The following is a 285,089-nucleotide window of genomic DNA, read 5'->3' as shown; positions in this document are numbered from 1 at the left end:
AATCCAGTGAGGGGGGTTATGGCAAGAGTCTTCAATGGGTGGGGCTGGTCCTAGCTTGGAACCTTTGTTATGCCTCCGATAAGAGAGAATATAGAACACTTATCTGGCTTATTTTTCCAGTTCAAGTGACACAGGTTAAATAGAAATGTCAAACAGATGAAGTCAAACTTCAGGTTTCACAGGCATACCTTGTTTTCTACACACACACACACACACACACACACACACACACACACAGACACCAACACTGTTGAGGGGTAGTAGCACTGCTGAGCTGAAATATCTGAACAACTTTGAAACTGAACTAGAACTTGTCTAATGCTAGAAACTAATACCAGGCTGCAGCATAAGGAAATGAGGGGCCTGTGGCCTTGTCATATCAGAAGAGATGTCACTACCCTTTTATGTTGCAAATTCCAGAACAATAACTATGCAAGTCTATTGTGGCAAAACCAATGAAGGGCGAGAGTCTTGGGATATCAGAAAGGATAACATGGCTACTGTTTTTGGTGGGTGCAAGTCCATGAGGTGTTACACTCAGAGGTGCAACAGAGTCATATATAATACAAATAAGGCAGCAGGGGGCAGGAATGGGACCTTGAGAGAGATTGCAAGCCTGTGGCATCTGTAAGTGAAGTTCAAACTGATACAAAATAGTCTATTACCAGTGGTAGTAATTGGTATGCTATTTCCCAACTCTGCTATGGTAATGTAATGTCCATAATGGGAGAAAAACCCACGGTCTTGAGGAAGACCTAAATCAGTGGAATCAAATTTGCTGATGAACCTTGGCGCATCAGTTTCATGCTGGTGCTTTCTGCTGTCTTCCTTTGTACCATTGTTTTCAAATAATGGTGACTTCTGGGTCAGTATCAAAATGTCCTGCAGTAAAATATTCCTCTGTTTTTGAGTTTTTAAATATATTGAGTTGTTTAATGCCAGGGTTGTGCCCATTCATTCTTTTGTGTAAATATGTCCTCTTCGTCCTGTGTAGACCATATAAAGGCATTATTGGCACTTGTTCCACCCTCCAGCATATTATGCCATCACCTACTAACAAAGCCCTTCTGCTGTGCCACAATAAATCTATTCCTGTATGAGGTGTCACGAGAGCCCTTGGAGGCTGCTCACTGTGATGTCCCCGCTTGTAAAATAGGAATAAAAATTGTATCAAGAGGGCAGTTCTCTGGATTGTGTGTGCTCTTCCTTAAGTTTTTTTTTTAAGTGCACTGAAGCAACCTGAGTTCTGTAACTTGCACAAATTATGCAAACTTGCACCTATTATCTCAGTTTGCATAATTTTTATGCTTTTGCGAGTCAAGGGGGAATGCAGTGAACTCTGCAATGTACTGACGCCCCATTCCCTGGCTGCTAATGGAACCTTTTCCTGGCTTTTGAAAACTTTACTGGACATTACACACACACACACACAATTTGTTACTTAAAGATGAAAAACAATCTTGTAAAAAAGAAAGGGGGAAAGCTGACATTGTCAGGATGCTGAATTATCTTCTTTTCTGTGTGTGAATGGAATTGGGGGAGATGACACAACCTTGACAGTAATCTCTGGATTTCCGGGAGTGTAGGTTTCTGTTCTTGGTCTGTGATTGCTCCAGGCTGGGAAGTAGCAATCCTATGAACCAGAGAGAACTGAGTTTTCATTCCTTACTTTAGAACAAAGGGGAATATGTTCCATAAGTGCCCCTTGCTTTAACTCGGAGAGAAGTGGTGATGAATGTTATGCTCTTTTTCTCTTTCATTGGAAGACAGGTTTTTAAAGGTGAACTTAAGCATCAACCAGTTTGTCAATAATACAATAGAAGAAATACTGCTATGATGACAGATCCCCCTTGAAAGGTGCCAGGTAGTCAGTAAGGAAAGGCTCTGTAATAGAAACTTCCTTTTTTATCAATGACACCATTATGGCTTTGGACTGGGGATAGCAGAATGAGCTGCAAAACTGCTTTTACTCTTCTCTCTGTGTTATGCTATATATAAAGAGACAGAAGATGCCTTTTCCCATCTGGGCCAGTCTATTAGACTTCTTACCTGCAGAGCTAGAGCTTTGAAGTGAGAGCTTTGTCAAGAAGTTGTGCTCCTGGGCCTCAGTTTCCATTGCCAATACTGGATGCGTGTGTGGTTATTAGGCTGTTAGAACAAAGTCAGATTTAATACATCTCTGACTGGTTGTCTTTCCTAATCCAGATATGCTCTGCCAGAGAACCGGATATTAAGTTTTGCTTTATTTTATTATTACATTTCTATACTAAAGCTCTTTTTGCCCCCACTCTAAAAACCAAGGGAGCTTCCTTAGCTCTGTCATGGTTTTCCCTGGAATGATATGTTCATTTCTGAGAGATAAGGCATTGTTTCCGATTTTCATTTGGAATCAAATGTTGCAGCAGCTGCTTCTTGTGCCTCTTTTCCTGCCATGTGTATGTTTTTAAATGAAAATCATTGTATGCTATGGCCCAGTTCTGAAAGAATGAAATGGCTTTCTTTATGGAGATCTGAGCAGTTGCTAGGGTCCTCACCCCCCCAAAAAAAAACCACCTCTCTTGTTTGTGTATATTGTGACCAAGTTGGGAAATATAGGCCTGCATTTGCTATATTCTAGTGTAAATCTAAGGTGGGTGTTTTGGAACTGGTGGGTCACAAAGGTTATATAATAATTTCCCTGTATTTTTTTAAGTGGAGGCATTCCTTTAAGGCCCACCTCTCCTTCGAAAGACCAATGTGACCTTGTCCCTAGGGAAGTGAGGTCTATGAGGTGAATCACCTGCGTTTCGCTTAACTAGAGCAGGGTTACTCTTCCTTGTTCCATGACTTTTGGGACAGTGTGGGCTGCCCCCTTCCCCATCTTTAAGGAAAGAGCCATGTTTCCCGCCTGTGAGAGAGACTTGGTTGTTTCTCTGCCCATGATTCAAAAGAAATGGGGGCAGGGCAAAGGGAGCAAAGGAGAGGGAGTGACAGGGATTTAGTCAGGATTATAAAGCCATCAGCCAGGGCCAGAGGAGATAAAACGCTTGGGAGAGAGAAGGGGATTAATTTTATTTTTATTCCTCAGCAGACTCAAGTCCCAAACGGACAGGGGGAGATCTTAACCGAGGGGAGGGGGAGCGTTTCCAGAGAACAGCTTGCAGATCCTTTTCCTGAAGGAAGAGCTCTTCCCAGGAGGCGGATGTGTTGAGGAGGGACTCTCAGCACGTAGGTTCTCCCTGTTAGAGACATAAGCCCTATTCAAGAGCTGTGCTCACAGGTAAAGCCGACATACCCAAGTGGGGGACAAGCCTCTGAATCTCGCCCTCCCCACCATTACCTTCCTGTTCATGGAGGGCAAAGGTCTCGAGTGGGATTTTAGCTACCTTCAACACCATACATAGCTTCCCCTCCCCACCCCCAAATTGTCAGAACTGTAGTTTACCCCTCACAAAGCTACAAATCCCCAAACCCTTAGCAAATGAGAGTTTCCAGGATTTTTCATGGGAAAGCCATGCACTTTGAATGTGCGGTGTGAATGTGACAGTAGTGTGCTGTATGACCAGGTTTCTGGGAAGTAGGGAAGGGCATCAGAGCTTTCACCTCCTCAAGTTGGAAGGTGACAAGTCCGGCAACAGGGAAGCAGAGCTTGGTGGGATCAATTTTACACCCAAGCAGAATGCCTGAATAGGGTCTTAGTTGCATTTCATTCTGGCTTGGTAATGGCCAGAATGGTAATGGTTCAGCTATGGGCAACTGTAGTAGAAGCGGGTGCTGCTTGGCTGTCCCTTGAAAGTTCCCCACATGGCAGCTTTTGACTGTGGTCAATCTGTGTGTGTGTCAGCGTGTTCTGTGATGCTCACCCAGTGCCACAAATTTTATTGCACTCCAGTGGGGCTCTGGCATAGCAAAAGCAGGAGAATAATAAACCAGAACATTTGTGGTGTTAAAAGACATGGAGTTTCTGCAGAAAGTTATGGGATATGCGCACTGATTTGGAATGAAGGAGTGTGAGCACTCCCAGAACTTTTGCAGGCTCAAACAGTATTGCTGTTGGAATCACATGTGACTGCTCTGATAGCATCATGTGCACAAATGATTATAAATATGAAATATAAAGGACATCTGAAGGGGTCTTAAGTTCCCTTCGTAAAGTGTGCTGTGCTTCTTGTCCCATTGTGAGAGCTGACAACTCTCCTCTCCTCTAATAGCAAGTAAAAGGAAACAATGGGGCTGGCAGCTATCATGATATTATTGCAGATGTTGTGGTTTAGGGCTTTCACTGGCTTTGTTAAATCCTAAAATCATGAGGATCTCGGCTTGTATTTGAAAAGAAACAAAACTCCCAAGCTTATATTTGCATGCATGGAGAAAGATTGCCACCCGGAATGTAATTGGTTCAAAAGAGCTGTGTTCGGTGTTTATCTCAATTTGCAGCTATTTAATATAATTATTTTAACATGCTAATGTCACGGCTCATAACTTTTGAATATGTGGGGTTGGTAGTCCTTTGGATCTGTTTGTTAAAAGCATCTAGGTCCCAAAGTGGGAAGCAGTGTGTGTGTGTGTGTGTGTGTGTGTGTGTGTATGTGATCTGTAGGGTGACTTTGTGACCTGTGTATGCTTTCTCTCTCCCTTCTTTGTAGGGTTGCCAACTTCAACAAAAAACGGCATCAACAAATCCTAGCCTCTGGTAAACTGTTCTAACCTGCCCCACCTATCTTGGTGGTTGTTTCCTTTAAGGAAATCAGAGAAGCTCTTCATCTCTGATCATCAGTACTTGTTTCTCCCTCCTATCCTTTTGTTCTTCTAAAACTCATGTTGTCCACTGAGAACACTGTGGTCCATCTGTGGCAGCAGTGGCTTCTGTTCTATTCCATGAATTTCCAACTCTATTCCGTCCCAGGTTTGCTGCATGAAGACCCTCTGACAAGTCACACCCATACCATACATTTACCCCCCTCAAAGGAATAATGGGAATTGTAATTGACCCCCCACATATCTCCAATTCCCAGCACCCTGAACAAACTACAGTTCCCAGGATTCTTTGGGGGAAGCTGTGTGCTTGAATTGTGAATTATTTCCATTGTTGATCAACCATATTAGTTTCACAGAAAGCTATAGAATATTTTTTTAAAAAAAATGCCAACATGAATTAAGGAACTTGGGGACTTACAGTTCTTGAGAGATCATGGTCACATTCACTGCATACATTTAAAACACTATTATACCACTGGGAACTGTAGTTTAAGAGTGCTGACCTAACACAATCACAATTCCTAGCACCCTGAAAACAAGCCAGGCTTTCCATGACTGTTAAAGTGGATCTGACCCTTTTCTCATAGAAGATACACTACTCTCTGTCTCTCAAACAAGAAGTTCCAAAGTTTTTATTATATGGAATGACAATATTCCTTTAAGTCATAGAATGGTCTGTGTCAGATAAAACTCTGGGAAAGCTGTGTTTCAGCTTATATAAAACTTTTAAACTTATACTTTGAAAATAAATTTTAGAACAGTTTATATGGTAATTTTTAAAAAGTTTTTAAAAGTTAACTAGTAGAAGCTGACAGCTAAAAAGCTAACTACTGAGACGTTAGCTGTTTCTCTAACTTTCCAGCCAATTATGGTACCAGCTAAAGTTCTATGACTGCTTGGAAAGAAGATTGAAGTCCTAACCTTACTCACCTTGGAGTCAGCTTCACTTAATTTACCGGTAATAGGACTTACTTCTGCATAGACATGGTTAAGATTCTGCTGCCCTTCCCTGTGAGCTAAGTTGAACTTGTTCTCTGCTAAGTGTGACTTGGCTTGCAGCCTTGGTTGTTTTTAAATGTTGTCAGTTTTTGAACTTGTGGCTCCAGAAGCATGCCTTATAAAGTTTAAATAATAGCTCTTCTTACATGTCCAGGCAAATGACTGTTTGTATGGGCAAGTGCCCTGCCCTTTAGAACAAAGGAAAATAGTGGGATAGCCCACATGGTACCTTCCAGATGTTGTGAACTACATTCCTGACAATTGGCCATGCTGGCAGGAGCTGGTGAAAGTAGGAAGCCAACAACATCTGGATGGCCACATGTTCTCCATTCTGGCCTTAGGCCTTACACTGAACTGAAGGGCTTCATTTCTTTGGCTAGCAAACAGAAGTGACTTTAGGGAAGGCACTACTTTAGTATTTCTTCATCTCTTTTCTCTAGAATTTCTCCTTTTTGAATTTGAATGGCAGAACAAAGGCAGCCTCAGCCAAAGGGGAAGCCCTGAGTCAGAAGGATAGGCTGTCGCTTCTTAGGAAAAGACATTTTGTTTTTGTGTACATATAGCAGATGTCTGCCCTACCCTTCAGCAAGAGCTTTCAGGGCAGCTCGCAGCCAAGTGAAGCCAATTAAAAGAGTAAAGCAGCATGGCAGCCAAACCTACAAACTGAAACAGTAGCAGAAGAAAAATGTGTAAGCTGACATTTAAAAAGGTCTGGGAGGATAAAAAGGTCTCTGCCTAACACTGACAAGACCTAAGAGTAAATGCCAGGCAATGCTTGTGTTCCAAAGCTGGGGTACTATAGCCAGCTGCCTCACCTCGGAAGGCAAGGGCTCCAATGGTGGTTAACAAACAGGCAGATTCTTGTGGTCAAAGGTAGGGCGTTACATTGTGCACTTTGAATTGTGCTTGGAAATGGGCTGGCAGTCAGGGAAGTTGTTTCAAAACTGGCAAGAGGGGCTTTCCAAGGCTACTCTTAGTTAATAGTCAAGCAGCTGTGTTCTGAGGTTTTTAGGAAGTCTTCAAAGGCAAGCTCCACATATAATGTGTTGCAATTATGTGCTTCTGGTAGCATGCTAAGATCTGTTAGGGCACTTGAAGAGAAACTAAAGGTTCCTGTTTCAGTGGCTGGTGAAGTCATGGCATGCTGTTACCTAGCTGCATGGCATGCTAGGTGCAGTGGTACCTCGGGTTAAGAACTTAATTCATTCCGGAGGTCCGTTCTTAACCTGAAACTGTTCTTAACCTGAAGCACCACTTTAGCTAATGGGGCCTTGTGCTGCCGGAGCACGATTTCTGTTTTCATCCTGAAGCAAAGTTCTTAACCTGAGGTACTATTTCTGGGTTAGCGGAGTCTGTAAGCTGAAGCGTCTGTAACCCCAGGTACCACTGTACTTCACCAGTGGTGAAAGGTAGGCATGAAGTCTCAGCATATTGTTGTGGAGTGGTAATAGCCACTGTAAGCTTCTGCTTTTTAATTTGAAGTGTGTGGGGACCAGCACTCTGCCCCCACCCCAGGGTAAAGTACTCTCTGCATTCTTGGAGGTACTTTTGTTGATATAACATCATTTGACATCAATTTCTTTTAAAGGATTGTGGTGGCGAATGGGTGTGATTAAAGCAGGTCGGGTTAGCACAAAGCAAGCAGTACATGCAAGATCTCCCCACAATACTACTGCAGTTCATAAATGGTGCTGTGTGATGACAAGCATCATCCACACATCAGAGGGCTGTGTAGTAATGCACGGCTGTGAATCTACTCTAAGTAACAATCTAATCCTAGGCAGTGTTCATTGGACAATCCTGCAGTGTACAGAATTTTCTGTGCAGTTATGGTGGCTGGTAGTCAGCAGAATATGTGGAAATCCTGGAAGTCTAAGGTTAGAATGTAACAGAAGAAAACAAGGCTATTTCTGTCTTGTGTGAGTGTGTATGGTGGGCCATTTTGCTTTTTCCAGGGCCAGGCTGCTAATATGTACAACAAATGGTAGACTTGTTTTGCATCCTGGTTCTGCAGGGGGTGCTGCATGATGCTTTGAGGAGATTTCAGAACCAATTGTGGCATGCTATCTGTACTTTGGGCTGGTTTCTGTGCAAGGAAATCGGACTCTTAGGATTAGTTGACACACTTACCTAAAATTTATTTTCCTGAACGTGATGGAGCAATTTCTTTGCTAGTCAGGTGTAACTGTGTATATCACACAATGCATATATAACAAGAAAAATAGAGGTGGTGGCCTATTATTTTTATAGTGGTTTTGTATTCAAAGTGCATTATAATTATCTCTATATAACAACTCTTTGAGATAGCCGTTTGTTCTAGACCACCCAGCAGTCTTCAGTGACTTGAGCAGGACTTTGAAGTTTGGACACCCACTGTCAAGTTGTGTGCTCAAATGACAAAAATGCAGATGACTACTGTTGGTAAGACAGCTGTATCTGCTATCAGTTCTGAAATCAAAACTCTGGCTGATATGTGATTATTTGCTTGGCTTACAAATCCCTAACAGATGACCAACATGCATCCTGTTCTCAGCGGTTTCCTGAGTAGAAACTTCAATTTTAGGTGGGCTGGCTTTCTGAGCATGTGACTGTCGGAGTTGGAATGAAACTTATTGCTCCGTGAACTGGATGGTGAAATCGGCAGCCAGCCTTCTTCTGCTCTTCTCCCCTGCAAGGAGAGGAAGAAGGAGGGCAGCTGCGTCAGCAATTGTGCTTAGCTGAGTGCAGTGAGAGTAAAGTTCAGCAGAATTGTTTGTGAGGACAGAATGCAGCTGTGAAAAATGTGCTCAGAGCCTACATACCTTGACCTTGGATCCTTTGAGGAGTAGAAGTAGCCAGTGCCATGGGAGTCATACCTCATGAGAACATCAGGTGATAAGTTGTTCCAGTTTTCTAGTCTTTTGCCACTGGTCATGTATTACCTTTCCACCTAGTTTCCTGTTGACATTGGTTTTAGCAAAAGCAGTTATTGCTTTGGGCTTGTTTGGATGTTATCCCTTTGAGGTATAAACTTCCTTGAATATGCGACTGTAACAGGTGTCTCCATTGCTTTTCAGACAGAAAAAAGGCCTTTCCCCGGTCTCAAATCGGCTTTCTGCTATCCTGTCTGAGGTCTCACACATACTTACACTTGTTCTGTGCCTAGAAAGAACAGGTCTGAGTGGTTTTGCCTTTGCCCTGCCACTTTCCCCCAGATATCCTACTCTTTAGAGCTAAACTGGAGCAAACGTCAATCCGGAGACACCCAATAGACCTTTTTCACCAATTCAGTGGTTTTCCCAGGTGAAAGCAGTGAAGCAAGTGGAAGCTATATCTCCTTGAAAAATAAGGATACAAACCACATGATATGCTAGTTGTACCATGTTTGGTCCTTCCTGAAAGTGTGGCCTAGAACCTCAGCATAGACTGGTTGTTTGGGTTAACCACTTGAATCATAGAATTGTAGAGTTGGAAGTGACCCTTGAGCTCCATGTATGTGCAGCACAAAGCTAATTGGGCCACCATACACAGTTACCTGGGGGTAAGCACCATTAAGGACTGTAATGCCTTAATACCCCTTCTCTCATCTGCAAGGGATATGTAAGTTGCATCAAGGCTTCATATTTCCAGGATCAAGCTACTCTGCACAATACATTAATGTGATACTTCCTATAACACTTACAGCATACAGTGGTACCTCGGGTTACAGACGCTTCAGGTTACAGAACCCAGAAATAGTACCTCTAGTTAAGAACTTTGCTTCAGGATGAGAACAGAAATTGTGGCAGCGGCACAAGAGCAGACCTCCAGAACTAATTAAGTTCTTAACCTGAGATACCACTGTATTATGGAGCAATTCTGTGTAAGCCTGAAAACTGATTTCTGTTGGTGGACGTGACTGCTTTTGACAAAATGTTCTCAGTTCTTAATAGTATGATGGAACAACTGATGTGGTGCAGCTATTTCTGCTGAGACAAGACATGAGACACAGGAAAGGAATCCCAACAGCACATCAGTGTGCAGTTTTTGAATTGTGCACTTTTATTTTAATTCCATGCCATTTAGCTTAGTTTTATTTAAAAGACTTTTAACCCACCTTTCAAGGTGCAGGGGCCTCATGGGGTGGTGTGCAAGACTCTAAAACATCTTAAAATAGAATAGCTACAATTTCAACATTTAAACCACAAACTAAGATGAGAGAGAGAGAGAGAGGCAGCATTTGCCGCCTCACATGCAGCACAATTCAATCCAACATAGAAAATAATTAAAATGCATTTATAGTTCTTCTTTTTTTAAGCAACAAAGTCCTATGGCCTATGTATTTCTCTAGGGAGGGAGTTCCAGCCACCACTGAGAGAGCCTCATTATCACTAATAGTAGCTCTCTCTGGCATGGACTCATTATATTAAACAAAATCATTACAGCTGTATGGCAAGTGTGGCTAACCTGTGGCTTTCCAGAGGTTGCTAGACTCCAGTGCCCATAATCCCTGACCATTGGCCATACTGTCTGAGGCTGGTGGGAGTTAGAGTCCAGCAACTTCTGGAGGGGCTCAGATGTTTGCTGGGATAGCAGTGGATTGGAGGAAGAATTGGCCTACTGTGAAAATTGGGATTTAATGTTTACATTAAGCTGTGGAGAGGCAGGTAAAATGGGTTAAATGAATTCTAGGAAGTTGGGACCAACATATAGCTGTGTGTAAGGTATCTGCCAAGGCAACATGGCTTAGCTTGAAGGTTTGAGAACTACTCCCATAGTGGAGTACCCAGTCAGAATACTGCCGAAAGGCTTCTCCTGCAGATTGCGTGGCATCTCCTTTCCGCTTTGAAGGAGATCGTTTTTAGGCAGCACTGTATTATTTCTCCCTGCCTGCTGTAGGTTCTGCTGCTCAAGCAGAGGAATGTGTTGAGTTCAAGCTCCTGTATACACAGCAATGGAGTTGGGTATTCCTTAGAGGTTCTGTGACAAGAGAGAAGACCAAGCAGAGGAAGATGATGTCGCATGAGAACGTTGTGTGTGAGGAGGCAGAGATAAAAAGAGCAGATGTCGCCAGAGCCCATGTCTATCTCTGATTTCCATAACTCTGTAAATAGAGCAGAGAATACTGTTAAAGGCTGGGGAAAGGAATATTGTGCGAGTTCAATGAATGATTCCTGCCAGTTACGCAATAGGGCTTCTCCTCCCCCTGCACACACCCCAAAATTGACTTTAGGGGAGTTGGGAGAAGCCCTGGTACAGCTCACAGGGGGGGGGGGGAGGAGAGGTGAAATCATTCCATCTGGCAAGCAGAAATGGTTGCTTGGCTGGGGGGGGGGGATTACTTTAACACGATGTTGAATTCCTCCCACTGAGTAGCACAGAATTCAAACTGAGCTGTGACTAGAGTTCCTGGGCCTTTCCCCCCGCCCCTTTGGCTTTTTGCATTTTTATGACCCATAAGAAGCCCACCACCACACCTTTCACCAAGTCCTGTGAAACACTACATCCCCAAATGAATCCAAGCCAAGGCAGCATACATAAATAAAAAGCATGGACTCAAACTCACCCACTGCCATTTTGAGGAATTCCTCATTTTCACCAATGGTGGCAAATGTGATCTGTTCATATCTTTAAATTCCCTGTGGAGATGTGAGTGCCTGCCAGAACATTCTGGGAGGTGTTTTCTGCTTCTTGGAATGTTACAATTCTGCAAGTAGCATTGTAATTCTTTTCCTACACCCCTAACTTTCTCCTTGTTCAGTCCATTGTGTTGCCAGTGGGAATGGTTACGTTCCTGAGGCAGCTCCCTTTGAGTCCATCCTAATTACTGGCAACATATACTAAAAGCACTGTTTTCTGACATCTCCTTTCAGTCATTTTTATTCTTCCATTCTGTTGACTCTTCCAGATCCAAATGTATTTTATTTGCTAATTATCCCAAAGTGTGCTGACAATATTCTTCACTTCAGACACTAAAATATGAGAAACAGTAATTTTAAAACCCATCAGCCACAACCCTAAGTACGCTTACTGAAATAGGACTGGGGAAAATGTGGAGAGAAGTATTGTTTAAGTATTTAGAAGTACCTGTCTAGACTAGGTCTATGCGGTTCCCCCCACAAAGGCAGAAACATTACTTCACCTGCAAATGGAGGTTAAGGTATAAACAACAAACTTTCAGGAACTCCCATCTTGTGAGTTGCCTTGCTAGATACTTTACAGAGCAAACAGGGGGGGAAGTGCTCGCTTCCCCCTTGCTGTTTGCGCTTGGTGTGACCCAAACATGCAATTTAATCTAAGCAGCAAGCATAGCTGCTGAGTTTGTGCATCAATAAAAGTAAACTCTGTAATTTCCCTCAGAGGACTGCTTAATAAATAGTTAGAAAAAATGATTTATGAGAAACGTGAAGGCTACAATACCAATGCCTTTTGAAGGGCCTGCCACCGCTTTTCTTCACAGGGGTGTAGGAAGGGGGGCAGTGGGGGCAGATGCCACGGGTGCCCTCACAGAGGGGGGGTGACATTTGACGCACCACCTGCCTGCGACTCCCAAGCCTATCCCGAGCCACTGGGGGAAGGGGGGGAGCTGCGCTGCTTTGCCGGTGGCATTCCCCCCTTCTCTCTTCATTTTGACAGCTTGGGGGAGGCTTGGGAGTCGTGGGCGGGCCACACACCGAATGTCCGCCATGGGTGGCTCGCTCTGCCCCCAGCTGTAGGGCGTGCATGCCGCTCCAGGCACCTGAGCGGCTATCTCGCGCCTGGGAGGGCACCCTCCACACCACACCCCCCTCAGGAGCACACCCACCCTGAGCAGCGCGGACATATGCTCCGCCACTGTTTCTTCATTACCCCATTTTTAAAAAGTCAAATAACCCAGTATATGTCCTGGATGCCAATGTAAGGAGTGGACTAGCCCTATGAATGCATCCTTTTCAAAAGCCTTATTGCCTTCAATTCATATTTTGCTGTCCAGCCTGTTGAAGTTCCTTGTTCCAGCATTGTGCATGAATCCTAAATATGACTGCTGCTGAATTCTCCTTTGACTCCCATGTGTTCCTAGCCAGTGGCAGGGCTGTGTAGTCTGCGCCATGGAGACTCTTATATAACTGAAATATACAGTTTTGATATAGATAAGCTTCTTTAAAAATAGGGTGCTGATGACTTACAATTTCTCAGACTCTTCTTTTTCCTTCCCTTCATTTAGTTCAGGGGTGGGGAACTTTCTGACCTTGTGGGCTAGATCTTTTTCTCTCCCCATTGGTCAACTTCAACAGGTGGGCAGGACCATTCACCTGTCAATCATTAGATGTCCCAATGATGTGAGTTATCCTGTCCACCTGTTAAAGGGGGCCTGCTGGGGTGGCAGGAGTTATCAACCAAGCAGGTTTGAACTCCTTGTTTCAACTGATGTGCAGGGAATCCTACCTGCCCCACACCTGGCATCACTTATGCTGTCAGGCATGGGGCAGGTGGGAATGGTTTGGGGAAAACAGCCTCACAGGCCAGATTTAGCCCACAAGCTGGAGGTTCATCAACACTGATTTAGCTGAAGCCAAGGAAGTGAAACCCTCTTTTTGCTCCGAAATTAGTTGATTTCTTTGTGCAGTTTCTTTTAGAAAAGTGGTATAAACATTTTTAAATTAAATAAAATAGATATTGCACATTGCAATTGCATGCTTGTCTTCGCAGAATTCTTCTTCTAAGATCAAACTGTCCAAATAATGTGTGCTGTGTGCTGGAACTGTTATGGCTGTTGGGGAGGTTTGAAAGAAAGCAGGTGAAGAATAAGAGATAAGGGACTGGTGAGCTATAAAGATATGGGATAAAAATGAGATGAATTATCCTGTGGACTTGTGATACACCTGGGTGTAGTTGCACTTTGTTCTTTTAAGGCTTATTGTCCCCCAAACCATAACATTATTTGATCTGATCAGTTTGATCAAGTGATTGCTGGATATTATAGTTACTGTTGCAGTTCGCTCACTCGTTGTGGACCATGGTAGATTATGATCACTGTGTGGAAGCCTGCCCAAAAGTATTCTGGGTTAAAAAAAAAAAACTTGCCTTGAGCTGTGATAACACTGAATGAACGAGGAAGGTAGCGAATAAGTATTGCTAGGTTTATTCTTGCTTTGTGGCATTAAAGGCACCTGTCCATTCATAATGGTGCTTTTTAGGGCTCCTGAACATGAGAGCATTTAGTAATGCTTTTCCTTCAACCTGCAGATTCAGTACAATAACACTGAAGTATAGTTTAACCTGAATTCAGTATCCACAATAGTTTGCTCTGAGATAGGCCTTCACTGTCTTCCTCTATTAATTTTGTTGTGATCTTACAGACTGCTGCTTTTAGGGAATCATTGATCCTAGCCTGAAGAAGCATATATTTATTCCGAGTGAGCTCTGCTGAATTAATTGGCAATTACTTCCTGGAAAGTACTGTATGTTTAAGATAGCAAGTGAAATTTCAAAGTAGTATGAAAATGGATCAGTTCTCCTCACCACACAAATTGGCAGAGCTAGCTTTGAATAAGGGCACTTAATGTGCTTGTGTTCCTTTCCTTATTGTTAAGTCTTAACATTGCATAGCACAAGGGTAGCCAACATGGTGCCCTTGTGGAATACAAAGTCCATCAGCTGCAGCCAGCATGGCTAGTGTCAGAGATGAGAGGAGTTGTAATCCAAACTACATCTTGAGGGTCACAGGCTCCCCATTTCTGAGATAAGCCAGTGTCATTGTCCCCCTTATGTCTGATGAGGAACTGAGGTTGAGAGAGCATGGCTGCCACGTAGTGGGTCCATGGTAGAGGTAAGATTTGAACCAGGGTCTTCCTTATTCACAGCTCACAGATTAATTCTAACTATGTCTACTCAGAAGTAAATCCTATTTAGTTAAATAGGGCTTACTCTCAGGTTAATGGGGTTGAGATTGCAGACTCAGCCTCTTAGGCACTGTGCTGTATTGGCATTTAGTCATGTTCTTTAATCCCTTGAAATTTTGAAAACCTATATTTTACTCGCTTCATCTCCGCTCTTCAGAATCACTCCATTTGTTCACTGAAAGCTGAAAGTCCCCTCCATATGTTTTAAAAGTTTGTCATGACGGAAGGTCATAAAAATGGCACTTCTTTAGAGCTAATCATTAAGAAAGGTAAGGCTGAATCTGTTTTTAGAATGTGTGCGGTTTTTGTCTAACAGATGACAGTGCTTTATTTTTTAAAAGGGCCTCTTTTTGCAATTAACAGAAGGTGTTTATTCAGCATGTGGTGTGTCATAAATCAAGTAAGACCTTTGGTCATCAATCACTGTTTTGTATTTATTTAAGGTAATTATATCCTACACTTCATAATATTTACCCCAGGATGGTTTACAAACACCAGCAGGATTGGCAGCTTATATGATGGAGGGTGCTGAAATTTGTAAACATTTTCCTTCAGTCAGTGCACGTTAATCACTAATGGGCCTTCCTTCTGACTATATCCTTGAACTATATCCATCAAAGGGAAAACTTTGTACCCCTGAGGAAATAAGTAGCTGAATACTCTTTTGCAGGTTCTCTTAGTGCCCTAACCTTTGTCTCACAAACAAACCTATACACACACACACACACACAGAGAGAGAGAGAGAGAGAGAGAGCGCGCGACTGTATAGGAAATACCTCCTGATGAACTGTAGCCCAAGTATCTGTTTGCAGTGCTAGGGCTGAGCCACACTGAGCAACTGCAGCCTGTCCCTTCCCCAACCTGGTGACCTCCATATGTTTTGGACTACAACTTCCTTCAGCCCCAGACAGAACATGCTGGAGCTGACTGTTGTCGTCCATGACTTAGGGAGCCAACTAGGCAGGGCAAGGCTGCCTTAGAGCAAAGGGGACTGGCTGTGATAGCAACACAGCTTATATTTGTGCCCCTGTAATGTTGCTAATTTTTACACCAAACCGTACCTGCTTGCTTTCACCACTGGGAGATGTTTGTTCTTAAAATTGATCCAGGTCAAACAGCCCAAATTCTGCTTGGAATGATGCAGAAATTTAAAAAGTTAAACTTGAAGTATATTTTGAGCTTATGCAGTAAAGTATAACTAGTCTGAAAAGCTATGTATGCAATGGGTTTTATTTATATGAAGTTCTTTTTTTTTTGGTATTTAAAAAATACTTTGCATGACTTGCATACACGCCAAAAAAAGATCAATTTCTGTTCTAATGCTTATTGCCTATTTAATTTTTATTGTTGTGACCTGCCCTCAGGTCATTTGATGATGAAGGCAGGATATCAGCAATATAAATAATATTATTTTTTTAGAAGACTCATCGTGGAACAAATTCCCTTCGTGATATTCAACTTAGGCTGCAAGCTAAACCTACTTACCTGGGAATAAGATCCACTTAATTTAATCAGACTTACTTCTGACTGAATAGACATGGTTAAGATTGTTCTGTGAGTCTTACTTGAGGTAGCCCCATTGAAGTCAATGGATTTAATTTCAGTGAGTCTGCTTTGAGTATGATTAAGCTGGATATCACCCATATTTTTTTTATTTTTAACAGGGGCCCCCAGTTGCAAAGTGCCTTCCTACCAGCCTTTGTTTAATTACTGCCCCACCCCAAATGTCCCTCCTCTCTACCATCCACCCGTTCCATGTTTGCTGCTCTGACTGTTCGCTGTCATCCCACACCCCCTCAAGATGCATTGGACTGAAGGACAGAGGGTTTTTGTAGAGCATGCTGTGAGGGTGTAATGCAATTAAACAAGGATGCTAGCCATCTGTCCTGGTTTTCATCAGGCTGAGGAATGAATCATGTGTTCCTGTAGAGACAGAGTTGGGACACACTCATCTTTGGCCCTCCATGCCTAGGCAAGGAGAAGTGCTGTTGTCTGCATGTGGAATGTTACATGCATATTACCTTTTAATATAGAGGGAGGTGAATTGGAAGCAAAAAATGCATGACAAGAAGGTACGACCAGTGCTTTTTTTCTAGGAGGATGCAGGGGTACGCATACCCCTAAACATTTTGTGAATCTAAGTTTGGCCTCATTGAGGGGCAGTATTTCAATATGGGTAGGAAAATGAGAGCACTCCTAAACATTTTTTTTGGGGGGGGGAAGCACTGGGTACGTCACAGAGACCTTCTGAGTGCACAGTCGAGTAAATTTGCTGCTGAAGAAGGAAAGGGAACGGTGCAAGTGTAAGCAATTTCTGATTGCCTGGAAGTGATGGAGTGCATCACAGGGAAGGCTGGAATGTGGGGAACGTCTGCAGGGGGGGGGACGTGTCTCTGTGCATGCAGATCAGACCGTCTCCGTGTGTGAGAGCAGGACGCCCCCGCCCTTCTGCAAGCAGCAATCCGTTAATACCTCTTGCGGTGTGTGTGTTCAGGACCAGATGTGAGATTAGATGCACTCCTTGTGAATGCAGATGGCTCAGTCACCTTTCCACTAACATAACCTCTGACCTCCATTTTGTGAGACTGAAGAGCACTTAACTGTAGTGGCTTTAGTTACTGAGCCAAGTAGCAGCACCTTGGAGGGACTGTCTGTGCTACTTAGAGAAGCAAAGTCCGCTTTTTGCTGCCTGAACCACGAGACTTTTCTCTCTGAGGAAGCTGTAGAAAGGAGACGTTGTGCTTGCTTATCCTCTGGTGTGTAACATTTCCTGCTAAACTGCCCATAAATGGTCTTTCGGGATAATAGTCTCCATTGCAAGGAAGTCTTTTTGCTGTCTCCTATTGTTTCTAAATTATTGTACATTGTGTCTTTAATAGTGTAAGCCATCTCGGAAGTGTTTTGGTTTTTTTTTTATTGATGGGCGGAAGCTATATAAATTTAGTCAATAAACAGCAGTGATACTGGCTGTGGAAAGCCGTAAGCCGTGAGAGCATTTCATTTTAATTCTATTTATCTAATTGAAAGCATTTCTAAACTGCTGAATGTTTTAAGATCTCCTCACAAAAATGCCATATAGAAACAAAAATTTGGTAATAACACGGTCTGGTGAAACCTAGACAAAAATATGTCTTTACAAGACATCTGAAACAACTGATGGATGATGTGTCATGTGTGGAAGACGGAAGGACATTCCAGAGGCAATGCTTTGTTTGTTTTTGGTTCACTGCCCTGCAATATTCTGTAGGGTGTGATTCTGTGAGTAAAATTTCCTCAGATGATCTTACAGCACATGATATAGGGGGAAGCAGTCTTTCAGGTAACCTGGTCTTTAAGTCATTCAGGGCTTTGTATCTTAGCAACAAGACCTTGAACATGACCTGATAGCTAATTGACAGCCAATGAAGCTGCCTCAGAACAGGTGTACTATGTGTATCTCCAGGTGTCCCACTCAACAGCTTGGGGCAGCGTTATGTGGAGGGAGCCCCACATAAAGCATATTACAGTCGATGAGTTGTGAGGAACTCATGACTCATGGTGGTCACAGGAAATGGCATAGTTGGTGCACCAAAATCAGTTGACAGTAGGTGTCACTGAAGTTGCTTGGGCCTACAGTGACAAAGGTGGTTCTAGAGTCGCCCCCCCCAAAAAAAACAACAACAACAGTGTGCCTATTTCGTCAGAGGGAGTGCAACTCTGTCCGGATCTGATAAAACTCCCCAATCCTGTATCTGGGAACAAATTGTTTCATCTTCCCTCGACATTTCTCATCATGATTTGCCTGAGTCTTTGCCTGAATTTTTCTTTTACTAAGGAAGCGAATTTGGGTGGCAGCTCTCATTTGATTTTTTACTGTTGAATCTTGTTTTAGCAGGTGCAGAGGGTAGCTTGAGGGGGATGCAAGTGAAAGATGGAAATCGTCTAATTCTAGGTCACTGGCTCCAATCCAGCTTCAGATTCAGAACTGAAATTGCTTGCATCCAATAAATTACAGCTGGGAACTGTTTCCTCCCCTTCTTCACTCGCACTGTTCTTTTCTGCAGGGCTCGGACCTTCTGTACATTTCTCTGCTCAAGCTGCTTCACACACAATGCTTTTTCTGTTTAGAGTCAAGAAAAAATGTGTACACGATCATATATGAAAAGCCTGTCCCTGGCTGTTTTGTCACAAATAAATGCGCTTGGAAGCTATGCTATTAACTTGAAAATAAATTCATGGAGAAAGCTCATCCGCATTCTCTGTCCAGCTCAATTTGACCTGTGGAAGATATAGAAAGGAAAAACTGAGAATGCTGGAAGAAGCATTCTTCTTTTGAATTGATATTTCTCTGACTGCATAGCAGTAGCATATTCCATTGCCTCCATACCAGCCTTCCTCAAGCTGTCTTCCTTCCAGATGTTTTGTAGTTTATCTTCCCCACTGACCATGCCGGGAGCTGTGATCCAAAATATCTTGAGGGACAGAAGGTTGGAGAAGGCTCCTCAGTACCCTTGGACAACTTTTGGGCAAACCTAGATTTTTTGCTCGTTTCTGCTCGTTTCTCTATTGCTCCTGTCCAAGTTTGGGTCACACAGAATAGATGTAGATGTTGTTGGGCAGCAAGACAATGTGTTTTATTGATTTCTCCCTGCTCTTCTAACCGCAGATAATTGAAGTGGCTCACAAATTGTTAAAGCAACAGTAATTAAATCTGAAATAAAAGTTTTTGTTTTTGTTTGTATTACGTAGTTTGAGTTCTCATTTTGTATTTTTATGTTGCGAACCGCCCTGTAATCTTCGGGTGAAGGGTGGTAAGCAAATTTAATAAATAGTAATGATAATGACAATCAACTCAGGCATTCTAGACTTTTATTGAAGGGCAATATGGACATACCTGTAATTCATTCTTGAGTCTTTGCTCCGGCTCGACCTGTCAAACCTATGTTATATGTTATGGCTTGTTGTGGCTGGATCCCATGCTACTCCAGAATGCTTGAATAGCAGGGAGGGTGGGAGGTGTGTGTCTCACATGGGAAGCTTCCATATTAGTTAGCCCCAAAGACTCCTGCAGAGGTATGGGGTCCAGGCAACCAACCATTTTGCATCAGTAACAATAAGAATTTGCTCATTGTCAGAGTAGATGTGACCCTGACTGTTAGGTCCAGTCGTGGACGACTCTGGGGTTGCAGTGCTCATCTCGCTTTACCTTCCAAGGGAGCCGGCGTACAGCTTCCAGGTCATGTTGCCAGCATGACTAAGCCACTTCTGGCGAACCAGAGCAGCGCACGGAAACGCCATTTACCTTCCCGCTGGAGCGGTACCTATTTATCTAATTGCACTTTCATGTGCTTTCAAACTGCTAGGTTGGCAGGAGCAGGGACCGAGCCAAGGGAGCTCACCCTGTCATGGGGATTCGAACCACCGACCTTCTGATCAGCAAGCCCTATGCTCTGTGGTTTAACCAACAGCGCCACCCGCGTCCCTCTTAGATGTATGGTATACAGCTTTTTTTAGATAGCAATTTTTATTATATAGTCACAGACCCAATATTTCATTAAGAAGCTGTGTCTGACCTGTACCTTGTATTTTCTTCCAAGTTTTGATCAACTCACGTTCTACAAGAAGCCTATATTTCCTTCTCATGGCTCACATGGTCTATGGCAACAGTCCTCGCAGCCATCCAAGTCAACCATCTGTAATAATTTATTAGAATCTTAAAAGCCATTGTGTGCTTCACAACTGACAGCCTCTAAGGTTACTGAATCTGTCACTCGATCTTCCAGTCTTTTTAAGGATTTTTGTTTTCATTTTCTCCTCATGATCTTGGGAGTAGCTGGAACATTGAGATAAGATGACTGCTCTTCCTCAGTTTTGTAAATACAGTAAACCCACTATTTAAGTGAATTAACTTGTGCACATTCAGCTTTATGGGCTTGGCAATTTTTAAAAAAAATAAAAGGGGGTGGGCATCCAGGAAAGAAGACTGGCAATCCCACCCACCATTGAACCCAATGTGTTTTGACTATACACAATTTTGGCTTTAGGTGCTATCCCCAGAACCTAATTCCCATGTAAGTTGCAGGTTTAGTGTACTGTATATATTCACCTCAAAAACAAAGCATGTAAATCTCTCTCCCACACCTGAAACAAAGAATGCAATACCATAATCAAAGAAACTTATATTTTGGGTATCTCTGAAAGCCAGATTCTGGAAACTCTGTGATAACTTTGTGCTTGCCACCCAAATCAATGGTACCCAATCTATTCTCCTCCCTTTAGCATTTATTCTCTGCACTCTGTTCTCTTGCCTCTCCATCTGAGACCTGTGATGCATAACCAACATCAGTGCTATGTCCTGCCCTTGAAAGGCCTTGGCCTTGACTGTGCAGCATGACTTCTAGTCAGTCAGCTTTACTGTATGCAGTTTGTTGACCTTAGGGCCTGGTTATCCTTTTGTCACCTTTCCACCCAAGGCAGAATGAGTCCCTAAGAGGGTGTAGTTTGTAGAGGGTGTAGTTTGTTTGGTTTTTGTTGCTCAACAAGTGATGACGAATGATGTGCTATTTTTAAGAGCAGGCGTTGGAAGCCTGGAGTCAATATTGTAGAGGTGCATAGTTAAATAAAGACAGACATTTCATTTCAGGAAGAGCAAAGCAGACTAAGGAGCAGAGGGAGGGGGACCCAGCTTTGGGGGAGAGGCTAAAGACCCTTAGTTCCCTTTCTACTTAATCTGCATAAAGGAAAAGTATCTCCAACTCTTCACTAGTTTGGAGAAGGCTACCAGCATTAGGTGTGGTCTGCCTCCATACCTTTTCTTGGGCCCTTTCTTGTAATGGAATAGAACCATCCTCTTCTTCCACATCCTGGTCTTTCCCTTGCTCTTGCAGTTTCTGTGGGTAGGAAAAATGGACACAAACCACAGAACATACAGTGGAAGCATCCGTCTGTAGCCTTTGACCAGGTGGAGATCCTGCTCTTGCCTATTACTGTAGATCTACCTTTCCTAGATTTCTGACAGTTGGTGATGGTGGTGGCAAGGCTGGACTTCATGAGCTTAGGATACGGGAGGCAAATCCTTCTGCATTTGCACCAAAGTGACCAAGTGGTTTGTGGTGGTTGGTTTCCATCCCAAGTTTTGACGTAGACTCACTTTTCAGTGGCTTACAGGGTTTTATACAGTCGTACCTTGGCTCCCGGACGCCTTGGGTGTTCAACATTCCGGCTCCTGAATGATCGAAAACCGGAAGTGAGTGTCCTGGTTTTTGAGCGTTCTTTTGGAAGCCAAACGTCTGTGGCTTCCGATTGGCTACAGGAAGCTCCTGCAGCCAATCAGAAGCTGTGCCTTGGAAGTCGAATGTTTTGGAAGCCGAACAAACTTCTGGAATGGATTCCGTTTGGCTTCCAAGGTATGTGTATTAGGGTTGCCGTATTTCAAAAGGATTTTACCCAAAGTTGTTGAGCTTTTTTGAAAAACAAAAAAGGAGGATTTTATTATCTATTTTAAGGGAACAACACTACCAACATGAGTTGCCATACATGCAGATTTCCCTGGACATTTAAGCAATTTTCGCAAGGACACAGTTTCCGATGGCCGAATCCCAGCTATGTCCCGTATAGCAACCCTAATTTATATTATTGATAGTGTGTGAGGATTTTTTCTTCTTAAAGTTCTATTTATTATTCTGAGATGTTGTTTACATAATGGTATCTGGAGTAATCTTTGTAACTTAAAGACAATGCAGAATGAATTTTCCCAATTGAAAAGAGAAAAGATGCAACTCCAGCCTATAATATTAAGATGTTTCCTTTACCACCAAGCTAGACTAAGGAGGTTGGACTTGGTGTAAAATATGGTTGTGTGGTTCTTCTCCTTTAATTCTTGCTATCTTGTCCCTTTACAGAAACAGGACCAGGATGATGCCGATGATGACCTGGAAATCGCTATTGACAACACAGCTTTCATGGATGAATTCTTTGCAGAGGTAAGGAGAGTCCGGGAGAGAGAAAATGTAGACCTGAAATTATAACTAAGTCCAAGAATCAGGGCACATGGATAGGCTGGGTTATCACGAGGTTTGGTTTATTTGTTTCCCTTGTGACAACTACTCACTTTCTCAGGAAGCGGGTACAGGCAGAAGCTAGAATATACTTTGCGTGCATAATGGTGTTCTGAAAGTGCCAAGTGAAGTATTCTCCTTATCATTATTTGACTTTCCTGTCTCATATTCAACAGTGCTTAGCCATGCTGTCTCCTCTGGAGCCTTAACAGTTTGCATTTCCTCCATGTGGAGTAGTAGTCAAATGACATACAATTACATAGATAGGAAAGTACCATACATTGACAGCATCCAAAGCTGTGGTGGCTGCATCTGTTCCTAAATATGATTGTATGACCTGGAGAGGGGAACAGTTAAAGTGAGGTATGTGTAAATGAGCTTGGTGTTGACTCTGTGGGGATTAGACTCTTGATTTCCCCACACCTATCCTCCCAGCGGTGTCAGTGTAGTAGTAAGATTCCTCTTCATTTTGTTTCCATAACTTTGCAGATTGAAGAAACCCGGCAGAATATTGACAAAATTTCCGAAAATGTAGAAGAGGCAAAAAAGCTGTATAGCATCATCCTGTCAGCCCCAATCCCTGAACCAAGTGAGTAAGACACAAACCCCCTTGAGAGAAATTTTTGGCAATGATTCTTATGGACTTTCCCCTACTCTGAGAACACAGAACCAAACCTGCTAAACCCTTCTTGTCTCCCTGCCTCTTGATATACTGTGTAAGAGAGTGAGGGGCTAAAACTTGGAAGTAAACAGCCTGAAGAGTCTTCCTCTCCTCTCCTTTCAGGTTTCAGAAGGCTGTGGACAAAGTTCCCTCTTGTGCAGGCCCTCCTTCTGTTTAATTTCCCACAATACCCCAAAGTGATACTATGATAGGGGCATTGTGAGAAATTAAATGGCCACCTCCCATTGATGCCACCAGGTAAATGTTGGGAGCCAAATTGTTGGTGGGCCCTGCGGTCCCAGCAGCTCTCAAGTGCCAACCTTGTCTCTTTCCCCTGCTCTCTCGTGACTTCAAAACTGGATTCTTTCCAAGAGGATGTTTGCTGCTGTTCTCATGCTGCTCAGCGCTGATGTCTATTCTTGTGTTCTGCAGAGACTAAGGACGACCTGGAGCAGCTCACAGCAGATATCAAGAAAATGGCTAACAGTGTCCGAAACAAACTTAAGAGTAAGTAACATGTCCCTCAGGCAGACTGGTCTTGGAAGTTCTGGTTTATATTGCTCAGCTCTCATTTAGGGAATGCCTAAAGCAGGCGTGGGCAACCGAATCTGGCTCCCCAGGTCACCTTCTACTCATCAACTGTTCAGTACAGAGCAGATGAGAGGAGAAAGGGCTTTGTTGTGCAAAGTGTGCAGTTGCAACTCTGATCTCTGCAAAGACATCAAGCAGAAGAGAAAATGTCTCAGAAGAGATGTAAACTTACGTTCCTTGAAAATATTCAAGAAGTCAGTCAAGAATTCTGCAATTGTGTGCATGCAGTTTTCGGAATGCAATTGCCTTTTGAAGTTTGAGGTCTTGAATTGCTGTTAGTTAGGGCCTTCAACCTAGCTGTGTTTTGATGTCATTTGCATTCTTCCGTGGGGATTAATGACCTTTTTTGCCTTTTGAACAGTTAGGACAGAGAAATGTATTGGAGAGGGTTTTAGTTTTTGTAATAACCTTTGTTAAAAAAAAATCAGTGGAGAAAATGGAGGTTTAAGTAGAATGGGTGTGGGAGTCTGAGAGAGAGAGACATTTTGTGTGGGTCTGGCCTTGCCCACTTTGGAGTTTGCACCACCCTCTACTGGAAAAGATTCCCACCTAACAAAATGTAAGCAATATACTAGTGTCTCTCTCTTCTGTAGCTGCATGCTGAGCACTCTGGCCCAGTCTTCTTGTTGCCCCCCTCTGCATGTTCCTCTCTCATCACCAAAGTAATTAAATTATGCAGACTCTTAAGAAAAGGACTTGTTCCTGCAAACTATGACAGTATGCTAGTACACACACTAATGTAGAAGGAGGGAGGGAGAATGGTCAGAGGCACCAGCTTCTCCAGTGGACAGGGGGCGGGGTGACATGATGTTGTACAACATCCTCTGAAAATGCCTCGGCCCCTAGAAGTTGGCACCTATGAGAGTGGTATAGGTGTTTGCCTAGGTAAAGGGACTAAGGCTTCTTCGCTGTGCAGGATAGAACCAGAGCATCTTTCCATCAACTCCTTTCCCTGCATTCACAGGTATGGAGAGGAATATTGAACAGGATGAGGTTCGGTCCTCAGCTGACCTGCGGATACGGAAGTCCCAGGTAAGCAGAGCTCTGTGGCAATTCCATACTGTTGGATGCCTTTGCCCGCTGTTAGCCACTGGTCAGGAAAGAAGGGAGAAAAACTTTCCTGAAAGCAACAAGAGGATAAATGCTGTGGGGGTGTGTGGGGAAAGTGGGGAATAATCTGGAACTCAAATCCTCTTGGGAGCCACATTCTCAGGCCTGCATCTGAATCCCAGTTGTGTGGGAACTAGCTGTAGTTCTTGCCAAGCCCAATTTAAAGTACTGGTTCTACCCAGTAAAGCCTTACACAACTCAGGGCCCTAATATGTCACGCACCACCTTTTCCCATGCAAACTTACCTGGACCCTAAGATCAGCATCCGAGGCCCTTCTCTCCATTTCCCCCCAAGAGACATTTTCATATATTTGGTGCCAGGCAAAGGTCTTTTTATTCTACCAGGCAGTTGGACTCTAATAATATTGTGCTTTAGGGATATTTTGTTTCTTTCTGTGTTTATCCAAGAGCAAGTGAGGCTAATTTTGTATTTCAGGGAGGATTTTATATTAACATTATTAGCTGTTGTATTGCTTTTAAATTATGTATTTATGAGCCATGAGATATTGTTGTAAGTCATTTCAGCACTGTTTTTTCTAATGAAGCAATGACTAAATTAAGAATGATGAGAGTTTTTTTCACATGCTCAGAGGGACTACTTGCTTTTCATGGTGGAACAAAACTGGTTCCAAGTTGAACCCTCTAGCTCAAATTAGGCCCTGATAGCTAGCTTTAAAAAAGGAGAGAGTGAGAAAGAAGCTGGTGGTTTCTGATCCATAGCTTGGAAGGGTGAGGAATGAACTCTGCATCTTTTGCAGTTTGTTTCACACAAGCTGCTTAACTGTAATTTTAAAATATTTAAAATGCTTTTGCTTATGCAAATGATTTTCAGTTTCTTAAAGATAACACTTAAACACACACACACATTTGAAAACTTGAGGGTATTAAGTCTCTTTTTAATGCAGACTCAAAGACTTCTGGGTTTTCCAAAAAATCAAAAATCTTTCAGTTTCCAGCTTCCAAAAAATAACACCAGTAGATAATAGGCAGATCAGCCAGGTTCCCTTGAATTATCACTTCTTCCTGTCTCCAGCATTCAGTCCTTTCCCGAAAATTTGTTGATGTGATGACGAAGTACAACGAAGCGCAGGTCGACTTCCGGGAACGGAGCAAAGGAAGGATTCAGCGACAGCTTGAGATCAGTATGTATTCTTTATACCTTGGCCTTTACCTTTGGGTAGAGCATGATCCTGAATGCTAGAGCTGGGTTCTTCTGCCTTGAAGCATTTGCACCCCTTCCTGCCCTGGTAGTATTTGTAGCTCCCAAGGAAGTGTTTGTTCCTGTTGCAGTACCTGAAACTCTTGTTCTCTCCCTGTTTTTTTCCCTGGGATGCAGCTGGGAAGAATACAACAGATGAGGAGCTGGAGGAAATGTTAGAGAGCGGGAATCCATCTATATTCACATCTGGGGTGAGTGTGTATGAAGGTACTGTGTGTGAAGGTGACTGCTAGGCTGCTTAAGGTTGAGAAGGGGAGAAAAATGCAAAAGAATATCTGTGGATTGTAGGAGCAGCAAGTCTTGTTGGTTGGAGTTGCAAGATGGTGGCTGAGTTTGGGCATGTTGTGAAATGGAAGAGTATATCCAGTGAGAAGAGCTGGGGTAGATTGAAGGGGAGCATATGAAAACCGCAGTGCAGAACTTTTGGAAGCAATGTTCTGCAGAGCATGGTCACTATGGTACATTTGCAAATGACAAATCTTGGACCTTTCCTAGATTATGGATTCCCAGATCTCAAAGCAAGCATTGAGTGAGATTGAGGGACGGCATAAGGACATTTTGCGACTTGAAAGCAGCATCAAGGAGCTTCACGACATGTTTGTGGACATTGCCATGCTAGTGGAAAATCAGGTAACTGAGCTATGGGGCAGGGGGTGGAGAGAGAAATGGATCACCAAATGGAGACCTTGATAAAAAGCAAAGGTGGCAATGAAAAGCAGAGCGCCCAGAGCTGGTTATCTGTTTAACCATGGGAAATGAGGTTGACAACCTGTAAAGGCAGCTTCCTGAGGGGCATCAAGTTGCCCAATGACCTTTGGTCTGATCCAACAGCATGCTGCTTTTGTCCATATAGTCAGACAGAGTGCAGATGTTTATGGCATGAGAAACAAGAGAAAATGGGGGTGAGCAGAGAGATGGGGTTGCAGAGGGGATGCTAGAGGGAAGAGAAATAAGTTAACAGGGAGCCTTTGCAAAAATGCTTTCCAACCAGTTAATGTAACAGCGCTTCTGTGTTAACAAGCATGCACCCCAGCATAATTTGCAGCCCTTGTCTAGGGGCTGACAGAGTAATGTCTGCATGTGGCTGACTGAACCTAAATAATGGTAGGCTAGGGTAGCCTGATGAAGTCCATTATTAAGGTAATTTGGATACTGTACTAGAGTTGAGAGTAACTTCATTTGCTAATAGAGTCCTCTCTGACTAGTCTGGAGTGTGGCTTGTTACCTGTTACATTCCTGGGGATAGAGCCCTGTCTCCTGGACTTAAGAGGCTGTGTCACCATCTTCTCAACTAGTCACTATTCCACTATGCTATCCAAAAACTAAAGAAGGTGTTTTCACAACTGTGCTTATTAACATCTATCAGTTATGAGGCAGAAATAGTCTGCTTAGAGATTAGCATGGAAGCCTGAATACTACTAAGGCCCCATTTCTTGTTTTCTGCTCACAATGCAATGCGGAGGAAATGACGGTCAGGTCAAACTACGGTGAGTGTTTTGTTTTCAGAATTTAAAAAGTGTTTGGGTGGGAGGAGGGAGGGAATATGGGCAAGTAGATAGTCGATAGATACCATATCCCTGGAAGAGTCATTCATTCAGAGGGAGGGTAACAGCTGTGAGGCAAACTCCTGGCTTGCATGAGGAAAGGGCAAGCATTCAAGAGAGGAGAGGAATTACATGGCAGGAAATCCATGTGGGGGGAATGATAAGCTGAAACTTGCATAGAATTAGGTGGGGGAAACTGTGGGTATTAGCCATGGCAGTAGGCATTTTGCAGCATGATAACATCATTTCTCTTTGCTTTTCTACCCCCTTCCCTTAAACTTTCCCACAGGGAGAAATTGTAGATAACATAGAACTCAACCTGAGGCACACCTTAGATCACGTAGAGAAAGCTCGCGAGGAGACCAAAAAGGCCCTGAAATATAAGAGTAAGGCACGCAAGGTGAGCCTCTCCTGTGGACTACCAGCTCTGCGCTGCTGGACGCCTTGCTGGCTGACACTTTCTGTTTCTGCCTCTCTGTTTCGCTTTCGGCTTTCCTCTTCCTCTGCAAGGGAGGCATGATTGACCGCATAGAGAACAACATGGACCAATCAGTAGGCTTTGTGGAACGGGCTGTGGCTGACACCAAAAAGGCCGTAAAGTATCAGAGTGAAGCGCGAAGGGTGAGGAAGAAGTGTATGTAGTCCACCCCTCCCTTCCCTCCTCGTAGACCAAGTATGGGGAACCCTTTCCATTCCGGGGGCATGCCACTCATGCAAAAGTCAAAGGTTTCTACACACACACACACACACACACACACACACACACACCCCTCTCCATCTCCCACCCAGGCAAGCGAGATGAATTATTGCTGTCCAAGGATTCTTTCCAGCCAGATGACAAAAGCACTCAGAAGGGGCTGGAGGAGAGGGGCGTGGCCTGGGAAGAAAGGGTGTGGCCAGGGAAGGGGCATGACCTGCTGGAGAGAATCCCAAGGGTCACATAGAGAGTCTTTGAGGGGGTCCGAGGTTCCCACCCTTGTTTTTAGATTATTGTCCATATGCCCTTTGAGTTCTACTGCTGAACTCTTATCCTGCAACCAGAGCACCTCTTGCCCTTCTCTTCCTCATCTACCCAAACCCCTGTTCTGTCTTATTAGATGAAGACTCATGTCCCCACCCCCTATCCTGTCTACTTGCAGTTCCTCCACCTTCCCTGCAGCCTGTTCAAAAATTCATCCCTCTATGCAATGAACTATATGATATGAACAGCTAGCAATGTTTTGTTCAGCATTGTTTTGCTCTCCCAGTAGTGCTTAGACTATATCCCCCCTCCAGAATAAGGAAGGTCTCTTCTTTCACAGCTCCTAAACTCTCTCAACAGGGGCTCAAGAACTTGAGGGCTGAACTTTCTTTAGTTTGCTTGTCATCAACTCTGCAGTCTTCTGCTTTGGGCTGTCCTTCCATTCTTTTATCACTTTTCTGTGCTACATTCTGTGCATGCTTACCTGGAATAAATCCTACAGAATTCTTTGGGACTTGACATCTGAATAAATGCATAGAACTGGATTCTTAAGTCTCATTTAAGGGTTTTGTGCTGAACTTTAAAAAAGAACAAGGACCTCTGTCCTTGCTTTACAAAGAGCAGAATTCTTGGATGCTTGATCTTTCTTACTTTATTTTTAATGTTTGAGGCAAAATGTAAGCATGACAATCATGGTCAAATTAGACATAATATTTGCCATATGCCTGATATTAGCCCTCACATGCAGGTTTTTTTTTTGTGTGTGTGTGTGTTTTTGAGGGGGGAGCTGTGTCAAGACCATGGCACAAGTGTGTGTATTTTTAAAGTATTTGCCCCCAATGCAGTTCTGATTGGAATCAGAACAAGGGTCATGCCTCATATTTGCAATAGGAAAAAAAATCCCCCTTGGGGACAATGTGTGCTTTCCATCCATTGTGAATGGGGGTGGTTTCAAATCAGGACTGCATCATAGCAAAGGATTAGAGCCTTCCTCTAGCCATGCCATGGTCCTGGTCCAGCTCAGCCCCCTTGCCCTGCCCCATTATTGCCACAACCCATTTTAAGTCAAAGCCATTGGATGCAAACTTATTTAAACAGTGTACCTAATGGGGTATTCACATATGCACATTCATTGCTCCATAAGGTATTGCTTGATGACTTGCACCTGCATGTGTGAATCACTTCCACTTGAGTACTGTCTGGCAGTACAAATGCTTTGTTGTGTTTTGTGTTTTTGATTGGTTCATCACTTGCTGTAGCATTCCTTTGAGTGATGACTATGCAAGTGTCCATTTGTCTTAAATGGCATCAATCTAAGTGCTTTAGCTTAACCCGAAGCTTCCTTCTAGGTGTGTGTGCACAGCATTTCCCCCGTTGCTATTATGTAATTACTTATAATGACTTAATCTACCTTTTCTTTTACCCTTCTAGAAAACAATAATTATCATTGTGATAGTGATTTCCTTGCTGGGAATTTTAGCTCTCATTATTGGACTTTCAGTAGGGCTCAAAACATGAAGGGCTGCTGGCTCTGAACTGTAAGTAGCTTGTGGAAGCAGAAGGATTACTTCAACCTCTCTTGCCATCTCCTCTGCTGCTTGGCTTTCGGATGGGCTTCTGAATCTCTCCTCCTCTCTCTGTGTGAATATTCTTCCTACAAAGTGCAGGGTAGGTTAGAGGGCAGCTAGAGCTCTGTATTAAGCCTCTCAACCTTTGTGACCTGGGGGTGCAAGGAGTGATTCTACAGAAATTGGGCTGTACTGCAAAAATCTACTCCATCTTTTTTTGTTGAGCACATAGGGTATAAGGGAAGGACATAGATAAAGTCTCAGGGTATTGGTGATTTGGGGCTTGTGAGAAGCGATGGGATCATATAGAATAACTTGACTTGAACAATAGGGAAACCTTTGCCAGGCTTAGTTTTATTCCTGTGTTTTCAGTATATAAAATTGATAAAGACAATCAGCAACCACAAGGACTAGCAACCTTATATAATAAACTAGGATTCTAAAGATGTCACCAGATTCTAAAATTTTGAGGCATAATAGTAGTAATAGAGCTTCATGTAGTTCTCTGGTTTCACAGCAGGTATGTTTATTTGGGTCTCTGTTTTCTGTGCTGTAAATTTCACCAGTACATTTGAGCTCATTTCTTGAGTGTGCAGTTCTCAACTCCTAGCGTTTGGGATGTGGTGGGAGTGTCTGATCAGCCTGAGAGAGGCTGGGGTCTGCTAGATGCACAAGGTATGGTTTCTGAAGTTTCTTACCCCTTCAGAGAAGTGACAGCTCTGTGGCTGAAGCAATGATCTTCCCCACAGCTGATGGTTTCCGTGTTAGCTCTTCTTCCTCAAATGAGCACTTATTTTGTTTCTCAGTGCTTGCGGATCACTAGAACATGCACCTGCCATTCTGTACATATGGTATACAAGCCCATTCTGTGTTGGCCAAGGAGTTGCCTGGTCCTCTTAACATCATTTCTCAGATCTGATGGTGTTTCAAGGCTGTATTGTACAGTTGAGGATGCCTAAGTGGAACATCTGAGGGTATCCTTAGTTGATCTGTGAGACTTTCCTTTGACCCCAAAGTTCCTAGACAGCAGCTCAAGGACAGCTGTTTCTCCCACAGCCCCCATGTATGTGTGTGTTTTGCTCCTGCTCCCTGCTCTGGTCCTCACTCAGATTGTGAACCTTTGCTCTTCCTCAAACTCCATGGTTTTCTTTCCACCCTCTCAATCTTTTATGTACAGATTATGGCAGCTGAGCTCACAGGCCAATAGGTAGAGGGTTATTGAGAGAGATGCTTCTATTTCCCCTAAGAACTCTAGAGAGCTGGCAGGGAGGGGGTATATTTATTTCCTTTCCCGGTGATTCTGTAGAGGAGGGATGGAGAACCTGTGATCTTCCAAGTGTTGGACTCAGTGCCCATCAGCTCCAGCCTGCAGAGCCACTGAGGATGATGGGAATTATACAACAATTGAAAGGCCACAGGTAGCACTCCTGCTATTAGAGGTTTTATGAACCCCTCTGGCGATAGTGAGTTGGTTGTTCATCCCTACATGAGAATAACTTTCCCTCCCATTTTGTTCCTTTCCTTTCCTCCAGACACTCCCAAGCTCTTCCTGGTTTGATAGCAAGACTCCCCCTCCTGATCCTCACCACCATGATGTGACCTTCCCCTGCCTACCCTCCTGCCTTTGGCCTCTTGGATTTAGTATGAATGGATGAGTTCACTTGCACCAGTGCTTCCTGTGAGAGCTACATTCTGTTCCAGTTCCCTCCTCGGATAAAGCCCTGCAACCAGAAGAAGAGTCTGATGTACCTTGCTGAATCCAGGATGTACAGCAATCACATGGCACTCCAGAGAGAACCTCCCAACATATCTACTCCTTACCCTTCCTTCCCTTCCTTCCCACAACACCTGCTGCCTCCAGGTCAAGCATTTCCTATGTTTAATCCCTCATCCTTCAAGAATATTCTCTAGTACAGTGGAATGAACCTTGAATGGAATTTTGGACACACCTTTGCCTACCTCAGTGCCTTCATTCTTTTCAGCTGTGCCTTTTTCTTTTTTTTTAACAATGGAGATGTCTTTACTAGTGATGTCAGACATTACATTGCTAGTCAATACTGCCCAGGTTAAGGGCCAAGACTTGAACTGGATCTGCTACCTAACTGCTGACCACCATCCCATTGTATACTGAGGCTAGCATTCTGCTTTTTTTTTTTTTTAAGTTTAGAGCAGATTTTGCGACTCAAATATTTTGCAGGACACAAATCTTAGCCTATTGTATGTCACAGTGTATCTTGCCCTGCTATCCCCAAAAAGAGCTTGACTTCTTAATAGTGGCACAGTTTGCAGCCAATCAAGGCAATCTTGGAAGAGGGATAGTGGGTTAGGACCACAGGCATAAATACAGCCATCGAGGCATGAAAATAGCTGAGTAATCGAGCCAGTTTCCCTAAATTAGGCTGTGACGACTGCATGCTACATAGGTGGGATATAGCCGCTAGTGCTCAGGCCCTTCAAATCTGAGCTGCTTGTGTACTAATTTCTTGACTCAAAGCAGCCAGCATTGTAGTAGAGGTGTGCTGTTTTGGGTACTTAGAACTGGTCTGTGTTTGAACAGAAAGATGTTCTCAGATGCCTATGGAGGAAAGCACTCCTTGGGAATATGTGTGGTCTACAAAACAGGTAGCCAACCTTATTTGTTTAGAATGCATTCAGATTTCCGAAAGGAGTAGAATGCAATTCTTTCCTGCTTTAAAATATTTGTTTTTCTTGGGCGAGTATGCCTGTGTGCTGAAGGTATGGTTGTGTGTACCCTCTCTCCCCCAGTCCTGTGTGTGCATGTTTGTCTGATGACATACTAATTGGGGAAAAATGAAAGGCTTTGTTTGCTTGGAAGTGTTTTTCTACTGAGGGTTTCTACCTTGTTTGAATGGTCACATTGCCTCCATTAAATTGCTGTTGCACAGCCAGGAAAAGCTAGTGTGGAGAAAGGCAGTGAGTTGGTTCATAAGACATACAGATAAGTCATGTGTTTTCATGATACTATGACTTCTGCCAGGGAAGACTTTACTTTCCCATTTAAAAGACCTCAAGCTTGTTAAAAGAGTATATTTATGTGTTTTTTCCCCCAAGGGTGGTCCTAGCAGTTGTTACGCTTTTGTGGTTTTTTTTTTAAAGTAAAATCCCCCTCAAGTCTTGCTGCTTCCAAATATGAATTTGAGGGTTTTTGTCTGAGAAACCCTTTGCTATTATTTTTCCTATTCAAAAGTTATTCAGCTGCCTCACTGCTTCATTTTCAGTCATATCTGTGTCCTCCTCCTGCGGGTGTCACTCGCAGAAGCGAAGGGATGTGACTGAATTAGGCACAGAGAAATTAATTTGGCTAGGAAAGCATCGTGATCTAGCTTAGCAAAAATGTACAGAAGGCTGATTAAGGCTAGCCATGGTATGGGAGCATGTCTCAAGCCCTTCTCTGAGAAGCAAGCGCCTATGCTTCAGTTGCTTTCACCTTCAGCACCAATAAGTTCACTGCACGGAAGCCTACCTCACAGACTAAATGAACCACATTCCCTTCTTCAAAGGTGGGGAATCGTCCTGGAACTAAGGGTTGGTAGAGAGACATTAATACAGCAAGAAAGCTTTAGGTCCTGGCAGTTACGTTTCTGTTGAAATTTAAGGGGCAGATGCACACACAAGTGTTCTATTCTTCACTGGAAAGCCTACTGCAGCTGTTATCTCCCATAGGAGAGAAAGCCCCTTTGACTGGAATTGAGGATTTGCTTCCTGGGGGAATGACCATCTCCTGGACACTAGGAAAATCTGGCCGGTTACCCGTTGTTCCACCATTCAATTCCACCCAGTATTCTAGCCTGTCTAGTGTTGATGTTGCAGTAACCATACAAACACTTTCCTGCCAACTGGCAGTGACCTCTTTGAGTGCACAGATGGAGCGAAGAGGAAAGTCTTTCTAGAGATGTCCTTTCCTTTAGGCCTTGATGTCTGTACATTGTTAAGTGGTGCTTAAAAAGTTGGTGGACTGATCACCCGTGAGAGCCATCTGCAAAGCGGGGAAGACTGAATTTCAAAATACTGTGCTGCCTATGGACAGCAGAGATGATAGGAATTTGGCTTTGTCAATGCTTTTTTTAATGAGCATTTTTTGTTTTTAATAAATGAGTTTGATGTTCAAATAATCTGTAAACTCTGTGCTTGTGTATTGAACTTCTGGACAGGGTATAGCCATACAAGCCATTATTATTGTTTTGAGGGGTGGTGTGTACTTTCTTGGTCTTGTATGGCTTTTGCCCATATCCAAATATGCTTCAGCAGCACACCTTGCAGTGTGTGGGTCTCGGGGAAGAAGGTTTGCTATTCTTAACATAGAAGAGGAACTGCCTCTTAAATACACCTGGAACATAAAGTGGCTGGATTCCACCACCGCTCCCCATTGTCATTATGCCAAATCTTTCAGGTAAGATGATTCTGTCCTGTCAACCTTCCTCAATCCTTGGTCCCCAGGTGGTCTATGACTCCCATTATCTCTGACCAATTGGCCATATTGGCTAGGGATGATAGGGGCTATAGTCCAATGACATCTGGGAACCCAAGGATGAGGGAGGCTGCCGTTAAGAGTGTCAGTACCCATATGCTTTAAATCTAAACTACTTAAGGGTTGTACAGGCCCCCAAAATGGAGTGGAGTGCTTCTGTATTATGTAAAAATACAGTTGGTATATAAAAAAAGATAATGGAACAGTCTCAGGGCTATCTGCATCTGTGAAAGAACAGCCCTGTCCATAATACCCTCCTTAACTCTGGTGTGTTTATGTCCCTAGTTTCCCGTCTTCCTTAATTCTATCCTCCGCTTGTTACCCACAAAACACAAGCCCTCTCCTCTGTCCCCTTGTTCCTGCTACCATCCACCTACCAGTGAGATGTCTGGGTATATTGCTATTCATGTTTCCTCTTGCTGAGCAGAAGAAGATCATGATCATGATTTGCTGCATCATTCTTGCCATCATCCTGGCCTCTACTGTCGGCAGCTTCTTTACCTGAGCGCCCCTATCCTGTCCCTCACCACTTGTCTAAGGTGAGTTGCATGCAGAAGCTTGATCCAGAGGTTTGTTTAATCAAGGTAATGCTCATTTTTATGGACATTGCAGTCTACTCTTATTTCCCAAACTGCCTTATAGTTCTACCCATTGCTATGGTGCAGAATACCTTAGCAGAAAATACCCCCCTCCCAAAAAAAAAAAAAAACTCAGCTGGGTGAGTAGAGTAGAATATCAGAATTCACAAATGCATATGTACTGAAAGGCTCTAAATCGGAGCGTTAGGAGCATCCTGCTTATAAAAGGAGGGCGATAACTTCCTGTGCATTTCCAGGGTAGCATGATCTCGTAATTTTTGCTGGTTGTTACGCTACAATACTACTTGTCATCTGTTTCCTTTTACCTTCAACCATCTGAGCTCCTTGCTGTTTCCTTTCTTCCAGGGTGGATTTGCAAGACGGCTTCCCCACTCCACACACGCTTCCCCGGTCCTACAATTTCCAGTGCTTCCTCTCTTTATGGAGATGTCACAGCCAACCACTTACCCTTCAAAATCTTTTGCTGGATTTCAGGAGATTAAAGAAAGGGCAGGAGGAGCTAGAGCAGGACCCAAGTGTTAGTACACCAGCATAAAGCCAAGTAAGACAGCGAGGGGGAACAGTACGAGCACAGGGGCCTTCTGGCTACTACAACCAAGCTTGTTGGTTGCTCTTGATACTTAACCAGCTCCATAATTGGAACTTTACTCTCCCTTATACTTGCTGCTCCTGCCTAGATTTCTCCAGCGAAACCAAGTACTTTTCTTATTTTACTCATGTTATGAATCTCCTCTTACATGCATCTCAAGGTGATTTATATACCATTGAAAACATACCAGGGGAAAACCCCTAACGGCTCATGTTATTTATGGAAGAAAATCCAAAGGTTTACCTCCCTTTATGACAATCCACATTAGGCAAGCAGGTGCCTGTGGGTTTTCAGACCTGTGATTTTTTTGTTTGTTTGCTTTCTTCTGCTTATGCTTTGTTGAAAGGGATACAACTTCTTACAGTAGCCTCAAAAGGTGTGTGACTGAACATCTGGATGATGGCATGGACTGAGCCAGATTGTTTCCTCGCCTGCTGAATAATCTTGCTTATGCAGACTCCTTCCATCCTTGTGGTCCTAGTCCCAGTCCGTTGATTTTGTTGTATGAATGGGAATTCTTGAGGCGCAATCTGCAAATGCCCCTAGGGGAGCCACACACCCCTTGTAAATCATTGTGTTCTGTCCGATTTGACACTGGTTGTATTAACATGTATACTTGTATATAGAACTATCCCACAATTTCTCACGTACTTGAAGAAAGGTTGTCATTTATTTAAACAACTTAAGCTGTATTTACTCAACTGTATGTTGTTTCCTCCCTTCCGTCACCTCTCTGGTAGGGGGCATGTAGCTGGAACACTTAATTCCTTTAATCCTGGCCAACGGTGTAGCTCCTTCTCCAGCTGGGGCAACTCCTCAGGTTGTTCCCCCCCCCCTTTAAATGATAAACCAGTCACTAGGAAGAAGGGAGATATATGCAACTGCCTGACGACCCATCCTTTGAATTATAAAAATTAGAAGTCCCGTGCGCAAGAGGGGCCACTGGATGCTTTGGACTTGGAAGGGAAAATGCTTATTCAGTTTCCCATAACTGTGACTTATGAAAGCTACTCTTACTGTTCAAAAGGTGTGGATGCTCAGAAATCCTCTGGAATAAAGAGTTTTGTTTGATCTGCTTATGTGTGACTAAATGAACTAAAACTACAAAACCAACCTATTTTCTTAGTTTAGGGAAAGGGACCGGGTGGTTCTCCAGATGCTGCTGGCCTGTAACTCCCATCATCCCTGAGCACTGCCCATGCTGGCTGGGGCTGATGGGAGTTGGTGTCCAAACAATATCCGGAGGGGAGGGGCTCCTCACCCTAATCTACTGCAAGGACTCCCAAGAGTTGACAGCTAAGAAGTCTGAGGGCTTTTGCCTGGTTCACTTCAAAAGTACAGAAGCAGCTCTTTTTTTGGACCCCTAAAATCTTACTACCACTCCATTTAGACTTGCAAGAATAGGCACAGGCCCAATCTATTACCCTACACAGCTGATCAAGCTGCACTGGCAACATGCCAGAATTCAGCACCAACGTATATAAAAATTAAGCCACCTCAGGACTACGTATGCCTCATCTCACAATCACTTTGAAATGTTCCGGTTTTAAAATGAGCTATACAAAAGGTTAGAAGTTGCAAACTATAGGCTTTAGACATTAAAACTTTTAAACTTGGCTTTGAATATACTTTTATCAATTATCACTCTTCCAAATTCTATGTGCATTGCAAACCAACAAGTCCTCCTCAAAGGCCCTGCATCCGTGTGGGAGTAATGAAAATGGCAAATTTATTCGCCCAAGCTCTGTGTATTTACAGCCACTCCATCACCCTCCACATCTACTTGATTTCCAAATATAGAACATGTGGGAAAGGATCCATACCACATTATCCATAAAAAGTCAAAAATACAGGAAAAGTCTGCAGAAGAATTGATGCTTCGGAGCAGAATACTGCCCATCCCATGACTTCCTCTTTATACTCTGTCAGGTAGAAAGAACTTTCCCCAATACCGACCCTTCAGTTTCAAGTCATAGGGACTCAAATATTTCCTTATCCCTAGCATGTTGGCTGTGATTATGCGTTCAAATGTCCATGGATTCTGGTTGTTGAGCCTCCTCTCCTCTTCCTTGTCCCGCATCTCTTGCAGGGATTGCTGGCTGACAGCTATAGCAGGGAAAGGCAACTTCTTGGCCACCTGTGTTAGGAAGCGTTCCACCTCACCAAATTCACAGAACCCACCTACTTCCACGATGAGGCGGCCAGCCTTCACTGCTGACACATAGTGGTCTATTGCACCTTTGCCACCACCCATGCGCTGCCCTAGACCTTTGCGTGTGATGGGCTTGTAAGGAGCAGGGACTCTCCACACTGCAAACATTTTCTTGGGATGCAGGTGCCGATTGATTGTCAGACGTATCATTTCAAAATGACCCCAGCGGAGATAGCCACCACCAAGAGCCTGCAGGCAAGGGGAGGGAAAAGTATTTTCACCATTCAGAAATAGGAAAATATGTCAGGCACACAAACTCCTTCTGAAATCACAGGGTAACAGATATCTCCCTTTTCCAAGCTTCATGACTTATCTCTTCATATTCTTTCTCTATACAACTGAGAAGCCACATGCAGGTTACTAATGCTCACACTCACCAGAATACCATACTGTCCTTCTGTGAATTCTGTGGCTTCTTTAGATGGACCACGGATATCACGTAAATTCTTGAACTCTCGCCTGACCTTTGGTACAGCTGGCATTCTCTCAACAAATTTCAATCTGTTTTTCTCAGGAATAGTGATACCTAGAAGAATAAAACTGGGTTCAGTATTTCTTGTGACAGTCTCCCACCTAGACTACCAAAGAGTTTTGTCCAGGTCCAGAAATCTCAGCTCATCATCCATAGCTGTGCTTCCTGATTAGCTACCTATTGTAAACTATATAGGAACACTAGAGCCAGTAATATTAACACACATTTAGGAGATGGTATGTCAAAGTTAACATTTGAGCTGATAACAGGCTATATCTGGATGACTTTGGATTAATGACCCTTACGGTCCCTTCCAACTCTACAATTCTATGATTCTAAATATCACTTTGCCTCCCCCAGCTAAAATAAACAGGCCAGCTGATACTATTTTTGTGTGTGTGTTTTTCAAATACCTTCCCCCACCTAAAAAAAAAAAATAATACAGCTTTCTGTGTCCTTTAAGTTCATTTTACATAGGGTCTTTATTTGTAAAGAGCCTTCTGAGGAAGATAGTACTGTATAGATGCTACCAGCAAGTTAGTGCAATACCAAAAATTGTGGTGGATTTAAAAGCTACTGGTAACACCTGCTAAAAACCAGGACTCTCCTGCACCAAAAGCAGATTCCTCCTTGCCCTTATGGTCCTGGTGAAGAGAAAAATGAGTCTTAGCGGTGCTCTTGAGAACTGCTTCTCTGTTTAGGTCTCCCCTCGTTCTTGTACCCTTAATACAGACAAGAGGCTGTGTATGTGCCCACACTTTGCTAAGCTAACATAAACTGGCCTTCAGTTGGGCACCAATTTCCCAGATACCAATGGAACTACTTGTATAGGACTGCAGCATTAAGATTTACTACCACTATGTTGGTTCGTGAAGTTAATTTGCAGCTGGTTCGTGAAGTTAATTTGCAGCTATATTTGCTGTAGTAAGGCAGCAGTTTGAAATGGAATGAAATTTCCTTTTGTTAAATGGGAGAGACGTGAGCAGCCGAAAGGGCTATTGCATAAAAGAGCCAAACCTTAGCAAAAAGTATAGCTGCTCTATTTGCTTTTTTAACAACAACAACAACAAAGCGGGGAGTTGCGTCCCCCGCTCTTCAGCACACGTTTGATTCTACAGTATTCCAGCACTAAGTGTTTTTGATTTCACTTACTACACAGGGAAGCAGAGTTGACATATTTCATGTGATCACTGTCTGCCTAGTACAAAATATAATATATTTAAGGAAATAATGTACACTAAGTGCACTTGTTGACCAGAACAAAGTGGACATTTTATGAGTATCTGTTCTAGTCTCAGAAAGCAACAGTCACTATATGCCCCAACCACCTCAATCAAGGTTGTTCATCTTCCTAATCAGAAGGTGGGGGTCTAGATTTAACCCCCTCTCAACTCCTTCAAACAGTACTGCCAACGGTAGCCAAGCTAACCTGTATGATTTTAACACAGCATTTCAGTGCCTATGCAGTCGCTGCTGCTGGATGAAGAAAGCCAGCAGTGGGCTCTTCAAATGCTTGGCATTTCCTAGCTAGCTGAGGCTGCATACCTGGAAGGCTACTTCTTTGTGCACAGTGTCTTTGCTGTATTGGGGAGGAAATGGGTGACTTCTCTAGGCGTAATGGCTACATGTTCTGGGAACAGCTCTAGAGAAGAGAATCTTTCTTTTGGGAACAATACTACCCCAGTGTTTCATTCCATGATATTTCATGTAAAGGTAAAGATACCCCTGACCGTTAGGTCCAGTTGCAGACGACTCTGGGGTTGCACGCTCATCTCGCTCTATAGGCCAAGGGAGATGGTGTTTGTCCACAGACAGCTTCCAGGTCATGTTGCCAGCATGACTATGCCGCTTCTGGCAAACCAGAGCAGCGCACGGAAACACCGTTTACCTTCCCACTGGAGTGGTACCTAATTATCTACTTGCACTTTGACGTGCTTTCGAACTGCTAGGTGGGCAGGAGTTGAAACAACAGGAGGTCACCCCGTTGCGGGGATTTGAACCGCCAACCTTCTGATCGGCAAGCCATAGGCTCTGTGGTTTAGACCACATCGCCACCTGCATTAATTCCTGATGTATTCTTCCAATGTAGAACATCTCCAAATGAATACCAATTATGCTTACCACACTTCATCCTGCCATAAAACACTCATTATCAAACATCCATTTCATACTTTTATTAACACTCTCCCTTATTTCTCAACATACCACTGTAATCTGGTGGAAGTTTATACTGCTTCAAGCCAGCGGTGAAAATTTTGGTTCCACTGGAATCTAGAAGAAACAGAAGGCATAGTGCTTAAATTTATTATCAAGCAGAAACACAGATCCACTCTAACACATCAAAACATGGTATCTGATAACATCACAAAAATGTATGCTTTGAAGAGAAGCTGCCAAAAATGGGGGTATCTAAGTGCTGCAGAGGCAATCCGAGTTATAATTTGTTATGGTTTCTTCAAAGACATCATGCTGTGGACCATCTAGCTCTGGTGTGAGGAATCTTTGGACCTCCAGATGCTGAACTACAACTCCCAAAAGCCCAGCAACTGATGATGGGAGATCAATTGGTCCATGAATGGGAAGGGGTACAATTTCACATTACAAACAACAGCAGCCCAAAGAATGCTCAGAGATCAAAGAATTGACTTCTCTTTCCACATTCATCTGAATGCCACACCAATTCAGGGTTTCTACTAGAGCTTAGAAATGATGACACTATGGACACAAAGGAGGGGTGGGTGGGTTAAAAGAGTCCTGCTGGATCTGACAGGAGGCTTATCTCATTTCAGTATCCTCTAGTTTAGTGATCTTGTGCAGTTATTCCCCTGTGACTAGAATTCAGAGGTATGGTGTCTCCAATTCCAAAGGTAGTGCATAGTCCTTTTTACTAGCTGCCATGGATAGCTCCATCCTCTATGAACCTGTCTAATTAGGGTTGCTATATTTTGAAGAGCAAGACTTCTACTTTTAGCTATGAACTCTCATTTTACATACCCACGGAAAAGAAGATGTGTCCTGGGGGTTGGGGGGGAGGACACATGGCTAACCCTAGTACTCTAAACCCCTTCTAAAGCCATCGAAGCTGGTGTTCATCACCAGCGTTGCTGACCTCCTAATGGCAAGATGAGGAGGACCAGATTCAGAGGACAGGGCCCCCCGAACGCTCTGTCGTTAGATCATGTAAAACAGCGAATCTTTTGGTACAAGTAGGTTTGCAGATTGCGTGACACAAACTGCACCTTCTCGAAGTTTCCCTTTTTGCATGATTGCTACAAGAGCTCTGCCTTCTGCATCTCTGGTCATCATTGGCAGGATCTTCGCTTTATTATCCCCATAGCGGGAACTACGAGCAACGCAGCCCCTCTCCCTCGACGTCCTAACGCAGAAAATTCCGGGATGATCCTTGCTCCTCCGCCAGCGAGAGAGGCTGCTAAGACCACAGCCAAGAGCGGGGCCGGATCAAGCCCGAAGCCCACCCGACCCAGCTTCCTGCTCCCGCGGCGCCCAGCCAATAGTCCCCCCTAGGGGGGGACGGCGAAGCGAGTGCACCGGCGAGCCGCGCGCGATTCCCCGGCTGCTCCGCCCCGGCTGCTCGGCCCCTCCGAAACAGGCCTCCTCACCTAGCAGGGTCCCGCGGAGGCCGAGCAAAGGGCGCCCCAGCTGCTTCCACATCGTGCGACGCTGCCGTGAGCACCAAAAGGGCGGGCGGGGGTGGCTCTCCCGCAAAGAAGCTCCGCCTGACCTCGAGCCTCTGATCCCAAAGCGTGACGGAAGTGCAGGGCTCCACTTCTGGTGAGGAGGGTGTTAGTGAGAAGGGGACGTACGGAAACGAGCGGCAACAGGGTTTAGTTCCGGCGAATAAATGATCCCAGGGGGTCTTTCTGGCTCTTCCCTGGGACGAGCTTGGTTCCCGGCTCCCCAGTGGCTAGAAAAAGCAGGGGAGAGTTTACGGGGCATGCGGACAAGGCAGCTTGGTTTCCAGCACAACAGTCAGAGAGCAAGAGGGGTAGTACCAGTGCCGGATTTACCTATAAGCTAAACAAGCTATAGCTTAGGGCCCCACTCGCTTGGGGCCCCCAAAAGATTTTAAAGGGGGAAAACTGGATGTACATTTCCAAAATATAAGATAAAAAACAAATAAAACAAAACCTACATACAGCAACAGTGTTTTGTGTTGTGTAGGCTCCTATTTGTTATGTGCAAATGGCTTTAGATACCTATTACGTCCATAAATTACCATATAGCATATATTCAACACAAAAAACAGCGACAATTTGTTGTTGACAAAGGACAGCTGGACATATAAAGGGCCTCATTACCATAGCTGTCAACTTTCCCCTTTTTTTGCAAGGAATCCTATTCGGAATAAGGGAATTTCCCTTTAAAAAATGGAAACGTTGACAGCTAAGCTCATTACCTTCAGTAGCTTAGGGGCCTCATCAAACCTAAATCTGGCCCTGGGTGCTACAACTTAGCTTGCAGCCTCTATCGCAGCAAAGAACCTGGTGGCACATTAAAGGTCACTGGGAGCAGCTTCGTTTTAAGTAGGGGACCTTGCAAACATTTTCCTTCTTTCTTTTTCTTGAAATAGTTTTTGGGTTCTAGATTCAGGGCACCAAGTCATGGGCGTAGTCAGGATTTGGGGGGGCAAGTCTTTTGTTGGGGGGGCAGAACCTCAGTTTGTTATGTATTTTTATTGATTTTTATTGATTGGGGGGCAACTACACCCATGCACCAAGTTGATCTTTAGTAATATGCATCTAAAACCTCAGAAACCTGTTTTCTAGAATGGTAGCTGTGATCTCTCACATGGAAATGCCCTGCAGTCAGGACAGAACAGCTGTGATTATGTAGTAAAATTAGAGAACTGGTGGAATTTAGGTATGCTAGGGTAGGGTACAGCAATGGCTGTAGTTAATTTAAGTCTTGCGTATTGTAATCCTTGCATATAATAATAGCCACTTTGTGGCTTTTTATGTATTTTTATTCCCCAGTATTCGTTTATGTACAATGTGCTCTTTGGGCATTACCCTGTTTCCCACTGGAAGAAAAAAAAAACTTCACTTCCAACATGAGATGGGCAGGAATTTGGAGCAGGCCCTTCTCAGATCTTGAACTAACTCTTTGGAGCTCCCTGTCTAGGGAAATGTGCCTTGTGGACATCCAGATACTCTTCTGCCAAATCATTAAAACTTGACAGTTTGAGAGAGCGTACCTTGGTGTGGTTAGCTTATTAGTTTTCATATTACTGCTGCTTCAGAGTTCTGATGTACCAGTATTTCTCTTGTTGGGCGTATCTTTTTTATTATTCAACTTTTTTGCATTTTGAATAGAAAAGCATTTCATACTCTAACAGAAACATTCCATGCTAGCTTTTCTTCATTGATTTTGGTGCCTATCTACTGGTTAAAAATTGGCAGGTAGAGTAGTTTTTCCATATCTGCATACTATCTCGTCAGAAGTAATCCAATACAGAAGGAAGCAAAAGATAGAAATCATATTTACTCCTATTTTTGTCTGGCATAGACCATTCTTACTTTGTGAATATAAATGAAATCAGTGCTTAACTGAAATTGATACCAAGGTTTAGAACAATCTGAAATATGCACAGTATGATACACAGGAATCCAACTGCTTTATTTATAATTTGTCAGAACTACAAGATAGTGCATATGTTCTTATGTAGCATGCAGCATGGCTGAATGTTGCATCTTCAAATAAGCTGACACATCTCTTTAACCTGGAGCAGGAACTATACTTTGGTAAATATTTATTTGAAGTAGTTCTTCCTATTGGCAGCTGGTTGCTCAGTATGTACTGAATTTGGCCACAATATGTTCATTGTCCGTGGGCTTGTAGCTGCCAACACCTGGAGACACAAAACAGTGATGTTGAAAAGTAAGTCGTGCTCTACAGCTTGGAAATACAGCTTTTTCATAAAATCATAGAATTGGAAGGGACCCCAAGGGTCATCTAGCCCAACCCCCTGAAATGCAGGAATCTGCAGTTTCCCATCAGATGCATTTGTCGACTACTGCCTTCAACATTGTAGCTAGCACATGCTTGTTTTATGCTGGATGTGTACCATCAGCTGAAGATGAAAAGCAGAGAGCCCACCACTGCGGGGAGAGCACATGAAGGGTGAACTACATAAATAAATTTATTATCCCAGTTCTGCTTCACAGCCTTCTCTATGTCATATCCTTTTTGCCTTGCTACTGTACCTGAAGCCTCAGCTTAGTATTCATATCTGACTTTGACTCCCATTGGATATCAGATGTCCTCTTTAATCAAATCTTCTAATCTCTTTATACAAGTTGGTATCTGTTCCAGATCTGAATTGTACAGTATTGTTATTTGTATGTACTGCTGTTATATTAAATTTTCTAGTAATTTATATATATATATATCTGTTATCAATTTTATCTCTTTTTACATCACACATAGCATGTTATGATCTTGTAAATCACTTCACAGTGTCTCATGGGAAGCAATTTATAAATGAAATAAATAATAAAAGTTATCTCGGATATCCTTCAAATCCAGCTCCTGAGCAACGCCAACTTTTGAGCTGGTAACCTGACTAAAGCATCTGTCTTCCTAACCCCCTTCTTTAGCCTGTACCATGGACTCCAGACACTGCCAAGGCAACTCCCTTGATCTTGTCTTGTGTCTCACCATTTATTAATAGGTGAGATTTGAATATTAATGGTCCCCCTTGCTCCTTTCCACTTTAATTGTATATATGAACAACACAGGCATAGCCCTGGTGCTGGTTTTGCTCTCTGGCCTACTAACAATTCAAACATAATAGAGGAAATACTGCCATTAACTGCGGAGGTTATCTGGAGAACATGCTCCCTTGTGACTGCAAACAGCCATTTTGTATTTCTTTTGACTCAAAAGATTTCTTCATCAGACACTCCACCTTGGTCAAGGGGTTTGTCGCCACTCAAGAACTGCCAGTAGGTCTTGTCATCGGTGCTGCCATTGACACCATGGATAGAAATAACCATGGGCCCCCAGGAAGTTGATTCCGTTTGAAAGCTGTAAGTAAAAGGGGGAAATCTATCATTTAAGGAGGAATAAATGTCCGAAATAAATTTTTAAGGGAAGTGTCCCAAAAGTTTCAGAAACAATTCCCCAAAATCCAGTGTTTAAAAATGATATTCGGTGTCCCTCAAATCATGGTATTAGCTTATTTTTAAAGAATAAATTTTCACAATTTTGCATCCTGGGTTTCACCGCCCCCATGAAATGCTAGAGTTGACACACTCACTCACACACCCCTGCCAGGCCTCCCTACTTTACCTGAATATAGTGGGATTAACACGCTGAGCAGCTTCCAAGGCAGCAAGCAGTACAGAGCCCTTGGGCACCTTCACTGTTATGGAGTAGTTGAAATAGGGCCCTATTAGCTGATTGATTACAGTGTAGTGCACTGTAATGTTAGGATCTGTGCAAAAAGACAGGAGAAAGCAGATACCTCATGATGCCCTTAATACCTAAAGCCAGTCCTGTAGTCCCAGAGCTAGTGGGGAGCCCATGACATGATCTAAGCCTTGTTGGGAAAATGAGCTGAAGCTTTTACGACTGCACTATTAGTGCCCTTTCTTGTCATAAGATCTGCACATGCATTCAAGCGAACAGGTGCAGGAGGGGCGTGCATGAAAGGACTAGCCCTAATGCCACTTCCAACATTTGCATATCAAACATACTTATTGTGTAGTAGTAAAAGTAATTTTATTATTTATATGCCACCCATCTGACTCGGTTGTCCCAGCCACTCTGGGCGGCTCCCAACAGAATATTAAAAACATCAAACATTTAAAAAAGCTCCCTGAACAGGATTGCCTATTTGACTTTTAGAAGACAATGATGGGAGGGCATTCCACCAGGGCAGACACAACTACCAAGAAGGCCCTCTGCCTGGTTCCCTGTAACTTCACTTCTCACAGTGCCTTTATTCATTGCTCAACAGATACAGATCAAGTTTTTCTTTCAAGGAAATTTAGTGATGATAGGGAAGCTAGATTTGCCATGCAGCTGTTAGAGGTGCAGGAGATATGTCAGGAAAAAAGGCTGACAACCCTACATGGCTTTTTTCCTAGCAGCATGAAAAGGCTATGTTGGAAAACAGAAAACAGATTAATTTAGGCCTTGCCTTTCCTATATGCCAAAAGTCTGAAGCTGCAGTTCAAGACCTTTAGGAACTTGTATGCTGCTCTTGCCTTGGCTCAGGTCAACGCTCAGCAAGGTGCAGCCTTACCTGAGAAGCAATTCAGAGTCGCAACATCCAAGTATGTTTTGCCCACTAGAGAAGGCAGGATTTGAGAACCCGCCTCAGGATTAGTAAAGGCTCCCTCATACATCTTCCTCAGCACTTCGTTGATGGTCTTGGTGCATTTCCATGCCCCAGCAGGGTAGAACTCAGTGGTAACACTGAGTGCCTGGAAAGCAAGCAAGAGAGAGAAGCTTGCAGTGGAGAGAAGGCAATGGGACACACACACACTGAATGGTGATGAACATGCTCCTTGCTTCATCTTCTGATGCATGGCAAGAGACATACCTGCATTGCCAGCCCCGTGCTATAGATGTTTCCAATGATGCCACTCTCCTGTTGTGAGTCAAGGATTTGTGCTGTGATCACACGTAGCGTCTCAGTAATGGCTCCCTCCATCTTGCTCCCCTTGCTCATTCCATCATGCACACAAGACAGTGCCAAAGCCACCATGGCTGCAGTATCTGCAAATCACACGTCATCATTGCCTACCGACAGAGCTTTTATTCAGCCGGAACTTGCCGGAACTCAGTCCTGGCACCTCTCAGGTGGGCACCATTGCCATTCTAAGAGAACGAAGTAGGTGTTCACGGCGAGTTCCATCACCTCTTTTTTCTAGACAAATAGCCCTGCCTACTGAGACTATAGGGAGCACCAGGGCAAATCTCTCTTTCTGATGAATCTCTCTTTCTGATCCTCTGCTCAGCAAAGGATGACCCACAGAAGGGACACTAGGGAAGGTGAAGGAGGTCAGCCCTGCGGCTGTGGAGCATGAAGGCTGCTGAAGAGCAGGCGCTGGGAGGAAGCAGGTCAAATTGCACCGCACGGCAGGATTTTGCACTAGGAGTCCCTGACTCTCAAACCCCACTAAGCCATAAAACTCCCTGTGTGTGACCTTGGGCAAGTCACCATCTCACCCTACTGTGGCTTACTTATTGCAAGGATAAGTGTGTACACTGTCCTGACTAAACATCTTGGAGAAAGGGCAGAATAAACGTAAAACTGAAAATTACTTTTTAAAAAAAAGTATGTACAAGTGTGGTAATCTTACCTACGCCGAAGCAGCCCTTGCTCTGGCAGCCTTTTACAATCTTAATGAGGGTGGCGGCAGCATTTTTGGCATCTGGACTCTTTTCCACACACAGGGCCAGGATATCTAGAGCCAGTTGGTAGTTGGTAGTCTTGGGGGTTCCAGTGTCATCTGCAACAAACATAGCTGTATGTTATCCATTGCAGCTGCTTCCTGACCGCAGCAGGCTCCCATGCTCAGCCCAACGCTCTTTGGGGTTCTTATAATGACTAGGGACGTGGTTATCCTCAAATGGCAAAGATGGGTGCTAGCTTCAGTCACACTAGGTCAGTAGTTCCCAATGAGCTAAGTACTGTGGGCCCCCTGTTTCCCAAAAGCCAAGCCATGGACCCCTTGCTTTTGAAAATGTTGATACCTCTATGGTAGTTGTTGTTCTGCGAATGGTGACATAGACCTCTGGGTGGGTTACACGGACCCCCCTGGCATCTGTGGACCACCCATTGGGAGCCACTGCACTAGGTGGTTATAAGTAGCCAGTGTTTTGGGAGCACATCCAAGGGCATATTATTGGTAGCATATCAGGGAGACATTCCTGAAGGATTCGGGCCTCTCAAACTCAGCTGAGAGCCACCATCCATGCAAGAGCTGGGAGAGGACACAGCTTAACATTGGAAGGGGGGGGGAGTTCGGCAGCCATTTGTCTTCTTACAGTAATGTTTGATCTCTTCATTGGTTTTTTCTTCCAAGGCACTGACCACATTGACACGCCCCCCTGCTGTCGGGACATCCTTCGGATCCACACAGGATGATTGGAGAGATAGGGCATAAAGTGCCACTTTGCCAGAGGTCATCTCTGCAGAAAGAGATGGGGAAAGACAGATATTGTGTCTCCAAACAAGCATGGCTTGGTTCACAAACCTCTAGTGCTCCAATTGGACAACTAGGGGAAGCTGACACCTCTCATTCTCGACATCCCACCTTTTATACCCTTGATATCCTGGATCAACCGCTTTGTTGCTGTGGAATCCCGACCTCCAGCCAGGTTCAAAGCCATCACGACGCTTGGACTGGCTGAACTCTGCTGCTTCATGCCATTTTCTAGCTGAGTCTGGAGCCCTGTAACCAGCCACTGCTGAGCACTGGGGACAGCTGGAACCGAGAAAAGCAGATGTTCATCAAGAAGCAACAACTGCCCCCAGAGCACTTACGTAACTTTTCAGTAGGACTGCAATTCAACTTATGACAAAATGCATTTTATTTTTTAAAATGTTATTTAAACATTTAACGCTGTACTGTTTTTAACATTTGATTGGCAGCCACCCAGAGTGGCTGGGGAAACTCAGCCAGATGGGTGGGGTATAAATAATAAATTGTTGTTGTTGTTGTTGTTGTTGTTGTTGTTGTTGTTGTTGTTACTTATAAACTGCAATGTCATGTAAAATATAACAGGGTGGTGTACAACATAAAAGCACAATACCACTATAATAACTTCAGTAAAAACATCAGGAGCATGCTGATAAACTGGCTAATGAAAATAAACCATGTTCCCGAGCAGATTGAGATACATCTAAAAGAATGCAGGAATGACTCCTGCCAGACTTCTATCGGCACTATAAGTATTGTGGAAGCACCTTTTAAATCCTGCCCACATTGAATGGGGCTCTGTGGTAACTAAGGGTGCTTACAGACAGGTATATATCATGGGACAAGTGCTCCTCTTTGATTCAAGGTTTTCTGCAGCTTCCTTGCGACATTGTTATCATAAAATGCTAGCCCACCCATGTCACACACCCACACCATTTAGTCCAGATTTACCCTTCCCAGGAGGAAATCCATTTGGTTTCTGAAGACCTTGTCTCCAACAACCTGCTTGTGAAACCTCAAGAACCCATTGGCAGTACTTCCCTCTGGAAGCACCCTAAGCTTTGTAATACTCACCGCAAGCCTCACTGGTCACTGTGCAAAACATGCACAAAAGGACAACAGCCGAGAGGGACATTTTGGACTGGAGTGAGTGTGTTTTTCTTTGACGTTTCCAAGAACACCAGAAGTTGGCGCAGGTCGAAAGCCTGTTTGGGCTTCCTTTATATAACCTGCAAGTGCAGCTCCAGTTCCCTCCCTCCCAATCTTTTGCTTTTCAGTTGCCACATCATCTCTGGTATTATTTAATTTGTTTATCTCTGTGACTTCCACAAGGTGATACCAGTGAAAGTGAAGGTTAATCACCATTCATGGGAAAATGGTCATTTGTTTGTGAAGTGTGACACGCTCCTTACAGAGACCAGGCAGTGCTGCCTGCATTCAGCATTGGGCGTGACATCTGGGAAGTGGCTGAAATTAAGCCCACTGGCATCTCTCCCACAGAACCTTCTCAGATAGCCTTCTGTTTGTTAGGAAGGAAAAACTGCCCTGCAAAATTGTCTCCTTTTTTATATGTAAATTTTTATTGGTTTTCCATTGATTATACATATATACAGTCTAGATTACATAAATTGCATATAACATAGCTGTTACAGGAATCATATATATAGTACACAGTTATTTTGGGCTCCGCCGAGCCTTGGACTTCCCTTCACTTCATTGGTAAGTATCAGATAATTTCTAAAGTTACGTGTTTTATCTCCTTTACATATTTGCCAAACACTGTTAGAGTTGTTCTAACCCTGCCAGAGTCATCAAAGTTATATACTTATCTCTTATATACGTCAGATATTTGTTCCAATTTTCATGAAACTTCTGGTCATCCTGGTCTCTTAGTCTTCCTGTTATTCTAGCTAAAAAGGTAAAGGTACCCCTGCCCGTACGGGCCAGTCGTGTCCGACTCTAGGGTTGTGCGCCCATCTCACTTAAGAGGCCGGGGGCCAGCGCTGTCCGGAGACACTTCTGGGTCACGTGGCCAGCATGATGAAGCTGCTCTGGCGAGCCGGCACCAGCACAGCACACGGAAACGGCGTTTACCTTCCCGCTATAAAGCGGTACCTATTTATCTACTTGCACTTAGGGGTGCTTTCAAACTGCTAGGTGGGCAGGAGCTGGGACCGAAAGACAGGAGCTCACCCTGCCGCAGGGATTTGAACCGCTGACCATGCAATCGGCAAGCCCTAGGCGCTGAGGTTTTACCCACAGCGCCACCCGCGTCCCTGTTATTCTAGCTAGTTCAGCATAATTTATCATCTTGCTCTGCCAGTCATTTATAGTAGGTATTAATTCCATTTTCCAGCTTTGGGCTAACATAGTTCTAGCGGCCGTTGTGGCATATAGAAACAGATTTTTATCCTCTTTTTTATTTCCTTGCCAACTATTCCTAGCAGGAAACCTTCAGGCTTTTTGGGAATTCAGCATTGGGCGTGACATCTGGGAAGTGTTCAGCATTCAACATTGGGCATGACATCTGGGAAGTGTTCAGCATTCAGCATTGGGCATGACATCTGGGAAGTGGCTGAAATTAAGCCCACTGGCATCTCTCTCACAGAACCTTCTCAGATAGCCTTCTGTTTGTTAGGAAGGAAAAACTGCCCTGCAAAATTGTCTCCTGGGCCAAATTCCATGATTTCTTATTTACTTGTTAATCTTTAAAACAAATTTATAAACCACTTCACACCATGAAATGATCCAAGTCAACAAAAGTAGAATAAAACACAAGTTCTAAAAGCAAGAAGAACCATATCCACAGATTATTTTAAAAACCAATAAATACATTTCTGCAGATACACAATTAATATTCCATAAATGCCTGGGTCACCCTTCAGTGAAAGCCTTGTCAAGCAAAAAAAATATATTAAAAATGCCTTCAGTAGATACCTAATCATCATGACACAAGGCACCTGCCCAAGTTTGGCTGGTAATTGATTCCAAAGGACTGGAGCTACAACACTAAAAGCCCACTTTCTAGTACAAGCTAAGTGCACCTCTGAGGCATGCAGTACTTGCAGCAGGGACCCATTTGTGGAGTGCAATTGCAGGGCAGGGATAGGTGGAGTGAGTTAGGGATGAATAAAATATTAGGAGCTCTCTCAACAGTGACCAGAAAAGAAATGGCAAACGTATGCTTAGTTGGAGAATTGGGAGAGGGCTGTGTGTATGCTCCGTAAAAGGCGTGTGATCCAAGCGTGGCAATTCCACGCAAAACACTTAGTATGGAATGCTCTGGACTGCTTACTCCAATAAACAGCACCAGCTCTCCTGAGTAACAGGCAGGGGCATTTCCTGTGCCTAGTTATTGGCAGTCTTTAACCGGAAACTGTGGTTACTGGAGATGTACAAATCTGTCAATTTCAGCGTCTTTATTTCTCCTTTTTCTAGTCTTACGTTCAGTTCCTTACATTTCTGAATCATTTTTGCAATTAAATAAAGTCCCTGTGAAGATCCATCAACATGTAATGAGATTGCATTCACATGTGGTGGATTTGTGATAGGCTGTGGATGAATGCATCATCTTATTCAGTAGATCAATCACCAGGAGGAGCCATTCCTCACTCACAGCTAATGGGGGACCAATAATCACATGAGGAGCCTTTTCCCCACTCTCCCAATACTTATCTTGAAGAGAAAATGGGAGGGATGGACCATAGTATAGTCCTTCAGTAGCTCTATAGTTTGGAATGATGCTGACAAGACAACCCACAATTCACTCTGGGCCCTGCTTCCCTGACTGTTGAGCTGAAATTCGTTTCCCTTTAAATCAATGGGATAAGTTAGTGCTGAATCATGATATAGCTAAAGTCTCATTACATACTCATCCCTAACCCTCATCTGTAATTCAAGTTTATTTTAATTGAGTTGTAAGCCACTTTGAAAGAGCAGATCTTCAAAACCTGTATGTCCATTGGTCCGATGTGGAATGCAAGTTGACATAAATCCTTGCCTTACTCACCTCTGATTCTGCCTCAGCTTTAATAAATTAATTGTAATTATTTTGCTCCATACTGTGCCCTTTTTTTCTTTTGTATTTCTCCTTTGAATGCAATCATGACCTATTAATATTATTAAGGTAAAGGTAAAGGTACCCCTGCCCGTACGGGCCAGTCTTGACAGACTCTGGGGTTGTGCGCCCATCTCACTTAAGAGGCCAGGGGCCAGCGCTGTCCGGAGACACTTCCGGGTCACGTGGCCAGCGTGACATCGCTGCTCTGGCGAGCCAGAGCCGCACACGGAAACGCTGTTTACCTTCCCGCTGGTAAGCGGTCCCTATTTATCTACTTGCACCCAGAGGTGCTTTCGAACTGCTAGGTTGGCAGGCGCTGGGACCGAGCAGCGGGAGCGCACCCCGCCGCAGGGATTCGAACCGCCGACCTTTCAATCGGCAAGTCCTAGGCGCTGAGGCTTTAACCCACAGCGCCACCATTGCATGCCTGTAATAATAATTAATATTATTACAGGCATGCAATACATGCCTTTACATTTTTTAATTTCTGGTATGGGCTTGGATACCTCGAGAAAATAATGACAGTCTGGTTTGTGTCTGGATAGTTTGTTTTGCCCTGACACAATACTTGGACCTGACAAAGGAGTATCAATAGTATCTGTAAGTATCTGTTAATATCTGTAAGTACCTTGTAGGCTGAATCTGGACTCTATAAACTAACAGTATTTGTGGTGCTGTCTATTGGATGCTGAACCTCAATGGCCTATGGTCAACCTGGGTATTTTTTTAAAATACACAAATAGTACAAAATATCAAAAAGCCTTCAGAGGCCTTCTTTCAAAGGGAACCAAACCTGGGTACCACAGGAGTCAACTCCTAGGGGCCTTGGGGGCTTCAGACCCCACAATAAAATATTTGAGGTGGCCGGGCTCCCACAAAGTTGATGGACATTCTGATTCAAATGGTATGCATACACTGTGTCATGTGATCAAATATGCAGGGCGGGGCTTACCTGCCCCCCCCCCCCACAATATTTTATTCGTGTTGGCACCCCTCCTGGGTAAGCACTGCACTCCTGGAATTTTCCATCATGTGGAGCGCTGGGGTGAATATAACAATAATAAAGCAAGCAGGAACATACATTATGCTCTCTAAGCCAAGAGAAGCTGTGTGATGACCTTTAGTAATAGCTATTTTGTTGCGTTTTACTTCCTTGTAAATAGTAGCAGCTAGGATTGCCAGCTGATCTGAAAAAATCCAGTCTGGCTTCCTTTTACTCATTAAACAGCAGTTTGGTTTGCACAAGTCCACATGTAAAACTAAGAATGGAAAAGAGGTCGCCATTATCATCACCTTGCTACGGTCTGCAGATTAAGTTGCTGTAAAAATTACAGGAGTAGTAATCAGGTTGTTTTTTTAAAAAAATAAGTTGGCAACTCTGGAAGCAGCAGAAGGAAAAACTCTCCCCCAAGATATGTGTGCATACACAGCAATTGTCACCTCATTTTATCACTCTGAGGGAGAGGTCTGCTTCTTAACCCATGTTCTGCATTGGATTCTGGAGAACAGATATTTAACCCTAATAAGACGCTGATAATTCAAAACCATCATCCTTGCCTCTGTAGGAGTAGCTTTCTTTGAAAACTCAGAACTAATGCCATCTTCCCCAGGGATAACTTCTAAAACACACATGCCACTGACTGACTGCATTCTACTAATTAAGAGCAACACAACTATGTCCATAGAATGATGTGGAAAACCCAACCCAGCATATTTCAAAACAAAGAAATCTTCTTCTTCATCCCTCTACAGACTTTTTTTTGTGTTGCTCTCATTTTAGGAGCTTCCCTTTTGCTGGACCATTTGCATTATTCACCTAACAGCAAGATGCTAATGTGAAAAGCACAAGTGATGTTGTCTATATACAGTGGTACCTCGGGTTGCAGATGCTTCAGGTTACAGACTCCGCTAACCCAGAAATAGTACCTTGGGTTAAGAACTTTGCTTCAGGATGAGAACAGAAATTGCACAGCGGCAGCGGGAGGCCCCATTAGCTAAAGTGGTACCTCAGGTTAAGAACAGCTTCAGGTTAAGAACGGACCTCCGGAACAAATTACAGGTACCACTGTACATCGGTTTTCGAATGTAATCCTTTCCAGAAGACCATTCGAGTTCTGAAACGTTTGAAAACCAAAAACTCAATAGCTGACAGCTAGGCCTCAGGATCTTGCACTCAGTGGAAGCTGCTTGGCATGTTTGATTTCTGAGTCATGTTCAAAAAATGAAGCATTTACTTCTGGGTTTACGGTGTTCAAAAACTGAAATGTTTGTCAATGGAGACATTCGAAAACTGAGGTACCACTGTATATATTTCTAAGAATAAGAGGCACAGAGGAATGATTGTGCTATGGAGTTTAACAAGCTGTTACTGTAAACTGCCCTGAAGTAATTGGATAAAGGGACTGTGTATAAATATTCAAAACAAATAAATACAAAAATACAACTCATCCATTTTATAGTGCCAACCTGTGTGTTACCTGAAGAAGTATCATACAATTACAACCTCACCCTGAGGCCATGTGATCTGCAGTAGGGCAGGGATTGGGAGCCTGTGGCTTTCTAGATGTTGTTGGACTCCAGCTCCCATCAGCCCCATCCAGCATGGCCAATGATCAGGGATGATGGGAGTTGAAGTCTAACAGCAGCAGGTTCCCCATCCCGATAGCAGAATGACAAGATGGGGCAGCGGTGCAGCAAGGAAGGACGACCTTAGAAATGGTGCAGGGTTCTGGAGAGCTCAAAAGCTTGCATACTATTTTGTGATATTTTGATTGGCTAATATGGATTTTGGATTTTTCTTAGGGGCCAACACAGCTTCTTTTATCTTTTATATCCCCTGGTATTTGCTGCTGGACCAGTACAAGCCGGCAACCTGATTTGAGAGATGAAGCAGGACAAAACAGAGACAAAGAGAAGGACTAAAAGGGAGACAAAAGAAGAGAGACAAGAGGGAGACCAATCAGATACTTGAGCTGATGTGAAGTGTTATAGGGAAGCTGAAAATTTCTGCCATTCTGGGACATAACAAAAGATATCCCTGAAAATAAATGAGCTTTGGAAGCACTGTATCATTATGACCTAAAGAGAGTGAAATTCAGTTGACAGGCTTTTCCTACTTACTACAGTCCAGGCAGCATTGTCCTTGGATGAGAAGCAGAAACACCAATCCCAGCAGAGGTCCCATCATCATTACTCAGATGCAGTATGTGCCTCTTGGTTGCTCTTGGGATGTGAGCACTACAACCAGGAACCAAGCAGTGACAAAGAGGTAGGTACAAGGGACTCCTCCCTTATCATGTTGCTTCCCCATAGCAAGAAAGAGATATTGAGTAATGCTAAGTAACGTGCGTAGATGTGTGCCCCTGCCCTGCAGGAAAGTACAGATTGACAGAATGACAGTTCTCAATAAAGTAGAAACAGGTAGAAACTTCCCTGTTTAGGGAAGTTTTTAATGTTTGAGGTTTTATCGTGTTTTAATATTCTGTTGGGAGTCACCCAGAGTGGCTGGGGAGACCCAGCCAGATGGGTGGGGTATAAATATTATTATTATTATTATTATTATTATTATTATTATTATTATTATTATTCCATTGAACAAGCAAGGGTGAGAACATTTGCGTAGGCACAGGCTGTCAGTTATTCCAGGATAGAAGGGCATCCCCCACACACATAGCCACATAGCCACAAGTCACAATCATAAACATACTTACTTGGAAAGAAAGGTTTATTGAACGTTTAAGATTAGGGTACTGGGCTTTGTATGCTTATTGGTCACATTTCTACTGGAATACAAGGCTGTGGCTGTGGGAGAAGCAGGACCTTCTTCAGGTGTTAATGATGTGAACCCCTCCATCGTAGACACAACTTGCAAATATGTGTAAATGGTTGTTGGCATCTATCTGTCTCTAGAGACAATGAAGTGCACTTCCATGAGTGAAGTCAAACTGATGTGTTAGCAGCACTGAAATGACCTCCCCGAAGTGCAAGCCTGGGCAGTGTATGTGGAGGTCCTGGGCCACCCAGACCACAAGACACCCCTCTCAGCCTCGCTGATGTGGTCCAAAGCAAAGCAAAGCAATACATTTGGCACTAGCTTGGCTGCAGGAGTTACTGGAAGGAGGCATACAAGATGCCATCCAACCACCTGAGGCACTCAAGATTTGTGTAGAGCATTTGTTGTTGTTCAGTCGTTTAGTGTCCGACTCTTCGTGACCCTATGGACCAAAGCACGCCAGACACTCCTGTCTTGTGTAGGGCTTATATATTTTTAAATAAACCACATATCATAAAGACACCACAGTGTCCATTGTGCCTCATTCCAAAAGGAAACACGAACTCTGGGTAAGTGCCCGGAACCCCCGGAATCTCTCACCGCTCAGAGATTGGAGCAGCGTTCAACAATATATTTGTGGCCTCTTTCAGTGGATGGAATGTGTTACACCTGCCTTTCACGTGTTTTTAGGTTTTTATTCAGTTTTAGCTTCAAACGTTTTTTAATCTTTGTACTATTTTGTATGCGGCTTTCAGTTACTTTTTGTTTTTAAAAGGTGACTAATAAGTGAAATAAGTAAATAAAATACAGTATTTTAGGATGTAAAAGGGAGTGGTGAAGTATTATTTCATGCTACTAAAGTAAGCTGAAATTTCTGGATATAAGATAATGGCAGCAGAGAAATACAAATTCAACCTGACTATAACTCTTGACTTACACAATATTCTATAACTTGAGTACTCAAGAGCAAGAAGCAAAAGTGGTGAAAAAAAACTGAAAAGGAACATCAGAATAATCTTACACACATTTGACTTCTCAACAGCTGCCCATGATTAAGACTGTAATCCCATTCACACACCTGGGCTGAAGCCTTAATTAACTCGGTGGGCCTTACTTCTAAGTAGACATGCTTAGGCTTGTGCTGCACAGCTTCAATTACTACCATTTACTAGGGAGTAAGCCCCACTGAACACAGTTAGACTTGGACTGCAATCCCAACCATGCATCCTAGTCCTATTGGACTCAATGGAGCATACTCCCAGATAAGTACATTTAGGATTGCATCTGCCCCTCTCCATTGCTGTAAACAACCAAGTGGGTGTATATGTATATGCCATGATTCAACATGCTCCTCCATTTGGTCCTCAAGCCTGAGAATGAAGGACTCACCAAGTCTTCCATATACAAATTATCAATGATAAACTTTCACAGGCCGTTTGCATAGGACAGCGCCTCTGAGGTTATTATAATTGTTTCATAATGAATTGCTAGGAAATGGCTACCCAGTTTAGAAAGGGAAATAGAGCCATGAATGAGCAGGTTCCATTGGAGGATGCAGAGACACCTGAGCAATGCATGGACTATAAATGGAGCCAATGGGAGAGGAGGACACTTTCTTTCCCACCTGGCTGGTTGTAGCTGTGAAGGATGGAGAACCACCTACGACTGTGGGCTTTATTTCTTTTAGCTGCTGCTGTTTCTGCCCGAAATAACTCTGGTAAATGCTGGGGGAAGAAGGGGAAGTTGGAATTCTCTTGTGTGGAAGGGTTAACTAGGAACTGTTGAAACTTTTTTTTTTGTAATGGTATGCTAACTCTCATGGGCTTGGTTTTAATAGGTGTTGACTTTGTCTTTGCTGTTAGATGCTTTGTGTTGTTCTTAGAGGAAATTCCTCCTGTTATGAAACCAGCCAAGGTATAACGTCATTAAAAAACTAGTTGAGCAGTGATTGGTGGCAAATGTTTACTATGAAGCTGCCTGGTACTGGCCTCGATTGATTGACTGATCTAAGTGGAGATAACTGGACAACTTTCTTTAACTTGCATTGAATTCATGGGGAGGTTGTTTCATGCTAGCAGGCTAGCTTTACTAGCTAGGGCTAACTAAAATAGGTGAGGGGGAACATTTGAATCTTCCAGAACTCTTCTTCAGACAGGCTGTTACTCAAAATGGGGGATAGATGTGGAATGAGGAAGAGAAAAGCCCTTTATGATAGAAATACCAGAATGTTATTGGATGGAGTAACCAGGATGTGATGAGCAAACATATGAGTTACTGTATTTTTCCATGTATAAGACTAGGGTTTTTTACCAAAAAATTAGGTCTAAAATTGGGGCTCGTCTTATACACAGGTAATGCTGAGGGGTGTTTCCTTAATTTGGAATCCCCCAAAATAGGGGTTGTCTTATACATGGGGGCATCTTATACACAGAAAACTATGGTATGTTTCACAAAATGAGAAGTGGGAGTGGGGAAACTGGCCATGAAGAAAGAGCCCAAAGGTCACTGGAAGGTGGGGCAGCAGCAGCCTTCTGTTGAATCAGGCTTGGGTAAGGGCTGTGACCTCTGTGGGGCTTCCTCTCTGAGGAAGCATACAAAGAGGAAGGCCATTAATTAGATTGCACTGCACCAGGTTTCCAGCTGCACACTGGACAACTTGGACAAAGCAACAAAAGGAGCCATTCCCCACAATTATTTTGAAAATTTAAATGCCAGCAGTTACTTAGGCTCTAGTCCAGCCAAAAGCAGAATCCATTGAATTGCTGTGAGGCAGACCACAAGAGAAATATGTGGTAGGCTTTATGTTAATAAAGCTGAAGATAGATTTTAGGTGGTGCACTACGTAGATAGAAGCTAAATCGGGTATTATTGGCTAGTGCTTGGAGGGTGTGAAGAAAACCCATTCCTTTGGGTAGTTTTGCCTAGTGGCTGGAGGGCCCACCCAATCCAAGGTGGCAGGTGATAATCCTCTGCTTCTAGCATACTTCTCGTCAGTGTTTTCTTTTCTGGGGGTACTCAAGGGTATGCAGCACCAGTAACTTTCCCCCCAAATGTTAAAAGTGTAGCACTTGTTACTGTTAATTAATAATATTTTATTATTTATACCCCACCCCCCTGGGTTTCCCCAGCCACTCAGCCTTTATTGGCATAAGTTTAAACAATGAAATCATACAAAGTCATCCAAATACATTAATAATCCAAACACATACAATATATAAAAGACTAGACAGCCACCACTGAGAAAATCAATGATGTGGCACTTATTGTAACAACTTCATAGTGAGTACCAGAGCCTTTTTTTCTTCTTCAAACACACACACACACACACACACACACACACACACACACACACAGCTTCTCTTGATAGGCTAAACTTTCCATTCTCCAAAACACACACAAATTGTAGGCCCATCTGGGGTGGGGGAGTCAAAATGTTACCATAAATATAATGTCAAAAGTAATTATCAAATGTCTGAGTCCTTAAAGTTGACTTTGTGACTTTCTGGGAAACCTCTTTCAGCCTGATGGGCCAAGTTCCCCTCATGTTTTTTTGTGTTTTTTTAAGCAATTCTCTGAACATGTGCAGTTTCATGTTTTAAGCTGAAACTTGCTTGATGAATGATAGCACTACCAAGAGCACAGGAATACATTGGGGTTTGCTTCTGCTGATCTGATGCTGAACCCATTTACTTGGCAACAGGTCTGTTTTATTTTAGAAAAAGAGAACTTTTTTAAAGTAAAAAACAAACAAAATAAGCATCTATAACTGTGTACGTATCTCTCCAACGGTTCCCTAACTACAAATTCTTAAAATTAAGAAGGAAGGGAGGATGGTGTGACAACCCCAGTGCATCATAGCATGGCCATACTAGGCCAACCAAGGTGGTGATGTTTGCTCCTTCCCCCATTACCTGCCACTCTCTCTGGCATCCTATTTCAGGGATTTCAATAGGCGTCTGGTTAGCCACTGTGGAAAGCAAGATGCAGGGCTGAGAGGCTGCTTGGCCTACTAGCTGCCATATTCTTTACAGTAACATATTGGTTCTGTTCATGACTGTAAAATGATGTGTGTCTGTGTTCACTAAATGACCCGTCCTTGTGCTTTCTGCAGTGTCTGTGTCATGCGGCAGCTCGCACGTATTGATCACAGTGCCGGTGGATCTCTTTGGGACGGGCGTGGCTGTTGGCGTTCATGAACTGACCCTGGGATCTGGCTGTTCTGTGACTGCTGTTTATCAAGATGTGCTGCAGCTGGAATACCCTCTCCATGCATGTGGAGCCATCAGAGAAGTAAGAAAAGCCTACACAGAATTGAGGAAGCTGGACTAGATGGATCTTGAAGATCCTTTCCAAAACTAGGATTCCAGGATCCTTTGTGACTTGTCTGGGTTATATACAGAGCCGTAGCTAGGGGGTGGTGAGGTGATTCCCCGCCCAGGGGCGCAGGTGAGGGGTATGTGTGCAAAATTGCCTAAATGTCTCTTGGCACTAGCCAGTCATGGTTCTATCACCATAAGCTACAAGTAGATTTGCAGTTGATGATACACCATTGGGAGCATTGTGTATAATTTTTTATTCTACGTTACATCCACATCAGAGGGCAGGGGTACTGGATCATGGAATACATTCATTGTAACCTTTTGTGGAGTGTGCCATTTTATGACCCTATTTTGTTTGTTTTGTTCTCCCCCCCCCCAAAAAAAAAGACTGAGAGTGTTATGCTGTATTGCTATAATAGGGTTTTTCTTTTCTTTAAAGAAGGGGGGGATGGGACCAAAGGATGATGAGCAGAATTTCTTTAAATGCTCTTTCATGAAATCTAACCTGATTGTGTCATAGCAGTTTGACACCAAAATATAAATTTAACATTCTAGCATTATGCTGTGTAGATGGCAGCTTCAGTGGACTTTGGGGGGTTTGCACTTGCCTCTATACTGCATAGCTTTGATTTCTGCTTTGAACAGCTGGGTGGTAAGAAGACTGGGAGTTTATATAGGCTCGATAACATTGGGTTTTCCTGAAATGCTATCTCTTTCACAGTCTTGTAAAAGATCCTAAAGACTTACAACTTATATCTGGCTCCTAGTTCCTCCCAGACAGTATCCACTATAGAAATGTTCTCTACTACATACCTTCCGCTGCAAATGGTGTGATCCGGACCAGTCAGTTCTCACATCCCATAGATTGTTTCTACCTAAGGTAAGTCTTGGTTCTGGAAGGAATATTGTGCAAGTGAGAGATGCTGGGCTATCTCATTAATGTAAGAAAAGAAGGTGGGGCCTTCTTCTTCTTCTTCTTCTTCTTCTTCTTCTTCTTCTTCTTCTTCTTCTTCTTCTTCTTCAGATTTGCAAAAGACAATAAGCAAAGTAGCAAACTAAAATACATTTTTTAAATTAAAAAAACCCAGTCATAACGGTAAGGAGAATGAGTGCTGTTTTTCTAGAAAGGGAGGTACTAGAACTCACCATGAACGCCTCACTCGTTCTCTTAGAATGGCCATGGCGCCCACCTGAGAGGTGCCAGAACTGAGTTCCGGAGAGTTCTGGCTGAAAAAAAAGCCCCGAGGAGAATAAAAATAAAAGAGCTAGAAAAAGAATGAGTAGCATAAATGTGTAGCATATATTCAGTCATGGGATACAAGGTTCATATGTATACAAAATATATCCAGGACTCATAAATGTCTCCAGATAAAATCATGTTTAGTAGGAATATGCCAACCATGAAATTGTTTTGTCATATAAATCACAAACAGCCCCCAAACAGATGCAAAGTCTGAGGGGTCTGCAACGCCTCTGGCAGCATGCCTCTTATGCTTTTGATCACATCTGGTCTCCAAATACTTAAATGTGTGGATCTAGCTTCTCCCATTGGCTATCTGGCCAAGGTAGCATCTTTCATTCTAGGAAGAATGTTTTAATGGATGGATTGTGTTAAGGAGATGTTGAGATGTCTTGGTGTCTATCCCTGAGGTTTGATCCTTAGCAAAGTGTGGCAATTTAGTCTGCAGCTGCTAAAACACCATGTACTTTGGGGGCCTACAAGGATAATAACAGCATGCAAAAAGAAAGAAGAGGCATGTGATGCATAAGATCTGTCCTACAGAAAGAGCAATAAGCCTTCTGAATTATATAAGAAGGAAGTAGATGAAACCTGGTTTCTCTTCTAGGTCATGGAATGTCTCCTCACTTGGAATACAGCCCACATGGATCCCTTTCAAATCCACCGTGATGGAAAATCAGCGCTTGGAGTTTGCCCTTGAAGTTTATGACAGTGAGTGCTCTTAATCAGCTGGCTAGCATGCCTCTCTCCAATTTACAGTAAGCTGCAATATTAGTTAAACCTAGGAACAGAGTTGCCCACTTGATTAAACATTGGTTGGAGAGAGGTGACAATAGTTTATTTGGGAAACAAAAGGTGTTTTCTTATAGGGTCGTTTGCTTCTGGTGGATACGTGTTCCATTTGCACCTCTGCAAGGTTTTTTGGGGGGGTTTGTAAGCTTTTATACAGTAATGGCTGGTGGTCTTTGGCTCACAGGCTGCATTCTCCCTTGGCCAGTTCCCTTGGCCTCGGCCCAGTATACCTGAAGGAGCGTCTTCACCCCCATTGTTCTGCCTGGACACTGAGGTCCAGTGCCGAGGGCCTTTTGGCGGTTCCCTCACTGTGAGAAGCAAAGTTACAGGGAACCAGGCAGAGAGCCTTCTCGGTAGTGGCATCCGCCCTGTGGAATGCCCTCCCACCAGATGTCAAAGAAATAAACAACTATCTGACTTTTAGAAGACTTCTGAAGGCAGCCCTGTTTAGGGAAGCTTTTAATATTCAATGAATTATTGTATTTTAATATTTTGTTGGAAGCCGCCCAGAGTGGCTGGGGAAACCTAGCCAGATGGGCGGGGTATAAATAAATCATCATGACCATTATTTATTAATATTTCAACCTTTTTGAGTCCATGGCTCCCTTGACGAACTACCTTCTTTCTGTGGCACCCCTGTGGCACTCAGGAGCCCAGTAATGTCACCCCTTGCCTTCAGAGATGGCAGCCCCTCTCTTTTTCTAACACCCTCCCTCGTGGAATGTTCCCTCTCCTCTCCACTCTCCTTGGGAGTCCTCTGGGCAGCCACTGCTGCTGCCCCTGGTCTCTGAGCCAACCCCCCACCCCAAAGAAAGGTGCCTCCTCATGCCGCCCCACAGGAGCCTGGGAAGAGGATGCCTCAAGTCTTAGCAGCGCAATGGAGACTGGCTGAAGGTGAATGTGAGGCCACCATCTTTCTCATCTTGGGAGGCAGCGGTGGGTGCCACCAGGCCAGCATGGTGGAAAGGCTCCCCTTCAGCACCCGGCACTCAGCTCCCAGGCAGGCCTTACACAGCAAACACAAGGCCAGTGCAATGCCTGTCTGCCTACCTGCCTGTCCGGCCTCCCACTTGTCTGCCCATTCCCAACAGCAAGGGATGGTGGACTGGCTGGCTGGACTCCCTCACCCACTTGCTTACTCCAAGGCCACTTCAGCTCCTGGCAACCAGTACCCCCTGACCAGCCCCAAAGGCCCCATTCACCTGGGGAGCTTGTGGCCAGGGCTGGTGTAATAAATAGCTGTGCAAGCCTTTGAGAAGCAGAGACTTGAGAAGGCATCAGAGGAGGGAGGGGAGGAAAGAGAGGGGTGGAGGCCACTGTTGCCTGTGGCACCCCTGGCCATCATTCAAGGCACCCCAGGGTGCCACCGTACACTGGTTGAAAACCACTGCACTAGGGGCTAATTGCCAGGGCTGGGCATGGGCACCTCATGCTCCTGCAGAACACATTCATGCACAGACACATAGGCCCCTCCTCAGCTGATCAGTCAGTGGAGAGGTTACATTATGCAGTATGTTTGAATGTTGAATGTGTAAGTGTATGACTAGAGACAGCAGATAAAACAAACACCATTAGATGTGCTGCTTGCTAAGTGTTTAATGGTTATTGTATTTGTTTAAAAACCAGTAGAAATTTGTTTTAAAATGGAGAAGGGACAGCAGCAAGGAGGAAATGGTTTACACAGAAGGGGCCCATTAAAGAAATCTTACCCAAGTCCTTCCAAATAACCTGGAAGTAATACTGGCAGGTGAAGTGCTGTGTTCTAGCAAGGGAGCTTGTAGTTATGTGGCTCTTGGCTTGCTTCTTACTGACGTGTATGTAATGATTCTATGTTCTTCCTTCCAGGTACCTGGTCAGCACCTAGGTCTGACCCCACTTACTATCTTGGGGATCTAATCAACATCCAAGCATCAGTAAGGAAGGGCAGCCACGTTCCTCTGAAGATCTACATTGATGAGTGTGTTGCCCGGCCAAACGCTGAGTCCTCTGTGAAATACGAAGTCATCACAAACCATGGGTAGGAGATGGGGAGTGGCAGGCCCAGGCATGGGGGAATGGCAACAGGGGGAAAGAAAACTGGAATTGGTTCTATGGCTGTGACCACATTCAACACTGAAGTTAATTGAAAATGGGACTTGAGCTAGGGGTGGCGAAGCTCTTCTAAGCTAGGGGTGGCAAAGCTGTGGGCCCTCCAGATGTTTTTGGAGGGCAGCTCCCTTCAGCGCTGACCAGCAGAGCCATGTGCTGCCGCTGCCATTGTGTTTCGCTGGATCCAGAGTTTGCTACAAATTGTTGTTGTGCAAAAGAAAGGAAGAGGTATTAAACACTATATGCCTGTTGAAATAAGAGTACGTTCGCTTCTTCTTTTTTCTTGAAAGATAGATGTTTAGCTTGTTTAGAAATTGACCAGCTCTGCCATGAGGGTGGCACTCATGCCAATAATAGGATGGAGGAAATTGGATCCTTCATGCCTTCTTCTGTCTGTATTGCAGGTGCCTTGTAGATGGGCAGCAAAGCAACTCCCGTTTCCTCCCCACGCAGGAAGATGGAATCCGCCGCCTCCAGCTGGACACATTCACCTTCATTGGGGCCTCCAACCACCAGGTTGAGGGGGAAGGGGGGGGAGGGAACTGAACCTCTGATATGGGACTAGTACTACACTAGTTTTATGGTCAACTGCTGTTTGGGGGGACAGTGGAGTTAGTAAGCATGTGGAAAATCTAATGTCAACTTTATGGATGAGACATTGCCTCACGTCAATGAGTCTGTGTGAGTGATGAGGGCATCCTTCTCTTAGCCTTCCAATTTTCCCATCCTGTGAGGGCCCATGGGCCGTGTTGTCCCGTCCCCCCATTTATCTCACAAGGAGCTTGAATGGCACATCTACAATATCAGATGCATCCTACTTTGGGCGGTGCTGGTGAGAGTCTTTGAGTCTCCATGCCAGGCATTTGCACTCTGCCACTGGGTTGATGAACCTGCCCTTGTATGTGTCAGATTTAGTTTTGCAAGGTCCTCCCTAGCCTACAAATGCTAGGAACAGAGTGACAACCTAATGTACAACCTAATTTGATTGTCTAGATCTACCTCATATGTCACTTGAAGGCGGTGCCTGTTGGCTCTGCGGACCCTCGCAACAAGGCATGCTCCTATGACCTCACTACTGCATCATGGAGTTCCTATGAAGGAGGAGATTGCTCCTGTTGTGGTTCTCCTAGTGGATGTGAGAGCAAGAAGAGGAAGAGAAGGCAACAGCAGCAGAAAGGTGAAATCTTCTCCCTAAAACCTATTTTGTATCATTGACTTTATGTACCTGCTAATCAAAAGGTTCAAAAGAATGACTGCCTACTGCAGAGATGCAGTTGGACTCCAACTTCCAGTATTCCCAAGTCACAATGGTCAGTGGTCAGGGATGGATGGAAATTGTAGTCTACGTCTGAAGGACACCATGTTGACTTCCGCTGGTCAACTGGCTCCATTTGGCGCCCAGACAGAAGCAGCCACTTATTTGTAACTTGTATGGCTTCACTCGCTCGTTTCACCATAAATTCTGGGAACAACATTTCCAACCATGACCTATATTTGGAGGAGAGTTAAAACAGCTTGCCCTGTTCATTTCTATACAAGAGCTGTACAGAGAAGGCTGAAAATACTGTGTTAAGGCAGTGGGGTAACAACAAATGGGCGAGTAGATCTGCATTCGTGAGCCTTTGATTTGTGCTTCCTCCTTGCAGAATTGTCTGGAGAAGCCAACCTCAAGCTTGGTCCCCTTGCACTGAAAGGAAAGCCAACAAACAGCTCCTCCACACTGAATGACATCAGCACTTCTGAGACGATGTCTGTGGTGACCAGATATGCCACACTCAAGGCTCCCCAGGCTGCTGAGTTGCCTGCTAACCAGAGGGTGACTATTATCGTGAGGGAGAGAGTGAAGGAAGGATCTGGTAAGAGCTTCAGAATTAATAGAGAATGGTCCAAACACAATGATAAATTTTTCAGCACAGCAACGACTTAACCTGACAAGACTAATTATGTATGTTAACATGAAACAACTAAATTGAGCTGCACAAAATCCTGACATGTTTTTGGCCATAATATTTAGGAGTGAAATAAGATGGAACAAAAAAATAGCCCTCTTGCATTTTATAGCAGGGGGACAGGCCCTTCAGTTTGTTACCTAGGAATTCCATGAGATTTGAACAAGGTTCTGTCACTTGGGCCATATGGGATGGCTTTATTTTGTGTAGGCATGGTGCAAGACAACTAGGTGTGAACAGCACCAACTCAGCAATAAACTGCTGTGTGGAGAAGGGCCTGTTATTGATGCAGTAGATGACGTCCCTTTTCTGTAAGGCTTGATTTGAGCCTGGGCTCAGATCCAAAACCTGTATTTGCCCCCAGCAAAAGTGCCTTTTGGCATCAGCAGAGTATACTTTCCTTGTCACTGAAAAGCAACAACCAGTTGCTTTGAGACTGGAGGCCTGTAGGTCTAAAAGCCTTGACACCCAGTAAGCTCTGAATTTTGTTGCACAGTGTCTTTCTAAAATTTGAAGTACAAATAGTTCTGTGATGTGGATGAAGTAAGGAACAACCAGCTTTATAACATCTCTGTGAACTGCCTCTGTTGATTACTCCTCTTTTCCCTCCCTTCTGCCAATAGGGTTCTTCCTCCATTTCCCCTTCTCCATTGCCACCATGGTCATAATAACTACCTGTGCCTTCATTATATTTCTATCGATTATGGGCTGCTACTGCTCCAGCAGACGGTCCCGTCGTGGATATCGCATGAAGACCATCCGTGCAGCTTTGGTGGAAGTTAGTGCCGTTGCCATGGCACCTGCAGCAACTGGCTCAGTAGCTGTTGTTTCCGCTGGCAAATCCAGAGCTATCTCCAAGAGACCTGACAGGAGAGTAGCCAGCAGCTAGTGGGCAAATGGCTTCTCTCCGAAGATTCAGCTGTTTAACAAATAAATGATTGACAGTGCAAAAACACAAAAGTGTGGTGGTATTTTATTAAAAACTGTACACAAGGGATTTGAAGTGGAGAGTTAAAAACAAAAATGGAAGGGCAGGCCCATGGATGTATTCTTCTGCTTTCTAGAAATTGCTTGCCTAGTGGTGCCTGTGAAAGACCTTAGGACCTTTTCGAAATTGGAAAGTAATGAGGGAGAAATGTGATTCAGTTTGTATTTAAAGGTGAACCTACCAAATTCACACTTCCTGAAATTATACGAGTTCTGAAGCAGCGCCATCCTTTGAAATTCACTCTTGTCCAAATTTTGCAATGTGGTTCTCCAGTGAAGTAATTTGTGCATAATACTGCATATATGAGTGAAAATAACATGCAAAAAAAGTATATTGGGGGAAATCGTGCTATGAAAACTGTCCAGATGGGAAAATTGCATACAAATCTGTGTATATTAAGGAGAAATTTACACTAACATGCTGATAGGTTTTCATGGGGACCTTTTTTTTTGTATACTGATTTAAATACAGTGGTACCTCAGGTTAAGAACAGTTTGAGGTTAAGAACAGACCTCCAGAACGAATTAAGTTCTTAACCCAAGGTACCACTGTATTTGGAAAAAGTGAAATGGAAAGAAATAAAAATTGACAGATTTTCCCACCCCTTTTTGGAGGTCATTATGAATTTTACACCACCCACTCATATTTCTATGTGATCATGTGTATACTTCTTTACATATCCAAGCTGGAAGATAAGCAGACCCATGGGATCTTTGCCACAAGAAACAAACATGGCCACTTTCTCTTGTAAACTGTTTAAGTTCCTAGCTTGCTGCCCTCTTCCTCTGAGTCAGCTAATCAGGACAGAATAACTACAAATTAGGGGGACTAATAAGAGGAGTTCCCAACCTGCCTTTGTCATGCAACACTGCTGTGGGGTAGCAGTCAGGAGATATTGGTAGAGTGGGAATGCTTTTCCTCTGCAGTCCTCTCTCACTTCAATATGAGCCTTCCCCCAATGAAGACCAGCTGAGGAAAAACAGCAACACGCTAATGCTTTGAGAAGCCTCAGGAATAGAAGTTACTGGTGCTACAGGAGAGGATTTGCAAATCACTCCTCACCCATCCCTTTCTGCCTTCTGTTGCTATCTCTCTTCCTTCTCCAGTTCAAATGTCTTTCATAATAAATAAAGCAAACCCCCCCTATTCTCTCTATCATTGTAAATAAAACAAAACCACTTTGAGTAAGCGGTTTAACTTCCAAACCACAAAATGTGTCATCTGAGGTTACTTTGGATAAACAGCTTGAGGAACAGGTGGCACAGAATAATAACAGCAGGATTGCCTGTGACAAGGAAGTTCCTTGTCCCAACTTACTCTGCTTTTGATGTGCATATGCAATGACTATCTCAAAGGTGTACTCTTCTGCTTAATTGTGACACGAATGTGCCTTACCTTTGGATGGAAGCTAATTTGAGGGGAAGAAGGCATCCAATAGCAGTATTTCTCAAGGAACTATAGGGTAGGTAAAGGCAAAAGGTAAAGGACCCGTGCCCTTTGGTGTTGCTCCGCTGATGCTGACCCACCACCCATGGTGGAACCTCTTTTTATGCTGGGCAGAAAAGCACCGGTGCTGGGAACACACCCTGTGCCAGCAGCAGAAATCCCTGCCTGCGCTTCCTTCTTGGCTTGCTCAGCACCAGCATCGCCACTGTGTGGCAGTACTGCTTCACTCAGGCCACACATAGGTCTGGTGGGGGTGGGCAGGAGTCAATAAAGTTCTTGGGTAACCACATTCCTAGAAGGGGCACCATTCGCCCTTCTCTTTCAGGTGAGAGCCTGTCTTGTCATCTACATTACCTGCACAATAGTGGTGGCTGTGATCAATGTTTTCTACTTGGAAGACATACTGTTCAGTCCCTGTTATGGGAACTTGAGGTGCAGTAGAACTGAGGAGTACTGTGAAATGGGGCATCAGGTTGCAGTGAGTACTTCCTGGGTCCAAGCCAGGTCTCTGTTTCCTCCATGAAAACTACTTTAGAATAAACAGTGCTACTGGCATACAGATGTGGAAGCTGCATCAGAGGGGTGGTGGGTAGGGAGTTATTAATTGCCAGTATAATGCTGGGCACCCTCTCTTGTTTAGATGCATACAATAAATAGCATGCACGCACCCACAAGTTACATTCTACAAGAAGAAAATTCATTTTCTGGGGTCAAAGCATCTAGGTGCAAATGCACTACAGTAGTCCTTGAACTTAATCCGTTCCAGAAGTCCGTTCCAAAACCAAAGCGTTCCAAAACCAAAGCACACTTTCCCATAGAAATGAATGCAACATGGATTCATCCATTCCAGACTTTTAAAAACAACCCCTAAAATGACAAGTTAACATGAAAGTAAAATTGGGAAATGGGGGGATAATGGGGATTATGTACTTTTGTTAAAATTGTCATGTTGGAATTCCTAATAAAAAATTTATTTAAAAAACAACAATGCACATGTGCTGAGCTGCAAATGTCCCACCCATAGCAGATATGTCATGCTGCACCTACTGGTGTGAACATAAAAAAAGCAGGATGCACATCTAGAAAAAACTCAGTGCTCCTGATGCTGTCATCTGCTGGTAGCTTACAATGGAAAAGCAATAGGATAGCACTAGGAACCACCCACCGGGAAGCAGCCATACTCTGATGAAAGTCCCAGGAATTCTTCTATAGAGATGCCTAGCTCCCCTCCATAATTGCACTTTTCAGCTTCCCTGGAATTGTACTGTTTAAGTCTGTACTGTATGAATATCTTCAGCCACAGAAGCTGCATGAGCCTTGGCTACTTTGCCATATGTTTTTTGTTTCTTTTGCCTTTTCTGGCTGCAATATGCTTCTGTGTGATTTTTTCCCTACATTGAATCCCTGGAGTGACTCTGCCAGTCAATGTAAACAATATTAAACTAGATGAACCATGGCTTCCTATGTTGTTCCTATGATCTAGAATTGCAAGGCCTGCAGACCTGTGCTTCCAATACCTTAAAATCAATGGGACTCACATCTAAGTAAATGTACAGTACCTCAGAGTCAGCTGTCAATAAGGCTCTCCTTTGAGCAGAGAGTAACAGAACAACCATCTCATTCACTGTCTCATGCTCTATTTTGCAGGAGTGTTGTACAGTCATGCATAGCAATCTCCTGGTTTTAACTTCCCTAGGATTCTTTATTTGCATCTCCATGGCAGCCTTTGGATGCAAAGCTGTGTGTCGTAGATAGACCACTGCTGATTAGGATGCGGTAAGTTTGCTAGTCTTCTATTATGGGAGGAAGCGGGTGCCAAGTGATGTAGGAAATAGCAAGGTCAGAGATTCATGAGTTGGAGAAGAGGAGGCTGGAGACAGTGATAGAGGCACATGCTATTTTGGTCACTAATGCCCTGCACCAAACACCATCACATCCCAGACTCATACAAGTGATGAAATATAATAAAATTTGATTAACTGTGAACACAGGTGGGGGACTGCACTGTACTGCTGTATTTCTGTAGGGGGGGGGGGAAACCCTACAGAGATTGAAAAAGAAAAACAGTCCAGGCTGACCTATCTGACTTAGAAGGTTAAGGCTTGCCTGCACATTTTCCTTTATAACTTTCTTTATAAGAGCCCAATTGACTTACAAGGAAGGAAGGAAGGAAGGAAGGAAGGAAGGAAGGAAGGAAGGAAGGAAGGAAGGAAGGAAGGGGGAAAAATGTACATGTGTACAATGGCCCTGTTTGGGAAGTAAATATGCTTAAAGGTTACACCCATGGTGTGGTGGCCACAGATAAGGCATTTTTAGGCAGGCTCTAGCATTTAAATCAGACACGAAGGGGGAAGGGAGGAGGAGATGCAAAAAGGCTGGTAGAGCAAGGCTGGCTGCTGACTGCTTATGAGAAGAACCTGAGCTTCTGTTTTCCTTCACAGCCCATTGCCTCCTGAGGCATTAATGGAATGGAATGGTTGCTGGGAGACTGGGGTGTTGTGCAACACCCCTCAGAGGTTGGGTTGTCCTGGGGAGATCTTGGCACTGGCAAGTTAGATGGGGTATTTAGGGCGCTGCTGAAAACATGTTGTGTTTCACCTCGTCAAATGCCTTTTCTTTCGGTTTCTAGAAACCGAAATTCTCTTATTTGCCTGCTGACATTTCTCAGAAATCAGGTGACCACATATAACCACAACATAACTGGCCATGCGCTAGCTAAGGGGAGGAAGCTAAGTCTGAAAAGGATGTAGCTGCGTAGCTCCGTTCTTCAGGCCTGCTCTTCATTCTTCTGCTGTTCCCAAACACAGTATCCCTTTCACCACAGCCACCTGTTTTCTTTAAGCCCTCCTCAGTCAGCTCAAAGCAGAAGTGCCATCTATGGAGACTACACCTGGCTCTCTTTTCTATCCACGGTAAGAATGGGCAAGCGAGGGTGACTCCACATTGATACATCAAATGCAGCTGCATAGGCAGTGTCAGAGATGGTGATAATGATGATATATTAATTTAATGTCAATATAGGCTTCCAAGTGGATCACAAGTGTTCTGGATTAACCAGTGCTGTATTAGATTAAAAGGCTGAATCCTATGCATGTTTTCTTGGAAGTAAGTAAGTGGGTTTGAGAGTGTTGCTCTCAAAGAACTATACAGTTATTTTGTATTATTACAACAGAACAATACTGTTGAGCTACTGTTCTGGAAAGCAACATAATGCTTTTTCTGACTCTTTAGTGCTATAAAACACGCACAGTTTGAAATGGATCAGTGTGTTCTCAGACGGCTTCTTTTCTGCAACCAGGAGAAAAAGCCTGACTTATTTTTATCTCATAAAATGCTGTTGCTTCCATTCCATTCTTAACCTATATCAAAAGCTATAGGGTGTCACTTTTTAAATGCTAGGAAGTATAAGGAGGAAATGAGCAGGAATCGATTTTGATGAGATGGAAGAATGGTACAGCTTCAGGAGGCCTTGGGAGTGTGGAAGACAAAGGAAGTGGGACTTTGCTCCCACTTCTCAGTCTCTCTGCAACTTTGGATGCAATTGGCCATGGTTTCTTCCTTGGACAGAAATAGGAATTGGGGACAGCAATGTCTTACAGTGGCTCTGGTCCCACGACAGACCATTTACAGTGAATTTATTTCACAGGAAGTTGGGTGGGAACAGACGGTGTATCTGCTAGAGGAAACTTAGCGGTGTGTACCTAGAGAACCACCCACAAAGTTGTGGTGCAGCCTGAACAGAGCATGTGATTAACTTGAAAATGTGCTTAGCTTTGGCTAGATTAAGCCATCCCCTTGACGCCAGAAGGCAGGTGAAAGGGTGGCATATTTATCACTCCTCAGCAGCATGCTGTAATACAATTGCACTGGAATATATGATATCAAGAAGCTTTTAAAACTGCTTTCATGTGGCCTCAACCTGGCCACCTGTTGGTATAAGTGCTTTTGCTAGGCTACCTCGTTTAATATTACATTTTAATAACTTATTCTGAGCGGGGGCAATGCCTAAGCAGCAACGAAGAGCCCTGCTGCAGAAAGGATCAAAGTGCATTCAACACTGCAGCCATAATTTCTCAATATTGATTTATCTGCAGAATGGATCAATACAGGCTGGCTCCACAAGCACCTTACCCTGGCAACGTTGTGGTGGTTGTCCCTCCAAGCCACGTTGGTGCAGGACAGAAGAAACTCATAGAGGAAAATGATGGTCTGGGGGTAAGATTGCATTTTCCCTAAATACCTGTATGCTTGGGCTAAGCAAAGGGAAAGGCTGTGAATGTGGTGTATGGGTACAAAACACCATGTGTTTAGTCGTTTAGTCGTGTCCGACTCTTCGTGACCCCATGGACCAGAGCACGCCAGGCACTCCTGTCTTCCACTGCCTCCCGCAGTTTGGTCAGACTCATGTTTGTAATTTCGAGAACACTGTCCAACCATCTCATCCTCTGTCGTCCCCTTCTCCTTGTGCCCTCCATCTTTCCCAACATCAGGGTCTTTTCCAGGGAGTCTTCTCTTCTCATGAGGTGGCCAAAGTATTGGAGCCTCAGCTTCATGATCTGTCCTTCCAGTGAGCACTCAGGGATGATTTCCTTAAGAATGGATGCATGTGATCTTCTTGCAGTCCATGTGATTCAAAACACCATAGAAAAATATATACAAAACACCATAGAAACACAAAACACCATAGAAAAATATATACAACTATATACAAACATCATCTCAGGAACATAAGAAGCTGCCTTGCACTGTGTCTATTGATCCATCAGGCTCAGTATTGTCTACACGGAGGGGCAGTAGCTCTCCAGTCTTTTCCAGCCCTGACTGGAGCTGCTGGGGGATTGAGCCTGGGACTTCCAGCAGGCAGTGTTTGAGCTCTACCACTGAGCTATGACCCTTCCTTTCAGGATTTACCCTCTTGGGCCAATGTAAGATATGGTCTATATAACTGTATGCTAACCAAGGAACTAGTAGTTCCATCAAGGGCAGAAGGATTCCCAGCATTTTTTCTCAATTTTGGTTTCCCCAATTTTTTGCAGAGGGTGCTATGACAAGTACTTGTTTAAATTTTGTATCTGTGTGGGATCCCTGGGCCTGTTTAGCACCATCCTTCTTCTCTTAGGGAAGATCTATACTCTAAACACTAACACTAAAAATGAGTTTCTGATAACCGTGTATAGCCAGTGCTTTTTCTGATGGGACGCAGGGTTACGCATACCCCTAAGCATTTTGTGAATCTTTGTACTTGTGTCCATTTACTGTACTTATTTTCCTTGATTTGAACTATAAAATGGTGGTTTTCTTGAGTCAAAATGAGAGTACCCCTAAACATTTTTTAAGAAAAAAAGCACTGCGTATAGCCATATGACGTTCTTTTTAAACATTAATAATGTGTTATTAAAATGTGACACCAGAGTGCATTGCAGAGCTACCCCCTTCCAAAAACCAGGTAGACCTTGTGGAAAAGGAAACCAACGCCTTCATGTTTAAATTAAAGTGAACTGAATGTTTAATAATGTTTAAAAATGTGGGTGTAGATCCAGCCTTAGATGGATTGCAATTTTCCTCCTTCTGGCTGCAGATAAGGGCCACACTCCAAGTCTCAAACTCAATCTCAATCCAGAGCGCTCTGCCAGGAGATTTTCCTTTTTCCTTCTGAAGGTGGCAGAAGAAGAGTATAAATCAATTTTTAAGAAACAGTAGGTTCTCTTTCTGCTGAGAAAGCTTTGTAGTGAGGTGTCGCTTTCATAGATTTAACTGTATGATTAATCAACTTGAACTCTCATGTGTGTTGTGCTGAGATTTAAAGACAATTTCATTTCATTTAGGCTATTTAGATTCTGGTGTGTATTGTAATAGAGAATGGGAGGGGAAAGAACACTGAATATGCCCTTCCCTTTGAAACATTGGTGGTAGCTTTCGTTTATTAAATTCTACGTATTCTTACAGTTCCATCAATGTGGAAAGGTTCCCCCCACTGTTCTATACTGTATAGTCATTTGTTATTTTATGATAGTGCTGTAGTTTTGAGGAGGACAATATGGATTATATGGGGCTTGTGAAGTTCAGTTAATATGACGTGGTCTCTAAGCCAGCTGTTTTCTTTAATCTTTTTCTAATTTTGTCATCTTCCTAAAGGCTATGCAGGTGGTTATTGCCCTGATACATCTTGGTCTTGGAGGCATTTTGCTCTTTTCATCAAAGGATTGTGACACATGGATCATGGCTGTCTGGTATCCCTTCTGGGGGGGTGCCCTTGTAAGTAGAATGAACAGTATTGTTGTTGATTCATCGCAATATCATGTTTTCTTGAAGAGAGCGTGGCTATAGAATAGTGTTGTCTGTGTCAAATTCCTTTTGGGGGACAAATCATTCATCACCCCTTCAAGCAATTATTTATTGAGCATTCATCCTGATTTGCTTATGCCAGCAGGGGTTTTCAAACTTTCTGCTTCCAGGGCCTACTTGAGATGGCTAAAAACTATTGAGGTCCACCATTCAGAAAACCATTCACAAGATGGCGACCAATACAGGGAGAGCTTGGCATAATCAGCAGTTACCATGGACATAGCCAAAGGCGGGCAGGGAGGGACAGCTGCCCCCCATCAATAAAAATGCATAGCTGAGCTCCCCCCCTCCCCCCGCAACAAAAGGCCTGTCCATCCCCTTAACAAAAATCCTGGCTACATCCATGACAGTTACTAACATTTTCTACTGATATCAGATCCATCTTTGGAAATTGCTGCATTCTTTGCCACAGCATTGTGGCAAGCAGTTCCATAGATCATCTTTCCTCAAGATAAGTACATACATCAACTCTGGAGGTGCAGATTTTTCTTGTTTAGGGGCTCTTTTTCTGATATACTCCTCTTTCTCATACACTTCTCCCTTCACACACCCCTGTGTGACCCTCAAAGCATTTTATCCATCTCCTGTAATATATCCTCCTGTTCTCCTTTCACACTCCATTTGTACCTGATTCCTCCTGTTTTTTTGATCCCCGACCCTTTAACACCCGGTTCTTCCACCTATAACAGTTTCTCCTTTTTATGCCCTTCCTTTCTATTCTCAGTTATTCTCAAGAACAACAATTTATTTCCTTTTTATTTTTATTTATTTCTTTTATTTCCTTCAACTGGCTGTTTCTCCACAGAAAGTGGCCCAAGACCCGCTGGCGGGTCCCAAACCAATGTTTGAGAAACACTGGCATACACCAGTTGTTGGATAACAATGACAATCCCAGGATCACCCTGACTTGCTTGCAGAGTGTTTACATGTCTTCCTCACTAGCTGTTTGTTCATCCCAAAATATTTCAGTGAATTTCTTCATCAGTTTCCAAACAGCAAAAGTGGGTATCGCACTAGGCAGCACAGCTTTCCACTTTCAATGCACAAACTCAAAACCTCTGGTATGTGATAGAATCACTCTCACAAAATACTGACAGCCTGGAGGCATCCTCTGTCCTCCATCAGTTAATTAGGAATACTAATGCCTTTGCCTCACAAGACTGCCATAAGACTCAATGAGAAAACTGAGGTAAAGCCCTTTGAAAAGTATAGCTTGATTAATAATGAAGCAAATTTTCATATTGCTAAAAGAAAAAGAAAAATGAGATGTTATGAGTGTATATATTTTTTTAATGGTTTTGTCCCAGAATGGTATAAAACCAGGTCACACTTGCCACCATTCCAAACACATTCCTTTTCTTCTGAAACCTTTCGTGCAAAGTGAATACCGGTATTTAACAGGGTATTTTGAAGTGTACTGCGAGTTACTTCTGAGTAGGCATGCATAGGATTGTGTTGCACTTGACCCAAAATTGGGTGGAAAGGCAGTGTTGAATGGTATTAAATATGTAGAAATGTCTAAGTCAGGCATGTCCAAAGTCTGTTTCAGTGGCCTAATCCGACCCACCAGTTGGTTTAATCAACAACTTTGGTTGGCCCTTTGGTGGGCCCTCATGGCCCTTCACTTCATGAGATCTGGCCCTCTTTGGAAAAAGTTTGGACACCACTGCTCTAAATGGAGGGTGGTTTTTGTTTTTAAAGAGCCTGATAATGTAAGTAACATACTTCTTACTGTCTACTGTTTTCGGTTTTTCTCTCGCCAGTTCTTAATTTCAGGATACCTTTCATCAGCAGCAACAAGAAAATCAGTTGCAGGTCTGGTAGGTTGATGTGACTTAACCCTGGTGTGTTTTTACTTGTTACAACAACCAACAATCCAGGACTATCAGATGAAAAGGTACCGTTTGTTTCCATAGCCCAGAATTAGGTAAACTTTTTTGACCTGGGAAGCCAGATCTTTGTCACCTGCATCCAGCCAACCATGACACCCACCCATCAATCATCTCATGCCCAAAAGATGCCAGTTGATTGACAGGTGGCTGGTCACACCCATCTGTCAACGTTGGGCTACAGATGTGGGGGAAGATAGCGAGCAGGATTGAACTCTGCCCGCAGCACTGCTTTCTGCAGGCTGTGGGTATGCAAGGGAACTCCCTGCAGGGGACTCGCCCACACAACCAAATCGAGCTCCTTTTTCTCAGGGATCAATTGTGCATACTAGTCCCTCAGACATAATTAATGTGTGAGGCCAAACCAAGCAGGATGGAGAGGGGAACCCACCCTTTAGATGATGCCAAACGCTATTCCAAGTGACACCAACTGATTGACAGATTGCTGTGGTTTACAGGAAATGGCCCCATGAGCTTTTCCACACATTCCTCTGGGGGCTTGGGGGCTGCTTTGGCTAGGTAAATTTATACTAGTTGTCCCCTATACTTGCCCTGGTTTTTTTCTGCATGACATGCTATGTTACTGGAAACTTCTATAACTCTGTAACCCTGAATCTCCCACATTTTGCATTTCTGCTGGGTCTTTGATGTTCTGAAAGCCGCTTAGACAAGCGACAGTATGTAGGGTGCCTCATTCTTACCAGAATCAATCCCCTCCCTCGTGCTCCCATAGTCAGAGCTGGCAAAGGCGAGGGTCAGGTTTGGTTCCCGAGATCATTCTCCCCGTCTCACCCATATCCCCACCCAACCCATAAATTAATTAAGCAAAACTTTCTCTTTCTCTTCCAGGGAGCATTCAGTTACCTCTTTAACACTCTTAGTAGCCTCGGTGCAATCGCTGGAATGTGTCTTTTGCTGACTGATGTAATAAAAAATAGAGCGAGAGACTCTTCTGCAGTTACGGAGACATCTCGCTTTATATCCAAATATCTTCTTCCACAAATTCCTAATATTTCAAACTATTGCAAGACCACTGGGGCATATGAAATGGTAAGTTCCTGGATTCCATACAAAGCTAGTTCCAGGTATAAGGAGGCCCTGGCCAAGATGTTCTTTGGTGGTTCCCTTCCTCTGTTAGTTGGCCCTCCCAGGCTTACGTCACTGTGGCAACAGCATGCCAACCAATGCCATACGTTTAAATTTCCCAGAGTGCCTCACAACGATGCCAAAGCAGGAAACCAAACAGGGCGCTAAATCCAGCCACCTAGAGCTACTAGGAGTGGTAGGCCAGAATATTTTAAAGGGATGAGACAGGTAGCAGCAGAGCACCAAGTTCTGTTCATGCGGTGGTGAAGGTGGGCTAGAGAGAAGTGCCTGAGAAAATGTTCGTGGGGAGGTAAGGAGGGGAGAGGGATAGAACTCATCTCCTTGCTGCTGCTGCTGCTGCTGCTGCTGCAATGAAAATAGCAATTCCCTTCTCACCCTCTGCATTATATATGAATGGGATAGACTGTGTGTCAACAAATGTGGCTACCCATCACATCCAGTCTGGCCCTGTGTCTCAATCCTTTAAGTGCCTGGAGAGAGAGGCTGGCCTCTACAGCTTTACACAGCACTACTCACATCCTAAGGGTCACTGGTGACCCATCCTGACCTCTCTTTGACCCTCCTGCATGCAATCCCACTGATCCTCTTGCCCTCCTCCTCCTCACACCTTCTCCTCTCCCCATTATTCCTTTCCCTTTGATACAGATCCACCAGCACCAGGCAAGGTAGCTGAACTTAAACAGACCACCAAGCATACACAGAGTTGAAAAGGCAGGATGGAGAGAAAGGCAACCCCACTCTTGTGGTATAGATCTCCTCACTTCCTCTAGTGTTGAGACTTTTGCAGGGAGAGATTTATGACTGGTGTCAATCATAAATGGTTGATGTCATTTATGACTTGCTGGATGTCAAGCAAGTAAAAAACCTAATATTAGGGCTCATCCACACTTCTGTTTGCCCCTCAGCTTTCCGCTGGGAGAATACACTCTTTACAGCTGAATAGGAACAAGTGGCAATCAGATTTTCAATGGAGTGCTGTTTGCTCCAATTAAGCAGTAAAGAGAAAGTTTTCCCAGGGAAAACAGTGGGGCAAACAAGAAAGCCCTCAGACCCATGCCTAGGAAGCACAGGACAAGCGGAAAACCTCTTGGACCCATGCTTTATAGGCATGGGATAATACGCAGAAGTGTGGATAAGCCCTTGATTGGACAAAATATAGAATATATTGTTATAGGATTGTTTTTCTGAGCTCTGAAAGTGACTTAATCTTAAGTTCCTTGTGTTGTATTCTCCTGCACAAAGCTTCTTGTGTGAGTGTCACCCTAAAGCTGAGAATGAGATCATTCTCCTTGCATTAATGTTTGATATTTTTAATTGGCTGGTTGTTGTTTTTTTGCAGGGAATTCTGTGTGTGATGCTTTTCTTCTCTTTCCTCGAGGCTACAACTGCTTTTTCAGTTCTCTTCAATAGCAGGGTGAGGATCCAGTAGCTCATAATATAAGCAAAAATATAACAGAGTATTCTGCCTCCGGTCCTTTTGTTGTATATTTATTTAGTGGTATGCTAAGTGGCCTGCAAAATAAGACTGGCTTACTAGGCTCACTAGGCTGAATTCACACATTCATGTTTAGCACCTGATGACTTTAGTCTCCCATGATGGCATGTAGGTATGAAATGGTTGTCATCACAGAACATGGAACAAGTGGGAAACCCAGCTAGATGGGCGAGGTATTAATAATAATAATAATAATAATAATAATAATAATAATAATAGTTCTTATTGTTGTTATTGTTGTTGTTGTTGTTAGAGCCCCTCCAACACAATGCAAAGCTGGCATGAGGGTGTTTTCATACATGGGGCTTAACAGTGGAGGACTTCAGACTTGCAGGATCTGTGTTGTTGTTTTAATGTAATTCCAAGATCCAGCAAACAGAGCCAGGTGCAAAAGACTGAGAATTAAAGCCATCATTCTGAACCCAAGAGTTTGTTTTGAGTACCAGAAGCTGCTCTCACAGTCCTTCCCCATACAAATTCCGGATAGCCACATATTCCCCACCACCTTCATTTCAACAATTGGGGAGGAATGTCGCTTTGTTGTTGCTGTTCTCCAGTGATTTGACAGCTGGAAATATTTGCCCATCTTCTTAAAATCACCCTCTCAGCAGAAGTGAGCGAGCAAGGAGGACTATGCCAATGAGAGAAACCAGTCATAGTTCTGCATGTCTTATCCCAGAAGAAATAATCCTTTCTAGGGGCACCCCTTGGAAACCCCCTTGGGAAGGGCTATAGTTCAGTGACAGAGCATCTACCTTGCCTTCAGAAGGCCCCAGATTCAACATCTCAACATCTTCAGGTAGGACTGGAAAAGACTCCTGACGGAGACCCTTGGAGAGCCACTGCCAGCCAGTGCAGCCACTAATCTAGATCAGTGGTTCCCAATCTCTTTTTTTTTTGGCCATGCCCCACCTAAGCATCTCTAATATTTTGATCCCTCCCCCTGGTGACATATAATTCTTATTATTCAAAAAGTGAAGTCCTATTCACATGGAGGAAGCTTAAAGGGCCATTAACTGTTAATAACTCATTCTCGAATTGCCCCCCTTAAAAATCTATTTGCCTCCCTGTGGGGCATGTGTCCCACGTTGGGAGCTACTGATTTAGATGGACCAAATGAGGTAGCCTCCCCAGAGCGCAGGCACCAAGTAACAGCAGCCAGCCTCCAACTAGAAGAGGGAAATGGTTGGGCAGTGCAGTTGCAAATCTGGAGTCCTATCCAAGCCTTGGCCCAGAGTTGACGTTTTCACTTACGTGGATCCCACATGCCTTAAGAGGAGGTACACAGCTGGAGTAGGGAAATGCTGTGCTAGGGAAAAAAGCTTAGTGTGCTTTCTTTCTTGGTATATTTAATAACAAGAACTCCAACTTATTTAGTGCTAGGGAAAGGGGCAATCCAAGCTCTGACCCTAGTTGCACAAATTTTACAAGATCAATGCAGCAAAAGAAGGAAGCAAGGGCACATTGAGGTCACTGCCCTCCATTTTTTAGGTTGGTTCACTTGTCTCAATCCTGTGGCTTTGCAGAGAACCACAATAGTTAGGGTGAAAGGAAAAATACAGTACTCGGGTTTGCTAACTGGGAGCGTGTGTGGCTGGTAAATAGCAATTCAAACACCCGGGGAGCAGTGGTGAAGGGAGAACGAACAGGCATGGAAACTGATGGGTGGCACATTTTCTTTCAGGACAAAAAGAAGCACAGATCGGACAATGAAGAACAAAATGTTGCGTTGACATCACTCCCACAGCCACACTATGCAGACGGAGTTCCTGACCCACCACAGTACACTGCAACAGAAGCAAACAGGTGAGGATCCTGTCAAACTAGAACAGGCTTCCTCAACCTCGGCCCTCCAGAAGTTTTGAGACTACAATTCCCATCATCCCTGACCACTGGTCCTGCTAGCTAGGGATCATGGGGGTTGTAGGCCAAAAACATCTGGAGGCCCAAGACTGAGGAAGCCTGAACTAGAAGATAAATCCAGCCTTCAACTCCCAGTCCTAAACAACACAGGGAACTATTTTGTTTTGCAAGCCCTGGGTGATGCATCAGAGGGGAGCTGTGCATTCTGCTCCAAGCAGATGCTTTCTGAGTTCTTGTCCCCACTTTGTCCCCACCCCCACCCCCGTATGTGTATCTCTCTGTAGATGGCAAAGTTCCACCTGCTTCTTTTCTGTGTTATCGGGATGTTGTTAAGGGGACAGGAGCAGGGCCAGTTTAAAAAGGGGAAATTAGCAATCTCATGATGAACAAAACTTGGGTCACCCTTGCGTCGCGTTAAAGTTTGAACCTTCATTTTGTAGATACTCATAGCTTCCTGAAAGCATCCCTGGAAACACACATACAGACCGGTGAGTCCTTTGAAGGAAGTGGAGCTCATTGTTGGGCACCTGCCAAGCCCTATGTGCACTGGGTGTGTGGGGGGTGGCTCTATCAGTCTCTACACCAAGGATGAGGAACTTGCAGCACTCCAGTGTGGTTGCACTCCAACTCCCATCAGCCCTAGCCAACGTGGCCACTGGTCAGGGATGATGGGAGTTATAGTTCAACAACATTTACATTGCCTATTCATCCTCCAGGGCCTCCTGACCACAAGGCTCCTCTTCCTTCCTGTTTCTTATTGCTCACCATGAGGATGTATTTTCTGAACACCTGCAGTGTTTTACTTTTCCCCTTTAGAAAGTGTATCACACAATGACCTTGAGAAATCATCCAGAAAAAATAGTACTTATTCTTCCCTAGGAAGGGAATATTAATTGGACCACGCACATATGTAGAGACTATATCTAGCACTCTGGTGCTTCTCTGTTCAAGGCATGGAGGGAAAGAAGATTTGAGGTTTACCTTCATCCCTGTTGCAAGTTCCTTGCATTGCAGTTCCACAATGGCCTTGGTGTCTCTATGACCAAACCTTCTGTGCCAGAGTTCTGGATCTGCTTCATCCTTCTGGTGCATGTGTGCCACATTTGCAGTACACAGTTCTGACAGATTAGTCTTGTAGACACCATTAATCAAACATGCTTCAGCATATAATTTGCCATCTTGGGCTACTTGGCATTTACCATTCCCAGATTGTATAAGGAAACCTTTTCTGTCTGAGGTGGACACACAGATCATGTTGCACTTCAATCAGTTTTCTTTCAACCGATTGCTTAGCTTGCAGTTTAAGGTTCCTAAACCTGTACCACATATCTTCATGCTTACACCATTTGCAATTTGAATATTGCTATCCACAGATTGATTAATATTGTCAATGTTTCCAAAGAAGTCTTAATCATAACTCATATGTGAAGAACATCCAGAATCAATTATCCATCTGTTTAATTTTGAAACACAACTGTTTACAGTTACATTCTTCTCATGCAGAAAAAAAAGTTTTTCCTTGTTCCCTTTATTTTAACTTGGTCACTTAAATGAAAGGGATTTTGCTGGTTTGAGAGCTTACAAAATTTGGATATATGTCCCTCTTTGTTACATCTGAAACAAACAACCCTTTTGGCTCTCCTCTGAGACTGAAACACATAGTTTGTGTCATGGGGTTTTCCATTCCTGGCTAGAGAGGTTGCTCTTCTCTCCATACATTCCTCTCTCAAGTGACCAATGGCATCAAGTTAGGGTTAACCTTGGTTATTCATCCATGGGAGTTGGCTTCATATGTTGGAAGAGAGTGAAGAAAGAAGCTTCACTTCTTTCTTCACCGGAGACCTAATTGGGTCTAGGAATACAATTCTGTGCTCTTAACCCCTTCATGCATTAAGTAGCTCCAAGATTGCTGGTTGTTTGACTGCAATTTCCCACACTTTGAATAAAAGAGCTGAGGCAGGAGCAGGAGCTTAACCCCAGAGGAAGAAGGCAGGGGAAGGCTGGGGTGGCCAAGTCAAGGGCCTACTGTGGGCAACTTGCCCAAGAGCCCCTCAAAACCTGGAACCAGCAATGTAAGAAGTCACAATGGTAGAGTCAGACCATTGACGCCTCTGTTGGTCCAGGAACGTCTATAGCAGGGATGCCCACCAAGGCAGATCGGAATCTACTGGTAGATCTCTGGGCAATTTGCCATAGATTGGCAAGGTTTCTGGCTCCCAGTTGTATAATAGCAGCAACAAAACTATTTCTCCCTATTTAAGTACGTTAGGCTGCTGCAGTGATAAAAGAGAACCAGTAATGGACTCTTATGTTAATGACTGTGAGTTCAGTTCAGTTTTGGTACTGGAAACAAATACAGTAACTAGGCTCAGAATGTCAGGCCCTCGTGCTCTTTAATTCTAACAGTTGAGTGTTTCATATCTGGATCCGACTGGTAGATCCAGTAGAAAACAAAACCATTCTAACAAGCCTGAAGTCTGCCCACCCTACACTGACTTGCTGTAGCTGTCTGGGGTTTCACACTCAGATCCTTCCCAGTCCTACCTGCATATGCTGGGGATTCATCTTGGAACCTTTGGATTGCAAAGCATGAGTTATTGCCTTCCCCTATACTGTATATATTTCATTGCTTCCATTTTGTTTTTTCCACCAAAACCCAGGGCTCTTATCCCCACCCCCACATCCATTTGATACCCGTACACATTTCTTTCTTCTTTCTCTGTCTGTAGGCCCTGCCATGCTGCCGGTTATGAGCCATACACTGGATAAAGTTGGATTTTTAATCGTCACCACTCTTTTTTGCTTTGTTGATGTTTGATTGTAAGGTTTCAAGCATTTTGTTTTTGGTTTTTGTAATGTGTGGCTACATTAAGAATTCACAGTATTTATCATTATCTGCCATCTTGATCTGCCATATCCATTATTATTTATCACTGATGCACCAATAAAGCAGTGCAAACCACCTTGAAAGATGGCTGCCTTTTGCTCTAAGAACATGGTGGAGGCAGAGAACAGGGAGGCTGGACGTGGGTTTTCTTTCTTGTGTTCTTTAGAAACCTGGACTTCCCTTGTATTGTGCTGTTATGGAAAAAATAGAGCTGTATGGCTTTCTAGTGCCTTACTCTGCTAATAAAGCAAATTGTTAGAAAATGGTTGTGAAAGACAGTAAATCACCGTCGCATCTCTTCAGTACCATGTAATAGTGCCTGGGGTTCAGGTGTACGTAGGTCGCGGGTGGCACTGTGGTCTAAATCACTGAGCCTCTTGAGCTTGCCAATCAGAAGGTCGGAGGTTCGAATCAATGGGGCGAGTTCCCGTTGCTCTGTCCCAGCTCCTGCCAACTTAGCAGTTCAAAAACACGCTGAGGCAAGTATAGACAAATAGGTACTGCTGTGGCAGGAAGGTAAACGGCGTTGCCATGTGCTCTGGTTTCCATCACGGTGTTCCGTTGCGCCAGAAGCGGTTTAGTCATGCTGGCCACATGACCCAGAAAGTTATTTGTGGACAAACACCAGCTCCCTCGGCCTGAAAGCGAGATGAGAGCCACAACCCCATAGTCGCCTTTGACTGGACTTAACTGTCCAGGGGTCCTTTACCTTTTTTTTACCTTTAGAGTTGCCACCTGTCTTGTATAATACAGGATTGCCCCATATTTTAATGTAAAATGCTATATCCTGTATTGATACAGTTTGACCTGTATTTCAGGTCCTCTCTCTCTCTCTCTGCCAAGTTAGAGAATCTCTCCAAATGCATGTATTTGAAAAGGTGTGTGAAACGTCATGTATTTAAGCTCTGGGTAGCCAAGCACAGACAGATTTACAAATTGGTGTGTGACAAATTCCAGAGGGGCCATCCTGTTAGACTGCAATAGATTATTTTTTTTAAAGAAAGTCCTGACATTATTTTTTATAATTATCCAAGGTATATTTTTTATAATTATCCAAGGCTGCAATAGATCTTAATGGATTGCTTTGAAGTCACTCCAGCACCAGATAAAATAAAAAGGCCTACATTGACTGAAATACTAATCACAGGTCCTCTTTTCCACAACACTTTCTTCTAGGATTTAGCTTGATCAGTATCCTTAAGACCCACAGAGCAGTTGTCAGAGCAGGTCCTTCACTCATGGTGTGACCATGACTTTGCAACTGGCCTTGTGTACGCATCAGCTGTCAAGCCTGCCCCCCACCCCTCGAATCTAAGAGGGTACTGTTATAAGTGCTGGGTGCCAGAGTGACCCAAAATTCTTGGATTTAGTGAAAGTTAGAATTAATCAAGTTTTGATTAAACTATGCCAAACACGCTACTCCCCCATTTAGTTTCTGCTAACAACCCAGGCCAGCTCAGAAGAGATGACTGGATGAGAGTCATTGGGAGAATAAAGGCTGATGATGGCCCATTAAGAAGGCCATTAACAGAGACTCTCTGGGCCATATAGAAAATGGGGAAAGCCCTTCCTTGAGGTGAGAGATAGCAGAGACTAAAAGTCGGAGTTTCAGGAGGGAGGGGCAAAACTGCAGTGGGTGGTGAGATAAGTGAACAGGAAAAAGTGTCACTTTTGCAACCCATAGAGGATGGGGGCGGAGCATGAAGTGGGCAGTCTGTTTTATGCTGCAGAGAGGGTCAGACATGATGTTTGGGGTCTCCTGGAATCAGAGGCTGTAGCAATGGGAGGAACTCTTGGGATGCAAATGCTCTGCACTCTCTCATCTAGGCACAGGTTGTACTTATGTGTAAATAAACCATACAACCTAAAGACACCACAAGCTCTGGCGTGCCTCAGAGGTAACACAGACCCTGGTAATTGAGCCTGGTACCCCTGGAATCCCACACCGCTCAGATATGTGGGTGGCACATAAACTAACCCATCCCTCAACTGCTACCTCAAAACACACATTCACTCTTCAATTTTTGTTTTTATTTTATTTTATTTTTTCAGTTTTATAACACATTTAAAGATAAATGTAAAACCCCCACAAATCCTCCAAAACAGGATTCGACTTCCCGGCAATTCTGACACAATGAAATAAATACCAAGCCCTCCTTTCTCAGGAAGGAAGTATGGATTCATCCTTATTCATGGCTATCCTGTGCTCTCACACTGGACACAATACATGCACAGGAGGGCAGTATCATGCAGACACCCAAAGACCGGGGCACAGGCAGGATTGGACTGAGAAACGGCACTAGGGACTGGAGCAAGGCGCTCAACCTCTGCAGGAAAGGGGCAGCTGGGATCCCTGATGTATAGATTTCCCATACCACCCACCCTAACCTTAGCCACAGAGGGATATAGGAAGTCCTGGGAGATGGTTGGGGCTGGACCCACTACTACCTCACGTGGCATCAAATGGGGAGAGTGGAATACTATATATCCCAGACCTCAATAATTTGAAAAGGGGGAGGAATGTGAACAGTCAATTCACAAGCAACATAGCACACTTTTAAGTCAGGGTAATATGAACATCCCCACCCCCATTTGTCCCTTCCCCCCCCCTCCCACCCCATAATCCCCAGAGGGTATGACTTGAGGGGCACTGGCTGAATTGCAGGTCAGAAGAGACCACAAAACAGAACAGGCAGGAGTTGGAACTAATGGGAATGGAAGCAATCTCTGGGATTATATAGAAGTTCTCTCCTCCGTATCCTTGTGGCACTGTATGCCAGCTTGCGTCCTCTGCTGGGCAGAGCCCTCCCTCTCTCACTCTTCCCCCTGACCAACCATACCTAGTATTCTTGGCCCCTTTCTCTCACAACTGTGGCCTCTCACAGGCCCAGCCCTGGCACCAGCCACTGCGAGTCAGAAAATGCAGAGACTACCCCACAGCGGGCTCACTCCTCACTCTCCAACTTCAGGCTAACGCTGCGCGTCTTGGCTCGGGGCTGGGCGTTCCCTTGCCCCTCTCGCTCGGCCTGACTCTGCCCCCTCGAACGCAGCAGCTGGCTCTGCTTGCGCAGGAAGTCGACGGGAGCAGGGCAGCCGTAGCTGCCTTTGCCCAGCGTGGGCCTTGTCGTTCCCTTCGGCGAGTGGGCAAGAGATGATGCTTCCAGCTGTGCCAGGTGTGCCACGTAGCCGTCTGACAGGAACTGCAAGGAGAAAGGAGAATGCAGCTGACGCTTGCTCTGTTCTTCACCTCCCCTCCCTGAGGGAGCAACAAGCTCTGTAGGCCTCAGAGCCTGAGGAGCCCCCAGCCTGCAGCTGAGGCAATGCTTTTTGTGAAACAAAACTCCATACCTGGCACTGGCTTTGCAGTTTTTTCACAGCCCGGCCCACAATGTAGATTTGAGCTGGAGGAAGCCCTAGAGAACTGTAGACTGAGATATCCTTGGTGGATCCATAGCCAGCCACTATGGTCACCTCTGCCTGCAATAAATGGATGAAGACATCGGTGACTTCTCTCCCACATTTTTCTCCTGTGGTGCTCTTTCTGCTGCACTCAGAAGGACTGCAAGGTGTGTCAGAGCCACACACATGGGCCTCTCTCAGTTGTGCTGCAGCCCTTCCCACAATTATATCTGAACCCTTGGTGAATGCTTACGTACCTCCTGCTGAAGGCCCTGTAGAAAGGCAGCCTTCTGTCGAAGAGGGTCATGCGTGAGGCCATCACAGAAAGAGACGGCCCCATGGGGGAAGTTATGCTGGGTAAGCCAGGCCACCACACGGTGCTTCTGCATGTCTGGACGCCCCGTCACGTAGATGATCATGTAACCGGAGTCCTGCCAATGTCTAAAGGGGCAAAGAAGGATTATTTGTGGCAACTGGGTGGCTCATTCATTCATTCAGGGTGCCTTCTGGGGTGTAGGACTAATCTCGCTCTATTTTTTAAATGTCAAGTTAATAGTAGCCCTCTCCACTTCCCATGTTGTTTGCTGCATGAAGAAGTGATTTCCTTTTGTACAACAAGGTGGTTGTTAAGAGTGAAGTAGCACTCTGTACCAGATGCGTTTTGAGGGGATGCAGCCAATGTGATCTGCAGAAATATCTCCTTATAAACTCCTTCACCTATCAGACATCAACTCTAGTTTAGCCAAATGTGAGTATCAAAATAAAATCCAGTCATCCAACAAAACCTTCTTTCAATAAATCCACCTTGACAGCATTTTGGCACTGAGATATACAGATGTAGATATGACAATTTGGGGGCAGGGAGTAAAGTTGTTTCCATAATTGGTGCTTCAAGTTTTTATTAAATCTTGAAGAGTGAGGATTTTAAATTTATTTTACACATTGGGGGACATGAATGTTGGCAAGTTTGATTTTTTACTCTGCTGAGCATTCACATACCAGTCTCTGCAGCTCAAAATTCTTGATGAATTGTGATAAAGTGAATTTTGAAGAAATTTATAAATAAGTCCAACAGGAGACAGAGTTGTGGAGAGAATATCATCAACACCCACCCCCCACACACTTCAGAGTCAATAGGAAAGGGGGAAGTGACAACCAGGTCAGGGAAAGGTATGGAGTCCCCAAGAAGGGCTATTACCTACCTTACTACATCAACAGCACCAGCGCGCACCTTGGGGTCGCTGCCCATAATAGAGACACTGGCCGTGAAGGAGCCATCAATACTAAAAACAACACAAGGTGTGGACTTTGCTACCACAGTTAGGAAGCACTCGGCATAGGTGTGGTCACCCCTGTGGAGAGAAGCACAATGAAGGAAACCCACCAGCAAGTGCCCCTCCTCTCAGAATAGCCAGTGCATGGCCAGCACACTCAAAGACCCTACACAGGGACAGAGATAACTGACACCAGAAGGCTGGTGGGGCTTCTCCCTATAGCTTCAGAAAACTAATGAAGGGGCAGGTCAAGCAGTTCAACTATGGCAAATGAGACATCCTACCAATGTGAACCATGTATAAGGCCTCTGCCAGGAACAAATGGTGATCCACTTGGTCCCAGAGCCAGAATCTCTATTATTACTTTTAAATTGCTATACCGCCCTTCATCTAAGAATCACTGGGTGGTTGACAATATAAAGACACAAAAATACATAACATAGGAATAAACACACACACACACACACACACACACACACACACACACACCAGTTTAAAAGGCCATAGATGGTTTAATTAGCCAACGGCCTGGGACAAGAGGAATGTTTTTGCTTGTTGCCTAAATATATGTAATGAAGGCGCCAGACGGTCATGGCGGCTGCAATGGCAGAAAACAGCTCCTGAAGCCAGCCAGAGTAAACGGCTCTGTCTGGCTGACTCCCGGGCTGCCAGGACTGCTGCTGCCAGCACCGCCAGCGTAGAGGAATTGGGGGTGGCCGGTGAGTCTATCAGAGGAGCCAAAACATGAAGGCGCCAGACGACCCTCCCTGGGGAGAGCATTGCACAAGTGGGGAGCCACTGCAGAAAAGGCCTGTTCTCGTGTTGCCACCCTCTGGACCTCTCATTGAGGAGGCATGTGAAGAAGGGCCTCCGATGATGACCACAGGTTCCAGGTTGGTTTACATGGAGAGAGGCTGTCCTTGAGGTCTTGTGGTCATAAGCCAGGCTGGACTGAGGATAGGATTTCTGCTCAAAAAGGTCAACCACAGGACAGGGTTCACCACACACTCACCTCACTACCATTCGGACAGGGTACATGCCAATGCCCAGCATCTTCTCCTCAGGGAGGGTGTAGGAGAGTCTGCCACTGCCACTTGTCACCTCTGTGCCATAGTGCACCCATTTTCCTGACAGTGGCTGTGCCATGATGTAGATATCCACCTTCGGGAAGAGATCAAGGGGAGCAGCAATGTTCACTTCACTGCACAATCCTCTTACACTGCGTTACCTGTCCCCAAGCTCAGCTAATCTCTAAGGGTTGGTGAGTCATTACCTATTCTGAGTCTGAAGGGGGAGAGGCATGATTTCCCCCTTAATTCCTGACAGCAGGTGCTGTTCATATCCTTCATCCCACACACCCCATCTGAAAGTTCCCTGCTTCTTTTTGATTTAACACTAATTTTATCCCCATTTCCTTATAACTCCTCAGCCCCTGTGGGAAATATCCATGCCTTGCCTCCTCAAGACTCATTTGTGACATGGCCCATGGCCCTCATGTGGCCTATACTTGCTCCTCCTCCATAATTTCCACCCATATGGCTTGCTCCATTCTGGTCTGCTGCCCCCTACTGCTTTTACTGCTGATGTCTTCAGAATGCCCCCGAACCCCCATGTAGCTATGCTTTTTGTTACCTTCTCCCCAGTCAGAGTCACCACATCCAGCGGGCCATACATGAAGCGCCCGCTGAAGACCTGGGGTCGCCCCTCACACACAATGACATCACTGGCGCGGTGGTTTGCTGTCACATTCTGTAAACCAAAGGGGTAGAGCAGTTTTTACTAATTTCACCTCAGCAAAAGGGGACATTAAAACACAGGAATTGGATCTGGGCTAGAGAACAGGGCTGGCTAGAGAACACAGCAATTCTAACATGCACTCATGAGAGGAAATTTGGGGAGTTTACATTGCTTTTGTGGGGACAGGGAAATCTCACCATATGGTGGCTATCTGCTCCTATAAAACAAGGATGGAGAACCTGCAGCCCTCCAAATGTTGGGACTACAACTCCCATCATCCTTAGCCATTGGTTGTTCTAGCTGGGCCTGATGGGAGCTGCTTGGAGTTCAACAACATCTGGAGGGATACAGGTTCCCCACCCTGCTCTGCATGCATTCCTACATAGTGAATCAGAAATACAGCTGTGGGAACAGTGCCCTTTTCCCTGGTTGATGTGTTTTCTAGGCAACGTGGGAGTGCCTTTGTAGGAACCAGTAACAAAAAACCACAATTTTTTCTTGTGTTGAGGTTGCCATATTAAAAACAAAACCACCTTACACTGTACTTGACAGGAGAAGGCAGCAATCACCCTTCCTCTGTGAGGTGTTTTATTATTATTATTTAACACAATTTATATACCACTTGATTGCAGTAAAATATCTAAGTGGTTTACAAGAAATATTAAAATTATCAATAAAAAACGGTTAAAACAATTAAAAATGTTGAAGGCAGGATTCACCTAACCAGTGCCATCAGTGGAAACCCTACACGAGGATTTTGACTTCTACAATGCCTCTTCCCCCCTCACCCCTGTGTCGTCCCCCACAAATTGGCTCTGGGAGGGAGTTCAGAGAACGGCCAGAACAACACATGGAGGGAGGAAATGGGGATCGTTCCATCTGGTAAGCTGAAATGCTGGTCCAGATGGAACAATTGGAAGAGCACAATGTTGAATTACAACCAGTAAGGTAATTAAAATCAACAGTAAAATAAATTAAAGCACGTCAACATCTACAAGTCTGGATAGGCTTGCCTAAACAAAAACGTTTTAAGCAGTAACAAACATAAAAGAGTATTTGCTTCTTATTGAATGATCTTGTTCCCTGGAACAATTGTCAAACCTTCAAAATCATCACAATTGCTTGAGGGAAACTTCATTCAAATACCACCTACATTCATGTTCTGAATTATGCATCACAACCTGCTATTAGAGTTTTGCATTTAGCTCTGCAACCTACACAGCCCTGAGCTGCTGTACTTCCTCCAAGTGCTAGTACCCAAACCCATCTCAGCCCCACCCAGACAGGTGCCTACCCATTTCTCACTACACAGTCAGGGAGCAGCACCTGAACCTTTAAAAGGGCAGCAGCATATGTCTCCTAGACCTAGAGCAAAAAACGACGAGATGTCTCTTTGTTGTTCAAAGGCTTCATTAGCATCACCTGGCATGACAAGCCAGGCAGGTGTTTGTGAAAGCGGTTAAGTCCAGTCAAAGGTGACTATGGGGTGCGGCACTCATCTCGCTTTCAGGCCGAGGGAGCCGGATTTTGTCCACCGCTTTCCAGGTCATGTGGCCAGCATGGAACCCAGTGACAGAAGCCAGAGCACACGGAAACACTGTTTACCTTCCTGACGCGGTGGTACCTATTTATCTAATTGCACTGGTGTACTTTTGAACTGCTAGGTTGGCAGGAGCCAGGACAGAGCAACGGGAGCTCACCCCATCACAGGGATTTGAACCACCAACCTTCCAATCAGCAAGCCCAAGAAGCTCAGTAGTTTAGACCACAGCACCACCAGCACAAGCTAATAAAGTTGTCCTCCCCACCCTCAATTTTAAAGCAAGAAAACCTAAATCTTATGCTCCAAACGGATCTGGCAAAAAGATGTGTGTCTACATAAAATTGTGTGATTTCATTTGTGAATGAAAACGGCAACCATGTTTTTGGCAAGTGGCAGAGGAGGATAAAGGGCAAAGCAGGAAGAGAGACAACAGCTGTGATGATATGGTAGCATCCGTGAAGTTATCCTGAAGGCTATTAGCTGTGGAAGGAATAGGATCAGCTCATATTCCTTTCCCTGAAGACACAGTGCCCCAGCCCAAGCCAGAGTCCCGTTTCCCACTTGCATGTGTGAGTTAGAGGCAAGGTAGCCACTGTGGGGGACAGAGCTCCATACCCGGATCTTCACTTGGGTTCGTTTCCGCTGCCACTTTTCACGAGGAAATGCTGGGCTGTAGATGGAACTCTCCTCATTCTCTGTCACTTGGGGCTGCTCTGTCTCAATCACCTGCAAACACATAGGAACATCAGGGCCAGGCTTCAGGAGTGCCATTCACAGGCACCAACTCTGAGAGTTTCAGTCACAATCATAATATACAGACACTGGGCAGATTAAAGTGGACATTTTCATTGCTCCTTTTGTCTGTTATTTCCTTCCTAAATAGATTCAAAATGTGAACCTCTAGCTGCTTCGCACCAGAGCATACTAAGGGCACTTCCAAATGGCATCCTGACTGAGAAGTCTTCCTGATTAGTTTGAAGGAAGGTTATACACAGTGTTGGCTGAGCCTTCCCCTCCAATTTGCTTCCGGGGAGGGTAGGCTACACTGTGATACATTTTCCAGCACATTTTCCTGTCACCTTCCTTATTGCAAAAAGTCAGATGTTTGGGGAAGTGGGCTTGTTGCACAAGAGCTCCAAATCAGCACATCTGAAGGCAGCCCTGTTTAGGGAAGTTTTTAATATCTGAAGGACTATTGTATTTTAATATTTTGTTGGAAGCCGCCCAGAGTGCCTGGGAAAACCCAGCCAGATGGGTGGGTATAAATAATAAAGTGTTGTTGTTGTTGTTGTTGTTAACCTGAATTTGCTGGCATGTGACACGAAAATATCATTAGCCTAATTGTCCATCTAGTCCAGTGTTGTCCACTCTGGCTGGCAGCAGCTCTTCAGGGTCTCAGTCACAGGCCTTTCCCATTATTTGATCCCTTCTGCCTAGGAGATGACAGAGATCGAACCCAAGACCTTCTGCATGCGAAGCTTGTGCTCTACTGGTGAGCCACTCCTACAAACCCCTGTGTTGTTTTTGGTTTGGTTTCTCCAAACCAGGAGTCCATGCCTGCCCCTAGCACATGGGGGCTGTGCTCTGTTTTGCTCTGCATAACAAAACAAGCCTTTGCCCAGCACTGTTAGGATCTCCTTGCAAAGTGTTCAGCTGATCCAATATCTTGTTCCATAATCCACCCAGGTACCAAAACAAAAGAATCCTCCTCAAAATCCACATCCACTACAAAATTTACATCGCAAATTAACAATGCAAGGTAGCACTCACCTACCACCAAAGGTGCCTGTGCAAATTTTATCCACCCAAGTCTCTCTCCATTTCTACTCCCATGTCCCCTGCCTGGGTTAGGTTTCCTCCTATATGCCCCTCCCCTCTACTGCGCAAACCTATTTTTAGATGCCAGTTTCCCATTAGAGGAACAATTAGAGCCCACCACACCCTGTTCCCCTGTTCCACCTGCCCACAGCCCTGGTACCTGGCGCAGGATGAAAGCCGCCACATCAGCACTTTCCCAATAGCTGGCATGGAAAAGGTGAGGGAGGGTGATGGTGGGGAAGGCCGTCAATGCCTCGGGGCAATAGAGAGAGTAGTCAATGCGTTTAGCACCCCACCAACGATCCAGAACTAGACACGGAGGGAAGAGAAACTGTTGTTAGGATAGCCCCACTCGTCTCCTCACTTCAGCTGTGAACTACACTCATGCAGCTGCTTGTACTTTGTCTGCCCATTTCCTGTTACCTTTACTTCCTCCCCAACAAATAAACAAGTCCTACTCGTCACATTCTCTGAAGCCTCAAGTCAGTCAGACAATAATAACACTGGCATTGCTAGGGATATGGCAACATCTGCCTCATCAACCAGTCCTTCACAGCACAGCCCTGCCTGCCTATGCCTACGTTGATGGCCTCTCTGCTAGTTTCTGCTAGTGGGGAGTAGTGCTCTTGGGGTACGGGGGCCTGCGCCACAGCAGAGGTCCCAGCTATGCCAAGACAGGCAAAGATCTGCTGCTGGCAGTTCTCCCGCCAGTGGTAGCAAGAGAAAAGCCTTGATACGGGGTGTTTTCAAGGACAGACATGAGGTCCAAAGACCTGAGAATCCCAATTCTCAGGACACCAGCCTGGGGCTCGTGTAGCAATAAAAAAAAAAGAACTGTCCTGTAGAGACCTTCTGCCCTGGCCAGTGCAAGGCAACAGGGCTTGGGGTATGGTGGTGGATTCCTCTGCCCCTAGATAACACCCCCATCCCCCAAAGGAAGGGAAGGCAATGGATGCAGGGGGGAAACCGGAGAAAACAGGTTTCCAAAGGGCCAAAATATTTTATTATGCACATGTTTCGTCTTTGCATTTAACATGCAGGTTTGTTTATTTGTTTGTTTAAAAACAGAAATAGGATCACTTTGGGGCACAAATAATTATTGGGATCACAGCAGGTGAATTTAACTTGTTCCTCAACTGCTGCAGTCCTAAAAATAAACCCTCCTCTGAAATTGGGATTTCCCCTACAAAGCAAATGCCATTCATCAACCACTCCCTTGAGAGCTGATTCTATTTGCATTTTAAAAAAAGAAGAGGCCCTGAACATTAAATGCAAATACTATCTTGGCCTGTAATCTTTAAATTCCATTCATTTCAGAGGGCTCTTTCAATTCTACTTCACTAGAATTTAAGCAGCCTGGCTGTGCACAGGAATACAGCCTTTTACTCTTTGTTCGTTATAATTCAGATTTGGGGTTTATTAGTATGTCAGGCACTAACTCAGTGGCTTGGCAGAGCCAGAAGAGTGTGAAAGCACTTCAGTTCAGAATGCGGAATTGCAAGTGACACAAAAGGGCACAATATGGCCAAGCTATGGTAGCAATGTCAAATTTGGGTGGGCCAGTCAAAGAGCAAGCCTTTTCTTGGCAGCACAGCAAATATTCAATCCTTGCAAAATGAACTCATTTGACTCACAGACACAAGAAACATTGTTCAGGGTTCCAGTCTGAATCCAGTTAGGATTCAGTTCATGAATTCAGAAAAGCCTGCCTAATACACTTTTTGAGCTGCTGAGCATCAAGGAAGAGCTTTATGCACCAACATTTTAAGTTATTAGGGGAGCACAGGAAAGACACCCCCACAGCTTGTTAGTGACCATACAGGCAATATGTTATAAGTACCTCAACCAAACGGATGTGTGTAACATTTTGTTAGAATCAACTGTTTGCAGTGTTTAAAACAGAAAGAGCTGATTAATTTCTGGTGCAAAAAGTAATGAGCATCATTTTAAAAAACAAGAAAACAAACATGGATTTTTAAACATTAAGGAGAGAAAAGCCCTAACTTTCCCTCCTCAAATGGCCTCATAAATGCACTTGGATGAAAAGTAGACAGGAAGCCAAATTTAACTGTGTTTGCATAGAAATTGGGGAGTGGGGTGGGGTGAGGACAAGCAACATGTAACTTACTCTTCACAACTTCATTGGTGCTGGTTATAGTAGTCTCACACGTGGTTGCCTCATTCCCTTTCCAGAAACCCCCAAAAGCACTAGTTGGAGTGGGCGGTGTCACAAGGTCTAATTCATCCATGAAGAGGGAAGAGTGACTCTGCAAGGCCTCAGCTAGGCCAAATGGAAAGGTAAACAGAGGTGAGTATGGCAATTATAACACATCCCCCAATCCCTCCCAGCCTTCCACTGGTCTTATTTGCGGTGCCCTCCAAGTACTGTGCCTCTGAAGAAATGCCGACTTGCCACTGTTTAAAATCACTATTCCCCCCCTCTCAAAGTCGCTTCATCCCCGCTTTACTAAAACCTCTGCTGTTGTTTAAACCCATCATTTTCCTCTCAGTGTCTCTCTCTATCCCCACCTTTACTTAAACTTCTCCCCTTGTTTAGAACAGCCCCTTTTTTTCTCCTTTTGGTGTCTCTCCCTTCCTGCTATATTCAAACTTCTCCCTCTTCCATTCTTCAGCTGCCTCATGTGACAGAAATAAAGGATGCAGAGCCCTCAACTATCCCTTAGTACCTCCACACATTGTATGCCACTCCTGGTACCATGTGTTGTCTTTAACATGGAAGTTCCGGATTCATTGTATTAATTCACAACAGGTATTTTATTAACTAGCAAACACCCATACATACACAACACCCACCAACAGAACTTATCGCCTTCTGTGACTGAACAAGCTGACAGGCTTGGTATTCAGATTCTATTTGTCTTAAAGATATCATCATGGGGGTGTGCACAAAGGGGGCTGCGGAATATAAGCAAGGAGAAGGCGTGGGCATGGCAGGGGATTGGCAAGCAGAGGGAGCAGCAGCACAGTGTGTGTGTGTGTGTGTGTGTGTGTGTGTGTGTGTGTGTGTATTTACAGTCATTTGAGTGCTCAATCCTGCCAATTCTCACATTCCTGTTTGCCCTGTTCCATGAATATTTAAAAAAATAAATCATGAAGGATTCAGCTCCATCTCGTAGGCAGCTAAATCAAAGCGGGGTTGACAAGTGGAATGATCACAGGCATAGCTCCCAGCATATAATACAAACACAGATGAACAACAAAATTATTCAAAGCTTAAAGGGGGGGGGAATGACTGAACAAAACCTATATGCTTCATTATATTACTGCTCTCGGAGCAGAAGGAGAACAGAGGTTCATAATTTGTGTGGTTTGCGTCTGAAAAAGAACAGAGGAACTTTCCCTCCTACAAGGCGGGAGGGGCACTTCCTCCTGGAGCCTAACGGTTGAAGCCTTCAAGACACAACTGTGCCAGGGGTGGCCACCCATATATGGGCATGTATACCACACCACTCGTAGAAGAATATGTTTTTATGCTGAGGATGAGGACTAAGGCTGGGTCTATGCATGCAGTCAAATGAGGTGGGAACAAGCCGTAGAATGGGTTGTGTCAACTTCAGACCGCAGACCGTATAAAAATGCATTTAAAAATGAAACATACAAAAATCTATGCAAATGCCAATGCAGCACAGAAAGGATCTAGCCCATCTTTTCTGGGCTTTTAGGCTAGTTTTCTATTTGCAGGGAGCATTTGGTGTAGGGGAACATGGAGCCATTCCATCTGGCTGCGGCAAAGGAAGGAGTGGGAAGCAGGGACTGCACCGTTGGCTCCGCTGAGAAACCAGCTCGATCGGGCCCTTCCATCCCTCAACTGTCCTGTAGGAGCAGCCATTCAAACCGCCTGTAGCAGACGGACAGGTGGAAAGCAGGACTCAAGAGGAACAGCCAGGGGCTGCGGCTGCTGCTCCCACAACAGCTGCTGCCTCTTGCTCTCACCTCAGCCTGCTTTGTGGCAAGCCTGCAGGCGGAAACGGTCTTGTTTACTGCTGATCAGTTCCGGGAGCCTTTTTGGCTGAGCAGCAAAGTAAAATGCTTGAAATAAATGTTACCCTCCCCTACCGTGATTCAAACCATCCAGCCATCCTGCTCTGAAACAGTTTTAGGCCAAGGCAGGCGCAACTTGTCCCATTGCTGCCCAGCCTTTTGAATAGCTGCCCCTGCTGAAATTCTGTGCGTGGCTGAATGCATGACTTCCTTTACTTCTTCACAGAATGCTAGTGCTCCCCAGAACAGATACCCACACAGGGCACCCCATATTTCAAAATAAAAATAACTTTTCCACCACCCCAGTACTGCCCCCGTGCAAATCCAGCCTGGCGTTCTTCAACACAAATGAACATGGGAGACCACCCAATGTCACATCTCCAAACGTCCCAGCATCACTGTGCTCCCATATCTCACTCCTGCTATAGCAGGACTCTTCCAATCCAGAACCCATATTTAGTCCAAACATGCATTCTGGGACCGACTTCTTAATTATATACACCTTTGTATTAAGGTAGGGCTGCTGCTGCTGCAACAGCAACTCATCTCAGATCAGGCTGCACCCCAGGAGGGGATCCCACAACCATTCATTTGAAGATCCAGATACTGTAGCATTTCCTTCCACACTCCCCCATACCCCCCAAAGGGACACCACATTTCCCAAGCATGTCCAAGGCTAGTCTTGGCGTCTCTTCTTACCTAGTGACGTGGACGATCCGTCTCCCAGAGGATATTTCTGGTAACGGGGTATGCCAAAGGGAGGCACGGCATGGAACTGGCGGGCCAGCAGAGGCTCCAGGCGCGAGGCGCAGGGGTCAGCCGCGTGAAACAAGTTGTAGACCTGCTCGCAGGCTGGGTGCATCTGGGCCACTGACGAGGGGAAAGAGAAAGGGTAAGGAATCCCGCTTCAGCAGAAGGGGAAAGGTGAAAGGAAGACAGGGGAGGGGGAAAGGACCCTTACCGTCCAGTGCCGGCATCACCGTCTTGCGGAGTGCAAGAACCAGCCCCAGGGGTGAGCCAAATAAGAAGAAACCAGACACCTTGAACTCCAGCTTCCCAACTGTGCTTGGCCCCTCAAAGGTCTCTATCATCGAGGATGACGAGTTGCTGCTACGTCGAGGGTCTCCTTCTGCCTCCGAGGCAGGCATGCTAGCCTGCAGGCTGGAGATGGCAGGAGAAGACTTCCATCACTGACAGGAAACACCCCACAGCTCCTACGCTCTCCCCCAACAGAACCACCTTCCCTGTGAAGGGCCTATATGTAGGTTTCCACCAGGCCAGCATTTTTCTCACGATCTCTTTGTTTCCTCTCCTCATGTGAAGAAGCATAAACGGACGAGTGCCGTCCCCCCTTCTCAGATGTCACCCACCCCAACCACCCAAAATCAGAGCCACCTTTATTTTCCCTCTTTTTAAAAAAGAAAAAAAGTTGTGAATACGCGGCATTTTTGTGTGTGCACCCATTCAGCTTTAGATGGCTTGTGAATTTCTTTTAGCAGACACAAAGCCAGCTATTTCTATATCTGAGAGCCCTCCTATTTCATTAATTTAGATCAGCATTTCACCTTCCTCTCTTTTCAGACAGGGGGGCTCACTGCCTCTAATTTATCAGGAAAGGTTTATGAACGTAAGTGGAGTCACACAACTTTAGCATTATTTTAGTATAAAATAATCTTAAGGAGACCCAAGAGGGCAATTGTGGGGCAGAAAAAGTGCATATGATAGGGTTGCATGTGAAGATTAACACCAAGATAGGAAGGAAAGAGTAATCCTTGTTAGTAATATTGTCAGCTATATTTGTGCCTTTTCTAATTTTATAAGGCATGAGGATCTACGCTCCAACAACCTTTTTTTCTGTGGTTAGTAGCATTTTATGCATTGTATCTTTGCTATTATTGTTTTGGCTGTTTGTAATTATTTGACGATTTGCTGTAAGTGTTGGGAAGGATTTAGCTTTTATTTGTACACTTGGCAACAATTTGAGTTTCCCTGAGGGGTGCAGGATTTTGGATAAAAGGAGATGCCCTGATGCTATTCTGGTGGGGTACAGGAAGCTCCTTATCATGTCCTGGATGTCAGTAGCGCTATGCTATGAATGGGTGCACACTTGACCGCACTTTCAACCCCGATGGGCACTACTCGAATTCTAATCAATTATTTTAACCTAATAGGACAGTCTGCTTCGCAGACCAAATTCCCACATTGCCTCACCTGGTCAAGAACTGCTGTTGTTGTTGTTGTGAGGAATCGCCCTCCTGCGTCACGTTGTCACTGGGTTTCTGGATGGAGGGAAGTGCCCCGGGCTCAGGACTGGCGCGGCCCACCCCACACACTTCTGCCCTCTCAAGCAGGGGGTCTCGCACAACAGAAGTCTCTGGAGAAAGCAGCTCAGTACTCTGAAGAAAAGGGAACAGATCAGCAAGTGTGTATCTCTGTTCTAATCTCTGTTCTACTGAGGAGATCCAAAAGCCTTTGCTATTTGTAAGCGAATGTTAAAAGAGGGAGGGCCTTCTTCTGGTAACAGAACCTACTAGGCCTTGAAGAGGAAATGGGGTGGATGCTGGGCTTGACCTGCTATATACTAGGGCAGGAGAGCCAGTGTGGTGTAGTGGTTAAGAGCGGTGGATTTGTAATCTGGTGAATCGGGTTCGCGTCTCCGCTCCTCCACATGCAGCTGCTGGGTGACCTTGGGCTAGCCACACTTCTCTGAAGTCTCTCAGCCCCACAGAGTGTTTGTTGTGGGGGAGGAAGGGAAAGAAGAATGTTAGCCGCTTTGAGACTCCTTAGGGTAGTGATAAAGCGGGATATCAAATCCAAACTCTTGCTAGCCAAATCAGAAGAATCCCTCATCCCTCCCATGTCAAATCCCTGTTCCTCCCCAGAACCCTGAGAGCTCAAGTAAGGAAAAAAGCTGATTATAAATGCATAAAGGAAGGAGTGTTACCACGGCTCAGTAACTGACCATGCTGCCACGGCGACTGCTCCCACGACTCCCTGACCCACCAGCACGGCTGTGGCAGAGGGCATCGAAGGCCAGGATTCCACCAACACAGTCCCCAATCAGCAGCACCTATAAAGGGGGACGTGAACAGAGTTAGTTCCCCACTGATGAAAGGAACGTCCCCGCAGTCATTGCTTAATCAGAGGAAGCATGAAGCTTAAGCCAGCCTCTTAAACAAGGCCTTGCATTCCCACCCCTTTCCCACAGCTGAGAAGTGCATCCAGTGGAGACTGCACTGCTTTAACCAATGTGGTTGAAAGCCAAAGAATATTGGGGGCAGCAGTTTTATAAAAGAACGGGGGGGGTGTGATGGAGATGTCTCAGAACCTTCACAAAACAAAAGATATTTTTTTAATCTAGTATTCCTCCCCCCCCAAAGACCCTAATTCTATTTTTAAAAGACGATAAAGCAAAACAAAACCATAGCACAGAGGGTAAAATGCTTGTTCCAACTGGAGCACAGAGGGTTTCCCCTCAAAGTTATTTCAGATTCCAGACCCTCTGACCTGGCCACAGAAGCCTGCACCGTCAGGAGAGTGGATGAAATTGGCATAGGCCTGGTTGGTACGGGAAATGACGGTTGCGACGGCATTCTGGTAGCTGCCTGAGGAGGTGGCCAGGAGAGGCAAAGCGGCCAATGGAATGTGGTCCTGGCTACTGGACAGACTGTCGCCGTCATGACTGTAGGGGCTGAGTCTGGAAAAGGAGACCATGAGATAAACGATCAAGACACGCTCTCAGACCAAGGGTCTGATCATTCTCACAACACCCAGATCTTGGTACTGAGCCCAGGAGGTGACTCCAGATTACCTTCTGGATTTAAGGGCTAGAACTTAAGGAAGTTGCAGGCAGCCCATTCAGAAAGGGAGGCCCCTTTTCTGACCACAGTTTAAAAAGAGAGCTTGGGCCAACGGTTTCTCCTTGATGACCTGCCAGCAAATGGGAACTTTGGGGGAAGGCATATATACACACACACACACACACACACACACACACACACACACACACACATGCACATACTTTTTAATTATTGTTTTCCACCCTAATATATATACATTGGTGGCCTATGAAAAAAGGGAACAGAATTACCTCATGAAAATCCTGCTCTAAGATCTCTCGTCAAAGTCCCCATTCTTCACCCAAACCACAATCCCTAGGTCGGCACTTATCCACAGTAGCACATTATTCACACTGAACCCTTTGCATGTCGCTAGGCACCATTCACTACCACACGCCTCACCCACTTCTCCAAAACACCCACCCACCCCGAATAAAGTGCTTGGGATAGGTCCTCATCCAAGCTGCCTGGAGAAGGCACCAGCGCTCTCCTTGAGCTCCTGCACAATCAACTGCCCAAATCCCTGAGTCAGAAGGGAACAGTTCTGCTCCCACCAAGCGCTCTTGAGCCTGACAGAACACGCTTCCTACTTGGAGACGAGGGCGTAGGCAGCAGCACAGATAGGCGGGCAAGGCACCAGGCGCAGCGCAATGTGCCCCAGTGCCTCGGGGAAGTGTAGGCGGGTGACTGTGTCCAAGGTGGCGCTGAGCGTGTGCACATCGGCCTGTTTGGAGCCCGGCTCTCCCACGCCCTGGTCCAGGATGTTGCCGCTGTGGAGGATCAGGAAAAGCGCATGGATACGGCATGTCCCGGAGTTGCCTTCTGAGCCAGCCTATGGAAAGAGACATGTAGAACTGGGTCTGGTGTCAAGTTGAGGTTCTGGAAAAGTGACTTGGGATGCAACAACAATGGTCCTGTAACCACAAGCCCTCTCCCATGTCTTGGCGCCATCGTTCTGGAGGTACCCACGTGGGAAGGCAGTATAATGAGGAGGGGTTCACTCACCTCTGGTGGACCAGGTGCCACGACACCATCACTGTCTGGCTTGGCAGCCACAGCATCAACTGCAAAGACAACATTATTTTAGTTAATGGCACCAGGCAGAGAAGGAAGAGAGAAAGCAATGGGAGGCACGAAGGATAGAAATCACAAATGGAACAGGAATGGCCTTCACAGGTAATTGACAACTTGTACTGCTTTCACTTACAAGATTGCAGCTATGCACTCATGAGGGGGAATACATAAATAAATGGAGGGGGGAACCCACTGTTCCCCATTTTCCATTTATTCATTGCCCACACATCCAGTGGGTTTTCCTTGCTTACTGGGCTCTGGGAAAGTCACAGGAGGGCCCTGCGAAGCTCCCAAAGGCCAGTAAGCAAAGCACCTCACTTATCAAATATTGGGGAAGTGGTATGAGGGCTCTAGCAGCATCCCAGAGCCCTTGTCCCCCCTTCTCAAAGCCTGGTAAGCAGTGCTCCACCTTGCAGGGAGGCCAGTTCCTGGGGTCCTGACTTTACACAATTTCATTTTTACAAGTAGACCCCCTAGAACTGAAAACTTGCATAAGCTCTGAGTTACCTGTACTTCAAGGGACAGAATTATACTGCCAGTGCCCCATGATCTTGTAGCAATAAGCAGAGGAGTCTAGAGCTCTGCATGAAAACGATTATGCTTCAATACCACCCTGGTATTATTTCTTCAAATTAGGTTTTATTGGTTTGGTTGGTTTGAGGGGGTGTGGGTTGGATGTTTTTGTGTGTGTGGAGGATATGCTTGTTTTTGCTTGTTCACTTGTTTTCAAGTGTTTGTGTGTGTTCTGTCTGTTGTTTTTTGGGGGAGGGGGTTCTGAAAAGCTCCAGATTTTGCTCTGTGAAATGAATATTCTGTGGTGCCTATGACAGTTTCTTAGATTTTCACATATGCCCCCAGGCCCATAGAAGTTGGAGACTCTTGGTGTAGAACATAGGCCATTTTCAGAATCGGAGATGTGCAGTTATGGAGTTTGAAATTTCTTAGCATCTCCAGAAGCACTACCAAAGACCAGTGGATATTCCTCCATGCACAAATTCACTCACACCATGAGCAGACTCTATTCTGCATGGAACACCTGAACAGCTCTCTTACCAAGAACATCATCTGGCTCAATGGGTCGCTCTAGAGTGTCGAGAAAGTCATTTGAGTTCCACTTGGTGATTTCCTTGGCAAAAACATCATCACTGTCGGAGAAGTCTTCTAGGAAAGGAAAACTCGTTGAGAGGCAAGTGCACTGCAGACACTGAACAAACTGCCATGTTTAACAGGACTGCGCCAAAGTTCACGAACAGGAGATCTGCTCCCATCAGGGTAGACCAGTGGTGTTACCCAGGGATTCAGCAGGAAACACTGCCCTCTGTTCCTCTTTCCTTCCCTCTCTCTGCTGATGCCCTCTCACGTCTCTGCCTCCCAAAGGCTTGCATGGCTGTTTGTTACAGCAGCCCTGGCTACAAGCTCCCCAAGCAAATGGTGCTTCTGGGGCTGGCCAAGGGGTGCTTCCCAGGCCCCTGTTGGGCAGTTTGAGGAGGCACCTCTCTTTGGGGCGGGGGGGGGAGGCAGCTCAGAGACCAGTGGCAGAGGAATCCCAATGAGAGGGGAGAGGAGAGGAGGCTGAGGGAAGACTCTACAAGGGAGGGTGTTTGAAAAAGGGTGAGAGAGGGGTGACATAACTGGGCTCCTGAGTCCCATAGGGGTGCTGCAGAAAGAAGGTAGTTGGTCAAGGGAGCCATGGACTCAAAAAGATTGAAAATCTCTGGTGTAAATACTGAGCAAGATGGGCCAATGGTGTGTCTCAGTGGAAGGGAGCTTCCTATGTTTCCTATAAACTTGGAGCATTACACATGCAAAACATGCACTTTTCCTATGAACAAAAAGGTCTGCCTTTGCATGTGTGCGCCTTCCTCTGTACAGAGAGTAAAAAACCCAGAGATTTTTATCTTCCCCAATCCACACAAATCGGATGAATCTGGGGAGATGGTTGAAAGATAAATCTAAACAAACACAACTCCAAGCCCACAGAGGGCCGGGTCACACAGGTCCCTGTAAACCAGCCTCCACATGCTTGCAGTGGCAACTGTCAGAACCAACAGCAACAGGCACCCATAGCTCTCAGCCCTCTCAAAAACAGATGCATGCACAGAACTCTCCTGTACCCAGCACTGCATACCATGAGCATCAAAGAATTCCTCTTCAGAGCTGTTTTCAGAATCCCGTGCAATATTTTGCATCCGCCACTCTGATAAGCTGTGAGGAGATACTCCAGCTGTAGGGGCATCAAGCATAGAGTTTATGATCAAGAGGTAAAAAAACCCCAGAAACTATCCTCATATCTAAAGCAAGCTTAACTTGCTCCCAATGCTGACATTATAAAATAACCCCAAAGTTTTCCCCATGCAAGCAACAGTTAGCTTCTTATCCTAGGGTATATACAGGAGATTATGTATGTGGAACAATGGGGGCAATTTCACCCTTACTGCAGCTCCGACACTCAGCATTGGTTGCTTACTACTGTATGACTAAGAAGAGGAAGTTTCACAATGGGAAGTCTGCCCTCTCTGTTTTCCTAATTTAAAAAAGCAGCAGCAGCTACTGTTCATCTAGTACAAGAGAACGAGCCATGAAATTGATTAAGCTTAATTACAAACAATGGCAGGTAAAATTTATTTCAGAAGGGAACCGTTACACTTTTTCCTTTTAAAATGTACAAGCGTGCATATGGAGATATGTCTCCCCATACTTTTAGGGTGTGAACACACACACACAATATTGGGGTGTATGAGGGAGAGGAGAGGAGAGGAGAGGAAAGGAAAGGAAAGGAGAGAGAAAAAGTGTGTCACTAAAATGGACACTCTCCAATATGCCCATCCAAAAGCCTACCTCCAGCAGCAGTATAACTCTCTTACACCCAAAAGAAGGGGCAGGAGGGGAAACCCTCTATATCCTCCTCACACCTTCCTGCTACACTGCCATTTGCTGGAAATGACTGCTCACCAGCATGCTGAGAAGAATAGGATGACCGAGAAGATGACGACCACTGCTTGGCAAATGGATCATCTGGAGAGGAATCCGGAGCCCTTAGGTTGTCGACTCGGTCCTGCTTCTCGCAGCCACCCAGCTCAGCCGGGCTCTCAGGGCTGGGCACTGCAGGCCCTGCGTCGGGCTCGATGCACTTGGCCATTTTCTGAGCCAGCATGAGTGCCGTCTCTTCCTCCAGCCTCCGGATGTCATCCATGGTGAGATCTATCCATTCATCCTGCCAGCACCAGGCCTGGCGGTGGGCCCGGAGCATCACCTTCCGCAGACCTACAGGGGATGCCACAAACCATGGGGCCACTTGCTCTTCTCCCCCCAGGAAGAATCAGGCCTATCATCAGGCCTAGCTCCAGCTCCCAGTGCATTATGGGACAATTCCGGCATTAGATATTATACCTTTAAATGTTTCCATCACCCATTTCCCTCAAAGCTAAGGAAAGCATTAAGGTCCAGTTCAGATTAACAAGATAAACCAAATTTAGAGAACCAGGAGGCCATTGGATTAAATGCCCCATCCCTGCTTGTGTGTGGATCCCACTCACACATCCAGCTTCGCTGCTTGAAGCCAAACAGGAAGTGCCGGCCTGACCTACTGTTGCTCTGCTCACGCCAAAGCATCCCTTTCCTAGGTTGCATGTTGCCGGCGATATGATGAGATCTTGCCAGAAATCAGTACCAATGCTGGCACCACTTTTCCAGGGGTGCATGGGAACCACTGCACCAGGGGTTTCTGGTGCCCAAGGTGGCTGCTTCACTCAACCTCAAGGGCAGACCAGCACTGCACACACCTAACCTTCTCTATCTCATCTTGCCATTATATTTCAGCCATCATCAACCCTGGCTAAAACTGTGACTAGGAATGAATCTGAACTCTCTTTGAAAGGCTGGTTTTAAAACCAAACCCCAAAACACACAAAGTTAAGCGCCAAGTGTCAAACCATCCATGCAATCTGCAACTTTGAATTTAATTTTAAAGTAAATTGGGGGGGGGGGTTCCCTCCAGATCAAGACTCTGGCATGGAGACTAGGTGGGGCTATAACACTTTGTCCCTGGCTAAAGCTGAAATCTGAATTGGGGGTGGGGGGGGGTTCTAGGCCAGCAATTTACATGGGGGGGGGGGAATTCCCTTACCAATGTAAATAGCAGACATGGGTGCGCCACTCTGGACTGTAACAAGGGTCAAAGGTATACCCCTGCCACTGTCACCATCCCACCGAGAACGAGGGCTCCATTCTGGATTGGGCTTCCTGCACTTGCAACTCATGTTTTAAAAACCATTTATGCAATTGTTAACTGTGTGAATGACATCTCAACTCAGCCTTAGCTAGTAAAATGCTGCAGAGGGAAGGGAGAAGGCATGCATAACCCTCACAGCCCCATCCCAATTTTGAGTTCAGTAGTGAGTCTGAAAAAAGAATAAGCCTAAGCCAAAATCCAATACCCACACTGTTTTTGCAGGAAATATCTATGGGTAAAAGCAGGCAGGAATCCTGTCTGTCATACTGGAAGAAACTCTTATCTGACAATGCCATGCCTTCCTTTTCACCACCCTACCACCTCATCCAACATTTCCCTGGAGGCAATTAATAAACAATGCAAAAGCAAATTAAGCATACTGCTTCTGGCAAGGAACCATCTGGTCGGATGGTTCATAAAGGAACCATCACTCAGAGACGCTTATATTTTGGTGCTTCATCAAGTCATGAAGGATCTATTGTCATATGTGAATGATCAGTTTATTTCTTTAATAAAGAAAACCTTGACGTCTTAGCTAAACGCCTGCAGCAGGCTGCTTCCACTTTCAGTTCCCCCTGAAGAAGCAGGCAATCCGTAATGCCAAGGCACAGACAACACAAAGCTGCTAAAATATCTGATAACCCTTTGCTGAGATAATAAAAATCACATCTTAGAATTTATTATAATGCCATGTACTATGGATCATGCATACATTAGGGTCAGCCAAGTACATGATGCTTTAACACGGGAAGAAGTTGCTGCTTTTCACATAACAGTGGATTAACACTCCCTTGCCCTCCTATGAACTGGCAAGTTATCAACACTGAATGCAAAGAAGATAAATACAAGAACATTTAGTCAGCTTTTCTTGATACTTATGCATTGTAGCCAGTGGTTCTTTACTATTTATCTTTCCCATTTGTATGGTCAAGCACTTTACCCATCTATCTTCCTCGTGTCCCCTTTCCCTATTCTAATTTTCCCCTTTTAGTTTTCGTTTGAGCATTAATTGTATTTGTACTGTTTGAAAATCGTAATGAAAAAAGTTTCATTTAAGTTCAAGTGAGATAAAACTTCTGGCAATCCAGCTTCACATTTAGAGTGAACAAAATTTCTCACAGATAATTATTTCAATCTGAAGTCTCTATCTCGGAAATTCAGAGCTCTGCACTCCAAACCAAGAAGTGAAAAATCTATACGCAGTCCATGGGGACAGTTTGCCTCCCTCATAACTCTTCACACCACTAACATCATTGTAGCATGCAGGGACCAAGCTAAGCAAGCAAGCAAGCAGTGGGATGTTTGCTGGTGCAAGGTTAGGCACCACTTCAAAGCTGGAAGTTGCTGGTGCAAGATTAAACACAAATTCAAATTCAGGACACGCCAGGAACTAATTCGCATAGTGTTTCTAAAAAAGGACAGATTCTAACTCTGCTTAATTTGTTACGCGCAGTTTTCCTTTATGAGCCTACCACACAGTTTTGATGAGATTTCCTATAGCATATCCCATAGCATGACCTAAGCAAGGATCCCACAAACTGTGTCTGAGCTTAATAGCCAATTACTATTTTATGGCACCTCTGTCCTGCCACCTTTCCTGGAGACTTTTGCACTTTGAGCCCTACTTTAATTGTGCTCTTGGCACCAGTCCCTCTTTTGTCAGCATGGCGCTCTCTCTCTCTTACTCTCTCCAAGTCACCAGTACTCTTGCTGCCTCTCACAATGTCCTTCTTCAACTACCTGCCTGCTTTCTCCCAGGACATGAGCAGCTCGCTGGGATACCACCTCCAATTTGTTGAGGGGTGGGGCTGCACAACACTTGGAGAACAGCAGCATCAGGAAGTGCATCCCACACACCAAAGAGCGAACAAATCAGAGCCCTCGCTTGCCACTTGGTTCAGCCTGATCTTGAGGCTAACTCCAGAGCTTTGGTAGAGGCAAACTGGCCGGTACTTGTGGCAGTGATGTGAAGAAAGGCAGCCCATCATCTCAACAGAGACCACAGGAATTGCAGTTATGGTTCCCACTTGTTTAGAACAGGCTTCCTCAACCTCGGCCCTCCAGATGCTTTGAGACTACAATTCCCAGCATCCCTGACCACTGGTCCTGCTAGCTAGGGATCATGGGAGTTGTAGGCCAAAAAAACATCTGGAGGGCCGTGGTTGAGGAAGCCTGGTTTAGAAGGTGTGGGCCACAAATGAACACTTGCATTATCCCTTGCAACTAGTAGAGGAATATGGAGAGGATGCTGCCTTTGAAAAGAACAGGCAATCCAATCATTCCTTTTCACATCAGATAAACAAAATTACGCTGAATATTGTAACATCCCAAATTGCTCCTTCAATGCAGGTTTTCCAAGGGACGCTTAGAATTGCTGCTGGATCTTTGGGCAGTTATTAAGCCTAATTTCACACTAAAACAGCTTTGGTGAAGTGTGAAGAGAAAGGACAGTTCAGCTGAGAAGTACTGACTAAATACTGCCAGTGTGAGGAAATGGTACCAGTGGTCAGGGATGATGGGAGTTCAGCAACCTCAAGAGGTCCACAGGTTCCCCACTGCTGCCCTAGCCCAACCCACTCGTTTGAAAAAGTCTGCAGCAGACGGAAACGTGGGGAGCATCCTCATAAGCTTACCTACATCGTGGATGAACTGCTCAATCTTGGACTGCATGCCCCAGTAGCGAAACTCCACCTTGCAAAGCTTGTAGGCGCACATGAGGGATCCCGCGGCTGCATTCTCCAGCCAGTCATCTCCCAGAGGCCCACGTCCTGTTTTGGCTGAGTGGTAAAGCCGTGGGTCTTCCTCCGCCTTGTATTCGCCGGGTGAGATGGGGTCCCGCACAATGTCAATTGTGTCTGTGGGTAAGCAGAGTGGTGAGCTGGAAGCAAGTCCCTGGCCTCCGTCAGAAAGTAAGACAGCTTTCCTTCCGAGGAGGAGCCTGCCCTTCCCTCCCAAGTCCCAGAGTCTGCTCAGACCCTTAGCAAACACATTCCTTTGCCTCTTCCTCCTGAACACCTTCTGTTAGGAGTCCCGTTTTCCCCCCTCCGGTCCTGAAGTCTTAACATGTGTGCACATGAATGGGGCATGTGAGTGTGAGAGCCAGTGAGAACGGGGTGTGCACTTGCGTATGCATTTAGCCCTGTCTTCTGCTTGTACGTGCTGACCGCCTTCCCCCAAGGGAACCTTGCCCTGCAGGAAAGACACACTACATGTGATGAACTAAACCTGAACCAGAATCGCCTCACCACAAAATATCACCAGAGATCCCTCACTAGCCTCACCCACCTAACCTGCCCCAGGTACTCCGCATGGCATCACCAACATGTCCCGCAACATCCTCCGTAACACAAAAAGGGGAGGGGACGCCCCGTCTTTGAACACTCACCCAGAATCCTTTGCCTGCGCTCCACAGCACTCAGGTTGAAGACATTGTTCTGTTTTCCAGCGTCTGGTCGGTAATAGGTCTCAATCTCAATAGAAAACTTCTCCACAAAGGGGCAGGTGTATCTGCAGGGGGAAGGCGGTGAAACTGGCAGCCTTGCCCCCACCTGCCTTGAGCTCTCAGGCCCCAGCCTCTGGTCAGGATACAGCCCCCTCAGCTTTCCCTCTCCCCTGCCAAGGTTCGCCCCCATTTTACCTGGTGCGAGTGTAGGGATAGGCATTCCAGGACTCTTCCTCCACCTGCAGAGCTGCCTTGGGTAGGAGGGCACGGAACCAGCTAGGGATGTGAGAGCCCACATGGTAGATCTTGTGTGTATACTGACCGCTGCCGCCTGGGCCATCGCTGTAGGGCCGGTTGGACAGGATCTCCACCCCACTGCCCTCGCCGCTCGACTCCTCACGGCTCTTCTTCTAGGGAGCACGAGAGCCAGCTCTGCTCAGCTTGTGCCCCACAACATCACTCACCCTACAACCCCACTCTCACATCCCTCAGTCCCGCTCAGCTTCTGACCCCCACCCACCCAGCCCTGTCGATCCCAGGGCTTGAGCCACACCCATCTGGCGCAGGCATCCACCGGCTCATTCAACACTGAGGTTACCTGAATCATGTAGAGCTGAGCCACTTGGTACTCTGTCAGGCTCATGGGCAGCAGAATGTGATATTCCTTGATCAACATGTTGGCAGTCAGGCCCTGTGAGTCGAATCAGAGCAGGGAATAAGTACACGCAGCCAGGACAGAGATGGGAGAGCTATGTGAGTGGCCACTGTACACTGAGGGATCTATTTACGGTCCCAGGTTCAATTCCCAGCAGCTCCAGGGAGGGCTCGGAGAGAGGCCTCCCTGAAACCCTGGAGAGCTGCTGCCAGTCAGTGTTGACAATACTGAACTAGATGGACCAATGGTCTGATGATCTGACTCAAGGTATGGCACCTTCCTATAGAGAGGAGGTGTGGTTCAACTGGGAAGGTGAGGTTAAGGCAGCTGAAGGCAGCTGAGATGTGAACAATAGTGTCTCCCAGAACATCTACCACAGAGATCTCATTTCCTTTGAGGGGGACATTTTGTCCCATGCACTATGTCAATGTTTTTGCATTTTCACCTATCTGAATAATTTCATGAACCCCACACAGGCGCTTTGTTTTGCTTCAGTTCAGCCTGTGAGGAAACAGGCATGTGTTGAGATGAATTACTACCTACATATGAGGGTGACAAGGATTCTCTGACAAAAGGTGGCAACGCTTAACTATGTTCTCGCTTCCTCAGAAGGAGAGAAGCCTGAAAGAAATCCCCATTTGACCTTATTCCAAACTACAACCCACTGGGTAGGTTTCCATAGTAACTGTAGGCCAATGAGAGGCTAGGGAGTTTCAACACACTGGAAAGGAAATGCAGTGGGGAGCCAGAGAGAAGTGCCACCATCTTGACGCTCCACTCCTTGCTGGACTCTGGAGTCCTCTAACCCCAGGGTGAGCGGAGAGCATATCAGCAGCACTTGCCAGTTCTCTGGCTGACTGGCAAAGGTTTCTGACTCACAGTTGTCTAATAATAGCATGAAGTAAAAAGTCCCTCATCTCACCCTTGCATTAGGTTCTTGGATACTAATATTAATATTATTAATAATAAATTTATGTGCTGCCCATCTGACTGGGTTGCCCCAGCCACTCTGGGCAGCTTCCAACAAATGACAAAAGCACAGTAAAACATCAAACATTAAAAACCTCCCTATACAGGGCTGCCTACAGATGTCTTCTAAAAGTCAGGTAGTTGTTTATGTGGGGACCGAGGGGTGGAATTTTGTGTGAAAGGACTTCTGTGCTAGGTTTTGGTACTGATTGCTAATTCCTGTGCTGAGCATGCGTTCAGACAAAGCATCCTATTCCTTCATCCTTAGCATATGTCCACCTGGCTGAGCCACTAGTTGTACCTGGCACTGGTTGGTGGATCTTGGGGTTCTAGTAAAAAACACAGCAGATCCCATAGGTTTGAAGTCCACCTAGCTTGCTCTAACCTGCCTATGCAACAGGCAGATCCAACACACTCTCCACTCCTCCCACCTATGCATCACCACACTGCCCTTACACTTACGTTTACCTCTGTTACTACATCAGCAAACTTCAAACTGCTTGTTTCTCTAAGGCTGGGGTCTTCTGCCTTCCCACACAGTATGGAGCTGCTCAAGTCATGAATGTACCTTGCCATCAATCCTAAACATGTTCATTATGGAGCAACTCTTAGAATCATACAATTGTAGAGTTGCCCAAAGTGGGGCTCAAAACCATGACCAGAGATTAAGAGTCTCCTGCTCTACTGACTGAACAATCCCAGTGGTGTTAAAACATGTATAGGACTGCCCTACAAATCCAAACCTTGCACTTCAAGTTCTTGCTTTGTGGCACGTTGTAAACCACCTTGGCAAAGACTTAGAATGGCCATCTTTTTGTCTCCTCCTATGCCTTTTACAACCGCATGGCAGGCAGAAATAAAACAGGTGTAGCTGGCCCCGCACCTGGCGCCCAGGAAATGTGGCCTGGAAAGGAGGGGTGCTGCCACCGTCACTGGCTCCCAACTGCGGGCAGAACGGTGGAGGAGATAGGAAAGCAGGGGGAGGGGAGGGGAGAGATGCCTCCCTCCGCCATGTGCACACATGTGTGTGCACAGTCCGGCCTGCCACAAGGTCTGAGGGGCGGTGAACCGGCCCCCTCCTAAACAAGTTTGCTGACCCCTGCTCTAATCACATCCCTCCCCCTCCAAAGAATCTCGGGCACTATAGTTTACCCCTCACAGAGCTACAATTATCAGCACCCGTAACAAACTACAGTTCCCAGGATTCTTGGCAGGGGTGTGTGTGCAGCCTGAATCTCTGCCTACCATGAAACCTTTAAAGGCACAGGAGTCCTGCCAGGAAAAAAAGTCTGCAACTTTAATAGTGGACAGTTCTCCTGTATGTTCCCTGCCATGCCCCCACATCCTCCTGCTCTGCCTCTTGGCCCTTGCACTTTGCACCAACACTCAGCTTTCCTTAAGAATACTTAAACATTTATGTAGCATATTTCAAAATATAACATAAATTATCTCAGTAATCTAAGCAACAGCCCTGCAAGGCTGTCCAGTGTTATAATCCCCATGCATACAAAGAGTTGAGGTTGCAGGAAGAGGCATTTGACTCACATCTCACACTTTAACTGCTACACTACATCAGTCCTCACAAATCCTTGCACACCAGATCCTGAAAACAGCGCTGTGAGTTGTCAGAAGACTGCCCACCATCGTATTCAAAATAACGCAGCATGGGCAGTAAGCACTAGTCAGCAACTTGTACCATTGCCAGAGATGTCTGTATGGGAAAAGGTGGGCTGAGCATAACACACGGAGGCAGCTGAAAGGCATTCCTGCTGTGTTGCTAGCTCCAAGGGGAGGTGACATCCTACCCCTGGCTCCTTCACTACCCAATAATCATTTGCAAGTGTACTTCTTCCAAGGCTCAGTATTTAAGATTCTGAGCTTGAAAACAAAACCCTTCCACCACCAGAGAAACTTCTTCATGTGCATCTCACACAGTATTCTCATCTCCAGTTGTGATCACCTGAGACCCTGGAGAGAAATTCTTGTTTTGGGGGAGAGTGGGGTGGTACCATGCCTGAGTCAAAAGATTAAAGAGTGAACACAGTGCCCTATTCATGTTTCATATGAAGTTGGTTTGTTCCCACGAATTGCACCAGCAAGCCTCTTAACAGAATTTCATATTCCCTTATAAAGTCATGTCCAGCAATAACTTCATGCCCAAGCACTCTCATGTCTCAGATGCAAGCAATCCCCTTGGCCAGCTATGCATTTAATATGCATCTTGTTTTCTTCTGCAAATCTCCCAGCCTCAGCAGTTCGAATTCCAGCCTACACATGCACATATGCACACACATGCTCTCTTTTTATCCATGCTCTCTTTTACACACATGGGAACATGCTCTCTTTTTATCCAGACCATTTAAATGTCAGCATTTAAATGGTGAGTAGAAAGATGATAGATAGATAGATAGATAGATAGATAGATAGATAGATAGATAGATAGATGATAGATAGATAACAGGATGGAATATGTTTAAGGTTCAATCCTAGGTACACTTGGAGTGCCATCTGCTCAGTCCCAAGCAGTATACACTCAGGTAAGTGGAGTTAGGGGTTAGGACTGCAACATTACTTATGCATTGGGATTAGGCTGCAGAACTGCACAGTTTTACTAAGCACACTTGCTGGGGGAAAGTCTACACTAGCATCCATCTGACATACTTCTGAGTAAACATATGCAGGATTTTATTGCAGGGTCTTCAGTAGTTTAGCCCTAAACTCAGGACGCTATGAATTTTTGTTTGCCTCTTGGCGTATTGAGCTCCAAATTGATGTTTTTTCTCCTCATGAAGGAGAACGGAAGCAAAGCTGCCACAAAGCGCACTCGCCTCAAGAAACACTGAGCTCACTCCCACCTAACAGCCGGGGTTTCAATATGCTTGCCCTGACCAAAAAAATAAAGTGCTGCTATCCCTTTCCCACGACACCTTCATTAATCCTAGCACAGTCGAAGTTAGAAGGTGCTGTTTACCCAACCGCTTGCGAAGCCTTCAGCTCCTGCGTTCATTTTACGACATACAAGGCACAGGAGCCCTGCTGGCGGGGGGGGGGGCACATGATGGCAACCTGACAGAGCAACTCAAGAGGCAGCAGTTCAAGCGCATCCCCGCCCAGCAGCCAAGATTCCGTTAAGCCCAGGCTTCGAGTGGCGAAACTCCAGCAAACATTTGAACCAAGGCTCGAGGCAAGCCTCAGCAAAGCCCACAAACTCACAGGAGAGCCAGAGAATGTACGTCGTTTAGCGCCACATCCCTTCACGCAGGGCAGAGATCCTCCCAGACGCGGGAGAACGGAGCCACCTAAGCCCCACAGAGCGGTCGGCACTGAGTTCCAATCCTACCCCACAGCGGTTTCCAGAAGTGGGGAAGACGCGCTGGGCCACATGGTTTCACTTTCAGGAGGCAACGCGCCTTCTGCACCCCAAGCATGCACACGCCTCTCCGCGGGCTCCCAGCCCCGCTCCCTCGCCTCCCTGCTCCACGCGGCGCCCCTGCCCTGCGTGGACCCACACGGCCGCCACCCGCTCCCGGGCCCAGACCTGTGGCTCGCTGGAGGGCTGCCGGCGGCGGGGTGAGCAGCGGTATGCTGCCTGCGACGGGGCTCGGGGGGCGAAGGAGCCGGGAGCGCCGGCCTCACAGAGTCTGCCCCCCCGCTCCCATCCTCGCGCTGCCCCGCGCTGCTCGCGCGCGGCCGGGCATCGGCTCCCGCGGCGGGATCATGGTGTGGGGCTGGGCGGGCGATGGGGCGGCACGGGAGGCAGGCGGGGGTCTCGCCCGGGCAGGGACAGGCGAAGCTAGCCGGGCCGTCCGCGTCGCCGCAGCAGAGAAGCGCGCCCGCTCAGCCGCAGTCTCGCCGTCCTTGCTCGGGGAGGAGGGGGGAGGAGAGAGCGTGACTGGGAGGGGATCGGGCAGGGGAAGGAAACGCGGCTCGTGTGAAGGAGTGCAGAGGTGGTGGGGGCAGCGGGAGGAGGCAGGCTCCGTGCAAGGCGGCGGAGAAGCGGGGGGAGCAGTTGCAGTGTGGCGCCTCGAGGGCGGGGAGCTTTCCAGGTAGAGGGGACGGGGCCGGCGGCGGTGGAGTCACGTTTATTATGCGCAGAGCTTGGGCTGCAAGCACACACCGCGCAGCCGAGGAGGTGTCGCGAAGCAGCAATGCAATCCAGCAGCGCGCAAGCGGGGGCCGCGGGAGGATGCCTAAGCCCCGGGGTTCCCTCCAGGCTTTGGATTCGAGACTCGTAGGAGCGAGCGAGGCCGCTTGCCAACCCAGTCCTTTTTTAGCACAGGCGGAGGTTTCCATAGAAACTGCGCCCCGTAGCTCGGAAGGCGGGGCGGGGGGAACTCGGCGCGCGCGTTCTTCTCTCCCACTCCTCCTCCTGTGACATCACAGCTCATTACCCGGGAAACGCCAGTGACGTCAAAATGCTGGTGACGTCAATAACCCAAAGGAACGGGCAGCTGTGGAGCGGCGTCGCGGCTAAAGAAGGCTCCAGAACATATTTGTGCGCAAGTCCCCCAATGATCGACATTATATATTAAAAAACACCCATGGTTTATTTTTTTTAAGCCGTACTCAGCTCTGGAAGACTTTTGCGTTAGACCCACATTCGAACTGTCAAAACGGAATTGATCGCCAGCAGATTATCTCTCTCGCTGACTTTTAGATGCAGCTTTCATCGCTCTGACAAAGCCCCGCACACCCCCTGCCTGCTTAGGATCACAGCGCCCCTCCATCCCACTGAGTGCACTGAAGGTCTCCAATAAGCCTTGCAGCGTTTATGTGTATGAGAGGTTGTAGAAGATTAGCAAAACAAGCATTACACTCATACTATTGTGTAAGTAACAGAAATATCACTTTTTCCATAGGACAAAATTAATCCAGCATTCAACATATGTCCAATAACAGCCCCAGAATTAATTAATCCAGCATTCAACATATGTCCAATAACAGCCCCAGTGTTTATGCCTGATGAAGGAACAGGCTGCCATACAACTTACTGTCATATTTCCCACCATATAGTACAGCTTTTTTTGCTTTTTTGCAAATATTTAAAAAGAAAAATAACAAGTCTATATTCTTCTCATTCACCTTCCTATTATTGTTGAGGACAATAGAGAACAAAAGCACATTATTTTAACCTCCGCTGAATGCCGGTTGAGCTGATTTCAGAACTACAGCATTCCAATTTGGTAATGGGCAACTCTTTTAACAGCAAGTCCCTTTTCAGAATAAATACATTACTAGGCAAGGTTCAATTTAGATCCAAACTTTTGCATATTTAGTACATTGCCACTTCCCAAGGAATTTATGTTTTCACATTTAGCCCTTGTATCCAGAGTATTCTTGCTCAAAACACCACACCCAGCTGAGCTCCAGTTTTTTGTAGCTATGGTACTTAGGAATGGGATCTAAGCAAGCAGCCTTACCTTCACGTTTACACAGAAGTGAACAAGAGAACCTTTAACACTAGGAAGGGGGTAAAAGGAAAACTGCCAATACAACTCCTTTATCAAAATCTATAGTATATCTGGATTTAGAATGTTGCAAGCTGGCATATTCACATTCCAGCACAATCTTGTTTCTATCCACATTAGTTTTATAGTGTTCTTTGTGGTGGCATAGTTTGGCAGGTCATTTTGTTCTGTACTGTGGTATATTCCAGTTTGCTACTAATTTCAGCTTCCCATTTCTTTGTTTCAAACTGCTGCTAACAAAGCATTCATTCTTCAAGGTCCACAACTTGTTTCACTGAATGTGCATGCACACACACACACATCAGCAGCAGGTAACTTCTGGCTATACTGCAACTCTTATTTTCTCCACCTATTGGCCATGGTGGGGCTGATGAGAGTTGGGAGTCCCAAAAACATCTGCTGGGCCACAGGCTTCTTACTCCTGGAAGAAACACTGGCTGAGAGGGGTGATCCTTTGCACCTTGATCAATAAACCTCACAGATTTAAACAGGACTCAGGCTCTGATAAGTGTACAGAGTCGGAAATATTGCTCCTTAGGTTAAGGTACACACGTTTTGCACAGTGGCATAGCATGGGGGTGCAGGGGGGCCGGCCGCACCGGGCACAACATCTGGGGGGTTAGGGTTAGGGGGCGCAAATCCACAGGTTAAGGGGTGCAAATTACTTGCCTTGCCCCGGGTGCTGACAACCCACGCTACGCCACTGGTTTTGCATCTCTCTCCCTCCTCCAATCTCAAATTTCTACAAATCACGACTCAGTATAAACAGTTCACTTAAGAGCCACGTGACCTCATTCCTTTCCTAACACATCTCTCTTTCCCAAAACTAAACAGCTAACAAAATGATTAAGTGCAGTTAACACCATTAAGACTTAAAACAGCACCATTTTACTCCATCCAATATTAACATTCTAGAAATTAAATCCTACATGTACATTTTATTTCACATTCAGAGGCTGCTTGTATATTGAAGAGTTTCTTCCTGCAATATGCAATGATCGAAGAAGAGAGTAGTGGTTCTCATTGATCTGATAGAACATAGATTTTTGGCTTAGCACTGTAGCCTGGTTAATGAAAAATATTTAACTGCAGCTGTATCCTTCAGGCTTTTATACAATATTGCCTATCACTTTGTTTTGCAGTCCCTTGCATGTTTCTCTCAAGGTTATGCTCCTGCCGCAGGAAACTCACATTTCCCAAGCTCTCAAAGGATGTCACAAGCCAAAGGAACTATTACTTCATCCCACCTCTGTGAAAATTTTTGATAGTGGTACCTCGGGTTACATACACTTCAGGTTACAGACTCCGCTAACCCAGAAATAGTACCTCGGGTTAAGAACTTTGCTTCAGGATGAGAACAGAAATCGTGCTTCGGCGGTGTGGTGGCAGCAGGAGGCCCCATTAGCTAAAGTGGTGCTTCAGGTTAAGAACGGACCTCCGGAACGAATTAAGTATTTAACCCGAGGTTAAATCCACTTCCATGTGGATATAGGTATGGAATTATCTAGTTCTGATATTCCTGCATGACAGGGGGTTGGACTAGATTGCCCCTGGGTTCCCATCCAACTCTAAGATTCTGATTCTATGATACTATATTATGAGCGACAGGAGACAGGTCTACCCCAGATACTTGCACACAGAGGCCTGGATTCAACTAACCTGGTGCGCTGAGAGAAGCCAGTGCAAGGGATCCCACCAGCACAATGGGGCTCTCCTTCCCCACATCCGCTCCGGAGGGTCAGGAGAACCCCCCAGAACGTGAACCTACTGCACACAAAAAGGGCTATCTTTAAAAAGCTTTCAAAATAAGAGATTTTGATTCACCTACTATGCCTAGGATGCATCTTCTCGTTAAAGGCAGGCAAAGATTGAAGTACAAATGGGCATTCTTAAGGCGAGTCTCAAAGGGTAGCATTTAATATTGTTTATACTACTGCACAATTTATCAAACACAAAAGCCAAAACTACTCGGATGACTCCTTAGACCCATTTTTACACACCTCTACTTGCAAGTAAGCCTTAGTTATCTGAACAGAGCTTACTTGCAAAGTAGGATTATACCAACCAAACTGTGTTCATAATTCAACTTTTTTATTTAAAAAAAGCATTAAAAAGAAAAAATGTTATTTCTGCACCTGCTTAAAACGTGTTTCCTAACCTTTGCTGTTGCTTAGCTCCAGCATCTGATTTAATTGCTTTCAGCTGCATTTATTTTACTGCATTGTATTGCATTTTAAATTGTTTACACCACCTCAAGACTATTACAAGAAGCAGTATAAAAATCTCTTAATCCCCCTTCAGTTCTAATAAAAGCTTTTAAGACTTAGCAAGTATTCCTGGACCAAATGTGCAACCCTGTTCTGCACTTTTCAAGTGGCCAAAAGTCTCTAGAAAACAAAAGGGGCATTTTAGGCCAAACGGGTTTGGAATATTTGCCACCCTCTGCCTTTTTCTAAGGTGGCCCAGACTAGGTATTCCTCAAGAACAACGCACCTTTGGGCACATCGTGAATTACCAGTCCGTAGTAGCCTTAAGGGCTGAAGGACACTTTACGCCAGCAAACACACAACCAAAGTTTACCTCCCAGCTTTAATGTGAAGGCAGGCCATTTGTGAAAGAGAATCCAGATAGAAAGAGAGTGCTTACTTACTCATAGATTCTTGCTCAATCCTCATGCCAACCTTCTTTTTCTACAGCTAGCAGGCATGAGCAAGTCACTCTTAGCCACTTCTTACATGCAAATCTCAGACACACCTTGCTTTGGAGACCCATGCGCCATTCATAGAACCTAGCTATGCTCAAAGCATCCAGCCTTGTCCCAGTAACAACCTTGGGAATGAAACAGTATAATCCTGAGTAAGAGTCATATGAAATAAAAACCAATTTTGTATTGAGACACTAAGCCTAGTTTCATTTCTGGTTTGGAGATAATCACTTCTGCAATGAAGGAACCGAGTGCGAAAACAGGCATCAAGTTAGGCCTCTTCTAAAGAACCTGGCTTGGTTTTCCATGGTTAAAAACAGCAGCAACCGGAAACTTAACAACAATACCCTCAACAAAAATGGAGGAGGATGAATTTGGAACAACTTTACAAAACAGCATGAGAGATTGGAGCTTTGACACAATAATAACAGCACAGACAGATTAGATAGGAGTAGAAATATTTTATTACAAGTTTCCCAATACAGGCTCAGTGACTGCTGGCTGAGGCTTCTTTTACAAGTGGTAGGGAAGGCCTTGTGCTGCTTTACTAAAAAAGCACATCTTCCACTATGGGCCCTCGGTAATGTCTTAGTAAGGAAGAGACTACTTCCTTCACCACCACATGGGGGGCAAAAATAGAAAACCACAGCGAAGAATAGGTAATCCAAATTCCAACCTTTTTCTTTTATTTATTTATTTAAAAAAACCTTGCATTTATAAAGACATAGACTTGCTACCAGCCATTATTCTCATCAGTTGACCAGAAGGTGTAAGCAACAAGCTCTTTTCTGCATCTACTCCCAGAGTGCCAATTGGTGGGAAGTTCTGTGATGCAGTAGAAGCTTCAGATTATTAGGCGCCAATTGGTGTAAAGGTCTTTGAAGGTGATCACAGTTCTAGGACTTGAGACACTGATTGGTGGAAAGATTTGAAGGGGTGAGGGTGGGGGAGAAATCTCCAGATTCCAAAATGTTGATTGGCCAGAAAGTGCCAGGGTCCTCCAGGGGCAGCGCCAGGAGGAAGCGACTGTTACGTTCGGGCATTGCGCTCTGTCTCTGCCAGACACTCTCTAACCAGCGCCCGGGCATGAATAATTCCTGCGAAGGAAAGGCACAAGACTTAAGACACACTGAGCAATCAGTTTCATCGCACCAACTCACCAGCCCCTTGTTTGCCAAAATTGACAACTGCAGCATATCTCGCCCATGCCATCACATGCATGCTGAAGTTTAATTCATGTAGGAAAAGTGTATCGTGCGGCCTTTTATACAAATGTGCTTGTATAAAAGAAGGAAAGGTACAAGCAGGAAGGCAGAGCAAGGTACGAAGGACAGCTAGACAACCCACTTGCAAAAGTAGGTCAACACCTTACTGTAATCAAGGGTACGGAAATGCTAATCCAGCAGGTTCTACCTGTTCCCAGTATAATGCAGCTACCTGCATTCAAAATTGCAGAGTTGACCAATTACATTGGGAGTTGTCTTTAAGGCAAGGGAGACACTTCCCCCTCAATTTCTGCCTGGGCAAGCAGAGAGCTTGAAACTAACTTTTCAAGGGTAAAGAATTTGATATGAAGGGTTAGTTCAGGGGTCTGCAACCTTTAAGACAAAAAGAGCCACTTGGACCCGTTTCCGAGGGGAAAAAAACCTGCGAGCCGCAAAACCATTGCGACATTTAAAAGAAATATATCTCCGGAGCCCGACGGGACACAGGTGGCGCTGTGGGTTAAAGCCTCAGCACCTAGGACTTGCCGATCGCATGGTCGGCGGTTCGAATCCCTGCTGCGGGGTGCGCTCCCGCTGCTCGGTCCCAGCGCCTGCCAACCTAGCAGTTCGAAAGCACCTCCGGGTGCAAGTAGATAAATAGGGACCGCTTACCAGCGGGAAGGTAAACGGCGTTTCCGTGTGCAGCTCTGGCTCGCCAGAGCAGTGATGTCACACTGGCCATGTGACCCGGAAGTGTCTCCGGACAGCGCTGGCCCCTGGCCTCTTAAGTGAGATGGGCGCACAACCCCAGAGTCTGTCAAGACTGGCCCGTACGGGCAGGGGTACCTTTACCTTTTTTACTATCTCCGGAGCCGCGATCTGACAGCGGGCGGGAAGGTGACGTCGGGACGGTGAGTGACTAACACACGCACCGCCCCCATGCGACGTCACAGCCAGTACAGCGCCCGCCACAGTGGGGAGTGTCAGGGCGCACAATGCGCCTCCTCCCCTTGCTAGTATCTGCCCCGGAGCCGCGGCAAAGGTGTAAAAGAGCCACATGCGGCTCCGGAGCCGCGGGTTGCAGACCCCTGGGTTAGTTGGATGATACTGCTAAACCAGTCATTCACAAAATCTATAGCTATGAACAACAGCAAGTAACATTTAAGAAATCACAAGAGGGCCTTCTTGGTGGCTGCTCCCAGGCTCTGAGAGGGACTGCCTCTGATTGACCTGCCAGCAGGCAACATTCTTTTTATATAGATAGATCTTTGGTCAATAAGCTGATGTGTAAATAAACCGTAATTGGTTTTAACTGGCTATTTTTATTGTTTTGCTTACCAGTTTTTAATGTTTTTATTGCCTTCTTACTGGAGTATTATGTTTTATGGGTGTTAGCTGCCTTGAGAAGCATTTGGAGGAAAGCCAGGCTACAAATTTAACAAGCAAGTAATTCTACCCCCCCCCCCCGCCCAGAAAAAAGGACAAGTGTCATGTCTGATTTGTGAGTCATTGTTTCTAGAGCATTTTGGAAGGTTAGGTTATATTTGGGACTTCATAAATTCGCTCAGTTCCAGGCTTACGTAGACCTTGCAGGGCTAGAATGACTTATTTCATGTGCTCCCACATCCCATGACCAGAAGGCACTCATCTCTCAGGAAGCTTCCTACCTCGCTTCAGCCTCTCCATAGCACTCTTGCTGCCTGCGTAGGTAGGTCGAATCTCCTTGCCCATCTCCTCAATGACTGAAAGCAAGTCTGTGTATGTGCTCTGGGAGCCTTGGGCACCTGGTGGCTTCATAGCCTGCAAGATCAAGGACAGGGGAAAAGTGAAAGGCACTCTGGGCAGGATTCCCCCAACGAGCCCCGTCAGTGGATAGGCCTGAAGAAGGGCTTCCGCTTGTGCAGCAGGCCTTTCCTCCCATCTCCTCTCCCCATGCCTCCCTAAATTGACTGGTGGGGTGAACACCCAGAACAGCACACGGTAGGAGTAAAAGAGGGGCTGTTATGTCCGACAGGCTGCGATGCTTGCACAGATTGAATGCTTGTCATTGCACCATGTTTTCCCAATTAATTCCACCAGCCAGCAAGATCCCCCCTCAATTCCAAAGTAGAAACTCACCTGCACGTAGCCCATCGAAGGGGGCCCAAAATCGTTGAAGAGAGGTCGGAAGGGGGCAGAAGCTCCAGAGATGGCTCCAGATGGAGATGGGACACTCGTGGCTGAAAGCAGTATGAGAAGAGATGAGGAATTTAGTCAACAGTGTCCTGGGTTCTCTCCTATACCAGACTTAACAAGGCTCATTACAGTGGTACCTTGGTTTTCGAACAGCTTAGTTCACAAACTACTTGGAACCAGAATGCTTCAAACCCGAATTTTTTTTGGAACCCGAATGTACTCCGTTGGGGGGGGGGCTGCACTTCCATTTTGAGTGCCATACTTCTGTTGCCTGCTCACTTGCAACCCGACCTGGGCTTCCCTTACTCAGCGCCGGCCGCGCTGGCCACTGGCAACACCCGGAAGCAGCTGCACCGCGGCCACAGCCAATGCGGAGCGAGGGAAGGCCGTGCCGCCGCAGCAACCACCCCTTCCTCCAGTACCGGGTGTCGCCCGTGGCCGCCGCTCCAGGCCCCAGAGCAACGCCAAGCAGCTTGGCCCCAGAAGTGACGACTGCAGCATCCCCTCACAGGGCACGGGACGGCATGGGCAGGATGCTGGTGCCACCGCTGCAGTAAGAGTTCTTCAGTGAGGAGAACGCACCCAAGTGGCGGAGGCTGCTTGTGCCAGCCCCGAAGAAGATGAGGAAGGGGTGCTGGGTATGTGGGGGGGGGGGGAAGGATCCAGAAAGGGTAGCAGGGGGAGAGAAGCCGACTGGCTCCTCAGAGAGAGAACTTTTGCCTCCCTTTCCTCCCCACCCCTTGAACTTCTCCTTCATGCACCCCACACGCTCGTCCCTCCAATGGCAATGGGTAGATCACTGCCAGTTTTTTATACTGGGTAGTAGACTGCAGCCTGGTCTATTGCTTTCATTTTATGGATCAATGATCTTGTTAGATAGTAAAATTCAGGTTAAATTGCTATTTTAGGAGTTGTTTTTAATTGTCTGGAATGGATTAATTCATTTTGCATTACTTTCTATGGGAAGCGTGCCTTGGTTTTGGAACACCTTGGTTTTGGAACAGACTTGTGGAACGGATTACGTCTAAGAAGCAAGGTACCACTGAAAGAGGGGTATAGAATCATAGAATCACAGAGTTAGAAGGGACCCTGAGGATTATCCTGCCCAGGAACATGCAGCTGTCCCATACAGGGATTGAACCTGCCATCTTGGCAGTATCAGCACCATGCTCTAAGAAGATACTGTGTCCTTCCCTGCCTTTCCAGTGTGGGCATGGCCATTGCCAGTCAAGGGGCTTTGATGGCAGTGCCTGACTTATATGCCTTTCAAACACTCCATGGACTGAAAGCTGCTGCTCCTGATCCTCAAATGACCATCCTAGCTTCTCCCTGAACACTTATGCAATATGGTTGGCACAAATCGCACAGCTGGAAAAAGAAGAGGAGTTATTTTTGTTGTAACTTGTCCTGGAAGTCTACAGTAGGGGAAAGGGGACTGGGTGTGGTTCCTACATCAGGGATTAATACACTGCCAGTCCTAGACACACATCACAGGCTCTTAAGCATTAAAATGCAGGGTTTGCATCACCCACTTCAATTGCAAAACAGGACAAATTCACAACCATCTTCCCATGAAGTTTAAAAAATGTACACATGCTTTCTTTTCCAGACAGCTATATATCACAAGTGATTACACAAGCATACACAAGAATTAAGGTAGCAACTTTGGGGGATTTATTTGCAAGACTGGCCAACTGGAAATTATATAACATGATGATGGTGACTATAAAAATATTCCTGGCTAGTATTTTCCTACAAAGGTTGACAGGACATCAAGTTTTCATGTACTCAATCAATAAACACTTCATTCATTCATTCATTCCCCTTCCACTAACAAGAGCAGGCATAGGCAAACTCGGCCCTCCAGATGTTTTGGGACTACAACTCCCATCATCCCTGACCACTAGTCCTGTTAGCTAGGGATGATGGGAGTTGTCATCCCAAAACATCTGGAGGGCTGAATTTGCCTATGTCTGAACAAGAGAGATTGTATAGGCCTGTGATGGGGAATTGGGATTACCTGAAATATACGGTGGAGTTTTTGTTTGTTTTTAAAATGCTGTACTGCTACCTCAGAATAAAGTGTATGGCCTTTCCCTTCACACAGAAAGAGGGGAAATCATATTAGTAACAATGAATGCAATGAAAGTTGGGGGGGGGGAATGTAGCCAGTCAATTCACATATGGTATTAGAGAACTACGTATACCATATCTGGGGTGTTAGATCTGAATGCAGTTCAAGAATGTCTACTTTACTCCTATCCATTTTTGCCAGTCTGGAAATGTAACAGTTGCTCATGCACATCTGTGTTTTAATAACCAAGCTTCCTTTGTTAGGCCTGAACTAAAAGCAATCCCCTGCCCTCCCAACAACTTGTCTCTCACTTTAGATTCTAATATACAGTTACATCTAGGTGTGATCTTGCTTTATTTATTTTCCCTTGAAAATGTCAACAAGACTTTTTAAAGACAGAACAGCTTGAACAATTAAAATGTACTGATCAAATGAACGCTCAGCACTTCCCCCAGGCTTTTTCAGTGCTGACCACAGAAGCTTGTGGTTTTGCCTTAGCTTCCTGCAGCCCAACGTATAAAGGCAACAGTTGTTCTCTTAAGGGAGCAAAAAGAGAAGCCACCTCCACTGGTTGGTAAGAATATGTCACTATCCTCCATTACTTTGAATTCCACCACCGTTCCTTGCTTCCCCCCTCATTGTGCATTTCTCACCCTACCCATGCGAGCATCAGCCAATAGCAGCAATCCATCACTTGTACAATTGATGTTATAAATCAGCAAATAAATACTGCTAATAAATAAATATATTATGCATGCATGAAGGGTGTGTGCACATGCTATTAATCAGACTAAAAACCTCTGAAACTATTAAACTCTGATAGAGTTTCTAAAAATAGAAAGTCTGCAAACATTGAGCCCTTAATTGAGAAAATTCCCGTTTTCAGATTCTTTACAAGCAGAGTGGGAGCTGTTGTGCCAGTAATAAGAGTTTAAGTATGTAGTTTGTGAAGCATCTGGAGTCAATTTGTAGGGGGAAAGGAGATTGAAAGCAAGTTAATTATTTTGATTTGAGAGTTCCAGAAAGAGAAGAACAGCAGCTACTTTATTAAGAGGATTACTTCATTGAATCAGAGACTGGGCCATTATAGAGATTATTAGCTAACCCTATTTGTTACTGTAAAGTTGAGCCTACATTTTCTGCCCCATTTAGTTGTGTGCTTTTGTTTGTGCAACAGATGCACTTACAGCTGTCACAAGCAAAGCCACCAAAACCACACACAACATTGCAGATGCTTCCTGTAGAACTCTGTTAAGGTAAGTGCTCCTTCAAAATAGTTTTCAAAAGCTAATACAAAAATAATATATAGCCAGTTTTCTTTAAACTGTTAATAAAGGTGGTATTCTATTAACTCTTCAATGATGTACAGCCAATGGCTTCACACCAAGAGCAGGTGCTGGCCTTTCTTACCTTACTCTCAAGGTTTTAGCCAAAAGAAGAAGCAACCACAAATGTAACGTGTGTGTGTATGCAAAAGTGCTTTAAATTGCTACACATTCAGCAGGTCAAGGGAGCTAGATCCCAGGCTTCTGATAAATGGAATCACACCCACCCACCCTAGTCTCTTAACCTACAGATCAGATAGAAGTGTGCCAAAAAGAGGGAATGTGTACTGGAGAAAGGTGCTGGCATAGCAAGTAGCTTCAGAGATCTCCTGGAAGCAAGCCAAGATACATAAAAGAAGAGGGTTAAAAGCCAATGTTCCTGGGAATATTCCCATTACCCAATTGTGGCAGACAGGCAGGCTCTGAGAGAAGTTCAGCCAGTATCTTTCAAATCACAAAATAATGTAAAAAAACTGAAACGAAATCTAAGCCCCGATACTAGGATCCAAACACTTTGAAGAATTACTATTCAATTTTTTCCCCTAGTGGTACCTGTGCATTGCCACATGCTAAAAGGCTGGGGTAGGTAGAAGATAGACCAGGATCCGCAGGTAGAAAGATCTCTGATCTGCAGTAGATCAGCAAAGATTGTTTAACAGCAGCAGGAAAAATGTGGTTTTAAAAATTCTTCTGAATGAGGCTGTGAAGATTAAGAAGGCTAAGGGGGAGGGAAAACAAGGAGTGGGTTTCGTAGGACAATTCTGATACTGAAAACAAATCCTACGTCTGCCCATAAGCTCTGAAGCATCTTGCTCCTTAATTCTAACAGTACTGTTTGCACCTCCCTTTGTTGGTGGGTCTTGGGAGTTTTGGTAAAGACTGAAGGAGACACCGGAAACCAGGCGTTTCCCCACCCTTGCTAGAGGATGCTCCACCCAAGAAGGAAACCGAAGTTAGAGAGAGACAGAGGAACCTGCCACGCCACTACTCTCTCTAGTTTCACCCCTCCTTGCTTATCCAAGAAGTCATTCACCCGACACTCAGGCGACAACAGCCAGAAACACAGCGGGGCATATTTCTGGGTAGAGAAGGGGGTTTGCTGATTCACTCTAAACACGCCTTTCCGCCTCACACACGCCTTTCCTAAGAATTCAACTTTCATTTTGTTTTCCCCGGCAGGATTCCCCGAACAGCTGCTGCTCTTCACACATAGGAGAAACGCAGTGACGAATAAAGCACATTCGCCCGGTCTGGAATGAGTTAGGGTGTCCCTTTTCTTCTTTTTATAAATCAAGTACACAGTAAATCCTAATTCCAGGATGCACAGCTCTCCTTTCGCGGCGAGGAGAACGGAGTCCTGTATTGCAAAGCAGCTGTAAAAGGCCGGGAAAACCCTGCCGGGGTTGGGGGGGGGGCGGGAGAGGAAGAGACAGAGAGAGAAGACGAGGAGGAGGAGACTGGGAAGCGCCGGCCACGGCCCAGGCGACTCCTCCGTGCCGCCTCCGCGCCCTCGCTCTGCCCGGGGGCCAGGCGGGGCCGGCGGGGAGAGATGGGGGGTGTCTCTTACCGACCGGCGGGGCTCCGGGGGCGGGGCTGGCGCTGCTGCTGCTGCTGCTGGTGCCGGCGGCTCCGGAGCTGGTGGGGGCAGGCGCGATGGGCTTGTAGGACATCCCCGACTCCGCGCTCTCTGGTGCTGGCTGGCCCGCGATTGGCGCGCTGCTCCGGCTCCGGCCGCGGCTGCCGCTCCTCGGATTGGCGGGGAGGCTCCCGCAAGCACTCCCCCCGGCTGGCAGGGTTCTGTCCTCCGCCTCAGCCGATTGGTGGCAGACCCCCTCGCTCCCACCTCCCAATTGGCCGCGTCCGTCTCCCACTCCTCCTCCTCCTCCCTCCCTCGTCTCCTGCCTTGTCCCGGCTTGGTCCCCGGCGAAGAGAGGGCTCCTTCCTGGCGACTCGAGGAGGCGCGCGCACGCGCGTTTCACAGCCGGAGGCGCCCGCTCTCCCCCCTCTCGGAACGTGCCTACGCCGCGGTCCTCGCGCCCACTGTTCCGGGAGGACTGACCCTGAGCACGCGCGCCTCCAACCCCCCTTCCTCTCCTCTCGAGCCAACAAGCAGAGCCCAGCGGAGCGGCCGCTGCCGATGACGCCCTCGGCCCGCGCCTACGTGTCCCGCTCCCTCCCCCTGTGACCTCACCGCGCAGCATAACACCCTTCTCGTCTGTCGCCATAGCGACGAGAGGGCCTGGCTGCGGCCTAGTCGGGGACCCTCTTTGCTCCTTGTCCCCCGCCGCGGTGCTAGGCTAGCTCTGTGCGGCCGTTAAGCGGATGGTGGGATCGGGGCCGTCTCCGCTGTCTCTCCACCCGCTGCAGTGCCCTAGTTGCGTGTGTGTAGGGGAGACGGTGAAATTAAAAGACACCCGTGCCGTATAAAACGATACAATAGCGGGAAAGCAAACATAGCCTGCTTTAAAACACCTTAAGAGTTAAGGGAAGCCTGTGGAAACAGAATAGCTTTCACCTGTCGCTTGAAGTTCATTACCTTTGGTGCTTCCCAGAGAGCAAGCATCACACAGGATCAGTGCCTTTGAGAGAAGGCCGGCTCCTGAGCAATCATTAAAAGGGGCCTCCTCTGAAAATCTTAAGGTTCAGATGGGTGTAATTAGGAAGGCAGATCAGCTGGTGCTCAGGCAGGCCCTGAGTAGTTGGGGGGCATGTATGTCAACAATAACGATTGGCAGCCAGTTTAGTTCTTTGAGCACTGCTGAAATACATAGTTGAGTGCTAGCATGCAAGCTGCCAAATTCTGCTGGTTTGGTTTATGCCGGTGGGTTCCAACCAAACTTGCGTCGTCGTATCTGTGAGATGGGAGTTTGTAGTAGAAGGGAATCACTGAAGGGGGCAATCCAGTGTTTTGGTTAAGATAATGGCACTAGTAGGGCCTGTAAGAACCCCCATCTGCATGACTAAAGAGTGGCCATGGGGATACGTGGGCAATGATGTTATTTTGGGAGGGGATTAGATTCCTACAAATATTTATTTGCATAAAAAAATATAAAAACTACAGCATACACATTGGCCCACTTAGTTGGATTTTCCTTTGGCATTTGATTATGATGCATTAGTGACATGACAGTGGTACCTAGTGGGCCTGTTTTTTAGTAGGTTCATTCCATCGAAGAAGGGAGTAGACAGTTGTTCTCCATGTCCTGGACCCTTCCTGTGGAGTCCTTCTGCAAGCCACTGTGAAATCTCTAAACTGACCCCTAAACTACCTTCCCTGCTCATTGTGTTTGAAGTTACAAACTAGAGTGGAAGGGATATAATCCAGAAGCTGATTTATCTCTACTTTTTCCCAGTGCAAGACCTGCAGTCTTAGAGGATACTCAGCTGTGGTATCTGGCTGGATGTAAACAAGCCAACCAAAACTGATCTTAGAAAAAAATGTAGTGATTATGATCCACAACACTTAGGACTCTGGATGGGTGGGAGGGGAATATGGCTGTACTCAACACAAGTTTCCATGTGCTGGTAATTTGAGCTCTCATGTATGTCTATTCATGAGTGGTTTTAATTAAGCAATATATCATCTCCAAATTAGTTATTCTTTGGATGGTGGGTGGGGCAGATTAAAAGGTTCAGATTCCATGTTCTTTTGAAATCGGTTCAAATAATTACAGTATATATACAGTATCAGTCTTTCAGATTACTGGCAAAAGCAACCTGACCCTGTCAGATGCACAAAATCAAGGGATGTTGCACTAGCACCACCTGTGGGACAAATGCAGCATTGCATATAATGTAGGCTGACAAAATGCAAATAAAAGCAATCTATTTTAAACATTACACAACCACCTCAGGTTACAAACGCTTCAGGTTACAAACTCCGCTAACTTGGAAGAGTTGCCTCAAGTTGAGAACTTTGCCCCAGGATGAAAACAGAAATTGTGTGCCGGCGGTGCAGCAGCAGCAAGAGGCCCCATTAGCAAAAGCACACCTCTAGTTAAGTACAGTTTCAGGTTAAGAACGGACCTCTGGAACGAATTAAGTTTGTAACTAGAGGTACCACTGTATTTATATTAGAGATCAGAGGGCAAACAAGGCTAACAGGTAATTCAGTCCATACATTCAAATAGTTTGCTGGTACCTGTCATGCCTGTTGGGCTGGTCCATCTAGACCGATGTTATATGTATTATAGGTGCATTTTGCAAAATGTTCTGGGCACAATTAAAGTGCATTAGTAGTGGTGGATTTATTCTGTGTTGCTTCCCCAATGGAACCACATTTTTGCTTTATGGGGACAGTATAGCACAACAAAAACTGGATTATTTGTGAAAGAAAAAGTTAAGGGATTTCAGCAGGAAGTTACAGGCTTATGTGGTAGTTGGAAATGAACAACAAAGTGGGATACATATGACTACCCCAAAAGCATCCTGAATGCATAATAAAAAGGATGTCTGGGTGGGGGCATTTTGTTGAAAGCATGTTGCAGAATATACTGATGTGTGAATATGCTTGTTTCCTGCCACCACCGCCTAGTCTTTGAGTGAGTGAGGCTGTTTTGTGGAAGGGATCCAGTCACATACTGGAAATGTAGCTTTGCATGATTTAAGTGAATTAAAGTGCTCTGTCATGCTAGTGCAACAAATCAGCTTTAAAAACAAAACAGACTTTTTGGGGTTAGGAAAGTGATTGGTGAAAGGCACTAAAAGGGGAGGGGGGCAGAATGACTGATTAAAGGGAACATATAAAGACACTGCAAACAAATGAGAATGAACCCTCCTTCATGGTGCAAACAAATAAGAACAAATGCTCAGGAAAGCCCAGACATAATCTAACTTTGTGCAAGCAAATCAGGATGCTCAATAAACGGGCTGTATGGAGAAGCCTCTAATGAGTGTGAGTGTGTGTGTGTGCGCACATGTACGGTGTGAGTAGATGTGTGTGTGTGTATTGGTACATGTAAACAGAAGATGTGCACACTGGCATGTGGCCTCAAAATGTTGGCCAATCCCCAATGCAGCTCTCAGGCCAGAAAGGTTACTCACCCTTGCCTTATTCATGCTAGGTTGACCCACCACTCTCATCTCTATCTTGTCTGGATTAAACTTCAACTCATTAATCCTCATCTAGCCCACAACTGCACTCCAGGAGTCATTCAAGGACTGAACCGCAGCCCCTGGATCTGATGCAAACATAAACAAATATAACTGGATGTTACTACACGATCCTCCAAACTGCTAATCTTTTTCAGCAGTTGCATATAGGTGTGAAAAGCATAAAGGAAATGATGGAGTCATGTGATACACAACAAGCCCAAGTGATATAGCAGTGCTTCTTCCATTTGTCTCAAGGAAACGAGGAAGATATAATGGTTTCCTCTGTCCTTTGACACTTGTACAACCACATTTCATACAACACAATATTGCAACAGATACACTGGTCTGAGGGCAGTTGCATTTTCCAGAAACAAAATAATGCAGTTTAAGTGCAATGAGTTGCATTCAATTAAGTTATGCTCAGAGTAAACCCACAGAAATTAATGAACCTATATTAGTCATGTATATTAATTTCAAGTAGATCTCTAATATTGAACACCATTCAGGTGTTAGGATCGTTCTACTCTCGTGTAAGACCCTGGTAGAGACACCCGACTGGCATGTTCTCTCCAGTGCCGGATTTCTGTATAGGCTAAGGCTGAAGCCTAGGGCCTTGCCAGCCCTCCCACTCCCCAGCTGGCAGTCTCCCCCTCCCAAAATTGCAAACCCAAGACTTCATGTGAGGGCAGGGCAACTCAGGCCTCTAAATCTAGGAGGCCTCACCAGCCTGCCCTCTCCCCAGTGCCACAGTCTCCCCCCTCCCAAAATTGTAAACCCAAGACTTCATGCAAGGGCAGGGCAACTCAGGCCCAGCAACTATTAGACTCAGGGCTAGCCAGTGGGGCCCAATATGAAGCAGTGGGGTGCAACTTGAATTTTTTATAGGGCTCCAGTTCACAGCCAAAGTCTGCAAAATCTTATAGATATAAATAAAATCCATCTAGATTGCTCTGGTGCAGGAGCTACCTTAGGAGTGGTCCGCAGGGCCCAATTTGACCCAATTGCCTTAAGGTCAGCCCTGATGAGACTGCAGGGGTTGACTGGCAAGCCCTGCACCTTCTAGGTCCCTGGTGTCACCATTCAGAGTACAGACTCAAGGCCAGTCACCCCGGTCCCAGGTTGCGGGAGCAACGTCGTCATTGAAGAGCTGTTTCGGCCAGCATCCAGTCCTGTTCCTCCAGTGTTCCTGTTCCCCGCCCGGCTTCCTGCTTCTGATCTTCGAGTGTTCCTGTCCCCGCCCGGCTCCCTGCTTTGGACCTCGCCTCGCACCTTGTGGACTAATTCCAGGCTAGTGACTCAGGACTGAACTTTGACTACAGTTACAGTAACCTTCCCCCCAGGACCAGCACAGCTGAACTTGATTCCTTAGAGAGGAACAAGACATGGGAACTAGTTCCAGGCCTGCTCAGGCCACAAAAGGTTTACAAAGTTTAGTTATTGCAAAAGTTTTTCAGTGTTAATTTTATGCATTTTTAAAAATCACCATGGTATTTAACAATAATATCTTATGTCCTTTAGAGGAGAAATTGTGGATTGTAGAATTTTAAATATCCGTCATCATCCTTGGCTTCACTCAATTTTGTTTATAACACACTTCCATTTTCACAAGTGGTGTAGCCTAGGGCCTCTCTTCATCTAAATCTGGCCCTGGTTCTCTCCCTCCTGGTTGGTTGGGAGCTTCAAAAGCTTTCTTCAGCCCAAACATCACAGCAACTGAGACCAAGAAGCATCAACACATTTACTATCCTGCAGAGTATTTGCAGTTCATGTAACAGACTCAATAGCTCAGCATTTTGGCTAATCTAGTTTTATTTACATATAATACACTCGGAGCATTCTGACTTGGCTCCTTCCTCTTTCTCATCAGACAGCAAAGAGAAAGAACAAAGGACAATAGTCCCACTTCATGGAGCACAGTAACATAAGCATCCTGTCTCCGTCACTTCCCACACTGTGGAATGAAAACATACACCGTCATGTGATAGACAACAATCTCATGACTGCAAACACGGAGCAAGAATCCTAACACCAGGATCTTCATAGCAGAGGACTACATGGAAGGATGTCTGGAGTCCCAGTGGTCCCACGGAGGAATTAGCTTGGAATTGTCAATCCAGTTTGGGATTTTCTCCCATCTCTTACCTTCCACCCATATCTGCCCAATATACCAGCAGATTTAAGACTCAGGATCTTTCTTCAGTTTTAAAGGAGCCCAAGTGCTAGCATAGGAATAGCCTAAAATTCATTTCCCTTATCTCTGTATTTTCAAAGCTTTTGATGTACATAGCAGACTGTCAACTTTAAAGAAACCTGCAAAGGGGTACTAATCATTTGCTGAAAATAAGAGCTTAACAATATAACTACCACACATTTCAGTTTATGGAAACAATAGCCATTATTCCCCTCAGACCTTGATTTTATTTTATGTGCTTCTCTATGTGTAACAAAGGAGAGTGATGTTGTAAAATTATGGTGCTGTTTGAGGTCATAAAGAGATTTTATTATGAAACCTTCAGTCCTGTACACTCTGCTCCTGACTAGTTAGAATTAAACCTTTCAGTGGACCTTTCCATTTGGTTAAGCATAATGGAGAAGAAATGTTGGGATTAAATAAAGGAATGCCAAAATGGGACAGTTGTGATGCAACAAGCAAGCAAAAAGGCCAATATTCCAGGAATGTATTTGAGCTGTATTTAGAAAGGATTAAGATGATTTATTTGTGTTCCGCAGTGATAATGAAAAACTATTCACTGTAGCGTAGAGGAAGGCAAAGGTTAAGCAGCCTCTACTAAATCTACACAGCTTTAAATTGGTGGGGCTTGATAGCTTGTACCAGAGCAGGATTTTTGTTTTTTTATAGTGAAAACTATTGGAGGAGCACTGTGAACAATGGATGTTAGCCCTGAGCCAATTGTGAGGTGCTGGCAACATTTGGAGAGGATTCAGTAAAAACTAACCATGTGTCAGGATGAGGTCAGGAGAATGGACTATTTTGACAAAAGGGGTTTTGCCTAACTGCACGTTTTTTGCCTGCAGCTTCACTGGTTATGTAATGCATTCCCCGGAAGAAAGGATGCTTGCCCTGAAACACAGTTTGGATTCTCAACACCTTGTTGGCTCAGTAAATGTTCCATGCACCTTTTTGAAATCTCATTTGTTTACTAAGGTCTGCTGTCTCTGCTCATGTCGCCTGCCAACCCTCTTACACCGTCTTGCCAACCCCCACTTTACAGCTCACCCAAACCCTTCAACTCCCAACAGCTCCTTCCACTCCCAGCCATCCCCCTACAACGTCTTCTAACCTCCAGCCATCCCCACCTACCTGTGACACTTACCCAGTTGTCAATTCCTCTCTTCACACAGATCACCCAAAAATGCTCCCTCCCCACAACGATTGTGCCAATCCCAAGATCCTGCTGCCACTGTTACTCACAGTGGAGAATAAGTCTTTCTCCCCTTTGCTTGTTGCTGCAGACACAAGGACGGGGGAAGTGGTGTGGGGTGAAACACTTTTCTTTTTTACACACACCCCCGGGCAGATCTACTATGAAACTATTGAAGCTTAAACTTCAGGGCCCCAGAGTTGACTAGTCCACATTGCATCTAGCAGATGCAATTTGAGTTGAATGACTCAAATTGATTGTTTTTTCGTTATGTATATTTCAACAATCCCAAAGTTTGAGAGTCAGTAGCACAGATGTTGTAAAGGTCATTGTAAACAACCCCACTGAAGAAGATAACACTGGTTAGCCAGACCTCGTTGCTAGTTGTGCAGCCCCCCCCCCCCGCAACATCTAGCTTCAGGGCCCCCAAACTGCAGGTGTGCCACTGCCTCCACAAATGGTAGCAGTAGCAGGATCTTGGAATAAGAAAATGCTAGCAATACTAATATGTGACATATTTTCAAGAACAGTAAAGAAATGCCTTTGGGAAAAGAAGACTCAATACTTTTTGAAAGCAGTCTTTATAAACAAATGTTCCTTCTCAATATTGGTTCTAAACTGCTGGATTTCACTGCAAGCATTTTTTTAAAAAATCAACAGTAACATAAAAATAATTCAGCAGAATCAATTAAGCTGCAATCCTATACCTGCATACTTGGGGGTACATCTCATTAATGACACCCAAAATTGAAGGAGCCAGGGATTACCAGGGCTCTGCCCTAGAACATGGTCAATGAATTAAGGGTGGCTCTGAGCAAGTGCAACACACATTTCCTTCACCACAGTGTAGCCACTTTTCACACCAGACACATGGGACTTCTAGGAGATCTTCCAGATCAGGAGATGTGTCTCCCAGGTACATTTGAACCCGATTTCCCATTTGTAGAATTTAACAATTGGGACACTATCTTTCTTTCTAGGCTGTTTAGTTAATTGGTCGATAAGATACTAAATAAAAGGTTTTTAAATTATTTAAAATAAGTGTCCCTAATTATCAAACAGCGGATTTTAAAGAAGTATTTCATCAAGGGTAGGGAGCCTGTGGTCTTTCAGATGTTGTTGGACTATAGCTCTCATAATCTCTGACCCCTAGGGCTGCATGGAATAGGAGTCCAACAACAGGTCCCCACCCCCATTTAAAATACATATATAGGGTGGAATTCAACATAGCACTAAGTTGGGTATACATGTGAGGAGCTAGGTCTGCTTGTGCAATGGGTCTTTCTCCCCCCCCCCTTCTTGCCCTGCACGCTCACTAATCCTGTTCTGTGGGTTCCCCCAACACTCCAGAGCAGATTGGGGAGGAGAAGAGGGAAGGTCCCATTGCATGAGTGGTCCTCATTCTGTGTGCACATCAACTTAGCTGAATCCATTCTGCTAATAACTAGCAGGAGGCACTTCTTTCAGGCATTCCTTGTTCTTCCTCACACAGGACAGAATATCTCTAAGACAATGCCAACTGTGACACAGAAAACAAATGATAAGATTTCTTTACTCTGGTGACAGCCCTAACATGTTTAAAATAGACAAAATCAGTAGGTCTTTGTATGATCATAGCTAAGATTAATCTTTGTGTCTACCAGGAAGCTACAAAAAATAGGGATAATATGCATGAACCAAATGCACAAAACTGGTTTTATTTAGCTTGCTTGAGTAAGTGTTTGGATACAGCTAAATGTATGGTATTACATATGTGAGAAAAAAATAAACAATGTGAGTCACATTCACAACAGAGGGGAATGTAAGTTTGAGGCCATCATCTTCCCTCCAATGCACTGGTCTTTTCAGCTGAAACAAAAATTTGAATTGACAGAACAGTTTGATTTTCAATAGGAAAGTGAAAATATGTTTCCAGCAACAGAGCACTGGGATTTTCTAACTTCGGGCAACTCTGCCCACATCAACTTGTCTGCTACTGAATCTTCTTATTTTGGCAAAGGATTCTCAGGTGTTCACTTAGAGCTCACCCAACTCTCCCCTTAGGCTGCATAGTTCAGAAGACAGTTGGTAGTAATGGGCAAGCTGGAAAATCCGTCCTGACTTTCTCATTGAGTAGCCTCTGTTAAGCTTCTAAGGAACCCCAGGGGTTCTCCAGAAAACAGGTTGAAAATCACAAGTAGATGGGGATTCCAGGCCCAAATATGGATGGAAATATGGTCACTGAATATGCCATCTGAAGGGCAATCTATAAAGCAGCTTGTTGTTTGTAGAGACAGAAGCAGTCCCTGGGTTTTGGGAGGCAAAGGTTTTGCATGTCAGATTCCCAGACCTTTTGAGGGCCGAACACCTCTGGATCACACAGCTGCCACTTCCAGTAAACCTAATGAACATTCATGCACCATAGATCCCTTTAAGTCACAAAGGCTGGCTTAATAGCAGGCAGTGAGCGCCAGCCCATCCAGTTTCCAGAACAATCCCTGTTCTGTTTGGGACCACAAGCCAACTCCTTGCCATTATTCCACTGCACTTAGAAAGGACGTCAGAGATGGGGGTGAGCATGCCACAGTGGAGAACAATGTACTTTTAAAAACAAACACCATTTAGAGAGGGGGAAAGGAAAGAAAAGCAGCCCCTCTTAGAATAGGACGGTGAAGCGTTTCAAATATTGTCACACCATTGCATGCAGAATATTTAAGGGATATTTGCTGGTTGATTGTTCCTTTTTAAGGTATGCTTGGGGTGAAAGGTCAGCATTACAGAGAACAGAGTAAAGGCAAGGTACAGTGACATCCAGAGCCTGAGAGCTTGGGGTCGTGGCTGTCTCTAAAACAGTAGATGGGGTATCAGTCTTGAGATCCAGTCAAGGATGTCATTGAAGGTGCTGAAGCTGATGCAAATCTCTGGACTTTGGGAGTGGCTGTTTGGCTCCAAGCAGGGTACACAGGATGTGTAGGAAGTTCTCGCATGCTGCCATTGCTCCTGATAGTTAGATCAGGATATACGGCAGCTTGAAGTCTCTCCTCTCCATAAGGCACTTCAGCCTGGGGCTGCTGCTGGTTGCTCTCAGCGAGACATCATCCGTACAAACTCTGCAGGAAGGGGATCCAAATATGTCATCAGGAGGGGAGAGAAAAGCATTTTCCATCAGCTGCTGACCCAGAAAAGGGACTTCTTTTATAGATAACTAGAGAGCATATGGGAACCACCATCTCTCTGTCTGTCTGTCTATCCATCCAGCTCAGTTCCATATATCCCATCCCACTCTTCTAACATTCCATCACATTTTAGAGCATCCTTCCCCAACTTGGTGCCTTCCAGATGTTTTGAACTACAATTCCCATCAGCCCCAGCATGGCCAATGGTCAGGGAGGATGAGAGATGTAGTGCAAAACATCTGAAGTGTACGTAGTTGGGGAAGGCTGCTCTAGTATGACCATGAAATACAAACCAGGACAGGGCTATGCAGATTGAGGCTCAATAAATTCCCACTGAGCTTAACAGAACAATATTTTGCAAAGAATGAAAGTTTAATGTCTCTCATCTCCCCTACTTCCCCCTCCTAACTTTCTTTTTCTCTGCTTTCTCCCCTCTCCTCTCTCCCCGCCCAACCCCACATTGTCTACAACAGCAAAAGTCTCAGACCTACTATAATTGATTGGTATGAAGGATGCTATAATTTAAAAACAGAGGCACTGAATGTACTTTTGTTACTTACAGAAAAATCTTTCAATAAAACATTTAAAAATGTAAATCAGCTGTGAGAAGCAACACTGTTGAGGAAGGGCAAAAGCTGCTCAACACTTTCCTTGCTTCACAGAGTGCAAATTGATTTGGACTCTGCTGTAGTGATGTCCCTGAATCATAAACATATTAACTTTCTCCCATAAGGGCATGGGAAAAGGAAGAGTGCTGTCACTGAAGACACCATCACAGTACAGGCAAAATCTGATTCTGTCATTCAGTTGTGCAACTTCAACTGAAGGGAACTGCATACAGAGCATGGACTATATTAGCATATTAATAGGCCTCTGGTTTAAAATAAAAGCTAGGACCCTGGCTTCCAAATGTTATCTTTATGATCTGATTCCTAACTATCCCCTTAAAATTAGAAGTGACTCCTCCTAAATCCAGTCTTGACTTTCTTCCTTTTCTTTCCTGCATCAAGGATCTACAGCAGGTATGGAATTTCTGGAACAGGGGCCAAAATTGGGCCCAACCCAGGAGTTCAAATGTGGCCCATAAGGCTGTTTTCACCCAAACCATCCCCACCTGCCCCACAGTGATGTCAGGTGTGGGGCAGGTAGAGATGTGGCTGCCAGTGCACTGTAAGACTTCAAGAAGGCTGCGATAGTGCATGGGCGAGGGAAAGCAAGCTTCAAGCACCAGCTGATGGGTGGCAAAGTCATAGCCTGCTGAGGTAGATGCATACGAGTTCCCTGCAGGCAACTTGCTCACACCATCAATACCTCTAAAAGCCAGACTTCAAACTGGTTTGGCAGGACTCACAAAGCCCCATGCCTGGGGCTTCTCAAAGAGACAAGAATAGTGTTTCCAACATTCAGCAACCTGTTGGGCATTTGGGGACTACTGCACACAGGATTTTAGCAGGTCGGGAGGAAAACCCACCTGTCAAGTCATTTGATGTCATAATGGCATCCTGTGATTCAATAGGTGGTCAGTCAAAGTTGGCCCATGGGGAGCAGTCAGATTTGGCCCAAAGAGCCAAAATTGTTACCCACCCCTACTCTACATCCTGCATTCGTTTTCAAAAGCAGGATGAGATCCTCCTCCCAGCCTAAATCCTCACTTCTTTCCCAGTTAGAAAAAGCAAATCATCATCATTATCCCTCAAAGGAAGGACTTTCCTGATACCTTCAAAGTCCACAAGGCCATCCCCATTCAGATCAACATCTTTGAGTATCTCATCCACCTCACGGTAGTTCAGCTGCTGTCCCAAGAGTTTGCGCATGGCTTCCCTTAGCTCAGCTATGCTGATCTGTCCATCGCCATTTGTGTCAAACTGGAAGGAAACAAATAAACAACCCTGATTCCAGCACCTTGTTTAACCATCTACAATATCCACACAAGTCTCTTGTTCTCACCTCCCTGAGCGCAACTGAAGTAGATGGAAGCGTATTGTTCTCTTGGAACGACAAAACCACTTTTTTAAATAAAAAGAAGAAAACTTTTTGCAGTTTGGAAAGTAGTAGAAAAACACATTAAAAAGTGTGGGATGAATGAATGCTTACTGGGAAGACATGTACGGTAAACACCCTGTAAGAAAATCAGGACGAAGGCTGATTCTTATATAATCACCCTGTTTACAAACTACAAGAAAGGAGATTCCAACTAAACATCAGGAAGAACTTTCTGACGGTAATAGCTGTTGGACAATGGAACAGACTCCCATGAGAGGTGGTGGACTCTCCTTCCTTGGAGGTTTTTAAGAAGAGCTTGGATGGTCATGTATGATCTGGTTGAGATTCCTTCATTGCAGGAGGTTGTACTACATGACCGTCAGGGTCCCTGTCTACTCTACAGATTCCATGAAATCAAAACAAATGCTCCATAAAGACTAGTCCAACCACAGCTTAAACTTTGTGAAAGCAAATCAGGATGAATGCTGAACAACCCCATCTGGAAGAGTTCAAATCACAAAATGATGGGTGGGTGGGTGCACTGTTCTCAGGTGGCAGAAAAACTTCAGGAAGGCTGAAGTGACAGTGTCAATCCACTTTCCTTCATGATTGCCACTGACATCCACACATGTACATCAACAGCAAGAGTGAAGTGCTTTAAGTGGCACTGATGAAATCAAATGAAGCAGCCGAGAACTGTTTGTGTAGGGCTGCAATACATCCAGGTTTTCCCAGAATCAGACTGTCAAAATGGCATCATTCTGGGCTTGTGCCCAACTGGCAACATGTCCAGGGAAACCCAGACATATGGCAACTATGGCAATTTTTAAGGGAAAATTCTGTAAAAATCCAAAAAAAGCACCCCAAAAAAGCTCAAAAACTTTGACCAAAAAAAAGCCAACTTTGGATTTTCACTTTTGGGAATATAGTAACCCTACGTTTGTGTTTTGTGTTGCCTGGGAGAACCACTATATGAGAAGACAGCAGAATGAGAAATAAGATTCCTCAAGATACCATCCAGCCACTGTCTGATGCTACTCTCCTCTGGTCCCTCGAGTTGAGTCATGTGACTCTCACCTCTCGGAAGGCATCCCGCAGTTCTTTCACCCCAATCATGTCTGCCGTTTCTGCCAGCATCTTGGGGCCCATCAGTTCCACAAAGTCATCAAAATCCACCTTCCCTCCAGCTATAGATACAGAAAACAGTTTCAGCCAGAGCCAGACAGTGCTGGGTTAGATATTATAGTATATATAATTATACTCTGGGACAATTCACAACCAACATAATGGAATAATTTTCCCATTTGTGCTGCCGTTCCCATCCCTACCCTCTCTGTTGCCACTTCTTGTGTGAAATTTATCTGCTTATGCAGCAAACCAGGAGAGTGAATAGGCTCCCATGAATGCAAACTCTTGAGTCCTTTCAGAAAAGCCACACAGCTGATGACATGTCCTTGCATCAGCTGATTCACACCACCATTTTGCACTTGGTAATTAGGTGCTGCTCCTGCCAAACTGAGTTTATTATACAGTGGTACCTTGGGTTACATATGCTTCAGGTTACATATGCTTCAGGTTACAGACTCTGCTAACCCAGAAATAGTACCTCGGGTTAAGAACTTTGCTTCAGGATGAGGACGGAAATTGTGCTCCGGCGGCGCGGCAGCAGCAGCAGGAGGCCCCATTAGCTAAAGTGGTGCTTCAGGTTAAGAACAGTTTCAGGTTAAGAACAGACCTCCAGAATGAATTAAGTACTTAACCCAAGGTACTACTGTACATGCAAAGTAACTGATCGATCAAACCAGGCATCTCCAGTAATAAACATCTCTTACCTTACAGGGTGGTCGTAAGGATTACTGAGACAAGAACATGCGAAATGCTTTGAACACCCTATACAGATGCTTAAATACAATTTATTGTTAGGCCACAGTCTAGTGCTGCCCCCTCATCCCCTCTGACATTTCTGTGGGGAACTCATGGCCATCCAGCTATTGCTGGATTATAACTTCTAGCATCACAGATCAATGGCCATGCTGGCTGCAGCTAATGGGATCTGGACTCCAACAACATCTGCAGGGCTGCAGGTTCCCTACTTCTACTCTTAGGAGAGATATCCAAGAAGTGTTTGCATCCTCCCCTCCCCCTTTTTGTGTGTGGTCATTTTGCTTGAATGCCCAACTTGATCCAGCAACTGTGAAAATCCATTTCTTCCCCCTGAAACATTATACTGTAGTATTTAACTCAGTAATGCTAGGCACATACTGATCTGCTGAGACAATTCAATGAGCTCCATCTCAGTGGGCATGTAGCCCATGGTTCGCATACATTCCCCCAGGTCTTTGTAGCTGATGTAGCCATCATGGTCCTTGTCAAACTCTCGGAAGGCCTCCTTCAGCTCTAGAAAGAGAAGGGAAGCAATAAGAATCCCCCTGGAAAGCAGGTAATGCATCTGTGTCTTGCAAACACCAAGTAAACGAGAAGGAAGTGGTGGAGTTCTAGCATCTGATTTGCTACACAATGAAGGAGCTGCTATGTTTCACCAACAGCCCTTCCTCACTTTTGGAGTTCAGCTCCAGAAACATATGGCCTTGGCCTGGTATACCTGAAGGAGCGTCTCCACCCCCATTGTCCAGCCTGGATACTGAGATCCAGCATTGGGGGCCTTCTGGCGGTTTCCTCACTGCGAGGAGTGAGGTTACAGGGAACCAGGCAGAGGGCCTTCTTGGCAGTCGTGCCCACCCTGTGGAAGGCCCTCCCATCAGATGTCAAAGAAATAAACAACTATCTGACTTTTAGAAGACATCTGAACACAGCCCAGTATAGGGAAGTTTTTAAAGTTTGATGTTCTATTGTGTTTGATGTTTTAATTTGTTGGAAGCTGCCCAGAGGGGCTGGGACAACCCAGTCAGATAGTGGCATATGAACAACAACAACAGGAATGCCACTAGAGGGATTTTCAATGCTAGTCCAATCAGAACTTTCGTATGAGGGATGAGTCCATAACTGAACTGGCTATCTGATAGCTTCCCTCTAGATGGGGTGGTGGGCCCAGGAGAGGCGAAGGGGGAAAGCAAAGCATACATCTAGACATGGGAGCAAAGCATAAGGAAGCCAGAGGCAAGTTGACAAAGCAACAAGGCAGAGCATTAAGCGAAACCAAAGAAGCTGAGTGAAGCATAGCAGATGCAGTAGACTTCTGGTTGGTTGGACTAATGACTAATGGGCAAGGCAGGATCCATGAGGTTCCCCAAGGACAGGGTTATGCAACGCAGTGACCTCCGGATGTTCTTGGACTACACATCCCATCAGCACCAGCCAGCATGGCCAATTATCAGGGATGATGGGTGTTGTAGGCCAGGAACATCTGGAGGACACCATGTTGGCTAACCCTACCTTAAGAGGTAATGTTGAGCATCAATTTTCTTTTTACCTTCGATCTCCTCTGGTCGCAGCTCTCTGTCCTGGGGAAAGAAAGAGAGTAGAGGTTGACAAGACAGATATCTATCTATCATCTATCTATCTATCTATCATCTATCTATCTATCATCTATCTATCTATCTATCTATCTATCTATCTATCTATCTATCTATCTATCTACTTTGCCTGCCCACATCCAACCTACTGATCTTTTAGTCAGAAGCTGTCCCAGGTTAAGGAAGTCTTCCTTGCCCACTCCATGAACAGAAAAAAAGCTGTTACTCCATGCGGCCTAATTCTGTGCGTGCTTACTTCAAAATAAGTCCCACTATGCTTAAAGGTGCTTCCCACCAAGTCATGCTGCATCACTGTTGGATTCCATGCAAATATTGTGTCAGAATACTGTGGCTACAAATTCCCTGGAGGAAAGCCCTTCTGGCTCCCTGCAGAAAGGCAATAGGGGCAAGTGTTGTTCTTCCAGTGATAGTTCCCTAGGCTTGGTGTTTGTGTAATGCAGCCCAAAGGCTGGTGCGTTTCAGTGGCTAAGAGATTATTAACAGCCCCCTCAGGCAAGTGTTCTATATGGGTGTATTTTGCAACATATTCTTGCCACAATAAAAGTGCATTAATTATATAGTTCTGCTTTAGTTTGTTCTGCAATGTTGCTCCAATGCTCTCACACTGTTACTGTCAAGAAAGGCTACAGCACAACAAAAGCAAGGCAGAAATACTGGTAAGTCAGAATATTTGTGGTATAAAAAAGTTGTGTGGTTGCAGAAGGATGTTATGGGACATACACTGAATGGAAGTGAAACCTTCCCAGGAGCAAACAGTATTGAAAGCAGGAATGTACTTGACGGCCCCAATAGCATAATGAGCACAAATAATCATGGATGCACCAAAGAAAGGGCATCTGAATGCCCCCTGTTTTAGGAAGGCCTTTGCCATGGCTTTTCCATGAACTCACTAGAAGACCTTAAGGAAATCGCTTGTGCTGTCAACCACAGCCTGCCCCCCTTCCCACATATCTGTAATATATAGGTATTTAATACTATCCCACCTTACAGGGTAAGGATTGCAATAAGATGTTTGTGAAGAGCTTCGCACCATTTAAAGCCGTAAACAAAGGTGCTGATCATCACCAACATTGCCTCATTGCCTGGCTGTTAACCTGTGCAACATGGACTCAGTGAAGGCACCCTTTCACTAGCCTATTTCCATGTAGGAATTAGTTTATATACTGCAAAACACAATCTGCATGGTTTTAGATCATGGCATGAACGATTTCTCTTCCATAAGTCCATGGATTGAACAGCGGTGGCACACATCAACCTCCCAATTTATATACCTGTAGCAAAATATAACACTTATGTTTGATTTCTTATGCCACCTTATCTGTGTTTATTCCTTAGTGAAGATTACTCCGCAGGGAGGAAAGAGTAAGATTTCATTATTGGTTTGTCTTTGTTTTTGCTTTTATTATTTGTTTTCTGTTTTTTATATTGTAATTTTATGTTGTGAGCCGCCCTGAGATCTACAAGTATAGGGTGGTACACAAATTTAATAAATAGCAACAATAACAGGCCCAAGCTATGTTCCAGCACAGGGGCATACTGAAGGTTTGAGGAGCAGGGCAGTCCATGCAAACAAAGAAGGGGCAGCTACACTCTCACGTTCAGTATAAATGGTGCAGCAGTAGATGTGCAATACATACGATTTGCGTGATGGCGATGCTCTGGCGCAAGAAGATGCAGGCTGGCCCCACCAAGCCATGCAGGACCGAGTAATTCTGCAATGGTGGATACTGCGTGCCGTCAGCCCCTTCGTCCATGTCGTTGCTGGTAGAGGCAGGGGAGCCAGGAGCCTCGGAGGAGGGCTGCTTATTCTCCTGTAGCATAGCTTGCAATTAGCTAAGTACAGTTAGAGACCCCGATTTCCCCCTCTGTCAGCACCTGGGTGTTTAAGGCCCAGGCTTTAGGGAAGCAGGGTATCTGGTAATGGAGAGTATGGGAAGGGGAGCAACAAAGGGGGAAACAAGACATATGCTAGAGAAATAACACAATTTCCCCCTAAAAGAAACCCACTTTTCTCATCCTTAAATTTATCTCAATGCCTCAGCATCTCTGCTTATTGGGCAATTGCCACAATTAGACAGACCTCCATCTCCACAATGCTGGGGTCCCCAACCTGGTGGCCACAAAGCCTTTGAGCTCCCCGCCCCCACTGCCCTGTTTGTCCTGAGATGGTGAGGATAATTACCATTTTTCTCACTGAAAAGTTCATGAAGCTGAAGGAGGAAGTTGAAATAGCGACACTCCCTCTTGCTTCCTCTCTCAGTTCAAAGAGCTTTTCAAAGTTTGGGTTGGCACCTGAGCAGATGGGCAGAAAGTAAAGCAACCAATAACATAGCAGAGAAAGGGAAGGAATTTGGAAAAGGGAAAGAGAGCAACTATAGGGTGGAAGAATGTATGTTCAAATGAATACACATTAGATCTGACAAAATGGAGCCTCTTAAAACTGTGTGATTTCAATATGAGTTCCCCCTCTTCTGCAAAACCATCCCCAAATCATTGAACCCCTCTATCCTCATTGACCACCTCATAAAGATCACAGATACAGTGTCTTCCAGGGCAATCCTTATGGATACAAGGCACAACCTTCTCGGTAGTGGCACCCTGTGGAATGCCCTCCCACCAGATGTCAAAGAGAAAAACAACTACCAGACTTTTAGAAGACATCTGAAGGCAGTCCTGTTTAGGGAAGCTTTTAATGTTTGACAGACTAATTGTATTTTAATATTCTGTTGGAAGCCACCCAGAGTGGCTGGGGAAACCATGCCAGATAGGCGGGGTAATAATAATAATAATAATAATAATAATAATAATAATAATAATAATGATGATGATGATGATAGTTGTTGCAAGAGTTCCCCAAAAAACAGCCATCAAATCATAGGTAACGTCTCTATATTCAAATATGTGTTCTGGGATTTTTTGTGGTTTTGTTGTAATCCTATGTAAAAACCATAAAAATTCATAAGGATCTGTGTCTTGTCTTGCTAATAAGCTGAAACTTGATCCTGCAGGCCAGCCTAGCAACAAAGAACAAGAATTATCAGAAGGCTTAAGAAAGTTGGCAACAACTTGCCTTCCATTGGCTCTGCCCCCAGGACAGCTGTTGGCATGTCTTAAAGGGAAAGCTACAGGAAATTCACAGGCATTATGGTAATATGGTGCCCTGTGTGGGGCCAAAATTTGACGCCCTCAAAGCCCCAAGTCTCCTTCCCAAAACCAGGTAAGGGAGGTGCCAGGCTGCGAAGGAGGCACAGGGATCTGGCAGGGTCCTAGAGTCTTCCTGACTCCTTCCCATAGCTGTGCAAATGCTAACTCGGCTTTGAGAAGGAGATTGGAGGACTCTAAGACCCTCTCAGAGCTCTCATGCCTCCTTCCCAAAGCCTAGCACTTACTAGGCTTTGGGAAGGTTGGAAGGGGACCCTTGCCCCCCCCCCGCCGCCGCCGCCCCCGCCCCCTGTGCAGGGGAACCAGTTGTGCTACGCTAAATCTACCACTGCCAGGACAGTGAAGAAGGGAATGCCCAGGGCTCCCCCCCCCCATGAGATGGCCTGTGAGTCATTTGAATTTCTCTCTGTATAGGATGTGGAGACAGGTATTTTCCCTAGGAGGATTCAAATACCTGTCTCCACATACTATACAGAGAGAGATGCCACAATTAGCTCTCTTGCTCTCTCTCTCTCTCTCTCTCTCTCTCTCACACACACACACACACACACACACACTAACACACAAAGCAATGACACATATGCTCTAACAACAAGAAACATGCACTAGCACAATTCCTAAGTTTCTTGGCAGTCCCTCTCTGCCTTTCCATACACATCTGCGCCACAGACTTACATTTTATTAAATAGTCCTTTTCCCTCCCTAAAGACTCCCAGGGAACTGCAGTTTTACGCAGAGATCTTTGCCAGAATTCACAGCATTTCACTAAACTCATTATTTGGGACAAGTCATGACAGCTGAATAAAACTGATGTAGCTTTGCAGTGCTAATATCCCTTAACTCTGATTAAATACAGATGAACCTCTACCCAGTGCTAATTCACTAGGGGGGACTGAACACACAGCCCCTGGAAAAGAGGACCTTATGTATAGTAACATTCTCCTCACCCATATGGTTGGATGGTATAGTTGATGGGTCCCTCATGTGGTTATACTGTGGTAATGTGGCTATTACTGTGGTATTCTCTCTCTCTCTCTCTCTCTCTCTCTCTCTCTCTCTGTGTGTGTGTGTGTGTGTGAGAGAGAGAGAGAGAGAGAGAGAGAGTGTTAAATTCAATAATATTGATATATAAAAAAATGGGGGCAAACTGCTTCCTAGCATTTGCAGGGTTGGAGATCTCTCACAGATCTTAACCACTGCCTCCCAGCTTGCTGGGCCCCTTCTGTGGGCTGCTGTCCTCCAGTTCTCTGATTTCTTCCCACTCTTCCTCCTCATCTGACTAATCCCACCAGGATACAGTGGTACCTCTGGTTACGAACTTAATTCGTTCCGGAGGTCCCTTCTTAACCTGAAACCATTCTTAACCTGAAGCACCACTTTAGCTAATGGGGCCTCCAGCTGCTGCCGCACGATTTCTGTTCTCATCCTGAGGTAAAGTTCTTAACCTGAGGTACTACTTCCGGGTTAGCGAAGTCTGTAACCTGAAGTGTTTGTAACCCGAGGTGTATGTAACCCGAGGTACCACTGTATCTCCATGGGGCTCATGCCAAGGACAGACTAGGGCAGCTCCCAACAACTGTCTTGCTCTGCTGTCACCACACACCTCACACCAATTCTGCCTTTTTGGCAGTGACGGCCATGAGGAGGAGGGAAGTGGCAGGTTCATTTTACACATATTTACACCTGAAGCCTTCAATAGAGGGGAGGCAGAACATTATACCCCAAGAGTGTCCCTCATTGCCCTTCTCATAGCTACAGTGAGCTTGGGTTTAAAGTAGCACCCAGTCATGGCTCCTGGAAGTGGTGGAGCATGCATGTGAGTGCCGGGGGAGGGGCAGGACATGGAGGGCAAAAGCAGCCCTCCAGCCCCAAGCCGCTTTGTGAGGCTGGAATGATCCCAGCCTTGCAAAGTGGCACAGGGCTGACTTGGGGAGGGTGGTGTGAGCAGTGTGCCCCACCCCAGGAAAATGCACCACGCTACGCCCCTGGCCTTTCAGTGCAGCATCTTTCAGCCAGCGCCACATGGAGTTCTCCCCTTCCTGCTTCTCCTTCCCATAAAAAAAACCCTTGCCAAGAAACGTCTCCCCTTCTGTCTGCTTGTCCCCTTTCTACCTGCTATTCCAAGCCTAGTCTTAAAAGGTGACCATTTTCCTGTGACCTCCATCATCTTCATTGCTCAGTGTAACAGTGGCAACCTCCATTGGAAGAGACCAAAGGATTTTATTGTGATGGGCCACCAACACATTTTGTCATGCTTAACAGCTTCTATCCCAGGTGAGCCCCTAGCCTGGAAAAGGAGCTTAGCCTGTATTTTTCTACTGACCTGGCATCTTTCCTTCAATATGCTAAATATTATCTAAATTATAACACTTTATTGAATTCTAGCATTCACTAACTCTAGCAGTTATGGGTGCCCTTGCATCCTCAAACTCTGTTACCCCAGATCTGTAACAATAGCAAAAGGGAGGGGGGAAGGATAATCCATGCAATGAATTAACTCATTATTTAGCTCCTTCATATTTTCCGACATGGTCCCATTTGTTTAAGTGAATGAACTGGGGCTCCTCCCAAAGGTCCCCCAGACCATAAATCTGCCACTGGTCATGTGCCTTCTATGCTCAGGCACTGGTGGCAATACATACCATACAATGACATGCAAGAATATGAGAGATACCATACATTGTGACACCCAAAACCCATAGAACTTCTATTATATCAGGAGCATACTGAGGCTCACCTGGTTGAATCTTCATTGACACAATCCACAAACAGGCCTTGTATGATATACCAAGAGAAGAAGGAAGCATTGAATGAAATCTAGGAGTTTGAGGTTGTTATTGTTCGCTTAGATGCAAGAAAAGCAAAGAGGATCTAGATGCTGGCCTAAGAAAGACTAAGTAGACAAGAGAAAAGGGGACCAAGTAGATGGAGAAAAGGGGGTCACTGAAGCCTTCTGCAGACACTATTCTGAAGAACACACCTGCCTTCATTCTAATAACCTGGAGCATTGGAACCTGGCCTTCGTAGGAATCAGAGATGATGCCACAGCCCCCCATCTGGAGTGGTACCACAGGGGCCTAGCATTCTCGCCATGTTCCCTCAGATAACTGACCTCAGCCATGGGGCTTCAACCACTGACAGGAATCCATGCACACACTCTGGGAAGCGAGGAAAGTAGACAGACAGACATGCAGAGAACAAGCCACACACAGGAATTCCAACACAAAGGCATGAAGATGTAAGGATGAAAAGGGGCACCCCCCCTCCGTCCTCTCCCCCTACCTTGGAGAGCCGCCTGCCCGGTGTTTTGGTGCAGTTGCCCATGGCTGCTAAGTCCCCCCCATCCCACAGAGCACAGTATGGGGCTGGAGGCAGCTGGCGCCGATGGCAGATATATATATTTTTATAGTAACAAGTGATTCTCTTCCTGGGAGGTTTAGACGCTTTGGGGATTTTCAGGGTTTTTATTGTTGAATATATCCAGAATATTAAGGGAAAGTGAACAGAGGGGGGTGGAGGGAGGGAGGGCGTGGGCCACAGCCATAATCCTCAGGATTATATGCAACTCAATCATAGATGGTGCTAAAGCAGAGAGAGCAGGGAGCAGGCAAGCAGCTCTTCTTTAAAGCATTTTAACTCCACAGTGGCCCAGGAAGGAGAGGGCCAGTCCCGCCTTGTCCTTCCTGACTCACATCCAAAAGCCCCACTCAGATGCTGTCTATAAGCGGTTGAAAAGGATGGCTGCCCATCAACATGCCCCCTCCCCTCAGAGCAGTGAGGCCATAATCTCCCGTGACAATCAACGAGATTTTCAAATCTTTGTTCCAGGGAGTGGCTGCGTCCACTGAGCTCTGATGCTGAGAGACCCAGCCACATTATTGGGCGAGCGAGATGGTGTGGTGGGGGCAGGGTGGGGCGGGGATAGGGCTAGGGCTAGGGGAAGTGTGCATTACCAATTGTCAGTCAGACTTACTGGTTGGCCACAAGATGTGAACCAGTTAGCAGAATCCACTGTATTATTTATAGACTCACAGTGCGTTTTCATGAGTGACGTTAAGAACTCCTCTTCATCCCTAATGCATTACTTGCAGATGTTGCTCCCCCCCCCCATGCAGAAGGGAAATTGGAAATTTTCGTTCAGAGGCTAGTTCTGATCTTCAGGACTCTTATTTGGGAAGTGAAAACACAACCCTTATATCATTTGTGAAAATGTACCGGTATCTGAATCTTAACAGTTCATGTTAAAACTGGATTAAGTGAGATTGACCTAACTACTTTTTTTCTTGAAAATCTCCCCCTGTCCACCCCCTTAAAAGAAAGATAGCAACTTCCTTAAGCAACTGCAGGATATAAAATAAGGCTAGATCCATCTGAAGTGTTTCACAGCTCATGGGCTACAGATTTTAGAGTTGGCAATGGTGGTGTGATAAAGCAAGTCATTGTACAAAGCATTTACAATCACTTTTTCCTGCCCTGCCTTTTTACTAGTCAAACAGGTTTTGCAGATTTATAGGATAAAAGAAATGAGTCACACTGCTGGCTGGGACTGATGGGAGTTATAGTCCAGAACAGCTGGAGAGCACCAGGTTAGTGAAGATCGTCTTATGACTTTTTATATGTAAGTGAAGAGACTGCCAAGTATTCTGACGCACATTTCCAAGGTGAAGGTCAAATATCAAGGTTTTAAACAACAAATCTCAACTTCTGCAAACTATCACTTTAACTGTATTGAATTCACATTCTTAGCACTCTTCTTTTGTCCCATCAAATATAAAAGGTAAAGGTAAAGGTACCCCTGCCCGTACGGGCCAGTCTTGCCAGACTCTAGGGTTGTGCGCTCATCTCACTCTAGAGGCCGGGAGCCAGCGCTGTCCGCAGACACTTCCGGGTCACATGGCCAGCGTGACAAGCTGCATCTGGCGAGCCAGCGTAGCATACGGAACGCCATTTACCTTCCCGCTGGTAAGCGGTCCCTATTTATCTACTTGCACCCGAGGGTGCTTTCGAACTGCTAGGTTGGCAGGCGCTGGGACCAAAGGACGGGAGCACATCCCGCCGCGGGGATTCGAACCACCGACCATGCAATCAGCAAGTCCTAGGCGCTGAGGTTTTACCCACAGTGCCACCCGCGTCCCCCTCCCATCAAATATACAAGGTGATAATTTCACAGTGCCTATGTGGCCCTCAGGACTTAATGCGCACCAGACCCCATATCCCCAGGCCATGCCCCTCAAGAGTCCTAGAGTATCTACTCTGAGTGAAACACAGCCAGGCACCAATTAATACTGTACATCTCACCATAGTAGGGAAGTTGCCTGAACTGTTGATGGACAGCTTCAGGGCTCCTGCACACTCTTCATTCTTATGATTCTGTATCATGAAGCCAAAATTCAGACCTGACAGCCCTTGAGAGGACTCCTTTACATACTTTTTAAAAGTACACTGGCCTCCCTCGTTTGGGTGGCCAAGTATAGACAACTCCCTGTTTGTGTAGGAGTTGCGTGCCAACACACCATGCACATCGGCACCATCATGCCATGCCTTCCCTTCTGCCGCTGTCCCACTCCATCCATGTTCTGCCCCCCTCTGAGGCCGAAAATGGTGCTGAACATGCGCTAATAGGGTGTTTCCTGTACTGCTGCTACTACTCCTGAGTAACACCAGTAGGGAAGGGCCCCCACATTCTTATGGGAGGACATCAAGAGGCAGTGTCAGAGACAGGACCAGCCTGAATCAACACCTGGGGCACTGTTGCTGACCTGCCAGTATTGGTACGCTGTGCAAGAGCCTGCACACAGCCCAGCAACCACTTACCAGCTGGACAAATGGATGGTGCTGATCCAGCCTTCCTCTGCTTCCAGCACCACCACTGGAGACTCCTCCCTGGTCTCTACTCAGCACCGAAAGCCAAGTATCACTTCCTCCTGCATCACCTCACTAGGGCGCTGGCCACTTTAAAAGTAATTATATTATACAACTTGTCAATGGGGGCAACTCAACCCACCATTTCGGGACTGTGTTGTCCAAGAACACAGCTCGATCCAGCTCATGAGGCTCCATTAAGGCAGCAGGGCCTGGAGATGTGATGGTGCCATTTCCTGTATTCTCGTCAGCTGCAAGTGAACTCCTTGGAGAGTATTTACACACCTTATCTCTGTAACCTTGCATATCAATAACTATGATAAAAAGCCACATCCTGTTTTCTCACTGTAAGAGCATGGCAGACATTTTGAATGCTATGATGTTGTGCAATTTTGTGTCCCGAAAAAGTGCTCCTCTCAAAAAAGTGCTTTATTCGGGGCCATGATTTTGTGTGGCACCCTAAAAGATTAGTTTTGGGGCACCATGTGATCAATGCCCCGAAAACCCCCCATATATTTTGGGCTCCATAATTTTGCATGGGTCAAGTAACTTGTGTGGGAGTATGGGCGGAAAGACGCATGTCCCGGTTTGGGGACTCAAGATGTTGGAGGTCTCCCTTCTCACTAGCTCTTTCTTCAGTCTGGGACATATCATGTTTTAAGGTGAAAGCGTTGATCCCCCATCATATGTTTGAGATGGGGGGGGGGACAGAGGATTAGGCTTTTTTTCTGCAGGAAGAGAAGGTGAGATCCTCCTGGGATGTGACAAAAGCCCATGACTTGCTGGGGAACCTCAGCTTCACAGAACCCTCCATTTTCAGTCCCCTCACCATTTGCCCTCTCTGTCCCCTCCCTGCCTCCCTTGGCCCAGTTACCTGCCCAAATACAGAGGTGAGGATGGGCTCCATCGCCCAGAGGCTTGGGCATTCATCTTCCACGTGAGCTGAGCTGGCCCTTCCCGTCACCCCTGGCAACAGCTGGTCTTTGGGATCGACCGTTCTGATCAAGCTTGCTCCATCCTCCAGTCGGTGGTGTTGGGTGCCATAGAGGGTCACAGAGGCGGCAGCAGCGGTGGTTGCCTCCGAAGTGCTCCTGGACCTGGCTGGCTCCATGAGCCGCTTGTCTCCTTCCCGGGCCTGACTGCCTGTCCTGCGGGTCCGCGCACTCTTGGAGCGTCGGTGAGAACCGCTTTGCGAAAGAGCCCGAGATGCTCTCAGTGCCGGTGTCTCGCTGCTCTGCCGTTGGGTCTCCCGGAGAAAAAAGAACATGTTGAGAGCCGGGGAAGAGCTGGGCCCCTTTCTCTATCCCTTCCTCCTGCAGACAGTCTCTGAGGTCTCTCTGGTAAGGCCTAGCTCCTCTCCACACTACCTTGATCTGTCTCTCTGGCTCCTACCCTCACATACCTTCTCTACTGCACTCTTGGGTCTGCCTAAACTCTCCTCCCTGGAGCCATGCATCTGTTTCGCTGTCTCTTGCTGGTTGCCGCACTATTCTGTGTTGCTGCCACACTTAGCCATGTGCTCCTTCACATGGGTGCTTGCCTCTCTTAGCTGCCTGCCATATTTCTAGGGATCTTTCTCTGAAGTAACAAGTACCCCACCTGCCCCCCACTTTCAATACCTGCCTGGCTCCCGTTCTACATTCCTCCCTCCAGCATCTTCCTCCCCCTGAAGCTCCTTCCTCTTTCCCTCCTCTTGACCTCCTGCTCCTTCCTTATCTCCTCACTCCTTGAGGCACCTTTCCTCTTTGCTCTCCGCCTCAGAGATCTTCCCTGGGCAAATCCGCTTAAGGGATCAACACTTGTGCTCCCCAGGTCCCTGGGCTGGCATGGGAGGGAGGGAGGGGGGCACCTGCTCCTGCCACAGCTCTTTCCCCCACTCTCCATCCAAACCTAATCAAGTCATCTTCTCATTACTGCAGGGAGAGCGAGATTGAAGCAGGAGGATGCAGAGGGAATCTGAGCTTATCAGGTCAGACACACGACCCGGCCTGGTTCTGCTTTCCACTAATGTTGCAAACAAGGTAAAACAACCCCCCTAGAGCAGGAAACTCAAGAGGCATCAAAGGCCGCAGAACACAGATTGAGCACAGGTTCTATGGCATCACCTGTGTGTGTGCCCCTGGGCTAGAAAGGAGGGCTGTAGGGAAATGAGGCAGGAGTAAAGAATATTTCTGTCCCACATCTCCCAGCTCTCCTTTGTCCAGTGGCCTGTTTTGAAACAATGCACCTCAGAAAATAATGGCCTTCCTTCTTCTGTGGCCCGACATCTATAGCATCTCGTTTTATTTTGACATTTACAAGTGCCTTCCTTGTGCCCCGCTCTCTCCTCATCAAGTCCTGTGGTGTTTTCCTTTCGCCCTCCCACTCTGTGACGGCCTGTTCCCTGACACATCCTCAACAGCCCTCCCATTTCTAAGCAGGAGCCTCTGTGGCTAAGTCAATTAAGTCGGACCCCACCTGTGGTCCTTGGCACCTCGCCGACCCTCCGGATGGCAGAGATGCGATTCCTGGCAGCGCTGCAACTGGGGCTGTTGCGCAGACAACTCATGGTTTATTCAATGCAAAGCTGGCGAGATTCCAGTGGCAATGGTAACTAGACCCCACCTAGCTAGCGCAGACAATGCCAAGGCTCCTGGGCTCAGTCTTTACACTCCCCAGCTCACATCAGTGGAAGCAAGGAGAATTATTCATTGAGGAAACAAGCCACAGAGTTGCTGCGCCCAACGCTTGACCCATAAAAAGATCTCTCTATCTGGTCTAAGGACCAAGACCTCTGTCCCATGAGCTCTCCTCTTCACATGTACAAAACATCCCCCCAAAATCTGCACAGCATGTCTGGCAGTATGGGAAGAGGAATATCCCCACAGTTTAACATATTAGAACCTTGTTGCCCTGGGGTGAAATATGTTAACTGATGTTTAATGGGTGCCTCTGTTGGCTCTACAGGGATGCGGGTGGCGCTGTGGGTTAAACCACAGAGCCTAGGACTTGCTGATCAGAAGGTGAGCAGTTCGAATCCCCGCGACGGGGTATTGCTCGGTCCCTGCTCCTGCCCACCTAGCAGTTCGAAAGCATGTCAAAGTGCAAGTAGATAAATAGGTACCGCTCCAGCAGGAAGGTAAAATGGTGTTTCTGTGTGCTGCTCTGGTTTGCTGGCCACATGACCCGGAAGCTGTACGCCGGCTCCCTCGGCCAATAAAGCGAAACGAGCGCCACAACCCCAGAGTCGGTCACGACTGGACCTAATGGTCAGGGGTCCTTTACTGTTGGCTCTAGTGCCAACCCAACAGAGCTGAACTTTAGGGAAGCTTTTAATGTTTGATGCATTATGGTATTTTAATATTTTGTTGGAAGCCGCACCAGAGTGGCTGGGGAAGCCCAGCCAGATGGGCGGGGTATAAATAATAAATTATTATTATATTATTATTATAACTTGATGGGTGAATTCTCTCACCGCCCCATCAGTGCTTCTGTCTCACCTCCCATCTCCCAAAGGGACCCATGTAATGAAAGAACACAGTAAGAGACGACTGGATCAGGCCAATGGCCCATCTAGTCAAGCATCCTGTTCTCACAGTGGCCACTCAGAAGCCTGTGGGAAAGAAGCAAGTAAGACCTGAGCACAAGATCCGTCTCCCCTCTTGCGGTTTCCAGCAACTGGTATTCTGAAACATTTCTGCCTGCAACCATGATGGCAGGGCAGAGCCATCAATAGCCCTCTCCTCCATGCATTTGTCTAATCCTCTTTTTAAACCGTCCAAGTTGGTGGCCATCACTGCCTCCTGCGGGAGCAAGTTCCATAGTTTAACTATGCGCTGCAAAAAGAAGCACTTTCTTTTATCCGTCCCCAATTTTGCATGTAAACAAGGAGTGGGGTACACTTTTCAGCCTAAGTGCCACATTCCCTCGTGGGTGACCATTGGGTCGTGTGCGCCAGTGGGAGGTGATGCCAGAGACAAAAGTGGGCAGAGCACTGAATGTGACTCTTTGTGCAGTAGGCAGCATTTCAACTACACAACAGTCAGAGGTTTCCACACATGCTCATGCCTCTTTCCATTGAGACAAGCAAGAGACATTCCATGACACATTCCACTCAAGCTAAAGCACTCGGAGAGGGTGAGAAAGCAGGAGGTAGAGCTGATGGAGGTGAGTACCCCCAGTTAAACACCCAAGGAAACGTTGCTATCATCCTCCTTTGTTATTGGTCAAATGGGGGGAATATATATATATATATATATATATATATATATATGCAGGTTTTGGTGTCCTCGGGTGTCTTCCCGTGTAAAAGTTGGGGTGTCTAGGCGACGTTTCGACGAGGTCTCACTCGTCATCTTCAGGCTGGTGCTTTCGGCTTCTTGTTACTGGAACAGAGCAGGATCTCAGTGTTTGAGTTCCTATAAATACTGTTGAGGGGGTGTGGTGTATAGCCTCCAATGTTCTGGGCAGAGAGGAAGTTCCCAGGCTAGTGTGCCTTTTCTTCTTTTGTTCCTTAATTACTTGAGGGATATCTTGAGTGATTTCTTGAGTGATATCCTGAGTACCACTTAGGTGGGTCATTAGGTGTGGATTAGTTGCTAAAGTCTTTGTGTCTTGACCTCTTGAACTTTGTGAAGAGTTTTTCTGAGAAGATGGCTGTACTGCACTTAGTTGTGCTCTGGCTTGGCTTCGTGTATAGGGGCGAGCTGTGGTTTTGTGGCCTGTGTCAGCCAGATCTGTGTAGGGATTGCAGGGGGGTGCAGCATCCGGATCCCTACACAGGCCACAAAACCACAGCTCGCCCCTATACACGAAGCCAAGCCAGAGCACAACTAAGTGCAGTACAGCCATCTTCTCAGAAAAACTCTTCACAAAGTTCAAGAGGTCAAGACACAAAGACTTTAGCAACTAATCCACACCTAATGACCCACCTAAGTGGTACTCAGGATATCACTCAAGAAATCACTCAAGATATCCCTCAAGTAATTAAGGAACAAAAGAAGAAAAGGCACACTAGCCTGGGAACTTCCTCTCTGCCCAGAACATTGGAGGCTATACACCACACCCCCTCAACAGTATTTATAGGAACTCAAACACTGAGATCCTGCTCTGTTCCAGTAACAAGAAGCCGAAAGCACCAGCCTGAAGATGACGAGTGAGACCTCGTCGAAACGTCGCCTAGACACCCCAACTTTTACACGGGAAGACACCCGAGGACACCAAAACCTGCATTCCTGTACCCGTGAAAATCTACGAAAGCAAATATATATATATATATATATAAAATTGTCCAGCAGCACCTTTAGAGACCAACTAAGTTTGTTCCTGGTATAAGCTTCCGTGTGCATGCACACTTCTTCAGATACACTGAAAAGAGTTCATTAGATGAACGAATCTTGTTCTTCCCCCCAGTGGAAGTACCATCTGCACCTCATTGAAGAGCACAGAAAACAATGCCAAGTGACGCAGGTGTGAAAGGCATTCATAATGCCCTGGGGAAAGCGACAGCAGCCATGGAGAGCTCACAAGGGGTAGCGCATCTCAATGGCCATGGCTCAGACCAGGCAACAGTGTATAGCAACTGTCTCCCATCCGTGTCCTCAGCTGATATTACAGCAGTCAGCCACCTCCTCCTCACTCCTGTTGCTGCTAGCATTGCTCTCATTTGCGTGGTTGAAGGCTTCCTTTACACCAACAGAGTATGCTGGGAAGTACAGACACCATACATTTTCCTGAAGAAGACCTGTCTTTGCCCAGGTTTACATGCAGAGTAGGGTGGAAAAGGTAAAGGAATAGGGAGAGGCTTGAGTCTGGGGGAAAGGCAGGATATAAATAAATAAAATAGATAAGTGAATAATAAAAAGTGGCAAGGTTAGGGCAGGTACTATAACAGAAGACTGAGTAGTCACGGGCAGAGTTGTAAAGTAAAGCTACAGTGATCCAGGAAAAGCTTTTTAGTGAGAGTGTGGGAATGAATGATGGCTGCAGGCATTGCAAACAAAGAGGTGCAAAGTCCTTTTCCCTTTATATCTTTTAGATACTGTGAGCCTGAGGGATGGGTTTGCCTTGTGTTTTGTTGAAGCTGCTTTGGAAACTAATCTAACAAAAAAATGGGGTAAAAAGGCTTTAAATAAACATTGTTAGTGCAGTATCACTCAGATCAGATAAGGACCAGGGAAATCCAGGTTCAAATCCACACTCAGTCACGAAACTCACTGGGCAACCTTGGGACAGTTACTACCCTTCAGCCTAACCTAGGTCACAGGGTTGGTGTGAAAGTTAAATGGGGTGAGAATTGTGTGCACTGTCTTGAGCATCTTAGGGCTCCTCTGGGGCAGACGGAAAACCTCTTGAACCTGTGCTTTCTAGGCATGGGGCAAGCAAAGTTTTGAAGAGCCCTTAGAGCAGGGGTCAGCAACCTAAGGCCCATGGGCCACAAGCAGCCCATGGGGATCGTTTAACTGGCCCACGAGCCAGTCCTGAACTGAGCCGCTGCTCGGCGAGTCCCCGTGTGCTGCACTAAACCTGCGCAACGTGGTGTGGGGACTTGCTTCCGCGGCACTGGAAATCGCGTCTGCACAGATGCTGAAAATCGTGTCTACAAAGATGCAGGAAATCGTGGGCGCATGCACTCACACATGCTCACAATCTGGCCCACAGAGGGATCCCCGCTGCCCAGGCGAGTAAACCTTGCTGACCTCTGCCTTAGAGGAAGGGAGGCGTATAAATGTACTGATACGGATCAACTGAATCCCCACTGATTTCACTGGGTTTCATCTAAGCAGCCACATTCACTGGGTTTCATCTAGTTTTGCAGCCACATTTACACAGCTAGCCACAATCTGTATTGATCCTGATGTCATGAATCCCATAGAGATGTCACGCAGCGGGTGGTCAGACCCTGTGGAGGGTGCTAGTGGGATGAGGGATGCAAAACTGGGTCCCCACTAATTGTTTGAGTCCAGAGATGAGGACAGTAGACTAGGGAAAGGAGATCTGTATATGCAGGGCAGGGCTTCTGCAGATTGGCAGAGGAGTGTTCAGGGTTCAGTGGCTTTGCTCTCAACCTCAACTTTTGCCTCCTCCTCTGCACAAGAACTCTCAGCTGGGCTCTTCCCTTCATGGCAAAGCTCTGCTCCCAAGGCACAGATGGATTCTAGCAAACTTGTTTGCTGCTTCCTAGCAAACTGGTTGCAGCTTTTTCAGTTAGACTGTGTACAGTATACCCTGAAAGCACATAGAATCAGAGAATTGTAGAGTTGGAAGGAACACTGGGGATCATTTAGTCCAACCCCCCCTGCCATGCATTCAAAGCAGATTCAAAGAATTCAGGGCACTGCAATTCACCCCTCACACATATCCCTCCCTGCCCCCAAACGCTGCTTCCTAATCCGGATCCTCCTGATAAGACCTGGTTGTGGTCCAGCATCAATAAGGACAATGGAGCTCAGCATCCGCATATGTACAGAAGCAATCTGTTTGTTTGTACTTGGCAGGTGAAGTCCTGGTAGCACTGAAGCCACCAGAATCTTTATTCCCTGGGGCTAAGTTTTGATCCGCCTTGGCTTGATGACTTGGCCACGTTGGAGGCGCTCTTTCTGTGCAGGATCTGGGTAGCTCCTGCCCCTTTAAGAAAGGGCTGCTGCTACGGCATGACTCAGCATTCTTCCGAGGAGGCTGAGCTGCTTTCTTTGGCTCACGGAAATTTCCGGCAGTGAGTACAACGCGGGACGGGATCCTCCTCCTCCACTGGGCTTCTGCTGGGGGCACGAGAAGGCGACACCTGCTAGGGCTTCGTGATCCTATTTCCCACTTACCCGAGAGTAAGTCCAGTGATTTCAGTGGGGCTTCAGTGGTTAGGGTCGCGCGGTTAGCCCCCTCCCCAGCATGCAAAAAATAAATAAAAATGCCGTGTTTAGCGTGGGTAGCGGAGGGAAGAGAAGGAAGGAGGCGTGCCAATCCAACTGATCTGCTTTGTCTTTTCTTCATCTTTTTCTCTAGTGCCTGGAAAATATACGATCACCTATTTCCCCGTACGCGGTGAGTGCAAAATCACGTAACTAAAGACTTGCATGAATTCATGCCCCCCTACCCCATGATCATGATGGGTTTGGACCCCTCTTTAGTAGAGAAAGTGTTGGGGCAACCTCAGAATAATGCATTTACAGTACAGCCGGATCTTCGCCTATTATGATTGCTCGAAAGCAGCCCTGTTTGACCTCCGTGAGGTTTACTGTACAGGAATGAAAGGGATTGCACTTCTGACCTGGAGAGAAACGTTTTGCAGGCGAGGGCTTTCTCTGTTAGATTGAGACGGGGTGAGAAAGATTGCAGACCCGAGGAAATCAATGGAGGAGCTCATGGTTTTTCGCTTTGGAATGGTTTTCTGGAAGGGGGCAGCATGAGAGAGAAGATGGCGGGTGCTTCTTAAAGCACAGTGGGCAGAACTCAGGCACCTTGTGAGAATTAACGAACCAGTGTGCTGTGTGTTCACACCTGATGATTTGGGTTTCTGCCCCTTCTAGGGCGCTGCGAGGCCATGAGGATGTTGCTGGCAGATCAGGGGCAGGAGTGGAAAGAGGATGTGGTAACCATGGAGATTTGGAGCAAGGGTGACCTCAAGAAATCTTGTGTGAGTATAAGTAGTAAACTCTGGAGTTAGGATTTGGGAGGCGGGCAGTGAGTCTGTTCTTGTGAGAAATGAGTTTTCCTAGGCCCTTCACACTGGTCCTTTGCTCCTCTGTCTACACACTGGAAGCTACAAGCCAACCGGGCCCCTTTTCACTGAGAAATAGGTATGGGGTGTCCAGTCACTAACCTTTCTGCCTTTCCTCCCCTTCCTCACCAGGTCTTTGGGCAGCTGCCTAGATTTCAGGATGGAGACTTTCTGCTGTACCAGTCCAATGCGATACTGCGCCACTTGGCAAGGAATCACGGTGCGGTTGGTGATAGGCAGGGGTGCAAGTAGAAGTGGAGTGTGTGGACCTGGGTTTGTGGCAAATCTGTGCTGGTGGCCTTTCCAAGAGAGAGCTGCATGCATATGGAGGAGATGTGTGTCTGTAAATATGCCTCTTGGGTGGGTCAGCAGGTGAATAGATGGCGATAGTGGTGGTAACAGAAGATAGCACTAATTTGTGTTCACCTGTGATTTGGGTGTTTATTTAGATGTATATTAATTGTACACCACTTTAATATTTGAATGATACAAGTATTTTTCTGAGTAATACCAGCCATAAGTCCTGACAAAAATAAAAGCATAAAGTAATAGGGAAGAAACAAGAATCAAAAACATAAAACTATATTAAGTGACAGTCGACAATGGGTAATATATAAAACAGGAAGTCAAAATTGCATTGGGGCCCAGATCCTTCACTACTTGAAGGCAGCATTTGGGGGGGGGGGAATGGGGCACAATTGGTAGTTACTAAGTTTTGTTTTTTTAAAATATCCCCCCTCAAGAAAGCAGCAGATAGATGAGAGCTCTTGCTCTCTGTGCAACTATCCTGTGAGAGAGTCTGGATAGTAATTTGAACATTCCCTCACCGACCCGTTTTCTTTGCTGCTCAGGACTCTATGGTCAAGATGCCCGTGAAGCGACGCTGCTGGACATGGTGAATGATGGAGTGGAGGACCTGCGTGTTAAATATGGCCGCCTCATCTATCAAAACTATGTGAGCTTGGGTGTGGGAGGGCTTGAGTTTGCTTCCATACACTGAAATTGAGAGCTCTGTCCCCTTAATAGACTCTTGAAATATCTGTCAACTAGGTAGGGTGATGGAGAGATGTCTTTTTTAAAAAAAAACACCAAACCCCAGTCTTTATTAAATATATTTCACAAAATTATACAACAATATACTATATTACAATTTGTATCCCATCCCATACAGCAAAAAAAAAAATTAAAAATACAATAAATTTTTAAAAAGACCTAAAATAGACTTACAATTGTTCTAAAAAAAAAAACTAAATTACACTTGTTATATTTTACACAGTATCATATTATTATATTATTTTCTTAAGTCTTTTGGAAAAAGAAAAAAGAAATAAAATGGAAACATTAAATTTACATATATTATCTATACATTGCAAGACTCATTCAAGATTTGCCAGGAGGTTTTTGCTGTCACAGTAATTTTCCAGATATTCCTTGAATATAATCCATTCTTGATTTACTTTTTGCATCAAATACTCTCTTACTCTCCCTGTCATTTTTGCCATTTGCAGATATTCTAAATGGGAATGGTTTGAAATAAGAAAATCATTTTCGGTAAAACATTCATCTTAACTGCTGATATCCTACCTCAAAGGGAGAGGTGGAGTTTGCTGCAGATTTCCAAGCTTTTCTTAATCTCATTCCATGTTTTTATCTAGTTTTCTTGATACAAGTCTATGCATTTAGCAGATAACCAAACTCCTAAGTATTTTATGTTGTTCTTAATCTCTAGACCCGTGCTTTCTTGTAGATCTTTCTTCTCTTCTAGGCTCATGTTCTTAGCCAACAAATTAGGTTTTTTGTAATTTAATCTAAATCCTTCTTGCTTACCAAATACATTTATTATTTTTATTGCTGTGGGGATACTCTCTTTGGGGTTTTCAGTTGTTATTATCAGGTCATCCGCATATGCTCTTAACTTACATGTTTTTTGCCTAACTTAATTCCTTTTATTTTTTACCTCCTTAAAATTTCATTTTTGGAAATCTTTTTTGGAGAGATGTCTTAAAACATGTGGGTTTTATTGAAGAAACGTCCTTGATCAGGGAAGGAAAACCTGTTGGACTAGAACTCCCATAATCCCTGACCTTTGGCCATAACAGTTTAGGTGATGGGAATTGGAGTCAAACAACTTTTGGGGTTCCCCACCTTGCCCTAGATGCTTGCAGCCCCAACATTCAAGCCTATAATCCAAATGGGTGTAGTTCAGATGATCCCTCCCAAGTTGCAAATGATCCTGGATAAAAGGGATAAGAGGAGGATGGGGAACCCATAGCCCTATGCATGTTGTTGGGTTCCAACTCCCATCATCTTGATCATTGGCTGTGCTAGCTGAGACAGAGGGGAGTTGGAGTCAAACACCCCTGGAGGACCACAGGCACACGTCACCCAGGCTCAGAGCTCTCTTCTAGCAGAATGGAAGAAGCAACGAGGCTTTTCTCTATCTGATTATTGTACCTTGACAGGAGGCGGGCAAAGCAGACTATATTAAGGCCTTGCCGGGAGAGCTGCGTCCTTTTGAGAACCTTCTGGCTCAGAATGATGGTGGGAAGACCTTCATTGTAGGCAAACAGGTAAGGCAATCTGCCTGCTGGAGATCCAGTCGTGGGTTGGTCTTGTCCAATAGGGGGTTTCACATCTCAGGAAATATTTTTCATGGAAATCCCTGCTGAAAGAAGGGGCGGGAGGCTTCATTTTACTAGCACCTTGCAAGGTGCTTTGTAGTGCTGTCTTCGGGTCTTCAAAGCATATTGCACCTGATATCATTGTGATGACAGGTGAGTGACAAGATGGCCAATTTGGTCAGGAGGATGATCCTGATAAGCATCCCTATGCTTGCTATAGTTCTTTACTTCATCAGCTTGTACTTTGTTTTCAATCCTCCATCCAGAGCTGTTCCTAGCCCATGGTATATAGAATCATAGAATCATAGAGTTGGAAGAGACCACAAGGGCCATCGAGTCCAACCGCCTGCCAAGCAGGAAACACCATCAGAGACTCTTGTTACCTCCGAGGATGTGGACAGGCTGCTTGGACGAGTGAAGCCAACCACCTGTCTCCTGGATCCTTGCCCATCCTGGCTTATAAAAGCTAGCCGGGAAGGACTGGGCGATGGGCTTCGTGGGGTGGTGAATGCTTCCCTCCATGAGGGAGCCTTCCCAGACCCGCTGAAAGAGGCGGTTATTAAACCGCTTCTTAAAAAAACATCTTTAGATGCGGCCACGATGGCCAATTATCGCCCAGTCTCAAACCTTCCATTCTTGGGCAAGGTGATTGAGCGAGTGGTTGCTAAACAACTCAAGGCACGCCTGGAAGAAGCGGACCATTTGGATCCCTTCCAGTCGGGATTCAGGCCTCATCATGGGACTGAAACTGCCTTGGTCGCACTGGTTGATGATCTCCGGCGGGCTAGGGACAAAGGTGAGAGCTGTTTCCTAGTTCTGCTGGATCTCTCAGCGGCGTTTGATACCATCGAGCATAACATCCTTCTGGACCGTCTTGAGGGGCTGGGAGCTGGGGGCACTGTCATACAGTGGTTCCGCTCCTTCCTCCTGGGCCGTGTTCAGAAAGTGGTGGTGGGGGATGAGTGTTCAGACCCCTGGGCTCTCACTTGTGGGGTGCCTCAGGGTTCTGTCCTCTCCCCCATGCTTTTCAACATTTACATGCAGCCACTGGGAGAGATCATCAGGAGGTTTGGGCTGGGTGTTCATCAGTATGCAGATGATACCCAGCTCTACCTCTCTTTTAAATCAGAACCAGTGAAGGCGGTGAAGGTCCTGTGTGAGTGTCTGGAAGCGGTTGGAGGCCAATGCGCGACCATGTGAACTTCCCCCTGCTTAAGCTACATCTAATGTATTGAGGAATGATGGTGTTTTATACTTGACTGGCCCTTTCTCTCTCACCCACTGACACCTGCCTCTTTTGTTTTCTTCTTCCTCCAGATCTCCTTTGCTGACTACAATCTGCTTGATCTATTAAATGTGCATTTGGTCCTGGCCCCCGACTGCCTGGCTTCCCTCCCCTTGCTGGCTAGCTATGTGCAGCGGCTCAATGCCCGACCGCTCCTCAAAGCTTTCTTGGAGTCTGATGCCCACAAGCAGCGCCCCATCAATGGGAATGGCAAGCAATGAAATGGATTCCTTCACCAAGTTGCAGCTTTTCTGGTGACCTCTGGGTGCTTTGTAGTTTTGTATACACTAATGTTAACGAAGCGAGTTTCAATAAAGAGTTCTACACATCTTTGCTTGGTAGGGAAAGTATGGTAACTAAATTCAGCAGAAGCCCACTGCAATCAAGAGGAGATGTGATTAATTTGCTAGAGCCAAGTGGCTTATTATAATTGTTGTGGTTACTATTGTTAGTTGTTAAATTCATATCCCATTTTCCTTTCCCTTCCCAAACAAACCCAGGGCGGCATATATAGTGAAGCCATAAGCTAGGATTTATAGCTCTTGTAGCTTCAGAAGTGCAGCACAAGACAACTAAGGGTGAATATAGCCAAGGTGGTGGGAGATTTATGATCAAATCTCCCACTTTAAAAAGAAGTAAATGCAGGAGCTCCTGCTTTTAGATCAAGGAGGCTGTGTGTGATTATTCCCCCCCCCAAGCTTTTCTCCTGATCAGAATCAGAGTCCCATAGCTTTGTTCACCCCTTTAAAAGTTATAATAATATATTGTTGGCCACCTCATTTCGATGCACTCTAGCTCTCCACTTCCCACCTTTTGATCTTGGTAATTTCCAGACAGGTAGCCATAATAGTCCTCTAAAAGTTTAGTGGCTCATAAGCTTTAGTGAACTAGATCTCACTTCTTCAGATGCATAGGATGTGATCCTCAGTTGTAGGTGTGTGCATATATTGCCATGCCTGAGGCTGAGAGATTTTAGCCTGTGCTGCATTTTGTGACAGCAAGTTGGTAAAATGGCTCACTGCTCAACCAGGTTAGATGTTCTCTGAATCATATTGGGGAAACAGCAGGTGCAAGATCCCATTGGGCCAATGTGATTCAAATCCCTGTTCCGTTACGAAGCTCCCTGGAGTGCCTTAAGCACATCACTTTCCTAGCCTATGGCATAAGTTATAATGAGAATTGTAATGATTTTGTACACTGAAGTTTAAGAATAAAACAAATAGCATTAAATTAGATTCTGTTATACAAAATGGTGCTCCTTTGCTGGAAACTTCCCCCCTGGCTTGTGCTTAGGGAGGGGGTGGGTGCTTAGGGTAATCTTCTCATCTAGGCTGCCATTTGCTCTAAGCTGAGCCAGGAGGCTTGAAGCAAGATAAGTGAGCTCATTAACTTATTGAGGGTTAAGATGGTTGCTTTGATCCAGAGGTCTGCCAATGCTCAGGGTGCTCTTCTACTCTTATCTCTGGATCGTGGAATACTTTCTCTTTCCAGAAAAGATAGAGGTTGAGTTAGGTACAGGATTACAGTCACAGGGTCATGATTGCTATCGTGGTATGTGAAGGCTTTCTCCCAATCTTCTGAAATGATTATCCACCCAATGGCTGTGTGTGTTTCTCAGCCTTCTATAGAGACATCCAGGTAGAGATTTGTAACTCAGAAAAGTTCCCTTTCAACTTCTGAAGCTGCATAGAGGCTGCTGTGACACCTGTCATCCAGAGTCACATGCTCTTGTTCTTCCCAATGCATTTTGCTGCTGGAGGTGAAAGGCAAGATGGTGTCCCCCCCCCCACCCTTCCACATATAGAACTTGGCAGTTGAATCTCAATTCGTTTCTGGCAATGGGACAGCTTTATCCACCTGAAGTCCACAGGCTGACTTGTGAAGACAGGCCCCATGATACACACAGCTCTGTCCTCCAACCCCTTGTTCACTGTTCTCTTGCAGGGTTGCCTGGCATCTGCTGTGCCCACTGTATTCTCAAGTGAATAACTGCAGTGCAGCAACGGTAGCACCAATGTCTTGTGTGAACAGAGCAATTCAGGGGCACATGTAGTGTCTGCTGGAGGGTGTTGTGAACTGCCTCCCTCTGCCTGTAGTCTTGGTCAGGTGCCTTTGCCTACAGCATGTCTATAACATAAGAGGGCAAGCAGATAAGACAGGCGGACCACCTGCCCAGTAATAAACAAATGTTACGCCTGGGGGGAGGATGAGACTAAAGAGGGTGAGAGTGGCTGGGGACTCTGGAGACTCAACTGGGGGGGCTGCAGTTGTCTCCCCCTAACAACTGCTGCTTGAGATGACCACTTTACACTGCCTAATTGAGCACGTTTACATTGCTTTTTTAAAATGAGTGCTGGGAATGAATCTTGCAGCTTTCCCCTGCTGCTGTGCTAACCAAGAGGACCCCCTGCAGCCCATTCCAGTGTAATGAGATCATTCTTCTCAGACCAAGAATCAACAGGATCAGAGAGATCAGCTCCGTAATCCTCCTCCTGGCAGCACAACTGCAACAGCTGTTTGAAAATGAGGTAAACTGGCAAAAGCCAGGACATTTGGAAATAGAAGGAAATAGAAGGCTTGGGAGCCGTTCCTTCTCTCCCGGTTAGCCTTTGTCCAAAACATCTGGAGGCAACCAGGTTGCTCTGTGATACTCCCTTGTCACTAAGGAGAAGCTTCTTGCTGTATTGTATTACTGGCTTCTTGTACCCCAAATTTGGTACATGCAATCGTGCTCTGTGTGCATCCTATGAAAGTAGAAATTACTGAAGAATGAGAAGATACAGAAAAGAGTGAATAAAATGATGCTGGTGGAACATTTTCCCCATGGAGCAAAAAAACAATCTAAAATTTCTAAAGTATCTGAAGAAGTGTGCATGCACACAAAAGCTCATACCAATAACAAACTTAGTTGGTCTCTAAGGTGCTACTGGAAGGATTTTTTTATAAAGTTTCTAACTTAGAAATGGGAGAGGGAATATAACAAATTCACACAGATATGTAGAACATTAGTGTGTTTTTGGTTTATTGCTGATTTCAATTTTTTTGAATGTTTCAAGTACGGTAGTTGTTCTTAACTGTTTTACCAGTATTTTTACTATTTTTTCTCTTTGTAAATCACTTTGAGGTTTTATTTTTACAATCAAGTGGTGTATACATTATCTGTAATAAATATACATACAAAACTATGAACAGTACTGAGAAAAAATATTTGTAATACTCAAAACATGAACTTGGGGATATCCAATGAAATTTGCATTGGGAATATTTGTGCAAATACTTCTTCAAATGATATATAAAGTGCTCTTAACAGATTTATTGCTGTAGTGGGTTTTGATGCATAAAAAATTACAGACTACATTTGTTGAGGAGGCTGTTATCATAGGTTTTAAAGGGTGTCCCCCTTTGATAACCAGATACTGATGGCAAAAATCAAGAGATGGCTATATTTATTCATTTACCTATATCTTTTTTCTGTCCTGCTTGTGAATTTCCTTCTCCCTCCTTTTCTTTCTCTCTCTCTCTCTCTCTCTCTCTCTCTCTCTCTATATATATATATATATATATTCAAAAAAACATGGAAAAGTACAAAAAGAAAAAGAAAGGAAAGATACAGAAAATAATATCCCCAATGCAGTCCCTCCCCCTTCCCTGGAACAACATTGATCATGTAAAGGCAAAGAGTTGCCAAAAGATGTTCACTCCAGAATACTGCTCCATAGACTTGAATATGTTGAAGGCAATAGCCATGCTCTTCCATTATATAAGAAAATCATTCTGTAGTTTTTTTTTTACCTTCTAGTATGCAGTTGCTTGTGAATCTTCTTGAGGTGTCTGATTTTATTTATTCAAGAGTTTTCTAGGCCACCTTACAAGACAATGTCCTTCCCCATGGTTGCTTACATGCATAGCAACAGTGGCTGGTCATAGTCAGAGGTGCCTCATACACATTGTGTGGTTTTCTTCCACGTTATCAACTAAGTGTGTCCAATCCCAGCTCCCTAGAAACGGTACCTGTGCTTGTCATGTTTAGAAATTTATTTTTACCAGTGTGCTGAAAACATTTAACCAATATGTTTTAAAATGTAATGTGTAAAGCACCTTTCACAGATGGAAATCCTGGAATGAAAGAGATATTTAGTATAATTCCAGAAATTACACTATGGGGAGCTCTTGGAGAGGCAGAATTCGTCACTAGAAAGACGAGGGAAGTAGCTGCTGCTTCTTCTGCGATCACCGTAGCAGAGTAAATATATTTTTTTTGTCCAGTAGCACCTTAGAAGATTGTCTTCCATGAACACGGTCTTAACAGTGAGTCCGCAAGTGACTCTGGAGACCAATGCGCGACTTCCACAGAGGGGACATAGCAGCCAGTGGTTAGAGACGTTCCTCATCTAGTATTGGATGCTACAGGATTCCTAACAAGCTTAATAAAAGTGGTGCGATCTCTCTACTCAGAGCACTAAAACCGCTGTAACGTTGTAAATCGTGATTCTACTTTTCTTAGTAAACAGGCTTTTTCAAAAGATGCAGGAAGTGCGATATAATACTAAACCAGAACTAAATTTAGAAAGAAATGTAATGCTGGCTATTTTCCTTATGGCAGAATCTTTGTATACCTTTGCTCATTTATTTTTGAAGCATTTTTTTAGTTCTACATTTCTGCTAAAAAGGTTGACTGAGTCGCCTCAAACGTCGCCAAAGGAAACAGCGTCTTCTCGAGCGCCCCTGTTGTCGCTTATTCGGCGCCCGTCGCATCTTGAACGCGGCCTGGATCTTTTTATTTTATTTTATGCAACCTCCATGGTATCAGGTCTCTTGGCTGTCACTGAGAAGTTCCTATAACCGAGGCGCGGGGCACTTTACTTGCTTGGACAGTCGCGGGGCGCTGATGAACTACCACTCCCATCATCCCCTGCGCTCTGACGTGAGCCGAGACCGAGTTCTTCGCTCTCTGTCGTCTCGGGCCGGCTGACATCAACACGTGCCGCCCGAGGCGGTGACGTAGAATCTCCGCGCAAAACAGACGAAGGTGACGGGGTCGGCTAGTGTTGCTAAGTGGGGGACCCCGGCTTCAATAGGCGCTATGTTGGCGGCTCGGCCTCTGGTGCTCCGCGGAGCCTGCGCTCAGGCGCGTCTCCTTTCCGCCGCTGCAGCTCCGGAATCGGTGAGTTCTTTCCCCTTCCCTCCGACGGGCTGCGGGGGAGAAAGAGAAGCGCAGACACTGCAGGTGAAGGGGCGGGGAGGAGCCGTGAAGAACAGGTCTTGACAGGTCAGCTGCCGCTTCTTGTTCGCTGTAAGGGCTGAGAGTTGCCCTGCCTCGATTCGGAGCGGGGCTTCGGTTTCTCCTTTTTTCTGCTAGTCTCTCCCCTCCACTCCCCCCCCCCCCCCAGGTTTAGGATGGGCTCCGGGATGGCAAATTTATCAGGATTCAGTCATTTCTCTCTTTCTTGCACAGGCACCTCCCAAAAAAACACAGTTTGGGCCCCTCAAGGATGAGGATCGCATCTTCACGAATCTTTATGGGCGCCATGAGTGGAGGTGAGAACTGAGAAATTGGGTGGTGTGTGTTGCATAATGATGAAAGGGGATTAAGGTGGGGCCGTCAGTTTTTAACTTAGTGGAGGAAAGCCAGCACAAAGGGGGGTGATTAAGTTGGAAAGTTTGCAGGTTGTTGTTGCTTTTAACTGGTAAATTAACTTTTGATTGGATGCCAAAAGGATTTTCCAACAGAGCTGCCACATTGTGACTAGGTATTTCTCTAGAGCAGGCATGTCAGTCACGATCTACTGGTCGATTGCGGGATGTTCCTGGTCAATCTAGATCGCAGTCTCTTGGGAGTTGGACGTGCCTGCTATAGAGAATATGCTTTGCTGAAGTACTGTACAAATTAATATTATAATTCCAGGTTTCTCTACTTATGTGTTCTCTATACAGGGTCAAGACTGATGATATAGTCCTCTGATGTTAATGTGTATGCAAAATGGAATTATTTTGGAAAGCTGTTGTTACCCAGTGTTTTTGTCGTTTCTAGGTTGAAAGGGGCTTTGAGCCGAGGTGACTGGTATAAAACCAAGGAAATCCTGCTGAAGGGTGTTGATTGGATCTTGAATGAAATAAAGACTTCAGGTCTGAGAGGCCGTGGGGGGGCAGGTTTCCCCACTGGTCTTAAGTGGAGCTTCATGAATAAACCCCCAGATGGCAGGTGTGTTACAAACTAAAGGCTGATTTCGTACTCAGTACCATGCATTTTTGCTGATGGAGGAACTTGCTCTGGAACAGTGGCAATTGTTTCTACAGTTATCTCAAAAGCAGCTTTGGGCTTTCAAGGGTTATAATCCATGCTGGTGTTGGGAATCAGAAGTTGGGACTCCTAGTTTCCAGTTCTGTCTCACGCCTTTCAAATAGCGTGTCTTAGTTGCTGGGAATGCCTACTTTAGAGTCATTTGAGCCTTTGATTTCAAAAGTTACTTTATCTAGAGAGCCTGACTCTGCAAAGCAGCAGATGCCAAAGATCAACTCGACTTCCAATTCTTGACCACTAAAGAACAGCTACTGTATTTTGTACAGAGCCACTTTAGCACATTGGGTGGAATTCTGCACACGGACGCTGGAATTTCAGCTTTAAGCATCACTTCAGTAGCTGGTCCTGTTCAGAAAGTCACTATTTGCCTTCTTAACCTTCCTCACTGGGTGGTTGTGAGGCGAAAACATTTCTCTTGGTTTCTGACAGATGGGCAGGGTACAAATGTCACAATAATTAAAATATATTCAGTGTATGCACCTGAATATTCCCTGTTTTCCTCAGGTGAATTACTTGAGGTTAAGACCTTAAACTTCTGCCCGCTGTCTGTGTCAGTACTGGGAACTGGATATAGAGTTTGTCTGATTAATTATCTGTCTGTGTAGTATTTAGTTTGAAGCAAAAGAGATTTTTTAGTCTTGAACAAAGGTTTACGCAGAGTATACTCATTGAAATTAATGGACCTAAACTCAAGTCATGTTCATGACTTTCAATCGGCCTGCTTCTGAGTAAGACTTAATTGAATATCAACCATTGGCTTGTGTATTGATTGCAATAGAAAAGATACTACCTGATAAATGTGTTTTCCTGGGATTCTTAATTTTTGCCGACAGGCAAATTCTCCCTGTGTTTCAGACCCAAGTACTTGGTGGTGAATGCAGATGAGGGGGAGCCAGGAACCTGTAAGGACAGAGAGATCATGCGTCATGACCCCCATAAACTGGTGGAGGGCTGCCTAGTTGCAGGGAGAGCTATGGGAGCCCGAGCTGCCTACATTTATATTCGCGGAGAATTCTATAATGAGGCCTCAAACTTGCAGGTGAGCTGCTACTCTTACCACTGTGCAGTTGTGAGCAGGGTTCTTGTTTTCCCTTGCAAGAACTGCTATGAGAAGTGAGCGAGCTGATTTCCCCCCTTAGCCTTTAGCATCTTGTGTGCCTGCTTGTATTTTTTGTGTTGAAAACCAAGGCGGCAACTTTTTAGGGGTGGGTCTTAGCTTACTCTTGCTGTCTCATTAGGTGGCAATCAGGGAGGCCTATGAAGCCGGATTGGTGGGCAAGGATGCTTGTGGCTCTGGCTATGACTTCGATGTCTTTGTGGTAAGAGGAGCAGGTGCCTACATCTGTGGCGAGGAGACAGCACTTATCGAATCCATTGAGGGCAAGCAGGGCAAGCCACGCCTCAAGCCTCCCTTCCCAGCTGACGTGGGTATGACAACTTAAATGCTCCTTCTGTGGTGGATGGTGTAGATTTGGTGCCCAACCTTGCTGTCAAATTCTCATCTCTGTCAACATATATCTGCCACCCCAGCTCCTTTGGGGGCCTTTGCTGTGTCTCTCCTTTGCACATAACATTTCCAAGTGTGACATAAACTATGTGCTTTAGCTCAGTAGTTATTAACCCTCTCTGGCTTAGAGGCTCCTTTGAGAATCTGATGAAAGCTATGCCCCCCTCCCACATGCACATAAATTTTTTCATACAGTTAATTTTATTGCCGTGGGGGTGGTTCTTTTGTGCATGGTTTATGGAACCCCCTCAAGATCTTTGGACCTCATGTTAAGAACCCCTGTTCCAGCTGAAATAAGTAAGTTACCTTTATCTTGCTGGATCCCCCCCCCCGCCTATATTAGATTTATCTACCACTCTTTATCACAAGATCTCAGGGCGGTTCACAAGATAAAAATACAAGGTAAAAGCACAAAAATAGTTAAAACAAAAACAACAAAATAATAATAATCCCCTCCCACATTTTATGAATGCCACCCCTGCCACCTGGCTTTTCATCTGAATCTCTAGTACCTATCACTTTCCTTCCCCATTTTCTCTCCCCAGTAGCTAGTCTGAAAAGATTTTTAAAGTCCGTTTTCCCCATTCCGTTTTTAGGAGTGTTTGGTTGCCCTACTACAGTGGCAAATGTGGAAACTGTCGCTGTGGCACCCACCATCTGCCGTCGAGGAGGTACCTGGTTTGCTGGCTTTGGACGTGAGCGCAACTCTGGAACCAAACTCTTCAATATCTCAGGCCATGTCAACACACCCTGTACTGTAGAAGAGGAGATGTCAATACCTCTACGTGATCTGATTGAACGACACGCAGGTGAGAACCAACAGTTCTTAATTTGCCATAAGGAAGAAGCTATCAGCTTCTTTCAAATAACTTGTATTATTGGGGAAGCCTTGTGTCCCCTGTTTTTGTGCACATCCATGGACCCACACCTGATTGTCTCTTGCCTTCTAACCAGGTGGTGTTAGAGGTGGCTGGGATAACCTGCTTGCTGTAATTCCTGGAGGGTCATCCACCCCCCTCATCCCCAAGTCAGTGTGTGAGACGGTGCCGATGGACTTTGATGGGTTGGTGCAGGCACAGACTGGGCTTGGGACAGCAGCTGTCATTGTCATGGACAAATCGGTAAGGCTAGTCCCTTGGCCCCTACTGCTCTGTAATCCTGCTTCATGAGTCTTCACCTTCTTCTCTTACCTTAGACAGATATAGTTCGAGCCATCGCCCGACTCATTGAATTCTACAAACACGAGAGCTGTGGGCAGTGCACACCATGCCGAGAAGGTGAGTGTTGAAGCAGAAGGTCACCCTGGAGTTCCTCCCCAGATCAGGAATTTGGGACAGTCTATAAATCCATACCTCTTGGCATATGCAAGCCCTGATTAAAGTGTGGGGAGCAAAACTGATGCTTAAAGATCTCTGGAAAGCAAAACAACTTTCCTAGGATATTGACAACAGGCCTGTAGTTCAGTATGCAAACTTCATTTACTCTTTCTTTTTTTTGGTCCAGCATTGTGCTGTGACTTGATGTATGGTCTGTTTCTTCTCTCTGTGACTACCTATCTTTTCATAAGCATTGGAGTTGCCTCTGATTCTTTTGAAACTGGTTCCCTCTTTGCAGGTGTTGACTGGATGAACAAGGTGATGTGGCGTTTTGTGAAAGGCAATGCACAAGTGGCAGAGATTGATGCGCTTTGGGAGATTAGCAAGCAAATTGAGGGGCATACAATCTGTGCCCTGGGAGATGGGGCTGCTTGGCCTGTACAGGTAATTCTCTCAACCTTCTTCTCTTTAGCTTGTGAAGAATGTGCTGAAGAATCTTGTGGTTTTGCTTGAGAGAGTACATGCTAGAATCTGGATGTGTAATTGGCAAAGGGATGTACGTATATTTGGAGGTGTGTGTTCTGCTAATTCCTACTTCCTTCTTACAGGGATTGATTCGTCACTTCCGTCCAGAGCTGGAGGAACGGATGAGACAGTACAGTGAATCTAAGGTGCAGCAGGCATCTGGGTAAACACCTAACTGGTCACCCCTTTATACATTTGACTGTATAAAAAACGTTCACATGAAGACAGGCCAAGCTCTGCTTTGGCTTAGGCATTGAGAGCAGCGTGCTTCCTTGATTTGTGTCAGATGGGTGACAACCTACTTCAGTTACTGTTCTGCTTTGCTTTCTTAAAACGCACATTATCTATTAAATGGTTGTAACTTACTTCTTGTCTGTTGGGTACTTTTCAAGCATAGGGAAAATAAAGTGGATAGTTGCATGTTTTTTGAATTGTTTTATATTTCTTAAAGTTGTTCAAGGGTTAAAAAGGGGGGGAGCTTCTGTATTTCTTTGTCAAAAAAGCATCCTTTAATCAAGGCACTTGGATTTATGTGCACACATCTTCCTGCTGAACACATCCACACCATCTTAAATTCCTCTTTGCATCAAGCAGTAGAAAGAGGTGGTGGAATCCTGAGATCATAAAGTGGATTGCACCACTCAGATTGTAGAGGTGGGGTGCTATTTTTGAATTGCACCGTTGGAAGGGACCATAAGGGTCATCTAGTCCAGCGCCCTGCAATGTAGGAATCTTTTACCCAATGTGGGGCTCAAAACCATGGCCCTGAGAGTATTTGCTACAAGTAGAGATTGAACACATCAGTGAGAAATGTTCCAGCCAAGCTCACTCCTTGATGTAAGAGGGCTTTAAAAAAAAGTGTGTTTAGCAGTGTATGTGGCCATCCTTTTCTCATTCTTACAGCAGCCCTGTAAGGTAGGTTAGAGGGAGAGTTGTCCAATTTTCCCCAGGTAAGCTTATTGCAAAATGGGATTTAGATCCATTTCTCCCTGGCTCACCTAGCATGATTCACTCCACTGCGCTGGCTGTAGTTTCAGCTGTTCAAATTAAGCAGGTTTCAGTTTTTAATGTGTGGGATGCTGTCAGTTTTCATTTTTAACAGCAAAAAATTTGAAAAGAATAGAATCTATTGTGAGTTACAATGTAATAAATCGATCTGTGCTCAACAGTTCATTGATCCTCACATTTTTTTTATCATAATTCTGCTTTTAAGGATATAGGCATATTTTCAAGTATAGTAAAACAAAAAAGTTTTGATCTTGATACAATCTTATCAAGATTTGGTGCTTTCCTCTCTCGCCTACAGAAGGAAGCCTGAGAGATAAATTCAATAAATAAATTTATGCTTCACTGAAAATGGGAGCAGAACCAAGGATGAGAGGTCTGGCCAGGCTGTGTTTGTCAGCCGTCGGACCTGACAAGTCTCCAAGCACAGACTAATGTTCCAAGTCTGGGTTTTTGCCAAGTTTTCGGGCTTGCATTCTAAATCGCTTAAGGAAGAGGGTCGGGAATCCTTCGGAGGCAACGGTTGCTTCTTCCTCGGGACCCAAAAACGAGGGGAGAGAGGCGAGGCGAGGCGTGCGTGCCGCCGCCCATGTAATAATTCCTTTTATCCGCCCTTATATAAGACCGCGCTTCCCCCGCCTCCCTCCATCCCGAGGACGAGTGAGGGCGGCGAGTCGTCGCGGCCGCCGGCCTCTCAGCCGTGGGCGTGGCTTCCGCGGCCCTCCGCTTTCATTGGCTGATGCGGGCGCCTCCGTCCACCCTCGTCGGCCGGAATTTTCGGCAGGGAAGAAGCGCGTCTTTTCACCGAAGAACGCTCGTCGGCGCGGGGAAAGGTGACCTCCATGTTGTTGCCTGGCGGAAGTGCGCCCCCTTCCTCCTTCGCGGAGAGGAGCGTTTCCGAGCGCCGCCATGTTGGTTGAGGGGACGGGCAGATGGGGAGCGGCGGGAAGTTCCTCCCCGAGCGCTGCCATGGGGCTCTTCCAGGAGCGGGATCGTTTGGGGGCAGGGGGAGAAGCGGGGCTGCAGCCTTCGCCCTGCTGGGAGCAAAGCAGGCGGTCCGCCGAGGGCTTAAAAGCCGACCTTTTCCTCCCGGACGAGGCACGAACAAAGCCCGACCTGCTGCAACGCGCCTCTCCCAGTGCATTTCCCTGCGGTTTTAGTATTTCCAAAATACAGTGGTACCTCAGGTTACATACGCTTCAGGTTACAGACTCCGCTAACCCAGAAATAGTGGGTTTCAGTGTATCTGAAGAAGTGTGCATGCACACGAAAGCTCATACCAAGAACTAACTTAGTTGGTCTTTAAGGTGCTACTGGAAGGAATTTTTTTTGTTTTGACTATGGCAGACCAACACGGCTACCTATCTGTAACCAGAAATAGTGCTTCAGGTTAAGAACTTTGCTTCAGGATGAGAACAGAAATCGTGCTCCGGCGGCGCGGCAGCAGCGGGAGGCCCCACTAGCTAAAGTGGTCCTTCAGGTTAAGAACAGTTTCAGGTTAAGAACAGAATTCCTGAACGAATTAAGTACTTAACCCGAGGTACCACTGTAAACGCATCGCATGAGGCGGTGGTGAAGCAGAAGTGCTCAGCCTCCATTTTTAAGCAGAGCTTGGATGGCCATCGGTCATGTATGATGTAGTTGGGATTCCTTCATTGGACTATGTGACCCTTGGGGTCCCTTCCGACTCTGCAGTACAGGAATGGGATTCTTCATCTCTCTTCCCCCATAGGCTTTGCCTTCAGAGGAGCGGTGGAGAGGGGGGATGTTGGTGTTGGCAGCATGCCTTTGGTGAGGGTCTTCATCTAGGCAGTATGGCCCTGGGGATTGGGCCCAGTGACCCCAACCCTTCCTGCTTCGACTCCCAGAGAGATGTCACAAGCAGGCAAAAGGCACCTTCCAAGGGGATCTCCCAAGACATTTTTGCTTCCTAAAAGATTGCGTGACAACACCTCCACCCCCACCTAAAGCCAGGCAAGTCAAGTTGGCACCTGAGGCAGAAAATCTCACAAGTACCCCCTGCCCTTGCAGTAAAAATGCAATACTAAATCAAGTAACTGCTATCTTGCTGCCATTTGACACCTCAGAACAGCAGCTGGAGGCCACTCTCGCTTAGTAAGTCTGCTTCCATACAATTGTCCTCCTCCAGTGCAAGGCTGCTGTCACCACCTACTGTATTTGTGTTTCCCCTCTGGGATGCCCTACCTGCTTGCTTAACACAGAGGATGAGTTGCCTGCAGCTGCCCTGCCCACTTCTACTTGCTCGCTGGGTGTTGCTCCTACCATATTCTGTGGGGTCCTGCTGCATTGCCCGAGAAAGAGGGTGAGTTGGCAGAGAGAGATGTTCGCGCTTCTCTAGGCTGTGCTGTAGTGCCCAGTCTTGCCCATATTGCCTCTTGGGGAGAGAGGGAGAGTATGAGCTCTTGCCTTTCACCCCCTTGCATGGCAGTGTTGGCAAGCCCCAGTGGGGCCACCTAGATAGCAAAGGTGACAGTGCAGAGAAAGGAGCCTCCTCATTTTGTTTGTCCATGCAGCACTGCAGACCCATTCCCTATTGCCATACTTCCCAGAGGGAGAAGCCAGGTGACTAATGGGAAACAGCAGTGACTGTTCCTTTCAGCTGCCACTCACCTTTCCACGTTCACAGGCAAGTGAGCAGCACCTGGGTAGGAGGAGATGTTTCTGTGCAACATGCAGAGTGTGCTAAACCTGAGCAACAGCTGGTTAGCATTAGTAGGACCTCCAGAGTCCGCCTTGGTCATTCTGATGCCCTCCAAATGTTGGACTACAGTTCCCACTATGAGGGCTGTGATCCAAAAATGTGCTGGCTGAGGCTGATGGGAGTTGTAGTCCAACAATATTTTAAGGGCACAAGGTTGGCAAAGGCCGTCCTGGTTTATCCTGGACCTTGACAGCTGCCCAGTTGTGCTGACTTCTGGTTCCAGTCCTGCACCCAGCATCTGAGCAGCTGGCATTTCAGGGTTGTCTTCAAATTCCAAGTGGATCAGGAGTTTCTAAAAAGAAAGAGTGCCTGGTGCTAAATTATTTCAAACAGCAGCTTGGCATAGTTGCCACCTTGTCCTGGACATGATGAGCAGGACTTATTGAAAGCTGCAGTTTACCCTGCTAAATTTCTGCATGCCATGCACTTGTTAAAAGTGTAGGAGACCTGGGCAAACCTAATGACTTTGCCACTTGATTTTAATTCTAGCATATGGGAGAAGTTTTTTTTCCAGAGTGAAAAAGATTCAGTGCTAATATCTAGTTCTACCTCAGGAAATATATTTTTATTTCATTTTTTGCAAGAATGATCCCTATTGAATGCCTCATTCAGACACATTTCACTTCAGAGAAATTTTTGTCCTGTTCTTGACTCCTTGACTCCAGATCTTTTGTCATAACAGATCATCTGCAGTAACCATTTTTGCTAGATCTCAATGACTTTGGGCACAGTCAATACTGCCTAAGGCAAGGCTGGCCTAATCATTAGGTGAATATATGTGGCCGTCCAGGGTGGTGCTGCGGTATTACTTATATTTGTGGGTAGCTGCTTGAAAAACCTATAAAAAATCTGTGCTGGAGTGGGAGAGATTGGTTTTTTGTTATTGTTTTGCAACCTTGGATTTTGAAATGATTGCAGTTGGCCTTGGCACAGATTTGACAGGAAGACACATGGCTTCCACGTCTAAGGACACTGCTTGTTTTCTGAGTAATACATTTTACTAATTTCCCTCCACCCTCCTGCCCTTTCCCCTTGTACTTTAGCAGACCCTTGTGGATCACAGCCTAACAGTAAAATCATTACTGGACAAAGTAGGATGGGGCAAGTTGATGGTGTGGGAGGACCCATGTGAATATAAAATAACCAACCTCCCTGGGCGCTGTGAAGTTCAGGATTGAGGCAGGAAGGTCCCCTTCCTTCTTCAGTGCCGGCTGCTTGTTTCCAAGTCAGCTTCTCCTCTTTCCTCCCTGCAGGACATTATGCTTCCAACGCTTCGCCACTTCTGCCACAGCAGGCCTCCTGCGCCCATAGCCAGCATGGGCCCAGTTCGTAGATACTTATCCTGGGAAAACGAGCAGCGTTGCCGAGGGCAGCTTGAGAAGTCTACCAACCGATATAGACAAGAAGCTGCGCCAGCAGCTGTTTTGGTGCCCCTGTGCTCTGTGGCTGGGGACCCAGCCATCCTGTACACGCTGAGGTCCAGCACCTTGACTGGTGTGCACAAAGGATCTGTCAGGTATTTGGTAGCCCCATACTCTCTCTTTTTAAAGTAAAATTCCCACCATCCTTTTCATTTGCTCTTTCCTGGACCTCAGAACCCTCCTGAGGTCCTGGCAGTTGCCACAGCATATCTATTTCCCCTCAAGGCTGCTGGCACAACCTTGGTTCTGGTCCTGAATTTCCCTTTATAAAAGGATTCTGTTTTGCTCTTGCAGTTTCCCAGGTGGTAAGCGCGACAGCTCTGACCGGGATCCCATTGCCACAGCACTCAGGGAGACTCAGGAAGAGTTGGGCCTGCGGGTAGAGGAGGACTGCGTCTGGGGAATCATGATGCCTATACCTGATAAGGTAATGTCTCTATTTGGGGGTTCTAGAATCTCCTAAGGATAAACTTACACTTGGAAGGTTTTTTTGTTAAGGAGCTGGGACTAATATTCAGAATCCGGGGGGGGGGGGGGTGTTACCTGGAGAAGCGATGATCATGGAGTGATGTGTCAGATGAGAGCAATGAAGGACTTTCTTGAGTATTGCTGTGGGCCAGGATGTTCACCCAAGGGGCAGAAAGGTGTTTGGCAAGGGAAGGCATCTGGCTTGCATGAGTATTTATCACTTTGGAGCATGCCTTGCAGCAAAAAAGCAACGGGGATGCCTGGAATTCACTGGTTTTAAACTCTGGTTTCCTTTCAGACAAAAATGATGGTTATGCCTGTGCTAGCCAACTTGGGTCCTCTGGAGCGCCTGACTCTGAAGCCTAATCCCCAAGAGGTGAATGAAAGAGCAAAAGCAGCACAAGGACACCTCCTTGCATGTTCTTTTTACTGGCTGTGTTGCCAGGGAGTTGCTTGCGGAAAGCGCAGAAGGGGTGGCTCACCTTTTTAGGGGTTGAAAATGTCCTCAGGGGCCACATAGCAAAGTGGGCGTAACGTAAGCAGGAAAATTGGCATTGACAAAATCCCAGAATCCTTACCCTGTAATTAAGAAGTGTATCTGAAGAAGTGTGCATGCACACGAAAGCTCATACCAAGAACTAACTTAGTTGGTCTTTAAGGTGCTACTGGAAGGAATTTTTTTTGTTTTGACTGTAATTAAGAATCTGTGATTTCATTTCCCCCCTAATTCATTAAGAAACAGTAAAAAAACACACTCACATCTACCCCACATTACTTCCATTGTCTTCCATGGTCAATAACTTATGGTCTTGTAATACAATGTCATCCTCTTTCCTCTTTCCCCCAAAATTAATTCCATTGCCTTTGGCGGATAAGTGCCTTTCATCCCTGTCCTCGTTTAAATTCCACACACACACACACACACACACTGCATATATATGTGTGTGTGTGTGTGTGTGTGTGTCTGTCTGTCTATTCTTCCATTTCTTTCTCATATCAACTACCACCCCACTTTCTTCCTCTACTCATGAGTCCCTCTGGTACTTTACTATCCAAGTTGCAGCAACTGAAACAGCTTGGGATGCTCACAAGTATGTTATTTCTTGTTAATTCCTTCTCCTTACTGCCATTTGCCCTCAGCCATGAAAACTACTGTCCCCACAGCCACCATCACTTCCCGACTTGCTCCTCTGCTGCTCCAACAGTTTCAATGCCTTTGGCTGCTCCTGAAATAAACCGTGAAAGATCGTAGCTTTTCTCATCAACCGAAGCATAACGGTAGCATGTGGTAGTGGCAGTAGTGGGGAAACCTGACTGCTCCTGAAGCAGCAGAGTAGTGACTGGTGCTGCTCCAGGAGCTCTGCGAATCCAGAAATAAACACACAGCATTTTTTATTAGCATAGCCATTTTACTTATAAGCAAGCTGATTTGTGGGGACTTCTTCCTAGAAACAACACTGGATAATGTGAAACTGGTAACAGGATAGCTGGACAACACAGGTATGGGTAAACCTCATAAAAATAATAAATTGGCAATATTACAAAAATAATAATTACAAAAATAATAAATTGGAAAAAGGAGCTGCCATTTTGAGAGGGGGGGTGGCTTTGAGGGGCACAGAAAACAGGCTGCATATGGCCTATGAGCTACCCCTGCTGTTACGTCTTGCTAGGCCCAAAGCGTCTAGATGGAAGGCTTGCTGGGAATGAGGGAGTGGATTGTGGTGATTTCCTGGGCAGCTGGGAGTTGGAAAAGGAACCATTGGCTCTGCAACTAATCTGAGAAATCTGTGCTGCCCCTCCTCACCTATTTTCCCTCTGATTTGCAGGTTGAGGCCGTTTTCACACTGTCTTTTCGCCACTTGCTGAAAGAAGAGAACCAGGGCTACACTAACTTCTGCCACAAGGGTACCTACAGCCACACACTTCCTGTCTTCCTGCACGGTCCTCACCGTGTATGGGGTCTCACAGCCATCTTCACCGAATTAACTCTGGAATTGCTGGTGCCAGGGGCATATCGCAGGCGGACTCATGTGGTGGGCAGACGCTGACCTTGGCTACCAAACTCTGCTCCCCTTTTCTATGTTTGCCAAGGGACTTGGATGCAGGTGGTGCTAATCCCTTTCCTAAGTCACTGGAGTATTTTCAAAAACGCAAGTCTGTCCACTCTTGTTCGGCACACAGAAATTGGCTTGTCCTCCTGCTCCTGGTGCAATTGCATTTCATCGTTAGTGGTCGGGGAACGAATTGCCTAGCCACTTCTGCTAACAGCTGCTGCCAGACTTGTTTATGAATAGACCTTGAATAAACAGACACACTGGGAACTCGGTGCAGGTATTTGTGAATATGTTGAAGACAGAACACAGCAGTAGGCAGTCAAAAGAGATGTTGGTACTGGACAGTAGCCCAGCTCCATTCAGTAGCACTTTGTTGACAGGTCAAGTTAAACAAGGATTTGGCAAGGATCTTAGGTGTCCATATAATGGCTCAGAACTGTGAACAAATGCTGATCCCTACCTTGTTGTTTATGGTACCTAGGATGCTTGGCTGAAGGATGCCCTCTTACAATTTTTCCGCTTTTTTCTAGTACTTGCCTTCACAACATGTTTTCCCCACCTCATGCATATGAGAATTTGTTTGATATTCAAGCAAATAATCTCCATACCCTTTCAGCCATGTCCATTTAACGTGGAAGTTGAGTTTAGGTCGTCCATGTGGATTGAACAAGAATTTCTTGAACTATGTGTACTTCAAAACAAAAAAAAAATTCTTTCCAGTAGCACCTTAAAGACCAACTAAGTTAGTTCTTGGTATGAGCTTTCGTGTGCATGCACACTTCTTCAGATACCTATGTGTACTTCATAATCAAACCGTTTTGTGACTCGCTAACATACACAGGAATATTTAAACACCTGTTCCATTTTGTACTGGGTTAAATCTGAATTTTTTCTGGGTCACAGGCTGTGTAATTCACTGAGCTCCTGGGTCTTCAAGGCATGGGACATCTTCCCCCCTGGTCCTCCGTACCCCTCCGGATTTGCGAGGTGAGCATGCCCAGCTGCCCAGAAGAGTTGTCATTGAGGGTCAGGGGACAGTTTGTAGGACCAGGGGTCCCAAAAGATGACTTATCAAGAGGTTATTGGGGGAGCCAAGACTGTGAGGGGAGGAGGCTGAGTTGTTAAATACACAGCTCTCACCCACAATTGAAGAGGATGACTCACAAGCCTTGCCTCCAGCAACTTGAGGGGTGCTTCACATAAGATTGATTTAACCATCTCTACTTAGAACTGATATCCATGAGGAAGCTGTTTCTTGTGAAGTCCCATTAACTAGGAGAGCATATGCCTCTCTATGATAGTTTACAGATACAGTATATACAGTGGTACCTTGGGTTACATATGCTTCAGGTTACATATGCTTCAGGTTACACACTCCGCTGACCCAGAAATAGTGCTTCAGGTTAAGAACTTTGCTTCAGGATAAGAACAGAAATTGTGCTCCGGCGGCGCGGCGGCAGCAGGAGGCCCCATTAGCTAAAGTGGTGCTTCAGGTTAAGAACAGTTTCAAGTTAAGAACAGACCTCCGGAACGAATTAAGTACTTAATCCGAGGTACCACTGTACTCTTAATTTCAGGGCTTTAAAATATTACTTTCTTCGGTCAATAGGTGGCAGTGCCACCTTAAGAGAACCCAGAAGGTTCTTTGGTGGTTTATCGGCTCCTTAGAGTGCAGTTTGAGGAGGAGACAACCAGGACACCAGTTGCGACTAGCTCTGAAGAGAGCAGCCTGCTCCTCCCAGCAACATTTCTCCCTGAGAGGAATGCAAGATTTGACTACCTCCTGCAGAGGGACAGGCAGGCTGGCCTTCCTGTTTGGATGAAATCACTGGGGCAGAAAGTCAGAGGCATGTCTCTGGAGAGCTCAATAACGGGAATCCCCTGCCTGGGCCACGCTTGAAAATTCACTGACTAGTTCCAAGAATGGGCTTCATTTGGTTCACTGGGAAAAACGACAAGCAATCAAATAACTGAAGTTCCACAGGAAAGATCTGTATAGTTTCTTTCAAGCCACTGAATAAAAGGACAGAAAAGGCTATAAACAGATAAATAAATTTCAATGTTTTAGTATTGTTTTCCCTTTTTGAGTCAAGGGAAACCCCATCTTTTAATGCTACAGATTTAAAATGGAAGAAGAGTTATTTTTATATTTCATTACCTCCTACCACTGCTCATAAGCCCCCCCTTTTTATTGTCAACCTTGCCTCTCCCTTTTCTCCCCTTTCTTTCGTTCTTGTCCAAATTCCAAAATTAGAAAGCAAACTTTTCAGACTTTGCAGGGGCACGGTTTAAAAAAAAATACGTTACACTGTAAAGTGCCATGTATGTCAGTGCCACTATATTAATAATGTGGATGCATTAATATTACATTTTCATTCTTAATAACAGAAAATCATTTTAAGATGTATTAAAATACCTGCTTTTTATCTGCTCATGTTTTCTCAAAATATCAGAAATGGCAAAGCTGCATGGAAACTTAGTGCTACTGATGCTACTGTTTAGGGTTTTTTGTGGAACTTTCCATAACATTGGGGTTGCAGTTCCATTTGCTCCAAAATAAATGTACTGTATTTGGATCAAGCTGGTATGTTTAGTAGGAGAGAATTGTCCTATTGAGCGAAACAGAGTAAGAACAAAGAGTGTATCCATTTATTGACAGTGAATCTGCTAAAAAGGATGTTCTAAATAGCAAAATCTATAGTGTCCCTCCTGCTGTTGCTCAGTGCTGGCTCAAGACATTTTGCAGACTGAAGCAGATCCCAAAGAGCAGACCCCGCCCAGTGCAGGCAGTGCTTTAAAAAGTGTTGTGGCAACATTTAGACAGTTCCTGCCTTTATATTCTACCCCCTCATGGTGTTACCTGAGGTGGAAGTCTTCACCCTGCCATATGATAGGGCTGGCTGGCTGAAAACTTTGAGCATCTCAGCACAGCTATTGTGTAGAAAAAAATGAAGAAAGTGCTTGTGTGCTGTGCCTTCTGACACATCTTGGCACAACTGCTGCTTGCAAGAAAGTGCTTGCCTTCTCAGTCACAGGAATCCATAGGTGCAAACACTGCAAGTATTTACTTTCTCAAATTCTGCTTATTCAGAAGAGCAGCAAGGAGGCTGTCAGCTACAGCATGGAGTGGAACTGACATTATATCCCTGAAGCATTTAAAAGCTTGCACATAACACATTCCTTGAAGAAGGGGGGGATTTGGGATAATTTACGCTATAGAACTACTTGGATCGATTCCACCTGCCCTTTAAGAAACATTCCACACATTTTTTTCCTCACAAAGAAGCTGTCTGATGAATTGTTAGGTGTTTTGTTAAGCTTGTGTGTATGGAGTTCTTTTGTTATTTTGGGTGGGTTTTTTTAAATGTTTCGGCAGAAGGATTTTAGCATCAGGCAGTGACACTGGAATACTGTGAGATTAAACTGACAATAATCCTCCAGTGAGGAAGATTGAATGGTGCAAGTTGACAAAACATATTGCTTAATTACTTTATCTATGCAGGTATCTCTCTCTCTCTCTCTCTCTCTCACACACACACACACACACACACACACACGTGTGCTAATAGCAAACTCATTCTCCAGAGGTGAATCCTTAAGTAGCCAAAATAGCACCACACCAGAGGGACGCATTAGTTATGCCCATGGTGAACCCCAAGGTTTGTAGAATATATTCCAGGAAAGAGGGCACGCTGTGTATCTGTTGGAGGGGGGAATGCTCCCAGACCCCTCAGAGGTATATGCTGCCTTCAAGTCTTTATGCTTGTCTTTGTAATGAGAGCTAGATATTTGCTGTTTAGAAATGACAGCTGGGATTCTCAATAATCTGATAGTTGTACTTGAATGGTGCTCTGGAAGCCAGCTTCCATTATTGTGGTTTTGTGACATTATCACAAAATACACTAATGTCCCAGATGTTATTGGGGTGGGTCTGACTAGCCCCTGCACTGCGATTACAGAGTTATAGACTTGCATGGTTCTTGGAAGTCCTTGACTTTGTTTGGTTCCCTACCTTAATTGGGTATGAGCTTCTCCTTCCTTGGACTCCTCCCCAGACTAGACCCCAACTCCTCATTTTTTAACAACTCTCCAAGTGTTGTATATCTATAACTGGCCCTAGTAGCACCATCGGTTGCAAGTAAGGGCTAGTCATCCGCTGAGCAAGCCACCTGCCATTACATTTACAGAGCCATAGGGAACCTATTTCTGGAATTCACAGCTGAAGCTTACCAGTTGGAATATCTCTCTTTCTTTCATGTTACCCTGGTACAACACCATTTAGCAGTGGCTAGCAGCCGAAAGCAAAGTCTTGTCTATTAATCTAAAGCTTTCCATCACAAAGGATTATTGTGACTGTGGGTGGCGGATCTTGAATAGGATGATGGGCTTAAATTTCACACAAAGCATTCCTTAAAAACTGTTGCCGGATAAAAGGAAGGAGTATGTGATAAACTCTACAGAATATTCCTCATACACACAGGTATTATATCTTATTATTTCTATAGGGTTTATTATTTCTATTTTCTATTATTTCTATTTTCTACTGAGGGCTGCATTCCCTTGGGGATAGTATGGCAGGCACCCTATGTTAGTGGGGCCAGAGTTTACAGAAGGCTACCCCACTTCACTGCCCTTCCCCTCTCTCTAGATTCCCCTCACCATAGATCACTACAACCCCCCCAACTTTGTAGCAGTTACACCAACCCTCCACCTTTGTCTCACATAAAATGTGGAACAACAAGTGATACCTGGAGGGGTGGTCCGGGGGGCATGAAGGGGTCTGTGCAGCATCTAGAGGGCCTAAGTGATTAATAGTGGGGTTAATTTATCCAAATTCAATATGACAGCCAATGTGGGTGTTCTGTATTCTAATAAAACAGACATTTTTCTGTAACTAGACCTTTGGTTGAGTCTATGGCCTTTTAAAGGTGTTTGTGGAAGGGGTTTATTGGTTTTGTTTTGTTTTGTATTTTGTGTTCTCATGTTGCATTTTTATTTTTGAACCACTCTGTGATCTGTGGATGAAGGGCGGTATACTGCTGCTGCTGCTGCTGCTGCTGCTACTAGTAGTAGTAGTAGTGCTAAAATGGCAGGCAGACATTACTGTGTACCCTAAACATGCTTTCTAAGAGAGTATGGACACACTTGTAACACCATATATGGGTTACTATATGAGAACAGTCTGTGTGTGCACATTATAATATTGCAGCCTATCAAGCAAGCTTAAAACATAATTATGCCCCATTCCCCAGCTTCTAGTCAAAACAGTTTGCCTCCTGGTCTGGGAAGTTTACCATATTTTATAAGGGGTCTTATTTCTAAGTCCACTGTCTCTTAAAGCCAGGCAATTTATGACTCCACTGAGCAAAATTCTTCCTTGTCTGCATTATGTAATTTTAATCTGGGAAGCATCCTGTGGGATTAGTGGGACTAGTTCTATTTAAATTTATGTATTCTGCTGAATCAGGAACTATTTATCATTTTATTTAGCTAGACCAAATGTTCATAATAATCTCTGTGAGTAACTCTAGCCAATTTTTAATACTTAATGCTCTTTAACAGTTTGACATTTTTATTCTATCTTTGGCTGCCTTCAGGCTAGACCCCTGGGCTCCCGCTGGGATTTTCTTCTTTCTGCTGGGACAGTACAACTCCTGTTCTTAGGCCTGCAGCCATGCTGGAAGCTGTGTTTCAAAAAAGCAGGACACTTTTACGGCTAGATAAGCAGCCAGAATTCCTATCCCAAATTAGGTTGTTCATATTCTGGGACACAGGAAGGCAGAGTGTGTGGCATTTATGCCTCAAATGAGGGGGGGGGGGAACACTGTGCTGGAGAATTCTCTTCCTTTAAGTTGTTTTAAAGTCACATACAAATTTCTATATATTGGGGCTCAAGACCTGGGTTAGGGGCCTTTCACACAACTCCAAGTCATGCTGATGATTACCTAAACCCATTCCAGTGGGTCCAGGTCTGGTTTTGAGCATGAAATGGCCTTTGGTCACTCTTTAATGGCATGGCCTTTATTGGGAGAGGAACAGGAAGTGCAACAGGAAGTTGATTCTGGCGCTGTTGTTTTATGGGGTCTTGGTGCTTGCCTGCTTCCACCATGCTCAGTGTGCATATTTGCAAACAGATGTCGCAAGAACAGCTCCAATGCTCTCTACTCATGAGGAAGGAGATTGTGGCTGAACCTGGATCTGACTCCCCCTTGCGGGAAATGGAGAACTGTATGTGCACCACAGCTAAATATTGCTTACTTCAAAATGTGGCAAAACTCACCCCCCCACACTATGTGTGGGGATCCACCTGCTCATTCTCCTGAGCAGAGCGCTGGACATATGCCCCAAAGTCCTTCACTGATGGGACCAGAGGTACTTCTCTAATCAGGTAGCCATTTTGCATTAATAGAAACAAACACTCTATATTACCCTCCCTCAGCAATACCATACCATTTTGTGAACCTGCTGGTGTTAATTCTTGTGAGGTGTTGTGCGTGCTCTCTCTGCCTCTCCCAACAAGCCAATTTTCAGTCCCCTCACAAAATTGTGACGAACTGAAAAACATGGTTATCCCTCACCAGCAGCAAGAATGCCTACCTTCCCCACCAATATATTGCGCTGCTGCTGTTGAAAACAATGACAACGGGCTTGTGGGAATAATAGACCAAAATGCACATGGGCATGTTTTGACTGATTTTTGTCACAGATAATTTCTCCACAGAGCAAAGCATGTATAAATTCAGTGGTGGCTGAATTTCTGTGGCACCCATTGGGATTTGTTAGGGTGGAAGGCAGGGCGCCGGAGCCACTGATAGAACCAACTAATTTTAACTGCAGTGGAAATTTATGTAGGGAAATGAATGATTGTCACTAGTCCTGCCCTCCATCCATACTGCTTCTAGGCGGCCTTTTGCTGTTACCACATTTGTGAACAAGTGGCAAAATAAGCATGTTGTGCACAGGGAAGCAAATATGGACACACCATTTCAAGGAAAGAGATTTAGGTGTTTGGATTCCTTCATAATCCAAATCCATATGCACACAGTTGCTCATGAAGTAACAACCAAAGGTCTCAGATAGCTCCAACTTTGCTGGCTGTTTGTGGTTGAGTTGCGAGTCAAATGTAGCATTTCCTAACCGAGTAACTTAGCCTTTGGCCAGTGGATCACATCAGCATTCAATAAATCAGCAGGCAGGGAAATGGAATAAATAACTTCCAGATTATATTTCAGCCTTCTGTAAGAAAAGGTGTGCCATATTTCACATTAGGAAATGTGTGGTTTTGAACAGCTTCACACACTGTTTTTGAATTAACTTGGCTAAAAGACACAATTGAGAGGGTGGTGGAGCAGATATGAAGTGTGTCATGATTCAGTCTTACGCCAGCACTTAAAATGGTTCCACATGGCACTGAGGCTTCCAGCAGATAACCCAAAGCAATCTGGGCCACAGATCAGAGAGGCCTGAAGCGGAAGGGCCTGGCTTTGTACTAACAGAAGACAAAACAGTTAAAGCTGTCTGCATACAACGTGCAATGAAGCAAGGAGAAATATTAAGCATATATTTGAAGCAATTTCCCCAGAATCTCTGTGAAGAACAAAATGTATCATTTTCAAGCACCAGGCAGAAGTGGGGAATGTCAGGCCCAGGGACCCAACGTGGCCCTCCAGGCCTTTCTGTCTGGCCCTTGGGACTCTCCGAGGCTGTTTCTCCTCCCCAGGCCACAGCCCTCATTGGCCCTGCTGCTTCATACTTCCTCCAAATCTTTGGACTCCATGGAATGTGTCCTTGACTGTAGTAGAAGAAGAGTTTGGATTTGATATCCCGCCTTTCACTCCCTTTAAGGAGTCTCAAAGCGGCTAACATTCTCCTTTCCCTTCCTCCCCCACAACAAACACTCTGTGAGGTGAGTGGGGCTGAGAGACTTCAAAGAAGTGTGACTGGCCCAAGGTCACCCAGCAGCTGCATGTGGAGGAGCGGAGACGCGAACCTGGTTCCCCAGATTACGAGACTACCACTCTTAACCACTACACCACACTGGCTCTCTAGTAATGCCTCTTGTTGGCCTGGATGGAGAGGGGTACATGTAGGACCCTCTGACGTGTGTGGCTGGACAGGTGCCTATTGTACAAAGGTAAGGATCATATCTGTTGCCCTGCCTACCACCAGCATGTGCCCCCCTCCTAAGGTTGCTCCTAGAGAATGTAGCTCTTGGGCTGAAATAATTCCTCCACCCCTGGGATAGAGAGATATTAGAGTTGTGGGTCCAGATGGCTGGGTCTTATGTTCCACATTCCAGAGCAAGTATTGAGATGCTTGAAGTGAAAGGCAATTATTCCAGGGCTGTGCATGTTAGTACTACCCATGTCGTGCCTTATGGTGTAAGCAGCTGTTTTCACTAGATAAATTAATATGTGTTTGCTGTATATGGGCATAGGCAATAACTGCTGCTTATGTCAGCCATTTTTATACATGACAAATATGAGTTCACATCAACATACCTGGGATAAGGAGAGTGCAGCATGAGGTATATTTTCAACATTTGGAACTCAAACCAACCTAACTCCAGTTCTAATTTTGAGTATTTTTGTTTTAAGGCATTTCAGAGCAGCAGGTTACTTCTGATTCAACAATCTTTCATTCTTTATATTTAGGCAACACAACACCAAATAGGCCTAATCAGCATTGAAGGTCTTAAAGCATTAAAGAGGAAATGGACTCCAGATGTGATATAGGGAGTGCTGGATCAGCAGGGACACAAATATAAAGAAGTAGATGATCTCAGCTATTGTCTTTAGCTTTCCACTATTCTGAGGCTGCCAGTTTCATTATGGATAAAATGGTGGGTGGGTGGAAAATTTCCAGCTTCATGTTACCTCTTTGTCTGTTCAGGTGTTAGATGCACCAGGAGAGCAAGACCTCTGCTCTATGGTAATTTGAGGTTTGCACTAGATTAGCCAGTTACCTCTTACTTTAAACTGTCAACCCTTATTCTAGAGCATCACAATAATATAAAGTGGAACAGAAGAGGCCGTGGCTCCAAAGGACCTCCAGGCAACCCCCATAGTCCTATCGTCAACTAATATACTTATTCCAGTCCAGGAATGGAGAGCCTGTGGCCCTCCAGATGTTTCATGACTAGTGGTCAAGGAAGATAATGGGAATTGCAGTTCAGCAACACCTGGATGACCACAAGTTTCTGATCCTTCTTGTAGTCCATAGCTATTTTTGACTGGTGCCAGATCTAAGGGGCAAACAGGTTGTTTAAATTGTGGATAACTTTATGCTGGTACTGGCTATCTGTCCATGTGTTTGCATTCTCTTCTCCACCATCTTTTCTTCTTATTTCTTCCCTGTATTAGGAATTGATTAAAATTAAATGGCTGTCTCTATTACAAAACCTCAAAACATGTGCCTTTTCAATGTGGTGTGCAGGGCTCCCCTTGTATTTGATCTGTACAACAACCCTGCGATGTAGGTTGGGCAGAAATACATTGAGTGGTCCAACATTCCCCTGTGAGCTTAATGGCTGAGCAAGGATTTGAACCCTGGTCTTCCATGTCCTGAGCTTTCATCAGTATTGAAAGAAGTGCAAAATAGCATAGAATTAAATAAGCAGCATCTATCCATTGTTTAAAAGAAAAAAGACATCTTTCATATTTTCTCCTCATTTCCTAATGACCCCAAGGAGTGTCAGATTATCAACAAGTTTTCTCTTAATATCCAGATCCCCGATTAATCAACTGAAAGTTTAATGTATCCAGTGGCGTACCGTGGGTTGTCAGCACCCGGGGCAAGGCAAGTATTTTGCACCCCCTAACCCGTGGATTTGCGCCCCCTAACCCTAACCCCCAGATGTTGCGCCCGGTGCGGCCGGCCCCCCTGCACCCCCCACGCTACGCCACTGAATGTATCTACCAGTTATTGCTGGCGAACCTGTTGTGATCCTTTGCAAAAATGTGCATCCATATTCTGATGCTGTGTTTTATTGTTTGTTTTTGTAAAGGTAAGCAGATATTTTTATACAGTATGTCATCACTTATTGTAGGTAGCTTCGTCTTTGCTGTTGCTAGTTACTGCTCATTGGCAAAATGAAAGCTGTCATGTTGCCTCTGTAAGTCACAGTTACTTTCTTGGATCACTTCAAATAACCTATAATGTCAAGCTAACAGCTCCAGCTAATAGTTACATGATAATCTGTGTCTAGAGGAGAGTGACATAGATGGTGAGGAGCCTGGACACAAAGTCCTAGGAGAAGAGGCTGAGAATAGCCTAGAGAGGAGATAATTAAGAGGTGATATGATAGCTGTCTTCAGTTGCTTGAAGGGCTGTCACAAAAATAATGGAGCAAATGCGTTTTCTCTTGCTCCAGAGGATAGGACCCAAGCCAGTGGGTTAAAAAATAAATAAAGGAAAGGAGATTTAGCCTGTGTACACATTTCCAGCTTAAAATGCAGCTAGTAGGTCATTCTTCTTCTCAGTTTAGATCGAATCTGGTTTGAAGGGAAATGCATCAAAACACAGTATTCCATAAGTGACAGGATAGATATGGAATGTGGCTAATGTGTGTATGCTGCTTTTCAAACCAGCAGTGGGAGTGTACTGGAAGCAGAGTAAATGGGAGTGTGTATACAAACTTAGACTAAACATTAGGAAGAACTTCTTGACATTACCAGATATTGGATAACAAGGGAGAGGACTGCCTCAGACTCTCTTAGAGGTTCTAACACTAGCCCTGCTCCCTAGTGTAGGTGAATTACCTTGTCCAGGCCTTGCCCCCTGGCCTCTTGCCTCAGTGCCAACACAGTTTTCTCATTCCTCTTCCTCCTCTGTTATTCTGGGCTCATCACTATATAGTGGAGTGCATGTGCACAGTACCTTCAAGAAACATGGTGGCTGGGCCATAGGAATGGCAGCCACCAGGAAAGTGGGGTACTGTATAATGAAGAGACAGTGACTTGATGGGCTAAGTTGCAGGCCACCTCTTGAGGATATCCAGTAATCAGTGGATACAAAGCACAAACCAGAGATGGATTAACACAGCTGAGGCTGGAATCCAATGCACACTTACATGAGTAAACTCAGTTTTATAAAATTGGAACTAACGTCATACATAAGCTAAAGCTGTGCATTCTATTGCAACCAATGCAACTGTCAAATATGTCAGCTTTGGAAAATGCATTAATTGGCTTCATTTACATGTTGTTATAAGCCAGGGTCTTATGGTGTACTGCGAGTTACTGTGCCCAATTGCTCCTGCTTCGATTGTCACTAGGTACAAATGGAATAAATAAACCAGGAAAATGTAATAAAGTTTGGTTTCCTGTTACATCTGAATCCAGGATCATGGTTTGTTGCTAAAAAATAAGCCAGGATCTGTTAGCCAATAACAAACTATGGCTTAAGGCCGACTGGTGATCTTGGCTTGTTAGGGAGAAACAAATTATAGTCCTGGGTTCAGATATAACAGGAAGCCAAGTTTAATTGTGGATTCCTGGTTTATTTCTCCTGCTTGTACCAAAGGTCGAAGTGATGGGGTGGTGCACATCAGCACATCATGCACAATAAACCAGAAGCCATGGCTTATCGTGACATGTGCATGTGGCAATGGTCAGTCTATGGTAAAAGCTTGCCAGGTTCAGCTAGCTGATCCGATTTCCCACTGACATTTTACAGATACAGCAAGGAAGTGGGTAGGATTTATTTATACACACAGCTGTAAGGCAGAACTAACCGATAATGTGCCAGAAGTTTGTAAACTCAATGGATGATGCACTTAGAAAATATTTTTCCTATTTACTTTCCCATGAAACTGTTATTTTAGCTGTCTTTTTATATTTGCAGAAGTGTTTATTTTCAACAGAAGTTAATGAGTCACAGGAGCAAGGAGAGGAAACAGTTGGTAGCTAATTGCTAAGTGCAAATGTCATCTGAGCATGCATATTTTGAGGCTGAATGAAGGGATACAATCATAACAGATGAGCTACCTTCAAATTCTTATATATTCCAAGCCAGGAAAAGGATTTCTGAGTTAGGTTAGCCCAAACAGATGCTCATCCGTCATGCAGGCTATAGAAGTGAACTTGAGTTCTTGAAGCTGATATGGAATGATCCATTAAAGTTTCCAATAGTGGTCTACTTAAGATATTAGGCTAGTTTTATTCCCCTGCAGCTCCTGTCAGTATCAGAGGGGCTACAGCTGAGCTATTGCACAGATGGGTAGGCCTGCTGTGATGGTACTTCACAAGCCTTGCCTCAGAAAATTTAATACTTGGCTTGACTGCATACCTTGGGCCTAAACGACTGTGACTGGGAAAGAATTACTTCCCAGGTCTTACAGGCTGGTGACGCTACTGAAGTTTTGCTTCCCACTTCAAGGCATCCCTCTGTCTAATAACAAACTCAGGGTAAGTGCCAACTGAAAAGCAGTCCAAACAGAAGGGTTGTGGGCAGTTGTACTGATTCAAAGAACTAATCTGGTTGAGATATGCTGAGCTTTACAAGATGGCTTTTGTGTCTCTGTCAGATTCTAGTCATGGCAGCAGGGTTGTAGGTTCTGGAAGAGCTTCTTTAGTTCAGAGCTTGGGAAACACAGGAGAGCATGAGTGGGGTTCCAGTTCTGACCTGTTCTCATTCATTGGGCTGTGGTGTGAAAGGAAAGCCTGTCTTCATTAGAAGTGATCCAGTGGATAATGGTACCAAGATACAACATTCCTTTTTAAAAATGGGAAACAGTGGTCCTATTCTGGCTTAAAGCCTTTTATAAAAGAGGCACCTCTTTGTACGGAATAGCTATACAACCAATGGTTCAAAACTTCTTCCACTATTGGATGGTACTCCATCAAATCATTCACTTCATAAGTAGCACAGAAATTTGCAAACAAGGCACAAAGTCATTAACCATGTTTGAAAATGTTTTATATACAACAGACCCTAAAGCTATTGTAAACTTTTCAACATCAAAATCCCAATTTGCAGACTAGATGGGAAAGACACTTGTGGGAAGAGAATGATGATGTTTTGTGTGGAAGAATGTGGCCCACAAATCCTTTTCAAGCTTGTGTGCAAGAAACTACCTTAAAGCTACAGAGGGTACATGCATTCCACACAGCTAAATAGACAAAAATACCTCTCCACAGACTTCCGGAGGCGGCGCAAAACGGCAATGGCGGTCCTCTTTACTCAGTGAAGAGGGGCTCCGCGAAAAAGGGTCTTCCGCTACGGCGAAGCGGAGACCCATCCAGATAAACCGCAGGCAGAGCGAGCCTGTGGCCGTGGGACTCGGCGGGTGCCAGAAGCCCCCCCAGAAGCGAGGAAGGGGCCTCGTAAGAGGCTCCGGATCGTGAACGGGGGAGCGGCGCTGTGAGTTCATCGCTCTTTTCGCGGAAGTGAAGCCGCGCTGCTGTTGCTGATGAGCGCCGACCTTTCTTCTTGAAAAACATCGAGATTGGCTGCAATCTACCCGTGAGTAAGGGGTACCAAAGAACTGATTAAGGATTAACTTAAATTTGTTTATTTCGGCTGAAAACGGGAGGCGAGTAACAGGAAGTCCGCCTTCCGGTCCTGCTAATCGGAGCAAAGCAAAGAACCCGATGCGGGCTGAAGCGTTAAAAAGAGACTTTGAAAGAAGTAAGAAGGGGCATTAATTGACTGTGTGTTTCTAGAAATTGAAAAAGAGTGAAGAAATAAATGTTTTGGTTCAGTGTGCTAGAGAATCTTCCTCCTATTGTGAAGAGATGTGGAATTGAAGGGGATAACCGAGTTATTGGACTGCCAGTGTTGCAAATGAGTACTGTCAGGCTGCTGAAACTTTTCTCTTAACATAAACTGTTGCATTGATGGATACACTATCGCTTTAATACTGTCATCGAAACCTCTCTGTTACCTTGTGGCACTAATTTGAAACAGAACTCTCTGAAATCCTCCTTTCTGAACTTGGGGATTTTAGTTGAAACAGGAGCTTTGATGGTGGAAAAGAAACTTTCTTTCCTTTGAAAACCCCCCCTAGTGGATTTGCGGAGGCATAGTGGCTTGGGAACTGTATCTTATAGGGATTTTTTGTGGTTTAATTGTTTATACTCTGGACTTGCCTTTCTCATGGATTGAAAGACTATTTGACCTTGAACAGCAGCTGGGGAATGAGTGGCCCAGCGAAAACAAGAGCAGCTAAAGCTAAGGAAGCTTTAGCTGAGGAAGCTAAAGAAAAGAAAAAAGATAAGAGAGCTGGGCAGCTGGTCCAAACAACCTTGATTCATCATCGTAGATCCTCGGTGCCAACTGTGTTGACGGCGCAGGAGGAGGAAGTTGAAACGCCTGCTACAGAAGAAATGGCAGCTGGAGGAACTGATCCAGTCTTGAAACAAATTTTGGAACAATTGGCACTTTTGAATAAGAAGGTGGACGATCAGTCATCTAAAATTGATAGAGCTACATCTACTATCAGCAAGTTAACAGATCAGGTTTCGCAGCACACTCAGGCTATTGAGAAACTGCAAGGAGCTACGGCGGAGAACTACAAATTAGCTGCGGAAGCCAATCAAAAAGCTGAGCAAGCGTGCAAGAAGGTGGAAGAGATCAAAGGGGAAGTAAGACCTCTGAGAAGACAGGTAGGAGAACAGCAAGCCTACCTGTCAATGGTGGAACTGAAAAGTAAGGAATGTAATCTTAGGCTGAGGGCTGTCCCAGAGTTGGAACAGGGCAACCTAGAGAAATTCTTGACGGAGCTGTTTTCTAAATTTTGGGGGGTTGAAGAAGATAAAGACTTCAAGATTGTGACGGCCTTCAGACTGGGAAGATCGGTTAAAAAAGATAAGTCCAGAGACTGTTTGGTCTGTTTGAGAACAAGAGAGGAAAGAGACAAGATATTAGGCCAACACTTTAAAAAATCCCTGGAAGTCGAAGGCAAAAGGGCAGAAATTTATAGAGACATTCCTAAATATTTGCTGGACCTTAGAGCCACATACACAGACTTGGCCAAATTGTTAAGATACAACGCAATCCCTTACAGGTGGGAATTTCCTCAAGGTCTGTCATTCACCTATAAAGGAAAGAAGGTAAGAATTAAAACGCCAGAAGATCACCAGAAGTTCCTACACGACAACGAGGAGGACCTCCAAAAGAGAGCCGTAGATTCTTGGCCTCCACCACCGGGATTACCACCAGGATCCATACCATCTGGAGGCGGCCCGGCACCATAGCTTCCGGAAAAGGACGACAAATTAGATACCCAACTGTGATACCCAAGAAGTAGACCGGGATGTCTCTACAGCTTCTTAGTTGGAATATAAATGGCGGGAATTCTCCAGAAAAACGCAGAAAAGTATTTCATATTTTGAAAAAAGAACAATTGGACATTATTTGCCTGCAAGAAACACATGTGACAAGACTCCATAGAAAAGTGCTAATCAATAAAAGGTTAGGCCAAGAATTTATTTCATCGGATAAAGTTAAGAAAAGAGGAGTGGTGATTTATGCAAAGGAGAACTTGTCCCCAAAATTTGTATTTAAAGACGAACAGGGCAGAATTTTGGCAATTGAAATCCAGACACAAGGAGAAAAGTTTTTAATTCTAGGAATCTACGCCCCAAATGATGGAAAATCGGAATTTTTTAAGAAGCTGCACGAGATTATGCTGGACTATTTGGACTATAACAACATTATCATGTTGGGAGATATGAACGGTGTCGCCTCAGTGAATATGGATAAGTCACAAAGTGCTAATATAACGAAAGATGGCAGACTTCCAAAAACCTTTTTTGAAATGACTGACAATTTGGATTTGATCGACATATGGAGGATCAAGAACCCTCTAGGGAAAGAAGGAACTTTCTTTTCTGAGGCCCATATGACATGGACGCGAATCGACCAAATATGGATAACTAGAGGGCTGGCACCTAAGACCAGAAAAGTGGAAATCTGCCCAAAAACCTGCTCCGACCACAACGCCTTGAGAATGGAATTGAGACTAAATACAACCGGATCGTTCAGATGGAGAATGAATGACGCCTTGTTAAGAGATCAGGAGATTGTTAAGAAGGCCCAAAAAGTTTTAAAGGACTATTTCGAAATAAACTTAAAGACAAATGTGGAAAAAAGAATAATCTGGGACGCAAGCAAAGCAGTGATAAGAGGGTTTCTAATACAACAGAACACGATTAAAAAAAGACTCTGGAATGAAAAGAAGGAGAAGATCTTGGAGAAAATAAGAGAAGGAGAGAGAAAACTGAGATCCAGGCCTAAATCAAAGGAAGTATTGAGAGAAGTGAAGTTTTTCCAGGCACAATATTCGAAACTGATAAATCAAGAGGTGGAATGGAAAATTAAACAAATGAAACAAAGATCCTTTGAATCTGCAAACAAATGTGGAAAATTGTTAGCCTGGCAGCTGAAAAAGAGACAAAAACTTAACACAGTTACAAATCTAGAGATTGAAGGGAGAATGGTTCAGAAACCCGATGAAATTAGAAGGTCCTTTCAGAGATATTTCAAAGAACTCTACTCTCAAAGGCCACAAAAAAGCTCAGAGGTGGACCAATTTGTTATAACTAATGGATTACAAAAAATACCTCAGGAAATGAGAGCAACCCTGAACTGTAATATTACAACACAAGAAATTGAATGCGCCATTCAGAACCTCCAACTGGGCAAATCTCCGGGACCTGATGGGCTTACTTCCAAATATTATAGGGTACTGAAGGACTCATTGACACAACCATTGCTGGAGGTTTGCAACCAGATTATGGAGGGGAGGAAGGCACCGGAAACGTGGAAAGAAGCCTTCATCACGTTGATCCCAAAACTAGAATCTGAAAAAACTCAACTTAAAAACTACCGTCCTATCTCACTCCTAAATGTGGATTACAAAATTTTCGCAGACATTTTGGCAAGTAGGTTTAAGAAAGTCTTAAATGAAGTGATTCATAAGGACCAAGCAGGCTTTCTCCCTGGTAGGCATTTATTTGACAACACAAGAAACATCATTGACATTTTGGAGTTTTTACAGATTAATTCAAACACAAGAGCGGTGTTGATCTTTATTGATGTGGAGAAGGCCTTTGACAACATTTCTTGGCTGTTTATGAAGAAAAATTTGGAAAGGATGGGAGTAGGGCGGGGGTTTGAAAATGGAATAGAAGCAATTTATTCAGAACAAAAAGCCAAATTGATAGTAAACAACGTGGTGACAGAGGAGTTTAAAATTGAAAAAGGGACACGACAGGGGTGCCCTCTATCTCCTCTGTTGTTTATTTCAGTCCTGGAGGTGTTATTGAACATGATTAGAAATGACCGGTTGACACAGGGAATTGTGGTCGGAGAGAAACAATATAAACTGAAAGCTTTCGCAGACGACTTGGTATTAACATTACAGGAGCCAGCCTCTAGTACTAAAAGAGCGTTAGAATTAATTTCTGATTTTGGTCGGGTGGCGGGATTTAAGCTGAATAAACAAAAAACTAAAGTTTTAGCAAAAAACTTGACAACTATTGAAATAGAGGAGTTCAGAAAAGAAACAGAACTAAATGTGGTTAAAAAAGTAAAGTACCTAGGGGTGCACTTGACCTCCAAAAATTTGAATTTATTTAAGGACAACTATGAGAAATGTTGGTCAGAGATAAAAAGAGATCTGGAAACATGGTCAAGATTAAAACTTTCCTTGCTGGGCAGAATAGCTGCTATAAAGATGAATGTATTGCCGAAAATGCTATTTTTGTTTCAGGCCCTCCAGATCGTGGATAAGGTGGAATGTTTTGGAAAATGGCAGAGGGATTTATCTAAATTTGTCTGGCAGGGCAAAAAGCCCCGAATAAAGTTCAAAATACTAACAGATGCGAAAGAAAGAGGGGGGTTTGCCCTGCCGGACTTGAGGTTATATTACGAAGCTGCAGCCCTCTGCTGGTTGAAGGATTGGATCCTATTGGAGAACACCGACGTCCTTGACCTGGAGGGATTTGATAATGCTTTTGGGTGGCATGCATATTTGTGGTATGACAAGGTTAAAGTTCATAAATTGTTCAAAAACCATATTGTCAGAAGGGCAATTTTCATGGTCTGGTCAAAATATAAAGACTTATTGGAGAGTAAAACTCCGAGGTGGCTCTCACCGATGGAGGCCAAAGCACGTAAAAGACTCAATATGGAGGCCCACTGGCCTAAATATTGGGAAATAATTGAAAAAATTGGAGATAAATGGAGGTTACAGAGTATGGAAAAGTTAAAAAACAAGGTGCGAGATTGGTTGCATTATGCTCAAATCCAGGAAGTTTTTAAAGCAGACAAAAAAGTGGGTTTTCAGGAGGAAAAATCGAAACTAGAAACAGAGTTGCTTGAGCCAAAATCTAAGCTAATTTCGAGAATGTATAACTTGCTGCTTAAATGGAACACACAGGATGAGATTGTCAAATCCTCTATGATAAAGTGGGCACAGGACTTGGGGCATAACATTATGTTTGAAGACTGGGAAAGGTTATGGAACACCGGAATGAAATTCACGGCATGTACTGCCTTGAAGGAAAACATTATGAAAATGATATACCGGTGGTACATGACCCCAGTCAAGCTTGCAAAGATATATCACCTGTCCGATAATAAATGTTGGAAATGTAAGGAAGAGGAAGGGACATTTTTACACCTCTGGTGGACCTGCCCGAAAGTGAAGGCCTTCTGGGAAATGATACATAATGAACTAAAAAAGGTGCTGAGATTCACCTTACCTAAGAAACCGGAGGCCTTCCTTCTGGGCATGGTAGACCAGAGGATGGTCAAGAAAGATAGAACTTTCTTTATGTACGCTACCACAGCAGCGAGGATTCTGTTGGCAAAGCACTGGAAGACACAAAATCTACCCACATTGGAAGAATGGCAGACGCAGCTGATGGATTATATGGAGTTGGCTGAAATGACTGGCAGAATTCGAGACTCGGGAGAAGAAGAAACGGAGGAAGTTTGGAAAAATTTTAAGGACTATTTGAAAAAGCAGTATAAGTTGTATGAATGTTAAAAAATGCTCCTTTCTAGGAAGGTATAGCTTCAGTATCGGCAAATTTTTGAATTGATAAATAAGACACTATAAGACAGAAGTGAGGTAACGAAATATTTTTATTGTGTGGAAATTAAAAATTAATGCAACTGTATTGAAATGTTTACATCAGATAACACGATAAAATGGAAGATATATTGTTATGTATAAAACAAGTCAACAAATTGCTGAGGTTTTGGTTACACAGGGAATGCAGTGCTCGGGAGATGGGGGAAGTCCATTGGATTCATGGAAGTATGTATTTGAAAGTGGAAATTTGTTTATTAAAAACCTAATAAAATATTCATAAGTGTAAAAAAAAAAAAAAAAAATACCTCTCCACAAAATACATTCTCCACAATGCTGGAGAAACTATGGGAATGAAGGAACATGTGGTGGGAAAGCCTACTAATTAAAAACTTTGGGTTAAAAATATTTCAGGAAATGGAACAGATTACATTTCATTTGATTACTTCACATCCCCAAATGGCACTTCTTTCAATATTTGCAGATGAAGCACAAGATGTTAGGGACAGAGACTTAATTATGCATCTTATAACGGCAGCATGTCTTGCTGTTGCTAAGCACCAAGAGCAAGAGGACATTGAATGCATACTTATATGAAATTTGGTATGCTTATGTTTGGGACTTAACGTTGATGGAAAAGTTGAATACAGTGGTACCTCGGGTTAAGTACTTAATTCATTACGGAGGTCCGTTCTTAACCTGAAACTGTTCTTAACCTGAAGCACCAGTTTAGCTAATGGGGCCTCCTGCTGCCACTACGCCACCGGAACCCGATTTCTGTTCTTATCCTGAAGCAAAGTTCTTAACCTGAAGCACTATTTCTGGGTTAGCGGAGTGTGTAACCTGAAGCATATGTAACCTGAAGCGTATGTAACCCGAGGTACCACTGTACAATAAAGAAGACAACATGAGAATCTACAAAACCTTTACAAAACGTGGTCCATTTTTATTTCATTTGCAGCAAAAAAAATCCAACCAACCAAAAACCACCCATGTGTATAAACCACCCAAGATGCATGGGAACCTGTGAAATGACACTTTTAAAATCGGCACATTAATTTTTTATTTTCTTATTACTAATACAACTGGATGCAGTTGGTGTTGTTATGGGGCATGACAGGAGGGAACTGTAATTTATTGTATATTTGCTCCTATATTCAAAATTAATAAGCAAAGCATAAAGCTTTTGCAAAAAGGCCAGTAGAACAGATTGGGCGAATTTTCACCAGAAGTTCCATATCTAGGGTGCCAGCACTGAAAAGGCCCTGTTTCTGGTGACAACCAATCTTGCCTCAGTTGGTACCACAAATGTAAAATTGACAAAGGCCTCAGCCTGATTTTGGAGAAAAATAGAACAACTACTTAGAATACCTATATAAAATATATATTAAAAGATGGGACTTCTGGGGAATGGGGCAGGACATCTGGTAAAAAGGAGAGAGGGCCACCTGTAGCTTTTTATGACATAAAGTAGGTATGTTATTCTTCTTGGTAAGAATCAAGTAACTCGAGTCTTGTTTTTATATTGAAATTATACTATTAGCAGTATAGTACAGGTTTCTATAATGTTTGCACCTTTCCCCTGTGATAACACCTAGGGGCTTCTAGCCTCCCAGGCTCCAGTTCCAAAAGCATGGAACTCATTTTGATTATTTTGTTCAGGGTGAAACTGTAACCAGTATTTCAGCCCTGTTCCCTGCACTGCTGTTGCTGTCATCATCTCCTCTCCTTTATTGCATTTGCACTAAAATGAGAAGCTGCCCTGTGCTGGAGAGCTGTCCCACCTGTAAACTTTTGGGCATCCCAGTCTGCTCTTCACCACAATAGCTGTGGTGAGGTAGGCATAGATTGAGGGCGCTTTCTTCTAAGGTGGGCTTCTTTCACCCAGTTTATATTTAGATTCATTAAAAGGGTTCTTCATGCACCCTTTATAGCATTTGTACATCTGAAAATAAATGCAAACCCTCTGTTGCAAGAAAGAAGAGGAAGAAAACACAATAGCCCTTATTTAATGGTCCTGACGCTTCTCCCTTGAGTTTAAAGTTCGTGTATAAATCACAGCCAATGAAAACAAACAGCAGGGCAAGACAGAAAAACAAGGTTAAGCAGGGAATGTCTGAGAAACAGACAGAGACTGCCTGCCAGCACTGCAGGGGAGGATCTGGAGACAAGCAGCATCTATTCCTGTCTCCCTCCTGCCCCTAAAGCACACAGCAGGGTCCTGGTGGTCCTTGGTGCTTCAAGTTATTAATATAACTTTTTATAAAAGAGTATTGTAATTAACCACCAACATAGCAAGCCGCCTGGGGTTATGATCTGTGACTTTCTCAGAGCATATACATTACTTAGCACAACAACACCAGGATTCTGATCAGAGTTTCTGAGCAGTGTGATAAATTGGTTTTAAATAATCATATTGGCTATGTGTAAAAAATAATAATTCTGAAGCTGGTGTTTGCCAATTCAACTTATCTGTAATTTATTTTCTTGAGGACTTCCTTGACATGCTGCCCAGATAACTGGTGTCAATATCAAAGTTCAATCGATACCTAATCAACGTATTTCCTAAATGTTATTCACATACATTATCTCTGCAATCCTTACTACAGTGTTGCAAGGTAGGTAATATTACCTTGGATCACAGATAGGGGAAAGGATGAGGCATAGTAGCTTCCTTAAACACCAAGAGCTAGCCCTAAAATCATTTTGTTGGCCAGGGGTCAGCAACCTTTTTCAGCCGTGGGCCGGTCCACCGTCCCTCAGATCATGTGGTAGGCCAGACTATATTTTGGAAAGAAAAAAAGAAAAAATTCCTATGCCCCACAAATAACCCAGAGATGCATTTTAAATAAAAGGACACATTCTACTCATGTAAAAACACCAGGCAGGCCCCACAAATAACCCAGAGATGCATTTTAAATAAAAGGACACATTCTACTCATGTAAAGACATGCTGATTCCCGAACTGTCCACGGGCTGGATTGAGAAGGCGATTGGGCCACATCCAGCCCCCAGGCCTTAGGTTGCCTACCCCTGTTGTTGGCTAAGACAAAGGAAAAGATCCCAACCCTCGCAGTTCCACAAATAATATTCAATTGGACTGACAGTTGAGTCTTACTTCAAAACTGATGCTAATACTGTACAGTATCTCTAACCTTTACTGAGAATCTGCTCTATGTGATTTCATGCTACTGGATGGCTATTGGTACATTCATCCAGAATCTTGTCAGTCCCAGAAAAAGAAACAGTAGCAAAGAGCACAATCTCTAACATTTGAACTGCGTGAGATGACGGCTTCAGAAAATGGGAAAACTCATTCTGTAGCACATTATTTCATGCCGAATCCCATGCATGGCGTGAAATCATTTCTGTATGACCTCTTCTTTCTTCAAACATCCATTTGCACCAGTTAGCACTACAGCAGCTGAGCTCAGTGTCTTTACTTGGGACCTTTGCAGTTGTTTGATCCAGAGATTAGTAACAGAAGCTGTTGTTGAGAGGGTTGAACTCCGCTTGAAGGAACAGGTATATAGTCTGGGGGTTACTCTGAGGTCCAACTCTGTCATCAGAGGCACATGTGTTGTTTGCAGTGCAGAGTGCCTTTGGCTAGTGTTGTCTGGTCCACCAGCTGCTACCATCCCTGGATAGGAATTTGGCCACAGTAATTCACAGTCACTCAGTTTCAGAAAATGTACTATACTCTTTGTGAGTGTGGCCTTAAAGAGGATGTGAACATTTCAGCTAGTGCAAAATATTGAGCTATACAGCTACTGAACAGGGTAACTAGATGGAGCCTTAAAACACCAGTTCTTGTTTAGGGCAGCCCTGTTTAGGGAAGTTTTTTATGACTGATGTTTTAATGTATTTTTAATCTTTTGTTGGAAGCCGCCCAGAGTGGCTAGGTGAACCGTGCCAGATGGACAGGGTAGAAATAATATAGTTATCTTGTGGGACTGCATTGAATTACAATACACTTCTGGGCAAAATTCTTGGTATTGTCAATAATATATAAAGCTTAGAACTACTTAGGACCTAACTACCTGAAGGAGCATCTCTCACTATGTGCTCCTGCCTGGATGCTAAGATCTGCTAGGGAGGCCCACCACCAGGTATCATAAATTTATAAAAAGCAAAAGAGGGCCTTCTCTGTGGTGGCACCTGATTATGGAACTCCACCATCACCCAAATTTGACTGGTACCAGCTTTGTTGTCATTCATTCAATCAGATAAAAACATTTCCCCAAGCCTTTGGTCATTTTTAATGTTTGGATGTCATTTTGGTGTGATCTACAGTGTCTGGTGTTTTTTGTTTTTATTGCAAGTAGTATTCATTTTTATATGGTTTTATTCTTCCAGCCTGGAGATCTCAGGCATTGTAGGCTGGACCCCTCCAGGCAACCTGTGTATTCAAAGCTGACACAGGGGTTAGATTATGGGCTTCTCCAACGACTTATTTATTGAACATTTACCCTGATTTGCTTGTACAAAGCTTATGCAGAGGTTAGATTATATTCACAATTCATTCTTATTTGTTTGCAGGGCAGTTATATGACATTGATCATTCATCTTGATTAGCTAGTGGGGTGATTTGCTTGGATTGTGTGCTTTAACTGTGCTTTAAAGGTGTGCACATAGCTGGAGACAGAGGCCTTTAATCCACTTTAAATGCACAGACCTGTAGTTCTGGTATGCATTTGAACCAAACTTACAAAATAATGTTGGTCTGGAGGCACCCTAAAAATAAGTGAGCATAGAAATAAATGTTTGAATGAATGAATGAAAAAATAAATGTGCAGTCAAATAATACACTAGATGTGGTTGATGAAAAATATATCAAATTCTCCTCCCCCAATGGTGGTGGGTTACCATTAGCAACTCCCCTGCTTGGAATTGCTTGCTACCTCTCCCCCCCTGGCAATACCATTTACATCTGAATAGCTAAGGATTAGGTATCAATTGTCCCCAGGTGCCTGTGTTCTTTCTTCAGCTAAGGCTGCAACCACCAGAGCCTACCTCGTTCACATTCTTTCACATTTTTCTTCATTAGTTGCTCTTTGTTGGCCAAGTGTGGCAGGCATCACAATTTTTGTTGTGCTTTGTTTACAGCACATAGGGGCTTCTCTTTCTCCCATTATAACTGGTCTGAAAATAGATCTCCAGTAGTGAAAATGGCTGAATCTACTGCTCAGTCTGTAGAAGCAATTAAAAGAAGGAAAGAAAATTCATAAGAGAGAAGAGCCTGGGACAAAGCCTGAGGAAGAAGTGTGGTTCAAGAGCCAGAGCAGAAAATGTTCTGAAACATTTGCTAGCATAAAGAATATTACATATGAAGATTGTTGTTATTTTTTTTTTTGTAGAAAGTCAATTTTCATATTTTAAAGCAGGGCATAGGAGCAAGACGCAGCATTAGTTGAAGGAGCTATGCAAGATTTAGCCTTGGTAGCAGTTCCACACATAAGAGGTTTTTTATTACTAGTAGGAGAACTAATTGAAGCCCATCAAAGAAATTCTATTGAAAGACATGCCAATAAAGTGAATCCATAAAAATAATACAGGATATGCAATTACATGACAATCATTTCAGTATGAGAAACAAAAGGACACCACAGAATGAAAAATCTGAGACTCATAGCTGGATGTCCTAACATTTGTTTTTAATTTGCTGCAGGTGTGCCCCAAATTTAATTGGAGCTATGGGGAGAGACAATTATTTCCCACTACCATGTTATTCTCCAGTCTACGCCTTCCTCCCTCAAACTACTGTTAGTTCCATGGTGGAAGTTATACATGTACCTGCATTTTTTTCTCCTGCAGAACTAACATGTTTTGGGGGAGGAAATTTGTTTTAGATCTGGAAAATGGCACCAGAAGGGACCCCTCCACTGCTTAGATCAAATTTTGGGGGCTTCCATGTCAGCTTTGTATTTAAAATGGAAATTTGGGATGTGTGACATGCAAGACTTTGATGTAATGCTGCATGGTTGTCCTAGTTCTTTTGGAAGGAAAGACAGGATAAGAACAATAACAATAACAATAATAATTCTAGAGTTGTGTAGTAAAAAAAGAGGCCTTTCTCTGCAGCCCATAAGCAACTGTTGTGTCAGGCAAAGACTAGATTTACAGGATCACTTTGCGGAGGTGCAAGAGATCCTTGTTTGACATTTCCACCAGTTGTTCCTTGTATCTATGATAGCCCTTCTAGCCTCTGCTGCTGTGGTGGATCGAAGATGGAGTGAGCTATGCTTTGTTGTTGCATAAACAGGTCATCTCATTTGAGTCCACCCAAGAAGCAGCTGAGCAAAGGAGTTAATCAGACATACACTTGTCTTTCAATTTACAATACATCAAGGCAAAGGAAGCAACAGAAAGCCTCGTGCCTCCATCTCCACAGTCCACTGTTCCTTCGGTCCGCACCATAGAATAGGGGGCAAAAAGAGAAACCCTACATGGGCATGATCTGAAAACAAAGCAATATTTTCCGACAAACATTGGGCTGAATGGAGTAACATCTGTCTCTTCAGGTTATGGCAGTAGTTATCCAAAAGGAAGTATGTAAAAGGCATAGATGGCTGTGGCTTTGGCCTGGAGATTTCATGTGTGGGAAGTTAATTGGCTGCCACAGCCTTTCCTTACACACCAAAACAAACCGAATGTGCAACTGGAAAAGACATCCACTCCACTCCCACACACGGGCTCAAAGTTTAAAATTTAAAAACCAGAAGTGAGAGCATTACATTGCCGGACAGGTCTAAGACACTGAAGTTTTCACTAAACACAGCACACCTTTCTCCTTCTGCAGATTTCTAAATGCGTCAGTTGCCTCTGGACACATTTTTTGTTCTTTGTCAGCATAAGTTTTTGTCATACATAAAACTTCAGACGGGGTAGAAAAAAAACCGCTGCACCTTCCCCAATTAATCATGAGCTCAGGCTTGTAGATACAGGCCTCCTTCTGGGTTTTAGCCATTCATACCAATTAGACAGTGATTTACAGCTAGGTAAGGTAACTCAGGAAGAAAGCCTGTTTGCTGAGAGATGGTGGGAAAGATAGTCTCTCAACCAAATGTGCAGAAGAGAGGCTATTAAGAGGCTCAGAATGTTTCTGAAGGCAAAGTGGAGCTCAGCCCTGAGCTTCACATTAGACTAAAAAGGTATAACTTTCAACATTAATGATTTGGGGTCCACTTTTCATATGAACATGTCTGTTACAAAATCTCTTATCTCTTATTGCAAAGGATGATATGTTCTAGTGTGTGCCCTGTCTGGGTGTGACCATTGCTTATTGTGAACTTGGAAATGTCCTAAAGGTAAAGGGACCCCTGACCATTAAGTTCAGTCATGGACGGCTCTGGGGTTGTGGCGCTCATCTTGCTTTACTGGCCAAGGGAGCCAGCGTTTTGTCTGCAAACAGCTTCTGGGTCATGTGGCCAGCATGACTAAGCTGCTTCTGGCGAACCAGAGCAACACATGGAAATGCTGTTTACCTATTTATCTACTTGCACTTTGACATGCGTTCGAACTGCTAGGTTGGCAGGAGCAGGGACAGAGCAACAGGAGCTCACCCCATTGTGGGGATTCCAACCGCCGACCTTCTGATCAGCATGCCCTAGGCTCTGTGGTTTAGACCACAGCGCCACCCACATCCCTACCTTCATCTAATGCCTTCCTGGCATTACCTCAGAATACCACTTTGCTGAGGCATAGGGTTGCTGCTAATGGCTCTGGTTTTGTTATGGCACTGTTGTTAAGACAACCTGGAGGATACTTCTCCTTACTTCATGCATTTATCTTGTGGGCTTGTTTGTCAGCATGACTGGGCACCTGCTGAGTGCATTCAAAAATGTTGGTGATGACCTTTAAAGCTCTAAATGGCCTTGGCCCTATATACCTGAAGGAGTGTCTCCACCCCCATTGTTCAGCCCGGACACTGAGATTTAGCTCTGAGGGCCTTCTGGTGGCTCCCTCACTGCAGGAAGTGAAGTTACAGAGAACCAAGCAGAGGGCACCTGCCCTGTGGAAAGCCCTCCCATCAGATGTCAAGGAGCTATATAGCTATAGAGTACAACTTTCTGAAGCCTTTTAAAGGCAGCCCTGTATAGGGAAGTTTAAATGTTTGATGTTTTGTTGTGTTTTTATTATGTTGGAAGCCCCCCAGAGTGGTTAGGGCAACCTAGTCAGATGGGCAACGTATAAGTAATAAATCATCATAATCATCACCATCCATCTCCTAGTAGGGGACACTGCTGGCTCCAGCAGCCCCCTGATTTGTCGTGCTCCTTGCTGTTGCTGCTTGATCACCTGTCTACAAGTGAGCAGTGACAGCACCAAGCAGAAGGAGAAGCCACATCCAGTCACCTTGTTCTCTCTCCTCTTTGTGCCTCTATTGATTGGGCATAAGGGGAGAGGTCAAGTGAATGGGCAGTGGTGACAGCAGAAAGATGTGCCTTCTGAGAGCATCTTGTTCAATACCCCTCAAAAAGAACCCTGCCACTAGTTTAAAGTTATTCCATTTCATCTCTTATCAACTTAAACTTAATTTCTGGCTGCATATGTCTCTCAGTCTCGAAACACTTGCAAAGCAGATGGAACCTTGCCAAATGTGGCATAATAGGTAATTTCCCCGTTGCAGAGAAATTTGAAATGAGTTACAAAATATGCTTCTACATTAGGCTCCTTTAATCCTCCTTTATAGCTACACTGCACACAGAAGGTTCTTGTGCTATTGTTCACTAGACCGGGTTAGCTATTCTTTCCAGGGATATGTTAGAGTGCTCTTTTTTATTATTCATCTTCAGAAGGATTTTGCTAAAACTTAATGGGGCTGCTTTGATTACAACAATGTCACTTCTTTATAATTCGTTGTAGTATCTGAAAAAAACATTTGCCTACTGTTGCAACAATTAGATATCTTAGCTTAAAATAGGCCTCACTTGTAGAATGACTAACAAAATCAGACTGTCATAAATCTCTGTGCCCTTATTTTGTTTGAGCAAAAATGGTCTTCCCTTCCATTCTTTACACTGCTGGTTTTAATTTATTATTTTACCTCGCAGATTCAGTACCGAGTATATGTATGTAATTATGTTGTAGACAAAAATTCTAGTTCTATAATGCCCAGCTTGTTTCTATCATCTGTTTTTGTTTGCTTGTTAGTATTGGAATAACACCATGAACAGCAAATGTTGATTAAGCGGGGGGAAAACATATAGATGCTCCGCAGCATATGCATCCACTAATGTTACTACCTGGGTGGTTTAGATCCTGTTGAAGAAAAAGAGCATTATTTGCAATAATAAAAAAATAGGGTTTGGCTAGCTGCCTTGTGCTGCCTAGGTCATTAAACTGGTGGGCTGAGTGTTTCTCTGTAGACATTTGAATTCCTGTGTTGAACCACTCACATCAGGCAAGAGACTGCAAAGCTGCATAACCCACCCAAACCACAACATGAAGAATTCAACACTCTCATTTCGCAGGCTGGCCATAATGGTTATCTGAATGACTGAAGTTAATAAAAAGAGTAGCAGGCTTTGACCTTCCTGCTTTGATGTTTTGTAAGAGTCTTCACATTTCCTTGTGCCAGCAAAGTAAAGGGAGAAGAGGTGGGGGAGGCAGAGGAAGGATTTGATTTTAGCTTAGCCAGGCTTGGCGTTCTTTTGGTATGAGCTGGCATTCTGTGATCAGCTCAGGGTCACAGACAACAATTATTATTGTCATGTAAAAAAGCTTCCATTCAGAGGCCCTAGGCAAGCACCGGCCTCTCTTGGATTAGGAAGGAGGGGATTAAAATTAGAGGAGGGAACATGTGTCCCACACATTGCACAACAACTGCTTTCAAAAGTGAGGCCTTGTCTGCAAGGAGGTTGGTTAGTGTGATTCAGCATGATCTGAGACATCTGTAGCTTGAAGCTAAGTGTTTGCCATTTGTTCTGGGGAGATCTGGAAGTTGTGGCACTGTGTGCAAACCAGAATTGTACATAGTATAACCAGGGTCCTCTGCAAGGCAAACAAAGCCTTATAGTACACTTCTGTCCATCTTTACTCAGAAGTGAGTCCTACTGTGTAGATAGGATTGCATTCTTAAATCACAAGCCTAAGCACATGCACTTGAGTATTGAACCCAGTAGGACCTCTCAGTGAACATACTTAGGATCATGCTTTTGGTTGGGAATGCAATTATTCTGACTAATGTGCACTATAAAATGGATGAAAGGCATTTTTTTATTTAATGTACATTCTGGTCAATATAAAAAAGGTAAAGGACCCCTGGATTGTTAAGTCCAGTCAAAAGCAACTGTGCGGTGCAGTGCTCATCTTGCTTCAGGCCAAGGAAGCCAGACAGCTTTCTAAGTCATGTGGCCAGCATGACTAAACTGCTTCTGGCGCAATGGAACACGTGACGGAAACCAGAGCACACAGAAACGCTGTTTACCTTCCCACTGCAGCAGTACCTAATTATCTACTTGCACTGGTGTGCTTTCGAACTGCTAGGTTGGCAGAAGCTGGAACAGAGCAACGGGAGCTCACGTGGATTTGATCTGCCAACCTTCTGATCAGCAAGCCCAAGAGGCTCAGTGGTTTAGGTCACAGCACCACCCGCTCCCTGTCGATGTAGCATTTATAGACAACATAAATCCGTAACACATTTAAGTCAGTTGCGAAAACATCTTAAGTAACATTCAAACCTGTCATCATTTGGAAATCTGGAATAGATTAGGTCCCAATTCTCTTCATCTATAGTAGATTCTAGAAATACCCACCCTGCAATCTGTGCTGAAAATGCAGAGTGGAATACAGATAACTAGCTTGCATGTGACTGAAAGTATTGGAATTTAAATGTTTGGGGTGTCTTGTTGCTGCAGCTGCTTAAACCCCAATTATTTTGTCCACACTTTGTTTTCCTAACTTTCTTTGGACTGTGCTCACTGAAGTACTGTACTATAATATTTGAATTATATTTTTAAAAAACAAAACAGAAGATAACTTATTTTCCTGTATTTTATATTGATCTTGAACAAACAAAGGTATTACATTGTTCTGAAGAGTACAGTGTTGAATTAGAACAGGGGAGACCCAGGTTAAAATCCCCACTCAGCCATGAGGTTTAGTGGAAATTCACTGGTCACCTTCTTTCAGGCTAACCTACCTAACAGGGTTGCTGCAAGAATAAAATGCATGGGGGAAAACATCCTTCGTAGGTTCTGTTCAACTTTTTAGGGAGAATTGTTGTAATGAGTCTCTTCAAACACATGCAGAAGAAGGACCCTACCAGCAGATGTCAGTGTAATAAATAGCACAGCCAATCTAGGACTTTATTTCCAGGGAAAATGATGTCAAAGAGGTTTCCATATTTATGATTCTAGACATAACTTACCGTCTGATGTACAGAAGTGATGCTGCTACTACCATGAGAAGGGACTGTTCCAAGCAGCTGCATACAATGGAACAGGTTTTGACCTGAGCTAAGAAACAACTTGCTAAAAAAAACTTCCATGCCTACAATTTTGGGTGTCTGTGTGTGTGTGTGCGCATGCAAAGGCAATGTAGACTATTGTAGTTCCCTTGTTGCTCAGATAAGTGAGGAAGCCTGGCCTATCTTGATATGGATGAGGAGTTTATTCCTGTCAAGAGGCTGCCTTGTAATATGGGTGGTTTCCCTGTAATTCTCTTCTTTGGCCAGAAGTAGTTGTTCGTGCATAAACTGAATCTTGGTTTGATACTCTCAAACCCCAAGTTCAGGAATTTGTGGTCCTGGCACCGGCAAAGGCATTGGGCACCACAGAACTCTACATCATATTAGGCACCTTTTGTTTATGTAAGAAATTGTGGTGTGTCGGCAAGCCCTCTTCTTTTATAATTGATTGAGCTACTATGATGTCATGGAACAGAAATGGACATGCTAACTGTTGTGGTAAAAAGGGAGCTTAAGAGGTAAGTGAGGTAAGGATGGGAAGGGGCAGGAAAGAGTGGCTGAAATATGTATCTATTTATTTAAGAGTTTTGTATACCAGCCTTTGCCACCAGGTCCTAGAGTATTTAACATAAATAATGTAATAAAAACAAAGGTAAAAAGAACAGGTAGTGAGGCTGAGAAACACAAGGAAGTATTGTGGGATGGGATAAGTGGGCAAGTGTATGTCAATAACCAGCCAAGAGAGGAAGCATAGAATATGAGCCACTTTTCCATATTAAGAGGGAGTAAACACTGGAGTCCCCCAATTAACTTATTCATAAATTGTGAACCCTGATGTTGGGAAAGATTGAGGGCACAAGAAGAAGGGGACGACAGAGGACAAGATGGTTAGACAGCATTTTCGAAGCTACAAACATGAGTCTGACCAAACTGTGGGAGGCAGTGGAAGATAGGAGTGCCTGGCGTGCTCTGGTCCATGGGGTCAAGAAGAGTCGGACACGACTAAATGACTAAACAACAACAAAATAAATTGTGAACTGGGTGAATGGACAACAGAATGGCAGATGAAGTGCAAAATGATGCAAACTGGGACTTCAGCATTCCCACCACAAACTAAAGAGCTGTAATTTGGAATGCCTATAGTTCTGATCACCCCACCAAGATCACTTGGAGGGGAAGGCACAGAAATGGGCAACTGCCCAGGAAGATGGAGCACTGTGCATATGAAGAAAGAGAGTTTGAGTTAGGAAGAAAAGATGGCAGTGGTGGTTTGGCATAGCTAGGATTTTTTTTTGGGGGGGTAGGCTTTTTGGGGGGACAGAAGCTCAGTTAAGAATTTTTATTGATTTTTATTAATTTGGGGGGCAGCTGTCCCCTCATGCCTACGCCCATGAATGGGGGACAGATGGGTATGTGATCATAGACAGAATGTAGAAGAAAACGTTTTTCTTTCAAATCCCTGGAGGGATCCAGTGATACGGATTGGTAAGAGGCGCATGAAGGAACTGCACAACACACACGGAACTTATGGCTTTAATTTGCTAGAAAGTGCTGTGGTGCTCATGAGCATGAGCAAGGGTGAGGAATCACAGACCTGAGGGTCAGAAGTTGATGTGGAGTCTCTCCCCAGACAGCTCCTCTTTACCTCCACCTCCTTACACCCCCCCTCACTGGCACTGCCCCACACCCTCCTCAAGTGCTTTTGCCAGGCTGGAATATGTCCCTGAACCTCTTGCTTGTCCAGAAGAAAGATGGAGAGATGATGTGATGTGCATTTAAACCTCATGGATTCTGTGGCACCCTTAATACATGCTGAGGGTCAGGGAACCGGAGAAAAGTCTCTCCATCATGCCCCTTCTTGAGGGTTTCCCCTGCTCATGGTTGGAGTAGAAAGCAGCAGGTGGATCTCTTGGTCACTGGCAACCTCTTAGCATAGGTGCCGCCTTCTGGATGCAGCCCCCCATCTTTGCTAGCCCTTGGCTGAGATCAGGGCCGGATTTAGGTTTGATAAGGCCCTTAGCTACGTAATGGGGTCCTTTGTATGTCCAGCTGTCCTTTGTCAACAACAAATTGTCGCTGTTTTTTGTGTTGAATATATGCTATATGGTAATTTATGGACCTACTGTAATAGGTATCTAAAGCCATTTGAACATAACAAAATACGTATTTTATCAAAGTAATTGTTGAACTGAAATACAATTAAGAAGAAGTATATTAATAGTGAAATACAACTAAGAAGAAGTATATATATTTTTGGGAGAGTGGGGCCCTAAGCCATAGCTTGTTTAGCTTATACGCAAATCCGGCACTGGGTGATGATGAGGGGGAACTCAAGGCGCCCCCTGCTCCGCTAGACACCGTGCGGCGCTAGGACCCCGCGGCCGCCGGACCGAGCGAGCAAGCGAGCGAGCGCGCCCTGGGAGGCGAGTCCTGCTCAGAACTTGCTGCCCCGGCAAGAGGAGGCAGCGGCAGCTTCTTTTCGCCTCAGCGCAGCGCAGCCGCGACCATGCGCGCCAGGTGAGCGGGGCGAAGCGAAGCGCGGGAATGCGGCTGGCCGCGGCTGGGCGGGCGGGAAGGCGGGCTGGGCTTGGCTCTATATAACCTGTTGCCCTTTCCCCGCAGGTGTCTCCCGCCACGGCTCCTGCTCGGGCTCTTTGTCTTGCTCGCTGCGCCCGCGTCGCCCCAGCGAGGTAAGGCGGCGAGGCGGCGAGGGCTGACCTCCTGTTGCCCCCCTCTCGGCAAGGACTCTGGGGGGCGAGGGGAAGCCTGTCCCTCCGCCGGTGCCTGGGGGGCGGAGGAGGACGAGGGGGAGGACTCATCTCAGCCAGCCTGCAGGATGCGCGTCCCGAGGGGGCTTCCCGGGACTCTGCCCTCCGGCGTTGCGCCCCGAGGGGCTGTCAGCGCACAAAGGGCGCCCGGTGCCTCCCGGAGGTCCGGCGAGAAGTTCACCGCCTGCTCCCAGGGGGCGGCTGGGAAGTGGCCGCTCCGCCGCAGCCTCCCTTGGAGGCGCTCTTCCTCTTCCTCCTCCTCCCCTTTTCCAGAAGTTCCTAAAGTCCCTAATGGGCGCATCATGCCGCTTTTTCGAGCGGCTTCAGGTTGCACTTCCTAACCCGGTTTACCCGCAAGTAAATCCAATGGAAATAAATAGGGGCTTTGTTCAGAGTAGACATAGTGAGGTTCATGGGTGTCAACTTGAATAAAATATGGGGGGGGAGTAAACCCTACCCCCGCATAATTGATCACATGACAATCAATTTGAATGGCGAGGCCCATCAACTTTGGGGACTCACGACCCCCTCAAATATTTTATTGGGGGGGCAGAAGGGACCTCGGCCCCTAGGAGTTGGCTCCTATGATTAGGTTGGAGTTGTCTCCACCCCACTCCATCCTGAATTTATATCCTAAATGGTTAGCCAAAATAGTGCACCTGAGGTGCTGAAGACAAACTTCTTGAGTCTACTGCTTGTGCTTGCGAATTAATACATGATAATAACACCTTAATATGCTATACTAGATGAATTATTTTCTTTTGGTGCGTCTAGAGAGAGGTGCTTGTGATGGTTAATTACTTAAGAGGCTCTGTTAGAATGAGGATTTAAGTTTCTCTTGGTGTAATATTCAACTGATTTAAAAAAAAAAAGAAAGAAACTGCTTTGGTATAGAATACAAACGTTTTTAAAAACTGTGGGGCAGAAAGAGCCTGCTTCTCTGGGATGCTTTACTCCATGAAAAAGGTGTGTTCTGACTAACACTTACTGCACAGGGGCATGCCCTGCTTTGTATGGATTTTCAAGATTTAAAGGTGTTCCTCTCAGTCTTGCAAAACAAACACAACCTTGGCCAAATGTGGTTCTCTGCAGCAGATTGTGCTCAGAGTTAAGGATTTGCCCAGAATCTGCTTCCTACCAGGCTTGGAGAAGACACTTCGCCCCGCCTCCATATCATTCAAGTATGAAAATGTATTTTTTATGCAGTATGCTGATCATAAGTTTCCCTCTAATGCCTTCAATCAGAAAATAAGTATATTAATTAGTTTACATAATGGGTTTTAATGTATCTTAAGACAAAGGCATGAGAGTCTTGTTTAAAATGCCTTTTCTGCATTCCCCATCTTTGTAATGTGAATTTAAAACTTATCTTGGTTAGATATTGTGTACATTTTGACTTTGGTATTGGTTCTTTTCTGCTTTCTGTCTTGTATTACTAGCATTTGCAAGTGACACATTCCAGACTAAAAGGCATTCTTAGCATCACTTGTGAAACCCTAAGTCTTAGGAAGTGGCCCTGAGGCTATAGCTCATAAGATGCTTTGCTTGTGCAAGTTCCATTGAAATCCTAGTTAAAATTATCTCTGCAGAGGAGCTTCCTGTCTTTCAGCTCAATGCACAGCCAGAAGTAAAATAAATGTAACTTGAAAAAGCCAACATATATGGTGATGGACAAATAAATTGCAGTGCCATTAGATACCCACTTATTCAGATTGCATAGGTGCTGCAGGCTCCCACCATCACCTTAGTCTGTTGGCAAACCAGCACAGCCTAAACCACAAATTTATGTGGATTTGGTGTGTGTTAACTGGGTGTTGTATATGGTTCTGATTCTCCATGTAGATGTGCCATAAAACTGTTTAGAGTTGGGGACTCTGTAGGACTAACGTCCAAGGAAGAGTTGTCAGAATAAAGTAAAAGGTTTTCTATGAATGTTTTAGGCTAGTTCCTATTTGTGCCACTTCTTATTTGGGATGCATGTTGTGTGCAAATGTGCATAGTGACCAAAGCTGTTAGGTGATGGGATTCCTCTACCCTTTTTTGCATCTGAAACCTGGCCATACACTGATAACTGGAAATCTAGATTTTAGACCTTTGACAGATGAAATGTGTAAGAAGCCATGAGAATATATTTGCTCTACAGCTGTGCAGCATAAGCTGAAAAAAGCTCAGGTGTCCTAGTTGCTAATTTAGTCCTAGAACCCTGCAGAGACACTTAGATATTGATAGCCTTTAAAGGAGTCAACCAAGGCTAATAAAAAGTATTTGTACATTTTAAGGCAAATAACCTCTATATTGTTTTATCCACATAGGAGCTGGTCTGTAAACACTGATGAGAATGTAGTCCATGAAGTCAGTGAGACAACATGAACCTAAGTGTTTGCCAGGCAGGTGTTCTGAGGCACTTTTAAGATTTCTTTAAAATGCCTTTGGCTATTCATGAATCATGAGCTAATAAAACTCTTGTGTATCTGCACTATTGGTTAAACTATTAAATGTGAAACATTGTTTGGCTTTAAAGCTCTAGGGTGCTTAAGTGTGATCCACATGTACTGTCTTTGAGTGGAACCTTGAGTGACGCATTCTGTCAACAAATGCACACATTCCATTAGACCCTGCTTGTATTGACTGGTAGGGGGGGAAGGCAAGGGAGACCTCTTTAACACTGCTTAATGGGAGCTTTAGGACTGTTTCATTCTCTGACTTCTAAAGGTAACATCTATTTGATTGAGCCGAAGCGAACATGTTAGGACAAGGAGAGGAAAGTTTGCAGAGGCCAGATGCAGTTTTCCCGCTCTCTTTCCTCCGCATTTGCAGTCTATCCAAGGAAGAAAAAGTGTTGAATGTCACATATTTGTATGGCAGGTTTCATTAATACAAATGATAAGCTCCTGGTGCTGACATTGTTGTGCAGCTGTTTTCTGCTGCATTGCCCTCCTTAGAGTTTAACAAGAAACCACCCTGGAGCTGAGCTGGTCAACTTTTAAGGGCACATCTCTTCAGGGCTGAAACCTGGAAAGTAAACGTTCATATTAAGTTTCCCATTGGTTTGCAGAGAAGACACACATAAGGTCAGAGATGGGCATCCAGAGTCCAGATGTTCCTGGGCTCCCAATTTTCATCATCCCTAGCTGGTTGAGTTCAACAGCACCTGAAGTCTCAGAGGTTCATCAGCCCTGTTATATGTGGTTTCCATGACAGGTACCCTTTAATGCAGAGTGTGTTCATGGCTCCTTTGTATATAGTAAGTTCACATGACCCTCTTGAATTAAAACCAGCAACTTCATGGATGTATGCCCCGTTCACAATTCTAGCTTACGATATGGAATTATTGGAGAATATATAATGCAGATGAGAGTGTGCTTCCCCATTTTATACTGTATTACGCCAACTGTAGAAGTTACTTGCTGGTGAGCACTTTATTCATATCCTCTGACATAACATTGTGTGAATTGACTGTCAATATTCAACTTACAGAAGGAGGTTCTGTCTTTTAAGATAATGTGCAAGAGAAAAGGTGTTAAGATCAAATCAGTTGAAGAGAAAGGTTAGTGACCTTATGAACAAATCCCGGAGATGCTACTTATTTGTATGGTATGCTATGGGAGTATTGCTGAATTTGGATCTAGTTGTTATTATTTATTAAATTTGTATACTATTCTTCATCCGAAGATCAAAGAACAGTTCACAATATAAAAATGCAACATGAGAACACAAAATACAGAATGAAAATGAAATAAAACAAATTCCCCCTCCCACAAACACATTTAAAAGGCTATTGAATGTTAATCATCCCAAGGCCTGGTTATAGAGAAACATTTTTGCCTGGCTCCTAAAGCTATATAGTGAAGGCATCAGTGAGCCTCCCTGGGGAGAGCATTTCACAAATGGGGAGCTACCACATAAAAGGCCCTTTCTCTTGTTGCCCCCTCCAGACCACTCACGGAGGAGGCACACGAAGAAGGGCTTCAGATAATGAGTACAGGGTCCAGATCAGTTCATATGTGGAGAGCCTGTCCTTGACTAAACTGATAGTGTTGAAAGGATTATCGCCATCAAAGGTACTGACTGCATAGGCTGAAGTGATGTGAATAAGATCAGGTGAACCTTCTCTGCCCTTCTGTGGCATTGCCAGGAGGAGTTCGGCTGTTTTCCTTAACAATGGTTTGTTGCTTCTGCAGACTCAAACATTGTGGTTAATGTTAACGATGGTTTGTTTAAAACAGGTAGGAAACTGAATCTGGACAGTAGGCTGGATTCAAAGCTCTCAACCCTAGTAGCATACTTTGACAGATGAATGGACTTGCAATTTAAGCAAAATGTCTGTGCTTTATTAGAATGTAAAAAAATAGAACACCCACATTGGCTGCCATATTGAATTTTTGAACACCGAGGACCTCCAAGAAGGCCCCTTCTTGTTCTCCACACATCCTCTCCAGCTGTCACTTCTAGTTCCACATTTTGTGTGAGTGAGACAGAGGTGGTGGGTGGGTGTAACTACTACATAATTTGTTGGGGGCAGGGGCTTGTAGTGACATATGGGGAAGGGGATCTAGAGTGAGAAGGAGGACTGGGAAGTGGGGATGGAAATGGATGGAGTGATGGAAAGGAGAAAAGCTTCTGAAAGCTCTGGCCTTACTAGTGTATGGCCCCTGCCAGATTATCCCCAAGAGAATGGAGCCCTCAGTAGAAAAAGGTTCCCCTTAAATATGTGTGTGTGAGAGAGAGCGACATGGGACCTAGCATGGTTCACCAGTCAGTTCCATGCTGTATATAACACCAGCATTTCATACCAGCAAGCAAGGAGAACTGTTTTAACAGAATGCATCTGTAATGAAAAGCATCACATGAAACTGAAATACAATCAAGATATGTTGCAGGAACAGAAAGAAGTAAAACTTTACCTAAATGAAAGTTTACCATTTACCTTTGGCTGATGTCACTTAATCAGCTTCAGTTGTCATCAGAGGAAAGCAGTGCCTTACATACAATTCCACCAACATTCTGCTTGCTGTAATGTATCTTCTGAAGCTTATATGTGTGCAATGTTTCAGACAAATTCTAGACTGACATGGTTCATGTGGGAATCAGATAATTATCTTAAAGTGCTCGATGGAGATCCATCACTAAACAAAGAAGGAGTTGTGGGTTAACTTGCACTTTTTGGACAAACAATGAGATAAAAAGGGAGCTTAATGTTTTGATGTCTGCATTGTAAAGTGCCCTGGGATCTCAGCTGATGAAGGGTGGCAAGATAAGAGCCTATCCAGATCAGTATACTGCTCAATACTGATCTGCTGAAAAATTGTGGTGTAATTGAACTGTTTATGTTCTTCATATACTTTTTTATTATTATTAAAAGGGCATTGGATGTGAACATGTGCAGCGTTTGATAATCAATCTGCCTCCAAATGCACTTTTGGATTTACCTAAGGCATTGGCCACTGGTATCTTGTTTCTCAACAGGATAAAATTAAATTATCTTAAATGGCTCCTGAGAGATTTTGATGTGTGCAATATGAGCTGTGCTTTTGAAATGGTGACATTCTGATTGTTGCGCTTTATGCAGTCTCAAGATTCATGTAAAATCAATGAAAGAACCAGTATAGTTTCTTCTGTACTGCTGTGAAACTATGTGCAATTTGCATTGACAGTCCGCAGAAATATGCTCTGAATAGACTATAAAGGGCAGCTACAAAATGCCTGGTTGATGATGTAATGGTCACCTTGTCAGTAGTCTGTTGTGTACGTACACACAGAGTGACATTCCTTTTGCTGTTCTCCATGCATTGTACCTTTGTTCATATTTGTTTAATTATTACCAAATATGAAGGAGAAGATTGAAATGTAATTTAGTGGTGAAAGCCTAATTGTGTGGAGTTAATTCTGGGGTGCTATATTTTTTAAATAAGTTCTTGCACATCTTCTAATGCAGGGATGTGTTGTATTGCGCCCCCCTGTATTAACTACGTAATTAGTAGACATCTATTCTGTTCCTACTCTGTAGTTCTTGCAGACAGTCCTGTGTTTTCCCTACTGTGGTCTCTCTCTGCCAGCAATGGGTTGTATCTAACAGTGTCTCTCAGCTGACAAAAGGCATTTTGATCCAGCAAAGGTTCCAACAGTGGAGCCAGAAGGGCAGAAACTTTCACTGCTCCCCCCCCTACAGCCCCTCACCCCCCATCTGCTCCAGAGTGTTGGGAACAGGATGGGATTTGGGTTTTTTTTGGGGGGGGGTGATTGCTAGAAGGAAGGGGAATGGGTGAAAATTGCCTCTCTCCCTGTTCCTCTGATGCAAGATGGTGCTGGAAAGCATACTCAGAGAATGCTAGGGAGCTATCCTTCTAGATTGGTTCATTATGGATGTTGTGGACGTGTACTTCTGGATTGACATAATGGGCAAGAGTCAACTAATGAAGCCCTCTGTGCAAAGACTTCCACATGCACAAGAGAATTGTCTGTCCTCCAAACTAGCTCTGGGGAGAGTCAGAAGAACACTTGAAGAGTGCATGGTGGTGGGGAGGAGAGTGGGGATTGTTTTGTCTGGCATGCCAAAATGCCAAAATGAGGAGAGACATTGAATTCCTCCCATTGTCTCTGTCTGTGTGGGACTGTCTCATCTGGCTTTCTAATGTGGAACTGTTATTTCCACAGAGCCAAAAGCACAGAGTACTAAACGGCTGTTTAGCGTTTTCAGCACTTGGAAAAGCACATGTGTGAAGATCAGAAATACCTCACATTCCTCATGCAAAGATTTTTTTATGTTAGTGTTACCTAGCAGGTTAATCCCTTCCAGTTGTATATCACCTGCATACTAGAAAGTGCAAACATGTACAAAATGATGCACGTTGGGGCAAAAAATCCTATCTTCACATATATACCGATAGGATCTGAACTGGTGGTAACTGACCATAATGCTAGAACCCCATAATGCTAGAAGTTGAATGTTGGGAGGTTCTGGACAGACCAAAACAAAGTACTTCACACAGTGTGTAGTAAAACCATGCAATTTGCTTTTACAAGATGTAGCGATGACCACCAACTTGGCTGACTTTAAAAGGGGATTAGACAACTTTACAAGACTATAAATGGCTTTTTAGTGATGATGGCGGTATTTATTACTTTCCAGTAATCAGAGGTAGGATGGCTCTGAACACCAGTTTCTGGGGTTCATGGGAGGGAGAGTGCTATTGCTTGTGGGTTTCCAATAAGCACCTTGCTGCCCACTCTGAGAACAAGATGCTTTGTTAGTTAAACCAGCCACCCCCAATGTAGTGCCCTCCAGATGTTTTGGACTACATCCCAGCAAGCATGGCCAATGGTCAGGGATGATGGGAGTCATGGTTCAAAGTGTTTGTCATATAGACAAAAGGAGTTACTGCCATGTATGCTGCCTTGAGCTCATTGGAGGAGGAGTAAGATGCAAACACAATAGAATAATATTTGAAATGATCCTACATTGGGTCTAGGAAGGCCAGTAACAAGTTATGCCTGAGTCAGGTGAGTTAATACTGTAATCATAACTTGATAGAAGAGGCTACCTTCTCACTTGCATCACATTATAGCCTCTGGAGTATTGTCCAAAAGCACCAATCTGACATGTGACTCTTGTGCTTGTGGTGAATTCCATTATCAAACATAGGTTTTTACAACTATGCAGAAGGATTTCTGCACATTCTGCTGTCAAACAGATTGATGATTATGCTGGGAAGGCTATTCTGGGGGACAGAAGGCAGAATAAATGTAGAAGAGGGCATAAGTTCACAAGCTTTGAGAAATGCTGCTTTAATGTCCATGCTGTGATGTTTGCAATGTTTGAGTGCAGAAATTGACTGGAACTTGTTGGCCTTTTAATTCCATGATTGGTTCCATGGAAAGTAAATACCTGACTTGTTATCTCCTCTCTCTGCTTATTACCACTGTGCTTTTTTCTTTATCTACAAGTGTTTCCTCCCTCAAGACATCCCATCCCTTGAAGATTATGAGAATCTTCCATTGGGCTTTGTGGGAGGTAGTAGCACTAATCTGGCGAGGGAGGGATTTGTTCTATCCTTTGACATCGAAATTAACTTTTTAAAGGTTGCATGTGCACTGACTGTTCTGACTGTTCTGATGGCACAAATTAAAAGAAGTTAGCAAACTCCCATGTTATGTTCTCCTATCCTAGATAGGTTGTTTTTGGCAGAAACAAGCAGCTTATTTTTATATTGGCCAAAGAAATAACAGTTTGCTCTTGATGTTCATGTTAGATTAATAACCTGGAACCTGACCTATAAATGAAGCTTGCCACTAATACGTAGTGATACTTTTTCAGGTTTTAAAGCCACAGTTGATATGTTTGTATTGGTGTATATATACACATGGGTATATATGATAGCTACACCTTGCCCTGTGCCCTCATTTTATGATTACTGCATTGTATGGAAGTTTAGGTTCTGCAAGTTCATCTTGTCTTGCTTGCATGGTGAAATTATGGTGTGGGAGCCTAGTTGTCTGAAGTTTTTAGATGTCACTTTAGGTCCATATAATAAAGTTGTTCAGTATACCAGTTGAGAATAATGGATACTGTAGTTTTAAAGAGATATCCTAGAATGGCAGGCTTGCTTCACAATGGGATAACCACATCACATGCCCAAAGCATAGAGGACACCTAATGGGCAAACCATGGTCAAGGATGATTGGAATTGCCACATCTAGCCCAGCAACATCTAGAGGGTGGAATGTTTGGTTACTCTGGAATTGGGTATCTTCATGGCTAGTGTGACTTCATGGCTTAATACAACAAGCAAGCAGTGTGTGCTGCAGGCTGTAGTAACTGACACTTTTGACAAATTGGTTTATGTTTGATGGATCCAGCTGCCCATAAGAAGAGTCACTTTTGTTTGCTTTTACTGTGTCAGCCCCTCACCAAATAATTCTAGATCATAGTCTGCCTGGTGCTGTATTTAGAAGGCTTAACTATGATTTATGCATTTGCCTTTTCTTTGAAAACTCCCATGGCTCTTTCCCTGTAGCTGTCATAGCATATAAAAGAATCCTGAACTCCCTCTCTTGATTACAAAGTAGAGAGGAATCTTAACCAGATAACATTCCTAGCATCTCCCTCATCTCAGCCTTCCATACTATAAAATAATACCCGGTGAACTCCAAGCCCTAAATGTCTGCAGTGAGAGATAAAAGCAAGCTGCATGTGAAAATATAGGTAATAGGAAAAAGTGGTTCTAGTTTTCAGTATCTAAAGTCACATTACCTTGTTAACTTGCTCTGGGACCCTTTGCCAACTGATACATAAATATCCATGCATTATAATTTATTTCTTTTACTTACCTTCCTGATTCCCACCCTCCCTCATGATTACATAGTATTCACCTCACTGGTCCCTTTTCAACTGTTTGGTTTGTATTCTTGCAAAGATTTCCAACAGCAGAGAATTTTGACTGGGAGGCAGGTATTATTCATCTTCGAAAGTCCTCAGAGCCCTGTCTATAACATGGGCAGATAAAACTCCTGATTATGTAAAAGTAGCAAGCAACTTCTGAGAATCTGAATGTGAATTTGGGCCTGGGGATGGGGTGGGGTCGGGAGACGTGCATTCTACCTGCTATCCGATTGTAGCTAAGGAACTCCAGTTATACAATGTTTCTGGTAGTGGGGGAGCAGGCAGTGCTGGAGCAGGGTGCATCATTCTCCCTGCAGGAATGTTATCTCCTGCTCTGATGCGGCTGCCATTCTCTGCCCCTCCCTGTCCGGTGTCACTAGAGTGAGAATGGATCAAAATGAGTACCTGCACATTTTGGGTGGGGGAAGAATAGGTGGACTGCTGGAATGTAGCAGCAATGCATCCCACCTTTTGAAATGACAATTGCAATTGCAGTTAATGACAGAGGCGAAAAGGATGAGATGGTTGGACAGTGTTCTCAAAGCTACCAGCATGAGTTTGACCAAACTGTGGGAGGCAGTGGAAGACAGGAGTGCCTGGCGTGCTCTGATCCATGGGATCGCAAAGAGTCGGACACGACGAAACAACAAAAAGAATATGTATAATGGCAAAATGTTGTAGGCAGACAACAATTGCCTTACGATTTCTCTTTCCAACTATCCTCCTTTTTTCTATTTTTCCTAATAGAATTTTTCCTCATGTGCCTAAGACATCATAGATGTGCTATGCATCCTTTACCATGCTTTATTTCAAAAGCAGGCATAGAGATTGAAAGAGGTTTTGTTTAACTGGTTAAAGTAGACAATTTTCTTTGAAATACAGTAATACATTTTGATCTGTTCTGTCAGTTGCTTTCAGTTTTCTTGCATTCTGTGCAAATACTTCAGGAACAGGACAGAATTGAAGCTGAACAAACCTAAGAGGTACTTTAAAAGTGCTGACTTTCTGCTCAAACAAGCTTAAGGACCTGCTGGTTTAAGAGCTCAATAAAAGCTAACAAGCTCACTGGCCGTGTTTGCCAAACAAGGCAAAATGCTTAGTTTTATGGATCTCATATTCTCAAGTAGTAAGAAGGAAACAAACTTAGGGAAAGGGGCAGAGGCGCCATCTATTTAGGGCGAATAATGTACTAATACCGTGAATAGACACCTGATACGGACATTTGGAAAGCCTGTATATATTCTAGTCTGTAATCAATTTTCTCAGCAGTAACTTGGAATTATTCTCACCATGTCCTAGGTGAAGCGAGAAGCATAGTATATGGATGTATAATCAGATAATATGGAAAGAACTGAGTGACTGGAGGGGGAACAGCTTCATTTTGGGCTTATGTCAAAACAAATCATTTTGGGTAATAAAGTGGCAAGTCACTTTTTATCATCTTAATGTAGGAGGCAATCACAACTACGCTTGTAGAATTCATGTCTGTGAGGCATGATATTAATCTATCCACAAGACAGATAGAAAGTTTTGACTAAACAGTGCAATCATAAACATATTAACACCAAAACAGTGGGTGGAAATCAGCAGCTCTTCCAGTCATTCTGTCAGCACAAGCATTTCTCTTGCCAGAGAGAACGACCTCCCCCAACTCCTCTCCCCATGCTGTTCTTGGGGTTCTCCCAATCCTGCCCCCCCCCCAGTGATTTGGTGTGGGTGGAGAAGGAGAGCATGAGGCATCAGGTTAGTTGAATCCAGCCCAAAGTATTAAGAGGACTGGGTTTGCAGGACTTGCAGAAAAAAAGGTAGATTCTCAGATGGATGTGAGCACATGTTTAAGAGGGTAGGTTTTATTTTCTTCTTTTTCACTATTGGTTCCTGATGTAGCTGCTTATCATTTGCTTTTTTGCTTTTAAAAGGTACTGAGAATCACTTCACATGCAGCAAAGTCAGTGTGCGCTTGACTGAGAGTCTGAGACAACACTGAATTGAGTGAAATTGGTCCAGTATACTTGAAGGAGCGTCTCCACCCCCATTGTTCTGCCCGGACACTGAGGTCCAGTGCTGAGGGCCTTCTGGCGGTTCCCTTGCTGCGGGAAGCCAAGTTACAGGGAACCAGGCAGAGGGCCTTCTCGGTTGTGGCACCCGCCCCGTGGAACGCCCTCCCACCAGATGTCAAAGAGAAAAACAACTACCAGACTTTTAGAAGACATCTGAAGGCAGCCCTGTTTAGGGAAGCTTATAATGTTTAATAGACTATTGTATTCTGTTGGAAACCACCCAGAGTGGCTGGGGATACCCAGCCAGATGGGCAGGGTATAAATAATAAATTATTATGATTTTGATTATTTATGAAATCTTCAGCTGCCAGAATTGAAAGGCTTGTGTGCTTCATGTGATCTAGGAGCATGACTTTCATGCCACTTATATTGATGACCAAAATTACCTGTTGGTAGGAGCTAGATTCCCATGCAAGTCAGCTCCTGTTTTGACACATACAGTGACGTAGCTTCCTTGATCTGCTTTACCCGGCAGGGTGGGACTTCCCATTTGTTTTTGTGCTGTCTATATCTGTTAATGGAAGGGATAAAGAGGTTATGGAAAACTCTTGCTAGATCAGAGCAAAGGCCCACCTAGTCTAGCATCCTGTTCTTGTGGTTGTCAGCCAGATGCCTAGGGGCACCCAACAAGGTGGCATTGAGACTTGCAGAATACTGGCTGAAGGCTGATTGAAGGGCATATGCTTAAAAATGGGTTATGTGAGGCACTTAATTTCCATTAAAATGCCTCAGTGGGAAGAACTTGGTCCATTTAGTAATTCATTCCTTTTCAGAAATTCCATTTTGGCAGCAGCTGGACATCAGTTTTAATAGTTGATGGCCAACCAGATCTGTCTGTCTGTCTGTCTGTCTGTCTGTGAATCATGGGAAGACTTATCTTCTCCAAGATTAGGCAAATGTTGTGCAAATTTCAGGGAAGAATATATGATGGGGAAGCTAGGCTAATTACTGGCAAGGCAGCATTGAGAGAGGACAAACCTAATTGTAACCCTTTTGGGGGGGAGTAGAGGGGGCGGGGTAAGAGACAGGGGCGCCGACTTATAAAAAATATAGGGGGGCCCATACCGACTTATAAAAAATATTGGGGGGCCCAAGACCTCCAAACCGCTGCTGCTGGGGGAACGAAAGGGGCGAGCCCCGGGCTGCCCCGACCTTAAGTGAACCTGTGAGGGCCCGCTCTTTGCGGCAGCCGATTGGCTGCCGCCGTGGGCGGTGAATATTAATGAGCTAGGGGGAATCCCCGCTTCTCGCGGGGCTGACGCCAGCCCCGCGAGATTGTTGATGGGTCGAGAGCCCGCAACCCCACCCCCTCTCTAGATCGGGAGTGGCTTTGTTTTAACTCATTACTGAATGTATTTTAAAAGGTAACTATCGTCAAACAAGGAAAATAAAAAATACCAACATAATTTTGTGATTTTACAAAGCATAATATAACTAATAATTTTCTTAAATTATTGGGGGGGCAGAGCCCCCCCAAACGAATTTTTGAGGGGGCTCGGGCCCCCTCGGGCCCCATGGAGTCGGCGCCTATGGTAAGAGATATTATGAAACACTCTAGTTGTCTAGAAATAATGCACAAGACTAAAGTATCAGCACTTTTCAAACAATTACTTTCTTCACATTATACTAAAATTCAGGGTCATCCAATGAGATTGATTATCAGTAGGTTCAGGACAGACAAAAGAACGAAGGGGTGAAGCATGCAAACTGGGCAGCTTAGGGGGGCGGTGGGAAAGAATTTTCACTAAGGTGCATTTTTTTCCTCTGGATGTAGAATCTGAAACTTCCTGGTGGTACAGAATCTGAGAATGAAAATGCATAGCCCAGGAGGATACTGGGGTGGTGCTTGTAGTGATCTAATAGAAAAGGAAATGTCTGATAAACTGGAATGAATCTATGTGCAAATAAAACCAGGAGCAGCTGGTGTGGTGGGGCTACCACAGACCCCCTTTCCTGACAGTGGCTTACCTGGTTGTGTTGGGGCAAGGCAGCAGTGAAGTTGGGATGGTGTGGGTGAACCAGCCGGAACTTAAGTGTCCCACCATGCTGAAAAAAACTCTTGGGCGTGCTCCACATGATACCAACCAAAGTTAACTGTGTGTCCACTTCATGGTACTGTGAATGTGGCTGAAGTTAATCTTCCTAACCACATTTGTTTGTTTTGCAAACCATCTTCTTCAAATGATGCACTGCATATTGAAGGCTCATCTGATGAATATTCTGCAAATGCCCCTACCTTTAAAAACCTGTGAAGCAGACCTTTGGACCATGTTGGAAATTAATTTTCTGAAACAGCACCTGGACATGATGGGGAAAGAACTGACTCTTCCTTTATCCTGGATTGTGTGTGTGGCATGACGCTGTTGGTGAATGCTATGCAATTTAGCCATTAGAGAGTTTAATATGCCACTTAATTTCTTCATCCTTTCCCCTCCCTTTTAAGTTTCTTTAACTGCCGTTTTTCCTGTGTGCACACCAAATTCTTTTTAGACTAATCTGTTTTTAATGGTTTAGGGGGATTACATTTTAAAGAGCAGTTTCAAAGGGTTTGTCTGTTCTTTTTTTAAAAAAAATTGAGAGCTTACCAAGAAAGGAATTACAATTGGCATTTCAAGAGAGTTCAAAGTGATAAGGGAGACATCTGTGATTAAACATTGGATACATATCAGTGGCCCAAAGCTGTGAGATTAATAAAAGGATTTAAATGATCCTTAAATATATCTGATGGCAAATATTTCCCCAAAATTATTTTAGTCATATCTTTTCATTCTCATTTTTATTCCATCCAATGGATTGTCAACCCCTCTTTTGTGAGGGTGTGTGTGGGATACATGCACTATTTACTGCATGAAATATGTTTTCTTTAACTTGGAATATAGTAATTTATTCTCATGCACACAGCTGCAGACTTATGACAGAATCCCCTACCTTGCTAGCTATTGGCTAGATGTTTGTAGGTAGTAAGAATACTGCAACATACTTGTTTATTACCTGGATTAGATGGTCTGTGCATGACTGTGATGGTGATCCAGTTGTTGTGGTTCATATAGCCCATGGCTGAACAACTTTATATAGATGCCTAGATCTGGATGCTGCTTCTGGAGAGGTCTGCTGGAAGCCCCTAACAACAACAACAAAATAGTTGCATGCAAAAACTAGCCTTTTGAATGGAGTGGAGAATTACAAATTGAACTGTTGCTGCATATAGGCATATAGCTATTCCAGAGGCAACTCCCCAAAAGAACTAGTTTGGGAGAGCAAAGAGGTAGCAAAGGCCATTATTACGGGAGCAAGGATTGTTATGCTCATTAAAAACAAATATGCTATGATTGACAGCTGGGAGAGTAATGAGTGGAGTGCTGGCTACCCTTGGAATCATCCCTGACCTATTTCCACGATGTCCTGCTACTAAGCTTGTTCACCATTACTGATCCTCCTGCTAAGGAATTCCAGGATTCCCAGAAACACAATTTGAAAACCTTTGCTCTGATTTCTGCCATCGGGTTAGTGCAGGGCAGATTTCACCCTCATCTTACTATAATATTCTCTGGTATGAATGTGTGGGAAATAATAGCTATTGATTATTCCAGCAGGCTTCTCAATTTCTTGGTGAAGCTGGTGCCCTTGGCATATTTTTGATAAGCTACCTTATGGGACAGCTGCTTATCCTTGACTATGGGTGTTCACATTTGTAAATTGTAGCTGCTTGCATATTTTTTGTTTGTTTCTTGTGATTGTCAGAATGGGTTCCCATCAACATAGGGGAGGTTTAAGTTGTGCTAGTGACAAAAATACTTTTCTCCACTGTGGGAGAGAGATGGCTTCTGATCCTATTTGTGCAGCAGAGGGACAACACAGTGGCAGGTCCAGATTCCAATGCTAGTGACCCAGAAATAGTCTCCTTGTTGTACAGTATGACCCATGAGAACAAGGCTTGTGAAATTATTCTTAACGAGGATGACTCATAACATGAGCCCAAGAACAGAGACTGACCTTGGGATGGGAATGTGCAGAAATTGTGGTTAGAGGAACACTTCTTTCTCGCTGCTAAAAGTGAAGCAGAGAGGCTCTGGAATTTCTGAAATGCATCCATGTAATGAGCGTAAATACAGCGAGGCTGCATCTTGTAGAGACCTTAGCCTTGTTCTTACAAACATGCCATTTATCAAGCGGTTACTTTTGTGATAGCTCATCCCCACTTACCCTCATATCTCCTTTGGCATAATTCTCAGTGCAATCGGCTCACAAATGCAACTGAAGTTCATCAAGGACTGTGCTGGAAGAGTCAAATGTGAATTGACTCTGAATGGAGGTTTGAAACTGGGCTTCCTACATCCAAGCCCGGGAGGCCTCTTGGAATGGGACTATTCCAAGGAAATTGCTAATTTGTGGTCCAGTGTGAGTCATGCTCTTTCATTCTTGCAGCATTTTTATTGTAGCTGATGCTTCAAGGATGTGGGACTCAGGGTACTATTACAGCATATGCAGCCTTTTAAATGAAGCCTTCCTTGTCCTGTCTGGTGAGACCATACATGCTGATCATTATTGGGACATGTTTGGATGTTCATTGTAAGAATCCTGTAGCAGAGGGCTACTTATGAGGGCATCTAATTTAAAAAAGCATAGCTCTAGTCAAGTCAGTAACAAATGTTAAATGGATTATGGAAAATGAAAAAGGGCTGCTATTTCCTCTATTTCTGGTGGCCTCAGTGATAGCAACTGGTAGCTATGGGGTGGGGGGAGTCTCTCAACTTGAACTGTGTCCAAGCGCAACGGAAGGTTTCTGTCCTCCTTTGCAGAATTTGAAATTCACCAGGCAAGGCACCAGGCACATTTTGCACCTGGCTATCAGCCACTTGTGACCAAGTGAAAATGCCTGGGTGCCAGAATAGTGTCTGATGTCTCCAGCATCTGGAGGTGCATACCTGGGGATTCTTGGATCTTGACTGTTTTCACACGCCAGCAATGCATCCTGTAGAACTGTGTTTTATCTACACAATCAAAAGGAATTTCAGGAACCAAAAATATGTATTGAAAAATACAACTTTTGAGCTGTCTGGCCCAATAATGGCAACTAGGCATTCCATTTTGGCGACTGTCTCCCTGGTTTAAGGAGCCATTTGGCACCTAGCTTATATATCTGAGTTTCTAACACTGCTCCTCTGTTGTCTGCGGCCCTAAAAATATAGTGTCTCACACTTCTGCCCCAGTCTTTATGATGAGGTAGGGATAGGAGGCGTAATGGAACAGACTGTTAGATGATCTTCATGGTTAGTTCTAACTATGTAATCTATGGACAGTGCAGATTCAGTACTAGGAAAATCTTGTTTGACACTCCATTCTTTCTTGTTGAGAAATGCTCCCCAGAAATGCTTTTAAGAGCAAGGGGACAGCTTTGACATATTCAGAGGCTAGAGGCAAGTAAGCTGAAGTGGTTGCTGATTATCTCCTGAGTTTACCCAAAAATGCAAAGTGCATTGAGAATGCAAGCTGTATCACCCTTTATGTCATTATTCAGCTCTCAAGAAACACATTTAATTGACCTGGTATACTATCCCAGATGATTTCATGTTGCTATGTCTTCGAGGTTCATGAAGTTGCAGGAACTGGCAGCGAACTGACTGTTCTCATTTAGATTAAGTCTAGGAAAAGAAAGCATTCACTGTAGCAGGTAGTGAAAAAGGAAAGGTGTGCTGGAGGTATTAAGGAGTTTATATTTCACCCCAGGCATTTGAAGGACAAAGGCTGTGCTGTTCATAGACTATCTGGTGTCTCACCAGCTGCTAGAATCAACTCTTGTTGGATACAGCTGCGTTCTTGGAATATTGCTTTCTGACTGCCCTGATCTGGCTATAGATTTTGTTGCCCCTGCCATAATAGAAGAAAGGCTAAAAGGTGCCATTGTGGCCTTGATAATTTTTTTAAGTAGAACTAATTCTAGGTATGTTTTGTCATCCATAACATGATAGGAACATACTGCCTTACACTGATTCATATACTTGGTCCACTCAACTCAATATTGTCTACACTGACCGGCAGCTGCTCTTAGGGATTTAAGACAGGGGCCATTCCCAGCCCTACCTGGAGATGCTAAGGATGAAACCTGGGGCTATCTGTACGCAAAGCAGAAGCTTTACCACTGAGTTACGATCTTTCCTACCAGCCCATTTGAAAAGTCACTGTTTTGAAATGCATTTAATCTTGTTCTCCCCACCCCTCCGCAACTTGTCTTGCCCATTCTCAACTTTGCAGAGTAGTATATTCAAAACAGATGAGCCCAGTGACGTTAATAATTCTCTTGAAGCATATGGAATTTGCCCCTGGAATCCCCCCTTAGTAGTGCTTGGGTAACACTAATATTTTCAAAGGTCAACGGAAGATTTAGCCCAGTATTCTGTATGTAGCCACATCATTCTCAGACCTTTAACAAAGCCATTGTTCTACTCATACAAAACTCTATACCTATGTAAAAGAAGTCCAAGACACATTCCTGGTAAATTTATTATTGATAAAAAATGGCTTCTTTCCTGCAGCATTGGGCATGTAAAGCAACTGAAACAGATAAGTAGCAATTCTGTTAGCAAAAACTGCAGATTCAAATGAATTAAACATCCACATGCTTAACAGTATTTCCTAAAACATCCCTATTGTTTGTCTTCTAAATTGCCAAGGACTACTTGATTCATAGCTGTTAAATGTAGGCTTTTATTAGTCTGTTTCCACTGTCTGTTGCAGCGATGAGAAATCTGTGGCCCTCCAGATATTGTTGGATTCCAATTTCTATCAACCCCAACCAGCATCACCAGTGGTCAGAGATAGTTGGAACAACATCTGATTTGCCATGCCTGATCTGTTACCTACACCACCACACATACTCGATGAGCAAAATTTAAACAAATATCAAATGTAATAAAGAAAACACATAGTGCATCCTGTTAACTTTAACAAAAGGTGAATTCTGTTTCCCTTTTAGTCTAGGCCTTCTCCTTTAAGTTTTCCTATTGCAATGGTTCATTATGAGTAATAAAAGTCTATCATAGTGCAATAGCTAGCTTGGCTATTTCTAGGTCTGATTTCACATCAAAGTAAACTGGGGACACACATAATATAAAAAGAGGTCTTGGTCTCAGCTCAGTTTCCAGCAAGTGGGGAGGAGCTTGGTGGATGGGCTTGAATTGGCATTCATTGAACTGGTACATTTGCTCTCCAGTTCACTTGAGTGCTGTAGAAGAATGCACAGAAAGTTCACACACACATACGCAGAGAGAATTAGTAGCTGGAAAGTTCATTTTTAAAAGGAACTAGTTCATCCTTTTACAGAACAAACTTCCAAGTTCATCCACATGCATTTCATTGGTAGGTGGGGAAGATAAAATATCAGCATTCAGAGTATTACAGGTTGCTATGCTGAAGCATAGAGCCCAAAAGTAAACTGGGGGCCACACACAAGTAAAAATATGTCTGACAGACAGAATGTCAATAGGTGGAACTTCTCCATAATTGTATTCCATAGTGTAAAAGGTTTACCCTGTTTAATTTCTGCCAGCCATACAGATGTTAAAAGCACAAGGCATCATCCAACTGTTGCTGTCATCATGGTGTCAAACATCCAGATAATAGTTTTTGTTCCCTTTTAAATAAAAATGTAGGAGATCCTCATCATTGATTCCCTGGAACATGCCTGGTGGCACCTTGTCATAAAAACTACATGAAGGGGAAACTTGAATAGGGCTTGATAAAGAACCCGAGGAGTAGGTTTCTCAGGTAAAATACAAATTTCCCCTTGGCTTTTTGTTCCTTCATGATGCAAGGACTTTCTGGCATAAGAAGCAGGCCTTGCTCCCCTGGCCCATAAGACAAAGTGGCCCTTTCTTGTAGGGTTCCTCTCTCCTCTTTAAATAGGGTATCCTAGAAATCAGGTATCCTGGACCTTCAACAGCTAACAAACAAGCAGGTATTCAGAGGTTGAAGTATTTCTCATTACTACATCTCATATCCATGAAAAAGCATCATACCCTAATTTTCATCTCATTATGCAGCTGTTAAAGGCATTGGAGCCCTGCCAGGGAAAACGCTGACAACATTGTTAATCAGGTGTCTGATAATGCTTGAAGGAAAGTGCCTCTAAATACAGATCATATGACTTTACTTAGTTCTGAGGCAAGAGGTTTCAAATTATTAATTAGCGATCATTGTCACCGTATGTTAAGTCCACTGACATGGTAGCCAAACTTTGTGTTTTTTTAGGATTATGCAAAAGGAGATAATTTCCCCAGGAAATGCAGATAAGGGCACAAAGCAGATATTCACCTTCCAGAACCATTTTGTCCAAGGTTTAACAGTGCATTTATTTATCTAGTCACAGGTGGCAGGGAAAGATGTTGTGTGTGTGTGTGCGCGTGTGTGTGTGCGCGTGCACTTAAGGAAACTGGGGGCAAATGGTTTAGTTTTAAGTGGAATTTCATCTGAAATGTATCCTTTAAAAGCACTTGTGATATGTCCATCACTCACTGAAAATAACCATACGGAGAAGATTTAATTGCTTATTTATACAGTGGGACCTCAGGTTACATACACTTCAGGTTACAGACTCCGCTAATCCAGAAATAGTACCTAAGGTTAAGAACTTTGCTTCAGGGTGAGAACAGAAATTGTGCTCTGGCAGCACGGCGGCAGCGGGAGGCCCCATTAGCTAAAGTGGTGCTTCAGGTTAAAAACAGTTTCAGGTTACGAACGGACCTCCACTGTACCTTTCTTTCATTTTATCCTCAGTTTATGAACCAAGGACTTCATGATTTGTACCTCTTCCAATGAATCTTAAGGCCAAACTAGATATGACCTTAATTTAAGGTCACCAGATTTTTTTCAATGAATCCAGGGACATTTATTGTTTGCTTTGTACATGTGAATGTTGAGAAAGCTGTAAATCCGGGGGCTGTCCCCGGGAAACGGGGACACCTGGTAACCTAATTGTGTGAATGTGATGAATGTCCATGTTTCTTGTTACATAAATAGCAGCCAAGGGGAAGGTTACAAGCAGACTAGGGACCTGTAGAAAAGGAGGGGGAGTTTAACACTCTCTCCCAGCCATGGCCAATGGGAACTTCCCTTGAAATGCAAATAACAGCTTCAGAGAAGGAAATTTTGTGTGAACAGTGGCAGAAAGAGAGAGTGAGAGTTGAATTATCCCTCCCCGGCCTCAAGGTCCCAAGTCTACTCAGTCTTCCTCATGGTTGCCAGTTACATAATAAGAACATGCCCATTAAATACATCCATGTAATTAATTCCATGCCACTTTCAAGAGAGATATTTCAAATGTTGGTTCTAGCCAGTTTACAAGATGGGTCTGTAGCATTTTCCTGTTGGAATTATAGTGTGAAGTGACCCTAAATTCCCCCTTCTGACTATTCATTTATTGAAATCCAGAATAATCAAAAGGGCTTGACCTCGTTGTTCTACTTGATCAAAGTATTCACTTGGAGATACAGTGGTACCTTGGTTTGCATACGTTTTGGATTACAAACACGTCAAACCCGGAAGTGCGTGTCCCGGTTTGCAATATTTTTTTTTGGATTACAACCCATTTTGTTGGGATTACAAACAAAATTTTTTGGGAGGCCCCATTGGCGAAAGCACGCCTTGGGTTACAACCTGTTTTGGTTTACAAACAGACCTCTGGAACAGATTATGGTTGTAAACCAAGGTACCACTGTATTCAAAAGAGAGCTGGGAACAACTCTAGGCCCAGGCACTGATCCTCGAGTGCCACTGCAACATTCTTTGGCTCTGAGAATACCTGTCTTCCTTCTGGTTACTCATATATCCTTGGGGAAATCTGTTGTATCTGGGATTTGACAAGTCCATATGGACAGCACAGGAATTCTTGATCATATGCTATATCTTCAGTTGTTTTTCCATGCCCCAGTTACTCTGCACTCACCATCGTAAATAGCCAGTATGTGGCATAGAGTCATGCCTGCACCACACTGACTGAAATACATGCAGTGGAAGGCTGTACTAAGGATCTCATTTAAGATGGCAGCGGTGATGGTCAGAACCTCCCAGTGCCATCCAGCACTTATTGCTAGGTTTGCACTTGAGGCAAAACACAAAATGCCCCCAGGCGCCAAGGAAGAAGGGGTGAGTGAGTGAAGATCTACATCAGGAACAAAGGGGGGGGGGAGGAATCAACTCAGACTTACCTGATGGTTGAAGTTTAAATAAAAAACCATTATGGGGCCCACTCTGAATCACGCTGGGCGGGTGCATAACCCAGGAAACCCCAGAGGGCAGCCCCCCACCTCTTCCCTAGGGGGGTCAAGAAATGGCATGGGGGGCAGGCAGCAGTAGAGGCAGCTGATCTGGCCTCCAAGGAGTGTGTGGCAGTAGCAGTGGGTGATGTATTCCTTGGAGGCCAGATCTGCTGCCCCTGTAGACCCTGTAGATCCTGCCGCCCGAGGCAGTTGTCTCATTGGTGGGTCTCCCTGAGACTTTGACAACCTGAGCTTTCTCCTTCTAAACACATACAGTATTGTGATCCAGGACTTTCATTCTAAAACATGCATCAGCCCTCAAGTTCTTTATTCCATATTGGATGAACTGTCTTCTTCCACCATTAGCTTTTACTTTATATGGCTGTCCAACCTTTCCAAGCCACAGTGCAGGGTGTAGCCCAGCAGGATTTGCTGTTAGCCTCTGAAATACTGAAGTTCTGAGTTGTGCTAAAAAAGCAGAAAGTCCAGTCCCTGATCCAAGGATGACTGAAATTCAAAGTACGTAGTTATTTTCAAACTACAGAACGTACCCAATTTTAAGTTCTTGGGGTTGCTTGTGTGTGTAAATATATGTAATATACTAAAGAAGCAGTAAATATATATAATATACCAAAGAAGCAGCAATACATGAAAGTTAGGAATGAGAAACTACAAGCCAACGTTATCTTTTCTTGCCCTTTTTTAGTCACATTGATTTTTTTTAAAAAAGTTAATGAAAATGTCAGGGGGAGGCGATTTCCACCACCACCCCGGCAGCACTGGAGGTAATAATCTTCTTTCAGTTCTTTCTTTGCTAATTGAAGAGTTGACATTATCCCCTTCAGTGAAAGAACCCTTTGTTAGAGTTGGTTGCTGGGCAAATCAAAATCTTGGCAGCCGGACTGCAAGGCCTGAAATTCTTCTTTGCACATCACTTTCCTAAAACAGGTAGAGTTTAATGGTCTTTTTAGATGCAAGGCTGCCTCCTGCCTCCCTTTTCCTGCCCTTAAATCTTGCCCTTTAGGGACTACAAATAATTTACTTTTCTTAAAATGGCTATCTACTCATGGGCCCAGAATTTTTGTGCCAATTATATCCAGAAAAACCAAGGGAAAGGTCAGGCAGTCTAGACGCTAATCCGAAAGTACTGCATTTCTTCCCTAGCTCGTTGCTTAGCAACGTGGATTAATGTTTGAGAATGACGATGACAGTCACTGAGTCTTGCTATGGTATGTGGTGCCAGTGCTGTACCACCTCCTTGGCTCCAGCACTTTCTCTGTTTGCAAAGAGAGTCCAGAAAGCAGCACCAGTGTGGGAAAATCCACTCTCTTCTTTTACTGAAATGTACACCAGTATTGGAGGAAAGGTGTTCAATAAATTCAAAATGCCCTGTGCAAATAAGTGTATAAGAATAGTTCCTCCCTTCCAACTGAAAATAAAATGGTGGCATTGAAATAAGAGTTTTTGAGGGGTTTTTTTTGCTTTTGTTTTGGAATAGCAACATTGTATGCATATACCTATCATCACTGCTTGTTTCATTAGTAATTATTATTGAACTCATTAGGAATCATTGTTGAATAATTTCTTCCTCAGTCACTTCTAGGGGAGCTGACTAGATTTAGTGAGCCTGTATGTGCAATTGGGAATTATGATTTCTTGGAAGAATTTTATTCTCTGTGAGAGTAGGACATGGACAGATACTCTAGAAATTAATTCAGGGTGAATAAATTCATAGGGTTAAAGGGGGGATGATAAGAAGTAGGATCATGGTGGCAAGCAGACCTTGTCCTCAAGTCTCTGCACGTACACTAGATTTAGGTCAGGCATAGGCAACCTCAGCCCTCCAGATGTTTTGGGACTACAACTCCCATCATCCCCAGCTAACAGGTCCAGTTGTCAGGGTTGATGGGAATTGTAGTCCCAAAACATCTGGAGGGCCGAGTTTGCCTATGCCTGATTTAGGTGAACATTATTTAGCCCTTATGTTGCAATTGGGGACTTTGATTTCTTGAAAACCTAAAAGGGGAGCTTCCCATATAGTGCATCTGCTCTTCCTTGGATATATCCCAGGAAGAGCAAGCTACTACAGATATAACTTAACAGCTAAGTCACAGTTATCACCATAAATTTCAAAACGATCCACCTTTATTGTATTTCTCACCCTTAAGGCATTAGCTGCTGAAATGCACGGGGAGGGGGCTTCTTAACTCTTAGTAAGTCTGTTGCCAGAACTACCTTCTGCTTTGCTGTTCACCTGAAGGCAATGGTTAATCATTTCACTTTCAGCTTGTTCATGTTTATTTTTCCTCTGTTTGGTTCTGGACTTTGTAGTCTGCTTCTTTATTAATAAGCCTGATTCCGTGCCGAAGGGGTTGTGGAAGTCAGCAAATCCAGCAGAAGGGATATATATTTTCTGCCTCCAGGCTTCTTATGTAAACAGAGTGTGAAGTCCAGTTTAAAGAATTGAGAAAGGAGGTACCATTTACTTTCACTAAAGGTGTGAAAATGTTTAAAGCCAGCACCACAGAAGCATATTTATTTATCATTCAGGGGAGTAATTAGCTATTTTCAGACATTTGTCTATGAGGGCTATAGCTCAGTGGTTGAGCATCTGCTTTGCTCACAGAAGGTCCCAGGTTCAGTCCTTGGCATCTTCAGGTAGGCTGGGATAAAGCTCCCAATCTGAAACCTCAAAAGCTCATCATAAATCAATCACATTTAAGTAAGCAGACCACGTTTTCCCATGAGAAATAGCTGGGGTTGTACATGATCAAGGAGGTGGTGATATGTGGTTTTATGTTGAATGGTGGTGATGGCTGAAGTGGTGAGAGTGTGTGTCTATCTAGCATTCTGCAATAGTAGGCAGAGCAGATGTAGCCAGGATGAGGAACCTTATGGGATATTCAAACAAGCAGAAGGGCTGTCACATGAATATGGCTACTTGTTTAATGCAGCACTAGCTTTGGTACTAACAAAAGGAAGAGAAACACTAATCGGAGCAGGACATGGGACAGGAATCATCTGCATCCTTCATCTAATGCCCAATGGACTGGCTCTAACAATCAAACAGTCCTGCTTGTCAACTGTATTTGAGAGCAGTCTGTTTCATGCTCTGTGCATCTGAACGGGAAATGCTGATGCTAGCTGTTGCGAAGCTTTCTTGTTTCATGGGTGCTTGCGAACGACTGGCAACCAAACATTCACATTGTCTAAAGGGAAAAGCAAAGTTGAGGTGGCTAGGGCAATAACCTTTCGATAGGTAGCGCTCCTGGTGGGAAAACATTGCTGGTACATGAGGGTTTGGATAGTGTGTAATATTCCTCCTTTTCTGGTAGGGTTTTCTACTTCACTATTGTAACTAACAGACTGTTGACCTTCCCTGCCCCCCATAAATTTGGTGGGCACGAGGACATGCTATAAATCTACCTCTCCTAAAAATGTGTTGCTGTGACCAATCACAGCGCTGCTTCTTCTGCATCTTTTAACAGCTATTTGTGCCCTAAAAGTGGCGGAAAGATGCATTAGAATCTGTACTGTACTACTTTCAACATGGAGACAAATTAAAATCTTAGGTACACATTTCCAGAGAATTATAAAGGAAGGGAACAAAGTTCAACTAGAGGCTAGATGGCAAAACATGAAAAAGGAGACTGCAAAGCTGATACTCCCCCCACCCTTGGACTATCCAAAAAAGGGTTCACACATCACATTGTTACACATTCACCAATATGTATCTGAGTTGGAAGAGAAATTAACCCTCTTATACCTGCCCTCCTACCTATTGGACAGAAGGAACCTTTGCCATAAGTCAAACTTACCATTTCTGTAGGCTGGAAATACCAGGCTTTTCAGCTTCTAGATAATTAACAATTGTCAGCAGAACAATGGCAGCATTGTGACATGTGAAAAGAAACCCAATGAGCCAATTCTTTTGCGTAATACTGTATTATGGTTCCATGAATACTGGCATGATTTACATTAAGAGTATCCCTCCATGCACCCATCAGTTCTCAAACAATAAATTAAGACCCGTCTCTTGTTCTGGAAAGGGTTAGGCAGCATTATATGATGCATGTGTTGTTAATTTATATAGCACCCAACTGTTAGTGTACACTGCCCCCCATCAGCCTTAACCACAGGATGTAATTATCCTAATTTTAAATGTGGGGAAGTAATGTGTTGTGTTGGAATTTGAAACCAGATCACCTGTTTGCAAACTTTGTTATCTAAAGCAGCTTATGTGCATTTTTAAGTTAACCATGAAGTTATCCCAAAGCCATTTTAATGGCCCCTAATTAGAAAACGGACGCGGGTGGCACTGTGGGTTAAACCACAGAGCCTAGGACTTGACGATCAGAAGGTCGGCGGTTCGAATCCCCGCAACGGGGTGAGCTCCCATTGCTCGGTCCCTGCTCCTGCCAACCTAGCAGTTCGAAAGCACGTCAAAGTGCAAGTAGATAAATAGGTACCACTCTGGCGGGAAGATAAATGGCGCTTCTGTGCGCTGCTCTGGTTCGCCAGAAGCGGCTTAGTCATGCTGGCCACATGACCCGGAAGCTGTACGCCGGCTCCCTCAGCCAATAAAGCGAGATGAGCGCGCAACCCCAGAGTCGGCCATGACTGGACCTAATGGTCAGGGGTCCTTTACCTTTTTTAATTAGAAAACAAACTAAGAAGAACAGAAGAGCAACCCTGCTGGATCAGGTCAAAGGCCCATCTAGTCCAGCATCCTCACAGTGGCCAACTATATGCCTATGAGAAGCCTGCAGCCAGGATCTGAGGGCAGCTGCAGCAGCAGCAGCAGCACTCTGTCCCCTTGACATTCTCAGCAACTGGCATTCATTGCCATACTACTTCCAACAGTGGAGGTAGGACATAGCCCCTATATCCACTAGTTGCTTGTAGCCACTAATAGTCTCATCCTCTTTTAAATCCATTTCCTGAGCAGTGTTTGAATGATGTGCTTCAATCTGTTTAATCATGTTTGCATGTACTAAGATATGTGTGTTTTCATATTTGGGCATTTTAAGACAAGTCAATTTATAGCTACTTCTTTTCAAAAATCCACAGTGATAATTACAACTTGCTAACAAAACCTTTCATAAGAAATGTGCAGTATCTCTTTTTTCTCATATTCTCTTAATAGACTCAGTTCATCATGGCACACTCAGTCCCTAAAATCTCACTCTTCTTCCCCATCTCACACACTTTCACATCACCTGCTCAATGAAGTCGAGCCCCAGTCATAGAAAACAAAGCAGCAACTTTATCAGCCAAGTTTTGGACTTCAAAAATACCGTCCTTTGTACTGTTCCCCTTTGTTCTCACTCATATGGTTGTGTCTGTCCGTCATGTTCCCTGGCCCTTGTTACCTTAACAACTTCTCCAAGGTTTGTGCTAGTTGTACGCACAGCTGGCTAATATGAAATGTATTTTGGCTATTCAGTTAATCAGTTAAAATCCAAATCAATGTTAGTGGACACTAGTAAACTATTGAGCTTATATTCTAATTGGCAATTTTGTTGGTGCCTGCCCGGAGGTATTTTGGTTCATAGAAATCATAGAATTGTAGAGTTGGAAGGGACTCTGTGGATCGAGTCCAGACTTCCTCAACCTCGGCCCTCCAGATGTTTTTTGCCTACAACTCCCATGATCCCGAGCTAACAGGACCAGTGGTCAGGAATGCTGGGAATTGTAGTCTCAAAACATCTGGAAGGCCGAGATTGAGGAAGCCTGTTATACTAGTCCTAATCTAGTCCAATTCCCTGCAATGAAAGAATATACAGGGATCAAACCTGCAACCTTGGCATTATCAGCACCATGCTCTAATGGATAACTTACATGCTTCATAAAATTCTTTTCTATATTCCCCAAGTGTACTTCAAAAGATTAATGTGTCACTTTGGAAGTTTATTTGGGGGGTTTATCCACTTCGTTGGGCACTCAAAAACATTGGAAGGAGGGTTTAATTTTCTAGACCATAGTTTATACCAGGCTTCCTCAACCTTGGCCCTCCAGATGTTTTTGGCTTACAACTCCCATGATCCCTAGCTAGCAGGACCAGTGGTCAGGGATGATGGGAATTGTAGTCTCAAAAGATTTGGAGGGCCGAGGTTGAGGAAGCCTGGTTTATACTATAAGACACACCCTTTAGCTCCTATAAATAACCAACAAGCTTTTTTTATCTGAAAATACTCCTTCATGGGTAATCTTGGAAACTATATATTTGGCACCCTTTTATGGGATGGATGATGTTAGGGTCTAGGTATATAAAAATGAGAGGACTTTTTCCACCTGCAATTTCAGTGGCTAGGGAGTCCTGGAAAATAAACCCTATGTTCACGAGTTTTTATACCACTGCAAGTGTGTAAAAATGTCTGCTGCACCATCATGGAGAAATTTGCAAGCTGATGCTTCATTATTTGTTTGGTGGAGACAGCTTCTGCAGAATGTGAGTTAAAGCTTTATATGGTAACTGCATATTGCGTGTGCACTGGCTCTGAATTCATCTGTAAAGAACATAGTTACCCTAAGCAAAGCATGAAGTTCCCTGTGATGACATGAGCGCCTTGTGAACTGGCATTATTAATTTCTAGTAGAAATATTATAATTAATCTATACTGTAGTAGTATAACATTACAGTCATACCTCGGGATAAATGTGCTTCAAGTTAAGTATTTTCGGGTTGCGCTCCGCGGCGACCCGGAAGTAACGGAGCGCGTTACTTCTGGGTTTTGCCGTGCGTGCATGCGCAGACGGTCAAAATGACGTCATGCGCGGAAGCAGCGAAACGTGACCCACGCACATGTAGATGCGGGTTGCGTTCGCTTCAGGATGCGAACAGGGCTCTGGAACGGATCCTGTTCGCATCCCGAGGTACCACTGTACATTGTTCTGCTTTTGAAACTATGATTGGGATCAAACATAGTTATTCCAGCAGCACAAAGATTTCTGCTTCTGCATTGGAACAGTCTCTCCCTCTCTTCCCTCGTGTGCCCCCTAAATCTGCTCTAGAGGTTCGTCCAATATGCTGGAGCAGATTTGGGAAGGACATAGGGTGTGTGTGAAGGTAGAAGCTGGGAGTGGGGAATCCCATTGTGCTGGCCATAATCTTTTGTGCTGACAGGACATAGTTGGTGTATACTACCCTATATTACATTGCTGGCTGCAGTAACTGTGAGATACAGATAATATCCTTTGACAGTTTTCATCTTCACCCATATCCAGCTAATAGCAAAATCCTAGAACCGGAAAGGAACAAAAGACCATCTCCCACTCGCTGCATCAAGGCAGGATCATGTTTATTATTAGTTCCCAAGCCTATCACTTGTAATTTTGTACAGCTGAATTTTGAATGGAAAAGAGGAATGCTCATAGTATCAGGGATCCTTCATGTTGCACTTATGGGCATAAGCAATAATGAATTTCTGAATTCTGCCACACATGCAGCACACTTCCCATAGAGCATGTGAGAGATTTAAGTAGTGAGGAAGTCAAGTTTGTTAGACATGATCTTTTTTCCACAAGTTAATTTTCAGACAAAAATATTGTTTCCTTTTAATCTGATGAATAGAATGGATTTGTAAAGACAGGGTCAAGCAATTTCTCTTTTCTCAGTTGGCCTTTGTATTTTGTAAACAAGTTTATATGTGTCTGTGTCTCTTGTTTTGTGTTTGTGGTGAACGTGACTAAGTGTGGGAACAGGATGAATGTTGTGCAAGTCTGTAGGCAGCACTTAGAACAAGAAGAGCTCATGGAAAGCTGTGATGATTTAACATTAGTAACTCTTGAGTGAACTTCTCAGTACTTAAAATCATGACCGCAGTGGATTTTTTGCCCTCCCTGCAGTAACAATTGTGCCTCATTTCTGAAAAGGGGTTACAGTAAAAGATTGATCTATATTTCCCACCATAAATGGGATATGGGGCCATGCTGGTTTGCTTAAGGCTTGGCAGAAGAACATTTATTAAGCCCCTGTTGGGCTGCCATAGATTGCTGGTGGGCTGTGCTTGGCTTGATGGGTCACAAGTTGCACAGCCACACTTAAGGTGATCATTGCCATGTAGCTTTTAGGAAAACTTAGGCGCCTGAGGGTGGAAAAAAATCAGTATGTGTTTGAGGTGGGTCACACCCAGTTGGTTTCACGTTCAGATCTGCATGGACCCATCTCTCGAACAATTCCAGTGTCTGTGGAATGCATTACTCATTTGCTGTCTGGATCAGCTGCAAAACTGCACTCTTGCTTTGCCACACAATCCTTTTTCCAATTTGAGATGAATTTCTTTTGCCCTCTTCAACTGTGAACAGGCTCTGCAAGGGCATCAGACTGTCTCCAGTGACTTTCTGCATCTTAAATATTATTTCCATGATATCCAGATTTTTAATTAAAAAAAGAAAAGAAAAGAAAAGAAAACTAAACTCCATAGGCATGACACACTGTTGAGCTCTTGGGTTGCAGACTTATTACTTATGCTGCTCAATTTTGTGTGCTGTCACGTACAGAGTACATCTAAGCAAATTTAATTATGCTCATGAATTGGGAATTAGAGGTCAGAGATGAGGGTCCTGTAAAGTACTGTTGCTAGTAGTCAAATAAAGTACAATTACAGTGGTACCTTGGGTTACTTACGCTTCAGGTTACAGACTCCGCTAACCCAGAAATAGTGCTTTAGCTTAAGAACTTTGCTTCAGGATGAGAACAGAAATTGTGCTCCAGCAGTGCAGCGGGAGGCCCCATTAGCTAAAGTGGTGCTTCAGGTTAAGAACAGTTTCAGGTTAAGAATGGACCTCCGGAACGAATTAAGTACTTAACCTGAGGTACCACTGTACTAGTGGTGGAACTATTTTCAGTTGTAGTTTTAATTCCAGTAGAAAAAAAGCTACCTGAAAGGAGTTGGCTATAATCACTTCAGGGCTGGATTTGAAAACCGTTGAGTCTTCTCAACAAAAGGATCCATTTATTCCAGGAAAGCAATGTGATGGGGCAAGTTGTGTGAGTTGCTTTCCTTCCTGACTAATAATCACTCATTCATGTCAAGGGCCAAACTATGTGTTATGCTAAAGTCCATGACTAGAACTCTTCATGTAATTTTCTTCTTAAAAGTAGCTGGAGCGGTAGCCACAGCACAAGTTGTGAGGTGTCAAACCAATTTTCCTACGTGCAGCCCTATATGCACGTTGATCTCCAAAACACTACCATGCCTGGAATCCTAATGTCTAACTTCAGACTAAGTTGGAATAATAGAACTGGGGGACGGGGGGACTGGGATGGGACCTCCAAATTCTGTTCATCAGAAGCATGGAACGTCTTATGCATGGAAAGTCTACTGTTTACTTTGCTATTGTTATGAATTGCTTTTCATAATAAGAATAACAATACCTTTATTGTCAATGTACAACCTGTGTACAATGAAATTAACTGAGCCTCCCCCCCAACAAACACTCAGTCTCATTGCACTCTGTGTGCTTGTCGCACAACACACCAACCCCGAAAGTGAGTTGCACTATATTATTTTCCATTCAGCAGCCTAACAACCCATGGATAGAAACTGTTTTTTAGCCTGTTGGTACGACTGATTATAGGGACGTGGGTGGCGCTGTGGGTAAAACCTCAACGCCTAGGACTTGCCGATCGCATGGTCGGCGGTTTGAATCCCCGCGGCGGGGTGCGCTCCCGTCATTCGGTCCCAGCGCCTGCCAACCTAGCAGTTTGAAAGCACCTCTGGGTGCAAGTAGATAAATAGGGACCGCTTACCAGCGGGAAGGTAAACGGCGTTCCGTGTGCTGCGCTGGCTCGCCAGATGCAGCTTGTCACGCTGGCCACGTGACCCGGAAGTGTCTGCGGACAGCGCTGGCTCCCGGCCTATAGAGTGAGATGAGCGCACAACCCTAGAGTCTGGCAAGACTGGCCCATACGGGCAGGGGTACCTTTACCCTTTACCTTTTTACGACTGATTATACTTCTATATCTCCTGCCCAAGGGTAGAAGATTAAAGAGGTGCTGGCCGGGGTGTGAATCGTCCCTGAGAATTTTTCTCACTCTCCTAAGGTAACGATCCCTTGTGACGTCATCTAACAGGCTCAGGGGACAGCCCATGATATCATGTGCTGTGTTCACCACCCTCTGTACTTTGTAGCTTTTCATAAGAAGCAAAACCCAACAATACATTTCATCTAAGTGATAATCACGGTTGATATACGGTACTTACCATGGTGTTCATAATTGGGCAGAGTATTTGCTATGCATGCAGGGGGTCCCAGGTTTGATCCCCGGCATCTCTAGGTAGGGGTTTGGATTGTCCTCTGCCTGAACCCCTGGACCCTTTAGACTGTATTGAGTTAGTTAGACCAGTGGTCTGATCCGGTATAAGGCACTTCCTGTGTGCCTATAATAGACCAAATTAATCTATATGCCCTCAGTTCATACTGTTTAGCCTCTATCACTGTAAGCCTTGTGTAATTTTGGCACCAATTTGCCAGAAAAGGGAAGGGATCTACGGTAATTATGGTCTAATTTCAGCAACTCTCATTGGGGTGGGTGAGTGGGTGAAGTAGAGAATAAGTAAAAGTTTAGAGAAAATAGCTGTCTTCCTCTTGTTGCTCCATCTGAGGAAGAGTTACGTTAAGTATGCTTGGTGGATAGTTTTTTTGTTTTATGCTCAGGATCTTATTATAATAGTAGGGGTGGAAGGGATTCCTCCTGCCCACCCCCAACCCCCAGTTCTGGTTGGTTAGCATCCTTGGAGTGGGCAGAATGAGAGCTTCTTCCATAGAATGTGACAGCAATTAACTCTCTTAATTCATCTGGAATCTTTTGCCAAACTTTTCCTTGCCCGTAGGCACTCTTGGCACACGGTACACTTTTATTTGAGCTTGCTCTGTACATGTTGCACGCTGTAATCCACATGATGTAATCTGCAGAGGTTGATGTAATCTGCCAAAATGTGGATGATTCACTTTTAGGGCAGACAGTTGAATTAGAGGACTTTCCGTTTCCTTCTGATGCAATTTGATTTTTATAATCCTTACCAGAATATCTATTTTCTCTCTTCCTTTCCTTTTTAGAAAGTGATAATTATGGGGGTAAATTAAAGTCTCATATGAGAATCCTTTATTATTATCATTATTATTATTCAATAGCTGCTGTTAGAGGATAGAAATGCCACGCAAATGTGTTTATACTGCTTGCTTAGTTGAGCTCCCTTCCCCTTTCATTTAAAGACCACCGTATGTTGGAACCAAGTGATATTTTTTTCAACTCTGGTGCAAATTCTTTCCACAAAGACATCCAATCACTGTGATTTCCTCTTCTGTTGAGAACAAAGAAAATGAATCAAATGCCCATTTTGAGTCTGTCTGCAATATTTAATGCTTGAACGGAGCTGCACAGTGTGGGCAAATAGACTGAAGGTTAAACAAACCATCTCAAGCTATCCTAGCAAGATAGTCAGCTGAACATTCTCGGATCCCTTTCTGCTCTTCCTAGTCTTGAAGGTAATTTATTAATGGGAAGGGCTCGTGGTGTGCACTATGTGAGGAGGTCACATTCCGATCATATCCCCATGTCACCTTATCTCTGAGTTGTCAATTAGTCCCAAGTGAAGTAAAACAGAGTCAATTTATCATTCTTCAAAAATTTAGAGTAGTGGAATTCTTCCTTTTCCCCTCCACAACCAAAACCCTCCTCAATACCACTTTAATTAAAACTGCGAAAGGATGTCAGCAGATATTCTTTTTAAACTGTTCAGATAAGAGAATATGATAACCTGTTGATTCAAATTGGACTCATGAAAAAAGAGATTGCCTTGTCTATTTGCTGCCTCTTTGGTTCTAGGAAGAGAACTGTTGGCTATATGGAAAGCTTTGTGAATGCAATTTTTTTTCATGTTGGCCTGCCATCTCACATGATTTCACACACATGCAATTAGGGATTGTTTGTATTTTTCATTTTAACTATGGTGCATGTTTAAATGGCACTGCGCATGGAATTCGCCATCAGTTGTGGGTGGTCCACGAGTGTTTAAATATTGGAGTTTCCTCACAACAACAAACATGGAAGCAAAAGGTCAGTCCATTTCCAGTCACCAATTCATGTTTAATCCAGGGAAACACTGACATTTCACTGTCATGCTTAAGTCACAGTTGATAGCACCATGTAAGAGTTCTGCTGTTGAAAATTGGATACTTTTAAAGGTGGCACTTAAAATCTCTAGTGGTAGGAATGCAGTCATCTTCTGACCTGCTTCAGAACCAATCCTAGACAGTGCCATAAGTATGATTACTTGCATCTTGCATTCTGTGAAGTGTGTGGTCTCTTTCGTTTGATGTGATTTTGCAGAGCTTAATTTCCATTTGATTGTCTACCCAAGATTGTTTCCTTTCATTTCCCCACATTGTTACTCTAGAACTGAATACCTGTGTCTTAAAATCCTTATGAAATTAAGCTTGCTTGCTTGTTTTGGTGAAACATTTCTTTGCTATCCCTGCATTTGTTGGATTCCATCCCCACCCGAGCCATCTGTAGTAATCCCAAATTTACCCTGAAGCTTCATTGAATCCCACAGGGCTAACCTTTAAAGGTTTGGATTTGTTTTGTTTCAAAAAAAGATGCTCAGGATTGCAGCCCTTGTTAGCTAAAGTTGCCCTGTGCTATAAATTTCCAGTGTCAATAAGCCTATGAAATATGCCCTGTTGTCTCATGCAAAAACATTTCTAAAGATAGTAAAATTGGTTCCAATAGCTCTGTTATCCCCCCCCCCCATGTGTCAGTTGTGCTCCTTATTTTACAAGTGTTTGATTTGTACTTTGCATTTTAGGCACTGGGGTCAAAGATGATTTCTCAGAAATTAAAAGTGCTGAGGTTCTGTTCTCAGAAGTTGCCCCTCATGAACAACACCAGTCGGTGTGTGAGATACGGCCTAATGCTAAATTCTCATTTCCAAAGCTGAAGAAACATAGAACCAATGAAGATCCAAAAGCAGCCAGGGATCATCTTTGCACAAAGAAATCAACCATTCCTTGAACACTAGGAGGTTCTTGTAATTACCTTCAGGTAGTGGAGAGATTAATACAGCAGCATGATCCTCTTACTCCTAATAAGAAATATGGGCCTGCAGGATGCAGCCGTCGAAGTGATAGTGTGCATTAGAAGGGTAGAGTAGAGAATCTACTAAATATTCCGATCCAGCAGCATGAACACTGCCTCTTTATGACAGTCCAGTGCTAGATGATTTGAAACATATTTTAAAAGATTCTTATTCTGTAAATAATGAGAGATGCTTGCCCAGGAGACCTCCTAACCTAAAAGCCCTACCTCTATAGCTCACAGTTGTGCCACAAAGGTACTTGAAATAGGGACTGAGGCACTAACTTTCTAATCTCTTATGAAAGCTTGATGCAGGAACGGTGAGCTTTGGCCCTCCAGATGCCACCTAAGGCTGATGTGAGTTGGAGTCCAACATCTGGAGAGGCTCAGGTTAACCAGTCCTGGTTTCCTATGAGCCAAGCAGCCAGGGTTGGAGCCTATCCCTGACTGAAGACAGTTTCCCCCCACAAAGGAATTCCCCTAATCAGAACCTACCCATATGATGCCCCTGGAGGGCTGAAAATATTTTAATCCTGATTAAAGCACATCCATATGTTTAACTGATAAATGGAAATTCCTAAATTCTTGCCGTTCATAATAATTTCTACACATAAATTACAGTACTTTTCTGTGTATAAGACTATGTTTTTTTTACTCTAAACTTGTTCAAAATCTTATACATGGATAGTATCTCCCCTCATTTTCTTAAATTGGAGCCCCCCAAAATAGGGGGGCATCTTATACATGGGGGCGTCTTATAGACGGAAAAATACGGGTACATATACATTATGAAGAAAGTGGAGTTCAGCCAATCTGCGATTAAGCAATTTCCTCTGGTTCCCAGTAAACAAACAATGCTGGTCAATGAGCGTCTAAACTATCATTTGTTCACTCCGGTCAAACTGAGATTATAATCTCAAACAATTGTAAAGTTTAACGATACCATCTGCCTCCAGAACTCAGCTAATTTTTCTAGTTTCCCCCACCTCATAAACATGCTTAACTGCAAGAGTTTGTTTTATCCTTTTGACTGATTGGCTTCCCTGCAGAGCAGTGGGGAACAAGGAACAAGGCTGCACAAATTGTGTAATTATTTATCTGAGTATGTAAGCACCATAAATCAGTTAGTTTTTAAGGTGTCACATAAGACTCTTAGTGGTGGTTGTAACAAGATAAATGTGGTTTTCCATCCCACTATAGACCAAACTCTAGAGTTTTCATTTGCTCAGAAAGCATGGCCGGAACAGGCACTGTTTGACAATAAAATGAAAAATAAATAAATATTTTAGGTGGGGACAGACACTGTATGAGGATGAAACAATTACCGTAAGTTGAGCTCAGCACTGAGCGAGAGGGAACTCTTTTCCTTGTCCAAGCTGTGCAGAGTTCAGATGCCAGGGACTTGCAAGGTTCATTGGCTTTTCTCCACGGCACTAACCTTGCATGTTGACAAATGCATTGATTTGCTCAATGGCATGTTGATCCTTAGTGTTTCTGTGTGACGACGTCAAGGAGAAAGTGCCCCTACCCAGATTGAGGTCAGTGTTTAGGGCCCCGCTTGCATATCAAGTGGCACAGGATTTAGTGTAACTGTGAATTTGGTCAGAAGTGATTATTAATAACTAACTGCTTTTGGAGATGTTTGTGCTTTTGTATTGTAAGCTGCCCTGTAATCCTTGGATGAAGGGTGGTATAGAAATTTTTAATAATAATTAGTCCTTTGTGTGTGTCTTCTTCCTTACAGGTTTCTCTTGAGCTGGGGTGGGAGAGCCTGTTGTGCCCTATTCATTCCAAGGGAAGGGGAGGATGCCTCCTTTTCCCCTGCCCATATGGTGAAGACTATGAGTAGTGGGGAAGAACCGAGGGTCCTGTGATGCAGATTGCTGTTTTTTCTTGCTCTGAGTGCCTGCCCCATGTACTGTATGCAGACATGCGTTGACTGTGTGACAGCCAAGATCCAAAAGCGAGGGAATGAAACCATATCGTTCATTCTATAGTGCTTATGTGCCTCCAACCATCCAGGAGTGGAACTTTCGCCTCTCTTTCAGTGCTGAGTTACAAGGAAATCTCTTCCTTGTCCAAGCTGCACAGAATCCAGATACAGGGGAGAAGGAAGGCTTTTCTCCGTGTTGCTAACAGATCCTGCAGATTAGCAAACCAAGGCCTTCTGGTCTAAGGAGTCCCCAGTGTTGTAACTCATTCATATTCCTTCTATTATCTTCCATCAACACATATGGTTGCCACAGGGCCTTGGGATATTAGCACAGCAGATCATTAAAAATGAACTGCATCAAGGCTTTCATCAAGTCCCTATAATAAACAGTAAAGACTTTTGTCAGTGCCTTAGTATTAGTAAAGGATGACTGACAAATCAGCACCTGTTACTGAAAGTGAATAAGGATGTTGCGCTGTTATTTAAACAGCTGATCCTTTTGCCTGCTTGTTTTTTCTGTCCTAAGCACCACTTTATATTTTAATTGATTATTGCACGTGGTTTGCAAAGTTGTATGTTCAGCTACCAATAAAAGGTGCTTCCCATGTAGGTGGTTACCTGAAAGAAAAGTCTTACAATGGCTGTGAGTGAAAGCGTAGCTTAAACTTGAGCTTTGAAATGCTCCATTTGAGATATCAGAAAAACCCCTGGAAAGTCAGGGTGGCATTTGTTTGTCTTGGGCATTGATTCTCAAAGTGCATATGCTGGGACACTCTAGTGTTCTAATGTGTGTCTTGAAAAATCAAGCTACCATATGGGATGCATCCACCCTCCAATTCTATGCCCGTTGGAGAAGGAGCCTGTATTCATTATTGGCATCAACCTGATGGAGGAAGCAAAGACATACAACGGTTATCTGATCTATCCCATTTCACATATAGATGAAGCAATCTCTGAAGCATCACCAACTCATTCTTGAGCCACATCTGACTGTGCCAGTGGGATGATGGGACACCAGGAGGTAGTATTAACTATACTGTCCTGCAGCGCCAAGGAGGGTGACTGCCAATTGTCCTGGGACATAATCAAGAAATTATAAACATGCTGTCCTTTTAGAAGGATCAAGTGCGCCTCCAATTTTAATTCATTAAAGTGTGCCCTCATGTGTGGCAAGTCTGGGAAACATTGGTCCAGAGCTATAGTTCATGCCTTGGCCAGGATAGCAAATAAGGGGTAAACTCGACCACACACTCATTTTTTAAAAAAGAAAAGAAAAGGAAAGGGGGAAGGAAACCTGTTAGCACAATCCTTGTCTCTGACCCTTTCTGACATTAGAATTCCCCTACAGTAGAATTCTCCTTTCTGTTGAAACATATTTCCTTTCGTCTTTTCCTCCCCCTGCGCCCCATTGTCTAGTGGTCTCTGATTACAGCACCGAAGGGGTTAAAATGCACATCTGCCCCTACTGCATGCCTTCTTGTGGTGGAACCTCCTTTCTGTTGGAAGGAACTTTGCCTCCCAAGCGAAGCCTGTTTCTAATACACAGGAAACTGTCCCAAGTGCTCTCTTGCTTAGGATGTGAAATGTTATCATTTCACTTGTTCTGAGCATTCTTGCTGCTGCTACCTACACTTCTTGATCGTGTAGCCTTTAATCTATTCTAAGAGAGGGAAGCATTACCCCAGCCACAGATACGCTGCTGTTTTGCATCGTGTGCCTGTTGGTTTTTCAGTGTGAGCTCCTTACACAAGGATGCCCCTGCATGGATGCGTCACAACAATAATCCATCAAGTTAGCTCAGTCAGTAGAGCATGAGACTCTTGATTTCAGGGTTGTGGGTTCAAGCCCCACATTGGGCAAAATGATTTATGCATTGCAGGGGGTTGGACTAGATGTCCCGCTGGGTCCCTTCCAACTCTACAATTCTGTGATTCCGCAGTTTTCAGCCAGGTACTTCTAGGAAGTCCCCAAGCGGGACAGGAGTACAGGGGTTGTTGTCCTATTTTTACTCCCCAGTGATTGGCATTCGGTATTGTCCTGCCTCTGATTCTGGAGGTATACAGCTATCGGGAATAATGGGCATAAATAGCCTCATCCTCCATGAATTTATCTAATCCCCCCTTTAAAGGCATCTAAGCTGGTGCCTATTTCTACATCCTGTGGCAGAGAACTCTCTAAGTTGAACTATGCATTTTGTCTCAGGGCAGAAAAAGCAACAGTGCTAAGTCACACTTGCTGTCTTCCTGTGTGGCCTTAGCAAGCTGGTCTCTCAAGCTCAGCAAAATGGGAGATGATAGTACAGTGGTACCTTGGGTTACATACGCTTCAGGTTACAGACTCTGCTAACCCAGAAATAGTACCTTGGGTTAAGAACAAAAATCGTGCGGCGGTGGTGGTGCAGCAGGCCCCATTAGCTAAAGTGGTGCTTCAGGTTAAGAACAGTTTCAGGTTAAGAATGGACCTCCGGAACGAATTAAGTACGTAACCAGAGGTACCACTGTACTGATTTACCTTACAGGTTTTTTTGGGTAAGGATTATTGTATACATGTTAGATTTTTGTAGAGCCAGTGTGGTCTAGTGTTTTGGACTAGGACCTGGGAAACCAGGGTTCAAATCAGGATGCTCACTGGGTGGTATCTGGAAGAAATGCCCATGTAGAGAAAGAGCCTCTGCCTCATTTTACGACGCAGTTAAAAACTCTGTACATGTGTACATACAGCCATATTGACTTGCTCCGTTTTGTATAGATCATCTTTCCATTACACAGCTGGGCTATAAAGTCCCTTTAACTCTGGTCAGAGTTCGTGAGACCTGGGATCTCTGTGCACTCGTATATTTTGGGCTCAGCTGTTTGCCAGTCAGCTGAGCTGCTTGAGCACAAATGGCCAGACTTCCTACTCAGCAGCAGAGGTTTTTTTTATTTATAAGCAGACACTTTTCACACTAGCTGTGGGGAAGGCAATATGACCAAGTTCCAGAGAAATTGTTGCTCTTTACTCACACATTAATGGAATAGGATGGGGCGTGTGGATTGCCCTTTCTTCCTCTCTTTCCCCTTTTTCATTCATTCTAGCAGTAGCCTGCCCAGTTGAGAGGTGGGCAGAAGAAACTCTGGCCTACCTAGGTCAGAAGCGGCAGTAGGTGGATTGGGTTGGGCAAGAAGAGTTTAGATTTGATATCCCGCTTTATCACTACCCGAAGGAGTCTCAAAGCGGCTAACATTCTCCTTTCCCTTCCTCCCCCACAACTAACACTTTGTGAGGTGAGTAGGGCTGAGAGACTTCAGAGAAGTGTGACTAGCCCGAGAGAAATATGTTACCTTGCAATCAAGGATGAGCTGTGATCTCTTCTTGAGTAGAAATTACTTGGCTGCATTAAATATATAGAGCTCTGGAATGATTATTTAACTAAATAATCCTATCTCCCATATGCAATGCTCATGCCACTTAGGAGTGCAAGATAGTGGAAATGCTGCCTTCCTCATCATGCCATTTGGCCCCCTGTTTCATTTATATTTAATCATCCTGCCTTCAAATAACCATGCTGTGAAATGGGAATTTTTGTTCCTCCTACAGGTTTTGTTGACAGTGGCCATCAGCTTAATGCCTTCAGTTTCATAGTTTCTGAGTTAAAAAACAAACCAAAAACATTTTTGTGATATTTTAAATCAATTTAAATAAATAAAATTCAATCTAGCATGTATACAATGCACTTCAAAGCACTTAACATGCATTGTACATACATAAAAGCTGTTTCTTGCCCAATGTCAGCCTTCCTAATTTCCAATCCCAGAAGCAATGAAGTTAGTCGGAACATTTCTTTGTCACGTACGTGAATCAGTCTCATTCCCGAATACAACAGAACCCTTTTAGTTCTGAAAATCATCCTTCAGGCAGATAGCACAAGTGCAAAATGAGGGGTGGGGTGGGAAATGAGAGAAAAGCAAAACTATATGTCATCAAAGCTGCAAGTGCTTGAAAAGCAGGGATTGTAATAGAAAATACTGGGCAGTTCTCATTATTGCCCCATCTATGGATTTGCCTACTGTAAGATGTTTGTTGGAGTTTGGGAAGATTTTCTAGCATGGCATTGAAAGTTTCCCCCTATACTTCATGGTGGGCTTTAATTCAAAATGACAACAAGTATTTAATTTTGGGAAATAGCACGTCTTAATTCTACATAACCTTTAAATACTTCTAAAGAGTCTACACAGTATAATTGTTGTTTAGTTAGGGATTTACCGTATTTTTCGCTCTATAAGACGCACCAGACCACAAGACGCACCTAGTTTTTGGAGGAGGAAAACAAGAAAAAAATATATTCAGAATCTCATAAGCCAGAACAACAAAAGGGATTGCTACGCAGTGAAAGCAGCAATCCCTCTTGCTGTTCTGGCTTCTGGGATAGCTGTGCAGCCTGCATTCGCTCCATAAGATGCACACACATTTCCCCGTACTTTTTAGGAGGCATGGTATTTAACAACAGCAATATGGTATTTAACAACAGCAGCTGAGTTTCAATGAAAGGGGCTGCATGGGCAAGGGTTTGGTGATCAGCCATCTTTGCTGTTGGGAGTAGATAAATTTTATTGGCATAAAAAAGGTCTAGTTTAAGGTTCCTCTGGTTCATGGACAGAAACATGAGTGGATTCAGTGTGGGCATGTGAACACAGCCCATCGAGACTTTCCTTGGAATGCTGCTTGTTGTATGAAATGTTGCCTGCATTGAAATTGACATAGCATTTGCACCAATTTGAAATATGTGAAAGAGAGATACAATTTTATGTAATTTGGTCTTGGACTCTTTCTGAGGGTTTGGTTAAATGCTGTATTCCAACAACAACAACAACAAACTGGTTGGGGAATTACATTGGCTATGTTTGGGAAAGAGAAAGTACAGGATGATTAGCAATTCCACTTACTTACAGAGTACCTCTCACTATTAGACTGGCATGATGCTTCAGGTCTGGGGGTGGATGGCTGACAATCATCTCCCACCACAAACAATGTTAATAGAAACTCTGTTACTTTCTGTGTGGCCAGAAAACTGTACAGAGTAGGAGTATTTTGTGGTATGATTATGAACATAAATAAATCCAATCCCACCTGCTGAGATCAAAGCAGGAGAAGAATTGATGCAGACTTGCTAACTTTGGGGTAGTTGTGTAGAATCTTCTTCTTATTCCTCCTCCTCCTCTCATTAAAAATAAAAATAAAGGCATCTCAATGTTTTTCAAGGTAAAAAGACAAGACCGAATATATTTTTATGCCCCCTAAAATAAGTTCTTAAATAAACTCCAGTGGTAATATGATCCTATCGCTAAATGTCAAAATATGTTAATTTAATTTAAAGGTTCCACTGGTCTTAAGCTCTAGCAAACAATTCTGACCAACTTTGTAGCTCCCTCTGCTGGTTCGGAATATATTGCCATTCTTCTTGAAAGCCCTAGTCTCATTCATTCCAGGAAAAATGCAATATGGTGACTTTCTTTCAAAATAATTGGAGCTGCTATTTTTTATTTGCGACCCCCCCAAATAATATTTAAGCACTTTCTTACTACTTTCACGCTTGTCTGTCCCCTGCCAAAAACAGGAATCCTGCATACAGTATGTTCTCTGAGTAGCTGTCTGCCTTAATTGCCAAGAAGAGACGGCTGTGGCCTAGAATGCTGGAAGTGGCTTCTGTGGGCAATGAGAGATGTCACAAAGGGCTGCCAGTGACCTTTATGGCCTTTCCAGAAAAAATGAAAGGACCCAAATCTTATCCTTAGCATTATATTTATGCTAGCATTGATCCAGCACCAGTAGCATGGCAATCTGTCCTTGTTAGCTACAGTATTCCTTGATTTCTGCTTGGAAACAAAATGAAATTTCAGCACTGCTGAGAGCAAAGGGTAAAACTTAGAGTACTATCTCATTTTTAGAAAGCCAAAGGTTTGTAAAACAGAGGAGCATTTCCTATGTGGTAGGCAGCCTGCCTTCTCTCTCTAAGGGCTGCATGAATGCTTTTATTTTGAATCTCTATAGGTGTGCTTCGTAGAATTCAATAACAAAATAGCAATTTTAAAAGGGTCATAGAATGGCATGTGCCTAGGAGAAGAGAACTGAATCACGATGATGTCATAAGTATTACTGAGTAAGTGAGCAAGTGGGAGGGATGCAGATTGCTGCTCCGGTGTGAAGCTTTGAGGTTTTCCACTGCCTGCCCGCAATGTATATCTGCCCACACATTTGGCAGGTGCAAGGGGGAGTTCTGTGTCAAGAGTGACAGGAGACCCAACAAGGCTGGACAGAAACCTCTGCCCAGTCCAGCTCCCCCCACAGCCTGGCACAAGGGGGGGGGGTTGGCTTGCTCTGTGAGTGTCTCTGTGTAGAAATAGGGCTTCACTGCAATATTTAGTAAGATGCATCTCTCCGTTCAACCCATGATAGCAGAGATCAGAATTTTAAAAGCACACAGAAGCAGTGTGGTGACTAAGAGTTTGAGCTATGACACAGGACCCCCTGGTTCAGTTCTTGCCTGTCAATGTACTCTTTAGGTGGCAGGTGGGCAGGCCACACACCCCCAGCATCAGTCCTGCCCACCTGCCACCGGGGGGGGGGGGAATTGCAGTAGTGACTTACCTTTCTTTGTTGTTAGTCACAGCTAGTTAGTTAAGTTATATCTCTTCTCTAAAGGATTCTAGGGCAGTGAACAATGTCTGGTAATATACATAAAGACATTAAAACCACTAAAAAAAAGTCAAGCAGAATGAATGGGCACATTTCCTCTCTCTAATACCCAACATAGATAATCCAGTAGCATAATCAACTTACTCCTGGTACCAGGGTGATATGATGTAGGATAGATAGATTCAGAAAGGACAAAACATGTGGCCCCAAAAGTTCATGAGAAGTTATATTGAAATGGCTTTCAGGTAATATAACCCTGGGGGGTTTGGGGTGCCCATGTGTGCTTTATTGCCTCTTCTTACACACACACACACACACACACACACACACACACACAGACCAATCCCTTTAACATTGCTCCTTCATGAAAGGGAACTGGGTGACAGTAGAAAGGTGCAACAGTATAAAAGCTTGTACATAAAAAAATGTTCAAAGTTCATTTATTCCACTTGCTTTTTTGCCTGCCGTGTTTTAGGAATCCTGATGTATTGTTGTCAACCAAAACACTGGATTGTGGTTTTCCTTTATTATTTTGTTTAAAAATTATAAGATGATGTTTTCATCCATTCATGTGAATGTGCTTATTGGTCTGGGAGATTCTCATAGATCTTCGATTCACTTTCTTTTCCAAGGTACTAACACTCTACAAACTTAGCACAACCGAGATTGTTGCTGGCCACTAGATGGCACTGAATGAGCTAGAAACGGAAAAGGTGTTTCCCAATGGCTACAGAAAGCTAAATCAGTAGTGAACAAATAGGAGCCTTCTGATTCATATGGTGAAGTGGCTCAAAGGTACTGCTGCCTAAATGCTTGAAGGTTTTAAAGTCAGAATTTGTATTGGGTGAGCATCTTGCTCCAGAGAACAGGATTAGCTAGCTAAAAAGCTTTGGTCTACACTGCTTATGGCTGAGGCCGTGTGCACATTACACTGTGTGCCCTGAATCTAGCACACTCCCACTGATGGTTTTTGAATCCATGTACACATGACATTACCCACAATGCAGAGCTATCCTGTAGGCACCTTCACTTTGCAGTTCAGCTTAGGTGTGTATACATCTGAGACAGGATTTGTGCATTTAAGGATGATGATGATGATGATGATGATAATAATTTATTATTTATACCCCACCCATCTGGCTGGGCTTCCCCAGCCACTCTGGGCAGCTTTCAACAAAATATTAAAATACAGTAATGCACCAAACATTAAAAGCTTCCCTAAACAGGATGACAGCTCATGCACAGATAACAGCTTCATAAATTGGATTGAGGGGCGAGTGCTGCAGGGATGGGGAACCCAAAAGGTAATGTGCATCAGGTGATGACATCCCTGCCCCCCCGTATGTATAGTAGTTAGTGCATGCGACTTGACACACATTGGGGTCAGAAGTCTTAAAGCTTGCACAATATTGGCAAATGAAATGGTTCTAGGGAAAGGGTTTCTTTTGTCCCCCAAGATCTGTGAGCACAGGGAGGATTCGAACTGCAAATGTGAGAAAACCCAAGGTAGAAGCTCTGGCATGTCTAGTTAAAGCAGGAGTAGGGAATCTAAACCTACTTTCATGTAGTGGTGATGGGAGCCACGAGGTAGAGGTGATAATGTGGGGGTGGAGAACCAAAATGAATGGAAGGAGGAGGGGGTGAAGGGCCTTTTCAGTTCAGACCTCTAGCTAAAGTGTCCCTTCCCTGGAAGTCTGTTGAACACTTCTCACTTCTGGCTTTGCACCCAAGCACCACTGTCTTTGCCCTTGTCCACTGTCAGCATGTGGCCCCCAACTGTTCACCCTTGAGGGAACATGACCCTTGATAGAAAAAAGCTGCCTAGTGCTAAATTAAAGAGTATTGGAGAGCAGTGTTCATTTCAGTGCGAAACCCTGAAGAGTCACCTCCAGTCAAAACAAATTGTATTGTGCTCCATTGGAACCAGTGTTCTGACTGTGGCAGCTTTATATGGGCAAGGAAGGTGGCCTGTTGTTCAGTTTAATCAAGAACACAGGAACTGTTGTACTGGGCTTCTCATCACAGCAGTGGACAACCTGGTGCCCTTGGGAAGGTCTCAGCAGGGTATGATGGAGATAAAAATTCCCTACTTTAAAAAATCCTTTACTTAGTTTGTTCATCCAATAGTTAAAGATTTCCTTATAACCTCAATGATCAGTAACTGGATGGATGTGTTGTGGTGAGACAGCATCAATTGCTTGCTGCTGTACACTTAATTCCAAGTAACCCTGTAGATCGTCAACATCAAATGTCCATTCCTTTATCTTCACAAACACACAGAGAGAGAACACAGGGTGTGTGTAGCCATCTACTCAAAGGTACAAGGGCTTTCTATGAAGCTGGGCTGGAGAAACACTGGCACTCCAGATGTCATTAGATGAACTCACCTTCCATAGTCCTTGATGGTTGGCTGTTGAGTCCCTTAATAAATGGTGGGCTACAGGTTCCCCACCTCTGCTATGCAGCATGTCATGCTTCAAGGGCGGGGGAAAGAATGGTGAAGTTATGATATTGGTATTGAGTATTGATCAAAATGGAGTAAAGTGTGCTAAGAAGAGGGGAGTTAAGAAAATGTGTTGCCACTGGTATCCTTTGTGTGATCAGTGCTTGTTTATTAGCTGCTTTACAATGTAAGATGACACTCTGCCAGGAGTACATCTTCCTTTGTCTGCAGTGCTAGGCTTGGCAACATGGGAAGCAGACCTCTGCCAAGTCAAACCATTGGTCTCTCTAGCTCAGTATTGCCTGCCCTGACTGGCATTGGCTCTACAGGGTTTCAGAAAGGGAGTCTTTCTTACATGGAGATGCCAGAGATTGAACCTGCATGCAAAACATGTCTTCTAGCACTGAGCTACAGCCCGGAACTAGCAAAAAGATCGCAAGCTTGGGATATGTCCCAATACAATATTTGTGTCTCATCAAAATGGGGAAGTGCAAGATAAGGAATCGAGATTTTATCAGGTAGCCTGGATTACCTAGGCAACACTGAAATGGCCCTTAAGGAATTTATGGTGTGCATTTAAATATGTGTTTATTTTTGCTTTGTGAAAATGGGGCTAACGACCCTCGTTTCGCAGTTTTTGTGACAGCCCCTGCTGTTAGGGGAATGACTGTGGGTGGTTTTGCTCCTTCACATTCCAGTAGATGCACATTTAACAGCAGTAACCTGACCATGGAGTGTTGATTTCCAGTATTCTGAGATATATTTTCTGTGTTATATATTAACTTGGTGAGAGGATTTCTCAGCATCTCTTGTTTTCCAAGGAGTGTGCTGGTGGCCCTGTATGCGGTTAAAGTTTATTTTGCCTTGAGACTTGATTTCTGTGGTCCTTTTCTGTTTTAGTCCTCTGCTGTGACTGCCAATAAAAATGATTTTCCGTTCCACCCTCTTAATTGCTAAACAGTGGACTGGGGCCACCAAGGCTTTTAAGCTGGATCCTGGGAAGTAAGTCCTTGGACCAGACCAGAGACAGGAAATGCTTCTCTTTCGTCAGCTGCTGGTAATCTCTTACCATTTCAGGCTTGTTGGCAAAACGAACAACAACGTATTTGTTGCTTTTGTTTAGATAAATAAACAGGCTTGGAGGCAATAAAACATACAGAAGAGTAAACCACAGGAACAGCAACAGCAACAAACCCTCCTGGATGAGGTGACCAGATGTGAACTGCATGGAGCACCGAATGCTTGTTTGGTTTGATGTGGAGAAACTCCAGAACGAGAGAGAATTGTTTTCATGTTGATTGATCATTTCTGTAGATACAGGTGTTGCGTATTGCATCAGTTCAAAAACTCAGCAGTGCGGCCAAATAGCCTTTTGAAGCTTGATGCTAAATGATGCTGTCTAGAGTCTAGAGCTCTGTGGCCCCATCTTCCCTTAACACATGTAAGGGAAAGCACATAGGAAGTTTTTGCCCTTACATATTGAAGCAAGAAATATACAGTGGTACCTTGGGTTAAGTACTTAATTCATTCCGGAGGTCTGTACTTAACCTGAAACTGTTCTTAACCTGAAGCACCACTTTAGCTAATGGGGCCTCCCGCTGCTGCCGCGCTGCTGGAGCACGATTTCTGAACCTGAAGCAAAGTTCTTAACCTGAAGCACTATTTCTGGGTTAGCGGAGTCGGTAACCTGAAGCATATGTAACCCGAGGTGCCATTGTAGTGTAAAACAAATATGGAGTGTTCTTGATTCTAATAAGTGCCTGTAAGCAGTAGAAAAGGGCCTTGGGGTGGAGAGTGTAAAGCAGAAAAAAAATTGTTGGTTTGTTTCTCTAAGAAGCTGGAGCCAGTGGTTGCTCTGATTATGAAATGTGTTTCTGATGCAATTATATAGCACTATAATTTTAATACTCTTCAGCATAAGCCAAATAATACATTTAATAAATAGACATAGTGATCATAATGTAGCATTTCTGTAGCGTGCAAAGTTCTCTTTAGCTATTTCATGTCATCCTCACAAATGACTTTGGGATGTAGGCCAGGCTAAGGCAGCAGTGGGAACTTGCTTAAGGTTGCACACAAAGAGCTTCATGGATGAGCCTCCCCATGCCATCTCTACATCCAACAATCGGCTCACTGACATTCCCCTAATAGCAGCCATGTTGACAGGGTCACTGAAACAGGGAGGGATATAAGGACAATATGCTTTTATAGAATGGTGGATAAGTAGGGGTGCAGACCACCTGGGCTCCATCTGATTGCTGAAACCATATGTATTTGCTGTTTGAACATTCTCAGGTTTTTCTCCTCAGCCCCAGGAACCACAACATCATTATATGAGTAATGAAATCTAAGAGCCTTCAGTTAACATCAACATATCCCATTCCTCACTGTACAGTAATCAAGCCATGCGCTCTAGTTAATTATGAAGCTGGAAGATGGTGTGCCTGTAATTACATGGCAAAACAAAGAAAGAGAAAGAAATATTTCAATGACATAGGCTGCCCTGTAAGTTTTGCTGATCTGCAAGGTGTTTTTATTCATTTTATAAAATTTATATCTCACTTGATTAAAAAACCCAACATCCTCAGAGCCATTGACAAAAAGAACTGCTTGTCCACCAGATATGCATACCTGTCTGATATACATGCATCTAGTAAAATTTCTTGGTTTTCACTGTTCTTTCCTCTCTTGCTAAATGCAAGTGAAATATCCTTCCAATTTCTTTCCTGCCCCCTGCCCCGCATCTGGAATTACTTTTAACAGGTGCTTTATACAAAATGAATACAGGGAGAGTGGAGTTATGAAGAGAAGCAGGATTGTTCTTAGGCCAGTTTTGAATTTCAGCAGGGTGACAGGCTGCCAGAAGACTCAGCACACTTATGCAGCTTTCTAAGTATTTAGAATAGGCGTGCCAGTGATTTTTGGAGAGCGATAGGAGGTCTTATCCATTGTTCCCAGGATATATGCCATACTCTGATTTAACAAGTGAAGCACATTACTCGTGTCTCTGCAAGACATAGCAGCGGAACATTTGTTGCCGTTCCAGGACAAAGCCCATTGATTTTGGTGTGAGCACTTAGGTAGCACATGATTTCAGTTATAGACTTACAAGGGATTGTTCTTGCAAAGACTGTACCTAGGGAAGTTGCTGAAGAGGTTTTTATTTTGACTTCTTGTCCTTCCTCTATTTTATTATTCTCTGTGATAAAACACTCCAAGGGTTTTTTGTCCAGTCATTTTTCTCACAAGAGCAGGGATGAGGATCATTATGTGTGGGAAATGGAAGATGCAGTGCATCACCTGGAAGCAATCGTGTTGTTGTGTACCACCATCCAGTTAAATTTCCTTGTGTGTAACTGGAGTGAGGCACCAATATAATATGTCTGTAACAGGAATACAGTGGTACCCCGGGTTAAGAACTTAATTCGTTCTGGAGGTCCGTTCTTAACCTGAAACTGTTCTTAACCTGAGGTACCACTTTAGCTAATGGGGCCTCCCACTGCCGCCGCGCTGCCGTTGTGTGATTTCTGTTTTCATCCTGAAGCAAAGTTCCTAACCTGAGGTACTGTTTCTGGGTTAGCGGAGTCTGTAACCTGAAGCGCCTGTAACCTGAAGTGTCTAACCCGAGGTACCACTGTAGCTGGTTTGGCTCTGCGGATTCACAGCATGCATTGAGTTCAAAGAGGCAGAGGGAAAGGGTAAATAACCATCTCCTAGAAACCATCATAGTACTGTTGGAAAGATGAGGCTCCAATAGACCTAGGTTTATAATAGTCAGTCTGTTTGGAGAATAAGTATACTGGCCAGAGATCTAGGTACTCCTGAATAACAATTCAATGACTGAATTTCAAATGAGATTCACCTTTCAAACTGAAAGGTGGTGGTTGTGGGGAATGGAGGGTGGAGGGTGGGAGTTCTCCAACCTCTGTCTAACAATGCCCCTAAAGTTGCTTGTACAGTGGTAGCTCTGGTTAAGAACTCAATCCATTCCAGAGGTCCGTTCTTAACCTGAAACTGTTCTTAACCTGAAGCACCCCTTTAGCTAATGGGGCCTCCTGCTGCTGCTGCCGCGCTGCCGCCACGCGATTTCTGTTCTCATCCTGAAGCAAAGTTCTTAACCCAAGGTACTATTTCTGGGTTAGCGGAGTCTGTAACCTGAAGTGTATGTAACCTGAAGCGTATGTAACCCGAGGTATGACTGCACTGAAGATCGCTCAGGTAGTCAGCCATGTGAAAAGCTTCTGGTAAGGCCAGATTTCAGCAGAAGGTTGAGATGGTGTCGCTATATCCTGTGGAGAATTTTCAGGCCTAGCAGCTGTTCAGAGTCTTAATGTCCATGCAGAGTCCTGTGCTGTAGCCTTTCCTGGGCATCTCCTCTTAAAAGGTCTGCACTGGGAGCCACCATTTGAATTTCTCAACATGCCCTGGGGTGACACTATTTCGTGGGCATTGTAGGAAAGTTAAATGGTGGCAACTGCTGGCACCACCTGCTGTTGCCACTGCCAGAACCCACCAAGATAATTATTCATTGCGTTTATCAGCCACAGGTTTTTGGTGATGCACAAAGTGAGAACAAATTAAAAATCACAACCATTCCATATTTGCTGCGGCCCCCCCCCCCACACCTTGTCAAACTTGGAGTCAGCCCTTATTTTTTTCCTACAGGTTTTGGAATTATCTGTAAACATTGTTTTGTGAAGAGAGTCAACATGCATTCTGACTGCAGCATTGTATATGTGCGGCTGAAATTGTGAAAAGACAACTGGTAGAAATCTGTTCTTTTGCCTTATCCATGCCAGGCTATGCAGTGAGATATTTTAATTGATATACATGGGAAAGGAATGCATGGTATGCTCACACGGAATCTGCTATGGCACTGTGGCTGATAAGGCCATTAAACCAGCTTTGTTGCTTAGGAAGCAGCCATTACTCAGAAAACATAACATGAGGTCAGTAGCAAAAGGGAGCACAAGGTGTTTGTAAACTGTCACTTTTTATAACAGCTACTGCCATTAGCGTTGAGACAGGCGAGAACCATCATTCGCCATTTGGTCGGCAGAACAAATATGTCAGGCTGTGAGCGTGTGGCTAGGATTACAACACTCGAGAATTTGAAAGAACAAAAGGAAAGCAGTTCAGTGAAGAGGGCTCTGGAAGTGTTTCGCCCTTGTGAACAGCCCTTGTGGCTGTTGCCACATGATGTGGTAGTGGCTCACCTTGTGGTTTGGGAGCCGTGTGAATATGGTAGGGGAAGCAAAGTCAGTTCACTTGGTGTGAACACTTCAATGTGAACCTACCCAATTCTCACTTCCTGAAGCAATATATGAACCCAAATGGAGCTATCCCTCAAAGTGTGCACTCTTTTGAATTTTGCAATGCAGTTCTCCAATCCGCCCCCCCCCAATATGTACTACTTTAGTGGAAAGTGTACATAAAAACACACATGTTGGTGACAACAACATACAAAATGCATTATGTTTGGCAAAACTGCTTGTGAAAATGTGTGTCTTAGGAGGACTTTAAAAATAAATAAATCACAAACTGATGTGGAAGTGTGGTAAACTTAATTTATTATTGGAAAAATGAGAAACTGAGAGGAGCCAAAATGGACAGATACGCTCACCCCTGTCCTTGTCTCACCATGTGGTGACACATCAGCTTCAGCCATGGGACCCTGGCTAGTGGTCAGGGAGGATGGGAACTGTAGTCCAACATCTGAAAGGCCACAGCTGCCCTATCTCTGCTTTAAACTTTGCTCATAGGCAAAGTCCTCCAGCTCTTTGCTGATTTTGGCTGCATTTTTCTCTTCTTTTTAATGTTTTTCAACATGGGGTGACCAGAACTGTGCACAGCATCTTAAACGTAACTGCTCCACAGATTTGTACACTGGCATCTGCTATACCTCCCTTCTCACTTACAACCTTGTATCCCATTGGTTCCTCTGTATATATTTCTCTTATATAGTCAAATGTTATGTGAAGGTGTCATTTAAAAAGCAGTATTTAAGCAGTGGTCCTGTGCTGTGCACAGTTTTTTTTGCAGCTGTCTTCCATGGAATGCAGTGGGACCTTAATTCTCCATGTATAGGATTGCACTGGTAGCTTTAGCTCTAATGGTAAAGGAAGATAGTAAATATTTAGTCGCTCTGAAATTCATGAAGTCTTTCTTGCCTGATTTGATTATGTAACTTTTGCATATTGTCAGCAGGGCTGTGCGTGTGGCCACCACTGAGCATGTGCCTTTGTGGTGCTTTAATTCAGAGCATTGATTACTCTGTGAAAGACATCAAAAACAAATGTCAAAACTGCAATTATGTTGTGTTTTGTGGTGAGGTATGAAGCTAGTTAGTGTATGGTGAAGGAAACAGGGCTGGTTGTTGGAAGGAAGGATTTGGAGACCAACAGCAGGGCAAGGAGGTTCTCTCTTCTCCCTTCCCTGCACACCGGAGGCATTTGCAGATGCTGTATCCTTGATTCAGGCTGTCTTGCATGCAGGCAAAGAATTACAAGCACGTGCCATTCCAAATCTGCTGGTGGGGATGCTCCAGTTGAGCTCAGGGTGCTCCGAGCTCTGTGGATCTGCATCTATTGTCAAAAATGGACTCATGGAGGATGGAGCAAGCTTGTTTCCCCCCCTGCTCTGGAGACTAGTACCCGAACCAATGGATTCAAGTTACAAGAAAAGAGATTCCAACTAAATATCAGGAACAACTTTCTGACAGTAAGAGCTGTTTGACAGCGGAACAGACTCCGGGAGCAAAGCTAGTTAAAGCTAGCAGAATATGCCTACTCCTTCCGCATTCACATTTTGGAATAAGAAATTAGCACAGATGGAGATTTTTTAATTTTCTGTATTAGAGGCAAATAAACTAGTCCAGCTGTACAACAGTGATTCAAAATATTTTCCGTACAGCAGTACTGAGACAGCAGCCCCTCTCCCTTTGGCCTTTGAGTCACCAGCATGAGAAATCAATTTTGGCTGCTTTTCCTGAAGAAAGGCCTCCTTGTTAACGCCTTTGATTGACCTTGAGAAACTACAAGCTTAAATGTTCACATCCTTTTTTTCTTGCTTGGCCCCTCTTCCCCTAGCTTATGTATTAATCTAGGTTTTTGGAGGTTTTCTTTAAGTGATATTCTTGACTAGGAGGTGGTTGCTTTAATTCAAATGACTCTAAGCTTGGGTTTAAACTGAAAAGAGTCAAGTTTCATTTAGTGCATTATTCGATTTCATTGTGAATTCCATTTTTGTGCAGTGAGAGTAGGGAAGTGGGAAAGGCTGTAGCTCACTGGCCTAATTGTGTAGAATTTATGAAAGTGAAGAAGTGTGATGATGAAACATCTCTATACAACAGCTTTGGAAGCAGGTCTTGGGGTCAAAGAAGCAATTTTGTAATTGCAAGACCACAGATACATAAGCCTTTGTCAGAGGTCTAGTGAAAGAGACCTTTCTTGCACACCCTCCAACATTTATCCAATGAAAATAGGGATGTCCCATTCCATAATGATAATTTTACTATTTATACCCCACACATCTTACTGGGTTGCCCCAGCCACTCTGAGCAGCTTCCAACATATAAAAAAACATAATAAAATATTAAACATTAAAAAAACCTTCCCTATACAGGATTGCCTTCAGACATCTCGTGAGTTGAAAAACTCCATACCCTCCAACATTTCTCAAATGAAAATAGAGACATGCTAAAGAAAAGCAAGACACTCTGGGATCAAATTAGAAATGGGGACATCTTCTCTAAATCAGGGACACCCCTGGAAAATAGGGACACTTGGAGACACTGTTCTTATAAGTGTTGTCACTAAGATTCTTCCCATTTTAAACTATTCCGGTGATAAGTAATACAGTGAACTCTTATCAGTGTTCTGTTGGAGGAATGGAGGTAGATAGATTCTCCTAGCCCCCCAAAATTTATGAAACCAAAGGCACACAAATATGGAGACCTTCAAAAAAATGAATCTGGAAATGCCCCATAATAAATATCTTAGTTCTATTTTAGAGCTCCACAAGAGAGCTGAGTCTTCCATTTTCCACTTAGAAGCTGATCTTTGTTTAATGAAGGCCAGAGTGCACATCCTTGCTCTTAGATATTGTATAAATTCTAAAAAGGGAATGGGGCCCATTTATTACCTGCTGCTTTCAAGAAGATGCTGAATCTTAACATTAGAGTGACCTCATCTTGGAATCAGGAAATGTTACAAGCTGTTGAGAAGTATGGCAATTTTTTGGTGGACATTCTGAGGTTGTAAGGCTTTGAGGTGGCATCTCATCACATGGAATCGCACATTTTAAAGCATGATTTTTGTGCTGATCACACTTCTGCCTGTCTGTCTAAATGTGCTATTGTATGCCAAACTACCCATTCAGACTCCTTACCCTCACTCACTATGTAACCAGCATCATAAATATGAAATGATAAAAAGGCTTTGCAGTTCTGTGACTCCAGTTTATGCACTGCCATAGTTGAAGGACACTGTCACTGGATCCCCTCTGAAGAGAGTTTGCCCGTGTGGAGGTAATATGCCTCACTACTTAGTGGTTTGCCTAAGTTACAAGGACTTAAGAATAACTCTTGTTCAAAGATTTAAATCTCCCAATAGAGAGACAGATTGTGTACTTGATTAACTTTTTATTAGGGGACAGGACCCCTTACACCTCTGAAAAAGAGGCCTGCGTTGCTTTTAGAGTGGCAGTTTTGAGGAGAAATGTTTGGGAGGATGATAAAATACTCAGGGGAGTAAACTCTTATTTGACAAAATGTCTGGTTGTAATAATTATTTTAATTGTGTAATATATATTATTCTGTTTTATGTATTTTATCTTTTGTAATGGCTACAGCTAAAAAAATAAAAAGGTAAAGGTAAAGGGACCCCTGACCATTAGGTCCAGTCGTGACCGACTCTGGGGTTGCGGCGCTCATCTCGCTTTATTGGCTGAGGGAGCTGGTGTACAGCTTCTGGGTCATGTGGCCAGCATGACAAAGCCACTTCTGGCGAACCAGAGCAGCACATGGAAACGCCATTTACCTTCCCACCAGAGTGGTACCTATTTATCTACTTGCACTTTGACGTGCTTTCGAACTGCTAGGTTGGCAGGAGCAGGGGCCGAGCAACTGGAGCTCACCCCATCGTAGGGATTCAAACCACCGAGCTTCTGATAGGGAAGTCCTAGGCTCTGTGGTTTAACCCACAGCGCCACCCGCATCCCTTAAACAAATAAATAGATTTATTTAAAAAACCTCTATTCCTGGCTTGAGGAAAATTAGACTTCCCCTATCTTCTGCCTGCCCACCCCTCCCCTGAAGTAATTATAGCTTTGGCTGATGCATTTTCAAATGATTATTTACATTTAACAGGTATAACAGAATCTACTATATTGCAATAGTTTATATATTTTGCCAAAATCTTTTGATAGAACTTACATTGCAATGAATTGTTGGCTTGACAACTCTTGATATGTAGGAAGGCCTTTTCTTCTGCATTCCTTCAAGTACTTTTTATGATTAGGACAGTCATTTTCCAATTAAAACCACACCCTATGGACAAAGCATATAGGTACCCATATGTTACTCATGGATGATTTATGAAGGAAAAGGGTTATGAGTTTAATTGGGCAAACCATGCAGGGAGGAATTATTAGCTATGTGCTATTATTCCCCAATACCTTTGTCTGATTCATACCCTCCAACATGCCGCTGAAGAAAATCGGGACACACATCTCTCGGGGCTCCACTCCCGCGTGGGTAACTAACTCGTGCAAGAGCGTGGTGCCCCAAAACATGCATCTTTGGGGACCACACTCTTGTGGGAGTCAAAACAGGACATCCCATGATCCAATCAGAAACTAGGATTTCTTCTGTAATTTTGGGATGTCCTGGTCCAATCGGGATGATTGAGGGGTATGTCTGATCCAAATTCTCACCCCTCCCTATTGGAGATTGTATTCACAGATCTCCTGCATTATGCTTAATTTGACTCTTACTGGGGATAGTGATGGGTCTTTCCAGGGTATATGCCCATAGTGGAACTGCCCATCTCAACTTAGTTGTGTGTGTGTAAGAAAGTGGGGAGTGGTATGTGCAGAAAAGAAAACAGGTTTCTGGCAGATTCCCAAGTGAGCAATAGAGAATCTTCTGTTGCCATGTTATCTGCTCCCTAGTGGGTCTGATTTCGGTGCATTTCCTTTCTTATGGAAACTGGTCCTGAAATCTGAAATACAATAGCTTCTTAATGCATCTCCAGACAGGAAGCAATTAATTGCACTTTCAGTGATATTCTGTTGAAGGCAGGCTTCACATTCTCTAGGACATGGCTATAAAAGGTCATGTAAATGCATTAAGAGATTTGCCAGGTCAGGGTCCATAGAAAACAAGAGGAATATGGGGGAAACAATTATTTGGAGAAGAATGTGTTCTTATGGGGGGTGTCTTTTTTATCTCTGGGACTAAAAGGAGCCTCACAGTTGGAAGGATTGTTTCACCAGTCCTTGTTTTCAGAAAATGGAGCAGAGTGGAGAGGTGGATGTTGTCAGTGACAACTGCCAAGGATAAGACATGAGGGGAGATATTGTGAAGTCTGGGAAAACAGCCAGCAGAAAGAGGGAGTTCCATTTGTGCTGGGTCTTTGAGAGGTAAAAAGTAATATATCACAAAAATCCATTAGTTAAGTGATTAAGTTCTCAAACTTGGGACCCACCTTTGGGGCCCATGTGTTGTTGTTGTTGTTGTTGTTGTTGTTGTTGTTGTTGTTGTTGTTACCATATAGGTCCATCTGTCTCTTCTCCCCCCTTCTCTTTCTATTCACCCCTACTTTCCCTTAGGAAGACCTTTGACAAAACAAAAGAGTAGCAGTGGTGGGACTCTGGTGCTTTTCAGTTGTGAGTTACACAAGCCGTCAGTTGCAAAATAAGCCCTCTGCAGCGCCACAAATCCAACTCAATAGTGTAACGTTGGAAAATGTCGATCACTTCTCCTACCTGGGCAGTTATCTTTCTGCAAAAGCCTACACTGATGCTGAAATCCAGCATTGCCTGAGCTCGGCGAGTGAGGCTTTCTCCTAATTGAAGTGCAGAGTGTTTGAGGACCGGGACATTCGCAGGGAAACCAAAATGCTTGTTTACAAAGCTATTGTGCTACCAACCTTACTGTATGCTTGTGAAACATGGACCTCTTATAAACGCCATCTCCAACTCCTCGAAAGATTCCATCAACGGTGTCTCCGAAAATTTTTACACATCACTTAGGAAGACAGGCAAAGTAATACCAGTGTACCGGAAGAAGCAAGGATCACCAGTGTTGAAGCAATCATTCTTCAACATCAGCTTCGTTGGAGTGGTCATGTTGTGCGAATGCTTGATTATCGTCTTCCAGAGCAACTACTCTATTCCAAACTTTAAAATGGAAAGCGTAATGCTGGTGGTCAACAAAAGAGGTTTAAAGACTGTCTCAAGGCAAATCTTTAAAAAATGTAGTATAAACACCAACAATTGGGAAACATTTGCCTGTGAGCGCTCCAATTGGAGAACTGCCTTTAACAAAGGTGTCATGGGCTTTGAAGACACTCGAATTCAGGACGCAAGGGAGAAATGTGCTAAGAGGAAGGCATAGATGGCAAATCCACACCGTGATCAACTCCCGCCCGGAAACCAATGTCCCCACTGTGGTAGGACGTGTGGATCCAGATTTGGCCTCCACAGTCACCTATGGATCATTATTCAAACAGTATTTATGGAAGACAACCTTACTTGGCTACAAGTGATCGCCAAAGAAGAAGCATAAGCATGTTGTGTTAAATGCTGTTAGCATTCTGGAAATGTTAAATGCTACAAGCATTCTGGAAACACATTCAAATGTTTCTACAAGTGAATATATACATGAAGTATTCAGATTTCATACTTTTTGCTGGAATACTGGAGAGTGATATTTTGCTAGGTTTAGCATACCCTTCCAAAAGAACACTGCTGTTTTTATAGAAAGAGGGAGCTTGTGGATCCAGTTATCCAGACATAGTTTTATAGTTCTAGTAGGAAAAACCAAGGAATTCACAGAGATCTGGGTGAGGGGCCTGCCAGCATGATCCTGCTCCCACTCTTACTTGCATTCATTGTCTTTCTTCCCAAACCCCCACAATTGGTCTAGTAAACAGAGCTAATATCTGAATATTACATAGGTGATACACAGTTTTCCATACCTGCCCTAAAATGGACCATTGCCTTTTCTTTTCCTCCCCAAAAGTAGTTCACTACCAGTCTATAGACCAGGAGGTTGTTAGTTTAAAACCTGACTGATCCTGACGGTTGCTGGCATCTGTCTGTCTTGGGAGACAATGGAAGAATGCACCTTTAGGGGTAAACTAAAACTGTTGGAGAGTTACAGCTATAGCTGTAGAGACCAATACGGGAGAGGCATGTTTTATTTCAGGTGGGCAGATGAAGGCATCTAGTTTTGCTTCTACAGATGCATCGTGGTGTGTGTCCCCCCCCCCGCGCTTCTCCCAGTGGTCATTCCTCCTCTGGTCACTTCTGTGGATACATGGCCTGCCTGTCTGTCTCCAGGCACTGTTATCGTTTGCAAGGGATTCCCATATGGCGAGGTCAATGTTGCCAGCCTTAACATCACGTTAGCAGACATCTTTGTAACGCAGAGTTGGTCTACCAACAGGCCAGTGCCTGAAGCCAGCTCCCCGAAGAGCACATTCTTGGGGATCCTGCCATCTTCCATTCTGTGGACATGACCAAGCCAGTGCAGACATTGCAGAGACAGAAGTGCGAACGTGCTAGGAATGTGGGCTTGGGGGAGCACATCTTTGTTGAGACTCTGTGCTGCCACGTGATGCCCAGAATCTTCCTGATGCAGTGCATATGGAAGGCATATGGAGAGTGTTAGCTGCCCACAACTCAGTTCCATAAAGCAGTGTGCTCAACACTGGTAAACCTTCATATTTGTTTTGGTCAGTAGCATAGAAATGGGCAGATATGTGGCATATTGAGGCAGGAAACTGGCAATGAAGATTGTGCAATTGGAGATATAGTTCAGCTGTCCCAAAGCCATCTATACCTCTATAGGTAGATTCTAAAGGTAAAGGGACCCCTGACCATTAGGTTCAGTCGCGGACGACTCTGGGGTTGTGGCGTTCATCTTGCTTTACTGGCCGAGGGAGCCGGCATACAGCTTCTGGGTCATGTGGCCAGCATGACTAAGCTGCTTCTGGTGAACCAGAGCAGCTCACGGAAATGCTGTTTATCTTCCTGCCGGAGCGGTACTTATTTATCTACTTGCACTTTGATATGCTTTCGAACTGCTAGGTTGGCAGGAGCTGGGACCAAGCAACAGGAGCTCACCCCGTTGCGGGGATTCGAAGCGCTGACCTTCTGATCAGCAAAATACTACCCAGTAGTAATAAATTGTATTGGTATTGGTTAGGAAGCCAGGTCAATTACACCACCCCACTAGCCACTAATATCATTACATTCATGGCACCTGGAGTGCAAATGCACATATTTTCCATGCAGTTCTTTAGATACTGATTGATAGCATTGATTATTTCGGCTTCCATCTGAGCCACATTTACCTGGGAAGAGACCACAGATCAGTGGTAGAGGGTATGCATTGCATCCGAAAGGTCCCATGTTCAGTCTCTGGTGTCTCCAGGCAGTGCTGGGAAAGCTTCGTGCTTGAAACCTATAGTGTAGGTGACACTGAGATAGATGAGAAATGGTCTGAATTGTTATAAGGAAGCTGCCTAGGTTCTTCCTTTGGGAGGAAGCCTCACTGCATAGGATTGTGCTGCATGGCTCCCTAGGGAGTAAAAATTCCAGTATTCAAAGGATAACATTGTTATCTTAGTCCTTTCTTTCACTTGCAAAAAAGAAAACTTGCGTCAACCTTGGAATTATCTCTTAGCTGCATAAACAAATCCTAAATTGGAGTTTGATTTTATTGTGTTTAATTTTAAGATTTTAAAAATAATAATAATATTAAAACAATGGAAGAACATTCCGTGCCATATGAACGAATTTAGATGCTTTCCCCATTCACCCTTCACCCAGTTCTCCACTCTCACTAAAATGGACCAGAAATATGCATTCATCTCCAGTTACTTCTAAATATACAGAAAAGAAGAAGAGGAGGGGTGGGGTGGATAATAAAGAGATTGCCATTCAGCCTATTGTCCTTAACACTGTAATAAAATAGACACTGAGCAGTTGAGCTTCCTTATAGCATGGAATTAATTCCATGTGTGATTATTGCACATAAAATGAAAAGACAGCAGAGCCCTGCCCATAGTCTTACAATATAGTATTATAAGTATACACAGCCTTTTCTGTATGTTTAATAATACAATGTAGTGAAAATAAAACATTCTTGCCTGGAATAATGGGGAAAGAGTCATGCTTGAGTAGTCTTAGACGTTTGCAGTCACCTTTGGAATTCTGCATCAGCACATAAAAAACAAAAACAGGTTGACTACATTTTAAATCAGAAAGCAGTCATGTAAATACATGTATACCTGGATTCTTCAAGCTGTTACCTTCCATGATTACAGGTTTGTACAACAAATGGTAATGCTGCATAAGGTGTCCTTTGTGTAGAACATTAAAAGTTCTTCTTTCACCTTGAACTTTGGAAACACCTCTCTTCTGAGGACTGTGACAAACTTCAAGTATTTTGCTGTAATTTTGCATTATGATTTCCAGTGTGGAAATTGTTCATCTGTACAGAAATCTTGCCAAAGTAAGTTTATCATATGACCATTGATGAGGCCCCTTTTAAAAAAACCCCCACTAGTTCCAGAGTTTAGAAAAGAAAGCTCATTACAATGTAGTTGGAGTAGTTAAGTAAGTGAGGTGTATGGGATGTTAGGGGAGGGGTAGTATCTCTAGTGAGGGACACAGCATGCTCCTTCTGGGGTAGTTTGTCCACCTTTGGTCTCCACCTTGCACTCAGCTCTCACCTGTGGCTTCTAGAAGCTGTCACCATGTGACAACGGCCAAACACTGGGAATGCCTTTGACTGGCTGGCTAAACCAGATGAAGGTAGTTGATGTGTTTCAAACCCTTGGTGAGTTAGGGACTTCCCCTGGGTGAGAAGACAGACTCCGGCAGATTTGAGTGGATGAGACCAGTAGTGGGTGCAACAGTCAAGAATGTGGTTTGTGCATGTGATGTAGAGGGAAGTGAGGTGCAGGTGGAGCTCGTCAACCTCGAAAGGTAGCCCATCTAGGAGAAGGAAAACTCTGATCCTAAACCTCCGCTGCCTTGCAGGATATCTTCAGGAGAAGAAAAAGCTAAGGAGTAAATCCTACACAAATCCGAGTTGGGTCCCTAAGACAGTTGGATGGTCACTTCAGTGCTGCTAACACAACAGTTTAACTTCACATCCGGAGGCACACTCCACTGTTTCTTGAGATAGACAGATGCCAAATGTTAAGTAAGTTTAGGATCACTGATTTCAGTGACACTGAATGGTCCCATGCATCACTGAACTCAGTGGAACTTAGTTCTGCACGCACATGGGATTGCGCTGCCCAACTCCAGTCCTGAGCATACATATTGGGAAATAATGATGGCTTAATTCAGTGAACTTGCATAGGTTTGCACTATAGATCCTATGTGTACTAGCTGAATCACACCTTTCTGCTTTTTAATGTTTATTTCATTTATTATAGAATCACTGCATTGGAGAGTTGGAAGGGACCACGTGAGTCATTTAGTCCAACCCCCTGCAATGCAGGGATCTTTTGCCCAACATGGGGATCAAACCCACAGCCCTGAGATTAAGAGTCTTATGCTCTACCAACTAAGCTATCCCAGTATTACTCTTATACAGAACTTCCCATCGTGTTCTGTCAAGATTGCTGATCAGGTGTACAGCCACTGAGTTTCAATAAAACTACAGCGTATGCTTATTCTCATACTATTCACTGGGCCCTGCTCTTTTCTGGTTTAACTTGTTTGTAAACTGGGCTATAAAGGACATATGACCAAACTAATGTTAATAGTTGTAGTAGGTGTAGCCCATGAGAAAAAGTGACCATTGGTTGGTCTTCTAAACAGTAGAACTCTGCTTAAAATAACAAAATGATTTTTTCATTTCCATAGAGCTGGTTGAAAAGAGAACATCTGGGCTAGAAGAAGGATCAGCTTTGCACGTGCACAATATCCTGAAAACATGCAGGGAGAGGTGGAACCAGATTTTAAAATACATTAGGCAAAATGCTCAGGGAGAAAAGGAAACTTGATGTTAACGATTCTCTGTTAACATTCCCCCAGCGCATTCCCCCACTCCCCAGTCTTCCAAAGCTATTCATGATTGTGGAGAGGAGTTAGAATTAGCTGACTCATGGCAGGGGCATCCCCCTATATAATGGGCATGTTATACACATGAAAAACAGAAGCCACTTTGTTCCAACATACTGTTGAAATCTGAAATGCTAAGTTCCATGTGTAGATGTAGACATGAAATTGCTGTATTCTGCTGGTTGCAAGATAGGTGATGAGGTGTTCGGTGTCGGAGCGAAGGCAAAACTAGAATAAGGGGAAGCGTTTGCCAAAGTTCCGTAAAACTAAATTATTTTGTTGCAAGCCAAAGGATAAGTCTCTCCAAGTTCTTTTCTTGCATATAATCTAACTCCAACTTGGAGTTAGTTCTGTAGGGCCATATTCAGGTGTACATACGGTGGCCGCTAAGAGGGCAAAAGAGGACACAGATTTGCTGAGTTATATACATAAGATGCAAATTTAGAAATAATTACAATAATATAAATGAGAGCTGGGGAACCAGGGGCCCTCCAGATGTTGTTGAACTCCGGCTCCCATCAGCCCAAGCAGTATGACCAATGACCAGGCGTGATGGGAGGTGTAGTTTTTATGTTGTGAACTGCCCCGTCACCTTCAGATGAAGGGCGGCATACAAACAAACAAACAAACAAGCAAACAAGCTCAACAGTACCTGGTTCCCCATCTCACCCTAGTAGGGAAGATTGTGCCCAGGTAACCGGTGTGTTTGGGACGCGGGTGGAGCTGTGGGTTAAACCACAGAGCCTAGGACTTGCCAATCAGAAGGTCGGTGGTTCGAATCCCTGCGACGGGTAAGCTCCTCTTGCTCGGTCCCTGCTCCTGCCAACCTAGCAGTTTGAAAGCATGTCAAAATGCAAGTAGGTAAATAGGTACCGCTACGGTGGGAAGGTAAACGGCGTTTCCGTGCGCTGCTCTGGTTCACCAGAAGCGGCTTATTCATGCTGGCCACATAACCCGGAAGCTGTACGCCGGCTCCCTCGGCCAATAAAGCGAGATGAACGCCACAACCCCAGAGTCGGTCACGACTGGACCTAATGGTCAGGGGCCCCTTTACCTTTACCTTAACCTGTGTGTTTGCTCCATCTACTTTCCAAAGTGTTAACTGTTGATTGACCACTCCAAGGCGCCTGATAGCTGTCCCTGCATAGGATTCTTTTAAACTGGTCCTGGACCAGGCAGCCTTTTCAAATAGAGGCATGTCATCTGATAGCTCTCAAACAGAGCCCTGGCCTCTGTAAGGAAGTATACATGACCACCCGCAGTAGACATTCCGTAAGAACCTATCCCTCTTTCAGACTTTCTTCAACAATTTTGGGCGGGGGGGGACCCAAACTCTCTTTTATCTGTCTCTAGCCTTAGCATTTTTTTTAATGGGTTCTTTCTTTTTGCCAAGGAACATGCCTTTTGAATATGGACAGCCCAGTTGTCATAATCCTTTAATGAGATTTACAGATAATAGGTTTATTATCTGGGGTCAATAACAGATTAAAGGAAATATGACTGGGGTAGAGAACAGTTGTTCCTAGGGGTATGTAAACATTTGTTTTGTTTTATCTTGGGAGGATCTTGACACGAATAAATTGGAAATCCAGCATGTTTAGGGTTTTGGCAGGCTCTCCCTCAAATACCCAGACATAGGTGGGATGCTATTATGTTGTTCTGTGAGGTACAGGAGATTGCAGAAGTGCCTTCTGACCCTGCACTTACAAAGCAGTGGAAAGCTGAGGTAATGAGTGTGAGATTTAATTCTGAGCTACACCCCAAAAGTTCATTGAAAGGTGAAGCTTTGACTTTTCTTTTTAAATTTATTTTATTCCTTGAAAATATATCATGTAGAAGAACAGCATGAGTTAGTGCAGGCAGCAGAGCTGGAAGTTCATGATGGATTTCCACAAATGATTGAAGGAAGGAAAAAACAAGATCTGCATCTAGCATAAATCATGTAAACTATATATGCTTAATATATTTGGGCCGCCAAATTTGAAGAAATCCTTGGTGGAGGTATAAGGAATGAAGGAACAAAAGGGATAATTTGTGTGCCTGTTTGAGTGCATGCCGACTGTTGGTGACTTTTGAGTTGCTTCAGTGCAAAAGGAACTTTAGGCTATTCTGCTTCTGCCAAGATTTTGAGCCTGAGCTATCAAACCGTTGGATGAACAATGGAATGTTGACTTACACTGGATCATTCTGACAGCAGGAAGATGATAATTCAGGAGCAAGCACATCAGAGATCACATCTGCCTAGCAGCACAATCCTGTGTATGTTTACTCAGAAGTATGTCCCAATGAGTTCAGCAAGACTTACTTCCAAGTAAGCCTGCATAGGACTACAGCTGGACATAGCAATCCTAAGTGGGATGGTGCAAAGGGGGGAATAGTTTTCCACTTCCAAAGTCCTACAAGTTGTGGGCACCATGGTTCTTCCTTTTTGCTCTGGCATTAAAAATTTCTACCCACCTTGAAATGTGTGTGTGTGTTATTCATACCAGTTATGGGCTGTAAAAATTTATGGGTTCTATCTCAGAGTCTCTTGAGAGAATATAGTGCTTTGGATCCAGCATATCCAGTGCTGCCTCTGCCCTGCCCTGCTTCAGGGCCAAATCCTGGCTATGCCCATGGAGCTTTCAGTGACCATACAAGAGGCCTCAGCAGTGCATATTCCCCCCACCCTCCCAAAAAACAGGTGAGCTGCTCTTCATTGGCAGAAAGACACCTCTACGCACCGTAATCCCCTCCAGCAGATGGACCTGAGAGTTAGGATTATTCTTTAAATTGTATTAGCTAATTGTATTGTAAAATATATGCGCTCTAAATAGAAGCACAATTAAATAAACTTTTCATAGCTCTGCAACCAATTGAAAATTCATTTCTACAAAAAAAGTGGGGGAAAAACACAGCGTGACTGCAAGAGTAAAAATAGTATCAAAACCAAAATTGAAAACTTACATAGAAACAGAGATTCAATCTAAATACAAATAGCGGAGTGTATAAGTTAAGACCCATCCAGATCATGTTCCATTGTTCTTTCCAAACATAAATATGTGCCTGCCAGCAGAAAGACCCCCAGAGACTGGGGTCCTTGAGATGCAGGTTCCAAAAATACAGGTGCCACCATGTAAAAGGCCTCGTTCCATTCTTCAGTAGGTACTTCAGTAAAGAAGGGACTGCTGACCAAAGATAGATCTTAAGGGATAGGAAGGAGCATATGTGAGATAGCCCTCATAAAATGCACAAGGCGCAGACCTTTGGGGATGTAAATCAGTACATAGATTTATTTCTGGAGAACAATGGGAGCCTATACAGATGAGGAAGAATAGGAGTGATAGAGTCAGGACTGGATTTAGGGGCAAGTGACTCACTTAGCTGCCTGGCGTGCCTGGCATGAGTTGTTTACCAGTCATCCCCTCAATAGCTGAAAGAAGGTTGCATATAGTTAAAATTTGCTTGTAGAGCTACTAACACTTTGTTCCCCGCATTGTGTTAACATTCACATTCTCTTCTAATTTCACAGTAAAATGTACAGCATTACTGCCCATTTAGTAGATGGTGTGTGCGAGAGTTATGGTCAGTTATTGTATTCAGACTCATGCATGGAAATCTACACTCGCATGTGACAGGAATAAATCATGTATGCCAAGTGTCCATCAAAGTCATGAAATGACTACAAATGTAATAAAAAAACTGGTTAATCACCTGACTTTTGAATATGCTCTTTCATTAAATGTGATTATCTGGAATATTCCCTATTCTAATAAAACCCCAAGCTTCAGAAATAATGCTATTGCTTCATGTTTTTGTAAACTGCTTTGAGGTTTTTCTGTACAATCAAGCGGTATATAAATTTTATGCAATAAATAAATGATAAATAAAAAGTGGGTGCCCAAATGTATTTTTCGGCTAAAAATAGGTCTCTGGTCTGAAAAGGTTGAGGACTATTGTGGACTGAACCAGGAGCATGTAGCAAAACATGCAGTAGTACTGCAGGGGAAAAATAGTCTATTTCTGATGATCAAGTTATGTTAATCTGATGTTAATATCAGCTATTTTGTTCAGGGGAGGCTCCCAATGGAATGTATCTGGTAGCATTGGTTATTCTATTCTGCAGGAAGATTTCACTTCCCATCTTTTCAACCTGAGGGTAATAACTTGTGGGGACACATACAGATTATGATGCTGAGCTGGAGTGAACTAGTGCAAATCTGTGCTTTGGGTGAATTTAGAAGAACCCCACACTACATCTGCCAGGGACTGGATTGGGCAGGGCATGTTATGCTTAGACATGTTGCTCACAATCCCAGCTTTGCTTGTTAAAAAAAATGCCATAGGCTTTTCCACTTATTTTCTACTTGGAGACTTTGAATTTGATTGCGTTGGAAAGGTTAAATGAAATAAAATGAGGTCCCACCTCCATCACCATAACTTGCTGCTCAGCACCCAGTGTTGCCAGTTGTGATGAAAAGGCAAGATGTGAGACCTTTTTGTTGCTGTTGACTCTATAGATGTCAGCACCAGCTGCTTGCTTATCCAAATGTTCATGGGCAGGATGTGCCCAGATACTGGCCCAAGACTTGCACAGCTCCTCCTTATTCAGTTGGGATTGAGAGATAGAGTTGTGTGTCATCTGTAAACTGATGACACTGCATTCAAGTCCCCAGATGGCACCTCCTACCAGTTTCATATAGATACGGTGACCCAAAGCCATGAACCCAATGATTCAGAAGTCTTCCAATGCTTCTCTCTAGTTGTTGTCCCCTAAGCAGAAGTGCTACTACTGTAACACAGGCCTTCCATTCCGCACCTCACAGAGCTGCTCCAGGATACCATGGTCAATGATATCAAACACTATTAAGAAGTCAAGCAGAATCAACAGGTAGCAGTCCCTACGCCTCTCTCCAAATAAAGGTCATATTGTAAGGCTGACTGGGGCTGTTTCAGAGCTGTTTGCAACAGAGATTGAAATGGGTCTAGATAACCTGCTTCATCTAGACATGCCTGTAGTTGGCTAGCCACCACACTTTCTGTCACCTTGCCCAAGAAAGGAATATTTGTGACTGGGCAGTAGGTATCTGAGACCTCAGGGTGCAGGGCGGTCCTCTTTGGAGTGGATGCACAGCCTTTTTTTGTTCAGTGTGGTGGGCATCACCCTTTCCACAAGTGAGGCATTAACTGGATCCAGCTGTGAGATCTTAAAAGATGCAATGGACAGGCTTCAAGAGAGCATATGGAAGGCTTAACTCACACCCTAATTTATTTATTTTTTGTGTGAATATCTAATACATATGCTGTTGCCAGTGATGATGTGTATGGGGAGGGAAGTCCCTGATTTGCAGATAGCCCATTTCCTCCCCCCCCCCCGAGTCACAGTAACTATGGATATGATTAAGCCAAATACAAACACCTTTTTAGTCATGCTCATTTGAATGGCAGAGTTATAAGCAAGTATTTAACTCTCCTGTTAAATGAATTGGGTTCAAAACTTCTAAACTTTAGCTGCTGACGTTAACAGTTTAACTAGACAGGAATCCTTCCCCTTGTGTGACTGGAGCATATCTACTCCCCTGCAAGTTTCCTGCTGTGTTCCTCCTCCTTTAGAAATGATATCTCTAAAGAAGAGATATCACTGCTCTCTCAGTGCTGATGTTAATTATTTCAAGTCAAGGAAATTAACTGTAATCAGCCAGGAAGGGGAAACATCACTGCCTCCT

At 44.4% G+C, this 285,089-nt stretch overlaps 12 protein-coding genes and 1 long non-coding RNA gene across 32 annotated transcripts in view; 8 read left to right on the top strand and 5 right to left on the bottom strand.

Moving 5' to 3' along the window:
• STX3 (syntaxin 3) overlaps window positions 1-35,464 on the top strand; it is a 38,415-nt gene extending 2,951 nt beyond the window's left edge. The window contains exons 2-11 of one of the 5 annotated variants that reach the window (XM_081907049.1): window positions 22,457-22,537; window positions 23,102-23,201; window positions 23,706-23,780; window positions 24,829-24,896; window positions 26,008-26,116; window positions 26,311-26,384; window positions 26,689-26,823; window positions 28,027-28,137; window positions 28,248-28,358; window positions 35,183-35,464. In XM_081907049.1, coding sequence (XP_081763175.1) covers window positions 22,457-22,537; window positions 23,102-23,201; window positions 23,706-23,780; window positions 24,829-24,896; window positions 26,008-26,116; window positions 26,311-26,384; window positions 26,689-26,823; window positions 28,027-28,137; window positions 28,248-28,358; window positions 35,183-35,260 — 942 coding nt within the window. In that variant the 3' untranslated portion in view covers window positions 35,261-35,464. Of the gene's footprint in view, window positions 1-17,747; window positions 17,896-22,456; window positions 22,538-23,101; window positions 23,202-23,705; window positions 23,781-24,828; window positions 24,897-26,007; window positions 26,117-26,310; window positions 26,385-26,688; window positions 26,824-28,026; window positions 28,138-28,247; window positions 28,359-30,129; window positions 30,237-31,798; window positions 34,400-35,182 lie in introns of those variants that run through there. The other 4 variants (XM_081907046.1, XM_081907047.1, XM_081907045.1 and 1 more) reach the window with 4 other exon arrangements.
• A 2,207-nt stretch (window positions 35,465-37,671) lies between these two features.
• Window positions 37,672-42,414, bottom strand: MRPL16 (mitochondrial ribosomal protein L16). Its single transcript, XM_081907085.1, has 4 exons — window positions 42,248-42,414; window positions 40,833-40,898; window positions 38,533-38,681; window positions 37,672-38,344 (listed from the first exon to the last, which is right to left on the bottom strand). Exons 1-4 carry the CDS (start codon window positions 42,297-42,299, stop codon window positions 37,859-37,861), a joined length of 753 nt encoding a protein of 250 aa, XP_081763211.1. The 5' UTR covers window positions 42,300-42,414; the 3' UTR covers window positions 37,672-37,858.
• Window positions 42,415-44,243: 1,829 nt separating this feature from the next.
• Window positions 44,244-56,108, bottom strand: CBLIF (cobalamin binding intrinsic factor). Of its 2 annotated transcripts, none has more exons than XM_081923940.1 (9): window positions 55,983-56,108; window positions 48,917-49,087; window positions 48,648-48,791; window positions 47,960-48,109; window positions 47,197-47,372; window positions 46,897-47,077; window positions 45,939-46,083; window positions 45,556-45,674; window positions 44,244-44,496 (listed from the first exon to the last, which is right to left on the bottom strand). In XM_081923940.1, exons 1-9 carry the CDS (start codon window positions 56,050-56,052, stop codon window positions 44,435-44,437), a joined length of 1,218 nt encoding a protein of 405 aa, XP_081780066.1. In that variant the 5' UTR covers window positions 56,053-56,108; the 3' UTR covers window positions 44,244-44,434. The 2 variants fall into 2 exon arrangements, with proteins under 2 accessions (XP_081780066.1, XP_081780067.1); XM_081923941.1 differs by lacking the exon at window positions 55,983-56,108 and adding an exon at window positions 49,877-50,017.
• A 3,008-nt stretch (window positions 56,109-59,116) lies between these two features.
• Window positions 59,117-67,982, top strand: LOC309356639 (zona pellucida sperm-binding protein 3-like; the record flags this gene model as incomplete). The annotated part of the gene is made up of 9 exons (XM_081888193.1): window positions 59,117-59,183; window positions 60,746-60,924; window positions 61,721-61,833; window positions 62,801-62,904; window positions 64,831-65,002; window positions 65,478-65,589; window positions 66,067-66,250; window positions 66,720-66,929; window positions 67,646-67,982. 9 exons carry the CDS (start codon window positions 59,117-59,119, stop codon window positions 67,909-67,911), a joined length of 1,407 nt encoding a protein of 468 aa, XP_081744319.1. The 3' UTR covers window positions 67,912-67,982.
• A 287-nt stretch (window positions 67,983-68,269) lies between these two features.
• Window positions 68,270-71,226, top strand: LOC309356633 (uncharacterized protein; the record flags this gene model as incomplete). Its single annotated transcript, XM_081888180.1, has 3 exons — window positions 68,270-68,287; window positions 69,782-69,934; window positions 71,104-71,226. The coding sequence occupies 3 exons, from the start codon at window positions 68,270-68,272 to the stop codon at window positions 71,209-71,211; spliced, it is 279 nt and encodes a 92-aa protein (XP_081744306.1). The 3' UTR covers window positions 71,212-71,226.
• A 782-nt stretch (window positions 71,227-72,008) lies between these two features.
• LOC309377289 (B-lymphocyte antigen CD20-like) lies at window positions 72,009-85,305 on the top strand. Of its 2 annotated transcripts, XM_081924269.1 has the most exons (9): window positions 72,156-72,368; window positions 73,551-73,671; window positions 75,592-75,711; window positions 77,565-77,621; window positions 78,540-78,740; window positions 80,137-80,211; window positions 81,977-82,098; window positions 82,596-82,643; window positions 84,885-85,305. In XM_081924269.1, the coding sequence occupies exons 1-8, from the start codon at window positions 72,334-72,336 to the stop codon at window positions 82,603-82,605; spliced, it is 741 nt and encodes a 246-aa protein (XP_081780395.1). In that variant the 5' UTR covers window positions 72,156-72,333; the 3' UTR covers window positions 82,606-82,643; window positions 84,885-85,305. The 2 variants fall into 2 exon arrangements, with proteins under 2 accessions (XP_081780394.1, XP_081780395.1); XM_081924268.1 differs by lacking the exon at window positions 82,596-82,643 and having other exon boundaries at window positions 72,009-72,368.
• A 1,746-nt stretch (window positions 85,306-87,051) lies between these two features.
• PITPNM1 (phosphatidylinositol transfer protein membrane associated 1) lies at window positions 87,052-117,276 on the bottom strand. 4 transcript variants are annotated; one of them, XM_081882439.1, is made up of 24 exons: window positions 117,143-117,276; window positions 112,000-112,092; window positions 111,597-111,811; window positions 111,345-111,466; window positions 110,593-110,814; window positions 106,681-106,992; window positions 105,857-105,952; window positions 104,782-104,889; window positions 103,660-103,718; window positions 103,245-103,486; window positions 102,323-102,512; window positions 101,778-101,885; window positions 101,027-101,211; window positions 99,777-99,976; window positions 99,515-99,685; window positions 96,942-97,094; window positions 94,974-95,122; window positions 93,611-93,721; window positions 91,348-91,464; window positions 90,728-90,876; window positions 89,644-89,793; window positions 88,699-88,882; window positions 88,391-88,519; window positions 87,052-88,242 (listed from the first exon to the last, which is right to left on the bottom strand). In XM_081882439.1, the coding sequence occupies exons 2-24, from the start codon at window positions 112,075-112,077 to the stop codon at window positions 87,988-87,990; spliced, it is 3,705 nt and encodes a 1,234-aa protein (XP_081738565.1). In that variant the 5' UTR covers window positions 112,078-112,092; window positions 117,143-117,276; the 3' UTR covers window positions 87,052-87,987. The 4 variants fall into 4 exon arrangements, with proteins under 4 accessions (XP_081738565.1, XP_081738564.1, XP_081738563.1 ...); XM_081882438.1 differs by lacking the exon at window positions 117,143-117,276 and adding an exon at window positions 116,564-117,092; XM_081882437.1 differs by lacking the exon at window positions 117,143-117,276 and adding an exon at window positions 115,997-116,131 and having other exon boundaries at window positions 104,782-104,886.
• A 4,367-nt stretch (window positions 117,277-121,643) lies between these two features.
• On the bottom strand, window positions 121,644-130,056 carry CDK2AP2 (cyclin dependent kinase 2 associated protein 2). The gene is made up of 4 exons (XM_081907941.1): window positions 129,544-130,056; window positions 124,521-124,621; window positions 124,070-124,202; window positions 121,644-122,294 (listed from the first exon to the last, which is right to left on the bottom strand). The coding sequence occupies exons 1-4, from the start codon at window positions 129,644-129,646 to the stop codon at window positions 122,227-122,229; spliced, it is 405 nt and encodes a 134-aa protein (XP_081764067.1). The 5' UTR covers window positions 129,647-130,056; the 3' UTR covers window positions 121,644-122,226.
• Window positions 130,057-138,130: 8,074 nt separating this feature from the next.
• Window positions 138,131-155,889, bottom strand: CABP2 (calcium binding protein 2). 7 transcript variants are annotated; one of them, XM_081906356.1, is made up of 7 exons: window positions 154,062-154,186; window positions 146,723-146,896; window positions 145,022-145,052; window positions 143,854-143,988; window positions 142,669-142,778; window positions 141,326-141,473; window positions 138,131-139,542 (listed from the first exon to the last, which is right to left on the bottom strand). In XM_081906356.1, exons 2-7 carry the CDS (start codon window positions 146,837-146,839, stop codon window positions 139,517-139,519), a joined length of 567 nt encoding a protein of 188 aa, XP_081762482.1. In that variant the 5' UTR covers window positions 146,840-146,896; window positions 154,062-154,186; the 3' UTR covers window positions 138,131-139,516. The 7 variants fall into 7 exon arrangements, with proteins under 7 accessions (XP_081762482.1, XP_081762483.1, XP_081762481.1 ...); XM_081906357.1 differs by lacking the exon at window positions 154,062-154,186 and adding an exon at window positions 152,280-152,299; XM_081906355.1 differs by lacking the exon at window positions 154,062-154,186 and adding an exon at window positions 149,929-150,023.
• Window positions 155,890-161,740: 5,851 nt separating this feature from the next.
• Window positions 161,741-167,945, top strand: GSTP1 (glutathione S-transferase pi 1). Its single transcript, XM_081906419.1, has 7 exons — window positions 161,741-161,911; window positions 162,090-162,128; window positions 162,614-162,720; window positions 162,937-163,024; window positions 163,656-163,759; window positions 165,267-165,374; window positions 166,743-167,945. Coding segments are annotated over exons 1-7 (636 nt in total). The 5' UTR covers window positions 161,741-161,910; the 3' UTR covers window positions 166,932-167,945.
• A 3,768-nt stretch (window positions 167,946-171,713) lies between these two features.
• Window positions 171,714-176,784, top strand: NDUFV1 (NADH:ubiquinone oxidoreductase core subunit V1). Its single transcript, XM_081930781.1, has 10 exons — window positions 171,714-171,874; window positions 172,166-172,248; window positions 172,742-172,912; window positions 173,867-174,050; window positions 174,250-174,439; window positions 175,115-175,327; window positions 175,473-175,639; window positions 175,714-175,795; window positions 176,133-176,278; window positions 176,443-176,784. The coding sequence occupies exons 1-10, from the start codon at window positions 171,794-171,796 to the stop codon at window positions 176,524-176,526; spliced, it is 1,401 nt and encodes a 466-aa protein (XP_081786907.1). The 5' UTR covers window positions 171,714-171,793; the 3' UTR covers window positions 176,527-176,784.
• A 1,269-nt stretch (window positions 176,785-178,053) lies between these two features.
• Window positions 178,054-184,302, top strand: NUDT8 (nudix hydrolase 8). 5 transcript variants are annotated; one of them, XM_081931022.1, is made up of 5 exons: window positions 178,054-178,197; window positions 181,340-181,602; window positions 181,802-181,934; window positions 182,274-182,351; window positions 183,805-184,302. In XM_081931022.1, exons 2-5 carry the CDS (start codon window positions 181,346-181,348, stop codon window positions 184,024-184,026), a joined length of 690 nt encoding a protein of 229 aa, XP_081787148.1. In that variant the 5' UTR covers window positions 178,054-178,197; window positions 181,340-181,345; the 3' UTR covers window positions 184,027-184,302. The 5 variants fall into 5 exon arrangements, with proteins under 5 accessions (XP_081787148.1, XP_081787150.1, XP_081787147.1 ...); XM_081931021.1 differs by having other exon boundaries at window positions 178,067-178,275; XM_081931025.1 differs by lacking the exon at window positions 178,054-178,197 and adding an exon at window positions 179,207-179,417.
• A 4,969-nt stretch (window positions 184,303-189,271) lies between these two features.
• LOC309381048 lies at window positions 189,272-208,351 on the top strand. The gene is made up of 3 exons (XR_014173279.1): window positions 189,272-190,260; window positions 207,431-207,498; window positions 208,181-208,351. It is a non-coding gene; the product is annotated as an uncharacterized lncRNA (long non-coding RNA).
• The last annotated feature ends 76,738 nt before the right edge of the window (window positions 208,352-285,089 follow it).

Source organism: Podarcis melisellensis, assembly GCF_964234715.1.
Source record: "Podarcis melisellensis genome assembly, chromosome: 1".
In the NCBI taxonomy this organism is placed as follows: Eukaryota; Metazoa; Chordata; class Lepidosauria; order Squamata; family Lacertidae; genus Podarcis; species Podarcis melisellensis.
Note: the sequence above shows the minus strand (reverse complement) of the source record. Positions and strands in the feature narration are given on the sequence as shown.

Coding starts and splice junctions, on each gene's coding strand:
- MRPL16 (XM_081907085.1), bottom strand. CDS start 42,299: ATGTGGAAGCAGCTGGGGCGCCCTTTGCTCGGCCTCCGCGGGACCCTG. Junction 40,899..42,247: donor CCTCCGCGGGACCCTGCTAG/GTGAGGAGGCCT, acceptor TGTTTCTTCTAG/ATTCCAGTGGAACCAAAATT. Junction 38,345..38,532: donor AAGGACAGTATGGTATTCTG/GTGAGTGTGAGC, acceptor CCTTGCCTGCAG/GCTCTTGGTGGTGGCTATCT.
- CDK2AP2 (XM_081907941.1), bottom strand. CDS start 129,646: ATGTCCTACAAGCCCATCGCGCCTGCCCCCACCAGCTCCGGAGCCGCC. Junction 124,203..124,520: donor CTTCGATGGGCTACGTGCAG/GTGAGTTTCTAC, acceptor TTGATCTTGCAG/GCTATGAAGCCACCAGGTGC. Junction 122,295..124,069: donor TATGGAGAGGCTGAAGCGAG/GTAGGAAGCTTC, acceptor TTTCCTTCGCAG/GAATTATTCATGCCCGGGCG.
- GSTP1 (XM_081906419.1), top strand. Junction 162,129..162,613: donor CACCTATTTCCCCGTACGCG/GTGAGTGCAAAA, acceptor TGCCCCTTCTAG/GGCGCTGCGAGGCCATGAGG. Junction 163,760..165,266: donor GCCTCATCTATCAAAACTAT/GTGAGCTTGGGT, acceptor GTACCTTGACAG/GAGGCGGGCAAAGCAGACTA.
- PITPNM1 (XM_081882436.1), bottom strand. CDS start 116,032: ATGAACGCAGGAGCTGAAGGCTTCGCAAGCGGTTGG. Junction 88,520..88,698: donor TACAGGGCCTTCAGCAGGAG/GTACGTAAGCAT, acceptor CATTTATTGCAG/GCAGAGGTGACCATAGTGGC. Junction 88,243..88,390: donor AACTGCAAAGCCAGTGCCAG/GTATGGAGTTTT, acceptor TTCTCCTTGCAG/TTCCTGTCAGACGGCTACGT.
- NUDT8 (XM_081931021.1), top strand. CDS start 178,207: ATGTTGTTGCCTGGCGGAAGTGCGCCCCCTTCCTCCTTCGCGGAGAGG. Junction 181,935..182,273: donor TGATGCCTATACCTGATAAG/GTAATGTCTCTA, acceptor GTTTCCTTTCAG/ACAAAAATGATGGTTATGCC. Junction 182,352..183,804: donor TGAAGCCTAATCCCCAAGAG/GTGAATGAAAGA, acceptor TCTGATTTGCAG/GTTGAGGCCGTTTTCACACT.
- CABP2 (XM_081906351.1), bottom strand. CDS start 155,376: ATGTTCTTTTTTCTCCGGGAGACCCAACGGCAGAGCAGCGAGACACCG. Junction 145,053..154,983: donor TCACCTCTGTATTTGGGCAG/GTAACTGGGCCA, acceptor TTCTTTCCCCAG/GACAGAGAGCTGCGACCAGA. Junction 139,543..141,325: donor TGGCCTTGTGGACTTTGAAG/GTATCAGGAAAG, acceptor CCCTTCCTGCAG/AGTTTGTACGGATGATGTCT.
- CBLIF (XM_081923940.1), bottom strand. CDS start 56,052: ATGATGATGGGACCTCTGCTGGGATTGGTGTTTCTGCTTCTCATCCAA. Junction 48,110..48,647: donor TGAAGAGATCAAACATTACT/GTAAGAAGACAA, acceptor TGTTTGTTGCAG/ATGACACTGGAACCCCCAAG. Junction 44,497..45,555: donor CGACAAACCCCTTGACCAAG/GTGGAGTGTCTG, acceptor TTGTGTCTCCAG/GTGTTGGCAGCTACAAGCCC.
- NDUFV1 (XM_081930781.1), top strand. CDS start 171,794: ATGTTGGCGGCTCGGCCTCTGGTGCTCCGCGGAGCCTGCGCTCAGGCG. Junction 171,875..172,165: donor CCGCTGCAGCTCCGGAATCG/GTGAGTTCTTTC, acceptor TTTCTTGCACAG/GCACCTCCCAAAAAAACACA. Junction 175,796..176,132: donor GTGCACACCATGCCGAGAAG/GTGAGTGTTGAA, acceptor CCCTCTTTGCAG/GTGTTGACTGGATGAACAAG.
- LOC309377289 (XM_081924268.1), top strand. CDS start 72,334: ATGGAGACTACACCTGGCTCTCTTTTCTATCCACG. Junction 78,741..80,136: donor CCACTGGGGCATATGAAATG/GTAAGTTCCTGG, acceptor GTTTTTTTGCAG/GGAATTCTGTGTGTGATGCT. Junction 80,212..81,976: donor CAGTTCTCTTCAATAGCAGG/GTGAGGATCCAG, acceptor ATTTTCTTTCAG/GACAAAAAGAAGCACAGATC.